This window comes from Cryptomeria japonica, chromosome 5, assembly GCF_030272615.1.
Source record: "Cryptomeria japonica chromosome 5, Sugi_1.0, whole genome shotgun sequence".
Lineage (NCBI taxonomy): Eukaryota > Viridiplantae > Streptophyta > Pinopsida > Cupressales > Cupressaceae > Cryptomeria > Cryptomeria japonica.
Window position 1 is genome coordinate 465,610,408 of NC_081409.1, and position 288,358 is coordinate 465,898,765.

Below are 288,358 nucleotides of genomic sequence, written 5' to 3' on the forward strand. Positions count from 1 at the left end.
TGTGAGTTGATAGTAATCAAGCTTTCTAACATCATGTTTAGTCTTGCAATCAATCCAAATATCCTCAATGCGATGAACATGGACATATGCCTTCTTCAACTTGTTCCTCATCCCTTTGTAGTCAAAGTCTCTTTGTTCCTTGAAGAACTTCTTAGTTACTCTCCTCATATCTTCCTCCATAGCCCTGGCTTTGAAGATTGATTTGATAGAATATCTACCAATAGTTAGAGATAATTTCAAACCTGTCTTGTGGGAATCTGATTGTGTCTCATGAACTACCACCATCTGACACGCCAATTCCATCAAAACAATTTTATACAATGGATATCTAGGGAGCATGAAGGGTTCACCATTGAAGCACCCTACCCTGAGATATGTAAAAGTGGGTAAATGTAAGAACATGCATCTATATTCATTCACAACTTCCCACGTATGATCAAACACTCTTTTGTTGTACAAGTCCTTGTTCAACATACACATGTGATATCCGAAGAATGCATCATTCACTCTCTGGAAATGATTGAAATTGTTCTTCAAAACCAACTAGGAGTGGTAATCATATACAAAAACCTACCTCCTATTTCCTGATGTAAACAATCTTGGAAAATTCCTCATAGAGGCTACTGCATACACTAAATATGTTGTCATGTAGAACTTAAGAGTAGTGGGCACTTTGGAGAGTTGTTCACACATGGCATAACTTATTTTACCCTAGAATATATTCTCCTTTTTCTACCTGATGACATGGGTATATTGATACATCCATTCATAATAGGTGTTAGAAGTGAGTAGTCCTTTCACTCTACACAAGAGAGTTAACAAATCATTGACCTCTTCAATGAGATTACTTCTGGGAAAAGTATTTGGTCTTCTAGCAATTGTAGGCCTCGAGGTCTTCAACCAGTTATCATTCATATTCTTCCTACATTTGTCATATTTCTTGTCATAGTAGGCTTGAGTCAATTGTAGAGTGATATCTAAGTACTTTTCAATACTAGGACACTTGAAGATAGTGTCAAAGAAATCTTCATCCAGTTTGATCAACTTTTTGCCACGTGTGTCCTTGACACTCCTGCTAACAGGATCAAAGTGATTTGCACCTGCCATGACAAATTTTGGATCTTGAGCAAACATGGGGAAATATGAAACTTGATGAATGCCACTATTGATGATGGACTCCATCATGTAGTATGAAGGTGGCTTCTCAACCCTTTTGAGAAATTAAGCTAGGTCAACATGACCTATCTCAGTGTCTCTTACGTGATCAACATTTGATGAAACTGACGAAGGCAGGAAGACCGAATGTGGATCTTTCTTTTTGAATTAAATGGCCTTCTTACTTGGAGATGCCTCTGTCATTTGTATAGTTACAACACTATAACATGGAAAAATCATCAATACTCAAGAAAAGCAAACTTCAATTTTCTTGATCATCTTGAACTGAAAAGGCTCATGAATGAGTTGCATCTGGTATCATTAGGGTTTCAAAACCCTCATTACATTATAGAAATCCAAGAGTAAATCGGGCCTATGAACCCTATTTACATGTGTGTAATTGGCGCAATTCAGGTTCATAGGTCTGAATTACACTTTTGGCAAAGTGTGATTCATAGGTGTAGTTCAAGTTCATAGACCTGAACTACACTTGGTAAAAAGATAGGAATAGGTGTAGTTCATACCTATAGGTCTGAACTACACTTATTAAGTGCAATTCAAAATCAAGTGTAGATCGGACCTATAGGTCTGAACTACACCCAAATGGGAGGATCAAAGTGTAAGGCGGGTTTATAAACTCACCATACACTTGAAAAAGGAAGTTCTACTTAAAAATTGGTGTAAGGCGGGTTTACAAACCTGCCATACACCATGGAAATATTGTTGGTGTAAGGCAGGTTTATAGACTCGTCATACACCAAGGCAATACACAAAGGGTGTGAGGTACAGGTCAGGTCTATAGAGCCGCCATGCAACGAGAAAACACTTATGGTGTATGGAAGACCTATGGCCCTTCCATGCACCGCTCATACTCAAAGCAATGGTAGAGGGGTGGAGTGTGGGTTCATGGACCCGAACTCCACCAAAAGGAAGGGTAATGCAAAACATAGTGCACTAAGGGAAAAACAATGATGCTCAAGTCTCTAAACTCAGACATCCCCTGTGGTTGACAACGCAAACTATTGGAAGAACAATGAGAAAGAGGTGAATGCTCGAGTTGATAAGCTCAAAAACCACCAAAATTGGTGTGGTTCAAGTTTATTGATCCAAATATACCTCCAATAGGAAAAACCTAATCAAAGAGAAAGCCATAGGAAAAGGGTTTTGAAAGCCCTATCAAAACCAAAAAAAGAAATACAAAAATTACCCTGAGAGAGATGAAATCACGTAAAAAGAGGGAGGAACATGCCCATGAAGCTATCTCTGATTGAACAAGCAAACTAGAATGAAAAAAAGCACGAGATGTATATAAAATAATTACAAAAAGAGTCTTATTTGACTTGCAATAAGAGCAATAAATAAAACTCAAGTGACATAAATGAGTGCAAATCGGGTTTGTAAACCTGATTTGCACTTGCCAAGGTGCATTTCGAGTTTACAAACCTAATTTGCACCCTGGAGAAAAAGGAACTTATAGAGGTGCATATTGGGTCTATAAACCCAATTTGCACCTTAGAATTCAAGGTTGGTGTAAATCGGATTTATAGACTTGATTGACACCTTGAACTCAAAGTTGGTAAAAATGGGAGGAAAAACTAAGTGATGGTCACGCACGAGATGACGAAGTCATCTCAAAAAGCGTGCATAGATCTTATAAAACCACAAATAGGCCAAAAAATTGTGGGGTTACTCCAATTTACTAAATGTTAAAATTGGGGATAACATACTTATCATTTGATCATAGAAGTGTAACTTTAGTTAAATTATTTTATGTGTAATTAAGTATTAATGCATTCTCTCTTCTTTTTTAGCACCCTCAAGGCACAATCATCACGATGGTGGCACTTCCAATGGCATCACTCACATTGTTATATTCCCCTCTCCTAGTTGTATTCTGATGTGAAAGCTATGTTGCTTGAGGATATTCTATATGATCATTCTTAATAATCATTTACATGATATTTACCTTACATTTTGATCAAAATGATTCTTTCATGCATCATAGTATTTGGTGTCGCATGTGGTGACAACATGTGTACATGCACTTTGCATAAGTTAAAACAAATTAATGGTACACATTTTACCAAGATTTGCCCATGTTGGATTTTGGGCATTACAATGAGAACTATATATAGGAATGACAACAAAAATATTTGTGTCGGATTATAGAAATGCTAGACAACTTTCTCAATTTAATAAATTCTACAAACTAGGTTAGGTAAAATCTTGCAAAAGTTCTCACCTATCTAAAAATCATTTTTCATACTCATACCCTAGATCATTGTTTTTATTTTATGTAGAAATATCTTATCTACCTACAACAACAATGCCCATACATTTATAATATTTTAAACATTTCTGAAATGGAACCTCTCATTTTATTTCTACAAAATGATCCTTATACCTAGGGACCTCACTTTGAAGTTTAAAACCCTAGATTTCTTCAACAATCTTCAAATCTAGCCTTTACAAGCTTAATCTTTCCTCTTTTATGCCATAAGAATGCTTCTCCTTCCTAGATGTCTCATTCTAAATGTGTTTTTTTCAAATTTTGTGCAATATTGGTGGCCGAAATTTTGATGAAATACTTCTTTAAAAAACCCACATAAAGGGTGAACTTCAGTGATTACTTGTGAAACAATTATTAAATACTTTCGTATTTTTCTTTACTTTAAAAGTAGAATATGGGTGATTTAACATTTTATATTTTTAAATTAAAATGCCTTTATATATCAAAATTGTACTTTTGGGCCTTCTTTACACCCTTAAATTTTTCTAGTTAGGAATAGTGTTTTCACACCTCCATGTTTTTTTAGAATTTTTATCAATTTTAGACCTTCAATGGAAAATCATGTATATTTTACAATTTTAAATTTTTCATATATTCAAATAGAAAAATCAAATTTTCCACTCTTCACAAAAATTTTATGCTTTTTGACAATTGTAGCACTTAAGTACAAATTGTGGTTTTTTACAATAACTATCATTTTTCATTATTAAAATAACATCATGTTTCCCCTTTCATTTTAACTATCATATTCCAGATGAAATTGCATATTTGGGCTCCTTTCGCAATTTTTCCTTTCAAGTTGAAAATAATGTTTTTGAGCCTCTTACATTTTTTATACTTTTAACTAATTCAAATTTTGTTTTTCCACCTCTCTAGCCTATTTGCGATTTCAAACGAGGATCACTTTTTACTCCATTCGTTATTCTTTTTTCCCTTCCAATTTAGAAGTCACACTTTCCACCCTAATTATCATTTTTTTCATTTTTCGTCTTCCAATTACAAAATCCTAACTATCAATTTTGATGACTTGGGTATAATGTTCCACTCCCCATGCCAATTTTCAAGTCTTTCACCTATAATTAGAAATCATGTTTTTCACTCTTAAGTGTCATTTTTAAAATGTCTCACCTACAACTAGATATTGCATTTATAACCCCTCTAGGTCATTTTTTAAAAAAAATTCTCCACAATTAGAAATTGTATTCCCCTCAGGAAATTTCCCCCCTCTAATATGAATCACACTTTTAGACCCTCTTTTGCAATTGTATTTATTTTGTTGTAACTTTTTTGTTTGTACTCCACCTTTCACCCTATTGGAGCATCAAAATGCTTGCCATTGGTTTGGTTTCAAAATATCAAAAACAAATTAAGGGACAATTACATCAAAGTGAAAGATCATATATTGAAAAGGTCAACACCTATATACAAAGATGACTTAGAAAGGAATTTTTCACAAGGATACAACACCTTTCTTGTCTAGGATACAATGGGTCATCCAACCCAAAATCCAACACAAGATGAAGATGTGAAGCATCAACTCTAGTTTCACTTATAATATGAGAATAAATTATCTTAATTCAAATAACATCATAGCAATGTCCTAGAATAATCCAATAATTAAATAAATGTGACTCAGAACATCATGGGCATGAAGCAAAATTTATATAAATTAACATCTTATACATAATACACAATGCACGTATTATTATCTTATTGGATTCAAAATTGGGAGCATGATATATGTAAAAACCGACTATGGAGCAAAAGAAAATTGGAATTGAACAAGCAAAATAAATACAAAATTTATTTTTAATCAACATAGTAAATATAAGTGTGACCTTATTTAGTTTATACTATAATGTACAAGTAGGAATCAAAGTACAATGCTCATACCTTAAGTGTTCCTAGTGAAGAATAAGAGCTTTACTAATCATATGTAGCAATATAGATGCCTAGATTCAAGCCCAACCATGTGGACCAATGGCTCATCCACCCCAACCAAGTGGATCTAGCAAGCTATCCCGAAGAATCATCTTGTACTAATATGGTCAAGGTTAAGGCTTATGTGAGGAGTGAAGTTGGGGTTTTCCACGAGAATGACTAGGAGGTTCCTAGTGAAGAATAAGAGCTTTACTAATCATATGCAACAATATAGATGCCTAGATTCAAGCCCAACCATGTGAACCAATGGCTCATCCACCCCAACCAAGTAGATCTAGCAAGCTATCTCGAAGAATCATCTTGTGCTAATATGGTCAAGATCAAGGCTTATGTGACGAGTGAAGTTGGGGTTTTCCAAGAAAATGACTAGAAGAGGACTTTGATGTATCTCATATTGCACTAAGGGTCCACGCTCATCCTGATAGGGTCAAGCACACCATCAAACAAAGTGGAAGAGGACTATGGTGTATCCCATACTACACTGAGGGTTCATCCTCAATTCCACATATTCATGTAGGTAAAAGAGAGATTCCAATAAGCATTAAACATGCCCAGCTTGGTGTATTCCAACTTTAGATGCCCCTAGGACACTAGCAACAAGTATGTCCACCGAAGAAGGAATAGTACGAAACATATACCACCTCATGGCCTTATTCATATTGTCAACTAATTCCTTCACAATGTGGGTAGCACTTTGCATCATTCACCTTTTTGCCATACGTGACAACAGAACCCACTTGATACAACAATCAACTCTAGGTTTTCGTTTACTTGCATAGAATGTGTCAACCATCTCAACCACTCCAATAACACATCTAGGATAGTCCTTGGCACTATTTCTCCTCCATAATATAGGGGAATACTAGCTAGTCCATAAGATTTTGTAATGGCTTGAGACGTTTGTCATTAAAACAATATAATGATAGTCAACTAACAACTTAGGTATTGTAGAGGTTCATACTTGAGGTCATCATCTACAACTTGAAATTTCCAAGGTGTTAACCATATTAGACTTAAGATGGAGGACACTTCCTAGTGATATTAAGCAAAATTAATATAGATATCCTCAAACTTATGAACTACAACTAGTATAGATATCTTAAATACATATATCTAAAGAAATGTCAAGAGATATCAAGTGGAACTATTGTATTTACCTTAAAGTTATTTTATTTTACTTAAGATTATCTTTACTACAAACAAAAACAATTATAGGAATCACTATCCTCAAACTTATGAACTACAACTAGTATAGATATCTTAAATACATATATCTAAAGAAATGTCAAGAGATATCAAGTGGAACTATTGTATTTACCTTAAAGTTATTTTATTTTACTTAAGATTATCTTTATTACAAACAAAAACAATTATTATTTTTCTTAATAAAAATTTTTAATTTTTAAACTTCTTATCATTATTCAAAAACATCATTAAAAATTAAAATTTATAAAATATGTTTTTTATTGAATAAGTTATTATCTACTAATAATTTTTCAAACAATACTTGCTATATATTGTAATTATGAAATGGTAGAATTTTTTTAAAATATCTTAATTTTTCATTTTTATTTATATATCTATCTCTCACTTATAATTTTGACAAGAGTATATTTTATTTATATGGCGTTTACTTTTAAAATATTATGTTTATATTCAATATTAATATTTTGACATGTGAATGGTTGTCAAATTTAAGATAAAAGGTAAAAGTTAACATTAACACGCTCACGCTATTGCACTCCAACCCTTGTTGTCATTGTAGAATGTCTCTTGACATTAACTAGTATATATCTTAAATACATCTATCTAAAGAAATGCCAATAGATATCAATTAGAACTATCATATTTACCTTAAAATTATTTTATTTTCCTTTAGGTTATTTTTAATACAAACAAAAACATTTTTTTCTTAATACAAATTTTTAATTTTTAAACTTCTTATCATTATTCAAAAAAATCATTAAAAATAAAAATTTAAATTATTTTATTGAAATAGTTATTCTATACTAATAATTAAAAAAAAACTTGCTACATATTGTAATTATGAAATGGTAGATTTTTTTTAAAATATCTTATTTTATTTTTTATTTATATATCTATCTAGAACTTATAATTTTCATAAGAGTATATATTTAATATGGTGTTTATTTTTAAAATATTATGTTACAATCAATAATATTTTGACATGTGAATGGTTGTCAAATTTAAGATAAAAGGAAAAATTTAACATTAACACGATCACGTCATTGCATTGCGCCCCTTGCTACCATTGTAGAATGCCTCTCAACATTAACAACCTCAAGGTCATTAATGTCCAATCTTTTCACTATTTTTTATAAATATATATTTTTCAATAAATTTGAAAAGTTGTGTATTGAAATATAACTCTTTCCACTTGCCGCCACCTTTTTTATTCATTATTTATCCAAATTAGAAAATAATTATATCATCTTGATATAGATTCTTTTCTCTAGTGCATCATATTTTTTTCAAAAAATTTAAATATATTTTAGTATATTTTCTTGTCAAGGTAATCAATCTTATATTTAAATGGTGATGATCTACTTTCAATTTTATATATATATATATATATATATATAAGACTAGGAGTTGTTGAAACATCAAGTTTTTTTTTGTATTTTTTTAATTTGATAAATAGACCCAAAGTGATATAAAATATACATTTAGTACACAGTTCCAATTGGAAAAGTTGTGGTTCATATATAACTTATCTATAATGAATCTATATAAGACCATATGTTTGACTAAAATTAATTTTTAGTTAGAAAAACATTCACTTTTGCTAATAAATTGACCTAAAATGTGATTGTACTTTTACGCAAGTGCAATTTCAATTTATGAAAAGGTTTAAATAATGCAAAAGAATGATACCACTTAATAGCAAAGGCATACGACAAGGTGTAATGAATGCCTTCTCAATCCGCAATCAAGGATCTCCCTTGAATGACTCCTAACAATCATGTCGCGCTCCAAATCACATCCAAGTGGCTACAACCAGCTCTCAAGCGTCTTACTCTAGTTCACCCTCTCACACTTCACTCAACTCCAATTAATCCCCTCTACTCTCATTTTCCCTCAAATGTCTTTTTACCAAGGTCATGGGGGTTTGGATCGACCTTGTACACTAGTTTCTCTCACGACCTGCAAAAAAAATTTTTGAGTGGAGGCTTGCCATGCCTCCATCATGGCATAATCATCCCCTTTTGCATATGTGCTCCATGCCCATTTAATTCAAGTTGTCTCGCTTCCTTGTTGGATCGCTGATGTTAAAAAAAATTAATGGTATGCCCTGGTCGAATTTTCTTTATTTTATTTGTTCTTCTTTCCCTTTTTTTTCTTTTTTCTTTATTTATTTATTTATTTCCAAAATGATTTCAAATTATATACATGGTCGTAATTATGAAGGTTGTATATAGTGACAGGATCAAATAGGTTTATATTATTTTATATCATACTAGCTGGTCGAGATAAGTTGCCAATCTCTAGAATAAGTTTGTCGATACTTGATCAATAAAACTGGTAAATTCATAGTAAAGTGATCTGTCTAGGACAACTCAATCTCTTGGTTACAAAAGCAAGGTTAAAAACTATTCTTGGGATACATTGCTAGGTCCACTTTTGTTAAACCCCTGGACTTGCAAAACCAATTGAATTTCCCATGCACAGGTCAACACAAGATTGTGAATGCTTGGTTAGTCCAAAAATATAGCAGACATGTATAATTTCAACCATATCATAAATTAAAACAAACCAATTACTTTGTAACTCTTAATTACTCAACAATTTACTATTTAGCAATTAAAGTATTAAGTCAATAGCCTTAATATTAAGTTCATACAGCATTCAAAGATATCAATTATGATTAAAGTTTCAACATTAGAGCTCCCGCCTTGATCTAAATTACATTAGGACGTGCAGCAATTAACACAAAAAGAAAGTGCAAGGTTTGTGGAGATGTGACACTATAATTTTGGATAATTATGAGCCATATGCTATAATGCTATAAACTTTACTACGATATTAAAATCATATTTCTCAGTTCTTACTTTGATTCCTTCCAATTTATCAAAACAATGCGAAACATGACCAAACATTTTGAGATATCAAGCCAGAACTGAACTCTTACTTACCCATTTCTCAGAAATGATCTCATAATCACTTGGTACTAGGACAATATGTAAGAATATCACTTGAATTATTATGCTGGAAAAAGAATTCAAATTATAAAAATATCAATTGAATCATCATTCTGGAAAAAAAGATTCAAATTGGAAGAACATAAACAAATGGTGTTCATTAATCTGAAAGTGCATGTCTTCATCTAAACTAATATTCTCTGTTCCATGCTGATTTGACTGCTGGCTCTTGCAGTAATTCTGGCAGAGACACAGCCAATGTCTGTTACATGCTAATTTTATTGTTGGCTATTGTTGCAATGGTGGCAAAAACACAATTAAATAGTTTGAATAATGGAATATCTTTTTACAGATTAAGTGGGCAGAGAATCACAAATAAAATGATTCAAATATAAAGTTGGCAATACCTTTGCTTTAGATGGCATTGCCAAGAAGCAAAATCGAAGTACATACAACTCACAAACTCTCTACACCATGGAGATTGAAACAGTAATTGATTCGATTGCTACACAGGCATGCTAAGGAAACTTGAATTGCTACTAATTACAATAATCATCTCCAACCGGGGGATAAATGACTGCCAGAGATCCCTATTCACTGATGCCAATTGACCATCAGATCAACCAGGACACCCTAAAGAGTTTACATTGCACTTTTTCACAAGGTATCTATCAAGTCTTGCCACAATCATTCATGATCTAGACTGTCCCATTAATAACTGAAGTCTATATAATTCTTGGCATTGAATGCAAATTATGCATAAGCATAATAATATACTTTGACAAATTTGACCCAGTCCATTTTGGATTCAACGTGGCAATTAAGATAACTCCAACAGCAGCAATTCTACCCAGCATGCATCAAATTATGCCTCTGATTCCAATGGATGCTTAACACACACAAGATCATTCAGTTTGTTTCCATCTAGCTTGTATATTGTAACACCTTTCATAGTTCTGTAGTGTGCACGTGCTTCATCACGCAAATCCCTGAAATTTAGTAACTCCCATTTGCTGTAGTTGGAGCTCCTACGTACAAGACTCATGTTTGGTGACCCTGAGATGGGAGCATTTTTAGAAGACGCAGTTGCCCAAACTTTGCATGAACTAAATGGTCCAACACTATCCGGGTGTTCATTTTGGAACCCACTTAACCTCATTGCGGCAATAAGTGCCCTGTTTATCATTGCTCGACTAGGAATCACTGACCAATCTTGTTTCCTCTGTTCTCGCATTGGAGAATGGATTCTGATAACCTGGGGACAGCATCAAAGAAACCAGAGCAACTGAAACGTAAGAAAATTTGAAAGAGAGGTAAGTTGAAAGGAAAAGTGAAAAATTTAGTCATGAACTCAAGTGGTAGAACAGCTGCAGAAACAGCATATATTAAATAACACCTCAAAATTTTAACACCATTGATAAGCTTAATGTTGATCAGACTTGAGAGTGATCAGCAAACAGAATTATAAACATTCCAAACCTACCCCGAGGCATTCAAGAAGCTGGTAATAGGCCCGTCCCTGCAATGGATTATGTCCTTTTCGTGGACTAGAAAAATAGCGTGTCCTGCACCCAAATTTAAAGAATTATGAAAGCCATTACGTACATTATGGATTGTTCTTTGTTCAGCTGCCTTTAAATATGCAGAGATAATCCCCTTCACCATCTTTAGGAAAATATCCTTAAAAAGAAGTATGATTATAAAGGTGAATATCCATAAAGTGAAGTATGGTTATAAAGGTGGCAAAAAATGAAAAGCAAGCATCCACACACAACTAGCCTCTCTCAATCACTTATTAGAGACAAAAGTATCCACTTCCCTTTGAATTAAAAAAGAAGTACTAAAAGACAATATTATTCATATCTCCAAATTACTTACCCATCATCCCCCTGTTTTTGTCTTCATATCCCATAAAACAATTCATGCAAAAACATGTAATGAAAACACATATAGAAATGGGGTGGGGGCCCGGCTCGATTGGCAAGAGCTTCCTGCGGTAAAGCACAAGGTCACGAGGTCCAGTCTCCCCCAGCCCACGTGGTACCAGCAGACATGTCGCGCCAGCATGACCGGTCACGTTAAAAGTTTACCAGACGCACTGAAGTTTATAGGAGGTAGGGGGACTACCAAATTCCTGCAGTCTAAAAACAAAAAAACCAATATAGAAATGTTCCTATGGATGTGGAATGTGCATTAAAGGTTTGAATTTAGTCGTAAGATTTGTCCAATGCCACCTTACATAATCACAGCTGCTCAAGATGCCCCAGTAAAGTGCAAAAATGTTGTAGTTGATGGTGATACCCTTCACCTGGAATTTACTAGCTTAATCATGTATGCACAGAAAATATTCTTGTATTTAGGCGTAGAGTAACCTAAGGAAAAATTATTTAAATTCTAGTACATATTTCAACTACTTAGGATTAAGAACTGAGATAATTAAAAGGCTAAGCTGAGTCCAAAAAACAAAATTTAATCACAAATTGCTTCTACAATCCATTCCTCTGACAGTTTTCTAGATTTTAGTCTCAAAAACTCACAAAATTAAAAAATTTCACAATGCACGTATAAGTGATAACTAAAATTTTAAACAAAGCATCCCAAAAGCTGAAAACAACAAGAAGATTTACTTCCACCATCCTCATCTTCGTCCTTGGTCAAGTTGAGGAAAGGTACACCTGAGTTTCTTACATTTATTTGTCTAGTGTCGGCTAGATTTACTTAACTAAGTCTAGAATAATCGACATTCAGAACAGATCTACAAGATAGCTATGGTAATGGCACGTATGAGTGATGACTAAATTTTTTTAAAAAGTATCAAGATAGCTGAAAATAACACATAACAATAACAAGAACCACCATTCTCAACTTCATCCTTGGTCAAGTTGACCAAAGGTACAACTTAGTTTCAACAAGTATTTATTAAGTGTGAGCTAGATTTACTTAGTGCAACTGTGTAAGAGCACAATAATCAACATTCATAACAGATCTATAAGATAGCCAAGGTAGTATAGTAGAATAAAGCAGACCCACATACAATATGATTGAAATAGAACAGAACAAGTGATTATTAGACTAAGCCACTTTGAGGGGACAACCTCCAAAAATTTTACAATACTCTCCAATATGAGCCAAGGTAGAATAGCAGAATACAGCAAACCCACCTACAATATGAATGAAATAGAACAAGTGATTATTAGAATAGGCCACTTTGAGGGAACAACCTCCATAATTTTTATTGGACTCACCAATATGATAATTTGAATTAACTCTCTATATAGCATCATTTGATCAAAGATTATGTATGTCCAACTTGGAGATCACATATCCCAGTAGTACCAATGGATTAAGGACATAATATGCACCCCCTCTTCAAAAGGCAGAATGCATAGTGCTTAGTCCAAGGTAATTAATGAACCCTTCATCTTCCCAAGTGGCACCTTTGAGTAAGAAGTTCCTCCATTTGACGAGGATATTTGATGACAATGCTATTCCTTTAGACCTTTGCCTCTTGTTTAAATAAGGGCTTCAAGTTCCAAAATGATTAGAAACTCTGACTAAATTGGAAACCTTGTTCAAACATGATACATGAAATGCTGGATGTATGTTTGCAAATACTGGCTGCTCCAATTTGTAAGTGACAATACCAATCACCTAAAGCACTTTGAAATAGCCATAATATTTGGGTGCTAACTTGTCCTTGTGTTGCTTGAGAGACAAATGCTTGTATGGTTGCAGCTTTAGAAACGCCAAATGGCCTATGTCAAACTTACTTCACTTATATGGATCTGTTTGTCATTTTGTTCTGTTTCATGCCATGACCAATTTTACTTTGGGAGTTGAAAGAGCTTCCCGTTGATAATATATATGGTCTTCTACTGCCAGAACTCAAGGTTGTTGAAATGCTAAAGAAAGTATCAATAGTGGTTGGTAATCCATTGAGTGCCACAATTGGTGACATCTTGGTCAATTCATGAAATGAAACATTATCCACCATTCTACTAGTATAGAAAGCCCACTGTAATGACTAATCCAATGCAAAGCAACAGAGATAGCCTTTCAAACATTTATCACCCACCTCTATTTCGCAATCTAATTGAGAGTGGAATATGTTGGGATTCAAACCCATAGTGCCAAATTTTACTTGAGTCCTAGCTCCTTTGTGCTCTTAGGTCTCATGTTGACCCATCACTTATAACCAATCTAAGAAATCTTTTTATGGATCTCCATTTGTTTGAAGTGTTGTCCTTTGTCATCCCCATGTGCCTAGCATGTGTTGGAAGTTGCAAAAGTGTCAAAAATGCTAACTATGGGGTGTTTTATGTTCAAACTTATAAGGGACTATGCCTATGTCCAAGGTCCAAAGTTTCCCTTCCTCGTATGCCTTTCCACCCAAATCTATCATTTCCTTTATTCTTGTCAAGATATCAAACTTCCCCATCCTCACATGCCTTTCATCCATTCCTAGCTGTCATCCCTTTTCCCTGTTAGAGTTTCAAGATTTTCCTTCCCGATATCCATGCCATCAAACCCCCGCTCTTTTCCTTTGCCTTTGTAATTGTTTCAAACTTTATCTTACTGACATGCTTTTTGCTGAATCCCCAACTTCCCAATCCTTCACACTAAGTTATATTATGGAGTCGTAGTTTTAACCATCCCTTTACCTAGGAACCTTTTCCTTAGTGTCCCCAATCCCTCACTTCCAACATTTCCTTCTATACAATTTTTATTTCAGTCAAATATATGGGAATACTTCTAATTTGGTACGAGGCATGAAGTATCCTCAAACCCTGACATTTTTACTGTATTACCTCACCAAGATCATGGGTCAAACATGCCCTTCTTCGGGTGCCTCATAAAGAGGTACTCCTAACTCCCAATCCCCAATGTTTTACACTATAATACCATATTGAAATCACAAGTTCAGACTTACCCCAATTCGCATATCTAAAGGGATTAATTCCTTGGTATCTCTGGTACCCTACTCCCTATAATTTCATTCATACATCCTTTCAAAGTCAAAGATGTGGGCTACCCTGACCTATCTAATTTAAGCATGAAGCATGGTTTACTCTTGATCCCCGACTTCCTGACAATGTATGGGTTATGAGGTATCTCTGAACCCCAATCCCGAAACTTCTGTGTTTTGCATTGTTCAGTCCCACCTACCTCCCTACATGACCCAAAATGCCATTATTGCCCAGATTTGACACAGCCACTACCCCAAAAGGGATTTTCATGCCCAAAAACAATTGTTCATCTCAAAGGCATGGATTCACATGTACTTCAAACAATGGAAAAAGATAAAGACGAACCATGCAGCCATTAATATGGTGGTTAAAGCTTTAAAACTTAATAGTCCTCGAGCCATATCTTGGCCATTGTTCCAATGGATTTCATGAGCTTATCTACAGACTTAAATCGAAATATACCATTATTGCTCAAAGTAATGGTGACCATGATGAGAAGGATTTCCTTGTGCCTCTAGATACTTCCACACATTACGAAGGGGCAATTTCTACACAAGGACATTAATGATAATGACGTAAAGGGCATGGGCAACCCCTATGGTGCAAAGCGATCACATTTCTTCTCCTAGGGTCATACACCTAAGAAAAAATCTATAAACATCAGTTTGTTCATCACTCAAATGATTGGTCACTAAGCCAATTTTTTGGTTTGGGAAGGTCTACAACTGGTTATAAGGCATCAAATGCTACCAATAGGAACTACAAACAAAATAATACATCTTGTTATGAGTAAGAAGGTTTTGTAAAAATGCATCTCCATTAATGACAGGTCTCCATGGCAATTTGTAATGATTTAGGGGAATGTATGGTCACGGACACAGCTATTCTGGCTCGAAAAATGGACTAACGTACCACGGAAAGTCAATAACATGAAAGTTAGTCACGCATTACACACCGTTAATCGTGCAACCTACGGCTGCGATTTTCCAAGCAGTCAATAAAACGATGTATGACTGCACTGTCTTGGAGCCAGTTTAGCTTCTGCTGTATGGTCACAACTATGCATTTCATCTCACTACATATATTGACAAGATTGTAATGAGGGTTAGATGGTGACAGCTTGTACTGTCCCTTCCTGAAATTACTCAAAAACAACAGTCCTATCTAAGTATAAGGAAGAGATTAATTTTATAATTACCAAAAATTATGTAAAGCAGTAACACCAGTTATCATTTAGAAGGTAGACTAGTATAATAACACCTATATTTATAAGAAATAATGTTAGATATCAACTTTCATAATACTATATAAATAAATACCTGTCTTAGGCCTTAAATAGTGTGGAATGACTTTTAGGAATACCTGGAGATTCGGAGTAGAGCCCTGCAACAGGTTAGGTGAAAAGAAATACATATATATATAGTGTTGAATACATGATCATTATAGATTCTAATAGCTGTGCCAAGTAAGACAAAGGTACACTCTAGGGGCTTATTCATGTAATGAACATAGACTAGGATGAACAAGTGTGGTGCCCAAGAGACGGGATCTAGGCTCAAGAGCGGACTTAGCCCCCTTGACCCCATGTGGCCCATGCCATCAATGAGGTGGCCTACCTAGTGGAGTGTCCTATCACCGTTCTCCACTTGTCACACCTATCCTATGTACCATATTTACATATCCATTCAGTATGACAGAGGGAGGAGGGCTGTTACAGTAAGGTGCCCAGGAAGTCTATACTTTATAGGCCCAAGGGCAGCAACCTTGTACCCCCTTGGCCTCATGGGACTCCCCGGTCTTAAACCATGAGGTGGCATGCCTATGAGATAACCCCAACACCATTTTCCTGACTATAACTCCTCTCCCTTTTATCATACCAAGAGCATTCAGAATAATGTATGATTCTGGTTCACTAAATTGATGTGAACATAATGTATTTCCAGGGCATTAATCAGTAAACATAAATATGCAGAATGTTGACATGTTAACCAGAAATATGTATACTTGTATGCAGAAACTGATCATAAATATTGCTACAGAATTTAATGTTATGCAAGGATGCATACCGATTGTTCTTATTTACTGAACTTGGAAATGCTTAGTGTATTGTCTCCTTATTCTGATCTTGAAGTTTTATTCTTTTTGTCTTGATTGCTGGATGGATGATTTCTCCAAAACATCCGATCTATTCAAGGTGCCTGTGTGCCTCTTCACCTCCTGACGTCTTTCTTCTTTCTCAATTCTTTCCGCCAATATATATCTAGGGCCAATATCTGAGGGGAATTGTGAAGCCTTACGTTGTAAGACAATTCCCAAAATGATCAAGGTTGACTGGCATCATGACTGGGACATGACAGTCCCCATGCATACCACCAAGAACAAGGGTGTTACTGCCTGTAACTTAATAACAGTTCTGATCTGATCTGATCGATTGTGATCCCACTAGATGCTTTTGATTCCTTTCCTTTATATCTTTCAATGTGAGTGAGGGGTCACACCTCTTCATGATGTATGCCCTTTGGCAAGAGACACACCCTTTCACTTTTGGCACCCTTTGAAAGAGTGCAACTCTTCATTATTTCTGCCCTTTGAAAGGGGCACAACCTTTCACAATCAGATCTGCCCTTCTTATTTAAATCAGATCTGCCCTTCTTATTTAAATCAGATCTGCACTTCTGATTCCCAAAATTATTCCCCCCTTCGAATGAGTTCTCTTCTCCCTTTTATACCTCATATTTGGGGGAGTCACAACTTATCATTTCATGCCTTTTGACCATTCATTAACTTAATTAAACTTTAATTATATTCTTCTATATTTTAATTTAAAATTTATTTTTATTCTTTTTTATTTTAATTTATCATTATTATTTATTATTAAATTCTATTATCAGAGTGGCGACAATACACAGCTTCTAATGCATTACAAATGTTTTGTAATGGCCTTTCCTTTGTTGCATATGCATTATTGTGGTTTTGTGATTGATTAAGTATGTCCATTACATATGATGTAATCATAGATTGTCATGTAAATGAAATCTACTTCTGTTGATATTTTGTCTGATGGCATCTCTTTCCTCTGTGTTGTTCATGACTCTATTGCCCAATGGTGTAGACATCAGTTCATATTGGTGAAGGACCAAACATCCATCATTTAACACCCTCCATCTCTATTAGAAGTCGGAGTAGATTAGTATTAGATTAGACTTTCCATCCCTATTAGAAGTCGGAGTAGATTAGTATTAGATTAGACTTTCCATCCCTATTAGAAGTCGGAGTAGATTAGTATTAGATTAGACTATACATGATCATGATTCAATATTTCTATTGCCCAATGGTGTAGACATCAGTTCATATTGGTGAAGGACCAAACATCCATCATTTAACACCCTCCATCTCTATTAGAAGTCGGAGTAGATTAGTGTTAGATTAGACTTTCCATCCCTATTAGAAGTCGGAGTAGATTAGTATTAGATTAGACTATACATGATCATGATTCAATATTACAAACCAAGGACTAATCTTAAGCAAGCCCAGATAGATAAATCATCAAAGAATAATAGCATTGCATGTTTGCACCTTGCCACTATGTATATAATGTCTAATGAAATCATCTAAGGGGATTAAAACGTTGTTATCTATAAGTGCATGCGCAAGGTGTGAAATGTCCCTTTTCCTTGATATAGGGTTTTGTTGGTTAGTTCAGACAGTTATAATGAAAACACGGAGAATTTCTAAATATCCCATTTACCATTAGTGATTGGTATGCTGCAAAATCATCCCTAGTGATTGGTAAATATGATTGTTCCATAAACAAATATGTAGGTCTGAAATTAAGATATTGAATGCACTAGAAACAAGATGCAGATCAGAAATATATATCAATCATATTCATATTTTCCATCACATACATACACATAGATTCTATGAAAGCATATAGTCACAGCAGACCTGTGCAATCAGGTGCAGATGTATGCCTTGGATTCTGATTTATTCACTATCAGAAACCCTAACACTGTTGTTACTATTTCTTCCCTTGATTTGCTGTTCAAAATGAATCATATAGGCTGCCGCTGTGATTACACAATTTATTCTTCAGCAAACAGTAGACAGAAATTCAGTAATACATTCCTTCTAAACTGTGCTGAACGACCTGATCAGATCTGAGACATCTTTTGAATAGTGCAATCTGCCCTGGATAACCTGCAATCAGTTCCAAATCACCCTTCACAGATGTTAACCTTCCTTGCATGGTGGCACTTAAATCCATCTGTAATGTAGTATTCAGCCTCTAAGATCAGAAATTACTTGGAATCTTCCAGTGGCTAGGGCCCAAAAAATGATAATTATTGATAAATATTGGCAATAAATTTCTTATTTAGAATGGCGCCTCAGATCTGCCCCAAGTAATTGATGAACCAGCAATGGCTCTTGCACATTCTCCAAACCCTCTCTACCTTTGCACCAGGTTGATTAAGACCCTAGCAATGGTGACCAGCATAAATCAGATTCACAGCTAGGAAAGCAAGAGAAAACCCTGCAATGAGAAATTACAATTATGGAAGGAAAATAGACAAGGTTAGGGGTTTCGTCCCAAACTTTATACTTTCTAGGGTTTGTGTCCTAGGTGTCACACCTTGGAAAATAAATCCAAAATCATTTCAAACTTCCAAATAACCCAAAATGATGCTTGGCTCATCTTTTTAGATTATCCTGCAAGGTAGGTTCACATGGCCTAAAAATAAGCACCAGAACTTAAATTTAAATATCAACTTTATTTTATTTTTATTTTTATTTATAATTATTATTTTATTTTTAAATATTTATTAATTAATATATTTAAAGTGGTGTTGAAAACACCTTTTAATTAATTTAGGTTTTGGACGACCTAGCTAGGAAGGGACATGACATGCAACTAATTTGTCTTGAACTAGTGACAAATACAGGATCAAGTGTAAATTGGATATACATGTTGATTACAAAGTAGCCGGATACACCTTTGCTGATCACTAGGTGCGCATATCCCTATATCCAATACGGATACGAATACGATACAACGGGGATACATGTCGGATATTGTACCCATGTGTGCCCAAAAACTTTGATTTTCCAACCGTGTTGGATAATGTGTGATTTAATATTTTAAAAAAATTGAAGTAAATCTTCTTGAACTTAATTTTAAAAAAAAAAATTTATTCTTTTTGGTATTAAACAAAACCTATGTCAAATGAGGAAGACAAATGAAATGTTTTTTCACTTCAGCGACCCATTTTTTTGAGTTATCTTCCGATGCAACTACTATTTTTTGCATATTGTAAATTGTTAAATCAACTTATAATTATTTATGTAACAATTATGTAATTATATTGCTTTTAAAGTAATGAAAACCACCTCTAATAACTTAGGAAATTGTGCTGAATATAAGTGTGTTTTTTATGAATGTCATATCAAGCCATATCCATATTGGGGTTCTTCAAAAAATGGTCGTATCTGTATCCAATACCATATCCATGCAATTTTGTTTGATTGTTGTGTCATGATACATTTTAATTGGTTTAAAACCCCTATTAAATTTGCCTCAAGGAATACCCTCCCAATTTTAGCTAAACCCTAAGTGCAAGAGAGACTACCCACCATCATCAACTGGCCTTTAATCCTCCTTGGCATGTTTATGAACCCCTCTTTTTGGCTTCTTGATCACAAATCTATAGCCATGAAGATAATAAGAGTTCTAGGATTGTGGAGCAGCAGTTTTGAGACCAAATATAGTGAATTAAGAATAAAAATTAGCATATTTCATGAGTTTGTCCACAACCTTGACACTGATTTCCTTCTGATTTGGGTAATATAGCAATCGATTCCATTGAAGCTTCCTCCCAACATTGTCTAGGTATGGATAATTGCTATAGAAGCCCTAGAGTCTTTACTTTTTCACCCTTGTTTTGGTTTCAAATTGAGCATTCTATTACAAACTTCCAAACATTTCCTTCAAGGCCTTCCCAAAGGAAAATCCTGTTTGACTAGATGATAGGTTTTCAAGAAGTCCAAATGTCTACCCATTAGAGATGCATGAAGTTCCCTCAAAACAATGGCAACTCCTGGTTCTATTGCCAAGTGTCTAGCATCTTTAACCCAAGCTGCTTCGAGTATTTGACGTAGTACACAACAATGCTTTATGTTATCTTCCCTTCTAGATAATGCATCTGCAGCTAGATTTTCCTTTCCTTTCTTATAAATGATCTTAAAATTGTATTCTAGAGTCTTAATGGACACTTTTTGTTGCTTCTTAAATGATAGCCTTTGCACTATAAAGGATTTGGGGCAATCATGACCTATATTGACCTTTAAATGTCAACTCATCTAATAGTGGCACCATTGCTTGATTGTTGCAATATGGCCAACATTTTCTTCTCATAAAGGAGTTCGGTGAGATTCCTATACTTGTGTTGTCAACTTTCAAATGCTATAGGTTGCCCTTGCATTAAAACTGCCCTTAAGCATCACATTCCACAATAAATGTCTTGGTAAAGTTTAGAGTAGCTGTTGTCATTTTATGACACCCTTGGTCCATCAGTGAGAACCGATTAGAGATATGTTCCATGGACCAACGCTGCCCCAGTTGATCAAGGATAAAAATAGTGGAATCATGGTTTGAAGTGTTGCCTTGTCGGAAGTTCCTAGGCCCTCTTTTTCTCTTTCCCCGGAACTCCGGAACCCCGAGGTTCCGAAGTTCTTTGTCTTAGCCGCTTTCTTTCCTGCTTCGGAACCCCGAGGTTCTGAAGTTCCCATCCTTCCCTTAGCTTTTCTCCAATTTCTCCGGAACCCCGAGGTTTCGAAGTTCTTCTCCCTTCCCCTTCTTTTCTTCGGAACTCCGGAACCCCGAGATTCCGTAGTTCCTTCCCTAGCTTAGTCCCTCCTCCTCCGGAACCCCGAGGTTCTGAAGTTCCTTGTCCTTTTTTCTTCCCCCTTCGGAACTCCGGAACCCCAAGCTTCTAAAGTTCCTCTCCTTCCTTCCCTTTTTTCTTCTTCTCCCCGAAACTCCGAAACCCCAAGGTCCCGAAGTTCCTTCTTTTTTTCTCCCCTTTCCCGGAACTCCCCCCGAGGTTCCGAAGCTCCGAGGTTCTGAAGTTCCCTCCTAGCCCTTCTTCCTTCTTTTCTTCGGAACTCCAGAACCCCGAGGTTCCGAAGTTCCTTTTCTTCTCTTCCTCTCTCTATCCCAGAACTCCGGAACCCCGAGGTTCCAAAGTTCCTTGCTCCTTCCCTTGTCTTCCTCACTTAGGGAGTCCGAGCTTTCGAAGTCTCTGGACTTCCTTTCGACTGGCGACACTTCCAGATGGTGTAATCAGCACTCAAGGCTTTTAATGCTCCGACAGTTTTGGTGACTTGTGCACTTTCTTTTGTGGAGCCACAAGGGTGCATTAAATGTTTTTGTCAGGATTTCCATCAAGGGAGGTACGGGGCCATGCTAGGTGACTTATGTCATGTCTGACTTTGGAAGGTTAGTCAATCCACCTTCTCAGGATTGCCTTTTGTGGGTATGGCTAGGTTGCTTGCATGTACAAGTCAAGTGCATGCACTTCCAAATTGACATGCAGGGGTCATGATCACCCTTGTAACCATTTTTTCTATATAAGGGTTGTTAAGCCTCATTGTAAAGGGTTCTCTCCCTGTTGGTTTGAGCTATTCTATGCTCTCTCACTTCTCTTGTATTTATCTTGCATTTATGCAATTGTAAGGTTGGCCATTGGCCATATAATTAATTAAAAATCACCATTCTTGCCTTCTTTCAACCTATGTATGTTGTGTATGTCTTCTTACCTTCATCATAGGTGTATGTCTTGTGGCTTTTCTCTCCATATATGTTGTGTTAACTTGTTTTTTGAGTGTGACTTCTGGGAATCCTTCTCCCCTCTTGACACTTAGCGAATTCTAACCTCCATGCATGCATTGGAGTCACTCATGCAACTGAAGTTTGTGCATCTCTTGGGTGTTTCAGTTAATTCTTTGCGTCATCTCGGTGGGGAGAGGAACAATCTCTTCTTGGTGCATTACCTCCTTCTATTTCAAGCATTCTCTCTTCCCTCTGCAAGTTGTTAGGATAGGCTTAGGAATTAGTTTTAAAGTGTTGAGTTGGTTCAACACCTGCATCTAATTGAAGAAGGAAGTCGGCCTTCTCCGGAGATTCAACCCCTTGCACAAGGTCCCACACTTCGGGGTTGTTTCCATATTTCACAAGGTTGCTGAGTTGATAGCTTAGCAAGGGTTCAAGTTTTTGTGATAACAGTAGCTAAAGTTGGGTGAGGCTCATGTAGCTTATCCATTATAATAGCAACATTGTTGCTCTTTAACATCACTGTAAGTGGGGTATTCATCCATAGTTCTTGAAAAACCCTCTAAAGTACCATGTATGACCCAAAGATCCCCTTAGATTTTGAGCATTTTGAGAATCTCCCTTTCAAGCATGGTCGTGTTCTTATTTGGATCTACTTTGACCCTTCATTTGAAATTATAAGGCCTATGTACTCCACCTCTTGTACATCAAATGCAGATTAAGAAGGTTTGGCAAAAGTTGATCATATTTTAATAACTGCAGCACTATATCCATATGCTGAAGTTGTTCCTCCAAAGTGCTGAAATGTCACTTCGTTCACCACAATTAAGGTAATAAAATTCCTCTCATTTTTGGGACCTTTTTACGTAATCAACACGAGCTGCCAAACACCAACCAAAGGTTTATTATAAAACACAAGAAAAAATAGAAACAATTAACACTTTTACACCAATAAATGTTGTGATCCTGGATATATGATAGTGTGTGGGGTGAAGGGATGCCAACATGTAGCATACATCCCTTTAGGTACTTATATTGGATCATAGGATTGTTGGATATTGCTAAGAAGTTTGCTGGAATGATGTGTTGTCATTGATGTCAACATATTCTTCTGTGTATTCTAGTGTTGCAGTCAGATTGGATGAGTTGGTTTGGTCAGTGTGTTGCAATTGAGCTGTTGCGGTTTAATGGGTTTAGAGATACTTATCTCTAGTTGATTTAGCAAAAGTTTCAGTGGTCCGCATGATGTTTTGATTGAGTTGTGTGATCCGGAATTATGGAAGGTTATTCAATTGTTCGTGTTATTCGGTATTCTGGATTTTGCTCCGGAATTGCAATATCTCGGTTTGCGGATTTGGCAGCGTGTTTGGGACATTCATATGTGTCCTCAATTCAGATGGTTCGTGATTTGGAGGTCCGCAAGTGAGTCTTTCAGTTTATCATTCAGTTTATCAATCAGTTCAGCATATGTTCTTGAGTTTCGGTATAATGATGATGAAGATTCTAGTAAGTGGTGATGTTGCGGTTGTTGCTATGGTGATTGACGTTGCTTGTGGATGTTTCTAGATCGTGTTCTATTCGTGTTGATGGTCCGCATTGATCGTTGTGCGAGTTATTGATCATTTTCTTGATCCGGTGGTGTTCTTCGTGTTATGCGGCATTCATGATGATTGTAGCGTGTTGCAGATATTTGAGGCGTAATTTTTAGAAGTTTTTCTTGCGTGCGGTGTTGATTTAGGTCCAGACTATGTCTTAGTTGACATTATTTTGGTCCGCATGTATTGTTGTAGCGTGTGAGGTTATTGTTTTGTAATTTGTGTTGAGGGTTTAGTCGACCTTGAAATATAGGTTGTTGATTTGTATAAATATATGTAATTGTCATGTTGCGGATGTATTTGCTCGGTAACTGCGCGTGCAAATATTGATTCAATCTTTCAGTAGCAGAGGAGAAGTGTGAAGAAGTGTGTAGAAGTGTGGAAGAGCAAAGTTTGACTATATGTGCTTAACCGGAACTGTAACCAGGCATGAGAAGATGCTATTTCATCAGTTCATGATCCTCCAAATGTAATCCGAATGTTTCTATAAGGCAGTGAGCCTTCCCCAAGGTTGTAGCCCTTCTTGTTTTGTGATTTGAGCAGTGAGCTCTAGGCAGTGTGCCTGAATGCATGTGCATTCCCCATTGTAATATTTGCACTTACTCCTAACAGGGTATTATCTCATTGTGGGTAGGTTCCCACCATGGTTTTTCCCTTAACCGGGTTTTCCACGTCAAAAATCTTGGTGTTATGTGTGTTAATGATGTGGTGTTGATTTATGCTTTTACTGTTTATTATCAGATCTGAATTTAAGTTTGATTTGTGTAGAGTTTGAGGGCAAACTGATTCACCCCCCCTCCCCCCTCCCCCCCACTCTCAGTTTGCTGCATTGTTGCCAACAAGGATTACTCATGTAATTAGTTATATCAAGCAATGAATTGATCTATATTGAATAGTTGTACACTCCAATATATTATTAGGATATTTGTGAAGAGTATTATATGTCTCTAGGATCTCATGTTGCAGACATAGTGTGGAGTGACTTTTCCATAAAAGATAGCATACGGTGTTGCACCACCTTGAAGGTTTATTCAATTTGCAAGTATATTAAATAGTTTGGATCATGTCCCACACACCTCTTTTGTCGTGTGTGATCTCTTTTATTCTACATATTATTGTTATCATCTGGCATAATTCAATCGTATGTGAGGATCCTAAAAAAGTGGTGACAAAGCATTCATCTATGCAAAGTGCAAGAAGACTGTTGCTATTATTTTTCTAGAAAAATGGCCTATCTTGAAGGTATTTCTCCTCACATGGGCACCTATTCAAGGAGATTTTGGAATTGTTGGAAAAACAAATCAAGGCCTTTACCAGAAGAGGTCATCATAAAGATTTGGAGCAATGTCGAGGGAGTTATGGCCATGTAAAGTTCTCACTATAAATCTGATTTGGGGCAATTTCTTTGGTGCAATATTTAGAGTGAAAAAAGGAGTCAGCTTCAAAAGCTCCATTCTCCTCACAAAGTAATCAAATAGAAGCAATCTCGATCTTGTCGGATAGATATTTTCAAGATCTTCTAAAAGCTGGTAATGATAAGGATTATGAGTAATATTAAGGGAGTGGTGGCCCTCCAAGTTGGACCTTCAGAATCTAGATCTAACAGCATTTAAAGTTGTGACCCTAACAAAATTTTAATATCTTGAGATTCAAGTGAGTGTACTGAATACATATATTTTTGTAACTGAATGGAAATTTCCAAATCTACCTTGATATATTCTTTTATTTTCATATCTATGGTAGAAAGTGGCCTATTAAGTGGATTTTTTTTGAAAGCATGGTTTTCATAGAGAAAAATATTTTTTATGAGATTCCTGGAGAATGGTTGTTTAAAATTTCAAATTTTATATCATATTAGTAGGAAGGTAATAACAACACAAGGATCATATATCTTCGATGAAGTGAGGTGTTAGTATAAGACATTGGATAACCATAAATTCTCCTGGGAAAAACTGGAACATGTTTTCTTAGATGGAAGATGAAAGAAGTTGGTGATGAGATCAAGGTTGAAGAAGAAGAAGAAGAAGATATGATTTTAAAGAAGAAAAAGAGATGGAGGCTGACATTGCAAGTAGTTTAGTTCCAAATAAGGAAAATTCAGTATTTCAATTTCATGATACATTCAAAAGAAGGTCATATCTACAAAATTCATAACAATGAACTTAGCCAACCAGTTACAACTTCAAGCAAAGACGATCAAGGAAACTCAAATAGATGAGTAAGAATATTCAAAAATTTAATATTTTGTTAACATTTTAACTTTCCTATTGCTAGACAATAAAAAATAGAACATTACATATGATAGAACCATTCTTCAAATTTTAGGAGGAAGCTCCCTACTAAAGCCTAAAGTTATAAACATGTATGCACACTACACAAGATTTCAAAGGGGATTCTGCATAAATATCAATTAAAAATTGACTATGTTTTTGCTCCGGATGCAAGCGTTGAACTATCAACAGTCAAGACTTGCAATGAGATTTTTAGATATGATGAAGAATACTCTCAAGCACAGCAAGCAACTTCAACCTCCTACCTTCTTAAGTAGAGACTAGTATTCAGTTGTAAGCAAAGTTTTGGAGGAAAAACAAATTTGAGTGCTGATTACAAGCTAAACAAGGGACCAATAAATCTGGATTAGCATGAACAGGTTAAACCTATGAGCATCACACAATTTCATGAAGGAATCAATTAAACTACATTCAAAGCTATAATTTAAATATAGAGATTTTGCCAATACAAAGTTTGACTCAAAACAATCTATTTTTTTATTTACTTCAATAAATTACAAACATACTTTTAACAATTATTGAATAATAGTTGGACAACTTCTGCAGCATAAGCCTGACATCCACTATCCTCCACCAGACAAAGAACACAATGACTTGACTTCAAAGTTCAAATGACAATCTTTGTAGCGTAAGTGTAGCATCAACTCTCATTACAATTTGTGTGCTCAAGGTACTTATTTATAAGCTCTCAAGAGGTAGCTAGGGGTAAAATAATAATTTAATATTCCCATAAAGTGCTACTTTGAGGCAACCTAATCTTATCCACTGCAAAGAGGAAATAAATCACTCAAAAAGCCAAAAACAGATCTCTCTCCCCTTTAATTTTGCTTTCTTGTTAACAAAGGTTGCCTATGACAAGGAACAACTCTGATCTAATGCTTTTTGCTTTAAAACGCTCACAATGGGTATTAAAACTAGATTCATGTGATTTGTCTTTCTGTGAGAGAAAGTTTTGAGTGGCTTTGCAATCAAGAAAGTAAGCCAGAACTATGATATGTCTTGTCCATTGACTTAAGCGCCTTTCACTTAAAGGACTGCAACTCTTAGCACTGATTTTAGGAGGCTGTGCCACTTGAATTTGGTGCTTATTTCATTTGTCATAATTTCATAATAGACTTGCCACTCTTGGCAGAGTTTTGTGTTCGGTACACCAATTCGTAATGTCCACCAAACTTCATGATTTAATCTGACTTTTTCATTGAGCAAGGTTCGCTTATTGCTTTCCTTCATAGTTACCAGGAAACACAAGGGTAAAAATGTGGGGATGGGAATGCCAATCAAATTATAGTATGCAAGTAAATGAATAAGGAGATGGCTATATTATATATATAGATAGTCACCAGAAATTGGGGTACAGGGGCAGGTATGCAGTTTATGTTCTCATAGCGGAGTTCCCTGGCAACTATGCTTTTTTCTTTTGTGGCACTATTTCATACTGAGTTTGCCACCATTAGCAGAACTTTTTGACTATCTAGAGACACTTACAAGTGTAAAATTCTTTAGTTGTTTAGGTAATTCTCTCATGGAACTACTTGAAAGCAATGAACTTGAGATGCAATTCCTTACAAATTTCCTCCAATCATCATTGAATACAAAATTCTTTATGACCATATCTTAATCAGTCCAATTTGCCCTATCATAGGCCTTATTCATGTCCAATTTGACAAGCATAATTGTTTTTCTCTGATGTCTGACAAGGTGAATTGTCTCATGTGCAATAAGGATTCCATTCAAAAATTGCCACCTTAAGACTCTGAAATGATATCATATGAAAATTGTTTGAAACTATTTGTCATTATTATGGCCAAGGATATATATATTGAGTTGTGTAAACTGTAAAGCAATGGGATGATATTCATCAAAGCACATGAGTTCTTTCTTTTAGTATGAGTGCCAAAAATGTGAATCACATTCCTTTAAAATATTTTGCTTTTTCCTACATTCCACAATTGGCTCTTAGGCTTCCTTGGATACTATCTTCCAACATGTCTGAAAGAACCCTGCTTGGAATCCACCAGTGCCAAGGGCTTTGTCGGCCCCTGAACTGAACATCACATTCTTCACTTCCTCTTGAGATATAGGTTTCACTGTCAATTCACTTTGTTCTGCAGTGATCAGATGAAAAATGTTGCTTAACAAATCTTCTCATGCTGCAACTTGGTCTCTGATTTCTTCATTTGTTTTTTTATCCAGCTCATATGGGGTATACAGTTTGTCCATTCTTTTCTTTTATCTTCTTATCTCAATAGAAAGGCAAAAGAACCTGGTACTACAATCTCCTTCAGACATTTGACTCTCAAATTCTGTTTCTCATGAATACTTTCCATCCTTTGGATATTTTAAACTTCTGATGTTAGACATTTTTCCATATCCACAAGATCTTGCTCCGATACGCTCTTTCTAGAGAGACTCTGATTCCCTCTCGAAACATTATGTCCTCTAGAAAAATGTTCCAAAAAAATTTGTATGTTCAATTTTTTGACATCTTCCTTGACAGTTTTTAGTTTCTTTGCAAGTATTGCACATTCTAAACAGTACATAAGGATACTCGGCCATTTTTCCAAGGTTTCTAGAAATAAAGGGTGATGTAACAACGTAAGCTCAAATTTGATGGGGATGCCCTTTGGTGAAAAACAGTGATTTTGACTTGTTAGGTGCTGCCAAAATTATATAGGGGTGCACCGGAAGTCTAGCTGCCATATAATATATACCCATTGATTGGACTTCACCAATGTTAACGGCAGATAAAGTCATGAAATACCAATATCCCCTTAACTTATCATTTCTTACATGTACTCATAACAATTTTCATGTCCTTCAAAAGACTAATAAAAGATAATATTGGTGGCCATATGGATGAGAGGTGATGAAGGCATTATGAGATACAGATCCAATGACCAATCCCAGCATAAATTCAGTAGCAAATATTTCCTAACACATGTTTGAGGTTTTGTTTTTGTTCTAAATGATGATATGTACCCTTAACAAGCTATTTGAGACATTCTTCTTCAATATAATGGTGTGAATGAGGCACATCTGTGCAATCTCCCAATATGGTCAATACAAAGAGATAATTGAAACTGAAAATTGCAAAACAGATAACGGTAGAAAATGAGGAAACTAACCATTCTGTATAGCCTGGATCAACAGTGAACCCATACATATCCACTATATCACACATCGAAAGGGCCAATTCTATGGACTTTATTCCAGTTCCTTTTGCACCTCTTCGAAGTACCACGCCTTGGAAAAGATAAACTGGATTAGGAAGCTCCTGTAGAAAGAGAGAAGAAAGACCTAGCAATTAGATTGCAATCACAATGTCTTCCTAGGATCGTGATATTGATGAGAGGGAATACCCAATGAATATCAGCATAACTCAAAATCTTAGACTATCTTCTCTCCAAGCCACATGCCTATAGTACCATTTTCATATTTTGTCCTAATCTTTTCATAAAATCTCTCAATCAAATCTGATATGAATGCTAAACAACAAATTCTCAAAATCATCAATATACATAAAACAGTGTATTCAAAAACACATTTTTTCTATCAAAATGAGGCTGGATTTCTGCATTATGTGCTTTAGTGTAGTATTACCTTGATCATAGCAATGAAGTCTTTATGGATCAAACTTTTAATAATCAGCACCTCATCATCTACACAATCAGCCAACCCACTTAATTGACTCCATCACAATGCATAAACAAGCCTTCGATCTCAGAAAACATATTCAAGCCTATTCAATATAAATTCAATTCACTATCTCTATGTATAAAGAATACCAGATCCATTAGCAACTTTGATCATGTTTCTTGCTACTCCCCTTGCCATCAAACGGAAGTTTCTTTTCATCCCCACATACTTGGCATACTTCTGCAAAGTGAATAAACACAAAACATGAGGGAAATTCAATAACAAATTTACAGACATCAACTCAATGCACATCCTACATGGAAATGTACCATGCACTCTTCAGTCCATTTTTGTACATCCAGAACCAATATTAAACTTTTGTTCAAATTTTCCAATTATTAGATGGCCCTTAGCCTAAACCATATAATCAAAAATTTTGGGCAGTTCCTATTTAACAAAATCTGCAAAGCTGTTACAATAAGTAATGAACGATTCCACTAAGAAATATTGTTAATGTGCCAAACTAAACATAGAATAAATTATATAAATGTCCAGATGACTAGATCAAGTTAATAAAACTCGAAAGAATTTTCACTTACAATAAAAGTACTAGAATAGATAGGACCATGAGTTCTGAAAGAACCGATCTGACTTCTGGACTTCATGCTTAGCAGGCAAGCATCCCGCAGAAATCGCCAAAAATGCTGTCATTTTATGACACCCTTGGTCCATCAGTAAGAACCGATCAGAGATACGATCCATGGACCAGCGCTGCCCCAGTTGATCAAGGAGAAAAGCAAATGAATCATGAGGTGAGAAGTGTTGTCTTGTTTGGATGAAGTCCCTTCCCTTTGCTTCCCTTTTCTTTCATGTTCCCCAGAACTCCAGAACCCAGAGGTTCCGAAGTTCCTTCTCTTTGCCTTCTCTTCTTTTTTTCTCCGGAAGCCTGAGGTTCCGAAGTTCCCTCCTCGTCTTCTTCCCTTCCCCGGAACTCCAGAACCCCGAGGTTCCGAAGTTCCTTCCCTTTGCTGCCTCTCCTTTCTCTGTCGCAGAACTTTGGAGCCCCGAGGTTCCGAAGTTCCTCCCTTTCCTTCCCCCTCTTCTTCAGTTCTCTGGAACCCCGAGGTTCCGAAGTTCCCTTCCCTTGCATTCTTCAGAACTCCGGACCCCCGAGTTTCCAAAGTTACTTTCCCTTAGCCCCTTTCTTTTCCCGGAACTCCGGAACCCTGAGGTTCCGAAGTTCCTTCCCTCCTTGCCTTTTTTTTGTTCCCCAAAATTCTGGAATCCCGAGGTTTCGAAATTCCTTTCCTTGCTGCCTTTCCCTCTTCTCCGGAACTCCGGAACCCTAAGGTTTCGAAGTTCCTTCCTTCCTTAGCCTTTTTCCAGTTCTCCGGAACCCCAAGGTTCCAAAGTTCCCTACTGCGTCTCTTTCCTCTTCCCCGGAATTCGGAACCCCGAAGTTCCTTCCTTATCTTCCCCACTTTGGGAACCCGAGTTTCCGAAGTCCTCGAACTTCCTTCCGGCTTGCAACACTTCCGGATGGCGTGATCAACACTCAAAGCTTTAAATGCTCCGACGACTTTTGTGACTTGTGCACCTTCTTTTGTGGAGCTACAGGGATGCATTTAATGATTTTGGCAGGATTTCCATCAAGAGAGGTACAGGGCCATGCTTGTTGTGGTAACTTATGTCATGTTTGCATGCTCTGATTTTGGAAGGTCGGTCAATCCACCCTTCTCAAGGTTGCATTTTTAGGGTATGACAAGGTTGCTTGCATGTACAGAAAGTTAGATGCATGCACTTCTCTGCACTCCCAGACTGACATTTCCCTACACACACAAGGGTCATGATCACTCTTGTAACCAGTTTTCTATATAAAGGTTGTTAAACCTCATTGTAAAGGTTTCTCTCCCTACTGGCTTGAGCTATTTTATGCTCTTTCACTTCTCTTGTATTTATCTTGCATTTATGCAACTGTAAGTTTGGCCATTGGCCTTATAATGAATTGAAATCACCCTTCTTGCCCTCCTTCAACTTATGTATACTGTGTATGTTTCCTTACCTTCATCATAGGTGTATGTTTTGTGGCTCTTCTCTCATATATGTTGTGTTAATTTATTTTTGAGTGTGACTTGTGGGAAACCTTCTCCCCTCTTGACATTCAGCGAATTCTAACCTCCATACATGCATTGGGGTCACTCATACAACTGAAGTTTGTGCATCTCCTGGGTATTTCAGTTGATTCTTTGTGTCATTTCAGGTAGGGAAAGAGACAATCTCTTCTTGGTGCATCACCTCTTTTTATTTTAAGCATTTATCTCTTCTCTTTTCCTCTGCAAGTTGTTAGGATAGGCTTAGGAGTAAGTTTTGAAGTGTTGAGTTGGTTCAACACCTGCACCAGGATTGAGAAGGAAGTCGGCCTTCTTCAGAGATTCAACCCCCTTGCGCAAGGTCCCACACTTCGGGGTTGTTTCCATGTTTCACAAGGTTGTTGAGTTCATAGCTCAGCAAGGGTGCAAGCTTTTGTGATAACAGTTTTTGGCACGCCCGATGGGACTTAGTTTCGACATACATGCTAAGGATTCAGTGTTGTTCTTAGTGTCTCAACCTCTAGAGGCAGTTATTTCTCAAGCACTTGGCAACTCTGCTCAACAAGCTCAGTTTTCTTGTTCGTGACTTAGTTTCGACATACATGCTAAGGATTTAGTGTTGTTCTTAGTGTCTCAGCCTCTAGAGGCAGTTATTTCTCAAGCACTTGGCGACTCTGCTCAACAAGCCCAGTTTTCTTATTCATGACTAGTTTCTAACTCTCGCAACTTCGGAACCCTTAGCTTCTGAAGTTCGCAACTCCAGAAGTCCAGAACCCCCAAGTTCCGAAGTGCCTAAGTCTGAAACCCCAGAACCCCGAGGTTCCAAAATCTCTACTCACAAGTCCACTGCTTTTCACGACTTGTTATTGATTTCATGCCCAAAATTCATACAAGGGCGTCTTCTAGAGGTAGTTTCCAATTCGAAGAACTCTCATCTTCAGACTCTAGAAGGCGGAGAGATAGACCTTCATTATCACTAGCTAGGGAGGTTAGGGTTGTAAACACTCCATCTCCTAGGTCTCATTCTACCGCTCCATTTACAAGACCATTACTATCAAGGTCTCCCACCACTCATATCAATAGACCATTGTTTCACATGGCAAGAAATCGTGTTTTTTTTACCTTCAGTGGCACCTTCAATGGGGGGAGTCCCCTTATTTTGACTCAATGGAATGATATACCAGTGGCTGCGTTGAAGAGTATACCATACTTCACTGGTGAAACAGCTACTATGCCCATTGAGCACATCCAAGACATTGCAAACATCTGCTTCGTCTATAATATCACTCAGGATGATGTTGTTGTCAGACTCTTAGCCACATCTTTGAAAGGCAAACCTTTGCAGTGGTAAAGAGGGTTGTCGTCTAGCTCCATTCACGATTGGGATGAATTGGGGGAGAGGTTGTGCAATCATTTCGAAGACAAAAGTGATCACCTATCACTTGTGGAGCAGTTGACTACAATCAAGAGGGCACCTCATGAGTTCATGGGAGATTTCAATTTCAGATTCCATAAGACATGGAATAGAATTCCTGCTCTAGTGAAACCATCTCCAAATCATGCCTTCTTGTATTATCTTAGAGCTCTCAACACCGATATAGTTGTCATGGTACAATCAATGAGTGGAGCCTCTTTACCGGGTGCATATGACATAGCCATAAGTGCATAAAATTGTTTGATTCAGGCAGGGAAGATAGCTCCAAGGCCTCCAATGCCTCTCTTCCCAGAAGCTCCTACTCAACAACCCACCTTGGCTCCTATCCCCATGGCGCCCGCAGGTCAACCATCCACACCCTCTACATCCTCTAATAAGCTCCATGAGGTCAAGGCTCTATTGCAAAATTTTAGCAATGAGTTGGTGGCACTAAAGAGGCAACAAGCCCAGCATAGCAGACCTTATCAAGCACAAAATCAGAACTATCAGCAGAATAAGCCACCCTTTCATGGGCAAAACCAATGGAGCAACGCCAGGCCTTTGAATAGTGTGAACCCCACAGCTGCAAGCAACTCAAAAGCGATAGTTCCAATGCAAAATAACCTCGCCCAAGAGCAGGATTGGTGTCAACCATGCAATCAGCCACACAACCAAGGTGCATGCCAAAATGGAGGGTTTGTCCAAGCCTTAGTGGTGCAGGATGAACTGACCACTTCTAGCCAGCAATATGACCCAAATCAGCCTAGTGTTGGCACTCAGGCTTACTTGCAAGGGGATTCTACCTTTGTCAATTGGCAGGAGGCAAAATTTTGTGGTTTGAATCAAACAAATGGTGAGTCTATGCTACAATATACAAGGTCAAAGAAGAGAGCCATGGAGGCTGCCTCACCTTCAACATCAGCCCAAGCTCCAACGACCAATGTAGCCATCCATGATACAAGCCAAAATACCATACAAGGGAGCAAGAGGTAGGAAGAGGCCGAGGTCATCCAAAGAGCAAAGGTAGACCTCATAACCTCAAAGGGGCCTCTAAAATCAGTTGGTGTTCCTTTCAACATGGTTAATCAGATGAAGAAGGCCAACCTCAATGTCACTATGTGGGAGGCCCTTTCCATCCCATCTCAAAGGGATTTTCTTAAGGAGGCACTGGAGGACGTCGATCAGTCAGGTGATGAGACAGCAGTCAACAGAAAGGCTAAACTTGTCCAATAAAAAATACAAATTAATTTACTCGACAAAACTCAAGAAAACTCACCAAGACTCAACAAAACTCAGGAAAACTCACCAAGACTCAACAAAGCTCACCTAGGTGAGTTAATGGGCAGTTTTCTCATTCTCTGTTTTGACTCACAACTTTAGCGTGTGCAAATTTGTATACTATGGGATGAATGACTGCCTCCAAAGGCTTGTTTGCCTTGGCAAAGTTGCATATAAAATAACCTTAGCCTTGTACCTCGTACATACACTCAATTGAATCTTGCCAAAATATTGCCAAGTAGAAGTTTTGAATTCTAGAGGCACCCACATTCAAGTTTTGGAATAAAAATGCCTCCTAGTTTGATGTCATCTCTACCATCAAACAAATCACCTCAAAAAGCAATGCGCTAATTGGCCTTAGTGCACCAATTGATTCAATTGCAAAACATCACCCTTTGCTTGGAGGCAGAGACTCCATGAGAGTTTCTCCAAGTCTCAGAGAGATACTTCTGTAAAATATATGAATCTCCCATTCACCCACCATTCTAAATCTCCTCCTTTGGTAAGAACTCTAGTAGAATCTCTGCAAATCAAAGCACCTAATGACACCATTGCTCTTGCAGACCATTTGATCTCCTCAATAGTTCTGAAAGATCCCCAACCCAATCTTTACCAAATCTAATAAATACTCTGATATTTTTTATTTTTTTTAAGTCTTGCCCAACGTATGATGAAAAGGGTTTTGACTGATGTTCTTGTTTTTGTTTGGGTTTTGAGTGTTTTTGAATGATTTTTCAATGCTAAATGAAAGAAACGGCTGATACAAAATAGAATAATGAATAAAACACAAAGAAGAACAAATAAGATGACTTTCTTTCACTTAAATGGCCAATGTACATACCATTAGCTGAGCATATAGGTCTGATACAAATTTCCAGCTGATTGAATATGAAGATCAGCTCCAATATTAGCTAAGAACCCCAAATACAACCTAGGGTTTGATGCCCTTATTCCAAGATGGAACGGCTGGCTAAGATAATGCTAGAAAAGAGTTGTAGTGACCTCTAGAAGGTCTGATCTGCAATTAGTTGAAGAGGATCTGCCCTCAAGCTGATAAATCTGCAATTAGAACCCCCAAAAAAGCTGACAACTACACAGAAGTTGAATGATGCTGAAACCTGTCACCAAGAGAGATGGGTCTTCATTTCTCCCAAAAGTTTGCATTCTTGGAAGCTCCAAGTTGTTCAAACCCTCAAGTTTGCTGCTGCTCTCCAAAATGAAGTCATAAGAATGAATCAAAATGATAGACAAAATGCCTTTTTATCCTCTCCAAGAAAGTTTGATCCATTTTGGGGTTACTGTTTGGCATAAAAATCATTAAATAACATTGAGGGTCTAATTCCTCATTGTGAACTTGGCCCCCTTTTAAAAACAACTTAAGTTACTAGGATGGAGGGAACTTTTCACTATTCCACTTATGTTTCTCTATTACTATTCACTTTTTACTATTCCCTTAAGGCCAACTTTAATATTTCAATTTTAATCATGGATTCAATCCCAAAACTCCAATCTGAAAGGCCCATAAAGCTCCCTGTTGAGCTCCACAATCCCCGATTGGGTCCCCAAACCACAATGCTGACCTACGAGACCCTAATAGTAGGCCAACGTCTGCTAAAGTCTGAGATGCCTAAGGAAGGGACATTACAGTCCTCCCTTCCCGAGATTGGTTGCCCCCAAGCAACTACAAAGCTGGATGCTGAAGTATCCTCTCACCTTCCCACGTGGCATCCTCCAACAGCAAGTCCTTCCATCATACCAAATACTCCCTAATAACTCTGCTCCTCAGCCTCTTCTCCCCCATATCAAGAATCTCTGCAGGAATCAATATCAATCGACCTTCTTCATCCAATGGAGGCAAACCTTGTGATGGCGTAACATGTTGCCCCAAAGCCTTCTTCAAACAAGACACATGGAAAACATTATGTATCTTTCTCTTTGAAGGTAACTCAAACTCGTAAGCAACCTCTCCAACCCTTCGGAAAACTCTGTATGGCCCATAAAATCTAGGCCTAAGCTTTTCAACCCCACTCCTCTTGAGTGAACTTTGCCTGTAGGGTTGTAGACCCAAGAAAACCATATCGCCAACCTCAAAGATCCTCTCAATCCTATGTCGATCAACATAAAGCTTTTGTTGATTCTATGCATGTTGAATGTTATCCTTAAGTGCCTTAACGATATCCTGACTATCCTAAAGCCACTCTCGAGCTCTAGGCGCTCTACTCACCTAGTGCCAAATCCACAAATGACAAAGCATCATAATTGTATAAAGCACGAAAGGGAGTCATGCCAATAGACATATAATGCATAGTATTATAACAATACTCGCCCAAGTATAACCAACGCACCCATGCTCTCCGCTGACCCGAAACATAGTTACGCAAATATCCCTCAACCCACTTGTTGACAATCTTTGTCTACCCATCAGTTTGAGGGTGGTAACTGGTACTGGGGGTCAACTCTATACCTGTAAGTCGGAATAGTTCCTGCCAAAATATACTCATGAATCTACTATCCCGATCACTAACAATTGTCCTGGGAAGACCATGAGGACGGAATACCTCACGAAAGAATAACTCTGCCACCTGTGAGGCTGTGAAATCAGCTGCATTAGGAAAGAAGTGTGCATACTTCGTCAATCTACCAACAACCACATATATGCAGTCCTTCCCCTGAACTCTCGAAAGACCCATAATGAAATCCATCGATATACCTTCCCACTTCTGCTTTGGAATAGGCAATGGCTACAAAAGTCCAGCTGGGAAAGTATGCTCTGACTTGTTCCTGCTGACAAGTCACGCACTCACAAACGTAGCATAGGACATCATCCTTGAGACCCTTCCATGAGAATCTCTCGCGAACCTACCTATATGTCTTGAAGTACCCAGGATGTCTTGCTAGTGGTTTATCATGAATGGCACGTAGAATCTTTTCCTTTAGCTTTGATCCGGGAACTAAATAGATTCTATCCTTGTAGTATATCACGTCATCAATCACAGTGTACCTGTCATCCTAAACCTGTCCATCCATAACCTCACATGCGGACTGATTTTTGGAGTTCTCAACTAAAAGTTGAGACTTCCAATCAGCTGAAATCTCACTCATTGAACAAAGGGCAACGATTGAAGGCCTCTTGGAAAGTGCATCAGCAACAACATTTTTCTTCCCCTTGACAAACTCAATGTCAAAATCAAATGCCTGAATCTTGCTGACCCATTTCTGTTGGCGCTCATTAAGTTCTTTCTGTTCCAAGAAGTATTTCAAACTATTGTGGTCAATTCTCACCACAAACTTCCCACCAAGTACTGTCGAAACTTCGTCAAGGCATACATGATGGCGAGCATCTCCTTATCGTTGGTGGAGTACAATCTCTCATTGTCCCTCAATTTCTTGCTCTCATATGCAATGGGATGGCGGTTTTGCATAAGTACCGCTCCTATGCCACCTCCTAATGCATCACAATCTAGAACAAAGGGCTAAGAGAAGTTTGGAAGAGCTATGACAAAACATGTGCTCATAACCCGCTTGAGCCTGTCCAATACACTTTGTGTCTCATTTGTCCAGCTAAAAGCACCCCTTGTAAGATCTATCAAAGGAGTTGCTAGCTGTGAATACCCCTTCACAAACCTCCTGTAATATGCACATAATCCTAGAAAACCACGCAACTCTAAAACATTCCTAGGTGGCGACCAATCTAACATTGCCTGTATCTTCCCCTGGTGAATCTTCACTCCATCTGCACAAATCACATGTCCCAAGTATAATATCTTTGTAAGTCCAAATTCACATTTGGACATCTTGGCAAACAAAGACTGAGCCTCCATAATACCAAGAACCTCATCCGAATGCCTCATGTGCTCCTCCCAGGTTCTATTGTATATCAGAATGTATTGAAGAATACAAGCACATACCTAAGCAGTTGCTTATTGAACACATGATTCATGCATGACTGAAATGTAGTAGGTGCATTAGTGAGACCGAATGGCATCACTAAAAACTCATAGTGTCCGTAGTGGAATATGAATGCAGTCTTATGGATGTCCTCCTCATGAATATAGATCTGATGGTATCCTAATTGAAGATCAATCTTCCAAAAATACACTGGGCCATGGAACTCATCTAGTGACTCATCTATGCGCGGAATCGAATACCTGTTCTTAATTGTTTTCTTATTGAGTGCATGGCAGTCAACGCACATGCACATAGTGCCATCCTTCTTCACCAACACCACAAAAGAAGCGAAGGGGCTAGAACTAGGCTTGATGAATCCCATGTCCAATAACTCTTGAATGGTCTTCTCTATCTCATCCTTAAATGCCTTAGGATGACGATAAGCGACAGTAATCACGGGTTTGGCACCCTCCTCTAGCTCTATCACATGCTCAAATCCATGGTGAGGAGGTCTACCGGAAGGAAGGTCTCCAAACACTATGTTGTGCCTATCCAACACTATCTGGGTATCTACATGCAATGCTGGTCTATCGTCTAAAGAAGGTGACTTGGATGAAATGAAACACTGAGCCACCCAAGCAACATCCCCATGCCTGAAAATAGACTCCATCCTGTGTGTTGAAACTACAATAGGTCCACCATCAGAGAGAGCCTTTAGCGCAACCTTCTTGTCATCCACTATGAACTCCAACTCCATCCACCTAAAGTCCTGAATATATCTGCCAAGCAACTGAAGCCACTAGATGCCAAGCACTGTGTCAATCTCACCAAGACCCACAACATAGAAGTCATCGGTCAAAGTGTAATCACCCATCTGAATACAGAGTTGTGGGACCCTCCTTGTGCAATGCATAGATAACCCATCTGCAATTGTCACACTAAAACCCCAAAAAAGCTCTACCTGTAGCCCATGCTTAACAACCAAACCCTCGTCAACAAAATTATGTGTGGCACCATTGTCCACGAGGCAAGTCACACACTGTCCCTTAATCACTCCCTTCAACCAAAAGGGATGGATCCTAGGGACTCCCGAAAGTGTAGCAATAGTGACCTTGGACGTATCCAAAGTCTCATCCTCTCCAAGCTCTATCCGTGGAACCTCCTTCTCATCATCGCCATGGCTGTCCTCAGATGCTATGTTTTTGTGCGTGCTCATTATCTACCTTTGAATAAACCTCTATGAGATGTGCTTTGCCTTTCCCAAGGTATCTGTGTCTGAGCTCCCAAGGTTCCTTACAGCAAAGCTTCTTCCTCCTCAACTCATTCCGTGTCTCCTGATCCATCCTAGGAGGAGGTGGTGTACCCCTATGTTGTGTAGAAGACCTCTGATTAGGCTAAGAGCCTCTGGAAAACTTCCTATCCGAGTGATAAGAAGTGGGTGGTGGTGTGGTGTCTAGGTCCAGGGTAATCTGTATAGCCTCATGTAGGGTACTAGGCTTAAGAGCCTTGACCAATCCCCGTAGTCTGTCATGTAATCCCTCCACAAATAAAATCACCACACGTCTGGCAGGCATCTCAAGAACCATCACTGAAATGCATTGAAACTCATTGATGTAAGTTTCAACGTGGCCTGTTTGTCTCAATAGTGCTAGATCCATGTAATACATCTCCACGTCCTTGCGGTCAAATCTAGAGATCAACCGCTCGGTAAACTCAATATAGGAGTGTATAAGTCCATGGTTTTGCGTGACCAAACCATGGTGCCACCAATCGTAAGCCACGCCCTCTAGATGCAACACTAGGAACTGTGTGGCCTCGTCCTCGGCCATAGGCTTAAGCGACAAGTATATATCCAACTTGTGCACCCAAGCACGTGCACTCATCGTCCCACTACCATCAAAAGTAGACAGAGAGAGCTTGTTGGTAGCCCTCTGTAGGTCACCGTTCCACTGTTGAAGGTGGAGTCTATCATCCTGCCTCATGCTATCTTTGCGCTATGAACAGTACTGGTGGAGAGGGAATGCCTCTCTCACATGATTAGATAAGCAGACCCACTCATCACTAGCTGCCATCACCACATTCTGAAATGCAACACCCTCCTGTGGGTCAAGTGGGGGTGGCTCATCTTTAGGAGGGAAATGAGGTTGCATTGGTTTGTCTAATGTCCAAGTATGAGCCCTGTCGTGTCTATTGGAACCACGAGCACTGTCAAATGATGATGGAGCTCTACTACTCCCGTAGTTGTCTACAACTGAAATAGACCTATCATGCCTGTCATGCCTACCACGCCTGTCTCTATGCCGATCCAAACCCAATCTGTCTAGCATACCATGTAGCCTATCCAAGGCCTCCACAATCCATAGCTGAGACTCTGCAAGAGATCTAAGTAGCTCATCAGGATCTGGTCGATTATGTCTGTGATTAGGGCTCCTACTACCCTTCTGATGATCACCCATGTCTGCACCTACTGGGACACCGATATTAATGGCTAACAGACGGGGTCCTCTCTTGCATGTGTAGTATCTATATGGTCCAAACTATTTGTGATGCATGTAATAAGCCACAAAACCCTCAGGCTGTCAAGGTCATCGCTCTGATACCACTGAAAAATCCCCAACCCAATCTTTACCAAATCTGATAAATACCCTATTTTTTCTTTTGTGCAATTGTTTGTTTGCTGATAAAGTCTTGGCCAGCATATGATGAAAAGGGTTTTGACTGATTTTCTTGGTTTTGTTTGGGTTTTGAGTGTTTTTGAATGATTTTTTAATGCTAAATGAAAGAAACTGCTAATACAAAATATAATAATGTATAACACACAAAAGAACAAATAAGATGACTTTCGTTCACTTAAATGGCCAATGTACATACCATTAGCTGAGCATTTACGTCTGATACAAATTTCCAGCTGATTGAATATAAAGATCAGCTCCAATATTAGCTAAAAACTCCAAATACAACCTAGGGTTTGATGCCTTTATTTCCAAGATGGAAGAACTGGGTGAGATAATGGTGGAAATGAGTTGTAGTGACCTCTAGAAGGTCTGATCTGCAATTAGTTTAAGAGGATCTGCCCTCAAGCTGATAAATCTACAATTACAACCCCAAATAATGCTGCCAACTACACATAGAAGTTGGATGATGCTGACACCTGTCACCAGGAGAGATGGGTCTTCGTCCAAATCTCCAAATTCTCCCAAAAGTTTGCATTCCTGGAAGCTCCAAGTTGTTCAAACCCTCAAGTTTGTTGTTGCTCTCCAAAATGAAGTCATAAGAATGAATCCAAATGATAGACAAAATTACTTTTTATCCTCTCCAAGAAAGTTTGATCCATTTTGGGGTTACTATTTGGCCTAAAAATCATAAAGTAACATTGAGGGTCTAATTCCTCATTGTGAACTTGGCCCCCTTTTAAAAACAACTTAAATTACTAGGATGGGGGAGGGAACTTTTCACTATTCCTCTTATGTTTCTCTGTTACTATTCGCTTTTCACTATTCCCTTAAGGCCAACTTTAATATTTCAATTTTAATCATGGATTCAACCCCAGAACTCAAATCTAAAAGGCCCGTAAAATTCCCTGTTGAGCTCCACAACCCCCGGTTGGGTCCCCAAACCACAGTGCTGACCTACGGGACTCTAATAGTAGGCCAACCTCCGCTAAAGTCTGAAATGCCTAAAGGAAGGGACATTACAAGTTCCTTCAGCTTTTACAGAATATACTCAGATAGCTTGTTTGCTCAAGAGAAGAACTAATCTAAAGCTCTAGGGGAGGTTTCTGAGGCTCTAAAAGAGTTATTGCCCAACTTATATCTAAGCTCTTGAAGGCTAAGCAAAAGATCTCAAGCACATCAGCAAATAAAGAATAAAAAGAAATATTGAGACATGGGCCTTTCATAAAAGAGGATTAAGGAAGCTCAAGAAGCCAACTACAAGGGAAACTAAATACAAATCAAGGATGTATCTAACAAAGGAGGATGAAACCCCATTGCATCAGCCATGAGGCTCTTATCATGCAATGATAGAATTCCAATAGCCCCTAACAAACATCCCCTTCATTAAGAACAGTTCTGGATACATGCTTTGGCAGTTTGTTATGTTCAAGAATCTAGGACATTGAAAAGACCATCTCTTGGGTGCCCAAAGAACAGGGGTTTGTAGGGTTTTCTCTTTGTGAGACCTAACAGTCAATTGATTGTATCATTGCACTAGAAAGCCTACGAACTTTAAAGTTTTGCTCCTTACCTCTAAATGCAAATGGATTTTGTATGTGTACAAAGCTATCATGAGAGCCTTAAAGCAGTTTAAGACTTTTAGTGAATGTCTATGCTCCCATTTCCTTAATCCTCAAAAGGGTTTGCTAGGAAGAGCTCATGGCTCTTTTAGATTCATCTATGGATAAAATTTGCATTTTTGCTATGGATTCAATGCATTTTGCTGCAATGATGATAAGATGGGAGAGCTCCACAAGGAGACACAATCTCAAATTGACTTTAAATAGCTCGTTCATGATAATGCTTTTAGGATGTGCCCCCAAGTCTTGCAAGTGCAATTTGAATATCAGATGAAGAGGCTCAATCATCTTGCAATCTCAGTTTGATAAAGACTTTCTTCTGGAATCAAAAATAGTGAAAGCTTCATGGTCTGAACATGCTCTCTTGTTGATTGTGAAACATCCTGGTCCTTAAGGCCACCCTTCTAAATTTTAGCTTGTGTTTGAAATGTGTCTCCTATTCAGGAGCTTATTGAAAATCAAAATAAGGAATGCCTGAAAGTAGTTGACTCTAAAATGTTTAAGCTGTCTTAAAAGTTTAAATACACCAAAGTTTCCCTTGGGATTAAAACTCTTGTACCTTCAGCAAAAAAATCTTTTGGAAGAGAAGTTGGTTAATATCAATGCATCCTAGCAAGAGCTCATTTCATAGATTCTCTTCTCAAGGAAAAAAATCACCTAAGAAGTCTTGTTGTGACCTTTTCACACATCGCCCCATTGCAAACAGGGCCCCCCTCTTTCTTGCGTTTCGCTTTTGTTAGTTTAGGGTTTTTGCTATCGAGTGACAATTTTGAACTTTAAATGTCCAAGTCTCGTCTTTCAATATGGTCATGTTTCTAGGTCTTCTTGGTGCAAATAATGTCAAATTTTTCGAGTCTTGATGACAATAGGATCAAAATGTTGAAAAGATGTTAAAATGTTAAAATGATCCTAAATGTTAGTTTTTTTTTTGTGTGTTGAAGTTGAAACTTACCCTTAAAATGCGAGCAAAATAATGATGAAATTGTTGCAAATCGATGTGAGTTTTGTGCTTAAGTGTTAAAAGTCCCTATAGGAGTCGTTTTTCCACTCCTGGGAGGTGAAATGAGTCAAAAATGCACAAAGTCCCAATGGACTTCTATTTTCCACTCAAAATTTGAAGAAAATGTTAGAAGTCTCGATGGAAATAGAATTTCCACTACATAAATTGATGAAATTGGGTAAGTTTGGGCTTTTAAAGTGTGAAAATCAACTTAGTCCTAATGGAAAACGTTTTTCCACCAAGTAGTTAAGGCATAAAACACAAAGTCCCGATGGGAGGCGTTTTACCACTGAGTAATGAAGATGAAAATGGACAAAGTCTCGATGGAGGTCATTTTACCACTCCATTTTGAGCATGAAAGTTTCAAAAAAGTGTTAAGGATTGTGAAAGTCCTGATGGAGGTCGAATTTCCACTCTAGGATTGAATTTGCAAGTGATATTGTGGAAAGTCCCAATCACTCAGGAATTTCCACTCAGGACAAAATGTGTTCCGATGGAGGTCATTTTTCTGCCAAACCTACAAGAGAGAAAATGCATAAGTGTTGATGTGTTTTTTGTGCACCTCAAACACAAAATAAAATACCAAGGTCTCTTATCCTCTCTTGAACAAAATCTTCCCAAATGCTAAACTATGTGATCAATTGGAAGACTCCAAGGTTTTGAATTGTTAAGTCTTGACCTGTGGTTAAGCTCAATGGTTTGATGTGATATTGCTAGAATCACAAGGGGACTTACATTGTACATGAATGCTTGAATGTTTGGACGTTATTGGAACGTGGAAAAAACCTTAATTTGAACAAAAAAGAACAAAAGGATAAAGGATTTAGGAAGACTAATCTACTCCTAGGAATGTAGGATGTAGTGAATGACTTGGTGAAACTCTATTAGACTTTGCTTTGACATCAATGAACAACTCCACAAAGCTAGTGCAATCTTCTAAGGTAAATATATGGTGTTCAAATTACCAACAACAACATAGACATCATCAAGGCAATGCATGTCAATGTCTCCATTTGTTCTTTATTCATGAGATTTTTAAGTGCCTCTTTGAATAGCATTGTAGCAATAATGTCCTTCAACGCCCCCTCGAAGTGTTCTTCACACTTGGGCTCACTAGTGACAATTTGTATTTCTTCGCTCAACATGTCGATATGATTGTCTTCCTTTCCAAGGACACTTGAAATCTCCTACAATTCATACTTTAGGATCTCCTTTTGTAGCATGAACGAAAATTCCTCAAAGAACTCTTCATCTTGCAATGGACATGAATCCTTGATTGTCAAACTATCATCTTTTACCACGATTTCCTTAGCTCGATTGTCCTCTACCTCACTACATTCTTCCTTTGGCACAAGGTACGCAAATTATTTTTCCCACAATGGCAAACTGAATGTCAATCTCAATTGCGCTATCTTCTTGTAATCCTTGTTCTTCCTTGCCAAGTGATGTTGTAATGCCTTGTTCTTTCGATGGTACTCATGTGTACAAGGTACTCCTTCCAAATGCATTCCCTTGGTAATTCAAGTAACCCAAACAGACATCTAACTTGGTTGACGGCCTCTTCACATATTGGACAAGTGAATTCTAAGTGAGGTGCATTGTGAATCCAACACCAACGGGGAAGCAACACGCCCTCGAGTCGTATATTACCAATCTCAATCTGACTCTGAATCCTCAACTTGAATATTGAGAAAGGGTCCATTGACCTCATCATCAAGCCTTATGCACAATTCTGGTTTTGGAATATCACAAAAGAAGATTTTTACTTATAGAACCAATTCTATCCTTGACAAGAATGTCAAGCAATGCATTTCATCGTGTTCATTTGTCTCATGGATTCTACATTTCCCTGGCAATGAGAATACAAACAATCTCTATGGATGAAGTTGTGCATTTAGTCTCCACCAAAGTTGAAGGATATCAACTTCCTACTCATCTTGGCGATGCTGCTGCCCCTCCATTGAGAGATCTTTCTTTTTTGATTTTTTTGGATTTTCTAGTTTTTCACTTGTTTTGGATTTTTGACATAAGAGAGATCTATAGGTTCTGGCATCAACTACTTCATTCATGTATCCATCATCAAGCCCTCCTTCTAGTGCCAATTTTGTTGATGTGTTTTTTATGCAGCTCAAACACAGAATAAAATATCAAGGTAACTTATACTCAAACAAAATCTTCCCAAATGCTAAACTATGTGATCAATTGGAAGACTCCAACGTTCTAAAATGTCAGGTGTTGACGTGTGGATAAGCTCAATGGTTTGATGTGATATTGCTGGAATCACAAGGGGACTTACATTGTACATGAATGCTTGAACGTTTGGACATTACTGGAACGTGGAAATTACCTTAACCTGAAAAAAAAAAAATAGAGAAAAAGGATAAAGGGTTTAGAAAGACTAATCTACTCCTAGGAATTTAGAATGTAGTGAATGACTTGGTGAAACTCTACTAAACTTTGCTTTGACATCAATGAACAACTCCACAAAGCTAGTGCAATCTTCTAAGGTAAATATATGATGTTCAAATTACCAACAACAACATAAACACCATTAAGGCAATGCATATCAATGTGTGAATAGCAAGTGAAGTTAAGCTTGAATAGCATTCCAATTGACTACGCAAAGCAAGTTTACAATCAGCAAACTGCTAGTAGCATGGATATACGAATTTCACCATTAAGCACCCACTAAATCTTCCATTCATCTAATCAACATTAAAGCAAATGAGAAGTAGAGACCATGCAACCTGTTGAAACAAGACATTTCACCATATCTTCAATGAAAAGAGTATATTCATATACATGTCTTAGCAACAATTTCTTCTTCTCCTACTCTACTCTACTCTAACTTCTAATTCCTAATTGCCTTAGCAACTATTCTTCTACTCTTCTAACATTAACCTTCTATTAACCTTTTCAAATGAGAGCACTGAACCTTATATAGAGGTCTTATTACAATGAATGGCTTAGATTGATTCAAGATTGATGGCCAAGATTACAAAATAAAACCCTAATTAGGGTTTGCTACAACCACCATTACATTGGCCAATGAGAGATGAGGATAGGTAAGATAAATAATAGCTGATGTAGTGCCATGTGTCACTTGTTCCATCCTTGAATGAATGTTGACCCAGCACCCTTTGATTGAACGAATGGTGATTGGAATGCCACCTCAGCTTGCCTTATAGATTTGATCAACTCGCCTTGAACATTCTTCATGATGTTTGAAATTCCTTATGATATTTTGCATTTCATCCCTATGTTAGGAAATTCCTTGAACTTTCTTGTAATGTCCCCTTCTCATTGATGCTCTTTCAGTGGTCCATTAGCCTATTCCTGAGACCCGTAGGCTAGGTGGAATGAGGAATCAGGGTCTAGCATCGATGAAACGAGGACTTACTATTTTTAGTAAGTCAGGGAATGACCATTTTGGTGCCACTGTCCTACTAAGCCCTCCTTGCTTTGCCTCTGGACGCGATGATCATACTTTTCTAAGCATTAATTCTTGACTTACTATTTTTAGTAAGTGGCTGTGTGGCACAATTCTATTTTTGGCAGTGGACAGGGTTCTTATTCTACAGCAGTTTTGAGGTCGTCTTGACTTAGTTTCATCCTAGCAGTGTTGATAATCAGTACTGGAGTCATATGCGAAATAATTGAATATTAATTCCTTATCCTAAGGTTTAATATTTAATTAATCTGATTATTGACGACTGATTTATAAAAATTGGGATTAATGCCTATTTTATCCTAATTGTTTGGCAAAACTCATGTGTAATATGGAATGGCGAAATATTTTAGAAAAATATTATCTTTTAGTGCATCTCCATTATTCGCCAAGTAATTAACATGGGTCCCTTCCCTTTTTGCGTGGGGTTTGACTTGGGAAAAGTGGCGCTACACTTGGGTGAAATGAAATTCAAATGCAAGGCGTGGAATTTGGAGGAATGGCATTTGAATTTGATGAGTGAAGTTATAAATAAGAGGCTTGGGCTCCCATTTGGAATATCTTTGAAAATTGCATCGTTATGCTGCCGGTTTGGCTACTGAAAATCTGAGCTTCGAAGTTGGCTTCCTAGATGAGTCTCAGTTTCGTACTTGCAATATAGTACCTAGCTGTGCCCTTGTGTTCCCACTGCAGATTGGTTAATGAGTTGCAGAATTATGGAGTGATTGATGATGGACTTGACTGTTTTTGGTTGCTGGTCGTTGGACTGCTGAAAGTGAAATTTGCTCATACCTCTCAATCAGGTGACTCCATTCATCTGGGTACCGGCTCATTCTTCCTTCTATGCCATGGCGATACATTGTGTGAGTTTCTACCTATTTTGTTTGAGCAATGATTTTATTAGACAAAATTGAAATTCCTAGTCTAGGCGTGGGTTTTTTGTGTTGCATTGGGATGCGTGCAAAATAAAAATGGGCTTGTTTGGGTTGTGGCTTTGATTAGCTGTCATTGCATTGGATGTGCGGTGGGATTGGGATTGGTTTGAATCAATTCGGGTAAAAATTGAGTGAGTTATGAGTGTTTTGATATTTCCATGGGCTGCTGAAACTGTACTTTCAGCCTGTAGATCAGTGTAACAGAAAATTACAATATTGTTGTTGAAATCTGCATTTAATCTTCTCATCTCATCTCTATATTGTAAGGTTGTTTCAGTAGTACTGATCATCCCATTCTATTTGCTTTCATTTGTAATCCCCACTGCATAAGTGGAAGAGGTTGGCTTGCCGCCTTCTAAGTTTTGTAATTCAGTTTTTGTAATCAGTCATCCCGCTGAAATACGCGGTGGAGTGATTGATCTTTAATTTCTTGTAATTTTCCTTGGTCGGTTCACCGCCAAGTGTTTAGTTTCTATCCTGCTGGATAAGCAGAAGGGGCTGGCTTGCCGCCCATGCATTGTAATTTTCAATTTGATTATTGATGTTGATGATCCCCGAAACACCGTATGCTCTCACCCTCCCAGTCTGGGTCTCGGTGAACAAAAGGTGGAAGGGTTCCCTTTCAGTTGTTTTGTTTATTCCTCTAACCTTAACGGGTTATTTGTTGTGGATGAATTGTTATTGGTCTGAAAAAAAAAAAAAAAAAATTAGTGGGATAATACAGTGGTATCAGAGCTGGTTTTCCTAGCAACCTGTGAGAGTCAGTGGGTTCAGAGGTCTCCATGACTGACAGAGACATCAGACACTACAACAGAGAGCAGAAGAGAGAGCAGTTTCAGATTCCTATAGTGCCCGAAGAGGACACATTTTCAGAAGTACTGAGAAACAAAGGGAAGGATCTAGATACCTCAGATTCAGTGGATTCAATGGCAGATAAGACTACAGAAACAAATGAGGCACCCGACAAGAAGGCAGAGAGGCAATTCAATGCCATGATGGACATGATGTCTTTACTACTGGCAAAGCTCAACCAGAACATTGTTGGGGTCCTGTTGTGACCATTTCACACATCGCCCCATCGCAAATGGGGACCCCCTCTTTTTGCTTGTTTTTCGCTCGTTTTCGCTTTCGTTTTTAGGGTTTTGTTAGTTAGTTAGTCGTCTGGATTTAGGGCCAAGCCTTAGGGTTTTAAATTTTGCCTTTTCAAGCCAAAATCCAGTTGTTTTTTGAGAGCTTTTGGGCTTCTTTTCTAGAATGCAAATTTTGAATGCAATGAATTCGCCAAAATGGTCTAATTTTCAATTGGAATGTTCATGCAGAGCTTAAATTTGTCTAAGTGTTGACCGTCAATGTGAATTTTTGTCCGATTGAATATTTTGACCAAATTTTGACTTTTTTGAATTTTGATCCTGGGCATTGGAATTGGTTTGTTTTCGCCTCGTGAAGTGTTAAAATGTGAAAAATCTTGTTATTTTGGCCTGTAGGAGCAAAATCGCTCCTGTCCCTCAGTGAAGGACGGGAGCTCATTTTCAAATATCTCATCATCCTTGCAGAGTCCAGACAAATTTTACGTTTGAAGTGATGGAGAACGGCGAGATCTTTCCATTGAATATAAATTGAAGATTTTCATGAGCACAGAAATGCCTCCAGGAGGAAAATCGCTCCTGTCCCTCAGTGAAGGACCGGAGCTACAATTCAAATTTCGCCTTGTCCTTGCAAGATTTCGAGAGCTTAATGATTTGAGGACGTCCAAGGGAGGATGCTTTGCCAAATGAATATAATTTGATATGCAAAAACGAAGGAAAATGACCTATATTGACTAAATCGCTCCTGTCCCTCTCCAAGGGACCAGGGCGAAATGCCTAGTTCGCTCCTGTCCCTCAGGAAGGGACCAGAGCGATTTCCTTCATTTTGCAAAATCCAGACAAGGGTCAAGGCAAGTTTACGTTCAAAAACAAAGGAGAACATGAGATGAACGCATTGAATATAAATTGAAGATTTTTGGGACGTCCATACCAGTGTTAAATGCCTAGTTCGCTCCTGTCCCTCAGGAAGGGACCAGAGCGATTTTTGATATAATTGCTTTTCTTGCAAAGTTACAAATGATGTCAAGGCATGGACGAATAGAGTGAAGAAGGACGAGTCCGTTGAATATAAACTTGGAACCTGGCAAAGTGAAATGAAGGCCACAAGAGCAAGTGCGCTCCTGTCCCTCTCCAAGGGACCAGGGCGATACAGTGGTTGTATTGCTTCTTGTTCGTGTTTAAACCGATCCAAGTCAAGACGAAGGGTGGCGAAGACATTTTTGGGCATTTCCATCAAGCGCAAGGTTGTAAAAGTCATCACATGGAAGGAATGTGCACTCTAAGACCCATATCGCTCCTGTCCCTCTCCAAGGGACCAGAGCGATATTTCCATTAAGGCATCGATTTCAAAAGACAAGCAAGTGTTAAGCTACCAAGAGGATCGAAAGGACGTCATTACACGCATTGAAGATAATTGTAAGTTGAAATAAACAAGAACAAGCTCATAATGTTGAACTTCGCTCCTGTCCCTCAGGAAGGGACTAGAGCGATATTGATATATTTGATCAATTCATGCAAGATTTACGTAAGGACAAGATTTCGCAAGGTCTTAGAGGGTCCACGGAAAGGTAGAAAGGTGATGCATGAAGATTTCAAACGTTAAATAATCACCAAAATGGACCTAGGGACCATATCGCTCCTGTCCCTCTCCGAGGGACCAGGGCGATTTGCTTTGGATTCCTTGTTTTGCTTCAAGATCAAGCTAAGTCAAGACGCCCTAAGATAACATATGCTCCAGGACATCGTTTGAAGATAATTTGCAAGGGTTTGAACGTCTAAACATCGCCAAATAGTGTAAAAGCCCCATATCGCTCCTGTCCTTTGGACAAGGACCAAGGCGATATCATCAAAAGCCCGCATAGATCAAGGCGAAGCAAGGTTAGGAAGTGCGAAGGACGACGTTTGAAGGACATTGCAAAGGGGATCGAAGTTTAAAGTTGCCAAGGTCAAGGAGAAATCATGGATCGCTCCTGTCCCTCTCCAAGGGACAAGGGCGATGATCCTTATAACATCAAAGGTACCTTGCAAAAGCAAGTAGGACGTGCGTGGAATGGACAAGCAATGACGTTATTCGCCTTACAATGGAAGTTCGAAGGTCAAAGATACAAGATGAACGTGAAGACATGGAGATCGCTCCTGTCCCTCTCCAAGGGACAAGGGCGATGTTAGGCAAAACACATGATATTCTTTGAAAATCACGATTAAGACAAGGACGCACAAGGTCTTAAACGGCATTTAGAAGATGATACAAGGAAAGGATCGTACCAAAATGGAGAATTTCAAGCAAAAACCTTAGGATCGCTCCTGTCCCTCTCCAAGGGACCAGGGCGATAATGGTCATAAGATGCACTTGCTCGCACAAGAAAGAAATTCAAATTCGAAGGACCACCAGATGATCGATTTGGGACGTGGAAGTAAAGGAGTTGAACGTTGAAAACGCAAGAATCATGCCAAAGATGGTGAATCGCTCCTGTCCCTCTCCAAGGGACCAGGGCGATAATGGTCATAAGATGCACTTGCTCGCACAAGAAAGAAATTCAAATTCGAAGGATCACCAGATGATCGATTTGGGACGTGGAAATAAAGGAGTTGAACGTTGAAAACGCAAGAATCATGCCAAAGATGGTGAATCGCTCCTGTCCCTCTCCAAGGGACCAGAGCGATGAGGTACGTCCCTTTATTTTCATATTTTTGGCGCCAAGTTAAACAATTCAAGTTTCCTCAAATGCTAAATCGATTTAAAAATTGAAAATCCATTTTTATTTGGCATTTAATATGGCGTTATCTCTTATTAATTATTTTTTGCCTTTATTTAAAATCGAAATTCTCAATTAAAAAACGCAAGGCATTAATAATTAATTATTTAATTAATAAAAAATCGATTTCAAGCGCTCATTTAAGGAGGTCGGCCTTCTTATTTTATTGCAAATCATTTAAAATTATTTTTAAAAGTGTTTTTTATCTCCAAGTCGGCCTAAGGGATAAATCGATTGCAAGCGCTATATAAGGGGAGTGGAATTATCATTTTCTACATCATTATTTTACCTTCCTTCATGCGAATTGAGAAGAAGTGAGGATAGTGCGAATATTATCCAAGGTGGCGTAGACATTCCAAAGGTGGTGCGAAGCGTGCTTGAAGTGTGGAGTGCGAATTGCATTGAAGACCAAAGGTGGCGCTAATATCATCTTGTGTGGAGTGCGAATTGCGTTGAAGACCAAAGGTGGTGCGAATTTGAAGACCACGCCTAAGGCGAATTTGCTAAAGACTTGGAGATTTATTTGTGCGAACTTGAAGATCCATTTGAGACCACGTCAAAGGCGATAATTGAGGATCACATTCTCTCCAGAGGTGGCGAAGTCAATTTTGAGGAGATCATATTGAAGATTATTTTATACCTCAATTTTGCCTAGGCAAATTTTGTTTTTGCATTCTAGAGTTAGCTCTCTATCGAGGTATGGCGATTTAATTATTATTGTTTTATTCCTTCGTCGTCATACTTCAAATTTTGAAATTTTGATTCTTGAATTTCTCTTAGCTCAATCGTTGTATTTTAGGAAATGATAACTCTAGAGACTTATCATGAGGTTTCCTAAATTTTATCTCTCTTATTTACGTTATTTATTGCAAAATCTATTTCTTATAATGAAATGTTGTGTAGGTATGGCGACCCCAAAGGCGGGAGCATCCACCAGTCGCTCGGCTCTCATGAAAGAAGATCAGAAGACCGAAGAAGTGGAGACCAAGATCGTGTCCAAGTGGAGCAACATTGGAGATACAAACTTGGGGAACTTTAGCACGAAGAAGTTCCGAGAGGTCCCTTACATCGGCAAGCCATCACCTGTCGCCCGGAGAATAATAGAGAGTGGCATCATTAAGGCGGCCGGTTTTCCTCCAGCTATTCAGTGCCACGAGTTGATGATCGAGTGTGCCCGTCATTACAATCCACAGTCCAGGACAATTGTGTCCAATGAGGGAAACACTTTGGCGTACCTTTCAGAGGAAGCCATAAGTGAAGCCTTCCATCTTCCAGAGCACAGGGACATGATATACAAGAGCATTGAAGGAGCCAGATCAGTGTACGATGATGATCCAGATGCTTGCCTAAGCATAATCAACAAGAACTGGCTACTTAAGAGTCGTCCCCGTCTGAGCAAAGTACCGAACACACCACACAAGATTGATTTCCAAGAGGAGTACAGAGATTTGATTACCATGCTCAACAGAGTTACAGGAGCACCTCATGCCTTCTATTTTGAGAAATGGATGTTTTACTTCATCCAGGTGATTGTTCAAGGAAAGGGTACAATACATTGGGCTAGGATAATTAGCCATTGCTTAGACGTACAGTTGAGAAGACTCAGGGCTACTAAGTCCTTCCACATGAGTTCATACGTCATCTATGCCTTAATCAGGAGCGTTGAGTACGCAGGACTACCTCACAGAGGAGTGATTGGAAGAGGACCCGGCGAGGTCAGAGTTTGTGAATCCTATACCTACTTGCATCATCCACCAGGGAAGAACTACAAGTTAATCAATGATACTTTCACGATGAACATCACAAGGACGTTGCAAGGAGGGATTCACAACAGATTATCTCAGGATGCCCAGGAGTTCATCAAGAGGTACGGTGCTTGGTTCATTCAGTTTCCCAAGTTCACTTACATTAGAGTGCATGGATGTCCTTTACCTCCATACATGTTGCCGAGGTACCCGACAGATAGAATTGTGTTACTTGAAGTAACAAGGCAGTTGGCAGCATATGTGAAGGCATTCAGACACAGACATCAGAATGGAGTTCAGGTACCTATTATTTTGGGTAATTCAGTTGAGGTATGTCCCAATGTCTTAGCCATGGATGATGCAGAGAAGGAGTTAGCCTTGTATCCTTTTTCATCTTTTGCTTGGAGGAATAGTTTTGATCCACATGGACATTTAGAGGAGACGGTCGGTAGAAGATTTAGACATGAGTACCAAATTGAAGATTTTATGATGAATCTCCTAGATGATCTTGAAGTGAAACGTAAGATACATTCTAGATTGCCTTTGGATTTCATCAGGAAATGTAAGATTTACAGAGTAGCCGACCAAGCTCAGGACAACGGCAGGCGCATCCAATCTTCATATGATAGAGAAAGCAAGACAATAAGTTTGAATTGGAATGAGCCCGAGGCCGTGGATTTAGATGATTTGATGGCACCAGTCTTGTCTTGTACTCGTAGATGGGTAGACGTTCAGCATCAGAAGTTGAGAGAACAGGGCATAGCCATGTCTTTTACTTTGGAAGAAAAGCCAGCCGAAGGTGGAGCCAGTGTTAGTGAAGGCAATCCTAATCCTAGGAATTCAGGTGAAGGTAACCTTCGATGTGCCAGTGAGGGCAATCTCCATTCGAGAGGTTCGAAGAGAAAGGAAAGATCAGAAAAGAAAGAGTCTTCCAAGAAAAAGCAAGGTGCCAACAAAGATCAAACACCAGGTACTTCTTCCAGACCAGAAGATAGAACAGTTCGAGTGGAAGAGTCCATGGAATCGATGGTACAGAATGATAGACAGGAGGAAGGACAGGCACAGCATGTTTCATCCGATGGATCTCTCCAAGACTATGATTTAGAAGATGATAATGAAGTAACATCTCCTCCCAGACAAGAAGAAATGGTACATAAAGAAATTCAAGTTCAAGAGACAAGATCAAATATCCCAGATTGGTTGAAGGAAAGATTGACTAAGGTGATCGTAATTGAGGACGAGGACAGTGCAATTGATTTAGAGAGCCTTGTGGGACGTTCACATATGACAACAGAGAAGAAGAAGGCTACAAAGATGTCCAAGATGATTCGAGATGAGACTGGATCTAGAAAACTGCAGATAGCTACACCGGCAGCAGACAAATATGAGGGTGAGATCCTAGCAGAGGACTATCATATACAGACTATTGAGTTAGGACCTTCCACAGCAGAGCAGACTTTAGATGATGCCACCGACACATTTGAGGCATTGAAGGACAAGCTTAGAGAAGAAGTGGAAAAGAATAGAAAGCTTGAGAGAGAGAGAGGTGCATGGAGGACATATTTCAGTCACATCAATGAACCTTTGGGACGTCAGGATCCAGTTAGATCACCATTGCAGGCATTGCCCCTTCAATCAATCAATGAAGCAGAAAGATTCAGGAACCTGGTCCAGCGTACATATGGTTGGATGGATAGATCTCACACGGTGGCCATTGAGTTTGTTACAAGGATGTCGAAGATCACCCATCAGGCTATCCAAGTTCTTGAGATTATTCACAGATTGATGGCAACAGTAGCTGCATTTGCCCATACCAAGGACGTTGTCATCCCTGTCTTGAAAGTTATAAGACACACATCCAGAAGAATTTTAGCACAAGAGAGGATCTTAGAAGGTGATTCTCACAGTTTGTTTCAGTGGTCAACCTTACTCCATATAAAGAGTGTTCTCTTCGAGGACATCAGTGTTAGATGTGGTCAAGTTGAGGAGGTGATCAATCCGATCCAGGACAGAGTATTTGAGGTACTTCGTACCATTCTTGGCAGAAGGATCGAGGTCGAGACAGATGTGGATTTACAAGAATTTGAGGATAGAATCAAGATCATCTTTCGCAAGGACGCAGATGTTACAGATGAGCAGTATGATCAGATGTATGCCACCATGCTCCTGATTGATAGAACAAAGGAACTTGAACCTACTTGGGACACAGCTCTTCTAGATGCATTTGATCAGGTTATCCACTTAGAAGAGAGTATCAAGAATCTTCCCGAGATTCCAAGCACAGAAATCGAAGGAATCGTGACAAAATTCATTGCATATGCTAAGAAAGAGAATTGGAAAGGGAATAAGATTCTAGATGAAAGGTTGTTACAGATGACATGACATCTTATTTCTCATTGGTTGATACCTCCTAGATTTTTGTGCCAAATTTAATATTTGGCTATGTATTTAATGTTGTTCAGTAAAAAGGAGGTCATTTGTAACAAACCCTAATTAGGGTTTAGGTGTCATGATCTTGTCCATTGATTTACTTTCAATCTGGACCTTTCATTGTAACTGGGGATGCTATTTATACCCCCATTTTTCATTTCATTTGATAATAGCTAATAGTGAATAAGTGTGAGAGATAATAGTTGATGTAATAGAGAGATTAGAGTTAGAAGCAATTTTTATTTTGTAGCAAGATTGAGTCTTGAAGAGAGAAATTCAAGCAATTGTTGTATATGATGACTTGGAAATCAATAAAATATTGAAGTTATGGTGTTTTGTTGCAAATTTCTTGAGTTATCTTCATGGTTGTTGGATGTACTTGAATCACGCTCAATCAAAGTAGTTTGTTAATTTGAAAGGCTAAGTGTGAGATTTGATATTTGGTAGGATTCGCAATCCAAACCACTAGCTTCTTGCTGATTGTAGGAACGCCTTGCGTGGTCGACTGGAAAACATTTTGAGTCCTTAACCTTCAAGCATTTTCGCATCTAGGATATGTACCTTCGTAGTAGTGTCCTTGGTCTTTGATGCATTGAACACCATTATTACCTTAGAAGATCGCACTAATTTCAATTGAGTTGTTATCTTATGGCAAAATTGAAGTTGGTTGAGTCTTGCCAAATCTCATTCATGCTAAGTCGTTCATAGGGTTAGGCTAGATTAGACTTCCTTAAACCCTGTCCTTTTTCCATTTTTTTGAAAGTTCCTTTTAGTTTAGTAAAATCTTCGAGCTTTTGAATCCGTAAGACGCCTTGAAGGAAACAGCAAATCACATCATACCACTAAAAAGCTTGTCCACACGTGGAGACCCCACTAAAAGAACCTTGGAGTCCATCTAACTGATCCTTTTTGCAGATCTTCAGCAGTTAGAGACTATTTTCTCAAGAGAGGATAAGATGCCTGTCGGTATTTTATTCTGTGTATGATTGTGTATAAAATACACGTCAACAGGTCCCTAATCAACCCAACAATGGACCAAAAGCCAGCACTTCTAACACTCCTGTAGGCAATAGAAATGGGAGTAACAACGGGAGTAACAATGGAGGTTCAGCCCCAAGGCCTTTACAACCTGTCTTTTTGCCCAAAGAAGTACAACAAGCTGAAACAGAGATACCCACAGCTGATGAGATAAGAAATAGCTACATGGAGTATGCTTCCCTTCCTGGTGAGATCCGAGATATCCTAACTCTGGATCAATTCATGAATCAAAAAATGAAAAGAGGAAGGAGGAATGACTACAAGTCTGCTGCCCCAAGAGATTTCCAGCAAGCTCTTGGAAGAGTGACCTTAGCACACTTTGATGGGAGCGCTAAGAGTACTGCCAGAGCATGGGTACGGAAGTTGGACAATTACTTGTCCTTGAGACCGATGCCGGAGGAGGATGCCATCAAGTTTGCTACCTTGCACTTGGATGGAGTGACCCACGAATGGTGGTACCATGGGTTGGTCACCCTTGGTCACAACTTAGTCACCACCTACGCTGATTTCACCAACAATCTAATTGAGAGATTTGACACCAGGGATCCAGAGGTGAAGTTTAGAGAACTTGCTCAACTGAGGCAGCAAGGTTCCTTGGACACTTACGTGACTGAATTCCAAAACTTGTCAGTCATGGTGAGTAGCATCTCAGAGAAGCGACTAGTTGTCCTTTTCACTGAAGGACTTGAAGAACAATTGAGAGGATGGGTCAAAACTTTTGATCCGCCCACACTGGCAGAAGCTATTAAAAAATCTAGAAGTATGGAGTTGGCTGCCCCTAAGAGTAAAATTCAGTCCAAGCCTTTCCCTTTCAGGAAGGATAAGAAGAAATTCACTAATCAGACCAAGGGGTTCCCTCCACGAATGGATGATGGGCTCCATCAAGAGCTCCGGAGAAAGAATCTATGTTATTCTTGCAGAGAACCTTGGGTTCCCGGGCATAGGTGCCATGGAAAGGGGAATTTGCATCAAATGGAATGCTATTCAAAAGATGGATCAGATTCTGAAATTTCAGAACAGCAAACTGAAGTTGAGGACAGTGAGTATGAAGAGGCTCCTGAAGGGCCTGAATTTGGGTCAGAAGATAGAGGAGTGGTTGCTCAACTCTCGAGCATTCACTTCAAAGTCATGGTAGCAGATGGCTCCACTATATCTTGTAATAGAATGATTTCCAACATGTCTCTGAAGTTGGGAAATCATGAAATCAGAGATGATTTCTTTGTGGTAAGCATTGGAGGGACTGATGATGCAGTCCTCGGGATTCAATGGCTAAGATCTCTTGGTGAGATCACACTAAACCTACAAACCATGGAGCTGAAATTCATGTCTGAAGGGAAGAAGGTAGTTTTGAGAGGAATGTCGCATGGGGGACTTAAGGTTGTATCCTTGAAAAGAATGGAAAGGCTGATCCGCCATAATCAAGTGGAGTGGGCAGCGGAGTGTTTGATAATGCCTTCCAATCCATTGGTGGATAAGGGCAACTATTTCTCAGACATTTCAACAATGGTCAAGGATAAGAGCAAGATCATGGTAATACCTTCAGAACCACAACAAGAGCACAGAAAGTATCCTAAAGACATTCAAGCCTTGATAACTAAGAGAAGCAAGGTGTTCGAAAATCCACCTCCTGGCAGACCTCTTGAAAGAGGTGCTGAACACATTATTGAGCTTGAGGAAGGAGCTAAGCCAGTCATGACTACTCCTTACCGATACCCCAAAAAGCAGAAAGATGAAATCGAGAAAGCAATTCAGGAATTGCTTGACATGGGTTACATCCAGCCTAGCAAAAGCCCCTTTGCTTCGGCTATTGTTTTGGTGAGAAAGAAGGATGAAACCATGCGCATGTGTGTGGATTACAGAGCGCTGAATCAGAAAACCATCAAGAATCGGTATCCTATTCCGAGGATTGATGAGCTCATTGACGAGCTACATGGGGCAGTGTTCTTTTCCAAGATTGACCTCAGATCGGGGTACCATCAGATTAGAATGAGAGCTTCAGATGTGGAGAAGACTGCTTTCAAGTGCCACTTTGGGCACTTTGGGTTTTTAGTCATGCCCTTTGGTTTGACTAATGCTCCTGCTACATTCCAGTCATGCATGAACAGAATCTTCCAAGAACAGTTGAGGAAGTTTGTTTTGATATTTTTTGATGACATCCTAATTTTCAGCAGATCTTGGAAAGAGCATCTTCAGTAGTTGGATGAAGTGTTGGGCATACTAGAATCTGAATCCCTGTTTGCCAAGGAATCCAAATGTGAATTTGGGATGGAAGAGTTGCTCTACCTTGGTCACATCATCAGTGTAGGTGGTGTGAAGGTAGACCCTGAAAAGATTAGGGCTATCATTGATTGGCCTACTCCCGAAAACATAACACATCTAAGAGGATTTTTGGGATTGTGTGGATTCTATCGGAGGTTTGTAAAGGGATACTCTCAGTTGGCTGCCCCCCTTACAGATCTTACCAAGAAAGGGGCTTTTGAGTGGTCCGAAAAGGTACGGACAACATTTGAACAATTTAAGAGGATCATGAGCTCCTGCCCAGTTTTAGCATTGCCCGATTTTACCAGGCCATTTGAGCTACAATGTGATGCATCTAGAGAAGGTGTTGGTGCGGTCCTCATGCAGGATAAGCACCTTATAGTTTTTGAGAGCAGAAAGTTGAGAGGTCTTGAGAGACTATACTCCATTTATGACAAGGAAATGCTTGCCATAATGCATGCACTTCCGAAATTCAGACAATATTTGGTGGGAAGTAAGTTCATTGTTAAGACTGACCACAACAGTCTTAAGCACTTCATGCACCAGAAGGATCTGAATGAGAGACAGCAGAAATGGGTGAGTAAGCTACAAGCTTACGACTTCGATATTGAGTATGTTAAAGGGAAAAACAATGTGGTGGCAGATGCCTTATCCAGGAGGCCCCATTTGAGCTCACTCTGCGAGCTTACTGCTGGTTGGAGAGAGTTATTGCTTGCTGATTATGCCAAAAATCAGTTTGCAATCAGTCTTATAGAAGGTACTTTTCATGATGAAAGGTACAAATTGGTTGAGGGATTGATACTGTACAAGGGAAGAATCTTCATAGTACCTGAATCTAAGTTAAAAGAGAAGATTTTGAAGACTTTCCATGACATTCCCCTTGCTGGTCACCAAGGTTATTTCAAGACATACAAGCAGATCCAGGAGAAATTCTCTTGGAAGGGGCTTAAAAATGATGTTTTGAAGTACATTAAAGAGTGTCATACATGTCAGAAGAACAAGGATGAGCACACTCTACCTGCTGGTTTGTTACAACCCTTACCTATTCACGGTCAAAAATGGGAAAGTATTTCCATGGATTTCATCACGAGGTTGCCTCGGGCTCAAGGAAAGGATAGTATTTATGTGGTGGTGGACAGACTTACAAAGTTTGCTCATTTCTTCGCCATTACCAGCTCTTTTACAGCAGCACAAGTTGTTTAAGTGTTCTTCCAGGAGGTGTTCAGATTGCATGGTTTACCAAAGAACATTGTGAGTGATAGGGACAACAAGTTCCTAAGTGCTTTTTGGCAAGAGATTTTCAAATTGTGTGGTACTGTGCTCACTCCAAGCACCAGTTATCACCCTCAAACTGATGGACAGACCGAGATAGTGAATAAGTGGTTGGAAGGTTATCTTAGAAACTATGTCTCGGAGCAGCAGAATACTTGGGTGAGATGGCTTCACCTAGGGGAATATTGTTATAATTCTTCCTATCACATGTCCATCCGGATGTCACCATTCATGGCACTATATGGTTATGAAGCTCCTAACTTCGCAGACTTGGTATTTGGTGATAGCAGAACCCCTCAGGCAAAAGATATGATGCAGCAAAGTCAGGATATTCTGAGAATTTTGAGGGACAATCTCCAGCATGCACAGAATCAGCAGAAGTTGTATGCTGATCAGCAGCGTATTGAGCGCACCTTTGAGGTGGGCGACATGGTTTAATTGAGGCTCCAGCCCTACAAACAGTCTACTCTCAAGAAGAGTGGGGTTGAGAAATTGAAGCCTCGATTCTATGGGCCTTTCAGAGTCAGCAGAAGGGTTGGAGAAGTGGCTTATGAGTTGGAATTACCAGCAAGTAGCAGGATCCATAATGTATTTCATGTGTCTCGCCTTAAGAAGGCTTTGGGACATAATGTTGTTGCTTCAGCTGAGTTACCTCCACTTGATGAGGAGGGAGAGTTGGTTTCGGTTCCAGAAGCTATCCTTGAATTCAGGGAACGAACTTTCAGGAGAAGAGTGATCAGGGAATACTTGATCAAATGGAAGAATCTACCAGCTGAGGATGCTACGTGGGAGAATGAGGAGATTTTATTGCATCCAGCCTTACAGTTGCTTGAGGACAAGCAATTTTGGGGAGGGCAGACTGTAATGTCCCCTTCTCATTGATGCTCTTTCAGTGGTCCATTAGCCTATTCCTAAGACCCGTAGGCTAGGTGGAATGAGGAATCAGGGTCTAGCATCGATGAAACAAGGACTTACTATTTTTAGTAAGTCAGGGAATGACCATTCTAGTGCCACTGTCCTACTAAGCCCTCCTTGATTTGCCTCTGGACGCGATGATCATACTTTTCTGAGCATTAATTCTTGACTTACTATTTTTAGTAAGTGGCTGTGTGGCACAATTCTATTTTTGGCAGTGGACAGGGTTCTTATTCTGCAGCAGTTTTGAGGTCGTCCTGACTCAGTTTCATCCTAGCAGTGTTGATAATCAGTACTGGAGTCATGCGAAATAATTGAATATTAATTCCTTATCCTAAGGTTTAATATTTAATTAATCTGATTATTGACGACTGATTTATAAAAATTGGGATTAATGCCTATTTTGTCCTAATTGTTTGGCAAAACTCGTGTAATATGGAATGGCGAAATATTTTAGAAAAATATTATGTTTCAGTGCATCTCCATTATTCGCCAAGTAATTAACGTGGGTCCCTTCCCTTTTTGGCGTGGGGTTTGACTTGGGAAAAGTGGAGCTACACTTGGGTGAAATGAAATTCAAATGCAAGGTGTGGAATTTGGAGGAATGGCATTTGAATTTGATGAGTGAAGTTATAAATAAGAGGCTTGGGCTCCCATTTGGAATATCTTTGAAAATTGCATCGTTATGCTGCCGGTTTGGCTACTGAAAATCTGAGCTTCGAAGTTGGCTTCCTAGCTGAGTCTCAGTTTCGTACTTGCAATATAGTACCTAACTGTGCCCTTGTGTTCCCATTGCAGATTGGTTAATGAGTTGCAGAATTATGGAGTGACTGATGATGGATTTGACTGTTTTTCGTTGCTGGTCGCGGGATTGCTGAAAGTGAAATTTGCTCATACCTCTCAACCAGGCGACTCCATCCATCTGGGTACCGGCTCATTCTTCCTTCTATGCCATGGCGATACATTGTGTGAGTTTCTACCTATTTTGTTTGAGCAATGATTTTCTTAGAAAAAAAATTGAAATTCCTAGTCTAGGCGTGGGTTTTTTGTGTTGCATTGGGATGCGTGCAAAATAAAAATGGGCTTGTTTGGGTTGTGGCTTTGATTAGTTGTCATTGCATTGGATGTACGGTGGGATTGGGATTGGTTTGAATCAATTCGGGTAAAAATTGAGTGAGTTATGAGTGTTTTGATATTTCCATGGGCTGCTGAAACTGTACTTTCAGCCTGCAGATCAGTGTAACAGAAAATTACAGTATTGTTGTTGAAATCTGCATTTAATCTTCTCATCTCATCTCTATATTGTAAGGTTGTTTCAGTAGTACTGATCATCCCATTCTATTTGCTTTCATTTGTAATCCCCACTGCATAAGTGGAAGAGGCTGGCTTGCCGCCTTCTAAGTTTTGTAATTCAGTTTTTGTAATCAGTCCTCCCTCCGAATAAGTGGTCGAGTGATAAGTTCAATACTATGGTCCTCCCGGTGAAATATGTGGTAGAGTGATTGTTTAATGTAATGTCCTCCCGCTGAAATACGCGGTAGAGTGATTGAACTTTAATTTCTTGTAATTTTCCTTGGTCGGTTCACCGCCAAGAGTTTAGTTTCTATCCTGCTAGATAAGCAGAAGGGGCTGGCTTGCCACCCATGCATTGTAATTTTCAGTTTGATTATTGATGCTGACAATCCTTGGAACACCGTATGCTCTCACCCTCCCAGTCTGGGCTCTCGATGAACAAAAGGTGGAAGGGTTCCCTTTCAGTTGTTTTGTTTATTCCTCTAACCTTAATGGGTTATTTGTTGTGGATGAATTGTTATTGGTCTAAAAAAAATTAGTGGGATATTACATTTCTCCTCCTTAACATTCTTTGACTTTGAGATCCCTTGATGTAGTTCCTACTTCATAATGTGGAATCCCAAACGCTCATGTATTGGATTTGCCTTTCCTTCATTTGTTCACCATCATAGTGAAGCTTTTTCATGTTTGAGCTAGTCCTCATCTTTGCTTTTGTAAATCCTTGTCTTGAAATCCTCTTCACATCCTTGAAATTTTGATCTTTCTCATTCGCATTTGTGATGTTGTCCTTGCAATATGCTTGTAGAGTTATCTTGGATCTGATCCTTCATCATTTGTTGCTTTGAAATGTTGAGCCCTTGGTATCCCTGCAAGCTGCATCCTCTTTCACCTCAAGCCTTGGTCATCATGCTTCCCTTCCTTGTAGCAGACCTGCAAAACAAGCAAATATTGAATCAGACACCTATGGGATAAACCTTTTTTCAACCTTGGTGGGTAATTGATCCTTGTAGGATTTAGTCCTTGAAATTTATCACTGCCTTCATGATCACTTTCTCATGATGGAAAGGTCATAGGGACTCCTTGCTCTTAGCAAATTTCACTTCATTTTGATGCCTTACCTTGAGAGTGGAGATTCGATCTCCATAGGGACTCCTCATTCCTCATGACTTATTCTCTTCCTTTGTAATTCTGCCCTCAAGTGGAAATCCAACCCCCATCAGGACTCATTGTCCTTGAAATTTTGTGTTGATTTGATCACCATTTGATGGAGTGGAAATTCGAACCCCATTAGGACACTTCAATGTTCCTTACTTCGTCTTCATTCCCTATGGGTAAGTTGAACAATTAATTTTCTAGAATTAACTTAGGTTCTGATCTTGAATGATTTTCAGACTTGTAAGCTCACTAAAATCACAAATTCTGGAAAAACGGGAGGATCTTAATCAAAATCTGGAAAATTTCCCCTCTAGAAACCTGATTTTCAGACTTGGGATAGGTCTGATTTGAATTTGCAAGTCTGAAAATGTCCTTCAAGGCTCAGAAAATGGATAATATTTCAACCCAGTTCGCTGTCTCAGGTCTGATTTCTGAGTATAAAGGTCTGAAACACCTCTGAAAATCGTGTTTTATCAGCTGGAAATCATTCCCTTCGTGGCGCAATTCATGTAATTGATACAATTTGTGTTCACTTGGCTTGGAATGGTGTGTTTCAGTCTGAAGTGGCGGCTGGTAATGGTGGTCTCAGCCAACAATGGCGCCTTTGACAATGCTGCAAATACCTCTAATGGTGGTGCTATTAATGCCTTAGGAGAAAATCGCACCTCTTCCTCCTTAGTCAATTCCAATCCTTCCTTCCTTCCAGCTCACTTGGAGTCAAATCAGCGACTTAATGATATTTTAATGCTTGTTGGCTTGTGTTCTTATTCAACATTTAACCTTTAACTTTCAGCACACAACAAATGTGGGATAAAAAATGTGTTAACCCACCAAGGTGGAAAATCGCTATACAATGGGACATTAAAACATAGCTTTGTTTTACCTCTTACTTGTCCACCAAATGCAACGGTGAAAAATCGATCTCCATTGGGACTTATTTGTCCCCAAATTTCTCATAAAATTCAGATTTCCAGCCCCTGGTGGAAAAAAGATGGCCATTGGGACACTTCATTCCTTGTAAAAATTTGCTTGATTTGTCCTTGAGTGGAGATTTGGTTGTCCTAGGGACCAATCAGTACTTGTATTACTTTCACTCATTCACCCACTTGCAGCTTTATTCACTTTTCCTCCACTTCCTAAAACATCATGATGCATGTGGGACAAAATATTGCTTTAAGTGGAAAATCGAAGTCCATATGGACTTTTTGCATTTAAGGTGGAAATTCCCTGATCATTGGGACTCTCCACATTCCACTCACTTTACCTCCTTGTAAGCTAGGTCCCTGGAGTGGAAATCCGACCTCCATCGGGACTCTTTATCCTTATGAGCTCATTGCTCTATCCTAAATGGAAAATCCAAGGTCATCAAGACTTTCCATCCATACATCTTCATTCCTTTATTAACTAAGTCTCAGGAGTGGAAAAACATGGGTCATCGAGACTAATGTATTTTTTGCCTTGTAAACTTTCTTTCCAAGTGGAAAAACGACCCTCATCAAGACTAAACATTCCAATTACATGTCCCAAACTCAAAAGAGGTAATTTGGTGCTCAAAATGGAGGCGAAAAATGACCTCCACCAGGACTCTTTGACTTTATCTTAACTGCTCAGTGGAAAAACATTTTCCATCAAGACTTTGTTGATTTTCATGCTTTTAAAGTCCAAACTCACCCAATTTCATCAATCCATGCAGTGGAGATTCTATTTCCATCGATACTTTATGAATTTTCCCAAGATTTGAAGGGTGGAAAATAGAAGTTCATCGGGACTTTGTGCATTTTTTACTTATTTCACCTCCAAGGAGTGGAAAAACAACTCCTATAGGGACTTTAAACACTTTCACACAAAATTCACATCAATTTGCAACATTTTCATTGTTTCTCACTCACATTTTACGACAAAATTGAAACTCAACACTTAGCAAGAATAAATCAAAACTCAACTTGACACTTAGGATCATTTCCTTACAATTTTAACACCCTTTTGCATTTTGACTGACATCCTCTCATAAGCAAAGGCTAAAACTAGGAAATTATTGCTAAACCAAAGCAATCTAAGCAAAACAAGTGGGGGTCCCCATTTGCAATGGGATGATGTGTGAAAACATCACAACAATAAGGAAAGTGTGTCCCGATGAACCACGTTTTTCCACTTGATGGTAAAATGACTAAATTAAGGTGAAATTTGAGTGTCCTAGTGAGGTTCGATTTTCCACTTGAGGGAAAAATGATCAAATAAGGCAAAAATAACATGAACAATGTGTCCTATTGACTATCGATTTTCCACTTGGGAGCATTTGACTAAGTTTTGTGAGGACTTTTCAAGGACAATCAGTCCCGATGCTAGGCGAATTTCCACTTGGGGAGAATATGTGAAGAAAAGGTGGATTAATGATGAATTTTTAATGTCCAGATGGACATCGATTTTCCCTTGCGTGATCAAATGAATTTTTTAAAAAGCAAAGTGAACATGATTTTGGGGACAAATCAGTCCCAATGAAGATTGATTTTCCACCATTGCATTTGGTGGACAAACAAAGGTGAAAACAAAATTAAAATTTAATTGTCCCAATGAAGTGCAATTTTCCACCTGGCTGATCAATGTGTTTTTTAATCCCACATGCATTGTGTGGTGAGAGTTAAAAGTGAAAAGTTGAATAAGAACCTGTTGATGTGTTTTTTATGCACATGCAAACACAGAATAAAATAGCGAAGGGTACCTTATCCTCTCTTGAGTAAAGTCTCCGAATGCTGAAGATGTCGCGAAAAGGATCAATCGAGATGACTTCAAGGTTCGGAGACTTTACTCAAGAGAGGATAAGGTACCCTTCGGTATTTTATTCTGTGTTTGCATGTGCATAAAAAACACATCAACAGAATTGGCGCCAGAAGGAGGGCTGATCATTGTCAAGCCACGATCAGTGGAACTCATCAAGTCATATTTAGAAAAGATATCCAGAGCTTTTTACCCTCCTCCATGCTCGACAAAATTGAAGCAGAGGAAAGGTGAGCGAATACGAACTCTTGAATCCAAGGAAGATCAGTGGAAAGCCTTTTCTCAAATACTCGACGGAAGTGATACAAAGAAGGAAGGTGATCGCTGGATCGTCAGTTGGACTTGCGAAAAAAAGGAAGCAAGCTGGAACCTGTTGAGCGTTCAAGTAAATCTGAGATATTAAAGATCTCTCTTATTCCAGAAAATCCAAAAAAAAGTGAAAAATAGAAAATAAAAAAAAAAGTGAAAATAGAAAATCCAAAAAAATCAAAAAATCAAAAAAGGAAAAGATTTCTCATGGAGCAACAGCAGTTTCACGAGGAGCAACAAGTTGATTTTCCTCAGCTTCGGTGGAGATTAGATACACAACTTTATCCCCGCAGATTGTCCGAGTTTGCAAGACCAGAGCAGTGTCGAGTTCACGAGACAGAGGAGCATGATGAAATGCATTGCTTGAACTACTTATCAAGGATGGAATCGGCAGCGCAGGGAAAAATCTTCTTTTGGGATGTCCCCAGGCCAGAAACAGAAGAAGGCAGCTTCAGTGTCCCAGAGAGCAAGGATACTCTTCTAAGCTTCATGTGGATGATTGAGAGTCAGCTCATTTTGAATGGTGAAATGCGTTTAGAGAACATATTGCTACCATTGTGGTGTAGAATTCACAACTCGCCTCACTCTGAATTTACTTGCTCAATATGTGAAATGGCTATCAATCAAGTCAGAAACCAGTTTGGAATGCCAACTTTGTCCAAGGAAGAATGTATTATTAAAGGATCTTGGGGTGCACATCTCGCACCCGAATTTAGGAGAACCTATGAACAAGACATTGCTCCAACATTTGATTGTGAGAAGGATCAGTTGTACGTTGACGATACAAATGCACCTGAGGAACAATGTATTACAATAGATTGCCCGCCATGCCTTGCACCTGAAAAGGAAAACCATGGAACAAAAGTTGAAGAATCAGTTGAGAATACTCAAGCAGTGATAAAGGACAATCCAAGAGTTAAACAAGCAATTAAAGGAGAAGATGACTCGTTCCTTGAAGAATTCTCGTTTATGCTACAAAGGAGATCCTTGAGATTCAATTGCAAGAGGTTTCAAATGGCATTCTTAAAGAGGACAATCAAGTTGACATGTTGAACAAAGAGATACAGATCATCATAAGTGAGCCCAGGTATGAAGAACAATTCAAAGGGGCGCTTGAAGATTTCATCACCGTTGTGCTATTTGAGGAAACATTGAAAGATATTGTAGAGAAAACACAAGTGGAATCACTGCCAAAATTTTTCCTAGATAAGCAAGTTACTGTGAGTGATATGATCCATCATCAGCTCCGACCTCCCGAGACTAAGCTTGAAGAAGAAAGGTCACCTGAGATTGTCTTTGATCAACCAGAAGAAATGTTTGAGGCTCAATCCATCAGGGAGTGCTTGGTTTTTGAGGATATGCTAACAATGTTTCATGAGGATGCCTGGTTTATGCAAGATATCTCAGTGAAAATAGAGAATCTTGAGTTATTCAAAGGGGTGCTGAGCTCGTTTCAAGAAGAACTTCCAAATCAAGACCAACATACTGCAAATGCTCGTGGAATGGTTCATCATCAATGGCGACCTCCTGAAGCAGCTGGTGACCTCGCTTCCGACAATACAATTCCGTCTGAGCCTGAAATATGCCAAGTTGTCTCTTTCCTTAATCCTAGCCTTGAAAGTTATTATGATTTTGATTATGGGGATTTTGGGAAAACAACTTGCATCTGGATTGATCATGGCCCTAATGAATTACCCCAGTTGATCATTTTGAGTGAAAATTTGCCTGAGTATGAGAGATGCATGGTGAGAGTTTGCCTTTCTGTGTTTAAGGATGAATTTGTCCGACTGAGAACCATCACGTTTGCCATGCTCCTGTTGCACAACCTAAGAAATCATGTGAAGTCATGTATATATTTTGCTTCTTTGAGTCCTATTGAGTCCAGGAGTCTTGTATATAGGTTTAGAGTAGGTTTTCTTTTCGTGTCTTTAGTTAGAGGTCTTTTTAGCCTTGTTCTTGATTTGCCTTGAGTCATTTGACTCATGATCTAGTGTGGCTCAGGTAGTTTAGTTGTTTGCCTTCTTTAGATAGTTTGCTTTTGGTGTGCACTTTAGTTTAGTTTGCTTTGAGTCGGTCTGTTGGTCGTTTGCTTTAGTTTAGGTGTCTTGAGTGGGAGCCTCCATCTTGTGAGAAAGGCGTTTGTGTCGTTGCTCACACACTGGCAATATCCTGGATCTTATGTTAAACTCATTTCTTAGATATCTATTCATGAAGTGCTCGGAATTCGAGGTTGTTCCTCTCCAGCTTTATCATCTGATCAGGACCTGTATTTGACTTTGAAGGGAATGATGTTCTGTATCTTGATGCCAACATCTGTTGATTACTATATCCACATATTAATAGACTCCGAGTCATTATGATTTTCAGGCAAAGCTGTGATTGGTGAAAAATCTAAAATCTGACTTCAGTGCCACCGCAATCCTCAAACCCTAGTAAGCTTCACTGCTTACGAGCCAAAGGAATTGACGGAGTGAAAAAGCAATATCAGAAGGAAAAAATGAGAAAATGAAAGAGAAAAATGAAAAAAAAAAAAAAAATGAAATGAGATGAAATATCAAAATTGGCTAAGGGGAATATGCGAGTAACTCCATCGGAGCTATAGACGCCTGGCTGGCAATGGAGCAATGTTCGTGAGCTTGCGGCGATAACCTCGTCGGAACTATGGATGTCTGACTGCCAGTGAGGCTCTATCCAGGTTGCTTTTGAGGTTCAGATATACTACGTAGCTAATCACAGGGGAACCTGAAGGTCATAATTGTCTTGTCGAGAGGAATGAATACACTTGCACACACCTGGGTAATCAAAGACTAAGTGTCTAGATCTAGTCAAAGATTTTCCTTCCACTTTGAGTACATTTTCTAATCTCTTGATGAGCTAGGTTGAATTTTCCGGAGGTTCTAGGTGTCGATTGAGTCTTTATCTCTGAAATGTTTCAGGAACATTTATTCAAGGTGGCGCTAGATGTTGTAACCATTTCACACATCGCCCCATTGCAAATGGGGACCCCTTCTTTTTGCTTTTTAGGGTTTGTTTTCTAGGTCTTTTAGGGTTTTGTCAGTTAGCCTTTGCATTTTGAGTGTCGCCAAGGGGATCACCTGGATAGCAGGTTCTGCTTGAGTTAGGTCAAGTTGGTGAGTGATAAAGTCTAGAATGTCCTGAAATTTGGCTAAGTCTGGAAAGTCCTGATCCTGAAATTTGGCTAAGTCTGAAAGTCCTGATCCTGAAATTTGGCTAAGTCTGGAATGTCCTGATCCTAAAATTTGACTAAGTCTGAAAACTGAAAATCCTCCAAAAACTAGATTTTGCAATATAGCTCCTGGAGGTCTGAAACCACTCTCAAACATCCTGAAAGTATATATGGAATATACTTAAATGTTATATTCCATAAAATTATCCTGACGGAGAGTTCAAAAAGTCAAATTTCGCTCCTGACCCTCAGTGAAGGCCCAGGGCGAAAATGTTGTTTAAGTCATATTTGTCACTGACTTTTCTAAATTGCTTTGTGCAGGGTCTCCTTGAAGGATGATTGAACATGACTTGATGCTTTGGATGGTTTGGAGACGTGAAAGATGGTGAATTTTGGAAACTAAGAGAAAAATCGCTCCTGACCCTTAGAGAGGGCCCACAGCGAGAAATCTTATAGGGGTCATTGCTAGCCTTATTTGGTCGACTTAAGATGTCAAAGGCATGGGGGTGGATGAAATGAGCACAATGAAGTATCCAGACTTGATCAAAGATGATGAATTGAAGGAGTTTTGCCCAGGAAAGGTAAAATCGCTCCTGACCCTTAGGGAGGGTCCAGAGCGATTTTCTTTGTGTGCACATTTTTAGACCTTTCTTGGACATGAATTTTTATTCATAGCAAAGAACAAGATGACATCTTCCTTGGCAAAGTGATTTTTAGATGAAAAGTGAAACATTTTGGTCCAGGAGGCAAAAATCGCTCCTGACCCTCAGAGAGGGTCCAGAGCGAGATTTTCAAAAATGCATTATTCTTGCAAGATCAAAGTATGTTTTATGATTGGAAGGGATGAAGGAAGGCATGTTCTATCCATTGAATATAATTTGGATAATCAACAAAAGATGAAATCAACCCAAAATCAAAAAATCACTCTGGACCCTCAGAGAGGGCCCACAGCGAGAAACCTAATATGGGAACTTTTCATCCAAGTTTGAGGAAAGCTAAGGTTAGGCATGGGTTTGAAACGATGTTTGAAAAGCCTTGAAGTGAAAAGAAATCGTTGAGAATCAAAATTTTGAAGGCAATTACAAAAATCACTCCAGACCCTCAGAGAGGGCCCATAGCGATTTTCCAAGATTCTCTCCTTGGTTTGAAGAATTGAGATAAAATCTTGCTTGGACAGGAGGAGAACGTGATGTGTTATGCCTTGGAGGTGATTTGAAGATTAAGAGATAAAGGAATTTGCCTAAAACCAAAAAGTCGCTCCTGACCCTCACTGAAGGTCCAGAGCGAGATTTTCAAAAAATGCATGTTTTCTTCAAAATGGTGCTAAGGCAAGGTTAGGATAAGGAGAAGAGACCTCCAAAAACATGATGAATATTGTTTTGCCTTTGAAACTTGATGATTTTGGTCAGAAAATGAAAAATCGCTCCTGACCCTCAGAGAGGGCCCACAGCGAAAAATCGCTCCTGACCCTCAAAGAGGGCCCAAAGCGAAATTATTGAAAATCCTCATTCTACCTTGCAACAACAAAGCGAGTTTGGATGAGATGGATGAAGGAAGAACATTGCCAAGTGATGAATGAAGTTTCAATGAAAAATGGTGGATAATCAAGCTCAAAATCAAAAAATCGCTCCTGACCCTCAGGGAGGGCCCAGAGCGAAAAAACTCCAAAAACACACCTTTTCCCCAAAATTTGACAAAGCTAAGTTTGCAAGTCAGTGAGGGGGCCTAGTTGAAATGTCTTGAAGAGATTTTGGAGGTTGAAAATGCTAAATTGGAGCAAAAAATGAAAAATCACTCCTGACCCTCAAAGAGGGCCCACAGCGAGATTTTGATTTCCTTCATTTTGCAATGAAAAGAGACCAAGTTTTGATCATAAATGGAAAATGAAGGACTTTCTCCACCCACCTGAAGAAGTTTTGACCAGAAATGATGAAGGACTTTGTTGAAAACAAAAAAATCGCTCCTGACCCTCAGAGAGGGTCCAGAGCGAAATTGCCTTAAAGGACATTATTTCCTTCAAAATTATTGATGAATTAACTTTATAGTGCAAGGAAATGGATTTTAGAAGTGATATTGAAGGGTCAACAATTGAGCCAAGGTGGATTTTAGCTAAAAAATGAAAAATCGCTCCTGACCCTTGCTGAGGGTCCAGGGCGAAATTTACATTTTCACCTATTTTTCATCATAAAAAATGTCAAATTTGAAGTGCAACACGTTAACTGGATATCAATTTACCCTCCAGGAGATTTTCAAGTCAAAATGTGAAATATTCAAGGCTAAAATTCCAAAATCGCTCCTAACCCTCAGAGAGGGTCCAGGGCGAAATCCTCATGAAATCTCATTAAGCCTTGTTTTAAAAATTAATATTCTCCAAATTGCATTAGATCGCCAAAATTGCTAATTTTGAGGTGTTTGGGAAATTAAAAATAAATTGGCATTAAATTAAAAGCATTTTGGCATTTAATAAATTAATTTTAAGCCTTGTGAAAATCGAAATTCTGCTTCAGAGGCATTTAAAATTAATTTTTATTAAATTAAAATTAAAAATAAAGCGCTCAAGGCACTATTTTGCGTTCATTTTGCCAAGTCGGCCCCCTTTTTGGAATTTTATTTATCTTTTACCTCCTTTTATTAGCCAAGTCGGCCTAGAGGAAGCGAAGGGGTGAGCGCTCTATATATTGGAGGAGTTTGTTTCACATTTCAAATCATTCAATCATTTCCTTAAGGAGCGAAATCTGGTTTGCTTGGAGCGAATTTCTTTCAAGTGTTGAAGGCTAGAAGGAAGTGGAGTTTATTCTTTTCCAAGCTAGAGGAGGCGCAATTCGTTCAAGAGAGGGCTTTGATCTACACTTTGCCTAGCGAAATTCATCTATTTTTACATCATTTCTTAGAGTTTAATACTCGAGAGGAGGTATGGCAAAATCATCTTGACACCCTTGTTTAAGGTTTGATTTTTGGACGTTTGTTTTGGAAAAATCTAAGTATTGCATGGTTAATTAAGAAATGATAACTCAAGATTTATCATGAAGTTTCCTAATTAAAATCTTAAATCTTCCTTTTAAGTTTAATTTCTAGACTTCAGGATATATTACTAATTTTGAAATGTTGTGTAGGTATCAAGATGGCGACTCCAAAGTCCGGAGGATCTACAAGTCGGCAGGTTCTCATCAAAGAAGATCAAGCAAGGATAAGGACGACCTTCTTCGGTCAAGCATCATCATGACTAACCTCTTCCAATCCGGTATTCCAAGGCGAGGTACATCATCATCCTACACATCAAAGACAAAAGAAGTTAGAGCAAGGGTTCGTTGAAGAAGCGGATAGTCTCAGAAGAGTTAATTAAAGCTAGCTTCTCAGCAACATCAAATTGGCATCAACCAAGTGTCAGACGAGGTGGCATCCCAGTCATCACTTCTCCAGTCGGTGTGGTCCACCTTAGCATGTCCAGATTCAATGTACCTAACTCATGGGAGATGGCACAAACTTCTATGTACCTACCCCAGCTATCTATTGGTCGAATTTTCCGGAGAAGACATGTGTCCTAAAAATGTAATTTTATCATTGGTCAAGCATTAAATGCTATGTAATGGTTGTAACAAACCCTAATTAGGGTTTTCATTATTGAATCTTGGCCATTGATCTCAAATTGATCTTAGCCATCGAATTGTATTATGGGCACTATATAAGCCCTGGCTCTTCATTTGAAAAGGCTAATAAAAAATAGAATAGTCAATAATAGAGATAGATAGAGAGTAGTTAGAAGGTGAATAGTCAGTTGATAGAGTAGCAATTAGAGTAGAATAGGAGGACAAGGCAAGAAATTGTTGCCATTGATTGTAAACAAACTCCATTTTCATTGAAGTAATGGTGAAGTGTGTCGTTTCTTGCAATATGCATGGTTTCTTGTTGAATCTTCAATTCTAGATGGTAGATGATTAGATCAAATGAAGGAAATTGTTGAATGCACCTGTGTGGAATCCATCTAATCCAAACCACTAGCCTCTTGCTGATGGTAAGTGCACCTTGCGTGGTCAACTGGAACAAATGAGCTTAATCATAAGTCGTTACACGTCTATTGTTTCATGCATTTTCTTGAATGGTGATCATTGTCAGATGGTGTACGATTTAAACATATTAGAAGCATCCCTTAGAAGATCGCACTGAGTTGGTGTTGAATTGTTCAGCCTGATGGTGAGACCCAGCCCAGTTGGACTCCACCTAGTCATTCATCTATCTTCTTGCATTCTAGGTAGTAGAGTAGACTTCCTGAAACTTGTATCTTTTGCCATTTGTTTGTCTTCTAGTTAGTTAGTAGGACTTGTGATTCCAACAAATCAGACGTTCAGGTCATTGAAGTGTAAGTCCCCTTGTGATTCCAGCAAATCACATCATACCACAAAGAGCTTATCCACACGTAGAGATCCTACAACGAAGAACCTTGAAGTCACCCTGATTGATCCTTTTCGCGATATCTTCAGCATTCAAAGACTTTACTCAAGAGAGGATAAGGTACCCTTCAGTATTTTATTTTGTGTTTGCATGTGCATAAAAAACACATCAACAGAACCCCAGGCCAGCGATTATTATAATATCTTTAAGTGGCTGATTCAACACTTGGAGGGCTGGAAGGAGGAAGATTGAAGTTTGCCATTGTTAGAGGAATGCGATATTGTGCCCAAGGCATTGAGTGCGCCACCATTGGAAGGGTTTGCAACAGCATAAAGGGCGCCATTGCTAGTTGAAGACACCATTAACAGAGCTGAAACGTCTTTACCAGCCACCATTCTCAGACCAAAAACGTTATTCTCAGCCATTGATTCAAACAAAAACGAGTTATTTCCAGCCAAGCAAGGACAAAATCACATCAAACATATGAATTGTGCCATGAAGAGGATCGTTTCCAGCCATTGAAACACGATTTCCAGAGGTGTTTCAGACATTTATACTCAGAAATCAGACCTGAGACAGTGAACTTGATTGTCAAATCAATCATTTTCTGAGCTTTTGAAGGGTCTATTCAGACTTAGACATCAAAATCAAACTTATCTTAAGTCTGAAAATCAGGTTTATTGAGGAGAAATTTTCCAAATTTTGATTGAGATCCTCACATTTTCCAGAATTTATGTTGCATAATGTTGAATTTCTCATTTTAGTGAGCTTACAAGTCCGAAAATTATTCGAAATCAGAACTTAGAACAATTCTGGAAATTTAATTAATGAAATTATTTTGCAAAATTATTAACTTCTAGCTTCATACAGGTACCATGTCAAAGGCGGGAATAGCTGCAAGGAAGACTCAACTGAAGAATGTGCTTGAAGGATACTACCCGGAGTCGCGGATATCTTCCAAGTGGAAGAAAGTTTGAGACACTAACATGGAGTACCTGGATAGGAAGAGGATGAAGCGGAGGATGTATGGAACGAAGAACCAGTTACCCTCTCCCTTGGCAGCCAACATCATGAAGAGTGGAATTTACAACGCAGCTGACTTCCCACCATCAATACAATGCAACAAGCTTATCGTTGAGTGTGCAAGGCATTATGATTCGCAATCAAAAACAATCCAAACACCTAAGGGATTGGTGCTTGCATACCTAGCCAAAGAGTCAATAAGGGAAGCATTTGGAATTCCTAGCCACCGAGACATGCAAGTAAGAACTAAGGAGGACGCTTAGGTAGGCTATGTTCGAGAAAGGATCCGAAGCATGTATGACACTCATCAATAATGAGTGGGTCCTTGAGACAAGGTGTCACCACTCTAAGTTACCTAAGCGCCTCATATGTTTAGATTTCAAAGAGCAGTATAGTGACATGATATTTCTACACAACAGGATCTTGGGAGCACCTCAAGGAGCTCTATTCGAAAAGTAGATGTTCCTACTTCATTGAAGAGGTATCAGCTAGGACAGTGATGATCAATTGGGCTAAGATTATAAGTGACAACCTAGACATCCAATTGAGGAGTTTGGAGATAACAAAGACTTTCTACATGACTTCTTACCTAGTCTACATGCTAGCAAAGCAAATTGTATACAAAGGATTGATATGCAAGGGCAAAGTTGGGAATAGGCTTGGACAATACAAAGTGTATGAATGTTATCCACAACTCCACCTACATGAGAAAGAACAATACAAAAAGGTGAACGATGCATTCACCATGTACACCACACAATTGTTACAAGGTGGATTACATACGAGGTTGTTCAAGGAGGCAATGTCATTAGTAGAGAACTACGAATCATGGTATATTCAGCTCCCTACCTTCACATACCTAAGGATTCAGAGATTCACCTCTGAACCATACAAGCTTCCAAGGTATCCGACCAACAAGATGGTGTTGCTCAAGGTAGTGAGGCAGCTATTGGAGTTTGATTGCATTCAAATAGAGAAGCATAGGCAAGGTATTACTTTTCCTATCACGCTTGGGAAAATGATGGAGCTATTCCCCACTGCAGCAGCAGCAGCAGCAGAGACAGTTAATGAAGAGCTAGAATTCTTCCATCTTGGGATATACAAGGCAAGGAACCATCTCGATCCATTTCAGAGAATTTCAACAGCTAGAGGAGAAAAGTTTACACATAAGTAGACATAGAGGACTATTGGGCCAATCTTATAGATGAGCTTAGAGTTAGGAGAAAGATGGGGTCTCAAATGTCAGTGAACTTCATGAGGAAGTGTAACTTCTTCTCGATTCCTGATCAAGTGAAAGATGATGGGAATCATATTCATCCTCAATATGCTAAGGAGAAGGACAAGCTAGTTCCATCACCCAATAGGTCACAGCCTGAGATGGTGGATTTGAATATTTTAATGAGAGAAGTAAATGATTGCTCCTGGGAATGGGTGGACAAACAGATAAACAAGCTAAGGAGGTAGTGTACAACCTTGACTTATGAGAGAACGAAGAGTGAGGAGAACTCTCTCAATGATAATGAAAAAACTATAAGAAATGTAAGAACAAATAATGATGAGGAGACTCAAGCTCCTAAAAGAAGAAAAGGTATACCTGGAGGGACACAAGCGAAAGGTGAGGAGATTGTTAGTCAGGAATCCAAACACAAGAAACATAAGTCTCCTCAGTCTACCATGAGCTCCTCATCCGTTAAGGAGAATAATATACCAGAAGAAGACAATGAATTCGAACAAGGTGCCAACAGGGAGACCCTACTGGAGAATGATCAAGATGAACATGCATCAACGCAATCAGCGCCACATGAAGATGAAAAGCAACTAGGATCTCCTACCATTCAGCTTGAGGTCCATTTGGGTGATGATGTGGTGGACTTAAGTAAGAAGAGAGCAGAGGATGAGGTTATTTCAGCCTTGAGAGGACTTGACGATCATCATCAACTCGAATATGGGATGGAATTTTCTACAATTCCTTATTGGTTGATGAGTAGCATAAGAAAGTTATAGAGGCACATCCCATTGAAGATATAGATGACTTCTTAGCCCAAATTGGTAAGGCTAAAGAAAAGAAGAAGGCAAAGAAGTTCTATAAGATTACTAGAGATGATTCAGGAGCACGCATTGTGCAAGTGGCTGTCCCAATTGTTGATAAGCCTAGAGATGTGATCACTCCCATGGATTATCAAGTTACCACAATTGACCTTGGACCAACTACAAAGCAACAAGAGTTTCAGGAGCTGAATGATTCCACAAGGCAATTGAGGCACGATTGAATAGAGTTGAAGACAAGAAAGAAATGCTAGAGATGGAGAACAAGAGACTCAAGGAGTATATTGAAGGGTTAAATCCCCTAAGGCATGAGGATCCTACATTTGTTTCACCTATTGCTATTGCTCATGGATCACCTAATGACCATGAGGCGATGAGGAATACATACCAGGAGGTTGAAAAATGGATAGAAGACGTTTTGAAGCAAGCAGATGATTTACTTGTCCGGTTCATAGAACAACGCTGCTCATAAGCAGAATACAATACTTGGAAGGAGTATGGGAAGAGTTCCAGCCAGTGCAAGACAAGACTATTCCTCGCCTCAAAGTGTTGAAGCATATTCCTACAGCTACACTGATCCAGGAGGGAGTTATTCGTGAGGGAAATGTATATGATTTCCATGGATGGTATTGTTCCTTGGCCATGAAGAAGTCAGTATTTGATCATGCAAAGGATGAGTGTGTGAAGATGGAAGGTGTAATGTCCCCTATTTAGACACTGTCAATTCCCAAGGGCATCATCTATGTTACTACCTTCTATCATGATTAATTGAGCATAACTAACTGATTCTCTAAAATGTAACTTATGATGCCATTAAAACCATGCCTAAATCCAAACCAATCTGACCCCATTCACATTAGAGGGCTTGTGTAATATCCCCAATTTAGGAACCAAAAAGGTATACGTCTTACATGAAGACGGAAGCCAAGAAAGGATATCCATGTCATCCAGACAGCAGCGATTGGGGACAGCAAACAATGATATCAAGGAGAAATGGATGGAGGGTTTTCAGATCGAGACAGAGGACTCTTTAAAGGAGCCTTACAGGAATCAAGATACCAATGGCATGAGGAAAACAGTCTTATATCAGAAGAAGCCCGTACTTCTGTATATAGAATGTGCAGATTGAAATACTATTACTCTGTATACTTCTAAGGAACAGGTAATGACCCCATCATATAAAGGTCAGCCATGATCGTGGAAGGAGGAATTAGACAAATCGATCAGCAAAGGATATAAAAACATCAGATTTACCTACTCTCATTAATCGTAGAATAAGGAGGATCGGATTAAGGGTTAAGCAATTCATAATCAACCGATTAGTCAAATACCATTAACATCAATGATTAATAACTTGCATTCGTGGAAAAGGTGCAATTTAGAAATAAACCGATTAGGAAGGGATGCAAATCTTTATGGTCACACCTCATCGCATACTAAATGGACTTTCACATCACTCCAAACGGGCTTTGGATTTGGTCTAAATTTATTATTGGTAGCCATTACAGGATCAGCTTATTCAAGCGACAGTCTTTGGCATACACAGGTTGCATAGTTCGAAGATATCACTCAGACGCAGCACTACATACCATTATTGCTACCAACAGGGGAATCATTGCATGATCACACCGATACGTTAGGAAGAACAGTAATCTCTATATACCTGCTATTCGGAATATCATAAACTCTGCATGAATCCTTCAAATCAGAGGCAGCAAATACAAGGGGACATTACATTATCATAGTTATTTGGAAATGCACATAGAATCAGTAAACATCATTAAATTGATCAAGAATCATATTGTAATTACAGCCCGTCCAACCTGGGCGAATTATCTGTAATTAAATGTAGGCTTCAAACAGTATTATTCTAGAAGATCAATATATCTATTGGTACTTATTGTGCATATAAAAGATATATTTCTCTCAGAATTTATATCAGACTTATTATCTGGAGCAGTCTGAAACCAATTCCTTCTATTTACCTATCATTAAACAGTCAAAAAAAGGAAGTCTCTACTGGGTACATTATAGCTTGACTGCCTAGGGCGCTTGACACCACCTCCTTAAAGTAGCCCAAATTACCTGAACTCAGTCCATTCACCTTTGGGGCCTGCAACCCAGATTTCAGGAGGAGTCCTTTCACCCTTGGGGCTTTCTATTGAAGTAGTTTTACTCTGCCCTTCCCTAGCAGCACCCATCTCCCTTGGGGAATACAAAATACATAACTGATTATGGTTTAGGACAGTTGTAAGACATTCTATTTATGTTTCAGGAATTATCAATTATTTATTTATCTTGTATCTATTTATTTATGAAACTCTGATTTGTATGATTGATTAACTCTTATTTGATATATTTAAATTAATTGGTAGTCATGTTCTTTGATGAATTTATTTATTTATATTTGATGCATTTAGTATCACTGTAAATCTGGTTAAGTACTGTCTACTTATAATCTTCAAAATGGATTACTAATTATTCTCTCTGTGTATATATTCATATAATTTATCTCTCTCTCTCTCTCTCTCTCTCTCTATTTCTAATTCATTAATATAAACTGATACCAATCCTATATCATAAGAACTGGACCATATATTGGCTCTTGGCCGTATCAGCTTCCAATTAATAGTAACTTATTGGTCTGTGAATGTAATCCGTAATTCTTCCTTTTTAGATCCCTAATCCCTCCTCTTTCTTGGTTGCTTGGACGAAGATATTTATATCTTCCCATAGATGGTGAGAAGTCACAACCCTTCAACTGTTTGTAAGAGAGGTGATTGTTCATAACTAATGTTTTGCTTAACCTTATTGAATTGTTTCTTAACCTTCACACTAAAGAAATCACTGCCCTTTTATTATTATCATTTGTTATCGCTGACTTTGCACTATAACTTTTAAATCACACCCCTTCATGAATGCTTCTTCATAATCTTAATTGCACCTTTCATTAACTGTCATTAATATAATCGCTGCATATTGGATCTCCTGCATAGTTAAGATCACTCTATTGCTATATTTCATCCTTAATCCAATTGCTTAAGTATAGCATGGTTGCCTCTTGCCGGATACATTAATTTCTGGGTTCTAAAACCTCAGAAAATCATGAAGTCTCATAAATGAGACGATTTTCTGATCAACGAGTTCTCTTTATATATTTGTTTATGTTTTGATTCATGCTAGAGAGCAGATAAGAAGTAGATGATATGCGGGGACATGACAGAAGGATCGATCCAAGAGATACAATCTAAGATCCTCACATCAATTGAAGAATTATTGGGACACGATGTCCACACTTCCAGCAGTTTGAATTTGGAAGGATTGAAGAGAAAGATAAAGTTTGTTTACTTCAAAGAGTTGGAGTCTATCAAGAAGAATCAGCTAAACGATTTGGTTTCCCTCATGATCCACATCAACAACTTGCAAAAGCTTACACCAGATTGGGAAAACATTTTTGATGCTTGCTCAGATGCCTTGGATGTGATCAAATTGCAGCTTGATGGCTTGGCGAGCGTCACAATGGAGGAGCTCAATTCAGTTATGTCCAGATTCATTGAATATGCAGCTGGAGAGAGGGATGGAGGAAGGAATCTTCTAGAAGACAGCTTGCTTGATGACTAGGTGTTATCTCATTGGACCTCATTCCTCGAGTTTTGTGATTCCACCTTTTTTATGTAAACCCTAATTAGGGCAGTGTTGGCATGAACTTGGCCCTTGATTCTAAATGAATCTTGGCCCTTCATTTCATTTTTAGACTCTATATAAACCCCATCTCCTCTCATTTGTAAGAGAGAGATTTTGAGAATTGTCACTTATATGCTGCCAAAATTGAATTCAATCATTGAACTTGGTGATTTTATTGAGATCTTGAAACATTGTGTGGTTCTCTTACCTCCAAATTTACTTTAGAAATTTGTTTTAAGTGTTTTAGTTGAATGAAAGAAATTGTTGAGTGAATTTATATGAAATTTATTTATCCATACCACTAGCTATTTGTTAATTGTAAATTTGCCTTGTGTGGTCAACTGGAATCTAATTTGAACTTAACTTCAATTTTACTTGCACATTGATATTGATCGAATGGATGGTGTTAGTGTTGTGAGTACAAATTTGAACATCAATTGATTACCTTAGAAGATTTGCACTAAGCTTGTGTAGAGTTGTTCATTGTATGACAAAACTAAGCCTAGTTGAATTTCATTAAGTCATTCACTATCTCTTGCATTCTAGGATTAGAATAGGATTAGACTAGAACTCCTAAACCCTTTTCCTTTTGCATTTTATTTTAAAATCTTTGTTAGAAATAGATCAAGTGCTCATCTTGCAAAATCACAAGTCATTTGAAAATTGTGGCAAACCTACTTCCATTCATAAAGTCATTAGAACAATTGTGTAAGTCCCTTTGTGTGAACAACAAATCACATTAGCCATTGAGTTACCCACACGTCAAGAACGGACATCAGGAACCTTGGAGTCGTCATGGTTGATCATATATTTAGCATCCAAGGTGATTTTGATCAAGAGAGGGTAAAATATCTTTGGTATTTTATTCTGTGTTAGAGGTGTCTTAAAAACACATTAACAAGTCCTTCTAGAGGAGTGTTACACAAAGGAGGAATTATTATGGAGCCAAAAGTTAAGGCAAATATGGCTTGTAGAGGGTAACTGTAACCTGAAGTTCTCCCACCAATCTATATTAGATAGAAGGAGTGCATCTAGGGTCTATACGATCTACTCTAAAGAGTATTCCTTCTTAGCAATGTTGAGAATATTAGGAGAGAGATGGTAACTTTCTTTAGTTGTCTCCTTTGAACCACAAGTCTGGTTGACGAAGGCACAAGAGAATTTACTTAAAGACAACAACCAACCCTTAATTACCCAAGATTAGAACGATTACCCCATTGCTCCAATCTCCGCAAAGGAGGATCGATCAGCTCTATTTAAAATGATAAAGGGCACAATTTCCAACCTAGATAATGTTCTAGTAGAATTTTTTCAAGCTTTCTAGGATATTTTAGAAAAAAATTAGGTTTTCTAATTTGTTTCCTCAACAAATGCATTTTTCTTGCTCGAGTGCCAAAAAGGAATTCTCCCCAAACTTTCAATGATTACAAGCCCATCTCTTTCTACAACAAAATCTACAAGCTTCTTACCAAGATCCTTGTTAAGCAGATAAAATCCATTATTTTGTCATTAATATTTACTAAAAAAGGGGAATTGATCAAAGGCAAGAAAATTTTGGATACAGCAAGGTGTACAAACTTTTACAAACTGTAAAATATTGAAAAATGAAAGGCATTTTTGTCAAACTTGACATCACTAAGGTCTACAATAGAGTGCATTGGTTATCACCCCAATAGGTTGTCTTTGGTTAATCTTCTTCTTAAATGTTGCATATAACAAGTGTCCACTCCAACTATAATAATAATAACTCTAATTGAAATCTCAATCCGAAGTTTGGACATTCATCTGGTAAAGTTACTATTTTCATGGCTAGCATTCATTTAGTTATCAACCCAGGGACGTAAAACTTGAAATGGGTCTGCACTATATATGCACTAAGCTCCTTCAATGGCTATTCTGCATTGCTGCAGTAACTATCATTATGCAGAGAGGAAAAACAAGAATGGAAATCGTAGAAGGCTACATGAAAACTTATAAAAACTATGTTGGAATGATCTAATGTAAACAACAGAAATAACTCTGTTCTGGCTTGGCTGCAGGAACAATCCAGGCATAAACTTCTATTGCAACTAAAGGAGAAATAATTTCAATGAACATAAACACAGGATCACTCACCAAGTGGGCCCCCTTGGATGAGTGATATCAAGCTTCCAGCAAAATACTTTTAACAGATCAGAACAACATATTTTTCATTCATTTCTTCCTGAAAATGATTACATGTTCTAAAAGAAAAACTCCAGAATGCTTGCCAAAATTCTCTGCTCTATTCCTTTCTATCTGTCTCCCCTCTAAGAAAAAGGAAGAGCTTATTATAAAGCAAAGGTCAACTACAATGGACAACTCAAATCACACCCAGAAGAAGAAGCGGATGATTGACAGATGAAGAAGATAACTAGAACTTGGTTGCAGGAACCGTGGATCTAAACCGAACCACAGTCTTTGCACGCCGTAGCGATATTTTGCGAACTCAATGCCCACTAGAGTTAAACTCCCATAGTGATATATGGCTGCTCCGGTTATGCCGTATCTTGCGCTCGTTCGGCTCCTCTTCAGTTTGATCTCCAGCTATCTCATACACGATTCTTCATTCCTTAGGCGCGAAAGGAGAAGATCCATCGCGACATCATTTATTATCTGCACTAAACAAGAACAACATACAAGGGCATGCATACATATTCTACTTAATTAATACATTCATTAACTCACATATAACATTATCCCAAATAATCCGCATAACAATAGGAACAAACTACTTGGCTACAGGAATAGATTGGCATGGCTACAGGAATAGACCGGCAAAATTCAAACATGATTCCATAAGTTCAGGTTTACACATGGAATACATATAGTCAATTCACAATACTTTACTACCACAATGCAACCCAAAAGATGTCAAAAACCTAAGAGTTTTGATAGTAAAAACATGACAAAGTATCAACTTATCATGCCCCCCAACTTTAAGGGTTTGCTGATCCTGCAGCAAAAGGAAAATTTTTGATTCTTGCTGTAACCCTTAGATCACCAACAGTGCCCTGACCTGTCCCCCCTGAAGCCAAGTTCCAATAAAATCCTTTCATTTTTTCCAGCCTGGCCCATCTAGTTGTTTCTTCTGTGAATACATCATAATTCTGCTCTGTTGGCTAGCATGCCAAGAGTGGCCGCATAAGGATCGGAGGTTGAAAGATCAATGGTAGCCAGTTGTTGGCTTTCTCCCTGCCTAACTGTATGTATCTGGAGGCTCTTTGCATGGCTGCATGAAAATTTTGTAGTAAGTAAGGTTCTCCCTGTTTTAAATGTTCCGGTAGATTATTCCAGCGCTGAGTTAACTCTTCCATTGCAACTGTCCTGCTAGTTTGAACCAAATGCTCGTATGCTTGATAAACTTCTTCTCTCATTGGAAGCACTATTTTACTACCATCATCTCTTCTTAGTAACTTTTGCCAATCATAATAAAGAACCCTTGGTTCTTGTGATTCTCTTCTTAATGGCAATGGACAGTCAAGCTCTAATTTTTCATACTCCCTGGCTTGTGGCCCTATGATAATCTCATTTTGGATCCATGACATTAAAGCTCTGATATGGATATCCCCAATATATAATAAAGGATTCCACTCCCTGTCTGAAGGTACAGCATAGTTATGTAAATATAATTCACATAGCAAATTTTTCACAGTAGGTGGAGAGGTTTGATAAGCAGAAAGGAATTCTTCAGGTGTTTCTAAGGAAGGATTAAGGTCCCTAACAATGCGGTTTAATTTGTAGTTCAGATACCGCTCTTTCAACTGTACTGCATAAATTCTTGAAGGTGCCCTACACTGCATCAACTCGAGAACTATACCATAAATTATTTCTACCTTAGCTTCTAATTCTTCAATTCTGTTATCTCTCTTTTCAATCTCTTTTTGTTGTTTATCAATAATCCCTTGCAACCTATCCTTCTCTATTTCCCATTGTCTATAAAATGTTAAAGCAATAGATAAAATACTTAGGGATGAAGGAGGTCTTATAGGTACTACCTTAGATCGCGGAATTTCTTCAATAAACTCCTCATTCTGAGCTGGCATACCTCCCATATTTTCCTCAGGCTATTGTAGAACATGTTCAACATTTTCTTGAAATTGTAGTGCCACAGAAGCAAGATTTTCTAGTTTATCCTCAACAACATTTTCCTGAATTTCATCCTCCACAGGGCTTCCTTCTTCCGAAGTTTCTACTACTATAACCTCTGTTGGATTCCCCACAGGTTGAGTCTTATGTGTCCTCCTTCGTGTTCTTCTAACATACACTTTTGGAATGGCTACAGGAGCTTTTATCTTTGTCCTACGCCTCTTGGCTGCAGGAGGAATCTGAGTTACCTACGGACGGGTACTAAATTTTTCCTTTGTTTCACCCCTTTCTAACTCTTTTCCCTTTCTTCGCAAAACTGGTGAATCTCTTTGAAGAGAAGTAGAGGGTTGTTCTTCAATTGGTTCTGATTCAATATTTTCTTCCATAACAACTGCAGCTCCTTCAGCAACAAACAAACCCTCATTTTCAACAGGCGGATTATCTACAACATTTTCTTCTTCAACCGGCGGATTATCTGCAACAGGGGCATCATTAACCCTAAATTGTTGTATATCCTCAAATACACCCCATTCCATTTGTGAAACATCTCTCAGGGATCGTTGTACAAGTAGCTTAACTAGTCCATGATGGCTAACGGAGCGATTTCCATTCTTTCGCGTCTCCTTAGCACTTGTAGAAATGAGATGGTATAAGAAATTAAGTACATTAACTCGCCGGCCATGCCGCAGATGGCTAAGTAACTTAAAATGAGGTGAATGTAGGTTTGAATACCGCCTTTCACATGTAATATACTTCATGATATACAAAGCTAATTGAGGCCAATGTACTGGTAGAGAAACCCTTCTAGTTCCTTGTCTATCCACCATTAAGGGTCCGTCAGTGGGAGTTGTGAACTCTACCCTAGCACTCCTTGCGTCTTTTGATTCCGGAAAGAGTTCTCCTTCCAGCAACAACCCTGTTACTTTTGCTATTCGCTATTCTGTAGCAATTATCCTCAAACCTTTAACTGTAGCTTCCCCTTCATCAAAGGAACGCATGAATTCTGCAGCAATTTCTTCGTTGTAATCCCTGATTTTCAAGAAGTAATCCAACCAGCCGTGGTTTCGGAAATAATGCTCACAAACACCATCCTGCAACAACCCTTCATGGACTGTTGGCTCATGGTGAATTAGATCACCGCCCATCTTTTACTTTGATATTTTTCTCTCTGCAGCTGAACCAGAATATTTGACAGTATTGCTAAAAATGAAATCTCTTTACATATCTTAATTCTGGCGGCAGACTTTATTATTCACTTGCGTGAAATAATAACATAATCGGCAATGATGGGAAGCATATCAATTTGGGGTACCAAAAAGGACTCATAATTAATCATATTGGAAAGCGAACCATAAAGTACACCCCCCCAACTTAACCTAGCACGTGTCCACACAAACTGACAAGATTTCGAGTAGTGGAGTGGATTTAAACAGGATATAATCATAATGAACTAATTGTATACGGTGAAAATGGAAACATCAATATTGAAAGACTAAACGAATTCAACCACAAAACCCTAGCCTAACAACAACAAAGATCCACCATAACATATGAAGATTACCTAAGACAATGCAAATCAAATGAAATCACAAAGATTATACCATCACATGTCCAATAGGGTTTGGATCTCCATTTTTCCTATCTCCATTGATCTTGCTTGATATATTTGCTCTCAGATTTTATATGTGCACAAGAGCTCAACAAAGAACGGAAATGTGGTTGCAAGTAGGATCGCATATGAAAGTGCAAAGGCGTAGTGTAGTCGAGTAATCAAGTGGTTAGTCAGTTAGGGGTTTTTTTGATAATGAAGGAAGCATCTCCTTATATAGAAGACACTATAAGAAATGGAGGGATAAGATTGAGAGGTGTAAAAGATAAATGATCGGCTATGATTAGAGGGTAGGTAAAGAAAATAAGAAAATAATGAGAGGGTAGGTAGTGTAGGAATTAAGAGATGAATGACGTGTCATGGGTAAAAAAGGCTAATGAATTAATTAAATAAATAAAGATTTATTTAATTAATAGAGGAAGTGGGATCAATTAAATAAATAAGATATTTATTTAATTTAGGAAAAAGGATAATTTAAATAAATAAATATTTATTTAAATGAGAAATAAGGCTAGAAGAGGATAAATGAATTAATTAAATAAATAAAGATTTATTTAATTACTAGAAGAATTAGGCTAAAGTAATTAAATAAATAAAGATATTTATTTAATTAGACATGACAATTTTAGGTGTCTACACTAATAAATGCATAATTAAAATAAAATACAATATACACGTACCTGCAATTGCACAAAAATGAAGGCGAAATGAAATGAAATGATAGGTAAGAGCGTGGGATGGAATAACGTGGATGGGATTTTATTCACGGAGAAGAATATTCCCATATAAAATGGAAATATTTTATTATGCCATTTTGCTCTTTGATTTTGAATCAGTTCTGTCTGGTGAACAGCTATCTTTCTCCATTCATCTAGAGCATTTAATTGTTGAATGCGTTCTTTCTGTGCTTCAGACAATGTCATATTTAATTGCAAAGTTGTTCTCAAAGTTTTATGCTCAAATTCAATAGGCATCATTGCTGTTTTGCCATAAACCATCTCAAAAGGTGTGAAACCAATTGGTGTTTTCCAAGTTGTTCTATATGCCCAAATTGCTTCTGAAAGCCAATGAGACCAATCTTTCCTATGAACAGACACTGTTTTTGTAAGAATAGACTCAAGCTCTCTATTTGTAACTTCTACCTGTCCATTAGACTGTGGATGATATGGAGTAGATTTCCTGTGTCTTATATTGTATTCATTGACCAAAGCCTTTATCAATATTGAAGTAAATTGAGGTCCTTGGTCAGAGACAATTTCCCTTGGTACCCCTTATCTTGTAAATATCTCTTCATAGAGAAACTCAGCCACCTTATTATCTCTTGCATGTGTCATGGCTCTAGCTTCTACCCATTTTGTTACATAGTCTGTACATACCAAGACATAAGATTTGCCATTAGAAGGGGGATCAATTGGGCCAACAAAATCTAATCCCCACTTGTCAAATGGTGCAACTGATATTTGAGGATATAGTGGCATCTCATCAGATTTTGTAGGTTTGCCCATTCACTGACATCTGTCACATTTTCTTGTGTACTAAGTTGCATCCTTGTGTAATGTGGGCCAATAATATCCTGTATTAAGTATTTTCAGTGTTGTTCTTTTGGCAACAAAATGACCTCCACATGGTTCATCATGACATGCATGCAGATGTCATATGTTTCATCTTCTCTGACACATCTTCGCATGACTTGGTTAGGTTCAGTATAGAATAGACAATCAGAAATCCATGAAAAGTTAAAACTTTTTTCCACTAGCAACCTTTTTTCCCTAGGAGAGAAATAAATTGGCATCTTAGCTATTGCTAGATAGTTGGCAATATCAACATACCAAGGGGTGTGAGCCTGTATGAGAAACAAATGTTCATCTGGAAAAGTGTCATCTATTATTGTAGAATCTTCCTGCAATTGAAGACGTGAAAGATAATTTGCAACCACATTAGACTTCCCTGGCTTATCAACAATCGTGATATCAAATTCTTGCATCAACAATAACCAGCAAGCTAATCTACCAGTGATTGATGGCTTATTCATGAGATATCTTATTGCAGTATGATCTGTATGCACAAATATGGGATGCCCTGTGATATAGTGTCTAAATTTGTTAAGTGCATATATGACAGCTAGCATTTCCTTTTCAATAACTGTATAATTCAACTCAGGTCCCTACAAATTCTTGCTAATATAATATATTGCATTTTCCAATTTGTCAATTCTTTGGCCTAACACTGCTCCTATTGCATAATCAGATGCATCTGTATGGATTTGGAATGGTACAGACCAATTTGGCCCCTTAAGAACTGGTGCTTGAGTCAAAGCATGCTTAAGCTTTAAGAAAGCTTCATTGCATGCTAGGGTCCATTTAAATTCTGCATCTTTGGTAAGCAGTGAATATAAGGGACTTGCAATTTTACTGAAATCTTTGATAAACCTTTTGTAGTATCCAGCATGACCAAGAAAACTTCTCACATCTTTTTGCTTTACAGGGTCATTAATATGCTGAATGACCTCAATCTTTGTTGGATCCACCTTTATGCCTTGTACAGATATATGATGGCCAAGGACTATTCCTTCTTCCATCATGATAAAACACTTCTCACTGTTCAAAGACAAATTGTAGTCTTCACATCGCTGCAAAACTTTCTTCAAATTACCCAATGCTTAATCAAATTCAGAACCATAAGTTGTGACGTCATCCATGTAAATTTCCATAATATCTTGAGAAATATCAGAAAAAATACTAATCACTGCTCTTTGAAAAGTGGCTGGAGCATTACACAACCCAAAAGGAAGAACAGAATATGCATACGTGCCCCATGGGCAAGTAAATGTTGTCTTCTCTTGATCCTCTGGGCTATCTGTATCTGATTGTAACCACTAAATCCATCAAGGAATGAAAAATATCTCTTACCAGCAAGAGAATCTAATACCTGATCCACAAATGGCAATGGGAAATGATATTTTCTTGTTGCCAAATTCAGAGCTCTATAATCAACACATACTCTCCATTTGCCTCCTTTTTTAGGCACTATCACCAGAGGTGATACCCATTGACTGTCAGAGATAGGATAGATAAACCCAGCTTTCAACAATTTCTGTAATTCTTCTTTAACTATCTCCTTCAAGGCAAGATTGACTCTTGTTTGAGGTTGTCTAAGTGGGCAACAATCATCCTTTATGTAAATACGGTGAGTACAAACTGTTGGATCAATCCCACTCATATCCTTGTAATCCCATGCAAAAGCATTTTTATGGAGTTTCAGCAAGTCTACAAGGCCCTCCTTTTGAGTATCTGATAGATTTCTATTGATATTCAAATATTTATTCAATTCCACCTCTATCTTAATAGTAAGATCAACCTGGTTTATATCAGAAAAATGAGAAAAAGATAATTCCTGCGGCAACAGAATATGCAAAATATCAGTGGCTGCAGGAAAGTCCAGACCTGCAATATTCGGAACCAATTCTTGCAATTTTTGCTCTTCTATAAATTCATTTATCAGTATTTTATAAAGAATTGATTCCTCATCATATAACTGCATGAGTGGTCCTCGATTGATCATCATAAGGTGATTAATAGAGTCAATTTCATCAGATTCCTCTCCCAAGATAGGCTAAACAGCTTGTTGCTTCTCAAGTTGTGGTTGTGCTGGAGAATACAAAGCTAATGTTTTTGTAGAACTCCCATCTGAAATAGTCATGTCTCCTGATCTACACCCTATATATGCATCAGCTGTGGCAAGCCAGGGTCTACCCAAAATGACCGGATATCCTCCCAATGTTGCTTTTGGAGATAGAATCATAAAGTCTGCAGGATATTCCCAGGAATCTAGAATAACTATGACATCTTCTATGATACCGTCAGGTCTCACTGTAGAGCCATCGGCAAGTTGTAGAACTGTGGGTGTAGTCCTTAAACTATTGATCTCTAGATGTTTCATTACTTCCCTTGTCATTACATTAATGGTTGCTCCTAAATCAATCAAAACATTCCTTATTTGACTACCATTAATGACTATACTCACAACAGGACTAACTGGATCAGAATACTTTGGAATTGCAATTTTACCTAACATGATATCAGCCTATTGACCCATAACATGCACTGTTTGTGGATCCTTTTTCTTCCTGCCAGGTTTCTTTAGGCGTGCCTCTCTTAATGCCTTACCATATATAGAGCACATCCTTTATTGCTTGCAACAATGGAATTTTAACACAAATGTGTTTTAGTTGATCAATAATATCAAAGCTTTGCTGTTGTTCAATGGGAACTTCTTTGTCTTGCAATCTATGGGGAAATGGGGGCAATATTTGACTCTGGGGTATTGTATCTATTGAATTAGAAATTTCTTGCTCCTTCTGTACCTCAGCGATAACTAGATGAGCAGGATTAGGTAAGGTTGTTCCAGATTGGAGGTGTATGTCATCTAGTGACAAAGAATAGGCTGGGTACTGATTAACATCAGCTGAATAAGCTTGTTGTTGTTGTTGAGATTTGATATTTGGATTTGGCAACGATTGAGTAGGCAACTGTGTTGGTTTAGGCAGTGCAGCTATAGCTGCAGGAGGAAGCATTAAAGCAGGAGGTTGTGGCTGCTGAACAGGAGGCTGATATCCAGAAGATTGGGCTGGCCATGATTGGTTTCCCCTTCATTGAGAGGTAGGTTGCCAATTCCCTTGAAACTGGTTCCCTTGACCCTGAGATGGATACCAGTTCCCCTGTGGTTGCTGCCACTGTGGAACTTGATTAACAAATTGCTGCCCTTGGCCTTGTGACCCATACCAATGTGGATAGTTACCAAAATTTTGAGAATACTGTGGTTGCCATTGGTTGTTTGGTGCATAAGAATTACCACTATAACCAGAAAGAGAAAGTGGATCAGGTGGCATACCTTGTCTTTGAAAATTTGGTCTTCTTTGAGCAACATAGAAGACTTGCTCGTCCTCACCTTGAACTGGTTTGAAGTCAGGTACTTCCACGTTTGCAACCATCTTACATCTGCAATCTTTTTTCCGCTGTTTACAATGAGGACAGAATTCTGCAAGGAATGCATCGGCTTCCTCATGCTTCTTCTTAGCTACCAATGTATCCAATTGGGTAGCCATATTGTTTATTATGTCCTCCTTGAAGTCTTTCAACAGATGACTAAGTTCCAATCTAGAAACTCTAGTTCCAGATGCTGATAATGGTGCCCCTGGCTTAAATCTCCTGTTCTTCTTAGATGTAGATCTGGAATACATTTTGCAAATTTGCCCTATTTCAGCCCAAGTAGATTGTGTAATGTCACCTCCTCCCATGAGATCTAAGGAATCGATGCATTCATCACTGATACCCCTCAAAAATATCAATTTGAGGGAATCTTCATTCAGAGTACTATGCTTGGACTCCTTGACACTAAACAAAAACCTTTCCAGATAATCCTCAAGACTCTCATCTTCAGTTTGTATCATTCTAAAGATATCATCCCCATGACGATCAGTGCCTCTACAATAATCTTTGCATTTTGCAAGAAACAACCGTTTCATCTCATCCCATGTATTGATTGTGCTACTACCCAAGCTCATAAACCATCTCAAAGATGACTCCTTCAAAGTGGCAGGAAAAATTTTGAGTCTATGGGCATCTGTAGTATAGTCAAAACTCCTACAGAGAACATCAAACTCAAACAGAAATGTATTCAGATCCTCTGTCACCAACCCATAGAATTTAGGGAGTGAAGATGCTGGAATGTTCTTGAGGTTAGCATTATCATGTTGATCAGAGATGGGAAACTCAAACGTTGGACCCGGTGGTGGTGGTGGATTATTCCCACCAGGAGGAGGGTTCCCTTGCATTGGACTTGTGGGGGTTGTTACTATAGGAAATTCTTCTTGTTGTGGACGAAAAAGGAACTGAAGACTACCTTCTGGAAATTCAGATTCAGGGTGATTCAAATTTTGTGGGTCTCGATAAAGTTCAGCAAAAGGATTTATATCTGGGTTATTATCTTCTACATGATTAGAATGAGTGGGCAGAAATCTACCTCTGGGTTCTCTTCTTCTGCTATGCATGCAGATTCATAAAATTTTCAACCAATTAAAAAAACTATAATAACCATAAAAGGTTCTCAGATTGACACCATCCCCAGCAACGGCGCCAAAAATGTCCACTCCAACTATAATAATAATAACTCTAATTGAAATATCAATCCGAAGTTTGGACATTCATCTGGTAAAGTTACTATTTTCATGGCTAGTGTTCATTTAGTTATCAACCCAAGGACGTAAAACTTGAAATGGGTCTGCACTATATATGCACTAAGCTCCTTCAATGGCTATTCTGCATTGCTGCAGTAACTATCATTATGCAGAGAGGAAAAACAAGAATGGAAATCGTAGAATGCTACATGAAAACTTATAAAAACTATGTTGGAATGATCTAATGTAAACAATAGAAATAACTTTGTTCTGGGTTGGCTGCAGGAATAGTCAGTGGATCTATTTCCAGTGGTTGCAGGAACAATCCAGGCTTGAACTTCTATTGCAACTAAAGGAGAAATAATTTCAATGAACATAAACACAGGATCACTCACCAAGTGGGCCCCCTTGGATGAGTGATATCAAGCTTCCAGCAAAATACTTTTAACAGATCAGAACAACATATTTTTCATTCATTTCTTCCTGAAAATGATTACATGTTCTAAAAGAAAAACTCCAGAATGCTTGCCAAAATTCTTTGCTCTATTCCTTTCTATCTGTCTCCCCTCTAAGAAAAAGGAAGAGCTTATTATAAAGCAAAGGTCAACTACAATGGACAACTCAAATCACGCCCAAAAGAAGAGGCGGATGATTGACAGATGAAGAAGATAACTAGAACTTGGCTGCAGGAACCGTGGATCTAAACCGAACCACAGTCTTTGCACGTCGTAGCGATATTTTGCGAACTCAATGCCCACTAGAGTTAAACTCCCATAGTGATATGTGGCTGCTCCGGTTATGCCGTATCTCGCTTGTTCGGCTCCTCTTCAGTTTGATCTCCAGCTATCTCATACGTGATTCTTCATTCCTTAGGCGCGAAAGGAGAAGATCCATCGCGGCATCATTTATTATCTGCACTAAACAAGAACAACATACAAGGGCGTGCATACATATTCTACTTAATTAATACATTCATTAACTCACATATAACATTATCCCAAATAATCCGCATAACAATAGGAACAAACTACTTGGCTGGAGGAATAGATTGGCATGGCTACAGGAATAGACAGGCAAAATTCAAACATGATTTCATAAGTTCAGGTTTACACATGGAATACATATAGTCAATTCACAATACTTTACTACCACAATGCAACCCAAAAGATGTCAAAAACCTAAGAGTTTTGATGGTAAAAACATGACAAAGTATCAACTTATCAACAAGAATCGAAAGTTAGCATATTTGATAGGCTTCAAACTTAGATAGTTACACAGAAAATATATGGATATTCCAATCTTTTCAGGACATGTAATAAACAGTTATGAAAAGAGTTGATGTGCAAATTTCACTCCACATAGCTGTTTGGAAAGGCAGTGATAGACTGAAACTAAGGTATATTATGGGATAGATTTAACACTAAAGAAAAATCAAATTCAGTCCGATCCTTGTGTCAATCTATGGCATAAACTTGCAAAAGAATAGGGGCAATTTGCCCAAGGGCTGTAGGTTGTGCAGTGAGTGGTATGATTGCAATTATTTTAGAAATGAAAAATCATAAGGGCAATATATTCATTGCTAGCTACAAGAATTGACTTATAGTATGTTGCATAAAACAAAACAATATATGCTATAGGAATATAATATAACTGCAGATACAGAAACATTTTATAAAATAATAATATTATTATCTATAAAGCAATATATATATATATATATTCGTGATAAAGCAATTACAATCCACCCATCTAATTATCACTCCAAAGTAAAAAACAGAATATAGACTCACACATAAATCAAATCAAGCCACACAAAAATAATTTGAAAAAATAGCAGAACATCAACATGTGCAGTTCTATGCGAGGGCTTTGCCTCATGATCCTATGTTGAAGATTATCTTTTGACTTGAACTACACTGCTTGTTTCAGAATTGCAATATTCACTTCATTTTGAGGAGAACAATAATAATCAAAGAAATGAGACTCGGACTCAGCGCGGACTCGGCAAGGCTGACCCGACTCGGGACTCGGCAAAAAATCGACAAGACTCGGCAAAAAAACCAATTTCTAGTGATTTTTGCCTAGAGCGAGTCGGGTCAGCCTTGCCGAGTCCGAGTCACCCATGACTCACCGAAGGTCACTCGGCCCGTGACTCGCCGTGTTTCGGCGAGTCATGGTGAGTCACGGAACTCTAATAATAATACAATATTTTATTCCTTTTGCACATACTCCTTTATGACATTGCTTGAGGCATTGTTTAAGAAATGAGCATATAACATATACTAACTTTACATGGTGTAATAACTTTTCATGGTGTTTCCTAGGCTCATGGCCTAAGATTTCTCCACAAAATCAGATTTCAAAGTGAGAGAACCATGGAAATATTCATGTGCATAATATGGTTGAGTTGTTAAGAAAAACGACCTTAACATAAAGATAAGATATTAAGCTCTAAACAAGTCTTTAAAAATAGTTAGATTCATCCATGAAAATAGTTTTATCACCCATTATATCCAATGTCTTCTATTCATCCAATTTTAGATTATTGACTCGAGTAATAGCCAAATGAATATCAACAACTTCCCTTTGTTTGTACACCCACGTTTGCAACTTCATTGCTTGGCAGTAATGCTGTTACAAGAGCTTTTATTAGCAATAGCTATAGCTACAAGATGTCAGCTGTTATTAGTAAAAACAATCAAAGAATTAATTTCCAGATATTTTATCTTAAACTTATTTAATATTCCAAATACTATTCTAACCACATAGGCAGCAGGATTAGATAAATGACAAAGGATAGGATGGAAAAAGGAATTCAAACATGATACAAAAAAGGGAAATATAAGTACATACATCAACTTCATCAAGCAGATTCCTTAGTTTGGCAAGCTTTACTAATGAAGGTAGTCTTTTGAGCTCTTCTAGTCCACCCCTTCTCAGTTCTTAGAGTGTGAAGGGAGGCATTCACAGCTAAATCGGGGCATGATTAACTTTCCTTGGCAATGAGCGTTGGAGAATTGAAAGTATCCTCTCTAAAGCTGACACAATGTCTGTAGACTACTAGCTGCAAGGCGTAGGAATCATAGACTTGATATCTACAAAACAGTACTTGGAAGTCTTTATGAAGGCAATCAGCCTTGGAGAATTATGTTGAGAGCATAGATGCCAGGAGACTGGTACTAGTAATAGTGTGGGAAAAAGAAACTAGTACCGATATGTCATTTTTTCCAAATAGGAGACAAGTACTTGGAGACATATAAAAGTTGCTAAAAAATTTAGATATCATAAATATTAAATAGACGTCAAGTTTAACTCTATAAAACCACCATGAAGACATCATATAGAAATTTGCTAAGAAAATTAAAATTTTACATAGATAGTAAATATCGAATAGATGTCAAGTTTAATTCTAAAACAACCATAACGTATTTGAATTAAAACAGTAAAAATAAAATCGTAAAACTACACTGGCCTAATAACGGGTCTAGATGTGACAGCAACAACTTGAAGTGGATGGAGGGCATGAGTGATGGCAAGAGGGGTATTGGGATGTGGTGTAATAATGTTGAGGTAAGATGTGCAAACATTTGGAATTAAGAGGGGATCATATTTCCTCATTGTTCAAACATTGCCATCTTTCAGAATTCAGATGAAGACATGTTATGCGTAAGAGAGATGAGTGGTTTTTCATTTTGCTCCCACTTGTTGAAGGTTGGGCTCTGTTGAGATCTGTGGTAGTTTGAAGATGCAACAAGGTAAGACGGATTTCTCCTCTGCTACTGGTATGGAGAAGCAAAGAGAGGCAAAGAGAAGGGGTGATTCTAATGCCAAAGGCTAGAGAAGAAACACATGAGCATGGAAGAAATATTGGAAACTTCACTAACTATTTGGAGAGAGAGATTACCAATCCTGAACTCTAACAATGGTTAACACACATTTGGAAGCTATCAAAGGAGGTGGATGGCACTTCTTTAGTTGGCATTAGGGAGGCCGTGTCCAAACTTCTCTTGGACTCAATCCAATCAATTGGGAGGTGCAGTGTCTTCAATGTTGCACAATCCATCAGTAATGCTACAATGCTCTCAACAGCTGCAAGCACATTTTTGCTACATGGGGACATTACTAGTGTGAAGAGTAGATGAAGGGTTCTTACAGACACCAATTGAACCACTTTCATGACCTTAGCGACATTATTTGTTGACTACAAGTAACCATATCGAGTTGGTGAGCAAATTCACGGTAGAGCTTTCTAATGGCACCGATTTCAAAATTATTGTCTATTGTTGTGATGATTAAGATCACTATATTGAAAAAATCCTACCACCTATTAAGGTTAACAAATGTAATAGATGTGGAAATGGTTCTAGGGTCAACAAAATTTGTCCCCCTCCCCATGTTTTACACACTGCAATTTGAGACTTCAAAGGGAGAGCCATGTTAATTTGTTTTCCCTCTAGCTACATATAAAGTATAGTTCGTTTTGGTGGAGTTTTTTAGGGTCTTTGGTTTTTTTTATTGTAATGAACTATTGAAGACAAAGAGTATATAAATAGCAATATTTATACATTTGTTTCTTTTTGCGTGTTTAGTTGGGTGGGGAAGGATATTCTACTTGTCGAGATTCACCCAAATTGAGTTCAAATGGGTGGATCATTGATTATTCAGAAATAATGATCTCTTAAGGATTGGATGCAGTGAATTGATAATCATGGATCTCTTTTGGATTGGATGCAATGAATTGGTAAACTTTGATGGTGCCTCCCTAGGCAACTCGAGGCCCTCAAGGGTAGGATGCATCATAAGAGAGCCGAAAGGGAATTTTTTAGCGTTTCAAGCAAGGAAACTAATGTATGGAACCAACAATAAGGCCGAATTCCAAGTGCCAATAGATAGAAATCTGGTTGCGTAAGCCAATGGGTTTTTAAAAAGTGCATTTGGAAGGGGATTCCGTGATCACGATCAATGCCATTTGTCACAAAGTCACCCCTAATTGGAAATTAAAGAATTTTATCCCACAAATATGGGATCTCCTAGTAGGGCTGCAGGACTTTAAAATTTCTCAGGTGTACTGAGAGGATAATCATGTGGCTTATAAGTTGGTGCAATAGGTTGTCGACATGAGGGTGAGTTATTCTCGAGTAGAGATAGCAAACATTTGGCAAGATTTAGAAATAGATAAATAGGACGAAAGGACAGTTAAAGGGCGTCGCCATTTATGTTATGCAGGTTGGTGCATGTAAGAAGTTGTTGGCGGCCATAAAACACATGTAGCAAATGGCGAGCTATATCTTCCCCCCTCAATTGGCAAGGCATTCATTTCACCATGGAGACCACTAGCTTTCTAAGCTCCAAAAAGCGGTTGATGGCTTTCAAGGGAAGGGTTACAGAAAGAAGATTATAGAAGATTTTCAAAATCATCGAGCCAAAGGCATTGTAACTTGTAAGTGATGAAACTTATCTTGAGGAATGTCTTCCTAATATCAACTTATACATATTGTCTTAATACCAATGTCGACTACATGTTCATGGCGTGGTTGTTGGAGGCCAGGGAGGAGAAAGAAAGTGTGCAGAAACTGATGATGAAGATGGTCAAGGCTCATTGGAGCATCGACTTGCAACAGACCCTAAATATGGCAATGATGGTTATTGGACTCTCACTGAAGGGGGGCTTTTGGCAAAACCACACAATGCCCTACAATGCCCTACAATGGACTATGGATAACTTTCATCATTTGGGTGATAGGCTCACACACAGAGGTGAGGCATCATCAAGTAGCAAGTGGCATTTAGCTTTTGAAAAAGATTTTTGGTGTAGGAATGCATAAGGAGATAGACCAACCACTAGCCATTACTATGGGAGCAGCAAATGACAGGGATGCCGAGAGGGTCATGGTGTAGATTGTCTAGGTAGGGTTGATAGGTAGCAATTGATTTCGACATTAGTGGCTCTTTTGTCATGTGACACCTTTTTTGTATTTTTGTTATCATTTATGAAAGCATATTTTTGTACTTCAGGTGTGGCCCCTTTAGTGTCACATTTACATATCAGAAAATAATAATCACTTTGAGTTGTAAAATTACTTTACAATTACGAAATTAAAGAATCTTTTTTATATATCTAATCATTGTAGTTTTATAGGTTATATTAAAAATTTAAAGTTTATCCCTAAAATTTTTAATTTGAACTTTAGTAAATAATAAAGATAAAACATATAAAGATTAAATAACTAATTTTTAATTTAATTAACATTAAACATTAATTTAAATTATTATTATTTAACCCTAATTTTAAATATCTAATTTTAAAGTTTAAAAGTAAAAAATAAAAAGAATCTTCAAGGTAGGGGTTGGGGTGAAGCTGAGCGGATAGTTACATAGTTGATAAAAGAAGCCAACTAAATGTTGTTCAACTTTGTTTGCAAGTTTTGCCACTAATCCACCGGGAATTTGCAACTTCTACAGCCAAAAACAGATTTGCATGTTTCTTTTGGAACTTCATCCATCATTTGCACTTAGAGATCTCTCGACTCACACTCATGAAATCTTGGTGATGAAGATGGATATGATTTTAAAACAATCAAATGTGGCTTTTGAAAGATTTTTTAGGTTTTTTTGTTCGCAAAGTTTTTATTTCATTTTTAGGGTTTTTTCAAAAAAAATGTAGTTGAAATATCTCCCATCTCAGAAGACATCTCTAGTACAAGAAATCCACCCCAAAATCAAAGACACGTCCTAGGGCATGGAGATGCATCTCCCTGAAACATTGTTTCAGAATTATGTACTTAGATAATAATTCTCTAGACTACATATTCTCTACTAGAAAACTCCCTTCAACGTCTCATATTTAACATGTTTCTTTTTCAGTCACATTGCAATCCTCTAAATGGAAGATGTTTTTGAAGGTGGTAGATTGTGAGTGGCAAGTGAAGGATGCAAATTTCATTGCCAATATCCTCATAGAATCCATTGAAATAGTGGGCCCCAAAAATGTTGTCCAAGTCATAATGGACGCCGTTAAAAAATTGTAGGGTAGTTGGCTCTATATTGGTGGGTACGTATTGTTGAATTTTAATATCTCAGATTAACAGTAAAACAGAAAACAGAATTAAGGTGTTGATTTTGTTAAATCAGATTATTAGATTTGATGACTTAAACCAAGAAATCAATAAAGTAAATGCACAAGAAGACTCAACACGAATTACCCTGGGAAAACCTCCACATCTGGAGGAAAAACCCAGCAAGAATGATCATCCGATCTGATTATGTATTGTATCCAAATTGTAACTGTACAAAACTTAGCTTTTAGAGCTTGATGATGATGTCTAGGTCTGTACACCAACTTGCCTAGATCAGCCAGCAATCTGAAGCATTTGATTCGTCAAGGATGAAGGGTATCGTGCTTGCAGCCCATTTGGATTCATGCCTTTCAACATCAATGAGTCTTTTATAGGTTCTCATTAGTCTGACATGTATTCGCACCAATCATCAATCTGGAAATGCATGTAAGTCTGATTGAATCAGCCTTGCTCAGATCTGCACCAGGTCTGTCCTCCTTTTAATTCGCAAGTAGCAGAGGGCTCAGACTAGTATTGCAGAGGTATTTTCGCCTTGTGGTTGGAGTGTGTATCAAATGACATTAGGTGCGCTGTATTTATAGGAGGTTGGTGCCTTATTGGGTCGGCCCAATAAGGCACCTTTTGGTGCCAATAACAAATTTGATTTTCCATTATAAAGTCAGCTTAGTAAAGAACCTTTTCCGTCATATAACTTAGCCTTGAAAAAGGCTAAGGTAAGGTGCGCTATCAAAGGAGAAAAGTGCCCAGCCCTATATTATTTTAGCTCATTATTTTTTTTCGAGCTAAGTTACAAAATAAACAACACGTATGGGCATAGTTTTTTGACACCATGTGTTGTCCACTTACTCAATGTGATATTGCAAAATATTGGCACATAGATCAAGTGGGTCAAAGAAATCTCCATAGAGGTTGAGGAGATTGAAATGTTTGTGACTAATCATCATATGTCACAAACAAACTTTAGAACCTCCAACTTGGAGTAGTTAAAGGTAATTTAAATTTCGGTGTAGTATTTCTTTTAGTTTTTTTATTGTTAAGATGTGGCATGACATCTAACCTTAAATATTTTAATTTTTTTAACACCATGTTACTAAGTTGGAAAAACTCAATTTGCATCACACATAATCATGTTAAGATGACTTGTGAAGGTGTGAGATGCATCAAGTGCTATGTTCATCAACAATGTTTGGGGTGTATGGAGACAATTAAATATAGAGAGAGACCAAAAAGTCAAGGCATTGATTCTAAAGATGAGCAGTGGACTCGTGGAATAGGTTGAGTTTTACTAGGCGTGTCATCAACATGATTAGGAATGTTGATACAAATCACCCATGTTTGGGCATGGACATCATTGTTGAGAAAATAAGGACCATAATATAAGGCAAGGAGCATAAGCCAACAAAAGCATTTTTCGAAAGAGTGCAAAGGATCATTATTGACCATTGGAACAAGATGACCACACCCCTACACCTCCTCGCATTTTCTTTGTTCCCAAAGTATCATATCAAAGATATACTTTACTTGCCAATTAGTCTGGCACCATATAGGGATGAAGAGGTGGTTGTTGGCAACAAGATTGCATTCAAAAGAATATTCCTATATGTAGAAATACAAAGTGTTGTCTTAAGTGAGTTTGGCCACTTCATATCTTCAAGGAATCATAATGTTTGCACTCTTCAAGACAAATATAAACAAGACTCTCATGAATGGCAGTACATACATGATCAAAGCTCTATTTACTTGAAACCTTTTACGATAAAAGTTCTCTCTCAAGTATGCAACTTTTTATATTTTAACTTTCTCGTTATTATTCGCTACTATATATTGTTTTTTTATAATTTATAATTTTATGTTTTGTAATTGTCAATGTTGTATGCAAATTCAACAAGTTGTGAGTTTTTCTTTAGCTAAGCCAAATTGAAGTACATACTCCATCCACTCAAATAAGCACAATTAATTGTGTGCGAAGCTAAGGATTTGGTCTTTGTGCACTCCAAATTGCAGCTCTTGTCACATAAGACACCTGATTACACTAAAGGGGTGACATAGAATTGGGAGTTGATTCTTGAGTGTGCCAACTTGGATGCTACAATTGCATATCTTACCAAAGTCTATAGACGAAGTAGCTTCTACAAATGGAATGGCTAGTGGGGGTGGTGGTACAACTAATTGTGGTTCAAATGAAATTGAACCGAATGTTGACTTTGATGCTTTTGATGAAGAGCGATATGAAAATAAATATACATTGTAATTTTCACTGTGTATTGACATTTGACAAATCACTAATTATGAATTTGAGTATTTTCGTTTTTTTCAAATAATGAGCAATTTAAATATTTTGTTTAATGGCAATTATGAGTATCACTGGTTTCAAATTTTATAATTTTATACATACATATAATTGAACCCATGCCCATGCCCATATCCATACCTGAGGGGGGGGAATGGCATACCAACCATAACCAGGACCGGCAACCCTAGTTTTATTCATTCAATAAGAAATCAGGGACTAGGCAAGTCAGCAGATCACAAAAGGTACAACAAGTCCCACAGCAGAAAAAAACCAAAATACCAATTTTAAAATTTTTGACATCATTAGAACAAGATTTTGGCAGTCTTGTTTCTCACTGCAGAACGATATTTTCACAGATTTATGATGGATTTTCTGTCACCATAATCAGTCAAGTGCAAAAGAATGCCTATTTTGAAGCAGTATGCATTAAATACATAATTTTTGACGGCAGTGGCTATCATAAAATAGTGCCTAAGATCAACAAGATTTTGCCATCATTTCAGGCAAGTTTTCACTTTTCAGATATATGACAACAGTCCAACTTTGAAACATATGTGAAAGCTGTGTAAGTTGTCTTTGGTTTCAAACTTTCAAGCATACATCTGCAAGATTGGGACATTCACAATAAGCAGATTTTTAGTGGCACTCTTCCAGTCTTGAAGACTTGAAGTTGCCTAGGTTCAAAAATTCTCAGCCATCACACCATTTGGTTCCTAAGATTTTAAATCATAATAAGTTTAAAGTTTTGATGATTATATTCAGACTGGTCAGAGATAATGATAACAGCATGCATAACTACAACACATTAGTGTGTTTGGTGAGCACAATCTTCATGTGTTTTAAGCTTTATTTAAGAATTTGGTGGAAAGGAGTAATTAAAGTGTGTTCAAATTCAGATAATCAAGATGAATTATCAAATTTTCAAAGTCTCTTCAAAGGATTTGCCATATTCAAGAAAGAAAAAGTTCCATTAGAACCATCATCTATAGCCGCCTTCCAAATTCATTATTTTTAGCCAGTGCTATAAATAGTTTGTGCTACTTTTAGCCATCATCGTTTGCAAAGGGAAGAGCATATTCTATGATTTGCTGATTTTCGATAGTGCTTTTTATTGCCCGCTGTATTTTTATTGTGTCTAATTTTAGCAGGATGAGCTTTTTGAGGAGTCTAATTATTGTTAGATCATCTATCTTTAAATATCTTGTCTTGCAAGAGATGTGAACTCTATGATAGTTTGTAATTATTTCAATTGACATCTTAACTAAAGATTGCTGGAGTTCAGATTTAAAATTAGTAGAGAGAAATTTTCAATCAGTTCCTAGAGTAGAAGTCAGTCTGTTTGTTTAATTTATTTTCATGCAATAGCTTTGTAAACCTTATAAGTAACTGTTATTTGCACTTAGATTTCAAAGGGTAATTCCCATGCCTTCTGCAAAAATTATTGTTCAATATTACTGTTGATACAAAATTTGTTATTCATTCACTAACATTTGGTATGCCTATTTGATTCTAAATTTCTATTGAAGTGTTATGTCTTCTGTGATATTGTGTTTTTCTAATTTAAATATCACTTAACAACTACTGAAACCTTTGTATTGATGTAGCTGTTAGTTATTGTAGCTTTGAATACAACTGCCATGATTAGCTTATAACTCATCCTGTATGTGTTTAAAACCTATTCAATCATTATGTGTACTTGCATTGTTCAGTCTCTGATTTTAGCTAAACAATGGAAGCGTGTAGTTTTAGAATTTTTTCTTAGCCAAGAAGTTAAAATTCTTTTGCCCTAGGTGAATCCTAAAAGACAATTTAAGAGCATCTCAACCTTTTACCCTAAGTGAATCCTAAAAGACAATTTAATTTTATTTAGCATGAACATGGTCAACCATAGAAAACATAGTATAGATTGAAAATAGCATGTATTGCTCAAATTATTGTAGCTTTTGTTTGTACAAAGCTTCTCCATATAATTTGGACGTATCATTGTACATGCTATTCCATTTTGTGTCACATCGAAAGACGTAGTTTAAAACACTAACACAGATGAAAGATTGAGTGAGCGCAGAGAGTAGGAAGTGTTAAAAGCAAACAAGCTGGCATGCAAACACAAGCAAGTTTGAAAGACACTCACTAGGGAATTCGACCACGAATTTTCCTCTACTTAAGTTATAGTGCTACTAAATGATGTGTGTTCATGGCAGGACCATGAACTTACAAGTCCACTTGAAGAGATGCATGCACGCTATTAGATTAGAAGGATCAATGATCAACAGAATTTTAACTGACAAGAACCGCAAGTTCCTTCTAAATTGAACCTACTTCCTCCATTCTCTCTTATCCCACCAAAGCACAGGTTGAAATCACTCCTAAGGTTTCTCCCCTCCTATCACTTATGTTCTTGTTTAATAAGTGATGAACACCCATCAGTCTACTTTAAATCTGAAAATTTTCCATGGTGTAGCGTAGATTGTCACCTAGAAACTTGATCCACCATGGTGCTTTCCTACATCATGAACTGAAATTCTAAGTGTATACAGGTATGCGTGGATGTATTTAATTAACTTCTACTAGCTTTAGAAGGGCGACACCAAAAAATTTGGCTTGCCATAATCCCTTGGTGTTATGAGGGAAAATAACATAAATTGCCCATATATATGTGAATTGGCCTAAAAAGTGATTTTTGTATTCTACTTCTAAAGAGTATCTCAAGTGGCATTGCTTATGTGCCATGCACTCATGGAGATAAAAAGGGAGACAAATCATAGAAAGTTACTCATGGAGTGAAAGATAAAGGAGATTTGGAATTCCAGTTAACCACAGTTACCCCCACGGTAATCACCGTTGATATCATTTTCAATATAAAGAAGTTTCTGCATAGGCACAAATCATAATCAGCATTTTGTCAAAGATACTCTTTTTATCTCCAGTGTTTTCTTGTGATTTATATTTCATTTTGTGTCCATTTCTCATCTTTCTCATTTCTTCTCGGATTGTCGCATAACAAACCAACACATATCTGAAGCGTTGTCATCTAGTTCAGTAGCATAGGGTTGTATTCTGCCTGGATAAACATTAGTCACTTATTCTCTGCTAAAATTTGAGACCATGGCAAGTCATTTACCAAAACCTGAAGTTAAAATTCATCACAACAAAGTGGTACTCTAAGTCACATATGTTTTAATTTTTTAAATACTATTTTGTATCATAATTGTTAAGTTTACTTTCATAGATGTAAAGGAGGCTTTCTTATTACCTTGTACAAAAAATTGTCCTAAACTACTGTCTGGAAGAGCTGTCTGATGTGACACACTCTCACATAGTTGCTGAAAAACATCATAGGATTCATCTCACTTAAATCCACAATAGATTCAAAGAGTTCTTCAGTATGTGATCAAGCCATTTCACCATGAGGGGGAGCTTTTTGATGCCTTTCTTAAGAGTTCTTCAGTATACGGTCAAGCCATTGCACCATAGGGGGAAGCTTTTCAATGCCTTTCTTCCTAAGTTAGATGACTCTACTCTTACTCCAAAGTCTACACCAAGTTTTCAGTTTGGCCAACTATTTTGGCATCATCTGGCACTGGAACTCTTCATGTGGTCCTGTGGATACTTCAGCAACTTACTTAAGGCAAAAACCCTCAAAAATAAAATTTGTGCTTTCATTTTTGCTATTAAGACATGTTTAAGTAAAAAGTATGGTGAAAGACTAGCAGGGAACAGCCTTCCAATTCATGAGAGCTCTTAGCTTTTCCATAATTCCTATAATTTTTCAATTGTATGAAAGGACTCTTAGAATAGCAATTTTATTTTCTTCAAAACTTTAGTGGTGTAAAGCCAATGTCAAGAGGGGATAAATTCCATGAACCTCTTTTAGTCTACATTAAATGGTAGAATTCAATACTCGTCCATCAATGTGCACTTCCATCCAAGAGTAATAGGTTTACAAGAAAATGAGTAAAATGTTACCAAAGAATTGGGACTGTCAATTCTGTTTACATTCCATTTAATATTGAAATGGTTTTCAAAATGAAATCTGAATTATTTCATAAATAAAAAAGGGCTAAAATTAGACTTGAACTATAATGTTCTGCAGACAGAGAAGCCATGAATTCTTACCATTTAGGGTTTATAAATTCATAGTAATCATTCAATGAATATAGAAACAGATATAAATTTGAGTGAAGAGCCACACATGGGATGAATAACATGACAATATCATGTAGTGAATCATACACAAGTAAAACCAAAAGAGAAAAATGTGATGTTTATTGGATATTGGTTGATATGTTGTCATTCATGTCAACATATGTGACATATGTGAAGATTGTTGATGAAGAGATTGTTGGAAAGTTTTTTGTGTATTCCAGTGTTGCAGTTTGATTGGATGAGTTGGTTTAGCCTATGTATTGCAAATGAGTTGATGCGGTTTAAAGGGTTTCTGGTATATTGTTTGTAAATGGTTCATTCTCATTTGCAGAGGTCCACATGATGATTTGATCGAGTTATGAGATCCGGTATTGAGGATATTATGCAATTGTTCGTGTTATCCGGTATTCTGGTTTGTGCTCCGGAATTGTTGTATCTTTGGTTGCAGATGTGTGGAATGTGTTTTGGACATTGATGTGTATCTTCAGTTAGCTTGGTTCATGATTTGGATATCCACAAGCAAATCTTTCAGGTTGAGATTCAATTATGTTGATGTTCTTGAGCTCCGGTAGAGAGATGATGCTGATTCTGATGATTTGAGTTGTTGCGGTTGTTGTGATGCAATTCACGTTACTTGTGAATGTCTTTTGATCGTGTTCTATGCATATTGATGGTCCGCATTGATTATTGTACGCGTTATTGAAGATTTTCCTTGTCCGGTGATGTTCTTCGTGTTATACGATATTCTTGGTGGTTATAGCCTGTTGCGGATGATTGAGGCGTGATTGTTGGAGGTGTTGCGTGTTTGCGGATTTAATTTGGGTCCAGACTATGTCTTAGCCGACATTGTTTTGGTCCACATGTATTGTTTTAGCATGTGGGGATATTATTTTGTAAATTGTATTGAGGGTTTAGCCGACCTTGAAATATAGGTTGAAGGGTTTGTATAAATATATCTAATAATCATGTAAGATGTATGTCTACGAGTGTCTGCATTGTATATGCAAGTGGATGATCGAGTTGAACGTGCGAACAAGTGATTTGATCTTTCGGAAGTGTGAAAAAGAGAAGTGTTGCAGAGCAAACTGTGCTTAACCGGAACTGTACTCAAGCATATGATGCTATTTTCACAGTTCATATGATCCGGATTGTAGTCTGAATGCTTTTGTAAGTCAATGAGACTTCCTATAAGGTAGTGAGCCTTCCCTTAAGGTTGTAGCCTTACTGGGTTTCTTATTTTGAGCAGTGAGTTCTAGGCAGTGTGCCTGAATGCATGTGCATTCCCATTGTAATATTTACATTTACTCCTAACAGGGTATTATCTCATTGTGGGTAGGTTCCCACCGTGATTTTTCCCTTGACCAGGTTTTCCACATCAAAAATTTTGGTGTTATGTGTGTTATTGATGTGGTGTTGTTTCATGCTTTAAATGTTAATCATCAGATCTGTTTTGTGGTTTAAGTTGTTGAGGTTTTGGTGCAAATTGATTCAACCCCCTCCCCCCCTCTCAGTTTGTTGCATTGTTGCCAACAATGTGAGCATCAAAGACAATGGCTTTTGTCTGACTGGCATACATTCATAAAAATGGGTTTAAAGTTTTCATGAAATCACAAGGAACTTCATGTCATCCAATGAATCAGCATTCAATAAAGAGATATCAAACACTGACTCATCCAAAGTTGGCTACAAAGCACTTGACAGCATAAGAAAGCAATGAAAGTCACTCTTGTAGACCTCAATTCTTTAACCTGTACAGATAGGCCACGTGAATGACCTGACACAAGCTTCCAAATTTGAATCTTTTATACTCGAAGGTAGCTAGGATCCCTTGGAACATGAAAAACGGATAACTGGAACAAACTCCACAAGCATGACTTTGATGTGCCAAATTCACATTATGTTACTTTGAATGCATCATCAAATCTCCCATGCATTTAATGATAAAATAGTAGTTGTCAGGAACTATACAGAAATTAAAAATTGAATTCAACAAAAGAACTCAAAGCTTATTTCTATTTAGGCTCTCAAAGACAGTCTAAGTTTAGACAAGAACGGAACCATCAAATTATTTACCTCATTCACTGGAGCTTCATTATCTCGAATCACTACATCATGACTGTCTATTTCTGGACCAAACTCATTCTTTAGCAAATCTCCTGAGTTCCCTACAACTGCACACGTCTTAAACTGACGTGGATGAAATGGTGCAGTAGATGGTAAAACCATGCTCAGGTAATCCTCACAAAGAGTTCGATTGTAGCATTTATCCATGCCTCTGTGACAGCAATCATGTAAGCATTGAATTTTCAACTCTTCATCCAAACACTCCAAAGGCATATTCAATGAAAAGTTAATAATGTAATCTATCTTTAGGACATAGGTGACTAATGCACAGTGATGGAAATAATAACTTACAATTGGGCAATCCGCTTTGCTGCATAATCCATCCATCCATCAGGTCGAGCATCCAGATACTCCCTTGTCAATATTGTAGTCATGTTGCGATACTGCCATGAGCCTGGTACAAGTTAATCTCCTCTTTCACTGACAATGTAACCAAATGATTATTATGTATGCTCAGAAACACTTACTTGTTCCCAGAGCAATATGGTCTCACAAATATCAAATGGGTACTCCAATGGTTCATAAAATTTAAACTGTTCATTATACTGCAGCAAAGATTCAAACAAATATTAAGGACATTTCAAGCTCTGTCATTGCAGTAGAAGGTACTAAATTTTTGGTAAGTAGAGGAATGAAAAAGAAAAGAAAAAAAAGAAAAAAGAGGAACTTGCACTTACCCAGGTACTATTTGTCCCTTTAGGGTATGCAAGGACAAGCTTGCAGTGATCTACTATATGCGCCATAAGCCCAAGACCATTTCTTTGCTACACACAACTTTATTATTAATATTCAATTATAAATAACAAACAAGAAATGTCAAAGAAAACTATGCAGCAAAAGAGTCTTCACATGAAATTGTTTCCAACTTTTTTCCTCTTTGCTTAAATTTCTCAGAAGCAAAACAGATCCAAATGGTCTAAATTCCAAAATCACTCAATTATCTGAAATTGGCTTATCCTAGCACAATCCCTCTTTTCCAAATTTTTTACTTTAATTAATTAGAGTATTTCCATGACTTCTAAATTCCTAACATTTTGTGTGAATGAAAAGAAATTATGGATAATGTTGAAAAGAAATACAAACAAAAATAACTTTGTATGTAGGAAAACACTGCAAAGTACAATGACCAGAAATAGATGAAACTGTAAATACACATGAAAGAGAATAAATAAATAACTTGGAAGAACTCTTTATGTGTAGAAAACTCTATTAAAAAAAATATGGAAATGTTTTTGCTACTCCTGTAATGCATTATGACAGGATCACGAAGATATTTGTTCACTTTGATTCAATTACATGCAATTACTCATTTACACTTGAATGCTATAATGGTCTCCTATGTTTCTGACCACCCTCCTCTTGCCTTTTAAAATGGCCTATAAGAATGATTCGATGATGATTATTATTCAGTTTCATGTTCCATAAATGGAAGGGTTAACCATTTTTTGTTTTCATCTACTTTTATTGCTGTGGTGTTGATGGGGCACACTAAACGTACTTTCAGATACTTCCTATTTCTAGGCCCAAGAACAGTCCTTACCTAAACTGATACCAAGTCATGATCTAGTCAGTTTTAGACCTTTGCCCCATTTTCACACTATTTTCAGTGGAATTACCACCTGGATCAACTTTGCTCCCTTAGTCACCATTGGACTCCCCATTTTCCTCTTGTTTTCCTACAATAATCCATGGAGTATTAAAGTAAAAAATTTGAGAAAAGAAACAGCTACTCTGAAATGTTATATTTCAGAGAAAAAAGAAATTATATTACTGTAAATGAATAGGCAAAGTTGATCAATGAGACCAAAAATTAGCTACAGTATCACACGGGGGCCCTAAAACCATCCTCTACTAAAAAAGGAGACAATCAGATAACATAGTTTGAAAATGGGGTTGTTTAAAATAAAGTTGTCAATGAAGACACAAAAAAAAGTGCCCAAACAATTTTTTAAAGGTAGAAAGGACCGGAAAATAATATATTGTTCCAGGGATCCTTAGTGTTAGCAAAATAAAGAATAATATAAACTTTTCGTTTATTACTAAGTATCAGTTTGGGAGTATCTCAATTAAAAAGATATTCATTAAGAATGCAATGCTCCTTTAGTAATAGAAACCAATAGTCACAAAAATGGTTATTGAAAATAGATCAAAAGGATTTAAGTTTCTTTATGTGCTGGAACCTGGAAGGTTTCTGGGTTTTAATATCACAACCTGAATCACTCACAATTTTTTTCATGTGTATATTCTTTAACTGATGAAAAATGTAATGTCCCTAGAATAATTTATTTTCAAAAACTTTCCTTTACTGAAATTTTGCAAACTGAAATAGTATAATTATAGACAGCTACAGCTACTTATGATAACCTTGAACAACAGCAATCAAAATGGAACGAACAATATAGTAAACTCAACTTATTTTATTCGCCCACAGCACTGGAATGTTTACAAATATAAATATACTAATCTCAACTTATTTTATTCGCCCACAGCACTGGAATGTTTACAAATATAAATATACTAATCTGGAAATGCAAAACTCGGAATTACATAGTCTAGATACCAACAAACTGAAAACCATACAGTAGATCTATAATATTAGATTGATGACTTGATAATGAATGCTGGTAAACTGTGAGCAGACTTTATGGTATCTCCAGACCCTTTCACTGTCCCACAGATGATCAATGGATCAGCCTTGAGCTAAACTATATGATGTTGGCCGGACCTATAACCCTAGAATGATACAATCTGCCTCTGATCAGCTCCTATTCATCCATAAAACCCTCCATAAACGGAGGTAGGGTTGCTGTGATCCCTTCTTCTACGAATTGTTACTCATAATGTGGTATGTTAAGGTTGCAATTCTGCCACTAGCTGGTTCAGCCCATCAAAAGATAACTCAGAAAACAGCAACAAGAATAACTCTGGGGTTTTAGTAACAAAGGCTCCCAAATCTGCATTCCAAAGTAATCTCTGAATATGCTGGTCTCTCTGCCAATAATGTTCAGATTTGTACGGCCGCCCTTAGAAATATCCAGTGTTCCACGGCCGTTGGGGACGGGGGGACGCGGGGACGAGGGGGACAAAGGGCCTAAGTTTGGGGACGTAGGGGGGACGGCAGCGGGGGGGTGGCAGGGTGGTGGTGCTGATATAATTATACATATACTTATAGTACTTGAAAAACTATTTGTGAAAAGAAGTATAACAGTATAAGAATTACATTTCAAATGAACTATAGAAATTAGTAAAATTACAAAATAGCAAAATTTGAAATATTAAATCTAAAAACAAAAGTTTCTTGAATGCTAATTGCTAAATAAAATTTGACAAATGAAATTATCAAATTGGAGATTTCTATTATTAAAATATCATATTAATATCTAATATCACAAAGTCTATAATGATGATTACATGATACATTATTACAATGAGTAGCAAATAGCAATAGCATGACAAAAGACAAAATGGCAAAATGCTCAAATCGCTCAAAATTAAAAAAAAAAAAAGGATTTCAATTGCTTTTTGAGTCTGACGTGTTCGAACGGGATTCTCCTGCAAGTCTCCTTGCCCCTCAAGAGACGTTTGGGAGTCTCCCAAGGAGTCTTGGAGACGTAGGATGGAAGATTCCTGCAAGTCTCCTCGCCCCTCAAGAGACGCCTGGGAGTCTCCCAAGGAGACGTCGAGACGTCCCCCAAGGAAACTTGGAGACGCGGAGACGTTTCCCCATCTCAAGCAGAGCTCCGGTGGCGGTGGCAGGACGGCAGGAGACGTCGTGTCCCCGTCTCCCCGTCCCGGAAACATCCCCATCTCCGACACGCAGCCCAAAAGGTGGGGGAAACACGTCCCCGTGGAACATTGGAAATATCCTTAAAATGGTGCAAACTTGCCACAAATGCAGGCACTACTGTAAATCAGCAACATAGAATTGAAATAAAGTCCAACAATGCAGAAATAATGATTCCTTGAAGATGATAAATTATTTGCTTGCAAATCAAATAGCCAAATTGCTGAAGATTTGAATTAATTTTCCCAAATTTGCTTCAATGAAACCCCATGTGAAGATGCTCTAGGTGTATAAGAGGGTTTCCATCCTCAAACCCAAAAAATGAGAACCAAAAGGGTTTTTGTCATCCTAGATCACCGAAAACAGCCAGCAGTTTTCATCCTCAGATGCCAAAACTCAAAAACAAAGCTCACAATGAAATACCAATGAAATCTTTTTGTTAAATGAGGCAGGCTAAGATCTCCTCAATAAAGTTAATTCGAGGAAGGGGATATGACACAGATCTACTTGGCCCCAAGGAAGTCATCAAAAAATAAAAAAATAATAATCTAAGGAATCAGATATAAATTGTTCTTGCTTTGTTTGGTACCCTCCTCAGATCTACTCTTCACCCCCATTGAAACCACTACAGAAGAAATTATGCTTTGATGGACTTGGGCATAAACAATTGTTTACTATTAATCTTGACAAATTTCAAACTATTACCATAAGATGGTGAGTATAGATATACATCTATTGGTTAGAAGGATGGTATGTTTCATCCATCCATCAAAAAGTGGCTGTACAATGCCAGCACAAATGAGAAGTAAATTAAACTTCAATATTTCAGCATAGGGAGATTAAAATCATCCTCATTTCGCTATGATCACATAATTTTTTGGGCAAAGAATTGCATACTTCTCAAACTCAATGTCACTGGTATGGCTTCAAACTGTCATATTTTAGCTGAGCAAGTAGAATGGTACTGGCTAGAGAAAGATCTGGCAATTCAGAAACTTAAAAATTGGGAGAGACCAACCACATCTGATTGAAAACAAAAGCAACTCATTAGCCTCAGTCCTCAAGACTTTCTGGTCAACATCCAATTTCATCAATTCAGCTCAAAGCAGAGTATTTGGGCCCTCTGTAAACTTGTAATGCAATAACAGTCAATCCATTTCACTTATGCAGCATGAGATTACAAAAGAAATTGAATATTTCTGCATTCCTTACTGCGCAATTCAGGTACTGACAGAAAATCTTCTGCAACTCCTCATATGAGAAGTGTTCCCTTTTAATTGCACGCATTATGAAAAAAATGAAGGGATTTGACAATAAAGGCATTCAAAGGCCAACTTTAGTTCCTTTGCAGCAACCACCCATTGGTTGCAAAAAGCATTAATTTTGTTTCAACTTTGTAATTTCTTTGGATGCTTGTTGTGATGTCACTTTTTCCATCTGTATGATTGATTTTTATTGGCAATGCAAGGGTTATAAACTTATATGTATGCATCCTTCACCCATACAAAGGCATTAAATTTAACTGAAAACACAAAACATTGATTTATCAAGTACAAAATTCAACTATGCAAGATGCCAAAACATTCTTTAAACAGACCAGAATAGCTACAAAAGCTTCATCTAACATATTTTTGTCATACTTATGACAAGAGGCTTTAAAATCACTTGTCACCAACTGGAATTTGCATAACAATAACCACCACATTGATTGTGGAGCATGTCACATCCATTGAGTTCAATCCGCAGAGTTCAATGCCCAAATAAATTTCCTAATCACCTATTCACTCCTTTTTAAGTATCTGTTTTTCACTTCTCAGTATGCACTATCAACTATGTTTCTAAAAATCATACTTAAATAACCAACTCAATTTTGCTTAGTGGGAAATTTGCAACCTTATTTATGTTTATTGCAAACATTACCTTCTATTTCACCAACTTAGTGATGTTTATTGGAAAATTATATTCTAGTTTTCTGCCTTAGTTATGATTATTGGGAAAATTACATTATAATTCATCACCTTCATTATGCTTATTGGGCAACTTCAATCCTAATTTGCCACCTCAATTATAAAATTTAGGTTCTGATTAGAAACTATAACTCCATGGGAAATTTAGACACTAAACCCTTACCATAAGTATAGATCAATTAAAAAACTAGTGGCTTCACCATGTTAATTATATTTTGGTGGGAAATTTGGTTTCGGTCACCTAAGTTTACTTTCAAAATCATATATCAAAAAAAATAGCCATCGAATATATGCCTTAAAGTTCACTTCAAAAAAATTCACAAGGTGGATTATGCCTCTATATAGAGGATTCATAAGGATTTCTGTATAAGTTTCCTAAGGCCTCTTGTTAAAGAATACAGTGTTCTTCATTTAGCACCACTTGGAACTTGTGACATCACCTTTTATATTTTTGTGGGAAATTTAGTTTAGATCGCCTGAGTTTACTTTCAAAATCATATATCAAAAAGAAAGGCCATCAACTATATGCCTTGAAGTCCACTTCAAAAAAATTCACAATGAGGATTATGCCTCTATATAGAGGATTTATTAGAATTTCTATATAAGTTTCCTAAGGCCTATTGTTAAAGTATACTGTGTTCTTCATTTAGCACCACTTGGATCTTGTGACATCAACTCTAGCTACGGATTGGCTCCATTTTCACCAAGCTTTGATTGATTGTAAATAAGGTGATATTTTTTAACAACAATGGGAAATCAATTACAATCTAACAAATTGACAGACCTGTCAGTCTAAGAATAATTTCAGCCTTGCAAGCCAGAAAAACCTTACTAAAGGGATGTCAACTCTCCACCATTTGTGTGGCGCAATTTAAGTTGAACCTGGAGTTCAAGATCACTCTCCTCTAGATTTTTTCAAAAGAATTATGAGGACTATTCCCAATTTCGAGAATTTCACTTCTCTAATAACATCATACCTGGATCAAAGGCTACATCCAAGGCTCCTCATTGCATGAATACCATTATATTTGAAGAATTGAAAAATTGCAATTTCAGGAACACAGGGAGAAGGGTCTTGTTCAATCTTCTTCCCAGGATCAATGGGAGGCACAGCCATCTTCTCTAAAATAGATCTCAAGGAAGGGTATGACCAATTGAGGATCAAAGAGAAAGATGTACTAAATAAGGAATTAGTATGGGCATTACAAGTTTATAGTGGTGTCCTTTGGTTTGACCAATCCTGCAACCATAATGAACCTTATGAACATGGCATGCTCAAGGATTTCTTGGACAGATTTGACTTAGTATTTGTAGATGGCATTATGATATGCTCTCAAAATGAACAAAAGCATAATTATAATTAATGATTAGTTCTGCAGTGATTAAGGGAACATTAGCTTTATGAAAAGCTATCTAAATGCTCTTTCTTTCTTCCAAAAAGAGGTTCATAACCTTCGCCCACTGCATTTCTAAGCAATGTTTGTGAATTAATCCTACCAAAAGCAAAGCTGTGGTTAAGTGGCCAGTAACAATAAATGTGGCAGAGGTTAAAGGTTTTATGGCACTAGAAAGGTATCACCGCAGATTTTTGAAGAATTTCCCCAAAATTAATAATCCTATCACTTCCCTACAGCCAAAAAGGCAAGAAGTATGTGTAGACATCCAAGAGTGAAGCAAGATTCTGAAAGCTCAAGTAAGTGTTTGCTTTTGCATCAATTCTCCAAGTTCTCAACCTTAGTGGACAATTTATAGCTTGGATTGATGCATCTTTGGATGGATTGAGTAGTTTTCTAACTTAAAATGGTCATGTTGTGGCCAATAAATCTCAAAAATTGAAGCACTATGAGAAGATTTGTGCAGCCATGATCCAGAATCTGTAGCAGCAATTCATGCATTCCAAATGTGAAGGCGCTTTCTTTTGGTAAAGCCTTTAACCTCAAGACTGATCATAGAGTCTACAGCACCTATATCTTTGAACAACCTAACCAAAATGCTCAGCAGTGCAAATGTTTGCACTTTTTGAGTAATTGCAACAAGGATCTTGAGTAAGTTTAAGGGAAAGAAAATGTCATGGCCAATGCACATAGTAGTCATAAATATATTGCGACCATTTCTTGAATAAGATCTATCCAGTGAGAAATGACTCCAGAACAACAAAAGGGTGTGAACTTCAGTTAAGGTTTGTACAGCCCTTGACCATACAAAGGCCTAAAAAAGAGCCATCTTAAGATAATACCTATCTCAAACAGTAATATTTTTTGCAGGGGATATATCAAATTGTGGCACATTTTGTGGCCAAATGTTTAGAACATTAGCAAGTCAAGGCAGAGCATTGTCATCTTGGATGTCAGTTACAACCTCATGATATCACCGAGCATAAATGGGTGTTGGTTCAACAACTTTTACCTTAGGGTTGCCTAAATAACATAATAGGAATGATGCTATCTCAGTCATAGTATGTTGCTTGACCAAGGCAACTCATTTTATTGTCTAAAAAGCTTGCTAATTATGCTCTCAATCTCCCCAAGAGATTTTTCAAAGAGGTTGTTAGTCTTCATGGAGGACCAAAATCAATCATTTCAGACTAGGACAAATTGTTTACTTCTATGTTTTGAACCCAATTGAACTCCAGTTCATCTTACCATCTCAAGGCTAAAGGTCAAACAAAAAGGGTCAACCAAGTTTTGGAAGATTAGCTAGAGATGTTTATTATTGATCAACAATATACACGAGAAGATTACATCCATCTAATTCAATTTACTTATGACAACTACTAACACTCATCTCCTAAGATGGCTATATTTGAAGCCTTGTATGGTCATAAGTGCAAAACTTCCTTCATCTATGATGGTTTGAGAAACATAGGGTTGGTAGGACTGCAATTGTGTGTTCGAGTATGCTGAGCAAATGAAGAGTATTAATTAAAGTCTTAAGGGAACTTTTTTTCAACCAAAAAGCTATACAAATCATATGAGGCTACTTCAAGAGTTCCCATGTGACGACAACATTGTCAAAGACGGATCAATCATACACTTCATTTAGCACTCTATAAAGAATGCAACCTCTTATATGTCCATGCTTCAAGATTAATATCACAATTGGACTTACCCATTGTATTGCTTACATAGGGTAAATTATCCCTACCCATCTCATCAATCTCTTCCTTTGCCTCAATGCAAAAATTTTGATTCATTTTTCAAGGTTGCTTCTTTATGGGTTTTGCGTAGGTTTCAACTTATCCAACAACAAATGAACTCCTTTCATCTCACGATAGCATCAAGGAAAAAACTTCGGCATATCCTTCAACATTTCTACTATCTTAGCCATTTCATCACCTTAGTAATCTCTTAATGTGTAATATTCCCTCTAATTTTTTCGGTTTTTGAGCCCAGCAAATATTACAATGCACTCGTTAAAGTTAGGAAATATAATCCCAATACTACTGAAAGTAACCCTTCCACTTTCTGATCACCAAGAGCCCAATGTGGGAAGATGAGAGCATACGGTAATAAGGGGTTCGTTAGCTCACTAATCCGCTGGAAATTACAATGCAAGTACAATACCGGGCGGCAAGCCAGCCCCTTCCACTTTTCAGTGAGATGAAGAACAAGAACTTGGCGGTAAACCAGCCAAGGTAACAAGAGCATAACAGAACCAAATCACTCTACCACTTATGCAGTGGGAGGACTTTTACATAACACTATCACTCAACCACATATTTCGGCGGGAGGACAATATCACTCAACCACTTGCTCAGTGGGAGGACAAAGCTGAATTACAAAACATGAAGGCAGCTAAGCCATCCTCTTCCACTTGTTCAGTGGGAAATGCAACTTAGAATGATTGGTTAGTACTACTGAAGCAATCTTACAAAGATAGAGATGCAAGAGAAGATAGAATTAAGTACATATCTCAAGTATTCAATAACACATTCTCACCACAAAACACTACTTGCTGTTCTGAAATCAGAGACAATGAAACGCAGAACTAGCCACCCCAAAAACCACTAAAATGCTCATAACTCTCACAAAACTGAATGAAATCATGCCAAACCAAATGCAAATGAAGAGTATAACATAAGCAACTAGTTCAATACCTTGAAACTACGACTGGAGAGCAGCAAAGGTGATGCATGCAACCCAAGGCAATTCTGGAAAAGGCATTTTGGCTGAATATTTTGATTTGCAACTGTAAATTGGAGAGTTCTCCAAATGCCACACCAATGTAGGAGAATTATTGTCTCTCTGATACGCTTCCAACGAGCCTTCACCCAGAACAATGCACCCAACACGCAGATAACTATGAGCAAAATACACTTCCAGCCAACACACACCAGCAACACCTAAAAAAACGCAGCAGCACACAACTCTACACCAACACACCCAAAAATCACCAAATAGCTCACAACTTCGAACCACAGCTAGGAGTGATGTCTCACACTCAAAACTGGAAAGAAAGATCTAGGAGGTGTTCACCCTTGAATAAGTCTGGAGTCATTCCGACGGCATAACGATATATTTTCTCTGGATATCAAATGAGGAGCCAAACACCTGTTTATATAGCTTTTCAAGTCTGGAATTCAAATGAAATTGCCTCCAAATTCTCCTCATTCAAACTGCATTTAATTTCATGTGGTGGACCCAAAAATGGCACCCACTTCCCAAGTCAAAAATTGCGCCTAGGAGAGAGGACCACGATTTTGGCATAATAAAACTTTGAAGTATAAAAATAAAGTCTTCTTTTAATCATCAAATAATTCGCCCAGGCCTGACTTAGGAAAAATATCATATTTTGCACAATTCCCCATAACAACAATCAGTAATAAAATAATTAAATAATAACCTTAGGATAAGGAATAATATTTAATTAAATCGCTTATAGCTCTAGTACTTATTATCAACAAAATCCAGATGAGGCTGAGCAATGAGGATCACTGAACTGTGTTGGATCAGGACCAAATCCAGGACTGCCAAAAATAGAACACCCAAACTGACACTTGCTAAAAATAGTAAGCCATGAAATAATGCTTTGAAAATCGTGATCTTCGCAACCAGAGAAAGAGCTTGGCAAGCTTAGCAACTCTGCACCATCCCGACGGCCAAACCCTAACTTACTAAAAATAGTAAGTTCACATTCCATCCCTGACAAGCTTGGTCGAAACTCGAAAGAACATGGAAACCCTAATTCACCTTTCCACATAGCCTACGGGTCTCCGGAATAGGCCAATGGACCACTGAATGCATCATCACAAGGAAGGGGACATTACAATCCGCCCTTCCCAAAACTGCTTGTCCTCAACCAATCGCAAGCCAAGATGCTGTAAAACCTCCTCATTCTCCCATGTAGCATCCTCCACCGGTAAGTCCTTCCAATTAACCAAATACTTTTGGATGGTCTTCCTCCTCAACAATTGTTCTCTGACATCAAGGATCGCCTCAAGAACTAGCACCAATTCTCTCTCTTCATCCAAAGGAAGCAAATCAGAAGAGACTATCACATTGTGCCCAAGCGCCTTTTTGAGGCGTGACACGTGGAAGACATTATGTACTCGGCTACTCGATGGTAGCTCCAACTCATAAGCCACAACTCCCACTCTCCTGATGACCTTGAATGGTCCATAAAAACGTGGCTTGAGTTTTTCCGCTCCACTCTTCTTGAGAGTAGACTGTCTGAAGGGTTGAAGTCTTAGGTAGACCATATCATCAACCTCAAATGAGCGCTCAATACACTGCTGATCAACATACAACTTTTGCCGACTTTGTGCAATCTGGAGGTTGTCCTTCAATGCCTTTAGAATATCCTGACACTGCTGAACCATATCCCTAGCTTGAGGTGCTCTGCTCTCTCCAAACACCAAATCAGCAAAACTAGGGGCCTCATAACCATATAGTGCCATGAAAGGTGACATCCTGATGGACATGTGATAAGTGGAATTATAGCAGTATTCACCAAGATGTAGCCATCTTACCCATGCCTTCTGCTGCTCTAAAATGTAGTTCCTCAAGTAACCTTCCAACCACTTATTTACTATCTATGTTTGTCCATCTGTCTAGGGATGGTAACTCGTGCTTGGGGTGAGCACATCACCACATAATCTGAAAATCTCTTGCAAGAAGGAGCTTAGGAACTTGATGTCCCTGTCACTCACAATATTTTTAGGCAGCCCATGTAGCCTAAACACCTCACAGAAGAACAAATCAGCAACCTAAGCTGTTGTAAATGAGCTAGTGATGGCGAAAAAATGAGCAAATTTTGTTAATCTATCCACCACCACATAGATACAATCCTTCCCACTAGCCTTTGGCAACCCAGTGATGAAATCCATAGAGACACTTTCCCATTTTTGACTGGGAATTGGCAATGGTTGCAATAAACCAGCGGGTTTTGTGTGTTCATCCTTGTTCTTCTGACAAGTATGGCATTCCCTAATGTACTTCAAGACATCTCTCTTCAACCCTTTCCAAGAGAATCTCTCTCGGATCTGCTTGTAAGTCTCCTTCAACTTAGATTCAGGTAGAAGAAGGATCCTTCCCTTATACAAGTAACAAAATCAATCCATCAACCAAACTGTACTTTTCACCATGAAAAGTGCCTTCAACAATGTTGGTTGCAAACTGATTTTTGGCATAATCAGCAAGCAATAGGTCCCTCCAATCAAAAGTGAGCTCACATATAGAGCTTAGATGGGGTCTCCTTGAAAGTGCATCTGCCACTATGTTGTTCTTCCCTTTGACATACTCAATGTCGAAGTCATAAGCCTGAAGCTTACTAACCCACTTCTGTTGCCTTTCATTCAAATCTTTCTGGTGCATGAAATGCTTAAGACGGTTATGATCAGTCTTAACAACAAACATACTTCCCACCAGATACTGCCTGAATTTAGCAAGGGCATGCATTATGGCAAGCATCTCCTTGTCATAAATTGAATATAGCCTTTCAGTTCCTCTCAACTTTCTACTTTCGAAGACAATAGGATGCTTGTCTTGCATAAGAACTGCACTAACACCTTCTCCTGACGCATCACATTGCAGTTCCAAAGACTTGGTCAAATCTGGTAAGGCCAAAACTGGGCATGAGCTCATGATCTCCTTAAACTGATCAAACATTGTTTGTGCCTTTGCAAACCACTCAAAGGCTCCTTTCTTAGTGAGATCTGTGAGGGGGCCAACCAACTAAGAATAACCCTTCACAAACCTTTTGTAAAAACCTCATAGACCCAAAAATCCTTTCAAATGCGTTATGTTCTCAGGTAGTGGCCAATCAAGGATAGCTCTAATCTTTTCAGGATCCACCTTCACACCCTTTGCACTGATGATGTGCCCCAAGTAGAGCAACTCCATTCCAAACTCACACTTAGATTCTTTGGCAAACAATGATTCAGACTCCAGAATGCTAAGAATTTCATCTAAGTGTTGTAAGTGCTCCTTCCAAGACTTGTTGAAGATGAGAATATCATCGAAGAATATGAGCACAAACTTCCTCAATTGTTTCTGAAAGATCTTGTTCATGGAAGACTGAAATGTGGCTAGAGCATTAGTCAAACCAAAGGGCATGACTAGAAATTCGAAATGCCCAAAGTGGCATCTAAAAGCAGTCTTCTCAACATCAGAAGCCCTCACTCTAATTTGATGGTAGCCCAATCTAAGATCTATCTTGGAGAAGTACACAGCACCATGCAGTTCATCAATGAGCTCATCAATCCTCGAAATGGGGTACCGATTCTTGATGGTTTTTTGATTTAAGGCTCGGTAGTCCATGCACATACGCATGGTCCCATCCTTCTTCTTCACCAGTACAATAGCCGAAGCAAAGGGGCTCTTGCTTGGCCTAATGTAACCCATGTCTAGAAGCTCCTTAATGGCTTTCTCAATCTCATCCTTCTGCTTCTTTGGGTAACGGTAAGGAGTAGTCATGATAGGCTTAGCACCTTCTTCCAGCTCAATGATGTGTTCAGTACCACGCTCAGGCGGCCTACCCAGGGGTGGAGTCTCAAACACCTTGCTCCTCTTTGAAATCAAAGCCTGAATGTCTTCAGGATAGCTTCTCTTTTCTTCAGGTGAGTGGGATGGCATGACTATACACTCAGGAGATCTTCTAAATGGCGGATTTCCAAAGACCTTGCTCTTGTCTGTGATTAGAGCTTGAATATCAGTAGTGTAGCTACCCTTGTCTTCTAATGGGTTTGATGGCATTATCACACATTCTGCTGCCCACTCTACTTGGTTATGACGGATCAGCCTCTCCATCCTCTTCAGGGATACAATCCGAGGGCCTCCATTAGACATCCCTCCCAAAAACACCTTTCCTTCAATCATGAACTTTAACTCCATGGTTTGCAAGTTAAGAGTGATCTCACCAAGAGATCGCAGCCACTGAATGCCAAGGACCACATCATCGGTCCTTCCAATATTGACAACATAGAAGTCATCCTTGACTTCATAATTACCAAGCTTCATTGACATGTTTGACACCATCCGTTTACAACAAATTGTTGATCCATCAACCACCATGACCTTGAAGTCTTCAACATCATCAATGATAAGACCTCTCTTGGCAACAATCCTAGCATCAATGAAGTTGTGAGTTTCTCCGGTATCAATTAGAGCAACAAGTCGATGCTCTTCCAATGCTCCTCGAACTCTGAATGATTCATTCTTGTGGAAGCTAGAGAGTTGGGCAACTGCCTTATCATCTTGATCACTTTCAGGCCCTTCTGGAGCCTCTTCATGCTCACTTTCCTCCGAATCAAGCTGCTGTTCTGAATTTTCAAAATCTGATCCATCAGCTGAATATGCTTCCATTTGCCGAGCATTACCCTTTACATGGCATCTATGACCTGGAACCCAAGGTTCCTTGCATGAATAACACAAATTCTTCCTCCGAAGTTCTTGACGGAGCTCATCATCCATCCAAGGAGGTAACTTCTTAGGCTGATTAGAAAATTTCTTCTTGTTTTTACGGAATGGGAAAGGCTTTGACTGAATTCTAGACTTAGGGGCAGCCAACTCCATGCTTCTAGCCTTCTTGATTGCATCAGCCAAGGTGGGCGGGTCAAAGGCTTTTACCCAACCTCTCAATGGTTCTTCAAGTCCTTCAATGAATAGGACCACCAGTCTTTTCTCCGAGATACTACTAACCATAACTGAAAGACTTTGAAATTCAGTTATGAAGGTGTCCACAGAACCCTGCTGTTTGAGTTGTGCAAGCTCTCTAAACTTCACCTCCAGATCCTTGGTATCAAATCTTTCTATCAACTTGTTGGTAAATTCAGCATAGGTATGGATCAAGTTATGACCAAGGGTGATCAACCCATGGTACCACCATTCGTGAGCAGCTCCATCAAGATGCAAGGTGGCGAACTTGATGGCCTCTTCTTCAGGCATAGGTCTCAAGGACAAGTAGCTTTCCAACTTCTGCACCCAAGCTCTACCTGTGCTCACACTGCTTCCATCGAAGTGTGCTAGAGTGACCTTCCCAAGAGCCTGTTGATAATCTCTGGGAGTGGGGTAACGATTATCATATCTCCCTTCCCTTCTCTTCTTTCGATTTATGTATTGGTCAAGAGACATAGCATTTCAAATCTCTTGGGGAAATGTTGCATACTCCACAAAACTAGCCCGAATCTCCTCAGCTACAGGAACTTCAACTTCAAGAGGTGATGTTTCCCTTGGAAGGAAAACGGGTTACAATGGCCTAGTCATCGATCCAACAGGCATTCCATTACTATTGCTGCCATTGTTGCTGCCATTTCCATTACTACAGAAGTTGTTGGAAGTGCTGACATTATTACCACTCATATTCTGATTTGGATCTTGATTATGCCCTCCTCCAGCACTCTACCTATAGGTAGCTATCATCTGGGACATCATGTCCATCATAGTGTCAAATTTCTTCTCTATTTTCTCTACAACCATAGCTGTTTCATTATGTCCAAATAGTCTTTCCCCCATTGAATCTGCTGACTCCACTGAATCAACTTCCTTATCTTTGTTTCTCAAGACTTCTGAAAAAGTCTCTTCAAAAGGCACTGCAGGAATCTGATGTTGTTGGTGTCTCTATTCTCTATTGTAGTAATAGACGTCTCCGTCACTCATGGAGAACTCTGTTTACTTTGACTTCACAGGCTGGCGGGAAAACCAGCACTGAAAGTAACCCTTCCACTTTCTGATCACCAAGAGCCCAATGTGGGAAGGTGAGAACATCCAGTGATAAGGGGTTCGTTAGCTCACTAATCCGTTGGAAATTACAATGCAAGTACAATACCGAGCAGCAAGCCAGCCCCTTCCACTTTTCAGCAGGATGAAGAACAAGAACTTGGCAGTAAACCAGCCAAGGTAACAAGAGCATAACAGAACCAAATCACTCTACCACTTATGCAGCGGGAGGACTTTTACATAACACTATCACTCAACCGCATATTTCGGCGGGAGGACAATATCACTCAACCACTTGCTCAGTGGGAGGACAAAGCTGAATTACAAAACATGAAGGCGGCTAAGCCATCCTCTTCCACTTGTTCAGTGGGAAATGCAACTTAGAATGATTGGTCAGTAACACTGAAGCAATCTTACAAAGATAGAGATGCGAGAGAAGATAGAATTAAGTACATATCTCAAGTATTCAGTAACACATTCTCACCACAAAACACTACTTGCTGTTCTGAAATCAAAGGCAATGAAATGCAGAACCAGCCACCCCAAAAACCACTAAAATGCTTGTAACTCTCTCAAAACTGAATGAAATCATACCAAACCAGATGCAAATGAAGAGTATAACATAAGCAACCAATTCAATACCTTGAAACTGCGATTGGAGAGCAGCAAAGGTGATGCACGCAACCCAAGGCAATTCTAGAAATGGCGTTTTGGCTGAATATTTTGATTTGCAACTGTAAATTGGAGAGTTCTCCAAATGCCACACCAATGTAGGAGAATTATTGTCTCTCCAATACGCTTCCAACGAGCCTTCACCCAAAACGATTCACCCAACACGCAGATAGCTACAAGCAAAATACACTTCCAGCCAACACACACCAGCAACACCCAAAAAAATGCAACAGCACACAACTCTTCACCAACACACCCAAAAATCACCAAATAGCTCACAATTTCGAACCACAGCTAGGAGTGATGTCTCACACTCGAAACTGGAAAGAAAGATCTAGGAGGTGTTCACCCTCGAAGAAGTCTGGAGTCATTCCAACAGCATAACGATATATTTTCTCTGAATATCAAACGAGGAGCCAAACACATGTTTATATAGCTTTTCAAGTCTGGAATTCAAATGAAATTGCCTCCAAATTCTCCTCATTCAAACTGCATTTCATTTCATGTGGTGGACCCAAAAATGGCGCCCACTTCCCAAGTCAAAAATCACGCCTAGGAGAGAGGACCACGATTTTGGCATAATAAAACTTTGAAGTATAAAAATAAAGTCTTCTTTTAATCATCAAATAATTCGCCCAGGCCTAACTTGGGAAAAATGTCATATTTTGAACAATTCCCCATAACAACAATCAATAATTAAATAATTAAATAATAACCTTAGGATAAGGAATAATATTTAATTAAATCGCTTATAGCTCCAGTACTGATTATCAATAAAATCCGGATAAGGCTGAGCAATGAGGATCACTGAACTGTGCTGGATCAGGACCAAATCCAGGATTGCCAAAAATAGAATGCCGAAACTGCCTCTTACTAAAAATAGCAAGTCATGAAATAATGCTCCGAAAATCGTGATCTTCGCAACTAGAGAAAGAGCTTGGCGAGCTTACAACTCTGCACCATCCCGATGGCCAAACCCTAACTTACTAAATATAGTAAGTTCGCATTCCATCCCTGACAAGCTTGGTCGGAACTCCAAAGAACATGGAAAACCTAATTCACCTTTCCACATAGCCTACGGGTCTCCGGAATAGGCCAATGGACCACTGAATGCATCATCACAAGGAAGGGGACATTACATATTGTGGCAATACTTGGTTCTTTCTTGATGTCACTATTGGATTGCTTTGTCTTTAATAGTTCTACATAATATTGTCCTTTGCCATTTATCCTATCCTCATCTTCGCACGTTCTTTCAAACATTGCTAGCTACAAGTGGTCAATCTCCTCATTTGGAAAACAGTCCTCATTTTTCTTGGCCATCCATAATTTCTTCTTTCCTCTACTCCTTATGCCTTTTCTTTTCTTTTTGTAATGACTCATCTACCTTCCTTTGCCAAATTTGCTAGCATTTTATGGTATATATCTTTCTTCCCTTCTAGAATTTTAGATTTGGCCTCCAAATATTTTTTCATTTGTCACATTCTCTATTATGTTGGAAGAATGAATGCACATAGTTTGAGAGAATTGGATGGCACACATTTCAATGAGTGTATTCTTGTATCTATTATTTTATGGGGAGGTTATATTATTGGTTGTAACTCACATTGTAAGTTACTTTTGAACCAGCTAATGAGGTGTTATTACATCATTAACATTGACAAATAATTCCTATGTGCACAAAGTGGATTACATCATTAACATTGACAAATAATTCCTATGTGCACAAAGTGGAGTCCAATATTAAATTATATCTAATATCCCCCTTTAACAACTAAACTGGTTACAAGTCCAATTTTGTCTCAAAAGTTGACAAAGAAAAAAGTACCAAGAGGCTTAGTCAATAGATCAGCCGATTGCTCCCAAGAAGTGCAGCATTGGAGAGAAATATCATCAAAGTCAACCAATTGTTGAATGTAGTGATGATTTACCTAAATGTACTTGGTGTGAACATGATAAACTAGGTACTTCACTATAGCTTGAAAATTGCCTAATTATAATAGAAGAATGGAATCAATGTAATTTGAGGAAGTTGCAAATCACTCAAAAATCAACATAATCATATTGCTTCACAACTGAAACTAACAATTGCAATGGAAGATAATACTATAGTGTGCTCAAGCTTATTCTACCACAAAACAACTCCGAAGACAAGAGAGAAGATAAACGATAATTAATTTCAAGTATCAACTAAACCGGCACAATCAAAGCTTGTTCATCCTATCAACCTGCAATCATCTATCCCCTAATAAAGAATGCCAAAATCAGGAGCACCTTTGACATCATAACACTAGTTTTGTTGCATTCCAATGAACTTCAATTGGGCCAAAAACCAAGAGAGATAACTAACAAGAAAACAAAGATCCAATCAAGTTGATATAAGATATATTGAATTGCCTATCAATTGTTTATAAAGTAACTCATCATCTAGTGATGAATGTCATGACTAACAACTTCAGTCCAACCTCCATAGGTAAGGGGAAGGATTACAATCAAACAAGTGAGACCATTACAAATTATTCATGGCATACTTGATCTATGCCATTAAAATGAAATAACCTTGTTGTCAAAACTCTAAAATTAAACAAATATTGTAGGAGGCATGGATCATCGTGTCAAGAGGAAAACATAGATCAAATTCACTCACTACAATGCATTGGCCTCACTACTTGTGACAACAAGATTCAACATAAACAACATGAATCACAATGTCATCACCATCGCTTTTGACATAAAGATTAGGATCATAAATGCTTCTCGTAAATCTAGATCTCAAAAATACTGATCAATCTTAATGTACCAAGCTTGAGTAGCATGCTTTATCTCATGCAAGAGATTGAGAGGCTAACAAAACAGATGATCAATGCTAGGTACTTGAAATCCTTCAATGTGCACCATGTAGATCTCATCATCTAGATCCTAATTCAAAGAGGTGTTCTTTACATCCATCTAATAAACCTTTCATTAAAACCAGGCTGAAACTAAAGTTAACAATCTTGGTAATAGTTGCAAAATTCTTCTCTTAGTCTATCCTCTCCTATTGTGAATATCTTTGTGCTACAAGATAAACATTGTACTTTTCTACCATACTATCAGCTTTACATTTGAGCTTGTATATCCATTTGCATTCAATGGGATTTTTACTTGGAGGCAACTCGACCAACTCCCAAGTATTCAAAGCATCATACCCAACTTGCAAGAAAGCCTCCCGTTTTGATTTAACTTTTTGTTTTGCAGGACCATTGTTGTTCAAGCACCTTGAAAAGGTTAAAGAAAGAGTGAAATAAACATGCTCATCTACACCAACAATCGTTGTCCCTACTCACCCCAATCAAGTAAGAAGGTATCATCAGCGTGGTCGAATACCATTTTGATCTCTACTATTATGTGACCCAAGACACCTCTAATGAAACAAACACATCTTAAGTTGAATTCAACAAATGTCTTCATCGCAAATATGCCAATGGTGTAGAAGAGATACCAACCAAAGGCTACTAGACTTATGACTATGATGGAGTACAAGAAGAACTAGAGCCTTCATTTTTAAAGGAATCACAACACAAGTTCCATATTGATTGTTGACAAATTACTAGTGAGGATTACAATCAAAGGAAGCTTTTCTTTCTTTTATATCAAAATCCTGACTAACTACGACTTTGTTAGTTGAAAATATCAATCAAATATGCTTTCGATTGTTCACTATACACATAAAAGAAATATTTGAAGCTCTTAAAATCTATTTCATTTCATTTTGTTACAAGAACCAAAACTTATGCACTAAACCAAAAACATGAAAATATGTTAGCTTTTGGTTTGAGCCTGGACCAAAAATCATCGAGTGTTGCATCTTACAAGTCTTTGCATTAACTTTTGTTTAAAAGATAAAAATGCAGTGTTCACTACTTTACCTCAAAATCTATATAGCGCGTCTCTAGTATGCGGCATGTACCAAGCCATCTCCATCCCTCTAACAACCCCATTGTATTGAGGGGTCTATGGGCTTATCAACTATCTCCAAATCACTTCCCATAATAGTCCTAAAACTAATTAAAAGTGAACTTGCCCCCATTATCAAACCTTGGTGTTTTCATATGCCTACCTTTGTGATTTTCAGCCAATGTTTTTTATTTGACAAATGTTTAAAATCAGTCAAGGTTCTTCAAAGAGTATACCCACAATTCCTAGAGAAATCATCAACCAACAATACAAAGAGGATTTCCATGGTGGCTCCCACAAATTTGCATTAATGAGATCCAAAGCCCCATTTGCACACCCTAGCCCTTTAGTAATAAAGGGTGTTTGTTTCTGCTTACCAGCCAAACACACCACACATATTGCACTTCACCTAGATGATTGGCTATCCATGAATCATAACAATTCTGCTCACTTTGGCTAAATACTAAAGATTGAGATCATTATATGACTTGCACCAAAAAATGCTACCATTATCATCCACAATTAAATGCAAGCATATCAATTGTGACAAGATCAATTAGTTTGTAAAAACAATCCTACCCAATGCTTTGGGCAACCATTCTATCTTGTTTGAGGTCAATCACAATACACTTCTTTCCACTAAACTTCACAAAAATGTTAGGATTTTTTGTAAGTTGGTCATAAACATTGATTTTTGTTCACATTTGCAGCAAACCTAACATCTTTAATTGTGAATTTCATTACATCACTGAAAACAATCTTAGCATCCCCTATCCTTTCTACTACACAAGTTTTACCATAATCCAAACAAAGAGAATCTATAGAACTAAAACCAATAGTAAACTTAAGATAACAATCTTTGTGGCAAGTGCAATGTTGAGATGCAGCAAATTCAAAGAACTAACAACAGGTTGCATAATCATTATCTTGAAAAGGTGTTATAAAAACATACTATCCCTCCCCTAAATTATCATATTACCTTGAGCTAGTGACTTCTTATGAGACATGGGTCACACTCTTGTTTTCAACATTCTTTTTTGATAATGCCCAAACTTAAAATAATAATAACACTTGACATCATGTTTAAATCATAACTTAAATCACAAAGTACCCACAAAGCAACTCCTCATGGGATAGGTCACATTGTTATTTCCAAAATTCTCTTTTGATATGCCGAAACTTATAACAATAATAACACTTGAAATCATGCTTAGGTCATAGTTTACAAAATCACAAAGTACTCGCAAGTACTTAATAACAATAATAATACTTGACATTGTGTTGATCATAGTTTATAAATGGCAATACCCATGACTAACATGAGTAACTTCTTATGGGATTAGCCACATTGTTGTTTCCAACATTTCTTTTTTGATAGTCCAAATATATAGCAATGATAATACTTGACATTGTATTAAATCATAGTCTACAAAATAATAGAGTTTGTGGAAGCGACACAAGTACTCGCAAGTTAATGTGGGAAGTGATTAACTACTTATGGATTGACATACAACTCAAGCTGAATCTGTGGTGAGCGCTCGCAAAGTTTTCTTGCGAGTACTCATAAGAAATTGACAAGTAGTCACCATGGGCCCAACACACATTGCAACGCATATAGGCCAACCCTAAATAGTGTTATAAAACCATGAAACAATGTTCATAAACACAAAAACATGCACTTTCAACACTAAAAAACATGCATGATTTGTCTATTGACTACAATTGATCTCCATCAAGATGTAGAGTTTTGTGCAAGAGAACATGTTGTTTGTTGAACACATGAAGTATAGGGGTTTGTTGTTTTCCTTAGTAAGTGATTATGAAATATCCCCTGCCATTGTGTGACTGAATATGCAAGGAATATTGTCGAACAATAAACTGATTTCCTGCTGTTCAAGTTTTCTGTCAATATAACCTGCGTGTTATGCAGACTGGACAGCTAGTATGACTTGCGTGTTATGCAGTTTACTTGGCATTTGACTGATGAAAAACTTCAGACTTTTTAACGAGTATTAACCTCGAATGTTTCTTGCTAATTCTGATGTAAATTTCTGAGTTTTAGCCATTGGGTATTTCGTCAAACACTTGGCATGTGGACTTCAGACTTGCTGCTATGAATGATCAGACTGATATCATTTCATGTCAATGTTCTCAAAGCACAAATAATGTTGCAAGGATCTAATCTAAAGCTTCCTTCAACCCTTCCTATGCATATACATAAATCTCAAAGGGTGAAATGTGCAGTTACAGCCAACAGACATAAAGACAAACATTTGGCATGCGAACTATAAACCTTAGGAACATTGATATAAACTATTAGAGAGCTGCAACTTTATTATTAGAATAATATCTTTCTCTTTGTGTTATTAATGGTCATTTAAGTTGTTTCTAATTTCGCCTCTAGTTAATGATTGTTTCTTTTAGAAACATCATCTTTGTAACTCTATTTAAAGGAGCTTTGTCTCCTTGATTAATTGAACAACATCGATTCTTTGAAATCCATATGCTTTTGCATCTGTATTATGGTATCAAAGCAGAAAGAAAATTTTTGTTTTTTCTAAAAATTTTCGAATGAAATTTTTCATCACTGAAAAAACAAATCTAGGGCCTGTGATTTTTTCAAAATTTGAAATTCAAATTTTTTTTCCTAAAGGGTTTTCTTTCAGGCAGTTTTTTCTACTGTTCTGTGTGTTTTCTATGGCTGATTTCTTTTTAACCAAACCTTTGTCCCACAACGCCATTAATCCTCTGCGCGTGACGCGACTTTTTCCACCTACAAATTTTTTTTCTGCCATTTTTGGACGGAAATCTGCATTTTCGATTAGGGTTTTTACCCTTCAGATCAAGTCGAATTTTTTTTTCCGATTGCAAATTCTTGGTGGGTTTTTCGAGAGCTCAACTAAGTTGTTTTCAGAATTTTGTAGGTGCATCGTTTTTCGTGCCTCGAATTTCGTGCCAGCGGATTTCAATTCTGATTTCAGATTCTTTCTGGGTTTTTTGCAAGGATTTCTGGGTTGTCTTCGGATATTTTTGGGTCAGTCGTAAAATTTTCTCAAAATCTGTGCCAGCCGTACTTCATCTATTTTTTGAAGTCTGTACCTATATCTGCCTATATTTTCTGCATTGGAATTTGTGCCTGGACTTGTCTCAGTGCATTGAACCTCGTACCTCAAGTTTTGTGCACTTAGCATCTTCTCAATACCTCGTTTTTCGTGCCTCGAAAAGCATGAAGATGGCTTATGGGCATCGATGTTTGTTTCGGTTTTTAATATTTTTTTACCTGAAAAAAATTCTAATGGGTTTTAATATTTTTTTCCCTTAAAAAAGTCTAGGTTTTTAATTATATTTTGTCCCTGTAAAAAAAAATCATGGGAGAGTTTATGATTTTTTCCTCAAAAATTGTACTTTGCTGCAGTCTGTTTTTAGTCGCACCTGGAGTTGTTGTGCAAACATCTGCACTAGTCTCTTGTTTGCAGTCTATTTTCGGGCATCTTGCTCATCTGCAATAATTTGGAGGGTTTGCCGATTTTTTCCTCAAAATCATGACAACTGTTCTTGGTGTGTCTCTAGTTACAGGGAGGAACAGTTCTCCAACATCAGGTTGGACGGTTGGTGTTGTTTTGGGTATCTCCAGAAGTTCTGCAGTTTCTGAGAGGGTTGGTGGCAAACTCATCTCAAGTGGCAGAGTTAGTGGTAGGCTCTTGTCTTCTGTTGCAGCATGTTCTGAGAAGAAGGGGGCAACCTTCTCTGTTATTTCTCTTGGTAGTTAGAACGATGACCATTAAGGGAGGGTATTAGAATAATATCTTTCTCTTTGTGTTATTAATGGTCATTTAAGTTGTTTCTAATTTCGCCTCTAGTTAATGATTGTTTATTTTAGAAACATCATCTTTGTAACTCTATTTAAGGGAGCTTTGTCTCCTTGATTAATTGAACAACATCGATTCTTTGAAATCCATATGCTTTTGCATCTATATTAATTATTATATGCAAACTTTCCCTTACAAATAAATCAAGAGAATGCTTTGGACCCTTGTCATACAATTAGTGGTATGCTTCAGATTAATGGTATTACATCTACCACTCATATAAATGATCATTGCATGACTAATTCATAAAGAACCTGGTGGTAGCAAGTCGCCTTATGCTGGAGATGAAGTAGCAAGCAATATCCACTAGATGGAGGTCCCTTGGATGCCAAAAAGACTCCCTCTCAAAATCGCCCCTGCTGCTGATTGGTTTCAGACTGAAACAAATAATCTGCAACTCCCACGAGCTCCTTCAACAACCAAAAATCATTGTTGTCCTTTCCTAAAGTGAGCGCTCTAATCAGATTATGAAAATGCTGCTCCTAGATGCACTGATAAGTATTTTTGTGTGTTATGGCAGGTCTGGCCCAACTTGTATCAGACCTGATATATGATTGAATTTCCCCCTAATTTTACCTCCAAATTGCTTGCTAAGAAATCACCTCCTCTCTCCTAATATGCAGATGCTGAAGTCTTCTTCCAAAATCGCCCATCATGAAGCAGCAGCTGTCGAATCTGAAGATGTTTCTTTTGCAGATCGTACAGTTTGCAGCCCATAATTCAAGCTTCACACCCCACGATTCCACCCAATGAGTGTAGCGTTCCAATTAGGAAACAAAGTAGCTGCCAATGTGGATTGCACTAAGCAAGTTGGGGGCTTCCCTTAGCCGTGGTAAGACTGAAAATGACTGAGATTAACTCAGAAGGCTGGAAAGTAGAATCAGCACCAAATAAGCATAATCAATGAAACCCTTCCATAACCAAATGTCTCCACTCACTTCACAAAATCGAACTTAGCTGAGTTGGCCTTTGGCCACAATTCAAGTACAATTGAGATGACTGAAGTATCACCTCCTCAATACAACCCCTCAAGAGATCTTTCACTCCCTCAGTTATGCTATCCATGGGAGTTTTCGTTCCCAAAGACAATATTCTGCAGAAACCCTAGTCTCCACAAACTCCACAAAGCAAATATCAATTCCTGGCTGATTAGAAGCTGAGCTAAACCTCCTTTTATACTTTTTTAATCCATCAACCAAAAGCTTCTAGAAATAATATTAATTTAATATCATTTCACTTAAGTGACTTTATGATATAATATTAAATTAAGTCACTTTATTAAATTAATTAAATATAAAGTCATCTTTTAATTTTTAATTTATTTGATAACTTTATAAATAATTAACTTAATAAATTATTTTAATTAAAATAATTAATTAAGCTATCCATAAGAAATATCAATAATTTGGACAACTTAACTAATTAAATTAATTAAATATTCTTACTCCAAAAATGGGGACATTACAGATTAGGGATTCGAATTCCATGTTTTTGTTGAGCACGAGTTGCAAGGAATTCAAAGACTAAAAAGTTGAGTGCTTGATGCTCTAAATTTTGAAAAAACGAAATGGCGAACTATTCCCAAACATGATTAGGTCATCAAACGCTTTTCAAGTATACACAAATCCAAGATTTATTTTATTTCACCTTGTTCATGCTCTAAATTCCAAAAATATGAAATGTTGAACTATTCCTAAACATGATTAGTCATCAAATCCTTTTTAGGTATGCACAATTCTATGATTCATTTCTTTCACCTTGTTCATACACCTCTATTTAAATTGTCTTTGCAATTTGTCAAACATCATATATAAAATATTTCTTTTACTCCTTCTGAAACATGATTTTATAACAACATATGAAAAAAAAAATCAATTCTAATTAATCTCACAATAAGATCCACTTTTTAATAAGAAGTCACAAATGTTGGGTTAAGTAATTTAATAGTGCAAATTTACCATGCATTTATGCGCTTCTAGTCAATAGGAGTCCTTTCCAAGGTTTCTAGATGTAAAATTAAAAAATTATCTTCTTAAAATATTAGATTAAAATATTTTTTTGATAAAATATTAGTTTAAAGTTCTTTTCAATAATACCTTTCTTTGAATAATGTCCCCTCTCAAATATTCACTTAAGATATAGAAATAAATTACATAGGAATTCACATCAGAAGTTGCATATGTACTTCTAAACTAATAAAAATTGTAGAGGTCAAGACATCAACCTTTAATATTTACTTTCAAAACAATATATTTTTAAACTTGTTTTCTTAAATGTGTTCAAAGCCACAAATCTGGAAAATATATATACTTTCAATGCTAGCATTTACAATTATTAAACTTGTTTTTCAATGCTAGGATTTACACTTTGCATTCAATGGCATTAGGAAGTGTAAGACAAAGTAGTGCAAGGACACTATTTGGAAGTATGGGATACCAAGACAAACCAAAAGATTAGTCATTTGCAACTATTGTGGGTTGTAGCTGAGTGAAAGCACCAATTGCTTAAAATACCACATTGCATGAATCTCTTGCCTCAACATCCAATTGTGCATCGGCATTCAACTGAAGCTTGAAATAAAGACAAACACAACCCTAACTTTAAAGAAGGCAAGAACATAAGAAGCCATTGCATTAGTGACATATTCTAATAGGGTGCAAGGATCACAAGAAGATATAGTGATAGAAATTGTGATCCATAAATTCATAACTTGTCCACTTCATCAAGCTTTAACCATAGACAAAATCTTTTGTTTCTCGAAACATATCTGGATCATAAGCTTCACTTGAATGCATAGCATGGAACAAGGATAAGCACTAGGAAGCATACATAAATTGTGTTAATTTGTTTCTACAACAACAGTCCTTTCAAAATGGTCAAAAGTCCATATTGGGAAAATTTTGACACGACATTTATAAGTGCAAGACAATGGTACAAGGCACCTACTCCATAAGACATAAGTGGTTGATTTCTCTAGAAGGTAGTTGCAAATGCAAAAAGTGCCAGTATGGATGCAACATATGTTTAGATAGATGGACAAATAAAATGAATCGTACACTCATCAACTTTCAAGTTACTTTGAATGATGAAATGTTTTTGAAATCCACAGACTTTTTAAACAATGTAGCAAATTTGAATATAATGTTGGAGCCTTGGAGGAGATTATGTAGAGGTTGGCATTAAAAATGTGGTGCAATTGGTAATCGGTAATGCAGCAGCCCATATATGGTGGCATGGAGGTTTCTTCAAGAAAGACGCCCAACACTTTTTAAACCCTTGCATTGGCCATTGCCTTGACCTACTCTTGGAGGACATAGACAATTTGATTAGATGAGACAAGTGGTGGAAAATGCCATGAAAATCACCATAATACATCAATGATCACCCTTGGGCTCTCAACTTGATGAGATCTCACGCTTGGAGGAAAGAGATTGTACAAGTGGGTGTGGCATGGTTTGCAACAAACTTCCTCACCTTGCAAAGTGTTTGTTGTTTGCTAGCATCCTTGAGGTAGTTGTTTGTGAGCCAAAGCATGGTTGTAATCATCTTATTGAAATAAGGCTGATGGAGTGAAATATCCCCTATAGTGTATTGACTGAAATACAAGGAATATTTGCTGATAGGTGTCTGTCCAATCTGCGTGTTATGCAGTTTTTGAGTTTGTGTGTTATGCTGTCAGGGTGTCTCAGAATTTTCCAGATTGGTGTAGAGGTGAACCATCACATATTTCTCATGAGAGAACAACTACAAATAACTGCAAATAATAGTATGATAGCCAAGAGTACATATAGAAAAGATTTAGTGTTCTTCACCCAACTAGACACATAATCATGCACTTACAGGCAGCTGACATTATAACAAACAGTTGGCAAGCAACCTCAGATAATTTATGTAAGAGAAAAGCAAACTCGTTCTCCCTTTTTATTCAAATGATGTTCAATGGATCCTTACAATGACAGTACAATGACCAAAACTCAACCTACTTATGACTCGGAATTTTCTGAGGACATTGGCAGCCATGGTTATTATACCTATCTGAAAATAGTACATAGAATGATGTCAAATGCACTTGATGTAAATCGCCTTGTTGGAAAGTTGAAGAAGCAAGCAATATCATGTGAATTGAAGCCTTCAAGTTGCCAAATCAACCTTATTCCAAAATCGCCCCTGCTGCAATATAGGTGATCTGATAATAATTGTTGAACAGCTGCTAACCTTCAATTTCTCCTCCTAAAATGTTCGCCTTCACCCTATAAGTATAGCGCCACCTTTTTGTGTTGAGATTCGATACCAAGGAGAGTTTTGAGCAAATTTGATGGGAATGGAGGTCTGATTCAATTTTTGTTTTCAGACCTGTTTGTCACTGATTCCTTCTCGAAATACTCCTCCAAAAGGCTTCTATAGAATCGCCCTTGACTCCCATTACCAGCGCTGTCCTCTTTGCATTGGTAAGATGCTTTATTGGTGAAGTAGAATCAAAATCATGGATTTTGGATGGAGAAGCCCGATCTGAAACTGACCTGCAAATTGATTCAACCCTCACCTAATCTCACTTCCAAATCTCTCCAAAAGCATCTCCTCCCTCCACCAATGCTATCGCTTCCTTCTTGAGGATGATTTGTGGCCTTAATGGTGCGACATGAATCAAGTCGTGGGTATAAGGGCAGAAAATATGATTTTTGTCTCAGATCTAAAATTCTATCAGCATTCACCCAAACAACACTTCCAAAAGATCTTCACAAAATTGGCTTCCTCCTTCAATAGAAATCGATGGATTTAGGACTCCAAGAGGATAAGTCTGAAGACTTCATGAATCCCTACCACCATGACAATGTAGCAACTCAATATGCTCAATATGGAAGACTGATTTGTCTCCCACTCTTAGCTGCAACCCCTCGGAAGGTCTCTCACTCCCTCAGTTATGCTATCTATGGGAGTTTTCGTTCCCAAAGACACTATTCTGCAGGAACCCCCTGATTCTAAAAAATCCAATCAATTCAATTATCAACTCCTGGCTGCCTTGAAGCTCAAGTTGATCTCCTTTAATACTTTTTCACCTCAACATCCAGAAGCTTCTAGAAGTGACTTTATGATATATTATTTAATTAGTAACTTTATTAAATTAATAAAATATAAAGTAATCTTTTAATTTTTTATTTATTTGATAACTTTATAAATAATTAACTTAATATTATTAATTAAAATAATTTATTAAGCTATCCATGAAAAATAATAATATTTTGGACAACTTAACTAATTAAATTAATTAATCAATTCCTCTCCAAAAAATGGGGACATTACATGGAGAAACGCCACAAAGACAATTTATTATGCTGTCTTTGCAAAAAGAGCTACAATGTTCATCAAGGTAACTACTAACTTCAAACATTCAATTTAAAATTTAAATTGTATCCTTTAATATCACTTTTTGTAAAATTTAGTTAAAAGATATTATTTAATTTTTTAAGTTTTTATTTGAATGTAACTTTAATTTGTTTGCAAGTATCAAAGCCTTTAAATCAAGTTTTTGTGCTTAGTAGATTGGAAACAAAACTCAATGAGTTACATTTATGAGACCATGGACAAGGCCAAGGAGGCCATCCAAAACGACTATGGGGGAGATAGAACCAAATTTAAAACAATCTAGAAGATCATTGGTCACAAGTAGAAAAGTCAACTGCAGCATCCCATTCATGCAATGGTGTACTATCTCAAACCTATTTTTTTCCTTCTCAGAAAATTTTATGGATCTAAATGGGGAGGTTGTGAAGGGTGTGAGATCATTAATCAAAGGTAGAACAATCAACTCTAGTAACCCATTCATGCAATGGGGTACTATCTCAAACCCCTTTTTTTTCCCTCTCATAGAACTTCATGGATAAGAATGGGGGGGTTATGAAGGGTATAAGATCATTGATCGGAGGTAGAACAATCAACTCTATCAACCCATTTATGCAATGGGGTACTCCAACAAACCTATTTTAAAACCCTTCTTAGAGAACTTCATGGATATGAATGGGGAGGTTATGAAGGGCAGAGCACTTGAGGTTGAGATGAGAACCTAATTATTAGGGAGTCGTGGAACGACAAGGAAGTTAAATGGAGGCTTTTATCTTCAGCACTAGCTATTTGAGGGAGAAACACCCAAGCACTAGAAATTTAAATAATGGAATCTTCACGTGTAACTTACATTTATTGCTTACAAGTTACAATTATTGCTTGCTTACAAAATTTTAAATGCCTTCTTCACAACTACTTGGTGGGAAGATTGAGGCAGATATACTTCAAACCTTCAACCTTGTAGCTCTTCTACATGAAAACACAGCTAGAGTTTGTTTGAGGCTATTCACATGAAGAAGTGCAAAAAGTTGACACAAAACACCTCAATGACCTTGTCTTTGTGCAATGCAACCTTCACCTTCTCACAAAAGATATGGACACAACTGCTCAAGAGTCATTTGATTTGGATGACCTAGACTATGTATGATGAGAACACCCATGTGTTTACAAAAGGCAAGATGGTTGATTTTGAGAGAAAAGTGGGTGTAACAAAAGTAACAACTATTCGATTGGATTACATCATGGGAGATGATGATGTTGAACCAAAGGATTCATTGTCGTCTAGTTTAAGGATGGAGCTGCAACCTTCTAGTATGACCACAAGGAATAGGCCTCAAACTATTACTAGAATGTATACAAGGAGGACGAAATTGTAAACCGTTGTAACTTGAATGGATTTGTAATTGTTTATGATAATGTTCAATCATCATAATACAAATCATATTTATTGATTGTTGCATTTACATGATGATGAAAGATTGCACTCTTTTTTGTATTCAAATATGATAGAAAATACTTCTCCAATGTTTTACAAATTAATTTGATACATTATATAATTGTATTTAAATAAAACCTAAGTTTTTTCAAGAATAAGTATTTTTGTCGAATTTTTGTCGAACCACCATGTTTGGGTAAAATTTAGGTCTACCAAGTTTTACTTAGTCGGGAGTTTTGAACTATGGTTTAGATTGTGAAACAAAAGTCATGTTTTTTCACTTTTCCCTTATGACATGCAGCAAGTGTACCTTAGGTTGTGCAAACTGAACTTAGCCATTTGCATTTGTCTCCATTCATTTTGCAACAAAAATCAATAGACTTTTTCAAATGTGAAAATTTGACTCTCTAACAATAGATGCAAAGACCTGACAAAAGTTTCAAACAACAATGAGAAATTGTCCTAACCAAAGCAGCCATATTCACTCCATCTAATAGATTGTTGGTAATGGAGGGTTAATCTCTCAAATCTTCTACGATAAGTAGATGCTTTGAAAGTGATCCACAATAACACAACTTTGTGGAAAAACAATTTTTCAAATATAGGACTAACTTTTTTAAAGTTTGACACTTGTTTGGGCACTGAAGCTGAGCTAAGCGACACGAAGCAAAAGCAGAAGAGGTCCACAAAAGCGAATGGCGGAGTGGTCTACTTGGACTTTCTGAGGGTGGCGACTAAGTTTCCGTCGATGACACGATGTTTAAAGACGACCCAATCCAGTGTGATCGCTATAATGGCATTGGTTTTTTTTCGGATTTCTCAACGATGTCGCCAAGCAAATGGAATTGGGAATTCTTTTGGTTGAGTGTGGAGGGATTTTAAGCATTTGGGCATCAAATTCTCAACTTGCAAGTGTCTTCCTTCAAGAGCCGAGTTTGTAGGGGTTTAAGGCACCAGTCGGGAAAGGAAGTCAGAGGCTTTTAAAAGTGACAAAGTCGTGGGCCCTGGGCTGCATACCAATAGGTGTTTTTGTCGCCTTCCCTAGTTTCCTATTTTTATTCTAGTATATTTTATCTCCTTTATGTAAAAGAGGTCAAAACTGGCAAATATACAAATACAGTCAAACCCACAAAAAGCTCCATCATGGGAGACAAACAAAAATGTATAACTGAAAAACCTAGACTCGGTCTATCATGAACCCACTGTTGCTGGGTCTAAGATATCATTAAAAACAGAGGCTCAAGGGTCTGCTATCAAAAACCTCTTTTCAGATGCAAATATGGGTTCAAAAACCCTAGGGCTGGTAAAATGGACGTCAAACAATTTGGAATCAACAAAAGGGGCTGCAAAACCATACTTAGGCTCAGATTGGGGAGACTTTGTTAGACCTTGGGAATCATTTTTACCAGACCTTCATCAGTCTAAAGGGGTCAACATAGGTGACACAACTTATTTTTGTGAATGAAGAAACAATATTTGGGAATACTAAGGCGTAGGCAGATCCGTAAGAGGAGACAGATACAGAAAATGAGGCTCATTATGATTTTACCAAAATCAGCTAAAAACAATTCCACTTTAGCAACTAAGATGTATGAGTCAGTAGCTGATCAAATATATCATGGTTGGGTTGAAGGCAAAAAGAAAGAGGCTTTCTTTAAGAAGGAGATGTATGAAATAGAACAAGCCAAAACTAAAACTTTTGCGCTACACAAAGAGGCAAAGGAAGATGTCTTCAGGGCAATAAAGAATTATACAGCCCCACGTCTCCTTTACTGTGGTCATCAAAACTATATGTAAGTGAGCTCATGGAATTAAAAAGAGGATTGAAATTTTGGAAGCAAAGGGGCAGCAAGAAGACAATAAATTAAGAGAAATTACATAAGTAAGATGGATCCTTGAAAGGGAGAACAAGGCACTAAAAGAACAAATAATGAGTAAAAGAATTAACCAACGTAAAACAAGAATTAGAACAAACAAAAACAGCAAAGAATGATATGTTAGAGTCAACGAAAATTGATACCGTGGCACAGCTAGAGGAGTTTCAATCAATAGTGGATCACAGAAAACCAACAAGTGGACAAAAGGAAATCATAGAAAACCAAATCAAGAGACAAACAAGACAAGGAGGTAAATATCATCATCAAAGGTTTAAAGGACTTTGGAGAGAAAGAAAGAACTGATATTCTAGCAAGGAATTTTCTCAAGGACAAGCTGAAGTGGACAGGTTGTATTCAACAAGCAAATAGGATTGGGGAGAAAATAGGAGAAGGAAAGAATTAACATGTGAGAGTTACTTTAAGAAGTTTGGCGGACAAATCTATGATTCTAAAAAATAGGGGGATGCTTAGAGGTACTTATATTTATTTAGATGAAGATTTGACTTTTGTGCAACAAGAAGAGCGAAGGAGAGAATGGGAGAAGGTGAAATCAGCTAGAGAAACAAGAAAATGGGCATGGCTGAAAAATGGGAAAGCTCATATCAACGAGCGATGGACACACAAGAAATAGGGATTTGGGGCCCCCCGGGAGTATATAAACATGGTAAGTTGGAATTGTAGAGGTTACCCATGGAGAAGAGGACCGGGTTTGAGGCCCATAGCAAAGCGAAAAGACATGATTTTTCTTATGGAAACACATGAACATGAAGGATGGAGAGTTCTAGATATTGAAGGATACATTAAATTCTCCGTGTGGAATGAAGAGATGGAAATAGGTAAAGAATAACAGTCCTAATAAAGGAAATATGGCGGGATATTATAAAATTGGAGAAAGAGGACCCAAATAAACAATTCATAAGGCTGAAAATAACAGATATAGAGGACACTATTTGGGTGGTTGCTTGTTATTTTGCCCCAAAAAGTTCAAAATTTAACAAAAAGAGAAAATTGGATAATCAAGACCCTTATGCTGCAGTAAAAACAGATATTTCAGCTTATAGCAATGTAGGGGAAATTATCTTAATTGGAGACTTCAATGCTAGGACAGCAAACAATCAATCTATTCAGCTGAGCAATGATGTAGGAGAAGACAACAACCCCTTAGGGTTAGAGGAAAATGAGGATCACCTTTGGAAACGAACTTCACAGGACAGGAATGGGAGTGTTTCACACTTTGGGGCAGAGTTGTTAGGCCTTTGCAGCTTATATGGAATGGTTATATGTAATGGCATGAAGAATTGGCCAAGATCCAACACTATTACTTGCAAAACTTACAATGGGCAAAGTGTGGTAGACTATGTAATATGTTCTCAGAGCTCTATTTCCAGGGTGTTGAACTTCAACATTGAGAGATGTCCCATAGAGTTGAACTTTGATCATATACCTCTTTTTATTAAGCTCGACATAAATGCTACAGGATTACAAGAAGAACAGAAACAGTCTCACAGGAAGGATGTTAAACAAGGTAAAATCCTTATAAATCAAGAAAATCATGAGCTCTTCAAGGCTGCTTTGGAAGAGCACCTACAGTTGGCAAAAAACAATGTAGAATACAAGGGTAACAAAAGAGAAACAGAGTATGTTGGCAGTAGCACGCTGATCCCTTTGATACACAAAGCTTTGAAGGTGTGCAAACGAAATAAACCTATGAAGAAAGTTTCAAATACCTTTCCAACTAACCCTTGGTATGACGAAGAGTGCAAAGCTGCTAAAAAATCTCTTAAAGGGAAGGATTCAAACAAGGAAAACAAGATAATAAATAGACAATTGATTAAATCAAAAACAGAAAGATATGTAATTGCAAGGAGGAAAGAATTAATTGATTTAGGGAAGCACAATCCCAAAGGATTTTGGAAGGAGCTACAGCTAAAGAGAAAACAAATTGAAAACAATATCACAGGTGCCCAGTGGTTAGAATATGTGGAGCTCTTATATGAGCGAACAAATGAGAAATGTAATCCACCCACAATTAAAACTTTTGCTAAGCTTTTTTGTCACAACCCTCCTTTATCACTTTTTGATTTAAGTACAATTCTATTATATTTTTGGTTAAGCTATTTAAAATGATTGAATAAATGTTATAAAATAATAATAAACACACACATACACTTGGAGAGTATAATTCAAAGGCATTATTTTTATTTTTATTTATTTTTCCACTCCCAATTATGGCACATGTTGTAGGAGGAATTAGAAGCTTCTAAAAGAATCTCCACCACCTTGCATGTAACTCCCCCACTAAGTTTTTAATCAATTTGCATGAGTCCAATATTGGAAAAGAATCTCCTTTTTTAATTAAATTCTCTAGATAGTGGAATTGAGGGATTTTTCTTATAAAATTGTATGCAAGTTTCAAAGAAGGGAGTTGATTATGTTTTGAAGAAAATTTCCCAATTTTTTAGTAGTAGGATCTTCTTTGGTAGTCTCATTTTCGTTGCAGAATTTTTAAGTTGTTGTTTGAAAGATTTCTCTCAAGTTGCAAGGAAGGATCAAAAGGATAGCTAGAGGATTCAACATCAAGCTTCGATAAGTCAAGTTCTCTTCTTGTTATTTCACATTCACATATGAGAAATGATATTATCCAAAATATGGTTTCTAAATCTTCCCTTATTGTAAATCTTTTCTTCTTATTCAAGAATAAATATTGATAAATTACTTTCACATAATGCATGTAAAAGATAGTTTTTATTTTATTTTCCTTAAGAAATATGCACATGATCTTGCGTTTTGCTTTTCCAAAGATTTTAGATCTATCAAAAAAATCATGTTTCCCTTATTTAAAAATTCTTTTTTTTCTGAGATTAAAAAACTCTTCCCTGTCTGATTTGAATCTTAATCTTTATTTCTTCCCTCAAATTCATTTCTCTGGCTCTTCGAATGGAAATCTGAAAGAAAATCTCTCTATGAATATCAGTTGAAATTGAGGAATATATTTCCCTATGAATAATCCTCTATGTTATTCATCCCTGTAAATAAATCTTTATTCTCATTTGATTACATAATTAACTTTTATATATATATATATCTGGTTATATATTCTCTCTGTGAAAATTAGTTGAAATTGAAGAATATATTTCCCTGTGAATAATCCTCTGTGTTATTCATTCCTGTGAATAAATCCTTATTCTCATTTGGTTACATTAATGTTTTTATATATCTGGTTATATACATCTCTCTGTGAAAAAAGAAGTATAAATCTCTCTCTATGCAAAATGAAATATAAATCTCTCCCTCTGAATGTAGATTTGATCATAAATTTTAAATTCCTTATGAGCAGTCTTACTTCTCTGTGAACAGAAAAATGTCTAATAATGAAATATAAATTGTATTCATTATTCTCTGTGGAAAAAAATCCCTCTCTGTGACAAAAACTATGTACATTTAGGTGTTTATTATAAATAAATTCCTCCAGGGAAAACTCTATTTTCCAACTATATTGTGAAAGATTTCATTCCTTATCTCAATAGCCTTCAAAAAAAAAAAAGAGGGGATCTTTCTCTGTGTATACACGAACAGTTTATACCCCTAAGATTGGAATTATATCATAGATTTCCCTTATTAAATTTATTCACTATTATCTATACCGTTATTCATATTCTCATGGACAAACTTAATAAATTACCATATATTTTTACATATACAAATTAATCACTTTCGTATTTGAAATAACCTCACAGCGTCGACTTTTAATTCACATTTCAAAGCAAATTTATTTTCCTTGGGCAACGAGAGGGGGGGGGGGGGAGGCGGTAATAGGTAACTGCCGGGGGTAGTGGTACCCTCCACTACCCTGCGGTCACTATCACAGCAGTGGCCATAGGGGGAGTGGAGGAGCCCACGGTGTCCCCTCACCTCTGCGGGCCTGCACCTGCAAGTCCGCAAGGGTGACGGGACCCATGGGTCCCCACTCCCCATTACTCCTAAAACAAGATTCGCTTTTTGTCATTTTTTTTTAGTTTTTGAAAATTAAAAAAATTAAAATTGTTTATTTAATTAGTTTTTTTTATATATATATAATAAATTGCAAATTAAAAATTGTTAATAATTACTTTAAGGTAAATTTAAGTTAGTAAATTAAACTTAGGAAAATTTATAATTAATTACGATATTGGGTAATAAATTTGTAATTTTAAATTTTATGTGTATATTGAAATCTCTCAACCCATTGGAGATTATTGGGTTACTTAGTCGAGAATTTTCGGATTCATTTAAAACTTAAGTCATAATATTATGATTAGATTCAAAACTGCCCAAAGTCTAAACTAATTGTTCATCTTGAACTAGTAATGCTGTAATTAAATTATTCTCGTGATAGAAGTAAACATTGCTTTATTTTGTATGCAAATGACACTAATTTTACATCATCGAATTACTTATTTATTAATTTGCATTCATGATCAAGTTACATTTCCATCAATTTTTATGCTAATTACACGTTCTTATACGTGAGTTCATAATTGTCTTTATCGTGCAATCATATATTAAATAGTTTAGTTGTAGAAGAATGGTAATTCTATCAAGTGGTAATTGAATGCCATCGAAGTATTCAATTTATAATTGTTTTCAAGCATGATGTTTTCATAGCTTCTTAGTTAGAAAACTAAATAAAGGAAGTTGGAAACCAAAACCTAGCAACGTTCGGTATATACAGTGCCTCTGGGTCACGCTTACGGGTAATGCCGCCATGTTGAACTACTGCACTTAACGCCTAATAAAACTGCATCAACGACGTCTGTGGCATCGTCCCTATAAATCGTCGGGGAGTAATAAGGGACATTTGGAAGTTAAAATCCAAGGGGCGGGTAATCCCCCTTGGATCGATAATTTAATAAGATAATTCTAAAATGATCTTTCATCCGCTGAGTTAAACCATAGTAAACTCCTATAGGGATGATGAGTGAAATGCTCTTATGAAATTGATTTAATCTTGAAGAGATATTGGTGATTGACAATTTGGTCAAGGGTGACGCTTATGATAGGTGTTAGGATGTAGTTGTTTTAGGCCACAAACGATAGGCCATCTTGAGCCTTTGTTTAAGTGCTACCACCGTGGGTAGCAACCGCAGAGAAACTGTCTGGGACATTGACCCTAGAAAAGGTTGCATACCCACTAATCAGTTTACATCAAACCATAGAGTAGAAAATAGAACTACATATTTTACGCCTTCATCCCGTGCCGAAACGGGTATGTAGGCAGTCTTGGGACGGAGTTGTCCCTAGTACTCAAGCGTTCGTGGGTGGGGTCTAGGCTTGGTATAGAAGGATTAAATAGAATCCTAATTTGAAAGATAAGTAAAATAAACGGGAAAAAGTAATTCAATGCATACTCGGAAGGAATCCCGTATGGATTCGCTTGACTTCTCGAGGCTTTAAGCCAAATTCCGAGGCGGAATTCAAGCTTGTATTATGTTATTTAATTACTCCTAAGGACAACGACCTCAGTGTACTTCTATTAGAAGAGTGTAGTACTTAGTGAGTGGCTCAGGACCCGAATGGTCCCGATGAGTCTAAGTCTCTGGCCAGAGCACCTCCTATCCCGATTGGATAGATGCCTACCTGTTGATGTGTTTTTTATGCACATGCGAACACAAAATAAAATACCTAAAGGTACCTTATCCTCTCTTGAGTAAAGTCTCCGAATGCTGAAGATGTCGCGAAAAGGATCAATCGGGATGACTTCAAGGTATTTTATTCTGTGTTCGCATGTGCATAAAAAGCACATCAACAGAATTGGCGCTAGAAGGAGGGCGGAACGCAATGAATGCGTAAACAGTTGGACTCCGAAATTTTATGAATTTATGTTTACAGGAGTAATCTTAAAGACTTTTTTACCCTCCTCCATGCTCAACAGAATTGAAGCAGAAGAAAGGTGAGCGAATACGAACTCTTGAAATCCAAGGAAGATCAGTGGAAAGCCTTTTCTCAAACACTCGACATAGGTGGTACAGAGAAAGGAGGTGATTGCTGGATCGTCAGTTGGACTTGCGAAAACAAGGAATCAAGCTGGAACCAGTTGAACGTTCAAGTTGAATCTGAGATATTCAAGATCTCTCTTATTCCAGAAAATCCAAAAAAAGAAAAAGTGAAAATAGAAAATCAAAAATCAAAAAATCAAAAAGAAAAGATTTCTCAATGGAGCGGCAACGGTTTCACGAGCAGCAACAAGTTGATTTTCCTAAACTTTGGTGGAGATTAGATACACAACTTTATCCATGCAGATTGTCCGAGTTTGCAAAACCAGGGCAGTGTCGAGTTCATGAGACAGAGGAGCATGATGAAATGCATTGCTTGAAGTACTTATCAAGGATGGAATCGGCAGCGCAGGGAAAAATCTTCTTTTGGGATGTCCCCAGGCCAAAAACAGAAGAAGGCAGCTTCAGTGTCCCAGAGAGCAAGGATCCTCTTCTAAGCTTCTTGTGGATGATCGAGAGTCAGCTCATTTTGAATGGTGAAATGCGTTTAGAGAACATATTGCTACCATTGTGGTGTAGAATTCACAACTCACCTCACTCTGAATTTACTTGCTCAGTATGTGAAATGGCTATCAATCAAGTCAGAAATCAATTTGGAATGCCAACTTTGTCCAAGGAAGAATGTATTATTAACAGATCTTGGGGTGCACATCTCGCAGCCGAATTCAGGAGAACCTATGAACAAGACATTGCTCCAGCATCTGAATGTGAGAAGGATCAATTGCAAGTTGACGATACAAATACTCCTAATGATCAATGTATAGATAGCTCGCCATGCCTTGCACCTGAAAAAGAATACCATGAGACAAAAGTTGAAGAATCAGTTGAGAATACTCAAACACTAATAAAGGAAGATCCAGGAGTTGAACAAGCAATTAAAGGAGAAGATGACTCATTCCTTGAAGAATTCTCGTTTATGCTACAAAAGGAGATCCTTGAGATTGAATTGCAGGAGTTTTCAAATGGCCTCATTGAAGAAGACAATCAAGTTGAGATGTTGAACAAAGAGATACAAATCATCATAAGTGAGCCCAGGTATGAAGAACAATTCAAAGGGGCGCTTGAAGATTTCATCACCATTATGCTATTGAGGAAACATTGAAAGATCTTGTAGAGAAAGCACAAGTGGAATCACTGCCAAATTTTTTTCAAGATAAGCAAGTTACTATGAGTGATATGATCCATCATCAGCTCTGACCTCCTGAGACTATGCTTGAAGACGAGACATCACCTGAGATTATCTTTGATCAACTAGAAGAGATGTTTGAAGCTCGATCCATCAAGGAGACTCTCATTTTTGAGGATATGCTAACAAAATTTCATGAAGATGCCTGGTTTATGCAAGATATCTCAGTGAAAACAGAGAATGTTGAGCTATTCAAAGGGGCGCTGAGCTTATTTCAAGAGGAATTTCCAAATCAAGATCAACATACTAAAAATGCTCGTGGAATGATTCATCATCAATGGCGACCTCCTGAAGCAGCTGGTGACCTCGCTTCCGACAATACAATTCCGTCTGAGCCAGAAATATGCTAGGTTGTCTCTTTCCCTAATCCTAGCCTTGAAAGTTATTATGATTTTGATTATGGGGATTTTGGGAAAACAACTTGCATCTGGATTGATCATGGTCCTAACGAATTACCCCAGTTGATCATTTTGAGTGAAATTTTGCCTGAGTATGAGAGATGCATGGTGAGAGTTTGCCTTTCTGTATTTAAGGATGAATTTGCCCGACTGAGAACCATCACGTTTGCCATGCTCCTGTTGCACAACCTGAGAAATCATGTTAAGTTATGTATATATTTTGCTTCTTTGAGTCGTGTTGAGTCTAGGAGTCTTGTATATAGGTTTAGAGTAGGTTTTCTTTTCGCGTTTTAGATTAGAGGTCTTTTGAGCCTTGTTCTTAATTTGCCTTGAGTCATTTGACTCATGATCTAGTGTGGCTCAGTTAGTTTACTTGTTTGCTTTCTTTCATTGGCTTTTGGTGTGCGCTTTAGTTTAGTTTGCTTTGAGTCGGTCCGTCGGTCGTTTGCTTTAGTTTAGGTGTCTTGAGTGGGAGCCTCCATTTTGTGAGAAAGGCGTTTGTGTTGTTTCTCGTACACTGGCAATATCCTGGATCTTATGTTAGACTCATTTCTTAGATATCTATCCATGAACTGCTCAGAATCCAAGGTTGTTCCTCTCTAGCTTTATCATCTGATCAGGACCTGTATTTGACTTGGAAGGGAAACATTTTTTGTATCTTGATGCCGACATCTATTGATTACTATATCTTCACACATTAATAGACTCCGAGTCATTATGGTTTTCAGGCAAAGCTGCAATTGGTGAAAAATCTAAAATTTGGCTTCAGCGCCACCGCAATCCTCAAACCCTAGTAAGCTTCAATGCTTACGAGCCAAAGGAATTGACAGAATGAAAAAGCAATATCAAAAAGAAAGAAAAATGAAGAAAAAAATGAAATGAAATGAAATATCAAAATTGGCTAATGGGAATATACGGATAACTCCATCGGGGCTATAGACGCCTGGCTGGCAATGGAGCAATGTTCGTGAGCTTGCGGTGATAACCTCGTCGGGACTATAGACGTTTGACTGGCAGCGAGGCTCTATCCAGGATGCTTTTGAAGTTCAGATAAACTACGTAGCCGATCACAGGGGAACCCGGAGATCATAATTGTCTTGTCGAGAGGAATGAATACACTTGCACACACCTGGGTAATCAAAGACTAAGTGTCTAATCTCTTGATGAGCTAGGTTGAATTTTCCGGAGGTTCTAGGTGTCGATTGAGTCTTTATCTCTGAAATGTTCGGGAACATTTATTCAAGGTGGCGCTAGATGTTGTGACCATTTCACACATCGCCCCATTGCAAATGAGGACCCCTGCTTTTTGCTTTCTAGGATTTGTTTTTTGGTCTTTTAGGGTTTTGTCTATTAGCCTTTAGCTTTTGAGTGTCGCCAAGGGGATCACCTGGATAGCAGGTTCTGCTTGAGTTAGGTCAAGTTGGTGAGAAATTTGACTAAGTCTGGAATGTCCTGATCCTGAAATTTGGCTAAGTCTGGAATGGCTAAGTCTGGAAACTGAAAAATCCTCCAAAAACTAGATTTTGCAATATAGCTCCTAGAGGTCTGAAACCACTCTCAAACATCCTAAAAGTATATATGGAATATAACTTAAAGTATAAATACTTCCCGATAATACCCATAAATGAGTTGTCTCTAATATAAAATTAGACATAGGGATACTCCGGTGCATTTCTCCTGTCAAGTCAAAATATATATGTTTCTTTACTTTTTCTTTAAAGGGGGATCTTTTAGCACGAACCTCGGTAATTACTTGTTCCGATTCGACGAGTTGATTATTCTGAATGAATAGCAAACTTTCTAGCGGAATCGTTTACTTAAATGTTATATTCCATAAAATTATCCTGACGGAGAGTTCAAAAAGTCAAATTTCGCTCCTGACCCTTCCTAAGGGTCCAAAGCGAATTTTGCTCCTGACCCTTCCAGAGGGTCCAAGGCGAAAATCAATCTAGGACTCATTTCTTGCCTTATTTGACCAAATTTTGACTTGCAAGGCATTTTGAAGGGAAAGTTGGAAATGTCTGAAAACCTTGAAAAAATGATGGATTTTAGCCTGGAAGAGGAATTTCGCCCCTGACCCTTCCAGAGGGTCCAAAGCGAAATTCATTATAAACTTCATTTGCCACCTTGTTTGAGCTTGAAACCTTGTTCCTGGCCTTGAAAATGATCTTACCTCGCCCTGTGAAGTGGTTTGAAACTAAGAAATTGAATAGTTTAGCCTGAAATGAAGATTTTGCTCCTGACCCTTGCTGAGGGTCCAGGGCGAAAATTTTATATGAGCTTATTTTTCACTAATTTTGGCTAACTTGTTTTGTGCAGGGTCTCCCAAAAGGAAGATTGGACGTCACTTGATGCAATTGAGGGTTTGAAAGCATGAAAAATGGTGAATTTTGGGCAACTAAGGTAAATTCGCTCCTGACCCTTGCTGAAGGCCCAAGGCGAAATTTTGAATTTCCCTTATTTTGTAGTGAAAAAAGTCAAGTCTTGGGCATGAATGAAACAAGGACAACTCCCTTTACCCTCTGGAGAAGTTTTAACTTAAAAGAATAAAGGATTTTGCTTAAAACCAAAATTTCGCTCCTAACCCTTGCTAAGGGTCTAGGGCGAAAATCTTAGTAGAAGACATTTCTTGCCTTGTTTGGTCAAATTGAGGTGATTTTGAGTTTGAAAAAGGAAGAACCAAGCCTAGAAAAGGAAATTCGCTCCTGACCCTTGCTGAAGGTCCAGGGCGAAAATCCTAAAACCTATCTTTTCCTCCAAAATTTGAGCAAGGCCAAGCTTAGACATGGGTGTGAAATGACATTTGAATTGCCTTGAAGTTGGGTTGGATGGCTAAAGATGCAAATTTTGATACCCAAAGGGAAACTCGCTCCTGACCCTTGCTGAGGGTCCAGGGCGAAATATTCAAATCCTCCTATTTTCCTTGCATTTCAAGATTGGATTTTGGTTTTTATGACTTGGATGGGAGAAAGACATGTGTGTTATGCCTTAGAAATAATTTGGAGCTAAAAGAATGAAAGAATTTGCTCAAAAAACTCAAATTCGCTCCTGACCCTTGCTGAGGGCCCAGGGCGAAAATTGCAAAATCAACCTATTTCCTTTGAGTTTTGGCTAAGGCAAGGATGCACTAGGGTAAAAATGGCCTTCAAAAACATGATGAATAAGGATTTGCTTCCAAAACTTGATGATTCTAAGCCAGGGAAGAAAAATCGCTCCTGACCCTTGCTGAGGGTCCAGGGTGAAAATTTGAAAATCCCCTATTTTGCCTTGCAGGAACGAACCAAGCTTGGATGGAGTGGAAGAAGAAGACCTTTGCCTAGCCTTGAAGGGTGGATTCAAGAAAAGTTGATGAAGGAGTAAGCACAAATTTGAAAAATCGCTCCTGACCCTTGCTGAGGGTCCAGGGCGAAAAAATCCTAAATGCACTTTTCTTCCAAAATTCAAGTGAAATCAAGCCCAAACTCCAGTAAAAGATGCCATTTGGAGTGCCTTGGTGATATTTTGGATTTGCAAAAATTGGATATTCAAGGTCTTATTTGGAAAATCGTTCCTGACCCTTGCTGAGGGTCCAGGGCGAAATTATTGTCAATCTTCATTGAGGCCTTAATCAAACATTGATGTTCCTCAAATCCCCCAAAATTGCTAACTTCGAAGCTTTTGGAAAGGATAAATTAAGTTCGCATTTATTAAGGCATTGGCAATTTAATAAATTAATTTGTAGGCCTTGAAATAAATGAAAAATTCCCCTTGGAGGCATTGAAATTAATTTTGAAAATGAAAAAATTAAGTTGGGCGCTCAATATTTGTTATTTGCCTTTATTTGTCAAGTCGGCCTTCTTCTTAGTGGTTTTTATTATATTTTAAGGCTTATTTGCTAGGTCGACCTCATGGTTGATTAGGGTGAGCGCTCTATATAATGGGGGAGTATTGCTTTAAGTTTCAAATCATTCATTCATCCTTCTAAATGCGAAATTGAGGAGCAAATTGGAGAGGCAAATTTCTTGCTAGATTGAAGGATAATTTCCAAATTTTGGAAGGTATTTGAAGGCGAATTTCCTGATTTTGAAGAAGCTAGTGGAAGGTAGAGCTCTTTTGAAGACTAATGGAGGCGTAATTCATCCAAGGGAAGACTACAATCTAAACCTTGTCTAGCAAAATCCGGTCTTCTTTCATCATTTTCGAAGGTCTTAGAGTTAAGTACTCAAGAGAGGGTATGGAAATCATTTTGATATTCTTCGTCAAGGCTTGTTTTAATTTCATAGCAATTTTTGAAAAGAAGTCTAAGACTTGAGAGTTTGATTTTGTTGATTAATTAATTAGGAAATGAAGAATTCTAGATTTATCATGAAATTTCCTAATCAATATCTTGAATTTTCCCTTTGGAGAGTCTTAATTTCTACATTTTAAGATATAATGCTTAAAGACTAATTTTGGAATTTTTGTGTAGGCATCAAATGGCGGCCCGGAGTCGGAAGATCTATTACTTGGCAGACTCTCATCAAAGGAAATCAAGCCAGATCAAGGACGGTCTCCTCCAAGAAGATCGAGCAAGGATAAGGGCGACCTCTTCCAATCCAACATTCCAAGGCGAGGTACATCATCATCCTGCACATCAAAGACAAAAGAAGTCAGAGCAAGGGTTCGTTGAAGAAGCAGATAGTTTCAGAAGAGTTAATTAAAGCTAGCTTCTCAGCAACATCAAGTTGAATATCTACCAAGTACAAGTGTCAGATGAGGTGGCATCCCAGTCATCACTCCTCCAATCGGATTGGTCCACCTCAGCGTGTCCAGATTCAATGTACCTAACTCATGGGAGGTGGCACAAACTTCGGTGTACCTACCCCAGCTATCCATTGGTCGAATATTCCAGAGAAGACATGTGTCCAATTAATACAATTATTTCATTTGTCAGAATTGAGTTTGTTGTAACAAACCCTAATTAGGGTTTTCATTGTAGAATCTTGGCCATTGATCTCAAATTGATCTTAGCCATTGAATTGTATTAAGGGCACTATATAAGCCCCGCCTCTTCATTTTGTAAAGGCTAATAGAAAGTAGGGAGTGAATAGTTAGAATAGTGAATTAGTCAGTTAATAGTACAGCAATTAGAGTAGAGTAGAGAGAGGAGGCAAAGATTGTTGCCAAGATGTTGTTGTAAAAGACTTGTAAAACTTCATTGAAGAAATGGTGAAATTTATGGGTCGATTCAACAATTTGCATGGTCTCTATACTTCTCATATTTAATTTCATGTTATTAGATGAGTGGAAGAAGTGTGTTTGATTGATGGTGAAATTAGTATATCCATACTACTAGCAGTTTGTTGATTGCAGACTTACCTTGTGTAGTCAACTGAAATCATTCAGATTAAGCTTAACTTCAATTGTCGCTTCTTCATTGATATGCATCAGCCTGATGGTGTCTATGCCTGTAGTGATGATCTGAACATCATAAAGCTTTCCTTCGAAGATCGCACTAACCTTGTGGAGATGGTCCTGGGATGTCAAAACAAGACTTAGTTAGAATTTCATCAAAGATCATTCATTGCTCCTACATTCTTAGTATCAGAATTAGATCCTTTCCTCGCCCTCGTCCTTTTTCCCTTTTTTTCAAATCTAAGCCGGTAAAATCTTGTGATTCCAGCAAATTAGACGTTTAGGTCGTCAAGTGTAAGTCCCCTTGTGATTCCAGCAAATCACGTCATACCACAGAGAGCTTATCCACACGTAGAGATCCTACAGCAAAGAACCTTGAAGTCATCCCGATTGATCCTTTTCGCGACATCTTCAGCATTCGGAGACTTTATTCAAGAGAGGATAAGGTACCTTTAGGTATTTTATTCTGTGTTCGCATGTGCATAAAAAACACATCAACACTCCCCTATGGGTAGATGCCTATCCCGTATTGGATAGATGAAATCTTATGTCCTGTATGGACCGATGCCTAACCCGTATGGTTAAATGCTCATCCCGGATGGATGAATGCCTAATCCAAATGGATGGATGCCCAGAGTATGCAATTGAATCAAACACAATGATTAAATTAAACAAAAAAAAAAGAATGGTCAATTTTGTTGGGTTAATTAAGGTGGGTTATTACATGTGGTGTCAGAGCAAAGGGTCAACTCTAGGCCTTGTGCTCACTTCAATTTACACAACTAAGGGAATGTTTTGCAATGGTAGAAATTAAATTTTAAAAAAATCCTAAATCAAGAACTAACTACATAATTTAACTTCTAGGTAAAACCCTAGAATGGCTAGAGGAAGAGGAAGAGGAAGAGGAAGGGGTAATGGAAGACGTACTACCACTAGGAGACAAAGGGAAGCCAACCATGAGGAAAACCATGAAGAAAACCGTGAAGAAAACCGTGAGGAAGACCATGAAGGGGATCAACATAACCCAGGAAATAATGAAGATGGGGTTGAGGCTATAATCAACCTTCTAACCGAACAAAGAGATAAAATCAACTTCTTGGAACAATCAATGCAGGACCTTAGGGCAAGGCAGAATGACATTGAGAATCGAAGTGGTACTGAAAATAGAAACCCTGGTAGCAATCAAGGGAATATGATGGGCAGTGGAAAAGAAAGTAACATATTGGAACTCTCTAAGGACTTAAAGAAATCACCCCTCCTAAGTTCAATGGGATGCAAATTGGTGGAGCTAAGAATTGGCTAAATGAAATGGAAAAGTATTTTGAACTGAGAGATTTTAGCGAAACAACCAAGGCCTTATGGGGTTCCTATCAACTCACAAGGGAGGTGGCTAGTTGGTGGACCAACACTAGGGAGCAAAATGGGTATAGCAGGGATACGATCACATGGGATCAGTTTGTTCACCACTTCCGAAAAAGGTGGCTCCCTCAATTGTTCTTTGATGAGAAGGTGACAGAATTCCACAATCTACGTCAAGGATCCCTATCAGTCCAACAATATTGGGATAAGTTCGCCAAATTACTTAAGTACGTACCAATGTACCAAAAAGATGAAGAAGGCCAAGCGAGGAAGTTCATTTTGGGGCTAAATACCAACATAGGGACAGAGGTCGACATGCATGGACCCAAAAACATGAACGAAGTACTTGAAAAGTCCCTAAGGCAAGAGAGGAAGATTCAAACACTAGCAGGGCAGAACTATAATGGGAACCACTCTTTTAAAAGAAAGCAGGAATTCAGGGGCAACACTAACTTCAACAAAGGTCAAAGGAATAATTCTTCCGAAAGAAGGCCACCCCCTAATCAATATCAGAGGAATGGAAATAATAATAACAATAATAAGAAGGGCAATAATAACAGAGGCAACTATAAAAGGAATGACCAGCAGAACAGGGTAACTTATCCACCCAAGGCCAACGAAACAAGGAATGATCCCCCTAGGAATCAAGGCAGGAGGGGTCCTCCAGGTGGATGCTTCATGTGTGGGGGAAACCACTTTGCTAGAGAGTGTCCCAGGATGCAAGGACAGATTAGGGCCAATCAACCCCAACAAAGGATTCATGCAGCAATTAGGAACCGAAGAAGAAGATACCAAAATGTTCCTGTGGAAACTACAGGTACACTATTTGAACAACCAATTTCAATTCTAATTGACACTGGGTCATCTGAATGTTTCATCTCACCTGAATTAGTAAGCAAATATGCATTAAAAGTTAATCAAATGGAGTCATCATGGACGGTTCAATATGGGGATAAGGCAACTAGGGAAGTAACTAAGTGTTTGCCGAGGGCAAGGGTACAATTTCCTGAGTTTGAAACAAGGGTAGACCTCTGTGTGGCACCCCTAGGATTATATGATGTAATTATTGGAATGAGTTGGTTAACAGACCATCAAGCTAATGTAGATTGCTATAATAAAGTTGTTGAATGTTTGGATGATGGGGGAAAAAGGGTCAAAATCCAAGGAAAGTTTAAACCCATTAATATAGAAACCATATCAGCCATGCAATTGAAGAAGGAAAGAAGAAGAGGAGGCCTAATCTATATGGTCCAAAATTGATGAAGGGAAGGAGGAAAATACCCCGACCTTTGAAAATACCCCTTTCTTAAAAGAATTCAAGGATGTTTTTCCAGAAGAATTACCTGGCTTACACCCTAAAAGGAAGTTTGACTTTTCTATCAAAGTACTACCGGGAGCTGAACCAGTGTCAAGGGCACCTTACCGGATGAACACAACTGAATTACAAGAGCTAAAAATGCAATTAGAGGAACTCTTAGATAAGGGATTAATAAGGCCAAGTGTATCACCATGGGGAGCGCCAGTCTTATTCGTTAAGAAGAAGGATGGAACCTTAAGACTATGCATCGATTATAGGATGTTGAACAAGGTCACAATAAAGAATAGGTATCCCTTACCTCGCATAGAGGATCTTTTTGACCAAATGAAAGGAGCAGCAGTTTTCTCAAAGATAGACCTCCGGTCAGGGTACCATCAACTCAGAAATGAGGAGGACATTCCAATGACAACTTTCAGGACTAGATATGGGCATTATGAGTTCACAGTAGTTCCTTTTGGTGTAACCAATGCCCCAGCCGCATTTATGAACCTAATGAATAGTGTACTCCATGACTACTTGGACAAATTTGTTTTGGTATTTCTGGATGACATATTGATTTACTCTAGGAATGAGGACGAACATTTAGTACACCTACAAATTGTTTTGCAAAGGTTAAGAGAACATAAGTTATATGGGAAATTGTCAAAATGTGCCTTCTTCGAGGAAAAGATTCACTACCTTGGGCATATAATATCAAAGGAAGGAATAGCAGTTGATCCAAATAAGATAAAGGCAATAGTAGAATGGCCGATCCCTAAAAACGTTTCAGAGGTAAGAAGCTTTATGGGGCTAGCAGGTTACTATAGGAGGTTTGTGGAAGGATTCTCTAAGATAGCAAACCCCATCACCTCATTACAGAGGAAGGGTAAAAGGTTTGTGTGGACAGAACAAAGTGATAAGGAGTTCAAATCTTGAAGGGAAAACTAACTTCAGCACCCATTCTAAAAGTGCCAGATCCGAACGGACACTTCACAATCGTAACTGATGCTTCTATTGAAGGTTTAGGAGGAGTACTTGTCCAAGATGAAGGGGTAGTAGCTTACGAATCCAGGAAGCTGAAGACTCATGAGGTTAATTATGCACCCCACGACTTAAAGTTAGCAACGATTGTGCATGCCCTACAGAAATGGAGGCACTTCCTATTAGGGAAGCCCTTTGAGTTAAAGTCAGATACCAAGGACTAAAGTACATCTTTACCCAACCCCACTTAAATGCTAGACAAAGAAGGTGGTTAGAGTTTCTAAGTGAATATGATTTTGAAATTGAATATATTAAGGGGAAGGAAAATAGGGTGGCAGATGCTTTGAGTAGGAGGAGACACTTGATGACTATAGCAACATTCAAAACTTCTTTCAAAAGGCAAGTAATGGATGAGCAGGGTCACGACCCATGGTATGAGCAAGTTAAATTGACTTTAGAATACGATCCAACCAATCCTAAGGTTGAAGGGTATACATTGGATGAGGATGGGTTGCTCAGATACAATAATAGAATCTATATTCCTAATTCAGGAGACTTAAGGGAAGTAGTCTTGTCGGAGGCTCACAATGCCCCTTACTCAGGGCACCCGGGACTTAACAAACTTTATGCAGACCTAAAGAAGTTATACTTTTGGCAAGGGATGAAGAATGACATAGTCAAATATGTGGCTAAATGTTTGGAGTGTCAAAGAGTAAAGGCAGAACATAGACATCCAGCTGGATTATTACAGTTACATGATATACCTCAACACAAGTGGCAAGTTATTAGTATGGATTTTGTGCAAGGATTGCCCACGTCACCTTCTAGGCACGATACAATAATGGTGGTAATTGACAAACTCACCAAGGTGGCACACTTTATACCCGGAAATCTGACGGATGAGGCACCTACCTTGGCTTCCCGAGGCTTTAAGCCAAATTCTGAGGCAGAATTCAAGCTTGTATTATGTTATTTAATTACTCCTAAGGATGACAACCTCGGTGCACTTCTATTAGAAGAGTGTAGTACTTAGTGAGTGGCTCAGGACCCGAATGGTCCCGATGAGTCTAAGTCTCTGGCCAGAGCACCTCCTATCCCGATTGTATAGATGCCTACCCCGTATGGGTAGATGCCTATCCCGTATTGGATAGATGAAATCTTATGTCCCGTATGGACCGATGCCTAACCCGTATGGTTAGATGCTCAATCCCGGATGGATGAATGCCTAATCCAAATGGATAGATGCCCAGAGTATGCAATTGAATCAAACACAATGATTAAATTAAACAAAAAAAAAAAAGAATGGTCAATTTTGTTGGGTTAATTAAGGTGGGTTATTACATTTTCTCGTTGAAAGACATCAAACAAGGTATAAAGAATTTGGCAAGTGGTAAAGCACAAGACATTGATGGGTTACAGGTAGAATTTTTAAAATGGGGAGTTGATCTCCTAGCTCCTCATATCAGGAAGATCTTTAATGGAGTTACTCAAAACAACTTTCCGGTTGAAAACTAGTGTGGTTATTCCTCTTCACAAAAGTGGAGACATCAATAATCCTTCTAATTACCGTACTATTATGGTCAACCCTCTCTTTGGGAAGCTTTTTGGGAGCATGATAGAGCGTAGAATCAGTAAATGGGCAGAAAAAGAGGGAAAAAGAGCAAGAGGTCAGGCTGGTTTTCGGCCTAAACACTCCACTGTTGACCACTGCATCACTCTAAGATACTTCATTGAAAAAGTCTAGGACAGCCAGAGGGAGAGGCCTTTTGCTGCTGTGTTGATTTCAAAAAAGTCTTTGACACTGTCCCTAGGGATAAGCTTTGGCACAGAATGGAAGAGCTAGAGGTTCCAGAGGAGTTTAGAGCGGTTGTCCACAAACTCTATGAGCAAGTTAGAGCCAAAATCAGAACTAAAGAGGGTATGTATGAATGCTTTGGTAGTGACATCAAGGTCAAACAGGGCTGTCATTTGTCTCCCACATTGTTTGGTTTATATATTGACAAACTTGAAGTGTGGTTAAACAATACCAATGGAGAAAGCATCCAATTGGCGAAATACGTGGTAAAGTTACTTCTATATGCGGATGACCTTACTCTTGTTGCAAAATCGGCACAAGGTTTGAGAGAGCATTTGAAGGCTCTTGAGCTCTTTTGCCAGGAGGTTGGGATGCAAGTGAACACTAGCAAAACCAAAGTAATGATTTTTTCGTTGAAAAGGAAGATGTAGCAGATTAATTTCATCTTCGAGGGCAGCCCCTCGGAAGTAGTGGTGGAGTACAAATACCTAGGAATTGATTTTCACAATAGGCTCAGCTGGGAAACATGGAGATCAAAGAGGATCCAAGGAAGATGGAGAGCCTTATACCTTCTTCAGAACACATATAGGAAAGTTGAATTAGAAAACCCTTTTCGGTGTGTTAGTGGTGTCAGTTATCCTCTATGGGTGTGAAGTCTGGGGGAACAGCATGTCAAATCACAAATGGAGACAAATAGAAAGAATTCAAAAACATTTAATCACTAGCAACCTCAAAGTCAAATCAACGATACCTTATGAGATTCTTTTAGCAAAAGCTGGTATGTTCCCAATTGAAGCCTCAGCAATAATTCGGTTGATATACTACTTAAAAAAGATTGAAAGTATGGATAAACACCGCTGGCCCAAAATGATTGCAAAAGAGGAGCTATGTCATAGAAAGAAGGCGTGGAAGAAACAAAACAACAAGTGGATGAACAAGTGGGACATATATATGAACGACTGTCCCAACACTAAAGAGGAGATAAAAAAGTGGGTATTGAAAAAATTCAAGAATGACATGTGGACAAAACAGTTAGGTAGAAATTCTTCGGACATGTAGTGTCACGGTTAAAACACTTCGTTGGTGAAGCGACCACCAAGGTTCAAATCCCTACTAGGCCACTGTGCTCGCAAGGCCTTGTGCCTTCGCTGGGTCGTTGTGCTCGCGGATTTGAACAAGTGAAGTGTGGGGATGAGGTCCCCCATTTGTGGCCTCACTGGTTCATAGCTCCAGGTCAAAAGCGTTCAGGTGGAGCCAGAGGGCGTGTCGTGCCAGCGTCACCGGTCACGTTAAAAAGTTTACCAGGCATAGTTTTAAAAAAAAAAAAAACAGTTAGGTAGAAAGAAAGCATACTATATTAAAGAATTTAACCATAGTTGGGATCATGAAGAAAAAATTTATTTGAGAGCGACGATCAGCAGAAAGGCCAAAATTTTAATTGCTCAATTGAGGACTGGATCTCATCATTTGAGATGCGAAACTAGTAGGTGGAAGCTGCCCAAAGAAGACTAGGAAGAAAGGACGTGCATTTTCTGCAGCAAGAGTGCGGTAGAAACAGAATGGCATTTCATCAAGGAGTGTGCAGCATATGAGGATATTTGCAATCAATTTGAGAATGAATTAAAGGTGGATAGTCTGAATGAACTTTTTGAAGAGACAAAGATTCACACAATAGCGAGTTTCTTACTCAAAATCCATAAGAGAAGAACCAACATGGAAAAGAGCTTGAAAATGGGTTAATTTGGTTTCTTGGTCCCTTAGACTGTTGGGTCTCGTGGAAGTCATTAAAATTCCTTTATTCATTCCTTCATTCATTCATTCATACACTTTTCCAAATACCACTAGTGGAAGAGGCATTTCGAACTTCTGGGATTAGGTCACTCAGAGGGGTAATTTCAACAACAAGGCTTATTGATGTGATGGTTAACAAAATCAACAAGATTTGACACCATTCTAGTTTTTGTTTTGAAGATTATTCTATCACAATACATGAACTCAACAAAGATGAGTAGTTGTAACTCCAAACATTAAAGTTTTGGTCTATCAATTTTTGGGCTTCAGGCAAAACAAGATTATGAATATTGGTTGTGACTATGCAACAAAGGGTCTATAGGAAAATTTCCAAACATCGATTAAAAAATTTAAAAACAAACAAATTCCAAAACTAAAATCTTAAAAGCAAAATATTAGATTGATTTCTTAGAATTGAACACATTTAAAGCAAAGAAAATGTAACTCATCCTACACCATTCTGAACTATTTCCATACAGTATGTTGTACACTTATTTCCGTTGTCCACCCATTGACTGCAAAACAATTGTTTACTCCTTTGAAGAGACCTTTAGCGGGCCTTCTTTTGACAGCAATTTGAAAGTTTTGACAGCGATTCAGCCTTCCAACATACGGCCTTTAAATAGGCCTTGGACAGCAATTTGATATTTCCTACTTTGACAGCAATCGGCAATTTGAGAATCCCTTTGGACAGCACCTTTAAAAGCAATAGCAAATTGATCTCTCTGGACAGCAATTTGAATGCATTAAACATTCAACTACAATTTCTCCTTTCTCCTTTCTCCTTTCTCCTTTCTCCTTTCAATCTTCTTCTCTGTTGAATTGGTTTAGCATGCCCTCTCCTAGGGATTCCTTGCTTTGAATCAGTTGAACTTGACCATTCTCAGTCTTCCTTGCTCCAATACCAAATGCTGGAACTTGGAAGAATGAATGCACAGAGTTTGAAAGAGTTGGATGGCACATACTTCAATGAGTATATGCTTGTATTTATTATTGTATGGGGACGTTACATTGGTTGTAGGAACTTACATGTAGGATCATTTTTAGACAGCTAATGTGGTGTTTTTGCATCATTAAAACATAAGCAAAATATGCCCGTGTATTATATCTAATATCTTTTGCAAGGGCATTATCAAGCACAATGCTACTCAGTGCTTTCAAAGCCTTGTGCACCTGAACACCCTTATCTTCAAACATGAACATCCTACAATTCTTCTTTAATTTTTCCCACTTTGTTGATACATATCATGTCACTTAAGGTATATTCCAGACTCTTGGCCATATGCCTAACATCAAATCTCTAGGATGTAATGTTGGTCGATTTCCCACTCTCTTCATATCTTTGGATGTTATGTCTTGGATCCTTCTATTCCTCATACCTATCTTTTCATCATCTTTACTTTGTCTAAATCTCAACCTAAGTAACTCTTCCTTCCCTCACCAAATTTGTAACTCCCCTTTATGCACTAGATATCATCTTGCAAGCACTGTCTTCCACATATGAGTCATTACTTTGCTCATCCTCTCTCAAAATTAGTACCTTGAACTTGTTAAGAAACTCATCTACTTCTGCAATATGTCATATCTTAGGACTTTATCAATCTTTCCTTTGATAATTAATAAAACTTCATGACATCACCAATTTCTTGACCCAAACCATCTTGTTGTGTCTTTGTCCGTACCAAACTTTTCAGACTGTATTCCTTTTGGACTTTATTCCTTTAGGCCACAGTTGAAAAACTCTGCGAGTACTTGAAGGACTCACGAGTACTCGTGGGTCCTTTGCTCAGCCGAGTCACTCGCAGACATAAAAACCCAACATATTTAATGTAAAATTAATACTATGAGACATCAATTTTCAACACTATGATGTTAGATTAATACTATTATGACTTAAATAGTTTTCTATTAATATATGTTTATTCTAATATAATTAAAAAATAAATTTAATGACATTAAATTTATATAAATGTGTGTTTTTAAAGAATATTTAAAAAAATATACTTTCAAATGTTCGATAAAGTTGCCCAATTATTGCCAAGTTTTTCCCCGAATTTTGGCGAGTCCCGAGTTTTTTTAATTATTTTGTGCTTGCCAAGTCCGAGTTTTTCAACTATGCTTTAGGCTACCATTTGTGGCCTCTATATCCCATGGGTTCTTCATCCTCCCATTGCTAAATTAAATTCAATCAAAAGAAATCTTTTATTTTGTTTACAATGGCATACATCAACATCCTACTTTTCCTGCCCTTTATCAAAGGTTGTATGTCTCTATTTGAATTGTATATCTACACTATTAGGATAAAACTATGACCTACCTAATAAAGAAAGACAATTATCAATCTTGGCAAGAATCACTTCAAAATCCATGAAAAACTTCACTCTCATAGCACTTACTTTAGTGCCTTCTAATAATCCCTTTGTCTTATTTGCCATAATCAAGAGAAGTGAGCAAGGGCAAGACTTCCCATTGCCTCTCACATATGTCTTGTTGACACATTTATTTCAGCTCCACAATCAATTAAAATGTCACAAACCCTTGCATCATTGATCAACATATCTATGGTCAACTCCTTGTCTGCATTTTTGGATCTAGTTCTCCCTGATTCATCACTAGTTTTACACAAGCCACCATCTATTCTACTCCTCAACCATTCTTTTAGTTCTTTCATTAACCAAACTCTATGCATCAACTCCAAAATTTGTTTCAATGTTTGATTCTTCCTCCCTACTTTGACTTTGGCATTGTTTCACTTCTTTTTTATGGGTAGTTAAAATCTTGGTATAGCTCCCACAACATCTTAATGCATCTTGCTTCTGATGATTATCTCTGTCACCAACATCATTTGTCTCCTAGGTCACCAATTGACGTCCTCTATATTGCTTTCTTCATTATATCGCCAACTAAACTTTAGTTGCCAACTCTACACTATTCTTCTTCCCTTGACATATGCTCACTTTTGTTGTATATTGGTCGCTAATTATCTTTATCAAGCCCAACCAAATTTATGTATTATGCACTTTCTTACAATGTCCACAACAAGGGAATTTATCAAACTTTTGTTAACCATGTTCCTCACTTTCACAGCTATATCCTATTCGTCTACCTTTTGTGCCTGAGCTAGTGCCACTACCCAGTTGGCAAGCATCATTTTGATGTCCCTTCTCAGGTCACCAAATTTCAATCTCTTTTTTGGCCTTAAGTTCTTCAAATTTTCAAAAATTCTTCAATCCCTAGTGTCATGTGTGTTACTCTCATAGATGACACACCACTCATTGATTAATAATTAGTACTTTCTTAATCTTCTTTAATAATAGTCAATTCACCTCTTCATGTGTACCATCTAAACAAATGACTAAAGTTCTAACTTTTGTTCCCAAAAATGCATCCAACTCTTTTCAACTTTCCTCTTCCAGTTGCTTCTATGATATCATTTCTTGTGCAGTACTCAACTAATAAAACTACTTCACTATCTTTTGGATTTGTGCTTCTTCTACTTTTCAACTTGCATTATTGTTTTAAAACTAGGTTACTGGGTTCGCCCCTAGGACGCCCTGGTACGGTCCGGGTTCGACCGGGTCCGTGGTACAGGTCCGGTTCGACCTCGGTTCGACCAGGGTTCGAAAAACCCAGGGTGGGTTCGACCCTAGTCGAACGCAGTCAAACCCGGGCGGACCCAATCGAACCCGGGCGGCTGGGCGGCCCATAAAGTCAAAAAACAAAGCAAATTTTATTTTTTTTTCAATTCCGCCTTGTAAAAAGTTAAAGTTATAACCTAAAAAACACTTCTAAAACATTTTATTGACTCGTTTCACCTCATTTGTGTTGCAAACAAAATTTTTATGAGAGCAGGTTGAAGAAAGGGTGAACAAAATTTGGCTTCCAAGATCAAAGAGGAGGAGTTGAAGACTGATTTTAGAAGCTTCAACAAGTGTTGCAGAATCATTTCCATACATTTTCAAGCTTCCATTGGCTGCAAGAGGTAGGTTTTTAAACATTTTTTTCCAACTATTTTTGTTTCACAAATTGTCAAACATGAAACTTGAATTTCTTTTCATTATTTAGTCTTTGTTTTTTAATATGCTTATTTTATTTCTTGCCATAGGAACTAGAATGGCATCTACATCTTCTTCCATTGGCAATGAACAAATAATTGCAAAACAAAGAAATGATCCAAATTCTCCCTTATGGAAATATGTGGACATTATAAAACAACTTCCGAGAGGGGGGGGATTCCGTTGGAAATGCCATGGATGTGATATTGAATGTAATAGTTCATATTATCGGGTGGTAGGCCATTTGTGTGGAATAAAAGGAAGAGGCATAAAAAAATGCCCTAGAAAAAATGGTAAACCTATACCAGATGAGACAGTGATGAAATATATTAGGGAGCATGAGGCGGCAGAAGAGAGGGAAGCCCGTAGATTGAACCAAACCACATCAAAGAAAACAAAGGGAATGCAAAGCCCTTCTAATCCCAGTATTGTAGTAGAAGACCACCCCTTCTTTGCCACAAATGAACCTCAAAGTGAACCACCCTTGACACGTAAAAGAACAAAGGGGCCTTTAGAAACCGCATTCCAAAATGAGAGTAGAGACAATGCTGATCAAGATATAGTAAGGTGCATTTATGCAAATGGGTTGTCATTCAATGTTGTTCGCTCCCCATATTGGAAGCAAATGATAAAAAGTGTTAATGAGGCACCAAGAGGGTATAAGGGCCCCGGTTATGAGAAGGTACGTGGAACATTATTGGAGAAAGAGGTGAAGAGGGTTGAAGATGCATTGAAACCCATAAGGGATTCATGGGTTGAGACAAGTGTAACAATTGTTTTAGATGGGTGGAAAGATGCTAAAAACCGTCACTTGATCAATGTCATAGCGGTGTCCCCTAAAGGGGCAATGTTTTTGAGAGCTGTGGATTGTGAGGGCCAAATAAAAGATGGCCAATTTATTGCAGAAATTTTCATCTCTGCCATTGAGTCTGTGGGACCCCGCAATGTTGTCCAAGTCATAACGGACAATGCAAAAAATTGTAGAGCTGCTGGTTTGTTGGTTGAGCAACGCTATGATCACATCTTTTGGACACCTTGTGCGGTACATTCACTCAATCTTATGCTACAAAGGATTGGGCAAAAAATAAAATGGATCAGAGATGTGTATGCAGAGGCTGAGGACATCCAGATGTTCATCACAAACCACCACATGTCTCAAGGGATTTTTAGAACCTATTCGAATTTGGAGCTATTGAAGGTAAGTGAAATAGTAATTTAATTTTACATTTTCTGATTTTTTTGAATTTTCAATGTTAATAATATCATTGTGTAAGCTATATTGTGTATTCTTCTTTAAAGTTTGGCTTTATTTTTTAATCATTTGGCATTAATTTGTGTTATAGGTTGCTGAGACCCGTTTTGCATCAAACACAATCGTCTTAAGACGACTTGTGAAAGTTAGAGTGGCACTATGCAATATGGTGATCAGCACCAATTGGACTGTATGGAAGCAAAGTAGCACTGAGAGGGCAGAAAAAATTAGGGATAGAATATTGAATGAGAAATGGTGGGATCTTGTTACATATCTCCTAAGTATCACTAAGCCCATCATGAGCATGATTCGCTATACAGACATGGATAGGCCTTGCATAGGTGAGATTTATGATGGCATTGATTCAATGCTTGAAAAAATAAAGGTCACTATAAATGAAAAAGAGAATGATCCTCGGGAGAAATTCTTCAAAGAACTGGAAGTAATTATTGTAGAGAGGTGGAATAAGATGACCACTCCTTTGCACCTTCTTGCCTATGCCTTGACACCTAAATACTATAGCAATCAGTTTCTTGATAAACCAGGAAGGATTCCACCATGGAGAGATCTAGAAGTATCTGATGGGTACAAGGCAGCATTTCTTAGACTATATCCCGATGATGATTTGCGAGATGTTGTTACAAATGAGTTCATAGAATTCGCAAATGGGAATGGTCTAAGTGTTGATGCACTTCGTCATAGATCCAAGAAAGATGCTCATAGCTGGTGGTCCTTCCATGGCACATGCTTCCAACACCTACAACCCCTCGCTATAAAAGTTTTATCACAAGTAAGTTTAATTAATTAAAATTTTAAATTTACAAGTTTTAGTTTATTTATAGTTTACTTTGTCTTCATAGGTTGCTAGTAATTTTATTTTTATTGATGTATAACTTAAATTGTTTACTTTGTCTTCATAGGTTGCTAATTCATCTGCTTCAGAAAGAAATTGGAGCACATACTCTTTCATCCACTCAGTAAAGCGCAATAGGCTGCTATCAAAAAGAGTGGAGAATTTAGTATATGTGCATTCCAACCTACGTCTTCTTTCACACAAACAACATGACTACACACAAGGGGAAACAAAGATGTGGGATATAGAGCCAGAGCATACTGATTTGGATGCTCCTGCTTCTCAGCTTCTTGCATTGACACTTGATGACTCGGAAATTGAGCCAACTTATAGTGCAAGTGCAAGTAGCATTGGCTCATGTAATGTCAATGTCAATGAGGAGGAGGAGGAGGATGAAGAATTAGATGATCCATTTGATGATTAAACTTTAAGTTTATATTGTTGAAAGTTGAAACAATGATACTTGAATATTTTATCATTTTGATATTAAACTTGATGTATATGATGCTATTATCAATTATGGTATGATCATGATGCTATGATTACAAGTTTATGTTTGTTTTGTTGTTTATATGATGCTATGTGACATGCATATTTTAATTCATGCTTATAGGCTTCACAAATATCAAAATATATTTATATATATATATATAAAAAAAATTTACATGTTTTTGTACTAACGAACCCAAATGAACCCAAACCCCTTTTCAATATTTTGCCATACCGGCGTACCGCGAACCCAAACCTAGTTTTAAAACATCGGTTCCAAATCTGCTCTCAATGCTAGCTCTAACATCAATGAACCCTTCTGTTGTAATGTCCACACTTTGAAATAGAATTTAATGGCAAATAGTAATAATAAAATTTCACGAGAAAAATAAATTAAATTAAAATTAAAATATAAAAGAATATAATTAAAATCTAATTAAGTTAATGAATGGTCAAAAGACATGGAATGAAAAGTTGCGACTCCCTCAAACATGAGATATAAAAGGGAGAAGAGTACCTCATTTGAGAGGGGATAATTTGTGAATCAGAAGTGCAGATCTGATTTAAATAAGAAGTGCAGATCTAATTGTGAAAGGTTGTGTCCTTTTCAAAAGGCAAAAATAATGAAGAGTTGCACTCTTTCAAAGGGTGCTAGTGGTGAAAGGATGTGTCTATTGCCAAAGGATGTGTCTATTGCCAGTGGATGTGATAAATTGAACCACATTTTGTGGCCCTACATTCACAACTACCATGTCATACATCTGAAACAATCCAGCTGTGAATTTCATTATATTAGATGCATCCACAGATTTCAAAAAATAGTGCCAATCTCACAAGAGACAAGGAAGTTCATGAGAGTTTGGTTCCTTCTATCTATCCAGCCATCTGACATAATGTTGCAACCAATTTTAACCCATTGTAGCCGATGCACTTTTACAACATCTTCAGCATCACTAACTGCATCTTTGAGCATACAAACCCTCAATGACTCATAAGATGGGGCTTGAAACCCAGGATCTATAGCTGCAATGGCATCTACCATAGGTTGCCAATATGGATTTCTGGAAGCATGGAATGCCAAGCTAGAGGAGTACCAAAAATTACCAATTGCCTTCTTGGTTTGTTCAGTGATAGTTTTCCTCCATCCTATGCTCTCCAAAGTGGTTTGTGATCCTGGTGTAGTACGAGGTTGGAAGAAAGTATTAATGTTTCCTCCACCTATGTTTGGTCCACGTGCTGTAGAAGATGGTGCCAACCCAAATTCCCTCACCCAAATTGTTCCTCCTGGCATCTGTAGAACTAGAACCTATTTCAACCCCAATTCTCGCCTTACTCTCAGCAATTCCTTCAAAAGATTGCTTTGCCTAATACGAGACATCTGCAAGGCATTTTTTGCATGTCTCGGTGTTATTTCCTCGCTATTTGGACAAATGCCATTTGAAACGATAAATTCCACCACTGATGCTTTCTAGACACCAATTGCACTTGACCTTCATGCTACCCGGAACTGTTGTGCAATGTGTCCACACAAAGTCTTTTTGACGTGGCATTGTGATCAATAATCAAATCTACAAAAGCATTTATTTCAGTCTTTCAACAATTTCAATTAATTGTTTTAAAGATGAGTTTTTTTTTACTACAATCCGATGTTATAAGTGGACTAAGAAAAAGAATAAAAGGTCTCATTTGCTAGACTTTGATTGCACAAACTAACTAACTTTGCAGATTGTACAAAGTAGATGGACTTGCTTTGGAAACTTTTTAGCCTTAATCCCTACGGTTTGGGTTGGATTAAGAAAGACAAACAAATGCTAGTTGATAAGCAGTGTAGGTTGGAGTTTGCTATTGGTTCTAAACTTAATGAGATTGTGATAGAAACAACTCTTGTGGATATTAATGTGTTGTCTTGGTCCTTGGGCAGCTCCTACCACTACCAGTATGACTAAAAGGTCTCTTCTCTAGGAGAGGGAATAGATAGTGGGTCATCAACAATGACAAACTTTCATTTATATGTGCTCTTCATGGCAAGAGAAAGTCCTTTTGAGATACTGAAAATAGGCAGTGTAATAAAAATAGGACTTTAATCTGTTATTTTCTTTAATCTAGCATTTTCTTTGATGCACACGATAATATTAGATCAATATCAGTTCTATTTTAACAGATTAAAAAAAATAGAACTAAGTTTCAACTAAATAGATCAATATCAGTTCTATTTCAACTAACAATCTAGAAAATAGAACTAACATTATTTTCTCTAATGATTAAAATAGAAAATAGAAAATAGAACTGATATTGATGTTACTTTAATCTGCCATTTTCTTTGATGCACACGATACCCATATTCAACCAAAGGATGATAATATGGGTCTACTCTATGATTCCTCCTAAGCTTGATGATGTGGTGATGCAGTACAAGGTTGGAGAACCCAGCTAAGCATTATCTAACCAAGCACTAAACAATTGGCACTCAAAGATGCCGAAGCAAACCACAAATTAGATGTTGAAGGTTTCTATTGCACTACAGAAGATGTCACATTATAGATTACGGAGATCACAATAGAGACAAGGCCGAAACTTCCTTTCTCAAAAGATGTAGTATATAATTTTTTGTATTGACCGACTTTAGCTCAGAACTCTCTCTACTAAAAAATTCCCTCCCTACTCTAGCATGTGACCACACTATATATAGAAGGGTTCGTGAAAAACCCATTACACAACCCAATCATAGGGATGACCTCCCAAGAACAAAACATATTAAATTATATGCACTTCCACAATTTCAAGATTGGTTGATCTTTCCCATATGCAATCCCTAAAGTCTGTGTCTTCCTTTTAATAGAGTGGTTGTACTACTTATGTTTATGGACTATACCTATCATCCAAAGTAACAATTCGATTGGTCCAGGGATGCTAGTGTGGAATCTAATACTTGAATTTAACAGTCAATCAATTGATGAACTCGATGCTTAATCAAGAAAACACTAACTACCTTTCAACCTAAGGATACTTATATTCAATCTAAGGATACTATTTGGAAATAGACAAAAAAATTGATACTTATATACAACTGGAAATAAACAAAAATTGGATGCACACGATACTTATATTCAAGATGATAATACAACTGGAAATAAACAAAAAAATTGATATAAAAAAATAAAAACTTGATGAATGTTGCTCCTGCGAAAATTCTCAAAAGACTTGCAGATGTCGTTGATTTCTCAAAAGACCAATGCCACGAAAATAAATATTTTCGACTTGCAGATGCCTTGTGTATAGAATGCTATGTGCTTTGCGCGTGGTTTATAGAAAATGTAGGCCAAAATATTGGTTTTTCGCGCAGTTTAGGGTTATTTTTCCGTCGCGATTTTTTTTTTTTTTTTGTGTTTTTTTGCATTTAAAACAGGTTTTAATCACGAATTTTTGGTGATTTTCAACGAAAAAATCGTTGACTGAAGTTGACCGATTTTTACCGATGTTTACCAATTTTTTGGGGGAAAAAATTGGTCCCCCAAAAAATTGGTCATCTCCCCGACTACTCCCGATTAATCGCGATTTATTCCAGATGTTTGCTTCTATGGTTGAAACCATGTCAAAAGGCCCTAGACTATTCTCAGAGGAAAAGGAAGAGAGAATGGAAAAGAAGTTCGATGGAATGATTGACATGATGGCATGCTTACTTGCAAGAATGGATCAACAAGTGGCCCAAAATCATCATCAATATCACAACACAGCTCAACATAGTGGAGTCAATGGAAACAATGGTAACTATGAAGGAGAAAGAACTGTCCAACACGCTGCAATCACTAGAGGATCAACCTCTAGACCACTTTTTCCTACCTTTACACAAAGAGAAGAACAACCACAATTTGTTGCAGCTGTACCTTTCGGAGATGAAGCAAGGCAGGCTTATTTGGAATATAGTACCTTACCTCCTGATCTGAGAGAACAATGGACATTTGATCAGTTCATGAATCAAAGGAATAGGAGAAATGGTGGAAGAAATGAACATTATGCTCCAGCAAGAACAGATTATCAGCAAGCTCTTGGTAAGCTTACATTGGCCTATTTTGATGGAAGTAATAAGTGTACAGCTAGGGCATGGGTACAAAAGCTTGATAACTACCTATCATTGAGACCAATGCCTGAAGAGGACGCCATCAAATTTGCTACACTACACTTGGAGGGAGTTGCTCATGAACGGTGGTACCACGAGTTCGTTACTCTTGGTCCTAATCTCATTCCTACTTATGATGAATTCACTAATAGATTGATAGAGAGATTTGATGTTAAGGATCCTGAAGTGAGTTTCCAAGAGTTCGCACAATTGAAGCAACATGGAACTCTTGAAACATATGTTGTTGATTTTTAGAGATTATCAGTTATGGTTCCCAATATTAGCGAGAGGCAATTGGTGGTCCTGTTCACTAAAAGTTTGATGGAGCCATTGAAAGGCTGGTTGAAAGCCTTTGATCCACCAACACTGTAGGAGGCAATGAAAAAGGCTCGAAGCATGGAACTTGCAGCACCTTCAAGAAAGTTCTCATCAAAAGGATCTTCTTCATATCGTGACAAGAATTTTCTCAAGAAAGAAGACAAGTCAAACCAAAAAGGGAAATCAGCAGCCCCTTTTGATCGAGAGATGCTTAATTATTTGAGAAAGAAGAAGTTATGTTTCTATTGCAAAGGGCCATAAGATGCAAACCATGACCGTCCCTGAAATGACCACCCCTATTTTCATTTTGAAAGAGACTTGCAAACTACTATGTGATATCAATTAAATTGCTTAATAATCAACATGGCATTTTATCAAACACTTGACAAACATACAACAATATATGCAAAACCCGAAACTTCTTATTTGTTGTTAAATACTGATTTGCAATATCAATGTGCACATTCAACTGCCTTATGGGCTGCGACAATGATTCAGGTTTGTATTCAACAATTACAATGCTTAGTTATGAAAATATGATAGAAAAACCTGGAATTGAATGTTGTAGTGGTCTGCAGATGTAATGGTAGCCTTCCAAACTTCTAATCAGCAGGAAAAACAAGTAAACTTCATACCAACATTGTTCATGCACTATAGCAGCACTATTCATGGTACTGTAGCATTTTCACTATTCACGCGGCACTGTAGCAAAAACACTATTCACGCAGTACTCTAGCAAAATACTATTCACGCGTTACTGTAGCAAAATCACTATCTTCAAATCTGCATTTTCAAACCCCTGTAAAAACTTCATGCGAGAGCACCAGATGAAGCCCAATGTGTTTCCTGAATGAAAACACCATTAATCCTCCTGACTGTGTCTTTCAACAGTGAAGAGAATGCTAGCAAAGAGGGATTCCTTCCTCCAAGCCCAATAATCAGATCTCTACGAAATCCAACAGCATAACATTAATCTCATCCAAGCATACCCCAAAAGAGAGCTCTCAACCTCAATTTATATCTTCTTCCTGGATGCAAACACTTCATTTCCTAAATGTGGGATAATACATTTTAGAATAAAGTATTATTTCCCACAATGTACACATTAAAGGGAACTTTTAATATTTTAAACATTACTATATATTCCCAACCTTATAATATAACGATAAAGTTAAATATTTAATTTAACTTTACACTTTATCGTTAAATATTAAAACATTGTTGATAATCCCTTTAAATCATCGTCGCCTTCAAATATTTTTTTACTGATAATTATGCCAACCAGGGAAACACTAAAAATTTCAAGTCACTGCTTGGAGACAAACTTACTATAAATAGTAAGTGTCTAGAAACCCTGTCAGAGCAGCACCGATTGGCCTGAAATTGAAAACACCTAGGCCAAAACACCTCAGGATCCCACCAATGTCCTTGTTAGCCTTCGGGACCGTGTCAGAATAGGCTAACGACACCCCATATCATGTTGCACTAAAAAGGGGACATTACAGTCCCTTGAGGCCCAAGGGTAAGGCCAATCAAGTTATGTGGGCTTTTTATGAGGATTCAAAATCTGATCGGCAAACAGATAATGAGGATTCCGAGACAGAGAAGTCCGAGCATGAGGTAGAAGTGGAGACTAGAGTGAAGCTTAAGGAGGCACGTCTCACTAGCATCCAGTGCAAAGGTTCTTTTAGGATGCATGGAGTCCTAGCCGAACAAAAGATCATCACCTTGCTTGATACTGGCACCACACATAATTTCATTGATGCTAGGTTGGTTGAGAAGCGTGGTATACGAACAGAGGACTTTGAAGGAATAAGAGTGAAGGTTGTAGATGGCTACATTCTCAAGTGTGATAAGATGATCTCAAAACTTCCGATGCGTTTGAATAACTTTGAGTTCAAGGCCGAATTTTATGTGGTGAACATGGGAGATACTGATATGGTATTAGGGATGACATAGGTGAGTTTACCCTCAACATTCGTGTCATGGAAATGAGATTTCAGATGGATGGAAAGACCCATGTGTTAAAGGCCCTCACAGACACTAGTTGCAGGACTATATCTTTCAGGAGGATGGAACGGCTCATGTGTCATGATATGGTTGAGCGGGCAGCAGGATGTGTTTTGATGCCAACACAGGAGGAGCAGCAAAAACCTATTTATCCTCCTGACATACAAGAGTTGAGAATCAAGCATACCAAGGTATTCAGTGAGATTCCACTTGGTAGACCTCCAGACAGAGGGATAGAGCATATCATCGAGTTGGGAGAGGGTGCTAAGCATGTGATAGTTACTCCCTACAAGCACCCCAAGCGGCTCAAGGATGAGATAGAAAAAACCATTAAGGAGCTGCTAGCCATGGGACAAATCAGACCTAGTAAGTCACCATTTGCTTCATCCGTAGTTTTGGTCAAGAAGAAAGATGGTACCTTGTGGATGTGCATTGACTACAGGTTGTTAAACAAAAAGACTATTAAAAACAGGTATCCTATCCCTAGAATTGATGAGTTGATAGATAAGTTACATGGTGCCCAATATTTTTCCAAAATTGATTTAAGGTCAGGGTATCATCAAAATCATGTCAGAGAGCAAGATATTGAAAAGACAGCATTTCGTTGTCGTGGGCATTTTGAGTTTGTGGTTATGCCATTTGGGCTAACCAATGCACCTGCTACTTTTCAGTCCACGATGAGCAAGGTATTTCATTCACAGTTGAGGCAGTTTGTGCTAGTCTTCTTTGATGACATCTTGGTGTACAGCAAAAAATGGGAAGAGCATATTGCACATCTTGATACAGTTTTGGGTATTCTTGGCAAGGAATCATTGTATGCCAAGGAATCCAAGTGTGATTTGGGCATGACGGAGTTGTTGTACTTGGGCCACATCATCAGCACGGAAGGGGTACATATGGATCTTGACAAGGTCAAGGCAATCATCGAGTGGCCTACACCTGAGAATCTTACACAGCTTAGAGGGTTTGGGGGCTTATGTGGTTTCTACCACAGATTTCTTAATGGATATTCACGACATGTAGCACCACTCACAGATTTGACGAAGAAGGGAGCTTTTGTTTGGACTCAGGAGTCACAAGACTGTTTTGAAATGTTCAAACAACTTATGACTACTTGCCCAGTACTTGCATTGCCGGATTTCACTAAACCCTTTGAGCTACAGTGTGATGCTTCAGGTGAGGGGATTGGAGCAGTCCTTATGCAGGACAAACATCTGATCGCATTTGAGAGCAGGAAGCTGAGAGGTCCTGAGAGGAGCTACAGTATATATGACAAGGAGATGTTGGCCATTATGCATGCATTGCCCAAATTCAGGCAGTACTTAGTAGGCAGTAAATTAGTTGTTAAAACGGACCATAATAGCTTGAGACATTTCCTAGGGCAGCGGGATCTTAATGATCGTCAATAGAAAGGGGTGAGCAAGCTGCAATCTTATGACTTTGACATTGCCTTTGTCAAAGGAACACAGAATGTAGTTGTTGATGCTTTATCTCGTCGTCCACATTTGAGCTCCATGGTGGAGGTTTCAAAGGATTGGAGGCATTTGATTGTAGCAGAGTATGCCAAGGACTCTTGGGCTTCAGGTATTGTTGAGGGGTCGCTACAGGATGACGGATACTCAATTGTGAATAATATTATCATTTATAAAGGAAGGATCTTTTTGACCCCAAGATCAGAGGTGATGAACATGGTGTTGAGGTCCTTTCATGATACACCTATGGCAAGACATCCCGGGTACTTCAAAACTTACAAACAGATACGAGAGAGGTTCACTTGGAAGGGCCTGAAATCAGATGTTCTTCGCTATGTCAAAGAGTGTCTTGTTTGCCAGAAAAATAAACAGGAAAACACCTACCCTGCAGGCTTACTCCAGCCACTTTCGATTCCTAATAGGAAGTGGGAATGCATATCTATGGATTTCATTACAGGATTGCCGAAAGCTCAGGGTAAGGATTGCATTTATGTGGTGGTTGATCATTTGACTAAGTATGCACATTTCTTTCTGATCACTGCTACATAGGTAGCAGAGTTGTTTTTTCGTGAGATATTCAGATTGCATGGGTTACCTCGGAGCATTGTTAGTGACAGAGACAGTCGGTTTATGAGTCATTTCTGGCAGGAGCTTTTCAGACTTTGTGGGACTGAGCTCACTCCGAGTACTATTTAGCACCCATAGACTGATGGACAAACAGAAATAGTTAACAAATGGGTGGAGGGATATCTCAGGAACTACATTGTAGGACAGCAGAAGAGTTGGGTTAAGTGGATATACCTTTGTGAGTGTTGCTACAATACCACTTACCATCTTTCTATTCAAATGACACCATTCATGGCCTTGTATGGTTATGAGGCTCCTAGCTTACTTGACTTGCTGATGAGTGATAGTAGAGTGCCTAGTGCTTGGGATATGTTGCAAGAGAATCAGGATATCATGAGGGCTCTTAGGGAGAATATCCAGAAGGCATAGAATCAGCAGAAGCAGTATGCAAACCAAAAGAGAGTTGAGCGCTCATTTGAGGTAGGGGATATGGTGTACTTGATGTTGTAGCCTTATAGACAGTCTACTCTCAAGAAGAGTGGTGCAAAGAAACTCAAGCCACGATACTATGGACCTTTCAGGATCATTAGGCGTGTAGGTGAGGTGGCTTATGAGCTAGAGTTGTCGGCAGATAGCAGGGTGCACAATGTATTTCATGTATCTCGCCTCAAGAAGGCGTTAGGACATCATGTAACTCCTTCCACAATTTTACCACCCTTAGATGATGAGAGTAAGTTGATATTGGTACCTAAGGCTATCTTGGATGTCAGGGAGAAACAGTTGAGGAGACAAGTTATCAAGGAATATTTGATCAAATGGAGGGACTTGCCGGTTGAGGATGCTACATGGGAGAACGAGGAGATTTTGTAGCATCCAGAGTTGAGATTGCTTGGGGACAAGCAATTTCAGGAGGGGCGGACTGTAATGTCCCCCTCTTAGTAAGCCATCTCAGTGATTTCTTAGCCTTTATGCTCCCAAAGGCTAAGTGGAGAAATAAGGGAGAGTTAAGTTAATTATTTATAAAGTTATCGAATAAATAATAAAAAAAATTTAAAAGCTGACTTTATATTTAATTAATTTAATTAAGAGACTAAATAAAAAATATTATATCATAAAGTCACTAAAGTAACTAATATGTTTCTAGAAGCTTCTTGAAGGATTTATTGTGGAGCCAAGGGTTTCCGCAGTTTGCTACATTGGTCATTGGGAATGAACACTCCCATTGATTCGCATAACTGAGGTGGATCCTCCAAAGAGTTGCAGCTATTGGAGGAGATAACTCAGTCATCTCATTGTGCCAAATTTTGTGGCCTAGGGCCAACTTTGTGGATAAACAATTGAAGGAATAATTCTGATGCAAATTTCAGTCATATTGCAGCAGTGCTGAGGTCCCACGATTTTGCTCATGGAGGCTTGTTTGTGCATCGATTTCATACGGGTAATTGGGAGAGCTCCATTTTGTGAGTCTTGGCAATGATTTTTGGGAGGGTTTGAAGGCTTTCCTAAGATTGAAGGTGACATGAACAGTAGTCGTGAACAGTACCGCTACAGTATATGGTAGATTTTGATCAGATTTAAATCTGCTTATCAATCCCAAGTTCCCTTCATTATATCTTCATGTTATTGCATTGTAATTGTTCTGAGTATAAATTTGAGACACATTTTCAGGGCATTTGTATGGGTATTGCAGTCAGCTTGTTGAAGGCATTGTAATCTGATTTTAGATCAGAATTTTATATCAGCAAACTATCATTTTTAAAAGTCTGAAATATAATTGAAGTTTGCATGACAAGTGTTTGTAAAAATGCCACTTAGCTGTAGGTGTTGATTTGCATTAGATAAGTCATATATATGCTTTTGGAAAATGCCAAAAACAATTGCATCTTCATCCTAGTTCATTTTTAGATGTTTAGAAGTCTTTGCAAAACATTTTCTATTGTACCATTTTGGACAAAGTACAAGTGAAAGCAAACTGAAATTTATAACAGTAAGATATCCCTTTGTGTGCCAAGTATTTGACAAAGTTCTCAAAGTCAAAAATCAGAAAATTGAATTCAGAATTTGCAAGGGATATTACAGTTTATGAAGGGTTGCCATGGTTGAGAAAAGCGATGAAGAAAAGGCAGCGACCTTTCAAAGGGGTCGCTGCCTCTAAAGGACGTGACCATTGATGGTGGTCTTACCACCACGATAGAGGAGGGAATCGAGGGAAAAAAAGGAAGAAGTAAGTAGTAAGACAAAAGCCTAATACCTGCTACAAATATACTCAGCCAAATATCCGAACTGGTATGAATTCCAGGAATTATATATAGCAAACTGTAGATGCATTACGTGGTAATTTTTTTCCATGATAATATCTGTATATTCACAGTATTAATACCTTGCATATTTATGACTGATGCCGATAACATTCTACATATTTGGTTGGCAATATATTCATGTTTATGAATCTGATCTATGATACTGTTGAACACTATCTCTAGAGGGATAACCGTTATTAAGGCACCCTCACAAAGTGACTTGATTAGGGAGAACCGTTACTAAGGCACCCTATCAAGATAATGAGGATTCCTATGGTTATGACCCAGGATTTCTGATATTTACATTACAGTGCTGCTTGCAAAATTATTTAGGTTTCATTGTAATAATTCTTTAAATTATAGTCTTTCTAATTTATGAATCATAGTTTTTTCTTTACTCTATTTTTTACCATTCTTTATTTGTATTACCATGACTGGTTTATAACTGTCAATCACTCATATGTTGCAATTAGAAGATTATCCTCTGACTTGTGTTGCAAGTTATTCCTACCAAAGAGATAAGGAGATTCCTCCCCTAAACCCTCTTGATAGCCAAGAAATTGTAATCTAGGGCAGAATAGGGTAATTTAGGAAGCAGGACATTACATCTGTTCACTTCACTCTTTACTGGCCTGACTAGTTTGTCAATGAACCATTCTCTATGCTAATCATCATTGATCACAAAAGCCAATTTAACCTTAAGTTCTTTGAATCCAGCATCATATTCTTTCAAGATTTATCTTGCTTCTTGCTTCACTTATTTCATTGCAGAGATATTTTGTCAATTCATTTCCAGATTTTATAACTCATTTAGAAACCCTTGCTTTAACATCTCTTAACCACACAACTCTCATTTGGATCAAACTTACAGAACCACTTCTATGCTCTTTCCTGCAAAACAGCTGCAAACAAAGTAGCCTTACTTTCTGCCACTAATGTACCTTCCAGTTGCCAAATTGTTTTGCACTTCAGAATATGCATCTCCACATCCTTGTTTCCATGGTATTCTAGTAACTAGAATACAAGTCTCTCTACTATTCGATTGCTCTGTCACAATTTGCATTCCCAAATAAGCATCAACTTATATTTATCTCCTCCTTACACTACCCAGTAACCCAAGCATAGAAGCCAGTCACCTTATGAACTGTATCTCCCTTGTCCTTTGAAAATCCCACAACACTTTTTGGTCTCTAGCTCAACGTTCTCTACAATTGGCTCAGTTTCAATCTAACCAGCCTCTATGGAATCTCTTCACAGCCTTACTTCCAATCACAAACTCCAATCTGTTGATCTTTGCATTCACCAACACTGATAGGAAATCAAATCTCTTTTAGAAGTTGGGTCCCAATAATGGAACCAAAACATTAGATTTATTATACATCATAGCTAAAGCCACATTTAGATTGATAAACCAACAGAGCAAATATTCAATTAGACTAGCCTATTCAACCACCAGAGGATAGGATTCTTTGGCAGATGTCTCACCAAATGTAGGAGGTATATCCAATCCTCAACAATATAAAGGAATGAAAGAAAGAAATGGGAAACATGCACTTAGACAAGAAGTGAAAGGAGTCATAACTCACTATTTTGATATTTGCGATTACTCTATCTTAGTCCATCACCCCTTCTCTTGGCTTTGCTACCAGTTATATTACCCCTTAGACTTGACTTGTCCAAACCCCTACTATCTCTAGAATCCAACAATCCTATATGTGTCCTCTTGATCCACTAATCTACCAACCAATCTTCCAACCTCCAATGCTCCCATGCAAATGGCAAGATGTAATGTCCCCTACTAGATATAGGCCAATTTAATAATAATTAATTTGTTTCAATACATTTATGATTTAAATTGATTAATAAGGAGACAATTACTATTCTTATTATCTGAATCAAATCGTTATTTCAACACTACAATGTAATTATTTCTTAATCAAGAAATCATGAATGACATAAGTAGGATTAAGGTTTGAGACATACCTTATGTAGATGAGTGTAGTCTTATGAGGATAACCTGCACCCAAAAAGAAAAGCAAACACCTACATACATTTTCAATTATAATTAGACCTAATTCATTTTAATGCAAAAACAGATAGAAATTGGTATATGAGACATGAGAGGGGTTGCGCAGGTCCGTTGTCTACCAAGCCCAAGGAATGGTTGCTTCTAACCTCCTTGATAGACTTGGCGGCCCATGTTGCTTGCCCTTCAAACCCATTACCCATAAAGTCTTACCTTGTGGATTTGGCATAGAGGGTGCAATCTGGCTCCTTGACTCCAAGGGTCCTTATGACCACTTGTGAGCCCCTTGTCGCCACTGGATTACACCTCAAACCTTTTCCCACAAGATGCAGCAAATAGATTGAATGACTTCTTCAAGTGCATACATCTCGTATGGAATATAACGACTTATAAATGTATATGCATATTCCTCTAATTAATGTAGTTTGCTATGCTAACGTTATTGTTATGCTCTCATAGTTCTGTTTTTATTATATATATAATAACTGTTATCAATCCTTATAAAATTCTGCTCCTATTCTGAATTATAAACTGTGATTAATTCTTACATAATTCTGCTTTATTAATACATTACAGCTTAACTTTATTTCTCATTGATTATTAGCTTATAAATCTTCAATAATGAATTGCTTAAATTATTAAGTAAATGCCACATACCTGGCTGTATGCTGTTTGCAACTATAAATCAATTTCACGATTGTCTTATATACTATTCAATTGCAATGAAAGTCATGTTGCAAAAGACATGACTCTTGGCTGTTCATAACCGCCACTTTCCTTGCACCCTTTCACATCTATTTGCCACCAATTATTCTCTTAATTAATTCGCTGTCACATGATAATAAACGGTGCATTCCAGGTATCAGTTAGATTACAAATTAATCTAATTATCATTAACATTATTTACGGTTGGGTGTTTGCCTTAGACAGCAATTCCGATCTCTATATATATTTATTTTATGCTCCCTTGGGTCTGCTAATGCATATTTTCATTTCACAATAAATATATTATCATAGAATTCAGACTGTTGTGCGAATGAGTGTAACCTTGCTTGTATTATTATTCTTCTTGCTGTTCGATATTATTCCAAACATAATGTGTAATGTCCCCATTCTGATCGTTAGATCATTAATATTCCACACGATTCCCTTAGTTTTGAGAAGTCTCTTAAACGGACAAAACTGTAGAAGTATAGAGAGTTGAGAATAGAGGACATTACATACGGCTCTTCTACGGCAACCAAGAGACATTAGCAATGGTCTTCAAAACACAAATTTCACATTCCCAGTTGTGTTGGAAACAATCCAATCGGTTACCTTCAGACATATCGATAACTCCTTTACTAGGACTCTGTAATCAAATAGGAAATCAAATTGACAACAGAGATTCATTGTATTTATGAATTTATTGATAGCAGTGATGAAAATACGAATTATTGAAGATGCATACAAAGTTAATGATATCGAAGAGTAGCAATTATCATCATCAATAGCAGAGATATATATATTAAGGTGACACTCATTAAGAGTCAACAATACCATGAGATGCGATCGTATCATGAAGATAAGTAAATAAATATACAAGGACAACGATCCATATTATAAAGTCCACCACTTTTTCAGGACCGATGATCATTTAAAGATAATTTGCTAACTAATGACCTTGTTGGTAGTAAGGAGGAGGCATGAATTAGTATGTAACTAATTTAGTTTGTTTGCCAGGGTCATGGATGTGGAGATGCACCTTCTCACATCATGCCCCTTAGTTGCATGTTAAGGGAGGATCATGAACTCTTTCAAGGGCAGTACTGGTTTTTATACGACAGATTTGAGGGCTCAAATAGCCTTAGACAACCAAGTGAAGGTGGCAATTGCCCACCCGATGACAAGGCCAAGGATGCATGGATAGAGAGCAGACCAAGCGGGTAAGGCATCAAGGAAGTATCGCAGGAATTTGAAGATTTAATCAGGGAAATTTATCAATTGTTTCTAATCCAATCAGATTGTTCTTCAAAAAAGCCTTTATCGGGATCAAGATATCAATCGCATAAGGAGAACACTCTTACATCAGAAAAAGCACGAATTTCTGTGTATAGAATTCACAGATTAAGATAATATCATTCTTTTGGATAGACTCCATCACACATTGGCATTTGGCAGATCAGAAATGAGGAAACAAATCAGAAAAGCAGTAACACCATTGTAAGCAACAGGGGATACATTTATATATTTATAGAGATAGATCAGGAGCAGCAAGATCCCTCATCGCTTTAAGTGATAGAAGTAGATTAAAGAATATTTTTTAGTGTCACATCGAAGAAAGCTATCAACTACATTAATTGCATAAATCATATTGTATATCAGAAGTATAGAACAAAGACAGAGATCAGAAATCACCTTGCATTAATAGCAGTGATACTTTATCCTATATACCATCATATTATAAGTGATATCATTCTTAAGTAACAGCAATTATCATTATTCTAAGTAGATTTTGGAAAGAGGTATCTTGCAATTGATTTGCCAGATAGTTGTTCCCTAATTTCCGAAGGAAGGATAGAAGGGGGACATTACATAATGCCATATCCTTTTTTCCTTCAATCCTTGTTCGATGCTGAATAGTTCTCCCTTAAATGCTGATTGATTAATATTCCGATCTCTATACCCATGCATACCACCAAGAACAAGGATGTTACTGCCTGTAACTTAATAATAGTTCTGATCTGATCTGATCGATGGTGATGTCACTGGCTGCTTTGATTCCTTTCCTTTATATCTCTCAATGTGGGGGAGAGGTCACACCTCTTCATCATGTATGCCCTTTGGCAAGAGACACACCCTTTCACCATTAGCACCCTTTGAAAGAGTGCAACTCTTCATTATTTCTGCCTTTTGGAATAGACACAATCCCATCTGCACTTCTGATTCCCCAAATTATCCCCCCCTTCAAATGAGTTCTCATCTCCCTTTTATACCTCATATTTGAGGCGGACACAACTTTTCAGTCCATGTCTTTTGACCATTCATTAACTTAATCAAATTTAAATTATATTTAATTAAATTCTTTTATATTTTTATTTTTATTTAATTTTGATTCTTTTGCATTTTAATTTTATTATTATTATATACCATTAAATTCTATTTCAAAGTGGGGACCTTACACAAGAGAAAGGAATTTATAGCCCCTAGGCCTAGGGTTTGACACCAAAATATTCTAGATTCATCCTCTTACCAAAACTTATCCTCCTCGGATGTGCTAATAGATGTGGTTTTGGATTCCCCAGCACACGAACACTCTCTGCCTTTGAGCGAACTCCAATTGTATTCCACGACTTCATCGCTAACTCACAACTTATGTTCCTTTCACATTCTTCTGTCTTGGATCACAAATATGTGATTTTCCCAGTTTCTTTTGACAGTAAGGAAACTCATGATTGTTTAAACTTAACCATTTTGGTGCCACCAATTATTGTAGCACTTGCATTATGTAATAAGTGTCACATCAATATGTATATGGACAAAAAAGTTTGCTTTATTATGATCTCCTCGTCTTGATATGATATCAGTATGTTAATCAATTCTTAGAAACTCTTTAAAGCAAAGATGCAAATATCGGGATTAAATCTGGCAAATCACAATTTATCGTGATCCATTTCCCCAACCAATTTAATTGCCAAATAAATCACAGCCGATTTTTCAGAAAAAATCGTACGTCGTGGGGGGAAAAAATTGCAATTAAATCGCGTGGAAAATGCCAAAAAATCGTGCATAAAAAAAACACCTGTAACCCTAAAAAAGTTGTGTGAAGTTATAAATAAATAAAAAGTTCACCATTTCATGTTTTTTGGGTTTGACGTGAGTCACACAACACGAAATAGCAGAGACATTCTCCCTGACATCTGACGTTTTTGCAGACTTTTGGACGTGGCACAGGCATACATCTTTTGCGTTTGGAATCTTCTGAGTTATAAATTTAGTGTATACATGTGTTTGTTTAGAATATTTTAAGAAATTATATATTTTCAAATGTTAGATAATTTTGCCGATTACCGATTTTTTTTTAAATTTCGGGCAAAAGATTTATTGCCGATTAATATATTTACATCTTTGCTTCAAAGAATGTTTTTGTTTGCTAATGATTGTCATATACAGCTGTAATGTGAAGTATTCTACAAGGTATTCTCAATTATTACACATGTTGCAACCTGTGTTACTCATAATCGCTAAACCAGTTAATGTTGGTCGTCAATGAGATATCAGTTCATTCATTTGTTGTGAAAATGGCTATTATAAATGGAAACGTGTAACGGTGGTAGTACATTTCATAAAAGTTGTATTGACCCCCCTTATTGATAACTACCTCTGACTTAATACTATTATTATTACTAAGACACAAATGTGAAAATGTTTTTGGATGGATGAACTATTACTTAAGGTGTGGATACAGTCTTCTGATTTCATTTAAGCACCACTGGTGGATTGTGTTGAAGATTTATAGCTGCGATAGAGATCTAAGATAATATCTAACTCCTCCTCTCCACTATGGAGTCTCTTCACTTCCCTGTTGGTGACTCTTCCTCTCCACCATGGAGTCTCTTCACTTCTCTGTCGGTGACTCTTCATGTCTATGTGGCTGACGGTGCAGTTGTGGCTGTCGGTGACTCTTCATGTCCATATGGTTGTCGGTGAAGATGTAACTGTTGGTGTCTTTTCTTCTTCCTTTGTGGTCTCTTCACTTGCAATTCCGATTCTTTATATTCATTGCTCTTCTTCTTGGACAGATGGATAGATATATATTGATGGTTTCTCTCGTTTGTCTGTAGCAAGTTGAGAATATTGTGTATGTAGTCTGTCAGATCAGATATATTATATGTTTTATGTGTTCTGAATTTTCAAACTTATGAAAGTTTATAGAATGTATAAGAGATGTATCATTTGACTTCATTGTCAAGATTGATTTGTGGAGAATCAAACTTATCTTATTGAGATTGATAGTAATCTGAAACCATCAACAATTGTATTCATTTCCAGAGATATAATAAGGTTCATTTTTGAGTGGGCTAGGTTTTTCACCCTCAAGTGGAGGGTTTTCCTAGGATAAATTATGTGTATTTTGTTTCAGATTTATGTGTTGCTAAAACATTAACATGGTAGCAAAGCCAGGTTCCTTCTATAGAGCCTAACCGCTTGAAGGTAGATCATGTTCTTCAAAGGGAGTCTGACATATTGTCAGAAGTTACCTTGGACGAAGAGGTAAGACGATTGATTTCAGCTTCAAAGGAAGCTGGCATTTCAGCTTCATAGGGTCAGAGGGAGCTTGGCATTTCAGCTTCAGAGGGAGCTTGGCATTTCAGTTTCAAAGGGAGCCACGCCATCATGAAAATTTGGCTAATGCATTTTTCTCTGTGATGGAGAAATTTGAGGTGAAAACCCTTGCTAATGAGTTCTTCTTTGTGAGGGAGAAGTTCGAGGTGAAATCCCTTGCTAATGAGTTCTTCTCTATGAGGGAGAAGTTTGAGGTGAAATCCCTTGTTAATGAGTTCTTCTATGCGAGAGAAGTTCAAGGTGAAATCCCTTGTTAATGAGTTCTTCTTTGCGAGAGAAGTTCGAGGTGAAATCCCTTGGTTAACGAGTTCTTCTCTGAGAGAGAAGTTCGAGGTGAAATCCCTTGTTCCACCCTCTAGGAGTAGCTATGGTGGATCCACCCTCTGGGAGTAGCCATGGTGGAAGTTGTAATGAACCTTTGCTATACCTGCCTCACCTTCCTGATAATTAGGGCCTGATCTATCCACCGAAGGTTGGATTTAGAGCCACAAAAGGAAATTACGGTTTCCTACAACATTTAGATATTTTATTTTATATGTCAGCAGTAATATTAGATCAGTGGCATAATTATTGCAGCACAAAATACATACACGACCCATTCTAGATTTTGAGGATTTTCCAGGTTGGCTGGGCTACCCATCCAGACCCATCTCGTCTCTTAGGGCTAATAGGGCCACCTGAGGATGGGCCCAGCATACCCCTGGCTTGCACTCATTATCTTGAATGTACTAACAAACAGAGGATATCAGGAAGATAACAAATGCATACAGAAAACATAGATTCATGACTATATTACTTAGTTAACATTTATCCATTATATATAAATTTGTGGGGATTAATTCATTATATTTGTGCCTAGTTGCAGAAACATGACTATCATTAATTAGTATTCCTTTTCTTTACTTATTAGTTGCGTCTGAGAATGAATGAATTATTTTTATTCTTCTATTTGTCACTAAAGTGTATTTTAATGCAGCATAGTAAACCTGATATTGCAGGCTACCTATCTAGCGTGAAGATTAAGTTCATTTTACCCTTTTGTACATTACATATGTGCTTAGTTCATTTGGTAAGACATTTTTAGGCATGGAACCGATTTAGCAATTAATCTGGGTCACCAGTTAAATTATATTAATTACTGTTATATGAGGAATGAAAGCAGATTTAATACAACTTGCACAAAGACATACTTCAACATTTCAACATTTAAGTGGATTGGCCTGGGGACGTACCAGCCTGCTGGTGATGGGAAGGAATGCTTACTAGGCACTGGTTATTCATCGTTGGGAAGAACCAGCGACTAGCCCTTTTACATCGTCTGCTAACTGATGTGTTCCGAGGGCAGTCCTCATGGTTGTCTAGGCATCATAAAAATGAAAACAAATAAATATTATTACCGAGTAACGAAGTTACCTGTTGGACCCTTCTCTCCTTGTCACCTCCTCTCCCGTGTTTCCTTGGGGTGCGGGTTTATACCTCTTTGAAACCATGCAATTCCCCTTGAAACATGGCGTCTATTCCAGAGGTGGCTTGAGAATGGACGCGTCCTTTCATTACTCCCGCTAGTTAAGATAAAATGTATTTTAAGTGGTAAAAATAATTTATGTATTGAAAATATATATATTTATGTACATGTATTGTTTAATGTTTCTAATCATTGCCTGCTATCTACACGGGAATATCACAGAAGTCGTGTGTGTGACTTCGTGACTTTATTTTCTGTTTTTCTGATTCACCCTCTAGGAGTAGCTATGGTGAATATTGTTATGCTGAGATAACATTTTTATTTGAGAAAATTTGTGATGAGATATTTTGTTGACATTCTTTTGGTTGCAGCTATGTGTACTTGCCATGTGATGACATTTTGAAGATCTCTCTCTTGCTAAGAGGGAGTGTTGAAGATTTATAGCTGCGATAGAGATCTAAGATAATATCTAACTCCTCCTCTCCACCATGGAGTCTCTTCACTTCTCTGTCGGTGACTCTTCCTCTCCACCATGGAGTCTCTTCACTTCTCTGTAGGTGACTCTTCATGTCTATGTGGCTGACGGTGTAGTTGTGGCTGTCAGTGACTCTTCATGTCCATATGGCTGTTGGTGAAGATGTAACTGTTGGTGTCTTTTCTTCTTCCTTTGTGGTGTCTCTTCACTTGCAATTCTGATTCTTTATATTCATTGCTCTTCTTCTTGGACAGATGGATAGATATATATTGCTGGCTTCTCTCGTTTGTCTGTAGCAAGTTGAGAATATTGTGTATGTAGTCTGTCAGATCAGATATATTATATGTTTTCTGTGTTCTGTATTTTCAGACTTATGAAGGTTTATAGAATGTATAAGAGATGTATCATTTGACTTCATTGTCAAGATTGATTTGTGGAGAATCAAACTTATCTCATTGAGATTGATAGTAATCTGAAACTATCAACAGTTGTATTCATTTCCAGAGATATAATAAAGTTCATTTTTGAGTGGGCTGGGTTTTTCCCCCTCAAGTGGAGGGTTTTCCCAGGATAAATTCTGTGTATTTTGTTTCAGATTTCTGTGTTGCTAAAACATTAACAGATTGGATCTCAGATATTTGTGACAAACTATAGCATGTCATCCTTACGAAACTTCATAGCTTGTGTTCATTGTTAAACAATGAGGAATAGTGTTTGTTGAGACATAGCCCATATGTTTATTTGGAATTACAGTGTAAAAAGAACTTGGGGCCACCAATGGAGCTGGGTCACGTCCTTCTTGGTTGCAAGCCCACTCTGTACCACCTTAGCAAGAGGAAAAGTTCAAATGTTATGTCTTAACCAAGCATTGGTGGTTTGCCTTTCCTTAGAAAGGGGTCTACTAAATGCATTCTACCTAATGCAACAATTTTATGAATCCTCCGAGACATTAAGAAGGTGAAATCTTCAAACTCCACAAGGTATTACTTAGAGTGGAGTCATGTTAACTCAAAATTTTGAGGCATTGATTTCCCAAGGAATTGATTGAGTGTTAGTACTTGAGCTTCTCAGGGTATTGTTTTTAGTTTACTAACATGTGTCTATTGTGTGCAGGTATGAAGGTGCGAAGAATCGTGATGGAACGAGTTAGTGTATATTTTTCAGTTGTGTGCAGGTATCCAGGTGGGGCAATCTGTAACATTAATGCCTTTGATTGGATCTGTTAGGATCCTCTTTGGGTCTGAAAGTAATTTGAGCTCAGCCGTTGACGTGTAGAGGTTGATTCAAACTTTTGCAATTGGTTCCATTGATTGGTTTTCCCCCATAGTAGTTGGTTTTTGTTTACCATTAATTGTCTAAACACCATCACACAAGCACATATTGAATGATCTTCAACTCTGAATCATCAACAACTGTTCACATGCAAATATTAAAGCACCATAAGTATAACTGTACACGATTATGACAATTTAATAACTACAATAATTGATAATCGATTTCTCATTAATCATTTGTCTTTCTGAATAATGGATGTTAACTGTTATCGAACTTCACGGATCTGTGAAATTTGAAAGTTCATACCATAAATTTCAACCATGAATACTTCCCAAATATCTTTACTTACTGTGGAGTTTACCTCTACTTTAAGCCCTGAGATGAATAAGACTGCCTCTTTTTTTTTCCAATCACATAAACATATAATTTCAAAAGAATGTTACAAAGGCAATCCTAAAAACCCTGATCTGATGTCTTGTTTGTCGGCACAACCAAGCAGCATTACTGGATCTATGAAAGCATTTGTTTCGATTCAAAATCACACCTAAGCGAAAATCAATGGACTGAAGATTAAGACTGCACTTAAATTTAAATCAGATAGATTATAACTCAGATAGATTAAAGACTAAAAATATTCGAAATAAAAATTAAGAAATTGAGATTGAATTACTAACCACGCATTTTTTAACTTGCTTCTGTAAGCTATAGAGAGTCTTGACATTCTTTTTGTTGGCATCGTAATTCTGGATACCTGCAAAACCTTGTCCATGAAGATTGTTGTTTGTTCAAATTATGTGAAGCGATTAAATACAAGTAAGCGTTAGAAGCAAACCAGAGAAAAGGAAGTACTGAGCAGCAAGAATGCCAAACAAGAATACTAATGCCGACGACACCAAGAGCAGTACAAGGGGACGTTGGTGCAATCGCTTTGCACCTTTCATATCTTCCTTTCTCTCTCTCCAATTCAACATTTGTTTACTTTGTTATTCCAGGTTTCTGTTGTTCGTGAGGGGCTTGCTTTGCCCTTATACGTACATAAATTTAATTTTCGAAGAGTCTGGGCGAAGGCCGATCCCTGACACTTCTCTGTTATTCATTTTTAACTCTTTTTCACTTCTTTTAGAGTATGGTTTAGCGTGTAATTCATGTATTTCATACATTTTAAGGATTTTGATTTATTGTTTATTTTATTTAAAAATCTAAATTTGAATGTAGTTCAATATTGTATATGCAACGTTGAAGTTTGGGATAGAGCAAGTCACATAGATTTGATGAGAGAATTTGAAGGAGACTCAAATCAAGACTCAAGAATCCTACAAAGACCTTAGGGTCCTATTTTGGGTACTATATTAGTGAATGATTTTGCTTGCAAAAAAATTGGAAAAATTGGTTTGATAGGTTTGATAAAAAAGTTTTACTATTGGGAGTTGTAAAGGTATGACATAATTTTGGAGTATTGGTCTTGTTAAAAGGGAATAAGTAATTTTACAAGTGTTACTTGATGTTTGAGAGATGAAGTTCATTCAACAATGTTAAGTTGTAGTTGAATGGGAACTTACTTAAATTGTATAATTTACAAGTTGTTTGGATAGTTCTTTTTGTTGTAAAAGATGAAAATCATGAAAAGATTGTCTTAATCCTTTTACAAATGAATATGCAAAATTTAAGAATATGTTTGTGCGTCGACTATTTTGAATGTTTAAATTTTGTAGATGATTGAATTTATAATTTATGTATATAAATATAATAATATTAACAATGTTGAAATGACTAATTGTAACTTGCAATGGTACAGTTATAGTGATTAAAATGCCTCAAAATAAGGAATAATCTAACCATCCTATACATTAACAACAATTTATACTACTAACTATGTTACTTACTAACATAAGTCTATACTCGTGAATATGAAACCAACTATTAGAAAAACTAGAATAACCAAAAATCTTCGCATGTAGCTAAGTGACACTAATCAAGAGCAACCTAGATAAATTGAAGCTAATCAAATTTAATGAAAATGGACAAAAGATCCCCAATGATTGTTGTCCTTGGAAGGATGCCAAAATGTGTATCCATCATGCACTAACTAGTAGTGTTGGCATCCAAGACATGAGAATGCCTGTTGGGGAGTGTTTTGGAAGGGTTGGAAGGATTATGATGTGTTTAGATGAATATTGTAGGTGACTTAGAACATTTTGCATGGTATTTGTTGCATACTTAACTTGGAAAATATAGAAACAACTAATAGGGGATGTTTACCAATTAGAAATTAAATTAAAGTAGAGATGGGAAGAGTTGATTAGCATTGCCAAAATGGAAATGCAAAGAGTTGAGTTGCTTGTATGTGGGAGGTAAAATATATAATAGGGTCAGATTGTCAAACAAATAAACAAAATAAAAATTTAAAACTAAAAAAGAAAGGTTTACACTATAGAGGAATGTCAAAAGCCCTTCTAGAAAGATGACATGAAAAGAAAAGAAAATTTTAGACAACCTTTTATATTCTTTTTCAATCAATTGGTTAAAATTGTTGCTTCCCATAAGCAACAACTATGAAATTATAGTGTTAATTTTGAAACCACCCAAATGAAACTAAATTTTATCTAACAATTATGAAATTGTCATGATAGTTTCAAGACTGCCCTCTAAAGATGACCACTAGTTTCACAAAGTAGGAAAAACACAAGAATTGAAGGATTGAAGAGAGGTGAAAAAGACATCAAGCAATAAGGGACTAAAGGACACGTGCAAAAGAGGTGCTTATAATCAAAATTATTCATCGTATTTTGTGCCAAGTAGCATTTTAAGTGACATCAATCATCGCGTTTTGTGCCAAATGGCATTTTAAGTGACATCATTCATCATTAGACTTCTAATTAAAAATGTAGATTTATGTACTTACATATTATCCCCTTTGTAATATATGTGTTATAGTGAACTACAAGCATATTTTTTAAGTTAAGTGGGGATTAGGGCTATATCGCTTGTTTCATCTTCATCACCATTATTCTCAAAAAGAACTTGTGAGACAACGAAATGTAGAAAACAAGTGCAACGTCATAAATAGTTTGACAAAATTCTCTTGAAAAACACAAGACAAGATATTTTATCTTTTGAAGAGATATGACCTAGATGGAAATTGAACATGCATCCAAAACCTATAAAGGAGGTTAGCATTTACAAAAGAGCTCCAATACAAAATTTAGCCAAATATTATTTCATTTTCACCTACAACTTTAGGATATTTTTTAGCTCTAAGTCTACATCAATTATTTGTGACAAATTTATAGTCATCGAAGAGCTTGTAAGATTGTCATCATATATATATAACAGTTATTATCAACAAATGCACTATAGATATAAACCAAAAATTCCCCATTTTTCATTTGAAACATAAAATTGATTGAAAACTAGTTTACGTCTTGTGAAATCTAACAGAATAATAATTGAAATTTTATTGTCCTACTTAGAATAGAAAATGCAAAAGAACATTTTTTATGTTTTGCAAGCTTAGGTAAAAATTTTGTTTGGGTGTGACTAATTGAAACCATCAATTTTGTGACAAACCACTATTTGGCTACACAAATCAGTGACAAAAATTTTGATATTTTTTACACCATCAATTTGTAATTGTACTTGATTATGGTAATTTTGAAAAATCCTCAACAATTTTGGCATTTGAAATGGTAGTTTAAATCAATCTCCTATAGAAATGGGTAGACTTAATATATTAAATTGTTTAATTTAAAATGTATAAGATTTTTGACCGATCAAGACTTGATTTGACTAGATGCAAAGTAAATAAATTATGTATGGAGTCATGGTAGGGGAAGGAGTGACTCCTAAGGATCTTGGAATTTCTTACACCAATTGATTGAGCTACCTCAAGAGAGAAGGGTTATGGAGGATGCAAAGGGTACCATTGATTCCCCCCATATTAATATATCACATAGTATCCTAATATATATTAGTAGGATGCAAAGGGTACTCTTGAATTAATTCAGGGAGAGTAGACCATTACTCTTCTAGATGTATATAGGTTGATCAAGGTTCCCATAATATAATGAAACTTGGTCTGAAGGGAGCCTTTGAATCACGCAAAGGCTAATAATTGGGTGTTCTTTAGAGATTATTCAAGATAGAATGACTCTGTAGTTCATAAATTATGACCCTAGCAATTTTTGACTGCATTAGGGTCCTCACGCACGCGAGATCAAATCCTCTTGCCTGATTGGAGACCGAAGACTGCTAAACCCTCTGATTTGCTTCTTTCTTGGCCTCCGCACCACCCTGTCTACACTCTACCTTGGAGAAAGGGGTAGGACAAGGGCGTGGTGCCCCTATCCCCCCTAGTAAAGGGGCATGGTGCACCTATCCATGCCCTATTTTGGGTCGAGACCTTTCCTAAGCATGCATTGTAGGTTGTGCAGTGAGCGGGAAACTTCCCCAATGTTGGTCTGTGACGAAAATCACTCATTAACCCTAATTGACATGTATTTAAGTTGCATTTGCCCTCTCATTTTGGTAAGTTGGATAAGTTGAATGAGTGGTAAGTTTACATGAGATCAAGCATTCAAGAATTCCTTTCCAGCATTGAGCATTCTCAAGTCTCCCTTCAAGGCTAGGTGTTGCATTCAAGTCAAGGATTCAACCATTGAAGAGGAGATTGATTCCAACATTCAATTCCACACAAGGATTTCTATCAACATTTCTATCACAACCTCCCTTGAGGTAATTTACATTTCAATCTTTCATTTACATTCACTTGCAAGTACTTTCTTTCATTACTTGGTTAATTCCAAAACTGGGGTTTGACCTAAAGGCAAACCCCCAATCCCAACCCATTTTCCTCTCTTTTATGTGTGTAGGTTGTAGGTGCGCAGCTATACTTTCAGATTCGGGCTCCATTTGCAGAGGCGAAAAAACCCTTTTTGTTTCGCGGATTTTTCAGAGGACCATGTAAATTCCCGCCATGGTCTGGGCAACTTTTCCTCAAATTTGCAAGACAACTTCGTCTCGACATATTACTACCAAATCTAGGTGTACAACTTCATCCCATACTCTGATCTCAAGTTATAATCAATTCTTTGTCACTTTTGCACTACATAATTGAATCAATTCCTTTCCATTTTAAAGAGGAAGAGGGGGATTAGCTTATCATTCCCATTTCACTCAGAATTCTATCTTCTTCTTTGAAGGTTGAATCTAGTGAATTCTCCTCTCCTCTTCCAATATAATTGGGTGAAAAGTGTTTGAAGGGAAATTCGTAGTGAAACTCTCATCTCTCCTTGGAGGGAAAGGGTACCTCTTGATCTCTCATTCACACATGTTTCACCCACCAATACACATTGGCCACATTACAAACTCTAGTAGGAAATAGGGTACCCACCTTTTAGATATCAAGAGAGCAAGAATTATGACCACTCAAAAGGCCAATATGAGGATACCATCCATTGACCTCATGGGTTACAAAGGAGCTAAGAATATCCTGTATAGTTGAACATTCATCACGAGGAATATTAAAACATAGTAATGTAGACAACACTAGAGCACAAACATATCATTGCATGCCTATTTGGGCCTCTATAGGATATTGTGTCTTATCTAGTAAATTCATTTAGCCTCTAATTTTTTATTATAAATTGGTTTCTAGATAGTATAGCTCCATAATAAAGAGACTAACAAATACAATATAAGTAACTAGAGGGAAAGGTTCCCCACTTTTTAGAATAGTTTAGGAGAGGGACACAACTTGCCACGATATAAATGATCATTAAATCCCATGTATTCATGGAATGGTTGTAGGATGGGGATGACATGTCTCTAATAGCATATAGTGACTCTTAGAATGATGTGACATCAACCTTGCATTCTTAAGTCATTTTCATGTGTCTCCATGGAAGGTGCACTTGAACACATAGGGACATGTGAGATAAAATATTTTATATTTATTTACCTATGAAAAATTTAATTAGATTCATATAGGTGGATCTAATCATTGTTGGCGATTACAAAGCATATTGGAAAATAATTAAATTTAGGCATCCACTTTAAGAGAAAAGTACAATTGGACTTGCACATTTGTGCATATTGACATATGTTTGAATATTTTCCTAAGTGCAACCAGGTTTGTATAATGTGCATGTTAGTCATAGGAAAGTATTTTGGAGCACTCGATATTGAACAAATTGGATTAGTTGTGGGTTAGGCACCCATGTGATCATTTATGATTTTTTCTAAGTTTATAGTGTTGGCATTGTATTGTCATTGATGTCAACCGGTATGCAAGATGTTGTTACCGGCATTGGAGATTGTTGGCATGTTGATGTCAACCGGTAAGTCTGTCAACTGGTAAGCAAGCAAACCCAATAAGTGCAGTCCGATATAAAATGACCTAACTGACATAACAGAGAAGTGCATGGTATGAAGGTTAATTGGTTATTGTATACCGGTAGCATGTTTAGTCGGTGACCAAAGTTGAACTGACACAATCAAGTGAGCTAGATGAACCGACACAATCAAGTGAGTTGGATGTTGACAGAGATGTCACGTGGACTCTAGGTGGCGAACATGTAGTGGTAGGTGAATGGTGCGTGGGCAAGGTAGTTGCCGACTAAGTCTGTATTAAATGTCGACTACAAAAATCACAGATCAGTTGCAGAGGATTGCGGCTCAAAGAAGATCGAAGGGAATAGATTTTATTCTTTGACATTATCATCGAAGCAGGATATTTGATCGTCTTGTTGATCTGGAGAAGGAAACTGCTAGATCATTTATTGTGATCGACAAAATCAAGACTGATGAACAAAGTCCAGTTTGTTAAATATAGTAAACATTCATATGAAGAATAAAAGAGGACAGAGCTTTTTGTTGTACTATTGCAGGTTGTTGATTCAAGAAATATGAGATCCAATTTGATATGGATCGAGGTTAGTGAAGAAAACCCTAAGCGCATGAAGTTTGAGTTTTTGTTTTGGCGGGAAAGCATATATATAAATATGCAGATCAAAAACTTAAGCAGGTTGATAGAGGATGCTTGATGAAAGATTTATGATACAGTGAATCTCTACGAGGCAAATTTTGATAAGTCTGAGTGTGATAAAAAAATATTGAAGCAATTGAGTGTTGGAGAAGAACCGGTAAGGAAGTTTAACTGACAAGGGTTAAGGTAACCGGTAAATTGTTACAGAGGTGAATAGTCTGTTGAACCGACGGTGTCTAAACCGGTAAGAGAGCAGTAGAGAGTGAAGGAGAGAAAAGTGAGTTTCAGAGAAGATCCGACAAGGATGAAACTAAGTTGTGGAGGATTCAGAAAGTAAGAACAAAGGACCGGTAGAAAAGAGAAGCAGTGTAACAGAAAAGAGTTCAACCGGTAGAGTGAATAGTTTTCAGGTGTTACAAAACTCATTTGTAACCAGGTTTTATCATTGGACTGATTTTATATCTCATTGTAATTCATTGAGTGGGTGTTTAGTGCAGGGGTTGGTGCTCCTTTGGGTAGGTACCCATAAATTGCTCCTTGGGTTGGTACCCTAAACATTGTAAAACTGTTATTTCATTGTGAGGTTGGATTGGAGTAGTAGATCTCCAACAACTTTTCTTACCGAGTTTTTTCCCACATTGGGTTTTCCTCGTATATCTAGTGTTATGTGATGTCCTCTTGTGTGTGATTGCTTGTTAGTGCTTTCATTATCCTACCGATTGCACACATTGTTTGAAATTGTTTATAATCACTGATTCACCCCCCCCCCCCCTCTCAGTGATATCTTGTGTTCTACATATAGTTTATTCATGATTGGGGTGTATGGTTTTTGAAAATAGATTTGACCCTTTATTTTGATATACTATAGTGGTATTCTCATCCTAGATCCTATATAAATTAGGTAATTATATTAGTAAAATATAAGTTATTTTGTAGGTTGATGAAGAGGATAGGTATTATTTATCAAATCAAAAGTCTTATTAATAACTTGTACCTCAAAACATGGCTACATTCATTAAAAATGAAAGGATGGTGATTTTGTTGTTGATCATTTAAATGTTTTTAATTTATCTTTAAGTCAACTTGCATATGTTGACGATAAGTTATGTTGTCTTAATTTTTGAATTTTCAAAAATTGACAACCCCTACAATTTTTTATTTAAAATTCATAGTTCTTATCTCTAAGGCACTTTTACGAGGTTTAAAACCCATATTTATTTGTGTCTAGTCATTGGTAAGTGTGTTTGTCGTCTTTGTCCATGTTTTGGTTGGTTTTTGTTTTCTTTTTCCTTCCTTTTTGTGCAATTTCAGGTTTCAAATCAGTCACTGCAAGTAGGAACATTTTGATGTTATTGCAAGTAAATGAACCTTTACTTGTAATCAAGTTTCTAGAACATGATTACAATTCAACCCATTATTATAAATTTTCCATTTGTAATTGGGTTCTAGAAACCCAATTACAAGTGTGGTTTTCCCAAGTAAAATAAAATACATTTTTGCTCACTTATAGTTGGGATTTTGAAACCTAATTACTAGTTCATTTTATTAAAATGAAATGTATTTACCTTTACTTGTATCGACACTCCTAAAACCTGACTCACTTTCTCTTTTGCAAACTCGTGCTATAAGGAGAAATCTCATTAATGGCTCGGTCTTTGCATTTTAGGAGTGTCTTTCCTGCAAACGTCTATATGAGTCTTTGGATGGGATGTTGAAGCTTCATGTATCTCTTAGAAGTTGCGTTTGAGATTTAGACAAATTATTTCAGTATTCTTAACTCTTTTTCAGGTATGTTTCATTTTTGATAAAAATAAAATTCTTTCCTTGGTCATTTTATTTTTAATCTACATTTGTTATGATCTCGCCTTTGCTGCATTTTCTCATTTTTATCATAGTCATGTTTTCTTCTCTGCGTATTTTAGATGCTTTGTATGTTGGGGTTTTCCACAACTTGACTATTTTTGCTTTTCCCCTCATCAAAGCGTTTGTTTTTTGCATGCACTTGGGCTTATTTTCCTCTATTGCCAAGTGGGTTTGATTGTGCATTTTCCTTGCAAGTTTCATATTATACTTGCAATCAGGATTTTTAAACCCGATTGCAAGTCTTTGTTTCATCTTTGCTCTCCACTTGCAATCGAGTCTCAAAATATTGATTGCAAGTTTTGATTTTCCTCATCGCAAGTATGCTTACCCAATTTTTTGCTTTCATTTTTTTATTGCACTTGCAATTGGGTCTCAAGTTCTGATTGCAAGTCACCAGTGTATGAGAATTTCATCATTTGCACACTTGCAATCGGGTCTCTAAACCTTGATTGCATTTTTTTATCACCATCCTTACATCTTTGCTCACTTGCAATCGAGTATGAGAATTTCATCATTTGCACACTTGCAATCGGGTCTCTAAACCTTGATTGCATTTTTTTATCACCATCCTTACATTTTTGCTCACTTGCAATCGAGTCTTGAAGCCCCAATTGCAAGCTAAGCCCAATCATTCAAGCTTTCTTACTTGCATTCAAGTTCTCAAGACCCGATTGCAAGTGCAAGTGTCAAATTTTTTCCCTAACTTGCACATTCCAAGTTTGTTGTGATCGACTTGCATTCCACCTCCCAAGATACAAAATTTTGCCTTTTTCATCATCAGTGTCATGTTCATAATATATTATTCAATCTTGTCCACTCATTTTCCCTTTCCCATGATAAATATCATGATAGGTCAAGAGTTGGGAATTGTTTTGTAGGCTCTTTCATTTGAAGAAGGTGTCATGGCTTCTCCAATAGTCTGTGATGATGTCTTAACTCTTTGGGTTTTCATCGCAGCTTTACAAATTCTTACTCAATGACAAAAGAACTAGCATCCTCTTCAACCAAGAGGATGAAGTACAAATATGAAAAGTACCAGAATGAGATTTATCCTTCTCAAGTGAGCTCTTATGTCGATAAAATTAAAGATATAGAGATTGGGAATGTTGATATGTCTGAGTTCCTTGAGATATAAAAAGAGTCAACAAATCATAGCATGCAACTTCTTTTGAATAGTCATATCCACTAGGTTTCTACTTTCCTAGTGGCTGCCCTGGAACCAGAACTTGTCCTTGCTTGTGCTACTCATTTTGACAAGGGATCTAGGATGATCAAGGATGATGAGGACAATATTGTCATCAAATTGGATGCGGAAACCATTGACAAAATCTTTAAGGTTCTTCTTGCTCCAATGTATGCAAACATTACCATGAAGAGTGTTCTTGATCACTACAACCAGAAAAAGGGAGATTGCATAAGGTACATCAACTCCAAATGGCTTAAGACTCCCAGGACTTGTTTGGCTTAATGGCCCAAATTATACCATTTTGATTTCATTGAAGAAATCGATGATATAATCACACTCTTGAGTAGGATAATGGGGTTAAAGCAATCTAATGTGTTTGAGGCCTGGATGTATAAATATCGTCACGAAGGATTGCACCTATGATGCAAAACTGAAAGCTCAACAATCTCGTGAAACATGGAAACACCTTTGAGCCTGTGGGTTGTTCAAAGTGAAGGTGAATCTCTGGATTATAGGTCGGCTTCATGTATGATGAATCTCCTGCAACTTAACTTTTGATGGAAAAGGGATAGAAAAGCTTGCATGTAATGAAAACTTATCCTAAATGAGGTGATTGCACCAAAATTGTGTAGTTCTACTTGTTGTCCTAAAACTATAACCAACTGTAATAAAGATCAATATTTATCTCACAAATCAAATAAGATCATTAAATTCATCAAAATTTCATGTGAAGGCTCAAAGTTACCCAATGTTTTAGGAAGGAAAGGTGATTTTTTGCAACATGCAATTGATTGGAAACCAGATGAACGCAACCCACAACCTGAATTACTATGAAATCTTCTTATTTTTGCAAAGCATAAATGAGACGGAGCAAAGGATTCAAAATTAAATCACAATAACTCTATCAAATCATTTATTTGATAATGGAGAAACAAAAATAATTGACAAGGAAAACTGAACTCTCTATTGCAAACTAAAAAAAACTCTATTACGATGCTGAAAATTGATCAAAGTTGAGCTATAATGCTTTTTGTTGTATGTGTAAGCAAAAAGAAAGAACCAGGAATAATAATGAAGAGAAGAGAAGAATATATAGAAGATAAGCTCCTAAGAATAGAGAGCTAAAGATAGTTGAGTGTCATAAACTGAAAATCTGCATGAAGAGAATTCTTGGGAAATTTGCCTCAAAAAGTGTACAAAGAGCACGCAAAAATCTGCCAAAATAAGTCTCTGTTGACAAAATAACCCCCCTGACTCATGGTATATGCAAGTGTAACTCTGACTGATGCATGAGCAGTCAAAAATATCCTCAAAAAATACTCCCATCTCTGAAATCTGCATGAAGTTCTGAGCTGCCAAATATAGCTCTTGAAAAAGCACCTCCCTTTGTTTTTTAACTACATGTTGCACATTGCCAAATATATATAGCTCCAAAAAAAAATACTTCTCCTTCTGAAATCCGCATGGTGGACTATATTTCTTTTTCTTTTAAATGATCTTATTTTATTTTAATACTTATTTAAAACAATTTGTTTTAATAAGTATAAAAATAAAATATTTCTTTTTTTTTGCTATTTCATTTATAATTTAATATATTTCTATTAAGATTTTTTAATAAAATAAATCTTAATAATGATATATTAACTTATAATACATAAATATAGCACAATAAATAAAGAGCCCTTCCTTTCTTTTTTATATATATTAATATATCTATTGTAAGGTTTTTAATAAAATAAACCTTAAAATAGTTATATTAATTATATAAAAAAGAAACCAAATAAAAAGCTTATAAAAAGCTTTTAGTCCCTTGTGCACACTGAGGACTCTTTACAATTTTCCTAGGTCAATGACTTAAAGTCATGACCATGAGGCACATTTTACATGCATCATTTGTTTAAATAAAAACAAAGAAACACAATTCCCTTCATGCAATTAGGGCATGGAGATTAAAAAACTCGAACCCTAAAAATAATCCCATTTTCATCTTTTTGTCTTCTTGAAGAAGACTCTTTTGGCGGCCATGCAGGGATGAGCTTGAGTTTGAGCAGGAGCTTGAGGGTTTTTTTTCTTGGACTTTTTGCATGAACAGTCTACGTGGTATGTATTATTTTCTTCCTCCATGCAGACTTATGCTTGTGCAAAAAGAAATAAAGCAGGAGTATTGGCTTCTTCTTTTTTTGATCGGTAATATGTTATTTTTTAATTATATTATGAAATAAAAGCACTACATTAACAGAGAGTCATTTAACAACCATCCACCTAAAACCACCCATTTCAACCCCCAAACCACCCAAAATAGAACCAAGTATCAAAACATCACCATCCAACCACCCGCCAAACCAACTTCCCACACCCAAGTAGCAGTTATCCGAGCACAAAATACGTTCAATACATCATTGCCATAATAAAAAATTCACTGGCAATACGATTTAGCAAACAACTACTAAGAGTATGAAAGTTTCTGAACTAAAAACTAAACTATGCACATGTCGAGCTAAAAACAAGGGTACCCTAGAACACTTCTTGATCATTGATGAGCTTCCTCCTCCTACACCACCACGGCATTTGAATCTCCACTTGTGCTTTTCGTCGCATCTCCACCTTCATTTGAAAAATGTTGTCAGAGGTTCATTTCTCGCTGCCATAGTCTCGAACATACGTCTAGTTCGCGACCTCAACCTTCGCCCATTTATCTCAACCTCCCCTGCTTCCACTGGTGCATGTCGGATAATATTCTCCAGCTCCAAGATTTGAACATACAACTTCAAAGCCTCCCATTTGCATCTCATCGTCTCCCAGAACCGAGCCTTCACTTCTTATCTCCTCTTGAGAAAGGGGATGTTCATACATCTATTTTTGAGTTCTACCTACTTATCCAGAATTCCTTTAGACACATTGAAACCCTGCCCCGACACCGCCCACTCAAGTATCAAATCCATGTTTCGTGGATAATCCTCCAGCACAATTGCCCGCATAAATTTCCTAACCTCCTCACACAAGGTGCCTAATTCTAACCCACACGCCATAATGAGCAAATAAACATCCACTCTTGATCGATACTTATGGCTAATAATTGCCACCTCCTCTCCCAGCACCAGTTGCATGACTTTCAAAAATAATGGCTCACTTGACTTAACATGGTCTTCAATCTTCTCTTCGGGATCGGCCCCCAAAATGCCGACATCAATTTGTTGGTTTTAAGCATGATTTTAGCCTTTATCTCATCCACCACCTGCAAAACCGCCTTCCTCTATCACAAAACCATTCTCTCAACCTACAACAACCACGAATCACCCGCACTAACTGGGCATTCATTCTCAAAATTTCCACAAATGCATCCTCTATCTCCCCTAAAGAATTCATCAGCATTAATTGCCAATGTTAATGAAATTCGCCAAGGCTTGCGTGCAGGGGATGGGAAATAAATCTCACACACTTCATCTGGGCGACAGTACTATATGAAACAAGGCATTCAAATCATGCCAATGGAATATGTCATCATCCTTGTCCCACCACTTTGTCATTCCTTTATCCAGCTTGCATGCCACATTGGATAAAGCATCTGCTAACTCATTGCCACCTCTTCTGATATGAGTTATACACAAATCTTGAAAGTTGCATAATTTTGAAACATTTAAGGCTATGAGCTTATTTAATCTCCAAATTAGGGTTACCCCTTTCATAATTGCATTCACTATGATTTTAGAATCTCCTTCAAGGTGCACCTTCAGAATCTTCATATTAACTTCTAACTCCACTACTAATAAAGTGGTTTGTGCCTCTGCATCATTATTGGTTCCATCTTATAGTCTCTTTGCACCCTCAAAGAGGATCATCCCACTCTCATCACGAGAAACACATCCCACCCCTGAGATGCTTGGATTACCCCTGGATGCCCCATCAAAATTTATTTTAATCCACCCCTACTCTGGCTTACTCCACGATTCCTCCCCCTTTCTCTGATCTTCACTCGAAGGATGAACCCTTGGAAACCCATGAACGGGTCTATTGGCTTTTTAAACATGCATCTGCCTAAGGTTTTGATAAAAATATTTCTTTCCCTGCACGTGCACTATGACAAGGTTTCTTTACCTTATGACTGTAATTATTTTCTTTTTCATATCACTGTATTTGCTTTAAAACCCTGACTATGTGTCATCATCTTGAGGGTAAAAAGGGTTTTTTAATATTTTAATTAATTTCTCTATAACTACCCCAGGTAGTTGATTTAATCATTGTGCATGGTTCCTCTATTACTATATTTGGATGCTATGACAATGAAAACTCCTTTAAAAAAACCCTACAACTGTCATTGATATAATGGTGAACCTGAATCTTTGCAAATGATTGATTTCTCTGGCTTGGACTGCTCTTTAACATTGTTGTAGCTTTCACACTATCAAATGTAACCCTTGTATCTCTAAACATTTATACCTTTGTTCCATATTCTCAGCTAGCATTGACCTCATGGATTGTGCTTGGTGATTTGTTGTTACCCTCACCGTGTATATTGGTTGTCCTTCGATCTCTCATGGATGGAATTTTTGAATGCTCTTGCTCTAAAAAAATTTCTTACTATCTAAAGGCACTGCTCAAACTACCATTTGCTATGCCAGTGACTAATTTCTCACTGTATACTCTGGTTTATGATCTTTTGGTGATTACTCCATGTGAAAATTCATTGTCTCACTGTATTCTTTATGCAACCTTATACCTATCACTGTTTTGAGCTGCATTTTTTCATTATTTTTTCTATTATTACTATCAAAGCTCATTGTCATTATCTTTTCTGCTCCTATCTTGATAACTTTTATTACAAAGCTTTTTATCTTTAATAGTATCTTCCTCTAACAAAAACAATGTTGGAACGCATCTCCATTGTTTTTTTCCTCTCAATCATACTAAGGTTGGCCTTATGCAAATGATAATGTGTAGTGACCTCTATAACTTTATCTCTTATACATTTGATTCATCTCCTGCATCTACGCTTTACCGAGTTCATAATTTTTTGACTTGAACCTATGGTCAATCTTCATGAGGCTTGTATGGCTTTGCTATAACTGTCTTAATGCTTTGGATTACATTTTGGTTACCTTCACATACTCATCTTTGTATCTCTACGTTCAAGATTTTGACTAATTTTGACTGTATTACTTGTGTTGCTATGTGACCTCCCTTGTATTTCAAGACTGCATTCTTTGCCATGTTTTGTTCTTGTTGAGTTTTAAGGTCTGAGGCTCTATGCCTTTGCGTATCTCATGTGATGAAGTCTTTCGTGACTGTATGCTACTAATAATGAACATGCTCTTTAAATAGATAAACTATACCTTGGATTATTCTCATAATCTTTGACATGTTGCTTATTGATATCCTTGACAGGGATGTTATTCCTTGTGCTACTATAATGACAGTGGTTTTCCTCAATAGAAATCTCAATATGCAACAATAACTTAAAACTTTAAACCTAATATTTTTTATTGTTGCTCTTTGTGGTTTATGATTGTATGAGGATATAAGCTTTTAGCTATGTCTTTGTATTGTTTGTGATTTTGCTTCAGATCTTCCTACAATTTTATTACATAGTCTTCCATGATGGCATTGTTTTGCTATTGCTTAGTTATGCTCATGGGTGTGATCATGCTTTGTTTAGTCAATGAGCTACATGTGTTGTTTTGCTATGACTCTCTTGATACATAACAAAACTATCTATCTCTGCTTTGATTTTACTATCTTTATACTTCACATCATGGACCAGCTACATGAGATTATTGTGTGCATAAAAACTCTCTAACCTAAATGTTGCATCTCTCAGTCTATTAGGTTGCTCATTTCATGGATATCATGACCTAGATACTATCATAGAGGAAGGAATGCACACTATCTCCATCTTTGCACTAGTTGTGACTGCCCATGAAGTCTTGTCACTGATTTCTATTGTGAAGTATGTGGTCTGTGTAGCTCACGCTGCCCCAAGGTAACGTTGCTACCAAAAGGGGGGGCCCACGTGGGGGTCCACGTGGGTACCTTTCCCCCATAAATATTTTTTTTTTTAAAAGGTGTTTTTTTAATATATATTTTTTAATCAAAAAATAAATATAATAATTAATATTATTTAAATGATAATGTTTAATAAAGTATTAATGATAAATTTTATTTATTAAATTGTTAATTAATATAAATATTTAATTAATGAGTAATTAAAATATATTTTAATTAATGTTTAATTTGCATTTTCTTTTTTTAGATGCTTGCAAGAAGTATCTTATTCGGAAAAAGGATAAAATAATAGTTTTATTTCGAAAAATTTGAAAATAAAATATATTCATTAGTTGATAAATTTTAAATGATAATTTATTCAGGAATTTATTATTTGAGTAATAGAGAATAAAATGAAATATTTTATCATTGGAAATTTTGAAAAATTTAAACGATATACTATTGGAAATATTGGAAATTTAATAATGTATCGTTTGGAATATTGGTGAGTTAATGATATTTTCAATTTGTAAAATAAATGGTTTAGTTTATATTCTTCCTCTGTTTTGAGACATAGGCGAATGGACTATTGAAATTGTGGTATTGTACTCACCTGGTAACGGTGATTTTTCTGTCAATGTATTTTGAAAACTTAGATCATTTAGAAAACTTGATCGACTTTTATTGATTAAATCAATAGGAAAGAAGATTGTCTTTTCTGGTTGTTGCCTATGCAAGTTTAATTTTTGTATTCACTTTTTCTTAAGTAATGGCAAGTCGTGCTTTGTTTGATTGGACCCTGTCGTATGGATTGATTTGAGGTACCTGTTTCAGTCTTCAGGCTTGAGTTTGTGTGTTGTTTTGTGGTAGTGTTGTAATTGGTCATATCCTTTATGCGGGTGTCGAATGATGTAGTGGTTGACCATAGCTGGTCAGGTCTCTAGTTAGAGTACCGTCTATTAGGGCACCTCATATGAGTTGTGTTTGACCAAATGGTTGTTCCCTCCATTTTGAACTCTGTTTGCTTGACCATGTGTTTTCCTTGGTTTTTGAGTTCGTTTGAGTATAGTCTAGTGTCGTAAGGGAAAGTGGCTTTCGATTTGGGGGCCGCACCCAAAATGGTTGTTGGGTAACCCATCGAAAGTGAGTCTAATAAGTGATAACCTAATAGTATATTAGAGTATGGATAATGATTCTCTAAGTAAGATAATTGTGCCTCACACATGGGATGAATGCTAACACAGACTCGACATGCTGTGAGAAGGCCTGAAATGGTAAACCATCATTCTTGTCTTCATGAAAGGATGTGTGGGTCCACATGAGGCTTGGATGGGCCGGAGGTTCAGATTAGGTTGCCAGGGTAACCCAATGTATGGGCCAGGACCTATGAAGACCTGCCATGGTAACTATACCAAGTTGTGTGATGACACTTGTCCCTACATTCGCTAGTGTGTGGTTGTTTTGTCTTGATAGGAGCACTTTTGTGGAGTCGTCATGTTGCTTATGCCCTTGTGAGAACCTGATTTCATGCTAGACCTTGGGTTGCGATGTCTTAGTTTTGTGGATGCTCCAGTGGACCTTTGTATTTGCTTCATTTATGTTTCAGATGGATCCTTTCCTATATAGGGATCAATTAGGTATTTATTGACCGATGTGGTCGTTTGTATATTGGTTATGTTTCGCCTTGATGGAAAGATTGTAAATAATGAGAACGTCATGTATTCTTAACTTTATTAATTATCAGAGGGGTCTTGCAGTTGAGCAGACCCGGAGATGTAGCCCTTTAGGGGTGAACTCCGAGATCAATTTGGTGTTATGGGATGCTTATGCTCTTATGTTTCCTTTTTAGTTTTAGCATGTATGGATGACATCATGTTAGAATGTATAAGTGGTTTAGATGAGATTATTCTTAAATGCATGTATGCAGTCATCTCTTAAATGTTGTAATTTGGATCATGAAAGAATGTAGTTTTGAGCAATAGAATGCATTCAGTTATTGTTAATGAAATTAAGTATGCATGGAAATATCTCATTAGTTTATGATAAAATTCAAGTGTGTTGTTAAATTAGATGCATGACTTAAATTCTAAATGAAAGTTTGAATGAAGGGTATAGATAAATCTTTATGGATGAACCTTATGTTGTGAACTATATTTTCATCTATCTGAAAGAAATTATCCTTGTTTAAGAATTATCTTGTTATAAGATAATCAGCTTATTGGATTTATTAGTGTGAGTTAAGTTAAATGTGTAATGAAGTAATCACGTTGGGAAACTCTTTAGGTGTTAGTTGATGTCTTCCGCTATGTAATCTGAATCTTTGATATCTTGTTGTATCTTAATGTTGTGTTTAACTTTTAAAAAATAAAAAAATATTGCACTCTATTCTTGTGTTTTAGCTTTATCCCTTTGGGGTTTCCTGGCGGGGCATTACAGTCTGCAATAAATATTGTCTCAAGCTTGAGTGCTACTCTAACAGTGCTCTATGGTATCCTTGAAGGCTTTACTATCATTTTGATATTTTATGAGAATAATCCATGCCATGGACTATTTTGACCTTATGAATGTCATTTTGCATTGACTGATTTGTGGCAGTGAGCTTGGAGATTTCTAGCTCTTCTATCTTTGCTTTGAATACTTGACTGTTATCTTTTTGCTATGGATGGCTTCTTGTTTGTGCTTTGAATGAGCCTTCTTGTGTGACTATTCTCATCATAATATCAATGAAATAATTCATACTAATATGAGATCTCTATTATGACATCTTCTCACAACTTACCTTGAAATCTATATATGACTGCAAAATATATTTGGATGAGTCTCACCTATGTCACATGTCTTTTGAATGTACAGGTTCAGTATTTATACAATGTGACTATGAGATCTTATCTATGAGTATCCTTTGTTGTAGATTTGTACTTGCATGACTGAACTCTAATTCTTATTGTATCTATAAATATCCTGGATTGTCCTTTATTATCAGTTATGACTACATTATACTTTACTAGGTTGGCATTTGATCTTCATTTGAGTTGATAATGTTCCTTGAGCTATGACTATCTCCGTCATTTATACAAGACATATATTAATTTGAGATGTTCTGTCATATTTGTGTCTAGTCTATGAAAATTCATGATCCTTGGAGTCATGATAGTGTTGAAGGTTCTATTTAGTCTTGAGTATCTTCATGATTGATTGTGCTATTGCTTTGTATATTCTTGCATTTGTTCAGAGATTGCTCAAAGACTTTAACAAGCTTTGTCATTCATTATATTCACTGTATATATTCATGATTTGTTCTTTGATTGTTACTTCTCTGCTACTATTGATGACAACAATCATTGTTTTAAATATCTTCTAAACTGTCTTCTTCTATGAATAAAGTTGCTATTGAGCATATAACTATATTTTCCATCATTTTGAGGTTGTATTTAAAGTGTTTTGATGGTATTGTCAGTGCTTTGAGGTGACTGATGCTCTTATCTTTGTGTTGGTCTGGCACTTGATTGCAAATGAAGACCTTATTGAATTTATTGCCTCAAAACCCCTCAGGACTATTATGACCATTACCTCTATTGTAACTATCAATTATGTTGAATGACTGTCATTTAGGAATGCTACACTATCACTGTTCTATGTTTGTATTCAATGACTATGATTAAGAAATGACTATGTTTTGCTCCTTAGGGCATTGAACTTTTAACAAATGCATCCATTACCCATCTCACATCTTTGGCACAATACTGTCTATACCTCTATGACAGTGCTATCTTCTATTCATTATTGGTTTGTGACTTTGGTGAAGATTATAGGGTCGAGACTATTACTTTGTTGCTCGGGATTTCCTCCCACTTTGAAGACTAACTTTATCATTTTGCCTACTGTCATGACTGCTTTGATAGCCTAATGAACAATCATTTTCTTCACTGTCAAAATGTTTTGATTTCTTAACCCACTGTCCTTTTAGACTTGCATAATATACTTGTGACATGGATGATAACCCTGTCTCACTATCACAAGTTTTGTATGACAAACCCTTGTCTCTATCATTCATTGCAACATATTTAACTATTATCCTTTGTTATGAACATATCTTTTGTTATTTCCTTTAAAATCAATGATATATCTAAGACTGTCTTTTGACTTTTTCTTATAATTAGTGGTCACTATTTTACTTTATGAACTATAAAAAATTTGCTCTATTAATAGTGAATAGGGTCACTGCATTATTACATTCCACTGTCTCTCTTTTGTTGTTTTTGATATTATTTGCCACAACACTCATGCTCACTGTTTTACATGATTTCATTCGTGTACTCTCTATAATGGCAGTCATATTGGCTAATTGCTTTATGTCTTCATGACTGTATTTTTTAATATTTTGAGGGTGGTGGACTGTATGACATCATTCTATATATGTCCTTGGTTCTTCAGTGAAGAATAGTTATCCTTTCAACCTTGATTGTCCTCATGTGTCAGCTTGGCAATGATTTATGATATATCTTATTAGGTTCCTTGGACTTGATGCTGCAATAATTACTGTGAGACCCCAAAGGTGTTTGATATGCCAATATGGCTCCATTGGTCACAAGCACGTCATCCATAACAGTGATCCTGAAAGTTTCACTATTGTGAATGATGGGTCCCTGCTCAGTGAAGCAATATTGACATATTAGCATGTTGGGATCAACCCTTGTGGGAGCCTCATTTTACACCACATGCTTTAATGATAAATCAGTAATGCACTATGTACCTATATCTGCACAGTGGACAAACATGTTAGCTAAAAATATGATATTCGTAGTTATATCATGGCATTCTTGATTCTTTGCTTCTAAATCTAACATACTAAGAGCTATAGGCATATATTTTGGTATCTTATATGCAGATGGACTATATTCCTATTGAGCTTGAACATGAAAGTATGATGATCCTCATTTCTCTAACTCAAAATGTAAATTGTTTTGCAGTTACTTTTGGGATGGGAGTGGAAGAAGTTGGAGTGAATGGGAAGCTGAAAGTTTCAACAACTCCTTCAAATTTGGGCTCGTCATTCCAAGGAATGGCGGGTCACCCTATTTTCATGTTCATTCATTTCTTCTATTGTATAGTTTGTTTTCATATTCATATGAAAATATATGTTTATAGCTTAGTCAACTATTTCCACGACTTGTGTGGGACACCTTACATATTTTTTGTAATGGAAAGTTATTTCAATGCAATCTTTTGTTGTTATTTCCTTGAAATGCATGCATATATGAAATAAACTTTGAATTTTAAACCATGATGTGCAAAATGAAGAACTTGTGAGATTGATACCTTTGTCGTAAGCTTCAATAAGTTCAAGTATGAAGTTAACCATGACATGTCATTTGAGCAAACACTTATTGTTGTTAAAATTGAGGCCTCTCCTAGAATGACAATTGTAGTACAAACTGAGTCTATTTCTACTCAAACTATAGTTGTTGTTACTGAGGCAAGTTCATTAGATTTGCCACCATGGTTGAGCTCAATCACTCCTAAGAGGAAAAAACAAGAGATTTCTCTTGATGCGTTTAACTTTCAGCAACTTATAAAATCCAAGCCAAAGGCTATCAAGAAAGCCAAAACAATTTCATGGGTGATTGTGGATAGCAACAAGATGAAGTATGCAGAGGTGGCAGGACCTCTTATTAATAAGCTAAAAGGAGAAATGCAACTATCTGAGTATAGGTTCACAAGAGTAGAGCTAGGAAAACAAACACATCCTGGAATGATGCATGATGATTAGCACTCTGTAGCTTCATTAGTTCAGAGTTATGATGAGCTTTTAGTAAAGAAGATTAAGCTCAAGGAGGAAAATGCACAACTCATTTCAGTGATTCAAAAGATCACTAAATCTTTAGAAAAGAATGACCCCTTGACTTCTTCTACTTTTGAAGAATCCATCAAACAAGTTGAAAGAGTTGTGCAAAAAGCCAAAGCTATTTATTCTTGGGTAGATCAACTGGTAGATAGAAGTAATCAAGCGGTGAAGAAATCTTTACAAGTGTTGGTAAATATGAGGGAAGCAAAAAAAAGCTAAACCAAACTTCTAAAGCTTTTAAGCAAAGTTTGGAATCCATTGAAAAAGATTTGAAAGTTTGGCATGAAATGGATCAAGTAAAGTTGGAAATCATATGCAACAACACCATGATACCAAATAGAGAAAGGTAAATTGAATTTGAAAAAAATATGATCAATAAATCATTAGTTGTCAAGGACCTAATTAAAGATATAGAAGCTTCTCCAAAAATGAGTACTGGAGTGGAGCAAGATATTATTTCCAATTTTGAGAAAATATCTTGCAAGATGGTAAGTCAAGATGAGGAGTTGTTTCCTGAAAATGTGTCACTTTTTGATTTGGTGTCAAGGCTTCATTAGGACCTTGAATCTAAATAGTTCGCAGTGGCTTCAATCAATAGATTTATGAATTGTCAAGTCTTTCTTGATAAGATGCAAACCGCTCTTGAAGAATTAGAGTAGCAATAGTAAGATATTTCGATGTCATCATCAAAACTATTGTTGTTGAAAGGAATATAGTAGGTCCAGATCCTGGTGAATTGCAAGAATCAATTAGCAAATTCCAACCTTTCATGACTAAGAATAGAGAAGGACAAGAAGTGTCTCCTAACACTTTAATTGTGTCTTTGTTTTCTTATAGAATTTTTCTCCCTTTTTGAGAATTTGCATATAATATCAAAACTTGTAATTACAAGTAGTCACATTGCTTGTATTCTTGTAATTTATAATTACATGTAAACAAATTACAAGTTGAAAGACAATAAGACTGTAATTTGGAATAAGTCATAGTTAGTTATAGTTAGTTGTGGAATAAGTCTTAGTTGGACTTCTCTCACTTTTTTCTCTTAGCCCCTCTCCTATATATTGGAGAGTGCTCTATGTAATCTTTATCTTTTTGGCAAGCAAGAAAACTCTACAGAAATTTATGACGATAAAGACTTTGTGTTTTATACTTGTGAATTGGACTCTCAAGCAATATAAAGAGGACATTTAGTTTTAGACTTTGTGTTGAGGCTTTGTTCATATATTCATTGTGTTCTTATGTCACAACGATATATTTTTCTACATATAATTGAGATTCTAGTGAAGTTGTTGGAAAGAGATTTAATCTAATTTCCTATAGGCTTTGTGCTGCAAATATTGAGGATTAAATTAGCATAGTTAAGTGTTCATAATAGAGAAAAGTTAAAAGACTTTGTGCTTATAATTGTTCCTATTCATAATAGTTTAGGAGTGCATTATATTAATAAACTTTGAGCTATTGTATGTTGTACATTGTTATTATACTATTCATTTTGGAAGATAGATAGGATAGTAGAAGAGTGAAGACTTTGAGCTTTGTTTCTACATTCCCATCCTGGGGAAACAATGGAAGACTTTGCACTTTCATGGAAACTTTGCTTCCTTTTGTATAAGCATCTTTGTAATTGTTGGAATTTATTAAGTTTTTGTATTTGTTACTATAAGTCAAAGTTTCTTTTCTGAAAAAAGAGAAAAGAATATCACCTTTTTGAAAAGGAGAAAATAATATCATCTCTTTAAAAAGGAGAAAAGGATGTTTTCTCACCCAAGTTAAATTAGTGTTTTAGTTAATTTGTAATAGTTAGAAGAATTAGAAAAAGGGGAGCATTCCCTTAGAATTAGGAGAGTTTTTAACTCACACTATGGTTGAAACCATAATTTTGTACACCTTCCCAGTTGTACAAAATTTTCAACCAACAAGTTAGAAGAGAAAGATAATTAAATATTTTTACTTTATTATTTACCCATACCTTGGGAAAATCTAATTGTTGCTATCAATGGTAGTGGTGTAGAGCCAAAAATGGGTAACATATTTTTTACACTTATCTTAGAAGAAATGAGGATAAATTACATGAATGTTGGCTCCCAAGTGCCTTACATGTGTGATGAAGTCTAAAGAAAAATAAGGGCCTAAAAGGGACAAAAAGAAGGATAAATTAAAAGGACATTCCAAAACCCTCAAGAAGAGTAGAATGAAGTTTTACAACTCTAGTAAAAGAGGGAATGCAAAGAAGGAATATAAAAATAAGAAAAATAGTGTAGATTCCTCCATGGGAAAGTCCTCAAATGATGGTGATAATGATGCTTTGTGTATTTCAGCTAACACTATTAGTAATGGTGTTTGGATTATTGACTCAAGTTTCTCCTATCATATGAATCTTTAGAGGGAGTGGATTTCTAATATACAACTTATGATGGAGGAGGATTTTTCCTTGGTGGTAATAACATTAAACAAATTATAGGTGAGGGAAACATAAATTTGTGTTTTAGTGATGAAAGTCTTAAACCCTAGATGACGTTTCACATATTCTAGGACTTAGAAGAAATTTACTTGTGTGCCCAATTTGAATATTTTGGAATGCATGTGATATTTGAGAAATCTACTTGTAGGTTGGCAAGAGGGAATTTGGTGGTTAGTAAAGGATTTTGGATTGGAACTTTTTTTAAGCTTAATGCATCCACTTTTTGTAACTCTGCTAATGTGACTAGCACTAAAAATGCATGTAGTTTGTGGAATCATAGATTGAGTCACATAAGTGACAAAGGTCTTAGGAAAATTATTAATCAAAATTTGGTTGATGGTATCTATAATTTTTTGCTGGTAAAAATAATTTTTGTGAGCATTGTGTTTGGAAAATAAAATAGACTATTTTTCTAAATGGACTAATAAAGTTAAGAGATTATTAGAGAATTTATTTGGATTTGTTTGGACTAGTGGATGTTGAATCTTTTGAAAAATCTAGATATTATGTTACATTTAATGATGAAGTCCTGATATATATTTGGATATACTTTATGCATGTTAAATAAAATATTTTCACTGGGTTCAAATAATTTAAAGCCTTAGTTGAGAAATAAATAGATTATAAGATAAGGATGTTGAAATCTCACAATGGTCGTGAATAATGTTCTATAGAATTTGATGAGTTTTGTAATCATGCAAGTTTTTTTTGGTAGAATACTACTCCTTATACTCCCCAAAAAAATGTGGTAGAAAAAGGATTGGATTGAACCTTAATAGAAAGAGCTAAGAGTATACTAAGTGGTGTGAATCTTGATAGATGCTTTTGGGCAAAATCTTTAAGTACTACTTTTTATCAGATTAATAGTTCTCTTTATTCAAAGCATTTTGATAAATATTTTTATGAAGTGTAAATGGGTAGAAAGCCTTCTATTTCACATTTGATAGTCTTTGGTTGTGAGGATTATGTTGATGTGCCCCAAGAAAAGTGTTCTAAACTAGATCCAAAAGCTAAAAAATGTATTTTTCATAGGTTTCTATTGTTGGAGTAATTGGGACACATTATCTAATTATTTAATTAATTAGGTCTTTTAATTACTCTATTCATTTAAGATAAACTTAGGTTTTTTTGCTTTTATTTAAAATTAGGCTGATAAAAGCTTAATTTGTCTCAATAATTATGATTGTGACACTTGGCGCTAGCTAATTTAATATTGTTTTGATTGATTTGTCATCTTTTGATTTAGACATGTGGATAGTTGAGCAATCTTCCATGTCACACATCTTGAGACTATTCCCTCCATCTCCTTTCATGGAATTGCTTCTACCTTGGCCATTAGATTTGTTTCTTCCCAAGGGGATGAATGTGGTTTGTCACTCTTGGATCTTCACTCGATCCTTCATCTTCGACATTGGAGATTCTCTCTTATAGGGGGATACATAGTCTCTTCTTTTCTCTCCCATGTGCGAGATCTTGATGGTACTTTTGTGATCGATTCAGTACTTGGGGGAACATTTGGAGTCCTTCATGCTTAGTCACATATACTCTCTTTCATTTATTTTTCTCTCTCTTGGAGATGAGTTTTCCCCTCATTGTGATTTTCTATTTTTCTTCATTTGTGAGAGTTACATTATTTATGTACATGGATACCCAATCAGGCTTATGTTGTTGGGACCCATTCATACTTGCATATTTGTATTTATCTTAGCTTTTCAGCTAATTCATAAGTTAATTTTAAGAAGGGGTGTTGGTGTAATTGGGACAAATTATCTAATCATTTAATTAATTAGGTCCCTTAATTAATTTATTCACTTAAGCTAAAATTAGGTGCTTTTTCTTTTATTTAATTAGACAAATAATAGCTCAAGTTGTCTCATTCATTATTATTGTGACACTTGGTGTTGTCTAATTTAACCTTGCTTTAGGGTTTTGCATCCAGGGTTTCATTCATCATTTCATAAGGATTCATTCATTTATTGTAATCATATCTTTTTGTGTAATCACTACATAATTCTCAGGTTGTGTTAGAGAAAATTATCTTTGATTGATCTTTCTTTGTGATAGGTGGTGTGTGTGCAAATGATTCTTGGCTCGTGAGGTTGATATCATAAACTTCTACAACTATGAGAATGTAAAGGTTACAATTTTTAAATCCTCTAGACCAAAAATTGATTTATTCTAGAAATATGTTTTTTGGGGGATTTTAGAGATTATTCAAGTGAAGAACAACCAAAGAAGAAATAAAAGACTAAAACAGTACACTTTGATATAGAAATTAAAAACTAGAAAAATGCACATGTAGAATAATAATTAGATGGATCAAAGGATAAAGAAGAAGAGGGTTCAAATAGCTCAAATGATGTGCAGGATGAATATACAAAAGAACATGTATATCCTATTACTCCTACCTTGAAAAGGTCCACAAGAAAAAAAATCCACTTGATAAGTATAGCCCACTAGATTTTCATTGCTATTTGTTGTGCTAAGTACTAACAATGAACATAGATCTTACAATGAGTCTTCCTCATTAGAGGAAAGTGAGTATTGGATATAGGATAGATGTAGGATGATATGATGGCTTTAATAATTATGATACTTAAGATTTTTTTTATTTTGTCGAAAGGAAGAAATTTCATTGGTTGCAAGTGAGTATTTAAAAGGAAATTTGATTAGAGAAGTGTAAGACTAGGCTAGTGGCCAAGGGCTTCTCCCAAAGTGAAGGATTGATTTTGGAAAAAAATATATCTCTTGTTGCTAAGTTGTCTTCTATTAATTTCCTTTTATCTATTATAGTCACTTGTGACTTTAAAATTGAACAAATGTATATTAAAATTATTTTCTTGCATAGGGATCTTAAGGAGGAGATTTATATATGACAACTTGATAATTTTGTTGTGAAAGAAAAATAACACTTGGTTTGTAGGTTAAATTTACGGTCTAAAATGTTACCCAAGATGTGGTACCCAAATGTTGATGTCTTTTCATTGAATTAGTGTTTTTTTTCAGATTAAGGAGGATCGTTGTGTTTATATTAAGATTATTGATGATTAGATACTGATTATTGTCTTGTATGTTGATGAAATGTTATTTGTTGGTGATGATTATTTAGATCAATACTCATCTTTTTGGCATATATGATATGAAATTGGTAGTTACTGGCTATATTCTTGGGATGGACATCAATAGGGATCAAGTATACAACAAGCTTTAGTTAAGTTAGAGTAAGTATGTTGATGCTAAGATTATTTTAAACACATGTCCTATATTTGATGGTTATTTTGAGAATATTTCTATCATTGGTAGTTTGATGTATGCAATAGTTTACACTAGACCAGATATTGCTCAAGTAGTGGGAGTTTTAAGTAGGTTTATGTTTACCCTAGTAGAGAATATTATATTTTTTTAAATGGTGTTTAGATATCTACAAGGAACATCTTACTACAATATGATTTATCATGGTATTGATGATGTGGTTAAGTCATTGGACATACATGATTTTATTGATGCAAATTGGGTAGGTGACTTGGATAGTCAAAAGTCCACTGCATGACTATTTTTTTCTTTGTTTGGAGGTGAAGTGAATTGAATGATTAAAAGGTAGCCTATGGTTGCTATATATGCCACAACATAGAGTATATGGCTACTACACATGCTTATAAGGAAGTCGTTTAGTTTTAAAGACTTGGTATAGGTTTTGGCTTTGATTGTAGTATTTTTAAGATCAAATGTGATAGTTAGAGTACCATATGCTTGGCCAAAAACCTTATGTCTCATTCTCATACTAAGTATGTATGGGGAAATTTCATTAGTGTTAATCAGATTTAATGAGAAACCACAAAAGTCCAAATCCAATTAATTAAATCCTTCACATCAATGAAAGTATGCTTATAATTTCAACAAGAAAACAAATCAAAAGAACATTAAAAAAATCCCTATTGAATTCAAGAAAATCGCTTCCATTATCCTTTTGATTCTTGCGGTAGGATGGCTCTAAGAGTCGCGCTGTGAAAGACCTTAAGAGAAAATAGTGGTTGCAAAAAGAGGAAATTGATGTTGAATTTATAGATTCTGGAGAGTCTAATTAGACAGTTGAGATTTGTCTGAGAAATGAATCGATCAACGATTGAGATTTCGTGTGACAAGTTGGTGGGAGAAAATTGCTCATGCAAACTGAATCTAATTTATAGATCAACTGATTTGATAAAAGATCAACTGATTTGAATGGGAATTGAATAGAATTGATTGACCAGTAGGAGATTTGATTGGATAGTTAACTAGACTGAATGACTAGATGACTGAGTTGATTGAATTATTAATTGAATTGATTGGTCAGTCAGAAAAGGTGATTAAGAGTTAGACTCCAAGTTAATTGCAGCTATAAATTTGGCATGTGTTGTAGGAAATTAGCATGAAATCCAATTTAATTTTAATTTTAATTTTTGAAAATCTCAAATGAAATGCAAATTACTAAGAAATGAAATTAGCAGAAATTTAAATTTGGGGAGATTGGAATTATTAGAAATGGAGGGAAATTAAATTAAATAAATTTATGAAATTCATTTAATTTGTAGGACATTATTAGATAATTAAATAATTATTTAATCATGGAAGGAGTAGAAATTGAATTTAATTAAATAATAAAAATCATTTAATTAAAGTAAATAATTGAGATTAATTAAATAATAACATTATCTTATTAATTTTAAGAGGGAATGGGTTAATTGATTAAGTGATTTAGATAGAAATTGAATAATTAGTTTGTGATGAAAAATAAGATTATTAATTCAGAAGAATAAAATTAGACTAATTAAATAATTAAAATTATTTAATTAATATAGAGGAATAATTAGCGATATTAGTGGCAAAACAATTTTGAGTGTCTACATTTTGCCCCTCTTTGAGACAATGTTTGAAGTAATGTTGCTTCAAAGAAAAAGTGAAAATTTCTGCCCCAGTATGCCCCGATGGTGGTAGGGTATAATTGTGCCCCCTCGGGAAATTGGTCGAATTCTTTTGAATTGAAGACCAATTTAATGATAATGTGATTAGGATTGTATGTTTTCAGTCTAGTAAAGTTTCAAGATCATTTGACTGACCTACAAGGCATTCAAAGTTGATTTTGACTATGACCATAAGGGTGGAAAACCCTAATTTTGGCTCCAAATTGGTTATAAATAGGAATTTTGGGGTTCATTTTGCTCGTTTGCATTCTAGGAGCTTAGAGCATTAAAAGTGATTTTTTGAGTGATTTATGAGCATTCTAGGAGTGATGGTTGGTATTAGACCATGACAACACTTGTCCAAGTGGGTGCGATCATTTTGTCGACCAGAGGGCACGAGTGGTATGGTAGGCACTCTAACCTAACTTGTCAATTTTTTCCTAGATTTGTCTGTCAAAAATTATTTGCCTGATTTCAAAAAATTAAGAATTTTGCATTTGTTTATAAAATATTTCATATTTGTTAATTTTGTATATCATGCATTAATAATTTTGGATGCGACTACTATTTTTCGCATGTGTGTCATTGATTTTCACATTCGATTTAAACATTTCACATATGTAGAAATTGTTTCGTAAATTCATCAAGTGTTTTGTAAAAACCATAACAGTTTTGCATGTATTGTAACTCTTTCACATTTGACTGATAACCAAATTTTAAATTTCACACTTGTGATTTTTGCAAAAAAAATCAATTTAGAAGTCAAATTTTTTTTGGCTAGGTAAAAGGTCATAGCCAAAGTATTTTATTAAATATAAAAATATAATTTCATGTCCATTCAGTGTAGGCACCAATAGGAAAGAATGAAGGCAAGAAAACCTTTGGTCTAGCTTGGGACCCAAAAGGTCTAGAATCTGAGAAATATACAAAAATGGCCACTTAGCCAATCAATACTACTAATTCACCCTAATATACAAATTGGACTAATACAATTATGCCTTATAAAACAATAAAACCCCAATCCTATATTGAAGTAAACCCAACTATAAGATCCAATATCGCTTTCCAATGGTAGCAATTCTCGACTTTCTCATCATCAATCAACCATCATTGCATCTGCAATTTCCTATCTGCAAAAATACAACTTTCTCGGTAATTCTATTAGTATAACTCACCACATAGTTTATACAAAATTTATCTATCTTAAATAAAAACCTCAATTTTGAAAAAAGAAACCTCATAGTAATCATTCTAAGAGCTGCCCCAAGTCCATAAAATCTTCCTGCCAAAATTAATTACTATAGAACTAACCATCGATCACCTGTTATTGAAAAGCAGTAATTTCACATCTTACCTATCCTAAATCATACCAAAAAAGGCTAATAAGTGAGAACCAGTTCTATAATTGAATCATTATAAATAGACCAAAAATCCCGCAAAGTCTAGTGGACGCTAAAACATAATAATACTCAAAATTCCGAAAAAACATGCCTCAAAATGTTCCTTCTATTTGGATATTTATATCCGTGACTAGTATTGTCCCCGACTAGATACCAAAATTGATTCTTTTGCCTGTATTTAGACAGGAACCATCTAATCCTAGCCATAAATAGTTAAATATCCCAAGGAATGGTTCACAAACAAAGCATGCAGGTATCCTTGATATCTTGATAGAAATTCTGAAACTGCCTAAAGTACGAAAGCCAAAAGGAACATTTATTCTAATGCTTTTATGAATAAGCCTATCCATAGTTAACAATCTGCTTGACCATTATAACCATCTCAAGCCATAGATACAAAATCTCCTGTTAATATGCAAACCCATTAGCCATATAAAACATAACATTAAGAAGCAGAGGCCATAATCAACTTAACTCATAAATTAGTGGCTAATTGAATCTAAACACGAGACATGCTAAACTCAAATACCAAATGCTGCCAAGCTGAGATAGAACCCACATATACTTACTAGAGTAGCTTCAGAAAATTTCTTCAGTTCACACATATATACGAAAGCAAGTTTATCTTAAGAGGAAACACAAAAATAAGAACTAACTAAGTCGGTATTGTCTGCTACTGTCATAATATTACATACATCAAGACTATGTGATTTATTTATTAATTACCATCTCTAATCTTGGCAAGCCAGTGTCCATCCACACCTAAATTAGGTAGACAATCTGTATCAATATTGCCTTCTCTATAGATATGATTAATTGTATAATGTTTAAATTTCCCTAATATAGTAAGAGTTCTATCCAAAAGGGGTTTGAGGTGCCAACTAGCAATAATTCTTGTTCTTATTACATTAATTACTATCTATGAATCCCCTTCAATAGCCAGTTTCTTGATTCCCAATGCTTTACTAAATAGCAGCCCTTCTATAAGAGCCTCAAATTCTGCAATATTGTTGGAAGTCTTTCCAATTGGTTTAGCTACTCTAGCATAGGTATCTCCACTCCAATGTTGAATAATACACCCAATTCCAGCTGTACCCAGGTTTCCTCGAACATCCCCATCAAAATTCAATTTGAACCATCTATATTTAGGCTTTTCCCACCCTCATTGAGCCCTAAGTTGCTTGGTAGTATCACCCCCAACTCCAAATTGAGTTGGGATAATCAGACCAAACCAATTCTTCCTCATATAGCTATCCCATGCAAATAATTATCTCCCCTTAAGATTATTCTTACAAAGCCTATTATTCATGACTTCAACTATACTTGCCTCTATCTTGTTGCTTAACTGTTGTGGATCCATCTTCTTCTTATTAAAAATTCTTCTATTACGTTCCTTCCATAATTCCCAAGCCAAGATAAGAGAAAAGGTTGTCAGGTATGATGGTAGTCCATTGTAACTTTCCAATTAAGCTTTCCCAACACTCAGCTGCATAAGGACAATTAAGTAGTAGGTGATCTACCGATTCTTCATTTGCTTCACATAAAGAGCATCTAGAAGGGCCCTTAAACCCATTATTTTGAAACCAATCTACTGTCATAATTTTTTCCTGTAAAGCTACCCATAGAAACATCCCCACCTTGGGCAAGCACACTTTGTACCAACAAAGATGAGTAGGAATATTTGTCTTTTGCTAATTGAGAGACTCTATAATACTTGCATAATCGTCCTTAGCCTTATATGATCCTGTGCTAGAACTTGCCGAAAGTAGCCTGTCTTCCTCTTCTCTAATTGTGATTTTCCTATTGGCTATAGCTAGAGAGAGTTTATTTTGCTCATCTGCAGTTAATGGGGCACCAACCATGCTTTTCCATTCCCATCCCCAAGTAGGTCCCTCACTAGAGACCTTGATATAATCCTTAATTTTGGTTCCCCAAAGATTTGTCAATACTTCCTTAATTATGGGGCTTAAATTCATCTTATCTAATGCTACATAACCTCCCCAAGAATCACTCCAAAACCTCACCCTACTTCCATTAGCAACATCCCAAGTTAACATGTCTAAGATAAGTTGTTTGCAATTTACTATGAAGTTCCAAATCCTAAAGCCCCAAGGCGGGCAAGGAGTCCTGAAGATACAACATGGATCCCCATTCAAGAGATACTTATGTTGCAAAATCCTAGCCCATTTCTTCTCAGGGTTATGATACAAGCTCCATACAAGCTTTGATCCTAGAGCCTTCCCCTACCAATCCAGATTGTTTATTCCAACTCCACCCATTTCTCTAGGTTTGCATATTTTATCCTAGCTGATTGTTGCCAACTTCTTCTAATCATTTGGACCCTGCTATTAGAATTTTCTCAAGAGCTTCTCTATTTTGTCTTTTTCTCTTTGAGCCAATGGTAAACATGATAGTTGATAAATTGGAAAACTAATTAATACCGAATTAATCATGGTTGCTCTACTTGCACTTGAAATCCATCTGCCTTTCCACAAGCTCACTCTTTGTTCAATTTTCTCCTTGAACAATACCCATAGCTTATTTACTTTGACCCCTCTATCCATCGGTAGGCCTAAATATTTGCAGGGAAACATCCCTTTTTAAAATCTTAATAGTCTACATATTCTATCTTTTAAATCCTATCTTGTATTGATGTAATATAACTTTGATTTATGCTCATTGACTTCTTGCCCATATGCTCTAGTGTAGCTGAGCATAATCTCCTTAAATTGTATAGCTTCTATCAAGAAACTTTTCCCAAATAACATGGTGTCATCGACAAACTGTTGATGAGTCACATTATCAATTACTTCAGTAACTTTAATACCTTTAATGAGCCCTTCATTATGTGCAACCTTAATTGATTTGCCAAATTCTTCTGCCATTATTATAAATAGGAAGGGAGATAGAGGATCCCTTTGCCTTAGGCCTCTAGAAATACCAAAGTACCCTTTAGGGGAGCCATTAACTAAAATAGACATCCTAGGGCTGGAAATGTAGCTAAAAATAAGATTAATGATGGGCTTGGCAAAGCCAAATAATTCCAAGCATTTACATAGAAACCTCCAATCCACCTTATCATATGCCCTTCTAATATCTAATTTAACTAGCATACTAGGTTCTTTATTCTTTTGAGCCGAGTGTACTACCTCCTGTGCTATGATAACTCCGTCCAGTATAGATCTCGCTGAAACAAAACCTGTTTGTTCCTCTGAGAAGATATTAGACATGATTGTTTTAATTTTGTTAGCTAAGGCTTTGGACAAAATTTTATACAGGGTACTGCACAGAGAGATTGGTCTAAACTCCTCAAGTTCTTCTGAATTCTCTTTTTTTAGGAATTAGAGCTATAAATGCATTATTAATCTCATTCAGTATTTTACTCAAATTTCTCATACTCTCTACCACTTTCCATATTTCCTTTCCCATGAAGGGCCAACATAATTGAAAGAAGCCTGCTGAAAATCCATCAGGATCCGGAGCCTTTTATGGATGTAGCTGAAAAGTTGCTTTTTTTATTTCTTCTATAGTGAACTTAATTTTAAGTATCTTATTATCTTCTTCTTTAATACGTTTAGGAATATGTCTTAAGATTCGAAGATGGGCTCCTAAATCCGAGTGACCCCAATTATTTAGGATGTTCCAGAAATATTCTATAATTCCCTCTTTAATACCTACTAGATCCTCAACAAGGTTCCCATTAGTTGATTTTATTGTATGGATTCTGTTAATATTCCTTCTAATCTTAGTGTTGTTATGGAAAAAATTGGTATTATTATCTCCTTCATTCAACCATTGTTCCCTAGACTTTTGCTTCCCAAAAATCTCCCATTTTGTTAAGATATCTGCATATTTATTTCTCAACTCCTTCTGCTTGAAGTATGTCACATTTTCCATTTCTTGGTTGATAATTATCTCTTGAACTTTCTCTAATTCTTCTTCTAATAATATTTTTTCTTGAAAAATGTTCTTTGTTCCATGTTGATATCCTCTGTTTGATTTTTTTTAGTTTCATTACTAAGGAATAAGCTTTGGACCCACAAACTTGTTCCTCCTTCCACAATCTTCTAACAAACCCAAAAAAATTGGATCCTGCAGCCACATTCGTTCAAACTTGAATGGACATATTTTGGGTTTCTCCTCTTCTTTGATATGTAATGTGATGGGATAGTGATCTGAACCAGATGTGTAAATTATTGTTGAGTAAAATGTAAAGTTAAATCTTTCCATATCTCCTCTATAGAGGAACCTATCCAATCTTTCTGCTATGTTGTTACTTCCCACCCTCATATTACTCCAAGTGTATCTCCAATTCATCATATTAAGCTCTGTCAATTTGCAGTTGAAAATCCATGAATTAAATTCTCTTTGATCTAAGTACTCACCTTGGACCCCTCTCCTTTTATTTGAGGCTAACCGAATCACATTGAAGTCACCTCCTAGAAATAATGTATCATCATCATTCCCTGCTATAAATTCCTCAACTTCCTTCCAAGTTTCTCTTTTACCTATAGTGCTGATCGGACCATAGATATTAATCAAAATAAAGCTAATGGAGCTATGGATCCCAATGACTCTCCCTTCCTGCCACCCATCCTTATGTAAGATTTCAATAAACCTAACCTTCCTAGGATCCCATAAGATTTCTAAGCCACCGCTACTCTAGGAACATATACTGGAGCAACCTTCCAAACTCCCAATCTTCTTATAAGACTATCTCAATCCTCTTTCTTCAATTTAGTTTACTATAGCATAATTATTTCAGATTCCAGATTAACTAGGTTGCGCTTAAGAAACCTTTCCTTGTCAGGGGCATTAAGACCCCTGACATTCCAAGATGAGTTTTTCATTTCCCTAAGGAAAGGCACTTCCCCTTCCCACCATATAGCATATCAATGATCTTTGTTTGATTTACTGTGTCCCCATCTTGAGCTCTCAACTCTTTCAGGGACTTCTTTCCTCTACCTCTACCTACTTTCCCACACTCTGGGGATTCTTTGTTGGGGCAATCAAATTCCAAACCCACCATGTTTAAGGAGAGAGTCTCTACATTCTCCATCTTCTCCCGTACCTCATGATTATCCAATTGCATAATGATAGCTAGTGTTATACCCTAAAACTAGTCACCTAAACCATGGGCCCCTAATCTCGACAACATCACCAAGGTCCTAACCAGAGGCAATTAAATCAACCTTAAGCACCTAATTAATTATTTCTTCAATCATTAATGTTAGATGGCAATTAATCACTCTAAATTAATTAAATATTTTTTTAATTAATTAATCTTTCCAAGTAAATCATTTTGATCAATTATCCTATTTATTTAATTAAATATCCTAGCATATTTGATTAATAAATAAAATTGTCATTTAAATCATAAAAAAAAGGAATTAATTTAAAGAAAAAGAGGAATTAATTTACAAAAAGAGATTAATCACAAAAAGAGGAATTAATCTACAAAAGAAAGAGTTAAATTAAACACAAAAGAAAATAATTAAATTGAGAGAAGAAATCAAACTTAAGATATTTCTTTTTCTAGAATTGAGATAACTTGAGAAATCAGAAAAGCAATTAAATTGAATTAATCATTTTCTCTAAAATTAAAACTCAAAGCTTTTCTTGAGAAAATAGGTTCATTTGCATTGAAAAGGCTTTTTCTAAATAAAAATCTTGAGCAAATTAAATGAAAGTGCATGGAATCACCTATTTTTATCTCAAGTGCATGGAATCAACTAATTTTATCTCCAATGTAAACTCGAACTTATAATCTGAATGCATTCAATCAAGCTATAATTGGAATCTATCTCAAGGTTAACTTAATTCGATCTCTCAATTATTTCAACTGTTCTTTTTCTTGAGAAATCTCAACCGCTCATTGTTAATCAATCTTGACTGTTGGTCTCTCTTTTGAGTCTCTATAAATTCAACCTTCATCTCTCATTCAAAACACCCTGAAGATTTATTGTTATTGTGCAGTTTTCGCTCTAGAGTCATTGAAAATATTGTGCTTTGAGATTATTGCATGTTAGTTTAGCTTTTCACATATTTAGTTTAATCATGATTGCTTGAATTCATTTAGCTTAATATTAATTCATTTAGCTTAATATTCATTCATCTAGCTTAATCTTGCATCTATTTAGCTGAAATCTTGTGCTCATATAGATTAAATCCTTCATCTTGGTGTAGTCTAGTCACTGGTATTGCTTAGACAAATCTGAGAGCAAGTCTATACTCGCATCTTTTAGAAGGCAATAGGTCGATTTGTATGGTTTTTTATATTCGTGACTATATCTGTCTAACCATGTAGGAAATGACTTAATTGAAGTGTTGTGTCTTACAACTTACAGATACTTTATCCACTTTTCACACACACATTTTTGGGGCCCACAGTGGGGCAAAAGAGTACATCTTTTGGCCTCGCAGATCAACTTACTTTTATTTTTCATATTTATTTTTCAGATTTTTTCCATACAGTTATTGCAAAAACTCGTACGAGTTTTCACAGAGGACAAAATGACAATCTGCAGGTCTCATACGGTCCGTCGTGAATTATCGTACGATTCGGTGAGAATTATCGTACGATTTTCTGGTTTTTGGTATTAAAGCAGACTGCAATTTTAGTGTTTTTTTGATTAAATTTTGACATTAATAATGTTAACCCTGACTTATTTTCTATCGGCTTGAGAAATTTTGGCAGCCTAACCATTTTTTGCAGAACGTTTGTCGAAGAACATGCCTGTCACACAAAAACAATATGACTATTGATTCGTTGTTTTTGTAGGTTGCTTGCAGAGATTCAAGTGAACTTCATGTATTCTTTAAATTCATTTTTTAGGCACTTAAATTGATATCTGGTTAATGAAAAAATCTATCTTTTGTGTTTTAAGAAAAATCTAAGAGGTAGGAGAGTATGCTATTGTCTGCACAGACAATCAGAAATTCAAACCCTTGAAGCTTTTTCTAAGTTTGAGATTTGTGTACCTTTGGCGGGCCTATCATACTGGGAAAAAGTAAACACCCTGTGAGAACGACCCAAGTGAGTACAGTTGGATCTAAGCATTCCAACTCACTATAATAAATAGGCCTTTGGTGATTAAAGTCTTAGAGGTCAGGATTATTTGAGTTTTCTCTTTGAGATCTCTCATATCGAGCATTTTGTAGGGCCTCGCGGTCTCAATCACATTTATGTGACTACAACTTGTTTTGGTATCTTGTCGGGCTATAGGCCTCAATCATGTTTGTGTGACTTCAAGGGGTAATTTTGAATGAAATTCATTAATAAGAACTATAAGATAGAGGCTACCCAATTCACCTTCGAAAGGGGGATAATCTTTATGCAAGAGAGATAGTAACTCTCCCAAGATACTTGCCATTTCATGCCCCCATTATCATTTGGAGTCAGCTAATACGACGTTGAGAATCCATTGCGTGAGACTCAACGTTATATTCTAATTAGCTATTGGGTGTGTACCTGAGTCTGCAAGCAAATGTTTTCTTCTCTAAGACAACTTCCATAGGGTTAGTGTGCTATGCTTGAAGTCATTATACATCTTGTGTGTTTATTGTGTTTTCATCCTTGAAACTAAAACTGAAATACTGAAATTGGAGAAAATAATCAACAACGTCAAAAACTCAGTGATCAAAACTTTGTTTGTGTCAGAAACTAGTCTTTGTCCAGTCCTCTATCGTACGAGTCTACTGAATTATCATCTAGCTATACATATACTATCGTATGAGTCTGCCTTTTTGTCGTCTGGTTATAGACCTGTTGTCGTACGAGTCTGAATTCATCTTGCCAGTTTATCATTCGGTTCTCTCAGAATTATCGTCCCGGTCCTTAGAATTGTCGTCTAACCTGTGAAACATTGTTCTACGAGTAATCATTATTCTCATCAAATTATCATATGAAAAACTTTAAATTGTCGTGCGAGTATAGGCAACAACTCGTACGACAAACTGCCTGTTTCGTTTGGGACCTGCTAAATTATCATTTGGGTCTAAATACTCTATCGTACAAATTTATGATTTTGTCAGTCCAGAAACTTGTCTGTTTGCAAACTTTTCCAGAACTGTTATACTTGCTTAATCAGTCTACATCAAGCGTACATTTGGCCATCATAATTATGAGCATAAATAATCTTGATAGTGTACCCCTGTCATTGTGTTGCACGATTTTGTCAATCATCTTTCAGCTAGTTCAATCAACTACTTAATCAACTTAAGTTACTTATATCACGTCTTATACAAGATAGATCATTCCTGAAACCAAACTGAGTCTTAGTCATTTCTCTCAAATCAAACTAAGTTACTTAGATCACGTCTTATATAGGATAGATCGTTCTTGAAACTAGACTGAGTCTAAGTCACTTCTCTCACATCACCACGTCAAACGAACAACTAGCTTCAATTTGATCTTAACATTTGCATCACATCTAGCTCTCAGTCACATCAGTTATAAATGCCTAATCAAACTAGAAGGTCTCACAAGAAAGCTACCAAAGGTAAAGGATCATCCTTTTCATTACAGAATAATCCATTCTTTATAGAAGACCCCATCTCTGACAAACCTTCGTCGTCAAGTATACCAATTTTTTATCAACCCTTATCTCCCACCATGTCTGGAGAAAAGAAAGAAAGAGAAGCTGCTAAACACAATACTCATGACAATATCAATAGCCATGCTATGACAGTGATTCCTCATCTAGCGAGTTTGAAGCTTCTAAACCTATAGAAGTTGTTATAAATAGCTGTCAAAATGATAGTGATTTCTGAAAAATGATAAAAATCATCATGGCTAGAGAAAAAGAAGAGCATTTTCTAGAGCTAGCAAAATAAGGCGCTAAACTTCCAATTGATTATAACATTGAAACTCTTATCACTAAAGAGGAAGAGACACCACTAGCATTGGTAAACAAATAATTGCAAGCGTTACAAACTGAAATCAAAGAAATGAAAAACAAGGATAAATCATCCAAGCAATATTATTTGGACACAATATGCCCGTTCCCATTTGACAAAAACCTTTACATGCCTCCATTTCCTTCAATAGTGGAAATTGCTAAGTTTGACAAGTATGATGGTAATGCGGATCCTCAAGACCATGTCAAAGAATTTTGTGCTTTATGTATGCAGTTCATGCACGAATGGACGTATCTCATGCGCCTTTTCCTAATGAGTCTAGGAGGACAAGCTATGGAATGATTTTTGAGCCTACCTATGGGAATTAAGTCTTTTGAGGAATCAGTCAAATTGTTTCTCCAACAATACTATATCATTCATCATCCAATCACCATGATCGAGCTTTGCAATACCAAACAGAAAATAGGAGAACTTTTTCTCACTTTCCTTCAACGTTGGAGAAAGATGTTCTATAGATAGTCATGGCCTATCCTAGATTTTGAGAAGATGGACATCTTTGTCAATAACCTAATCCCTGAATTGAAATACAATATCCAAGTGCAAGTGTACCCTTCATTCAACAAAATGGTAGATAGTGCCCCCAGAGTGGAAGATGTGCTTATAAAGAAAGGAGATATATCACTTTATAAAGAAACACAACAAGGCTCCAATTCCAAAGAAAATAACATACTGGAAATATAGCAAAGATAACAACAGAAATGTTGTTAATGATGGAGTGGTGGATACTATGAAACCAAAATATAAACCCACAATATTTAATCTGGCTAGTGGCACACAAGCCCTCAAAGCAGCTGAAACTACGGTGAAAAACCCTCATAAGAAATCAAAAGAGTGGTTTAAAGAGAAGCCTTGGCTTTCAAATCCTAAATGTTATTTCACTCCTTTGGAAGAATTGTATGAGTCAACTCTTAAGACTCTATTGGCAAACGAACTGATCACATTGTCTGACAACTCTAAACCATATGATCCATAAATTAAATCCAAATGGTGGAGGGAAAACAAATACTGTGAATATCATCAAAATGAGGGTCATACAAAAAACAACTGCATGAAACTCAAACATGAGATACAAGACCTTATCGATGCTAGCAAAATTATTGTTGGCAGTCATGCAACCAATGCTGATCATAAAGATTTTAAAGATCCTTTGCCTGCTTATGAGCAAGGAGAATCCTCTAAATCTAAAGGAGGTGCCAAAGTCAATTACACCTATGCCAATAATGACAATGTGATCAACATGATTGAATCTTCCCACTCTGACTATTGTAACGTGATCATAGTCAAAGATAAACAAAATAAAACACAAACTGCAAATGCTGTGACCCGCGCTCAAAAGAAGGTTACTCTCAAAGGAGATAGTTCCTCAACTCTTGATCAAATAACATCAAACCTACCGACTTCTTGAAACAAACAACTAGATATGACCATGGCTAAATCTAAACAGTTGGCTTCATCATCCTCTCATGGTTACAACATTGTCAAACAATTGAAACGTACTACCACTCAAATCTCCATTTTTGAACTGCTTAAGATCTCTTCTGCTCATAAAGAGATCCTGGACAAAGCTTTGCTCACTACTAATGTCCCTAAAAAATTAGATGTAGATCGGTTTCAATCTATGGTGGGTCACCTGACTTCACCTCATTACCTCACCTTTAAGAAGATGACAATTCACTGAATCACCCACATAACCAACCATTACATATCGAAGCTATGATCCATAAACATCGGGTCAAACGTGTTTTGATAGATGGAGGCGCTAGGTTGAATATTTGTACCTCCAATTTACTAATACAGTTGGGATTTTCAGAAAATGTGATTGATCCAACTAAGAAAATAACAATTAAAGCTTATGATGAAGAAGAGAGAACCTCTAAGGGTTTGGTGCTATTACCGATCAGGGTAGGACCTGTAGAAAGAGATGATATTTTTAAGGTGCTTGACCTTCCTCTTTCCTACAAGATCTTGTTGGGCAGGCCATGGATTCACAAAATGAAAGCAATACCATCTACATATCATCAATGCTTGAAATTCCCTTATAATGGGGTTGAAGTTAGTATTCCTGCTGATACAAGCTACACCTGTAATGCATTGAAGCAGCGTACTTGTACCTTTGTTCCTCATAACATAGCAACCTCTGTAGTTGAAAGTTCAGAAACTTTGATGAAAGACTTAGAAAAGAAATTGAAAATCACAGGTACTAGCATGGATGGATACAAGATAGAACCTATACTTTCATTAATGTCTCTTCCCCCATCGCCAAGATAGTCTGGAAAACCATCTGAAGCTATGAAGCCACAAACTTCAACTCCAAATGTCATTTATGATGGTATTTTTGTACAGTCCTCTACTTCCCTTGCAGATGAAGTAGAAGAGGAGGATTTTCTCAAATGGCTCTTTAAAGAAGGAAGTGAAAACAAATAAGTACAACACTATGAGATTTCCCCTGAACAATATGGTCCAGGCTATAAGATGATTCAACATATGGGATATTCAGGTACCGGTCCTTTGGGCAATTGTCAATAAGGAATTTTTGAACCTATTAAGATACAAACTAAATCTACAAATGATAAAGATGGACTTGGATACCATCTAGAGGAGTCATCAAATCAAAAATATACTTCTCATCATAAGTCTAAGTGGAAGAAAAATATACTACCTTCAACATCACATGAAGTAAACACTCAGCAAACTCAGGATGAGTATGAAAAAGAACAAGAAGAATTGGCAATCAAGAGAGAAGAAGAGGCTTGTAATCAAGTTCCAACTATATTAGCAGTAACACTACAAGGAGTAGAAATCCTAGAAGATATGAGAGAAGAGATGGAAGGAATCAAATAATTGTTTGCACCACGAAATATTCCAGTCACATAAACAGGAAGAATGTAAGTAGAGGATTCCAAAACTGACTCGAATGAGTATGAATGGGATCTAGAGCCTCTCTCAGATGCATCTACTAAGGAAACTCCTGAAGAACCTAGTGATATCATATATGAAGCACAAGAGATAATACGCTTGAAGTTGCAAAAGGAAATAGAGGAAATCAGATTCAAAAGACAAGAAGACTATGAACAACGGTTGAAAGAAGGAAGAGCACAAGAAAATTATTCACCTACTATATCTCCCTCTAATGAGATAGAGCACATCAGGTATGGGATTAAAAATGGAGAATGAGGCTACAGAAGCAGAGCTGATCATTAGTCCAGAGGAAGCTGAATGGAAAAATCGACAGAGACTAATAGAGTCATCAAGGATATGTAAACATGTATGTCAACTACAAGGGATCATTGAACCAAATCACGAAGGAACTTGCATCATCAAAGATGTAGATATTGATTGGTGCAAGAGCACCTAAGGGTTGAAATTCCCTTAACCAGTTTTGGATTGTAAGACCTTCTAGTCGTCATGTAAATACATAAGGAATGGCTCTAGTCCATTTGTTTGGTTGTTTAATTGCAGTTTTTGAAATTTTGTCTTATCGGCAAGTCCTACCCCGATCGGCAAGCCCTACCCTAATGAGGTCACTAGAGTATGGAGTGGTTTTATAGGGTATCAACAGGAGTGGTTCACACTTACTTTGTTGACCCGATAAGCCATCAGTGCTCAAAGTATTGTTATCAGGTATTGGGGAGAGTAGTTTCAAGTTACCCCACTGACCCGATAAGAAAGCTTTGTCTTGGCCATTCATTGGTGAAGCCATCGGGTATCAGGAGGAGCTATTTCATGTTACCCTGATGACCTGATGAGTAAACATTAGCTTGGAGTGCGCTTAATGAGTGTTGCTACCAGAGACCGGGAAGAGTAGTTTCACACTACATCGATGACCCGATGGGACCGCCTCGCTTACCAAGTTGTCATCGGTCATCAGAAGTTGGGTTTTGGAGTCTTCCCGATGATCGAATAGGAAGTGCGGAGCATAGAAATTTGTCATCGGCCATTAGAAGTCAAGTTTTGAAGTCTTCCTGATGACCCGATAGGAAGTGCAGAGCGCGGAAAGTCGTCATCGGCCATCAGAAGCTAGGATTTGTTGTCACACCAATGACCCGATGGAACATGTGAGATGGTTGCGTATGAAAACCATTGGTAATGACATCTATCTCATCCAATAGGAGGAGTTCGCAATAGAGGATGGAGTGTATAAAAAGACCCAACGGGCATCTGTAAGGGGTTGATCGTTGATTGTCGATTACCTCGGAGACCACATTTGTTTTTCTAAAATGCGATAGAGAAGTCCATTTTATGGTTTCCAACCAGAGTCTAATTTCTATTGGTGAACTGCAATAATGTGTTAAAAACTCTAAGTTCACGTATGTTGTTACTGTAAATGCTTCTTTTCTCTATTTTGTGAGTTTCTGGTTTGAACCCGTGAATAAGCTCGAGATTTGTAAATAAAGCTTTCCATTTCTATTTTTGTTCCCTGATTCGCATTAACCATATGGCTCTAACTTGAAACTCCACATGATCATTGGAGATTATCAAGCAGAGCCAAATATGTACAGTAAGTTTTTATTTGTAAGAGTCCAGGTGGTGCGTGAGCACCTAGGACTTAGGCTAGTAATGATTTCTCAATTTTGGCTTGTACTAACCCTAGCCAAGTTAGTTAGTGAATAAGGACTCCAAGAGGGTCCAAGAGTTAGTGTTTAGAGTCAATGTAGGCCTAGGTTGAGATCATTCTTCTTAGGTTTGCATTTTGTGCTAAATAGTGGTTTGAGTAGGTAGTTGACCTTCTTGTTGGTCAAAAGTGTCAAAACTTGGTAAAGGAATTAGGGAGGGTTAAATTAGTCTTAGACATGTTTTAAAATTCATGTGTGATGACTTAGAATAGGCCTCATAGGTTGAGAAGACCAAAAAGTGAAAAAGTGCTTGTCATGACAACTTTTGTCCTAAATTGGTTAGTGATGGAGTTAGGGATTGTCCAACGCCCTAGAAAGACTCCACACATGGGAAATTTTATAAGAAGCCTCTTTTGCATGGTTACCAAGGTTGGAGACTTGGTTTTTGTAAGTTCAACAATCTGAAAGTACTCATTTTCAGACTAGTTGGCAGCATTTTGGCTTGTTTTGTTCATTTTTGTAAATGCAAATGGATTGAATCCATTAATCCATAAATGGATTGAGTTTCTTTGGTATGTTACAGAGTTTTTAGTTCCATTCCAAGCTTTGTAGATAATTTACTTTAGTGTTTTCTTATTTTGGTTTGCACGCAGCCAGTTTTGGCTTGTATATAGCAGTTTTATGTAAAATGGTTGCCCCATGAATTCCACACGTGCTACCATCACGTCCTATTGCAAAATGAAGGGAAACCACTTGTACAATGTACATATGTAGGGAAAAGTGCTGGAGATGATTTTCAATATGACTGTCACCTTGTTTTAGGCGAGTCCAAGAGCAACCCGGCTAGAGCAAACAAGGTGAAATTGATGTGCAAAGTGCAGGGGTGAATGCCAAAACACCATCTAAGATTTTGGAGGGGTCCATGAATTTGGGACTGAGTTTCCAATGCAAGGAGAAGCCTTTAAAAAATCATTTGATTCCCAAACACTAACTTGACTAGTCACTGCCGGCTAAAAGGCCTAGAAACCCTTCAAAACCCTTATTTTGGGGTTAGAAAATTGTACGGGGATTAAGGAGCCAAAACCACAAAAATCACTTGAGCTTAGGTGTATATTTTAAGAAAATCCAAACTTTCTAGGGGGTCTTTTGGACCATTTTCCTCCAAGCCTTAGAAAAATGGGTTTTGGAGGCCTAATAGGGTTAATTCCTTGTACCCCTTTTCTAGGCAAAAATGGTGAAAAAGGTAAGGAAGGAAAAGATTGAAAACATCAAATGGACCCAAAAGCTATTAAAAACATGTTATAAGACACCTCCACACCTCTACATCCACTCACAACAGAAGGAGGTCAATTTGACAAATTGAAGGCAAGAAAGCCATAAAGAGCACATGGGAAGTATTGTGAATTGGTAGAGTTCCTAGCCAAAACACTTGAGTCAAACACCTTGGAGTGGTTAAGAATCAAGCCCTAGAAGAGATTGAGAAGGACTTGGAGGTCTAGAGAGAAACTAGGCCTGGTGAGTTGGTGGAATTGAGCAACACCAACTAGGTGAAGTGTTAGCAAAGTAGGTGAACCCCCATCAAATTGGTATCAGAGCCTATAAGATTTGGGCTAGGTGAGTAGATGTCCTCAGTGGAATCTGTAGGAGATAACATTATGGTGACCAATGTAGAGTTGGAAAAGAAAGTGGATGATCAAGAGGAAGAGAATAGGCTCTTGAAGGAGAAGTTGCTAGAATTGGAGAGTAAGCTTGGTGAGGTAGAAACCAAGGCAAATGAGGTGTTGGTAAAGGTAGAAGGAGTAAAAGGGAAGGGTGAAGAAGTGTCAAAGATTGACAAAGTACCTGAACCTGACCCTATCCTAGAACAAGAACCTTTCCTGAAGGCATTGAAGGCCTTAAGTGGTAAATCATTAGAAGGATTGCCATTGTTCACTAGTAAGATGGAGGCAGAAGATAAAAAAGACTTTCTTGAAGTCTTTTAAAGATTTTTTTTTTTTTAAATTTGGCTGGACCACCTACTATGCATCATTTCAAGATTGATTTAGTTAGAGATTACCCCCGTATACTTATGTCATGAAAATGATTTAAAAGAATTTACCCTTGGCTCTTCCTCCCTTGGGGAGTAACAAAATTTTTACTTTACTTATTCATTTTGTCTTTCCACGGATCCATCATTTTATGGTCATTTGAACCACTTTCAAGACAATTAAAAAAAACTCTATTTTTAAATCATCAAATTGATTATAATTCACTTTTCCATGGATCTCTTCATTAGATCATTAGAAATGATTTTTAACTAGCCCCTATCTGGCATCATAGATATTTAGATCAATTAAATGATTTAAATATTGTCACTTGCTCTTGATTTCCAAATTAACCTTAGTATAATATTATTTAGATCAATTTGATCTCAAATAATATATACTTAATTGAGCAAGCCTTAATTGGTCATACAGGGTCTCACCTTTGGTTGGGCCCCAAAGTGGGCCCGACTAGAAAACAAATTGTTTATGTGCAACTGGACTTAGGGAATGCTTCAAAATGATGACTAGATGTGTCCCGAACGTGAAAAATATATTGAGCAATCATTAAATTTGATATTTTTCAACTTTGAACTATGACTAAAAACACTTGAGTAGCTCTCAGAATCAGCTTCAAAAATTGATCAAAACACCTGATTAGGGCTTGCAGACTTGCACACTGATAGATTGTAATACTGATAATACAGGGTATCAAACAGATCATCATTACAACATCCAGGGCCAAAGATATTAAATTCCAAAGTTACTTACTAAGAAAATCTGGAAAGTGTTGCTTCTGAACCCTGCAAAAGTCCATTTGGAATGGGCTTTGAAAACTAATCAAATGATGAGTTGGGATGCTACCAACCGAGAATGTCATAGAAATTTTTATAGGGAATCATGGGGTACAATCACTTTGAAGTGTAGGTCAATTGAGTGTGAAACAAAAATTCACAAAGAGGGCTATCAACTGCTGTTTGACTCAGTCCAGTTTGCAAAACTGAACTTTTTGCAAATGGAATCAACTTGGGAAACTTGTCAAACAGATTCATGGGGCTAAGACACTTGGCATAGGGTTTCAAAAAATAGCAGAGAATCATGGAAAACTCTTTATTTGGATTGACAATCAAATGGAACAAACATACAATGCCTCAAAGAGGGCTACTCAAAAAAGGTAAACTGTTGCAAACCAGCAAGCCAACTTCTGGACCTCCAAAGGAGACTTCACAAACTCATCAAATCTGGTCCAAGGAAGTCACAAATGGAATCATAGCATCTCTACAAGGTTCTTAACACTTCCCCAAAGGGATTTTGCATGAAACTTCATATGTGTAAAACTGCAAGTTCTCAAACAGAGCAACTCAAGCTCATTCTACAAGGGCAAATCTGAGTGCATTTGAACAAAAATTTATGGGCCCTCAAAATTATGCAAATTTTTTGAGGTCCCAACAGAACAAAGCAATGATTCTACACAAACAAAGAAGAATCATCCATTTACACAAGAATGATGTGTGAACATGCCATATTATCTTGCATCAACTAAATAGGTGTTCCTGAACATTCCTAAAATAGAGATTCAATCCATGCTCAAAACCTTTGGAAAACTCAACCAAACACATCTAATGACTAGCATATATGCTCAAAAGGGAAGAAGAGTCCCAAATCTGATCAAGGTACCTAGTCTTTGATTACCTACACGTGTGCTAGTGGGTTTATTTTGGCTCATGTGACCACTATGATCCTTAGAATCTAATGTGATTAGCTACGTGAGCTACCTTGACTTCAAAAGCAACCTGGATAGAGCTTCACTGCCAACAAAAATCTATAGTCCCGATGAGGTTATCACTATTATCTCATGAATATTTCTCCATTGCCAGCCAAACATCCATAGCCTCAATGGAGTTTCTCGCATGTTCCCAAAGCCAAGTCTTTTAACGTTCTTTTTCAGTCCATTTTTATAGTTTCTTCTCAATTTTATTTTCTTGCTTGTTCTTTTCTTTTGATCTTTTTGTATATTGCATTTTATTGCCATTTATTTTTCACACATTAGCTTGTAATAAATGAAGCTCAAATGGGTTGGAGAATTACAGTGGCGTTGAAGAAGGATTTTAGATTTTTCACTAGCCATGTCTTCAACTAAAATACCATAATGAGTTAGAGACAAATATTAAGTTTTTTAAGCTATATTAATCAAAAGATGTTAGTATGAAGATACAACAAGAGATCCTCATCCAATTCAATTACATATCCTAATCATAAGATAATGTTAAAGATGAGCAACCTCGGATTCCAAAGTGTTTCATGAATAGGTATCTAGGAAATGGACTCAACATAAAATCAAGTATGTGTGCAAGCATATGAATGAGCAACACAATTTCCTTTTGTACAAATGAATAATTCTTCTTAGGATATCTATTATTGTGCAAAATGACTACTGCTAAAAACTTAAAGCAAACTAAAACTAATTCAACTAAACTAAACTACATAGCTTCTAAATGTAGTACTTCTTTAAGTGCATATTATCGACTAGGTCGTGTAATGGATCACCTTTAGTTGTTGCTAAATGATATGCACCATTGCCAAGAATTCTTATGACCACATAAGGCCATAACCAGTTCGGTTCAAACTTTCCTAGTCTTTCTCTTTCTACAAGGTTTCTTTGATTTTCCCTTAGAAATAGATCTTTGATTTTGAATAATCTCTCACCCTCTTGTTGTAACTTCTCCTAGGAAAGTTTTGATATGCTTACAAATGTTTTAGGGTACTTTATGTATTTACATCAATCATCTCTAATTCTTGTAATCTGGCCACTCTGTAGTCTTCTTCTGAAATAACATGTTGTTGGGAGACTCGAAGGGATGGTAACTCGACCTCAATAGGGGGGATAACTTCTGATCCAAACACTAAGGAGTATGGAGTGCCACATGTAGGGGTAAAGACATAGGTTCAATAAGCCCAAAGAGCAGGGGCAACTCTAGATGTCAATCACGACCAACTTCATTGATGATTTTCTTGAGGATTTTTAGGATTGTTTTATTATTTGCCTTTGCTTGACCATTCCTTTGTGGGTAATAAGGAGTGATAAAATGATGTTGGATGTGAAATTGATCACTAACCTCATACACTTCCAAATTCTTAAAAGGGCGACCATTATATGTGATTATGATTATTGGGATTTCATATCGGCATATGATATAATTAAGAAGGAACTTTTTTATTTGCTTGTCAGTTATGTAAGTGGTATCGCCTCCACCAACTTAGTGAAGTATTCTATAGAAGTCCAGAGGAATTTATGTCTATTGGAAGAAGTAGGGTTGATATTCCCTACGAGATCAAGTCCACATTGGGTAAAGGGCCATGGTGATGTTGTGGGTTGAAGATCTTGTGCGAGAGTGTGAATGAGGTCGCCATGAATTTGACGCTACAAACATTTTTGAACATACTTGTATGCATACTTTTCCATGGTTGGCTAGTAGTATCCAGTACGCGTAATTTTCTTAGCCAAAATAGGACCACTAGAGTTAGCACCATAGATTCCCTTGTGTTCTTCCCTGAAATCCAATTGCAATCTTTAGCATCGAGAAATCAGAGAAGAGTACCATCTAGACTTTTACGGTATAAGGTATATGCAATAATGACATATCTAGAGGCTTGCTAGATCAAAGTCTTTAGTTGATTGTGAGAAAGGTTGAGAGATAGGTACGGATAATGTAAATATGCATATATGTCCTTGTACCACAAAGATTCAGGGCCAACTATCACACAGATACACATTCAAACTAGGGAATTTCATAAGTCGGGACTATCAACTGTTCTACTAAGAACTCAAAGTGTGTTATGTTGCTCAACATGTCTAAGAGAGATCCCACTATCACCATTGCATCAGTTGGTTTGTTTTGGACACAAGGGACTTGTTCAAAGATGATTCCATCAAAATATTGTTTAAAGTCATCCAAAATGCACTTGTATGGAATCAACTTATCATCTTTAGTTCTATAATCATTATTAACCTAATTGATTATAAGTTGTGAATCCCCATACACATGAAGATCCTTGATTTTTCATTGCATAGTTGTTCAAAGTCTTGTGATGAGAGCTTCATTCTCTACCATATTATTTATACAAGGAAAATTGATTCTATATGATTTAGGGATTGAATCCCCTTCAGGTGTCACAAATAGGACTCCTGCTTCTACTCTATGATTGGTGCAAGATTCATCAAAGTATAATTTTCATTTTTTTGAAGCCGCTAAGGTGAAAACTGATTTGTCAGGAAAGTCAGTTAACAAGGGGTGATCATCTTGAAGTTGAGCTTCTACTAGCTGTTCTACTATAATATATCCTTTGATTTATTTCCTACCCACGTATTTGATGTCAAACTCGCTTAAGATCATGACTCGTTTTGCCAAACTTCTTGTCAATGCAACTTTATTTAGGAGGTATTTGAGTGGATCTATACTTTCTATTAGTTTCACCTTATGACTTAGCATAAAGTGTCATAGATTTTGGGATGCAAAAATCATGACCAGACATGCTCGCTCTATTAGAGTGTAGTTTAGTTCACCAATGTTCTACTGATATAGTACATAGCCCATTCTCTCCCTTGGTCATCATGTTGTGCCAAAAGCGCTCCAAGGGATGAGTTGGTTGCATAAATATATAGTAATATTGAATTCCCTTGTGTTAGTGGTACTAAGGTTGGTAGTGATAGCAAATAATTCTTTAATGCTTGGAAGGATTCCTGGCATTGTTTTGTCCATTTGAATGTCACCCCTTTTTTCATAAGGTGTTGGAAAGGTTGACACTTGTCTGCTAGCTATGTTATGAACCTCCTAATAAATTTCAGTTTGCCTTGTAAACTTCTCAATTTCTTCAGATTAGCAGGCAGAGGCATCTCAAGAATAGCCTTAACCTTAGTCAGGTCTACTTCAATACCCCTTTTTGATATTATTGTAATACCCTAAAATTGGTCATCCAAACCATGGGCCCCTAATCTTGACAATATCACCAAGGTCCTAACCAAAGGCAATTGAATCAATCTTGAGCACATTAATTAATTCTTTAATCATCAAATGTCACATGGAAAACCAAATACTCAATATTAATTAAATATTTATTTAATTAATTGAATCATTTCAAGAAAATCATTTTGATAATTAATCCTGTTTAATTTATTAAATATCCTAGCATATTTAATTCATTAATAAATTTGCCATTTAATCATGCAAAAAAAGAATTAATTAATCACAAAGCAAGAGTCAAATTGAAAATAAAATAAAAGGATTAAATTGAGAGAGAAATCAAACTTGAGATATTATTTTCTTTCTTCTAAATTAAGAACTTGAAATCAGAAAAAAAAATTCAATTGAATTATTCTCTAAAATTAGAACTCACAACTTTTGAGAAAAAGAAGTTCATTTGCATTGAAAAGACTCTTTTCTTGAATAAATCAAAGAATTATCTATTTTTATCACAAATGCATGGAATTAATTAATTCTTATTTCTAATACAACTTGAACTTCTTATTTGAATGCATTTCAATTAAACTATAATTGGAATCTATCTCAAAGTTGACTGAACCTGATTTCTCAATTATTTCAATTAATTCTAAATTGTGCTTTTTCTTGAACTCTCTTGTAATTCTCTATAAAATCAGCCTTAAACTCTCATTCAAATCACCCCTGAGATTTTTGAGAACATGCTTAGAGATTATTATCATGCTAATTTTTCTTTGGAGTCATTGAAGATATTGTGCTTTTTTGATTATTGCATCTTAGTTTAGCTTATTGCATATTTAGTTTATCCATTATTGCTTGAATCCATCATTGCTTGAATTATTCATCCATCTTGCATCCGTTTTGCTTGTTTATCATTATCATATAGATTAAATACTTCATCTTGGTGTAGTCTAGTCACTGATATTCCGTATAAAAAATTTGAGAGCAATCTTATACTCGCATCTTTTAGAAGGCAATTAGTCACTTTGTTATGGTTTATTATTTATTGATTATTGATTTACTAACCATACATGTAATGACTTAATTGAAGTGTTGTGCTTGCAACTATCAGACTTATTTCACTTTTTCATACAGACATTTCTTGCGCCTAGCGTGGGGTCGAAGACTACATTTTTTCAGCCTCCAAGACTGACTTTTTATTTTTGTTATTTTTTAGATTTTTGACTTTTCGGATTTTCATCCGTACAGTCTCTATGTAATATCGTACGATATTTATCACAGGCCAAAATGACAAACTGCAGGTGTTGTACGAACTGGAATCTTGTATCGTTCGATTTGGTAACTACTGTCGTACAATTTTGTATTTTTCCTGGTTAAAAAGAGAAAAAAAGCAAATTTTATGACTCTGGTTTTCTGTTCAAATTGATTATATTGACGACTGACCCTAGTTGTTTATTTGTCTATCTTAGAATTTTTCACAGCCTAATCAGGTTTTGTAGAATGCTTGTCGAAGAATATGCTTGTCGCACAAAGACAATATGATTACTGATTCGTTGTCTTTGCAGGTTGCCTGAGAAGAATTGACCAAACATCATGTATTCTTTAAATTCATTTTTAGGCACCTAAATTGCTATCTGGTTAAAGAACAAATCTGTATTTTGTGTTTTAAGTAAATTCTGAGAGGTAGGAGAGTATGCTCTTGTCTTTTTAGACAATAAAAAATCCAGACCCTTGAGGCGTTTTCTTTGTTTGAGATTTGTACATCTTTAGCAGGCCTGCCCTCTTAAGGAGCTTAAAAACTCTTAAAGCCGTTACAGCCGGTGTGAGGGGAACGACCTAAGTAGGAATGACTAAATGCCAAGTACTCCAACCCACTATAAAATAAACGTGATTTGATGAAAATCAAGTCAACGTCAATGCTCGAGAATAGCTCTCCTCAGTACCTTCAGGTATATTGAACCTTGGTTTTCAAGGCTGGGAGACCTCTTAATTGAGTTTATACCTCGACACGCCGAATGGACCCCTTACTAGATCTAATTAAAATTAGAAGCTACCCAGTTCACCTTCGAAAGGGGGATAATCTTTGTGCAAGAGAGATAGTAACTCTTCCAAGATACTTGTCATTTCGTGCTCCCATTAGCGTTTGGAGTTGGATAATACGACATTGAGAATCCATTGCATGAGACTCAGCGGCCATATTCTGATTAGCTATTGGGTGTGTACCTGAGTCTACAAGCAAAGGTTTTCTTCTCTCACTAAATTTCATAGGGTTTGCATGTTGTGATTGGAGTTACTATTCATATTACGTGTTTTCTGTGTTTTCATCCCTAAAACTAAAACTGAAATACCAAAACCTGGAGAAAACAAGAAACAACTTAGTGATCAAAAACTCTATCCATGTCAGAACTAGTCTATCCCAAGTCAAAATTCTATCCAAAACTAGTCTATCCTAGTAAAAAATCAGTCCATCTCGAAATTGGTCATACTCAGATGTCATACTCAGCTATTGAAAACTCAGAATTTAGTCTCTGTCCTATGAATAGTCATACGAATCTGATCATTTATCATCCTGCTTCATATCCTGTGTCGTACGAGTCTGATTATTTATCGTCTAAGCCTCAATACTATATCATACGAATCCTAAAAGTCTGTAGTCTGATGCTAAATCCTGTGTCATACGATAAAAAATTGCACTGAATAGTCTGTCGTCCTAGACATACCCATATGTCGTACGGTACTAGGTAGCAACTCGTACGAAACACTGTTGTTGTCATCCTGAAGCTATTGAATTATCGTCCGACTCATTAAAACCTATCATACGAATTTCTGATTTTGTTAGAACAGAATAGTCAAACTTGCCTAAAACAAATCTACAACGAGCATAATACTGGTTATCATTATCCTAATCATAAACAGATCAAGACAGTTTACCTCTGCCATTTGTGTTGCACAATTTGGACGATCATCTTTCAGCTAGTTCAAACAACTACTTATCAAAATTAAGTCACTTAGATAACGTCTTATATAGGATATATCGTTCCTTAAACTAGACTGAATCTTAGTCACTATTCTCAAATCAACTTAGATAAACGTCTTATATAGGATAGATCTTTCCTGAAACTAGACTAAATCTTAGTTGCTTCTCTCAAACAAATACGTTAACTGAACAACTAGCTCTGAATTTGACCTTGACCTCTGCATCACAAATAGCTTTAGGTCACACTAATCCATAAAAATACCTACTCAAACTAGGAGTTCTCATAAGAAAGATGCCAGAGGAAAAGGGAAACCCTTTTCATATAAAGATAATCCATTTTACAAAGAGGATCCCCTGACTGATAAACTTTCATCATCAGAGAGACCAGTTTACGATCAACCATTATCTCCCACTATACATAAGACATAACACAATGACAAAGACAACCTTAGTATTCATGGAACTGATAATGATTCCTCATCGAGTGAAGCTGAAGATTCTAAACCTCCTGAAAAAGATATTCATAAATGTCAAAAGGATAAGGATTTTCGAAAATGATGAAGGCTATCATGGCTAGAGAAAAAGAAGACTATTTTCTAGAGCTAAAAAACCAAGGCACCAAACTTCCTACTAGACATGACGTTCAGACACTTGTTACTAAAAAGGAGGAATCACCTATAATAATGGTCTACAGACAATTACTAGCCTTACGGACTAAGCTCGCAGAACTAAAAAACAAGGGTAAATACCCAAAACAATATTCTCTGGAGACAACATGCCCATTTCCATTTGACAAAAACCTATACATGCCTCCATTCCCTTCACGAGTTGAGATCCCAAAATTTGAAAAATATAATGGTACCTTAGATCCTCAAGATCATGTTAGGGAATTTTGTGCTACCTGTATGGAGTTCATGCACGATCAAACGTATCTCATGCACCTTTTTCCAAGGAGTTTGGTAGGATAAGCTATGGAATGGTTCTCAAGTCTACCTAAAGGAATAAAAATGTTTGAAGAACTAATCCAACTATTTTTACAACAATACTCATACAACATTCGACATCCTCTGACTATGATTGAGCTTTGCAATACTAAATAGAAAACAAGGGAGCCTTTTCTTACTTTCCTCCAACATTGGAGAAATATGTTCTCTAGGTATTCACGACCTATCCCAGATTCTGAGAAAATGGATATATTTGTCAACAACTTGGTGCCAGAATTGAAATATAGTATCCAAATGCAAGTACACCCATCATTTAACAAAATGGTAGATAATGCTATTCGAATGGAAGATGTGCTTATAAAGAAGGGGGATATCTCACCTTTGAAAGAAATACAACCATGATCTAGCTCTAAAGAGAAGAACAATTATTGGAAGTATGGCAAAGACAACAACAAGAATGTTGTTAATGACAGAGTAGTAGACACTATTAAAACTAACTCAAAGCCCACAATATTCAATTTGGCTAGTGGTACACAAGAACTCAAAGCAGCTGAAGCTGCAACAGAAAATCCTCCAAAGAAAATAAAAGAGTGGCTCAAAGAGAAACCTTGGCTTTCCAAACCTAAGCGTAATTTCACTCCTCTTGAAGAATCATATGAATCCACTTTCAAAACTCTATTGGCAAGCAACTTGATAACGTTACCAGATAATTCCAAGCCATATGATCCAAAAATCAAACCAAAATGGTGGAGAGAAAATGAGTACTGCGACTTCCATCGGAATAAAGGTCATAACACAAACAACTGCATGAAGCTCAAACATGAGATTCAAGATCTCATAGACGCTGGTAAAATTGTTGTCGGGAATCAATCGATGAATGCTGATCACAAAGCATTTAAGGACCCTTTACCTGTTTACGAACAAGGTAAATCCTCAAAGACCAAAGGAGGTGCCAAAGTAAATTATACTTATACCAGCAATGACAACATCATCAACATGATTGAGCCTTCCCAATCTAAATACTGCAATGTGATCATAATCCAAGATAGACAAAATGAATCACGATATGCAAAAGGCTATGACCCCTCAAAAGAAAGTAACTCTCCAAGGAGCTATTTCTTCAACTTATGCTCCAACAACGTCAAACTTACCAGCCTCTTCAAAAAAACAAAAAAAATCAACATTTGATAAATTTAAAAGGCTAACTTCATCATCATCCTCTGGATAGAGCATTGTTGAACAGTTGAAAAAGACAAATGCTCAAATTTCCATATTTGAATTACTAAAAATATCTCCCGCTCACAAAGAAATCTTGGACAATGCCTTGCTCACCACTAATGTTGTTCCAGAAGATTTAGACATTGACCGGTTTCAATCCATGATGGGTCATCTGACTTCAGCACACTATCTGACCTTCTCTGAAGAAGATGACAACTCACTAAATCATCCACATATCCAGCCATTGCACAGTGAAGACATGATCCATAAAGACAGAGTCAAATATGTTTTGATAGATGGAGGCGCGGGGTTGAATATTGTACTAACAGTCTGCTTACACAACTAGGATTTTTTGAAAATGTCATTGATCCGATCAAGAAAATAATAATTCAAGCATATGATGAAGAGGAAAGGACCTCTAAAGGTCTGGTATCATTACCAATTAGGGTCAGACCTATAGAAAGAGATGTCCTTTTCTAGGTACTTGATCTTCCTCAATCATACAATAACTTACTGGGCAGGTCGTGGATTCATGAAATGAAGGCAGTTCCATCAACATACCATCAATGCTTAAAATTTCCTTATAATGGAGTTGAGGTCAGTATTCCTGCTGATACAAATGTCCCCTGTAACATATTAACAAAAGGTGCTGATACCTTTGTGCCTCATAATAGAGCAACCTCTACAAATGGAAGTTCCAAAGCCCTGATGAAAGACTTGGAAAAGAAATTAAAAATTACCAATACTAGCATGGATGGATACAAGATAGAACCGGTACTTTCATTAGTCTCTCTTCCTCCATCGTCAAAATAGTTGGGCAAACCATCAGAGGCTATGAAAACATAGACTTCAACTCAGAATATCATATATGATGGTTTTTTTGTACAATCTTCTACTTCCCTGGCAGATTAAATAGAAGAGGATGTTGTTCTAAAATGGCTTTTTAAGGAAGATAGTGAAAACAAAGAAGTACGACATTGTGAGATTTCCTCAACACAATATGGTCCAGGCTACAAAATGATTCAATGCATGAGATATTCAGGTACGGGTCCCCTGGGCAAACATCAAGAGGGTATTATTGAACCAATTCAACTGCAAACAAAATCAGCAAATGATAAGGCTCGATTGGGGTACAATCCAAAAAGGACATCAGATCAAAAACATGCTTCTAAGTCTAAGTGGCAGAAAAGGATACGCCTTCAACATTACAGGAAACAAACACTCAACAAACTCAATCAGATTGTGTAAAAGAAAAATAGGAATCAACAATCAAGAAAGAAGAAACAGTTAGCACTCAAGTTCTGATGGTGTTAGCTACAACAATACAAGAAGTTGAAGTCCCAGAGGATGTAAGAGACGAAGTAGAAAGAATCAAAGAATTTTTTGCACCACCGAAAGTTTCCACTCACATACACTGGTAGGTAGCAAGCAAATGATTCAGAGACTGACTCAAATGAGTATGAATGGGGTCCAGACCACCTCTTAGATACATCCAGTACATAAACTCCAAAAGAGTCTATCGGTATCATAGATTATACTCAAGAGCTGATGCACTTAAAGCTAGAAAAGGAGATACAAGAAATCAGACTAAGAAGACAAGCATACCATGAACAAGGGTTGGAGGAAGGAAGAATACCAGAAATTTTTTCATCTATTATATACCCCTCTAATAAAATAGAACAAATTAGGTATGGGTTTACACAAGAAGAATTGGAAGCTATAGAAGCAAAACTGGTCATTAGTGTAGAGGAAGCTGAATGGAGTAGACGACAGGAAGTCACAGAACCATCAAGACCATGTCAACAGGTGTGTTAGATACAAATGATAAATGAGCTAGATCTTGAAGGAACTTGCATCATTAAAGATGTTGGTGTTGATACCATACTTATACTCACTAAATGACTTGAAGAAGACTCAAAAACTTCATCCAATGACTTTGAGGACTCTGACAATAGTCTTGTTTATGATAATATCTACTCTGAATCCTCAGATATAAATGGAAAGAATCTATCTATTGATCTTGTTCTTGTCAAACCTCGATATGAAGTTCAACCTAGCGTAGAGAACGATGCTACAAGTAGTTCTATTGGATTAGGTTGACTAAATATTAACGTGCACTTTAATAATCATGTTCTGACTTTTCTTGGTCTGGAGACATTTACACAAGGTATCCTTCTGAAACTCGACTTTTCGATCCGTAGTTGTGATGACAATACCATGAACTCCCTCGAACCTGTCCACACTCTATCCTTAGTATATCCAGAACTAATTGACTGTACTTTATAAGATCAACCCATGCATATACCTAATTTTGCCAATGACTATACACTAGCCTATTACCTAAACGTGGTTGAACCCATGTACTCTTCCGCCAGCGAACAAAGTGAAAACATGACTGAAATAGATATCAAGTATCTTAGTCGCAAAAATAAGAAAAATAAAAATAAAAGATCTGATGGCGAAAACCACATTGTGGTTGTATCAGAATCTAAAAAAGAGAAAATAAAGGACGTACCTAAAGGTGAAAACCTCTCTAAGGCACCTGAAGATGAGATACTTGATATACTACCAAATCACTTCTAGGAGAGATCTTCTATATTGATTGAGCCAACTCAGCCAGTGAATATTGGGAGTCAAGAGACACCACTCATCATTCATGTAGCTCAATCACTATCAAACGAAGAATTGAAAGATTTCACTATCTCTTTTCAAAAAAGAAGATCAATTTTGCATGGACATACTCTGATATGCCAAGCCTCAATCTTGATCTTATCATGCACCATATTTCTATCACACTGGGAGTTAAAGCATTCAAGCAAAAAATTCGCAAGATGCACCCTCGCGTTGCACTACTAGTAAAAGCTGAGCTAGAAAAACTGCTAAAAGCTGGATTTATTAGAGCTATAGACTATGCAGAATGGACCTCAAGCATAGTACCTGTGTCAAAGGTTGACAAATCTATTAGGGTTTGCACAAACTTCAGAGATATCAACAAAGCTTGTCCGAAGGATGACTTTCCATTACCAAAAATTGATATGATAGTCAACATGACTACTGGATATGTGATGTCCTCACTAATGGATGGATTCTTCGGCTATAATCAGATCAAAATAGCCCTTGGAGATCAAGAAAATAACCCGATATGATGCTGCTCTCTACTCTAGTGGAACTGCAGTCTCATATAGTGTCCTCCAATGGCGTATCTCATCTCCAGTCTCTACCAGCATCTGTGCCATCTCCCGTGCACTGGCATCCCTAATCGACCCAATATACTCAATGACTCTCTGTTCTTCTCGCTGTGCCTGAGCTATTGCTGTATCTCGACCCGTTGTAAGTCTGGCTATCTCCGCTTTGAACTGCTCATGCTCTATCCTCAAGATGACATTCTGTCTCTCTAAAGTCACAATGTGATCATGTTGACTCGCTATGGTAGCCTTGCACATCTCCATCTCCTCTATGCTAGCTGTCTCCGACTCTATGGGTATATCCTGCAATGCCTCCTGCTCGCCTGAATCTGGCTCATCCTCATCATCCCCATCCTCATCTCCATCCTTGTCATCCTCGTCATCCTCATCACCACCCTCATCCTCCTCATCCTCATCATCTCCCTCCTCCTCTCCTGTGAGTGGGAAGTCCTCCTATCTCCTCGGTATTGGAATGTTCAGATCTGTCAATGGCACTGGTCGTCGTTGTGCAAACCATCTCTCATACTCCTTTATCATCCCGATGTCCTCCACATCTGATCTCCAATCCCACTATCTCTGCTGTAGCTGTGTGAAGTTAGTATATGCTATGTGTGGCTGAATCATACTCCCCCACTGACTCGTCTCTCTGTGAGATCGGGCAAAGTGTGAAGTCCTCCTAGGTACATCCTGCCTCTCTCCAAACTATCGTCTGACTCTCTCTGGCAGGTACATCTCAATCACTCTCTGGCGATTCACTGGTCGCACAATCAGGTACCTCTCCTATCTGCAATATGGTAGCTCATCACTATCATCTGACCATCCAGGGCAAGCACAATATGGCCTCCATGTGAACTCTCTCAATCTGTCTAGCTCGTGTCGCCAATACAATACGTATCCAAAAGGACCCTGTCTCAATGCTCCCCCATAACAGTACACATATGGTCAGTGTGGTAATACCTGTCTCTCTGCAATCGGTCGACATATGGCTATGTTCTCAAATGCCCATACCTATAACAGTGTGTCCCCACAGCTCAAAGTCTGAACTCCCTGATATGCTATCTGATGCAGCTGAAAATATAGCATAGCTAGTACACATGGTCCCCATGCGTACACCATCCCCTCTGTTGCCATCTGCTCTAGCACTCTTCCCCATCCAATAGGGAATCCATGTCCTCATTTGTCTCTTGCTAGTAGGCATGCTATAACCACGACGATCACCACATATCGTCAATCGTACTCTGATGCCATGGTCTCCCAACCAATCTCCCTCTCTACGATATCTAGATCATCTATGTCGCACTCAAATAATCTGCACAATGCATCTCTCCCTATCAATGGGTCATACTCTACCATCTCTCCATGAATCAGAATGCGGAGGATACGCCATACATCCTCCAGTGTCACCGTCGCCTCTCCAGTCGCCAGATGGAATGAGGAGGTTTTTGAATGCCATCGCTCTGCCAATGCGGTGAGTAGTCCTGTGTTTGCCCTAATCTCGGGCATGAATGTGATATAGTATATTCCAAGTCCTGCTAATGTATCTCTATCCGTGCTTCTAAGTCTATGTTGTATCATGAAGCAGTCTGGTCGGTTCTCCCACGTGATCAACGGATACTGTCGACTCTGCATCACAATTGGGGCACATTTTGTCAGTTTTAGGGTTTGCTCCTACGGGTTGCATTTCCTCATTTTCATGTCCACATCAGGGTGTTTTTCATCTATTCTAACCTATCCTACCCTTATCCCCCCTTTCTGGATCATTTGCATGCTGTTTTTGACCTAAATTGAGTTCCCAGGGCACAACTGCACCTGTGTTGTGTATCCAGCGCTTGTGTCACATATCTTGCACCTGTGTCCCCCTACACAAGTGCAGAAGACCCTACACAAGCGCAGGATTCGCCCTACACAAGCGCAGAAGTCAGTCTCTGCCTTTTCTGTTGGCCCCACAATATCCCGCAAGCAAATCAAATTCATCAAATTGAAAACATGGGTTTTTGAGATACATACCGCTGCTCCCGCGTCGTCCGGTCATCTGTATGTGCATACATGTTCTCTGAGGTGATCTGCCCTTGGAATGTTCGCCATCTCTCTGCAAGTGTCCTTTTCCAGAGCAACAAATCCTCCTCTTTGGCTAGTGCAAATGAGCCCTTTTCACTCTCTTTGTCTCATTTATAGATCTTTGTCAGTGCATAGATGGATGTGCACCCTCTCCATCTTATGCTGGTCACGGTCTTTTGTACCTTCAATTGCTTGTCCTTCGTGCATCCGGTCTCCGATTGTCATTCTGTTTGCTCCTATCATATTCTATCATTATTATCGATCAATTGGCCTCTTTTCTGCATGTTTCCAGCCAATTCCTCGAGGGGGCATGCATATGTCATTGTCATTGTCTGGGGCATTTTCATTATTGTTCTTTGAAACAATGCTTAAAATCACATTGTCTCAAAGAGGGGCAAAATGTAGACACCTAAAAATGGTCAACGCTTGCGGAATTGTACTTTAACATTTACGCATTGCCTTATTTTAGGGTTTTTGTGTCGCATTAACATTTCTCCTATGATTTGCACTTGGTCTTTATCATTTGTGAGCATCGAGTTTTTCTTCTGCATTTCTTCATTTATATCACTTTCGAATTTGGTCTTGTCGACAATAATCTTCAGTCATGATTTTGGTCAATCTTATCCTGTTGCATTAATGTGCGTGCTAATTTGTCATCATTTTGGACATCGTCAATCCTAATTAGGGTTTTGTCCTCTTGTCAATCTTGTTGTTTTGCGATCGATTTGTCATTGATCATTGTCCTCTTATCAATCTTTCTTGTCATTTTGCGATCGATTTGTCATCGATCGTTATCATTTTCAATGTTGTCGTTTTGCGTTATCATTTTCAATCTTGTCATTTTGTGATCAATTTGTCATCGATCGTCGTCCTTCTCAATTGTGTTAATTTGGATCAATTTGTCATTATTCCTTGTAAATTGGTGCATTTATCAATCAAAATTGTTTGTCAGCATTGGTCCTTTGTCAATTCAAAATCATGATCGAATCAACATCAAATCAATTTTATATCGAGACCTAATTGTCGTCCCTGCATTTCTAATTTATCTTCTAGGGTTTTATGATTTATTCATTTAACCTTGTTTGTCATTTTCTCTCCATTTTCTCCATCTAGGTTAAATAATTTATTTATTTATCCTAGGTCTTCGTGTCACAATTAAATGTTTAATTTAATTGGCTAACTAATTATTCCTCTTTTTGTGAATTAATTAATAAATGACAAATTATTAATTGATTTACCTAATTTCTCCTAACTCCTAATTTCCTAATTTTTCATCAATTTCTAAATTCCCTCTTTGTGAATTAATTAATAAATGAGAAATTATTAATTAAATCACTATATTCCTAATTTCTTCATTTCTAATTTTCTAATTTCCTAATTTCCTAAATTTCCTAATTCCTAATTTCCACCTATTTTCTAGTTTGTCAAATTCAATTTCCACCTAATTAATGTTTCTCTAGTTCTCCCTATTTTTGTGCTTTGGTGGAAGCATGAATTTCTCATGCGTCATACTTTTGGCATAGCAAGATGTCATAAGCCTCTAGTCTTCTAACCTTTGCATTGGCAATATGTCATAATTCATGACATAGAAGGTGTCATAACCTTCTTCTTTCCACTCAATTGTGCCATTTTGAAATCAATTGCCTCTAATATCAATTTCATGCTAATCTTTTCTTTTCTCCAATTTATCTATAAATTGGATCAATTTCTTCAATCAAGACTAATCACTTTGTCGAATCAATCACGCTTCGAGTATTCTTGCGCTACTATCTTGTTTTCTTGCTTTCATCTCATGTGTATGCACTTGTAGGTGAGATCCACAAACAAAGCTATTTGAAGAAGGAAGAAGGACAATGGAGCCACATGAAGGAGATATTCAAGTCTACATTTGGTTTGCTAGTTTCCAATCTTGAATTGATGTCTTGTTTTCATGTCTTTATTGGATGTAATTAGGATTGATCATTGCATTTTGAGCTTTTGTGATTGAGCTATGATTAATACCACTTGCTTTGATGATTTTCAATTTCCTAGCTACATTAATTGGTGAACCCGATGTGAACTAACCCCCTAACCATGCTTTTGAGTTGATTTGCAGGTAAAAAACTCAAGAAACAGGGCAAACCAGAGCTTTCTGGACACTTCTACGCCTGTGTAGGAGGGATTTGCACCTGTGTGAGTACGTCTGCGCCTGTGTAGGCAATCTTGCGCCTGTGTAATGCATGCTGCGGTTGTGTGAGTACTTCTGCGCTTGTGTAGGCAATCTTGCGCCTGTGTAATGCGTCCTGCGCCTGTGTGAGTACTTCTACGCCTGTGTAGGCAATCCTGCGCCTGTGTAATGCATCATGTGCCTGTGTAGGAAATCTTGCACCTGTGTAATGCATTATGTGCTTGTGTATTGCATTCTGCACTTGTGTCATGCATTATGCGCCTATGTAAGGCCAGAAACAGAGGTAAAAAAAGCAGTGTTTTTACTTGCAAATTACTTTGTTTTTCCATTCTGTTTCTGCATTTTGGTTTTCTTTGGTACTGATTCTCTGTGCAGAACCTTGGCATACGCATGACAAAGACAATAAATGAAACTACCAACACATTTTATGCAGGTTCGATAGTCAAATACTAAACATATGAAACTTCTGACTTGGGTTTTTTCAGGTTGCCTTCGACTACAACTAAACTTTGTGTTTGCAATTAATATTTAGGCACCTAGTGATTTCTAAATTTGCTTTGATTGTTGAGTTTGACATTGGAGTAGGAGAGTATGCTCTCATCCTTCTTAGGGTGATCAGAAATCCAGATCTTCGATACCATGCTCATGTTTTTGATTGTGTGTCACCTTTAGAGGCCTGCCTTCCCGACCATTTGCTTTTGCAAGCAAGTGACAATCGTGAGAAGGGAATGACCCAAAGTGAGTACGGCTAGAATACCTTGGCATTCTAACTCACTATAAATAAATACCTGATGAGCGAAAGCTTTGAAGGAAGGGTTACGTGGGAATTGTAGTTACTTGGGAAGTGATGACCCTTGAACTCTTTCTCATATCAACATCTAAGTAGGACCTCACGGTCTAAATCATGCTTGCGCGAGTACATTTTTTTGGTATCTTGGTGGGCTTAATGTCTCAATCACGCTTGTGTGACACCAAGGAGTAACGCTTAACAGAAATCCTTACTAAACACCTTGTATTTAGAGGCCAAAAACCCTTCTAGTTGCTTGAGAAGGACAAGTTCACATACTTGGAAGAGATACTAAGTTCACCATGGGGAGATTTCCATGGGGACTGATGCTTGGCTGCCCTGAGAAGTGAGTGCCGTGGAGGGGAGCCCGTGGGGTCAAGCATCTATGTATTCTCCTTGAATCCCATAACAAGTCTACCTCTCAAGTACCTAATGTCCTTGCCATCCATAAGAAATGTGTGAATGAGCATGATTGTCTTGAGTCTAAGTTGAAATATCTTGTCTTCTTTGTTTGTCAAAAGTTGAATTGCATCTCATTTCAAAAACAAGACAAATTGATTCAAAACAAGGTTAAACACAAGAGACATTCATCTAACAAAATTCAAAAACATCTTCAAACATGGTTGTCAAACATTGTTCAAAATCTTGTCTCAACATCCATGTCACTTAGATTTAGGTTCATCCTAGGTTGCATTTTGCAAAGTTCATTGTCAACTACCGAGGTTAGGTTTCACCTAGGTCATACTCCTTTGCATATCAATAAGGGTCATCCATTTTGCATGTGTCCTCTTGCATTAGAGTAATACCATTGTCATACATTTGCATTTGCATACCCTAGGTCTCTTTATCAAGCTTAGGTCATTATCATATCATATTAGGATCATTTGCATAGTAATTGTTCCTTTGCATATAGTGCCAAAACTAGGTTTTGTCATACTTGAGTAATCCAAATCTTTGATAAACCCTAAGTCATTGTTAGGAGGTCTAGACCTTATCAAACCTTTTCTCTTTTTGTCATTATTGCCATTTGGTCAAACCTAGCTTAGTATCCAAGCATATAGGGGAGACATTGTCATTTTGTCCTTTTGTCACTTGGTCCTTTTGTCCTTTGAGGTCTAGACATCATTTCAATTTCCTAAGGGTCTCATTTTTAGAATTGCATTCATAAGTTTGTCAAAATCTTGAAAAAAGAACAAAAACATAGGTTGCATTCTTGCCATAGATTGCATTTCCGTCTGTTTAGTTTGCATTTAGTTGCATATCATACATCATCCTTGAAAAAAAAAAAAAATTCCAAAAATATTGCATTTGCATAGTGACATGTTTGTTGAAATGAGGTCTCAACCTTCTTATGAAGCCATGTCATCACAATTGAGCAATCAGTCATGTCAATCCAATCTCTACATGTCTCAGAACTTGGATCAAACTTATCATAATGATGTAAATGTCCAAATACAAAACCTAGAGGAGAAACTAGCTCAAGAAAAGGAGATTTTGGAACAAAAAGTGAAAAACATTGAGAAGAATAGATCACAAATGTCCAAAATGTTTCGAAAATTTCCAGGTCAAAATCCAAAAATTGAGCCAATTGATGTAAGATCTCTTGTTGAACGATTAGACATACCAGCTCTCCTCTCACAAATAGAGATGATGAAACAATTTCAAGAAAAGAGACAACAACATTATGTGCTTTCACAACAAGAACAAGAAGGTGTTTACTATCAATCAGATTTTCAACCATCACAACCAATTGTTCAATAGCTCCAACATTTCCAACAGACACAACCAATGGTCCAACATATTCAACCAACACAACCAATGGTCCAATTTCAACAATATGTCCAACCAACTATACAATGTCCATGAATGGTTTAACCAGTGGTGGAATATCAACAAGTTCAATCAACATATCAATGTCAACAACCACAACCAAACATTCAAAAACAAAGGTTGCAGCACACACCAAGCCAAGTTTTAAACATGTCAGAACAATTGAACCAAGTCCAATATCAAAAGATGACATCAAACCAAAAACAAGTTCAAATTCTAGATACAACTATGTCAAAACCCCGAATGAAAGGTGGCTTTATTGTAAGAATCTTAAGGAAATTACCAAGTGAGTTCTTTGAGGAAGATCAAAATAATACACTTATGTCTAGCAATGCCTCATCCCCCCACAAGCAAATTGACTCTCCAGTGGCATCTATCCCTACACCTCTAGAAGTTTCACAAGAACCTTCCATATTGTGCTCATCAAACAATACACCCAAGGATGAAATTATCCAAGGGCTATCCATAATTGATTGCCAAGAGAATCCAATTCATGATGCACATCCTTATCATGTTTTAGAAATACAAGACCCAATGCCACCATGCACTTTATTGCCATTACCTGTTTTAGAGGACCCCATTCGAAGTCCCTCTTCCTCATGTTCAAGCATTGATTCCTTGCCAGAATCCATCACAAATATTCAAAGTGCATTTCCTTCAGGCCAAAGCATTATTCCCTTATCAGAATCCCCCATGCATATCCAAAGTCCAACCTCATGTCAAGAGGATAATTTAGAGCACGAAGAAATGAGTCCTAAAGAAAATCAAGATCAAGATCCTGAAACCTTATCATCCCATCCAATTGTTGACCAGGATCCCATTTCCCCAGACACTCGCAATGATTCACTTATTCCTGTCAATTCTATCCAAGAACACAATGTCCTTTCAAATCCCATTGACACTCCATTCCCTGGGCAAGATCAAGATATCCCAGTTCATCCAATCCCAAACGATCCCCTTCCATTTCATGAACACAATGTCCTTTCAAATCCCATTGACATTCCACTTCCTAAGAAAGATCAAGATATCCTTTCCATCCTTTATGATGATCCCATTGAAAGTCAAGAGCAAAGCACCTTTAAAGAGGATTCCAATGATCTTCCTCCTTGTCAAGATCAAATTATTCCTTCAGATCCTCCACAAGATCCACTTGTTCCTCCATCTCCACGTCTTAATGCTCCATATACACTCCAAGATCGCATTTCTTTTTATGATCCCATTATTTCTCCCATTCCATCTCTTGAAGAGCCTGTCATTGAACCATGTCCACTACACAATCCTAGCCCCCCTCATGATCCTAATCCCCTTCATGATTCTAACATGTCAGTGCGAGATGTTCATGAACCCTCGACATGCACAATGGGTTCTTCCACTTTGGTGAAATCCGATCCACTTCAAGATCTCATTATTTCTCTCATATCATATCCACCTCATAATGGACTCGCGTCTTCTTCCCAAAGAAAAGAGTATCCTACAAGTCAAGATATTCATAAAGGCAAAGGAGTAGATCTTCATAAGCAAGAATCCCTTCATGTTAAAGAAAATATTAAGGGTCATGGCCTCAGTGAAATTCCTCAAGACGTGGGTACCCCTGCTAAATCCAACATCCCTTCAAAATCCAAGCATACACCTTCCCCATCATACTTTCCATCCATCTTAGGTCCTTATATTCCTTCATTCTCTATGCAAGGTCAGCAAAGGCATACATCCTTGAGTAAATTTCATCCATACAAAATAAGTCCATTTCATTCATATCCATCCATGCATTCCTTTCCCCCTCCAAGCAATTTGGATGCCAAGTATAAAAGTCATAAGTCTAGCAATCCACATGTATTCAAGGATCAACATGTCCAATATAATCAAAATGTCAAAACAAAGAACAATATGATCTATAAAGAAAAAGAAATATCCAAAAGGCCACAAAGGCCCACTGAGCAAAATAAAGCAAAGTCAAAATATATATGGGTTCCTAAATCCCTTGTGCAAGCAATGCACTCCAAGGAACCACAAAAGCATGAAAAATCAAAAACCATGTGGATCCCTAAGCAACTCCTTGAAGCACAAAAGCCTAAAGAAACATCCAACTTGGCATCCAAAATTGCTATTCCTCCATCCAAACCTCTCAAATTTGTTCCTCCACCGCCTTCTTCATCCATTTTGGGCCCTTATGTCCCAAAATCCCAAGCTATTCCTCCATCCAAATCTCACAATCTGAGATACATCTTTCCTCCATTAGTCCATCACCCCTCAAGGTGTGTGCCAATGTCGATCTTGCCTTCATTTCCATCCACTGAAGCCCAATTCTTCCAATACCCTATCCATTATCCAATGCATATTTTGCATCCTTTGATCCCTTTGATCCAATCCTTTGCATAAATCCTTGCCTTAGTTTCATCTTATTTTCTATGTCCTTATCCTACCAATGTCTCTGAGCATACTTTTAAAGGTCATGGTCCATTTTTTTTTTCAAGGTTACTATCCAAACAAAAAGACGCTTGAGTCCTTCTTCCATCCCCTATCATGTGTCCATCTTCTATTGAAAAAGTCAAAATGCAAAAAAATAAAAAGTGAAAAAAAAAAGACAAAAGAAAGAAAAAAAAAGTAAAGCAAAAATAATTTGTCCACTGGTGAAAACCTGGCAAACAGGCGCCTTGGGAATGTACCGTGATGAAAACCTGGCAAACAGGCATCATGCGTAATCTATGAACTTTTTGCACACCGTACTTGGGGATAGGTTTTATCCTATCATATCCTTTTGTCCTTCATTGTTCCATTATCCTATCGAACCCCTGTCATTACCCTCCATTATCCTATTGTCCCTCATGTCCATTTCCTCTTTCCACCTTTGATCTTGACAAGGCTGGGGATCTTCATGAGCATCATGCATCTTGTTTGTAGCTTTCAGTCTATCATAGCTTTTGGTCATTTATCCATTTGCTTATTATAAATTTTCATCCATATTCCCTGTCTTATTGCAACTTTCTACCACTATCCCGTATCCTATCCCGACCTTCAGTCCATGTCCCTTATCCATTCTTGGTCTTGCTTATCCTATCCATATCTTATCACTATCCATACACTCTTTCTATCCCTTGATCTTGATTTGACATAAGGACGCAAAATTTAAACATGGTTTCAAAAACCTCTTGACATGTCCCTCATGCCATGTTCCTGCTTTACATTGTCATATCCAGTCTCTTGTCCCATCACGCAATAGACCTTGAAAATTGCATCCGTGTTGTCTCCATAATAAAAGGCCTTTGTCTTCCCTCTATCCACCAACATTTCAGAAAGCCTACTTATTCACCTGTCATATTCCTTTCCTTGCTAGACACTGGGGGCAAAATCATAAAATTTGAATAATGTCCTGAAATAATTCAAAAAATTTGAATAATGTCTTGAAATAAATTCAAAAAATTTGAATAATGTCCTGAAATAAATTCAAAAAAAATTTGAAAAATGTCTTGAAATAAATTCAAAAAAATTGAAAAATGTCTTGAAAAAATCCCTAAAAAATCAAATACAGTCCTAAAAAAATGAACACAATTTTTTTTTCAAATCCAAAAACAAGCATTTTGCAATAAATAACCCCTTTGTGCATAGACAACTCACTGAGTATACATCCAACAACAATTAATCACAACGCTGTGCTTAATGCAATCATGCGTTAACAGATGAACTTTTCAATCAACCCAGACATTCAAATTGATCACAATTGTCCTATCGATCAACATCAATATCATTCGTCCTTGGCACACTATCATGGGTCTTATACAGGGTGTGGTATACTCAAAACCAGATTGTGTCCTATCTTAGACGGGGTACTGCATGTCCTGAAACTAGACAACACGATCGTCCTATCAACACTTTCAACTTTTGACAATGAAGATCAAGATGTTAGTTTGATTTGTTGGAATTTGTGCATCTTATCTTTTTACTGATTTATCTTTGGCTTCGATCATGTTCTTATGTTGCTCGATGATGTCACTGAGTGATTTAGAGTGACCGGGATGGATCATGGTCCTTTTCTTTTTGGTTGTGATTGTTGTTTGTCTATGATGTGTCTGTCTTTTGCAAAAAGGGTTGCATTTCAGCTTTGGCCTTCCATGCCATGATGCTACGCATCCGTTTTGCTACATTAAAATAAAGGTTCTCACGTACAAAGTGCAATACTGAAAGCAAGTTTTTCTTTGTCTCTAACTATCCTCTGTCTCATTTTCTTCTTACTAACATTTCTTCCGTCCGTTTGTTCGGTCTAGTGCTCCAATTTCTCCAAAAACATATGCTGCATCCTACATCCATTTGGTTAGTACATTTGCATTACATCAAACATCATATCAAGTATTTTATCCATTTCATATTATAAATGCATCAACAAATCAAAATGCATCCATACATGTTCCACAATAAACAGTGCATAAGTCATCCCTACATGGAAAATCACATAAGTCATAACACATTGCATCCCATCATATCGATGCATATCATATCATATATCCACATAATATTGGAGTACAAAATTGGACTGTCTGTCCTAAGTATGGCCCGTAGGCTGACTACATAATGTCAAACTACATCTATCCGCAATACGGAGCATGTGCCTCTGTCACTGGGTGCTCCCTCTGTCCTCCTCATCCCTGCCATGTCTCACAAATGATGTCCCTCCTGGTCCTGGCTGTGGTGGTCTCATAGATCCACTCACCCCCATGCTGCTCAATGACCTCCGAGAGCGTGCCCTGCTCTCTGTCCTCGATCCTACCCGATATGATGTTGCTCTCTACTTTGGTGGAACTGCACTCTCATATAGTGTCCTCCAATGGCGTATCTCCTCTCTGGTCTCTACCAACATCTATGCCATCTCCCGTGCACTGACATCCCTAATCGACCCAATATACTCAGTGACTCTCTGTTCTTCTCGCTGTGCCTGAGCTGCTGTTGTATCTCGAGCCGCTATAAGTCTGGCTATCTCTGCTCTGAACTCCTCATGCTCTATCCTTAAGATGGCATTTTGTCTCTCTAAAGTTGCAATGTGATCATGCTGACTCGCTATGGGAGCCCTACACATCTCCATCTCCTCTATGCTAGCTGTCTCCGGCTCTATGGGTATATCCTGCAATGCCTCCTGCTCGCTTGAATCTGGCTCATCCTCATCATCCCCATCCTCATCTCTGTCCTCATCATCCTTCTCATCCTCATCACCACCCTCATCCTCCTTGTCCTCATCATCTCCCTCCTCCTCTCCTGTGAGTTGGAAGTCCTCCTGTCTCCTCGGTACTGGAATGTTCGGATCTGTCAATGGCACTGGTCGTCATCGTGCAAACCATCTCTCATACTCCTCTGTCATCCCGACATCCTCCACATCTGATCTCCAATCCCACTGTCTCTATTGTAGCTATGTGAAGTCAACATATGCTATGTGTGGCTGAATCATACTCCCCCATTGACTCGTCTCTCTGTGAGATCGGGCAAAGTGTGAAGTCCTCCTAGGTACATCCTGCCTCTCTCCAAACTGTCATCTGACTCTCTCTGGCAGGTACATCTCAATCACTCTTTGGTGATTCACTGGTCGCCCAATTAGGTACCTCTCCTATTTGCAATATGGTAGCTCATCACTATCATCTGACCATCCAGGGCAATCACGATATGGCCTCCATGTGAACTCTCTCAATCTGTCTAGCTTGTGTCACCAATACAATATGTATCCAAAAGGACCCTATCTCAGTGCTCTCCCATAACAGTACACATATGGTCAGTGTGGTAATACCTGTCTCTCTGCAATCGGTCGACATATGGCTATGTTCTCAAATGCCCATACCTATAACAGTGTGACCCCACAGCTCAAAGTCTGAACTCCCTGATATGCTATCTGATGCAGCTGAAAATACAGCATAGCTAGTACACATGGTCCCCATGCATACACCGTCCCCTCTGTCGCCATCTGCTCTAGCACTCTTCCCCATCCAATAGGGAATCCATGTCCTCATTTGTCTCTTGCTAGTAGGCATGCTATAACCACGACTATCACCACATATCGTCGATCGTACTCTGATGCCATGGTCTCCCAGCCAATCTCCCTCTCTACGATATCCAGATCATCTATGTCACACTCAAATAATCTGCACAATGCATCTCTCCCTATCAATGGGTCATACTCTACCATCTCTCCATGAATCAGAATGCGGAGGATACGCCATACATCCTCCAGTGTCACCGTCGCCTCTCCAGTCGCCAGATGGAATGAGGAGGTTTTTGAATGCCATCGCTCTGCCAATGCGGTGAGTAGTCCTGTGTTTGCCCTAATCTCGGGCATGAATGTGATATAGTATATTCCAAGTCCTGCTAATGTATCTCTATCCGTGCTTCTAAGTCTATGTTGTATCATGAAGCAGTCTGGTCGGTTCTCCCACGTGATCAACGGATACTGTCGACTCTGCATCACAATTGGGGCACATTTTGTCAGTTTTAGGGTTTGCTCCTACGGGTTGCATTTCCTCATTTTCATGTCCACATCAGGGTGTTTTTCATCTATTCTAACCTATCCTACCCTTATACCCCCTTTTTGGATCATTTGCATGCTATTTTTGACCTAAATTGAGTTCCCAGGGCACAACTGCACCTGTGTTGTGTATCCTGCGCCTGTGTCACATATCCTGCACCTTTTTCCCCCTACACAAGCGTAGAAGACCCTACACAAGCGCAGGATTCACCCTACACAAGTGCAGAAGTCAGTCTCTACCTTTTCTGTGGGCCCAACAATATCCTGCAAGCAAATCAAATTCATCAAATTGAAAACATGGGTTTTTGAGATACATACCGCTGCTCCCGCGTCGTCCGGTCATCTGTATGTGCATACGTGTTCTCTGAGGTGATCTGCCCTTGGAATGTTCGCCATCTCTCTGCAAGTGTCCTTTTCCAGAGCAACAAATCCTCCTCTTTGGCTAGTGCAAATGAGCCCTTTTCACTCTCTTTGTCTCATTTATAGATCTTTGTCAGTGCATAGATGGATGTGCACCCTCTCCATCTTATGCTGGACGCGGCCTTTTGTACCTTCAATTGCTTGTCCTTTGTGCATCCAGTCTTTGATTGTCAGTCTGTTTGCTCCTATCATATTCTATCATTATTATCGATCAATTGGCCTCTTTTCTGCATGTTTCTGGCCAATTCCTCGAGGGGGCATGCATATGTCATTGTCATTGTCTGGGGTATTTTCATTATTGTTCTTTGAAACAACGCTTAAAATCACATTGTCTCAAAGAGGGGCAAAATGTAGACACCTAAAAATGGTCAACGCTTGCGGAATCATACTTTAACATTTACGCATTGCCTTATTTTAGGGTTTTTGCGTCGCATTAACATTTCTCCTATGATTCGCACTTGGTCTTTATCATTTGCGAGCATCGAGTTTTTCTTCTGCATTTCTTCATTTATCTCGCTTTTGTAGGATTTGAAAAATACAAATCCACAGAACCCAAAAGAAACCTGCATGCAAGAAACCTGTCACAGAGAAAGAGAGAGAACGAATACAAGGGTTTTGGCTCTGACAAAGAGAAAAGATGTATTATCAGAGAAAAATGAATCAAGAATATGAATAATACAAGAGATCAATCCTTATAAAGGAGATCAACACCAAAAGGAAAACCTAACCCTAAGGTGTGAGCATTTAATAATTAAATATTAATTATTAAATGACTAATGTATGCATAAAGAGAAATCTTAAGAGGAGAGCAAAGTTAATTAATTACTTTACTCTAACACCCCCCCTTAAGATGAGCTACAATGCAGCTACAAACAATGCAGAAGAAAGCAAAGGAACTACAATGCAAAAGAGGGTCCCGGCAACAAGGCCTGATGAGGTACCCAAATACAAGAAAATCTCTATAAAGTGGAGTAAAGGAGAAAACCCAGTGGGAAAAAACTCCTCTCCAAAAAGAGATAAAGAATCATGCTGAAAAGAAAACATGAATGAAGGAAGGAAGGCCTCACTGAGACCCCCCAAGGGCAACTTCCTTCACCCCAAGCATTGAGCGCAACTGAAGATAGCGCGGAGATGCCAAAGGTTTAGTGAAGATGTCTGCAACCTGCTCCTCTGTAGGAATATACTCCAAGATGAGAGAACCATCCTGAATCAACTGTCTGATGAAGTGCATGTGGATTTCAATATGCTTTGTCCGCTGATGCTCCACTGGGTTGCGAGAAATGTGAATGGCACTCTGGTTGTCACACCAAAGAATAGTGGGACAATCTGGAGGAAACCCAAACTCTGTCATCGATTGCCGAAGCCATAAAACCTCCTGACTGGCTAACACTGCTGCACGGTACTCAGCCTTTGTAGATGATAATGCAATAGCAGATTGCTTCTTGCAAGACCATGTGATAGGACCAGAACCAAGGCAAAAAATGAAGCCAGAAGTAGACTTCCGATCATTGACATCACCAGCCCAATCGGAGTCAGTGAAGCCAATGATGTGAGGGGATCCTGAAGAGTAGTGAATGCCATAATGTGTGGTGCCCCAAATATATCTCAAAATACGTTTGGCTGCTTGCCAATGGCTCTCATGAGGATCATGGGAGAACCGAGAGACAAGGCCAACCGCAAAGGAAAGATCAGGACGAGAATGTGTCAGGTACAACAGACTGCCAACCAACTGCCTGTATAAAGTGGGGTCTACTGAAGGAGTAGAGCAAGTGGAAGACAAAACAACACCTGACTGAAATGGAGTGGGGGCAGACTTGCAATCAAGCATGCCAAATCGCTGAAGCATATCAAGAGCATACTTCTCCTGAAAAATGGAAATCCCATCCGAAGACTGAATAACCTGTAGACCCAGAAAGAAGTGCAAGAGACCAAGATCGGTCATCTCAAACGGCTCCATCAAAGCTCTCTGAACACTCTGAATCATGGAGGATGAGCTACCTGTAATGATGAGATCATCTACATATAGCACTAGAATCAAAAGATCACCCTCCTGACGCTGAATATAGACTGTGTGATCGGAATGACAGCGTGTGAAGTGTGAGGAAAGCAAGAAGGAGTCCATCTTCTCATACCAAGCCCTAGGGGCTTGTTTGAGACCATACAATGAACGTTGAAGTCTGCAAACCAAAGAAGTGTCCTGCACAAAACCCTGAGGCTGCTCCATATAGATCTCCTCATGTAGGTCTCCATGCAAGAAGGCACTCTTCACATCCATCTGAAACACTATCCATCCCTGTGAAGCTGCAAGTGAAAGTACCAGGCGTATAGAATTCATCTTGGTGAGAGGAGCAAAGGTCTCAGAGTAGTCAATACCCTCTACCTGAGAAAACCCCTTCGCAACAAGACGGGCCTTATACTTATCAATAGAACCATCTGCAACATACTTGGTACGATACACCCACTTGCATCGAACCAACTTTCTTCCCTTAGGAAGAGGACAAAGATCCCAAGTATGATTCTTCATCAAAGAAGAATACTCCTCATCCATGGCCCTATCCCACTCTAGGTGTCCTGTCGCCTCTGAAAACTTTTGAGGATCATCTGAAAGGGTATGACTCAAAAGACTAGAACCAGATGTCTGAGCACGAGTGCGACGAGTATCTGAAGGATCACCTGCCAAAGAACCAGCTGCATCAACAGTATCACGGGCCCACTTGGGCAAAGATGGAGCAACTGGTGGTGGTGGAGATGGTGGATCATGATCTACATCATCCTCAAGAGATAAGTAATCCTCAAGAGATGAAGAGGAAGGAGTAGGCAATGAGGGAGAAGCTGGTGATGGAGAATCCATCTGAGGATAGCACTCATCAAACTGGACATCCCGCCGAAACAAGACCTCTCTAGAATCAGGATCAAACAACCTGTATGCCTTAACATCCTCACAGTAGCCAACAAATATGAGTGGTCGGCTCTTCCTCTCCATGGCTATCCGCTGAGCATCAGGAATAAATGCCCAAGCCTCACTACCAAAAACTCGGAATGTAGAAACATCAGGCTTGACATGGGTCCAAGCCTCCTCAGGAGTTATATGTCGTAATGCCTTATGGGGCATCCGGTTCTGATATAATTGGCACAATTGACTGCCTCAGCCCAAAATGAAGAACTCATAGCTCGAGACTGTATCATACAATTTGCCATCTCCCGTAAGGTTCTGTTCTTTCTCTCAGCAACACCATTTTGTTGAGGGGTATAAGGAACTGTAAACTGATGCTGTAAACCATGCTCAGTGCAAAAATCTCTGAAAGCCTGATTTACATACTCCCCCCCATTATCTGTGCGTATCCTCCTGATAGAAAGTCCAGATTGCTTCTCCACAAATGTCTTAAACTTCCTGAAAGAGTCAAAGACATCAGACTTGTACTTAAGAAAGTACACCCATGTACGTCTGGAGAAGTCATCAATAAAAGTGAGTACATAACGGGCCCCTGAAAAAGAAGGAGTCAGAAAGGACATAAGATCACTGTGTACCAACTCTAGGGCTGCCCTAGCACGAGAGGCTCGACCCTTAGGAAAAGGATCTCGATGATGTTTACCAAGGACACAACCATGACATACACCATCTGTACAAGAAATCTGTGGAAGCCCAATCACAAGTGCCTATGTACTCATCTGCTGTAGATATCTGTAATTGACATGACCAAAACGCTCATGCCAAAGCCTGCTCACTGAATCTGCATGTGCTATAAGAGAGGAACCAACAGTGTCTGAACTCTCAAAGCCATCAAAACTATATAAGTGAGATGCAGAATCCACACTCCCAGTAGCCACAACCAAGTCAGGATCATGAAGATCTCGAATAACCACATCATGTGGAGAGAACTCAACTGTCTTACCAGAGCCAGAGTGGCAAATCTGATAAACAGATAGAAGGTTTGTCGAAATGTCAGGAACCAAAAGCACATCCTGAAGACAACCACCATCCAATGAAACAGTACCAGAACCCTGAACGGAAAGTTGTGCTGAGTCACCAACTGCAATATGTCGAGTGCCTGTAGGAGCAAGAGCAGTGACCAAATCCTGTGTGTGTGTCATATGGTGAGAGGCACCAGAATCTAGAATCCAAGTGGACGCTGAGGACAATGCTCGTGCAGAAAGAGCATGACCTTTCCCTGTGGGCTGTGAAGGAGGTTGTGGTGCACTGATATTATGCTGCTGCATGGCTTCCTCCAAAGCCTCTAAACGTTTCCAACACCTGGAAACGGGATGTCCTTCCTTGCCACAAAAACTGCAAGGATCACCTGATTTCTTCTTAGTCTTGGAGGAAGACTCACCAGACTTTGAAGATTTTCCCTGTTTAGAATTGAATTGTGGTTTTGAATCAGACTTAGGTGGTGGCTTGGAGGGATTCTCACTAGCCTCTGAATCTTTCTTAGGCTTCGGTTTCTGCTTCTGTTTTCCTTTGGAGGACTGGGCTACCAATGCTTGGTTCTGTGAACCTGAAAGTGAATCCAACTGCTTAAGCTTAGCTTGCTCACGAGTCAGATGATCACAAAAGACCTCAAAAGAAGGCATGACATGTCGAGCACCCAAGGCATCCATGGTGGAATAGAAGGTCGAAGAGAAGATCTGAAATGGACCCCGAAGCTTAGAGAGAATCAGGAAAATGCACTCTGTATCAGTCTTAGTCTTACCACAACCTTGCAAGATAGATCTTTGCTGTTTGAACTTCATCAGAAAGTCCTCAATAGAAGGAAATGAATCAGGTACCAAGGAAGTTAACTCTGCCTCAAGCTGCAAAGCTCTGAACTCGTTGACAGTACCAAAAAGTCCCTCAAACTTGGTCCAAATGGCTCAAGGAGTGAGACAACCCTCAAGATGAAACTGAAGACTGTCAGAAATGTGTAAAGCCATCAATCCCATAGCCTGATCCATATTGTTCCTGTGCTGCATAATCTCAAAAGGACGTGTCAACTGAGGCTGAACCTCATCCAAATAGGACCATAACCCTTTTGACTGGAGAAGAGTCATCATGCAACCCTTCCAAGTGTGGTAATTATGCGGTGTGAGAGATTCAATAGGTCTGTCTGCCATCCTGTAAACTGTGCCTCAACTGCTCTGAATTTTTAATTATTATTAAGTGGTCTTTCAGAACTAGACAGAAGATGCAGAAGGGGGTTTGATTTTTTTTTTGTATTGGTGTTTGTAAATTCTAATTTTCTGATGTAAATAACAGAAAGCAAGAGAAAACACCCCCCCACAATGCAAAAAACTAATCCCCAGTACAAACTGAAAGCCAGAAAATGATAGAAAGCAATAACGGGTTGAGACAAAATTTGGAGCACCTAAAGATTTTTCTGATGAAATAGACTGTAGATCTGAAAAGAGCACAGAACCACCTTTCCGACGCCTATTCGCTTTCGAAAAACGGAGTCCGTATGCAAAAGATATGGCTCCTGGAGTGCAAAAAACTTGTTCTGACTTCGACTGGCAAAAAACACTACAAAACGAAAAAATCAGAAAAAAAGATCTACATCTTTTAGATTGGGCTTGGAACCAGCTTTCCAACGCCTATTTTCATTCGAAAATCCGAGCTAAAGTGCCCGAGTTATACCCGATTTAGTAAAACTGCTCCAAAAAAGCCCAAATAGGCCCTTTAAGCCCTCAAGGGCTTAAAAAAAGAAAGCCCCTGGTCCTCTGGGCGACTAGGGGCGGGCGCAGGGGGCGGCGACGCAGGGACGGCGCTGTGGTGGCGGGCGGCGCACTGGCTGGGCGCAGGCGGCGCGCAGGCTGCGGGCGGGCGGCTGGTGGCGCGCAGGCGGCAGGGTAGCGCAGGGTGGCGCGTGGGCGGGTTACCGCCGGCGGCGGTGGCCGCCGGGTGGCCGCTGGGCTGCTTAGCGGCGGCGCAGGCAATTTCACTAGCTGCGCCCTGCGTTTAATAAAAAAATGCTTTTTTTTAAATATTTTTTTATTTTTTGAATATTTCCGCCTCAGTTTTCGTGCCCTAGGGCCGTACGGCCTTGGGGCCAAAAAAAAAATTGCCACCTGGTGCAATTGTGTCCAAATCGGACGAAGTTTATATGGAAATAGGGGTTTTTGGGCGCTACGAGCTCAACGGTGAGGTTCGTTTGGGCTCAAAGTGCACCGAAAAAAAAATACCCCCTATTCCAAAATAAAAAACAGAATACAAACACAGATCTGATGCAACCAAAACCTGGATCTCAAAATCTTTCAAAAGTCTGAACAAGCTGCAGCAGATCTGGCTCTGATACCATGTAGGATTTGAAAAATACAAATCCACAGAACCCAAAAGAAACCTGCATGCAAGAAACCTGTCACAGAGAAAGAGAGAGAACGAATACAAGGGTTTTGGCTCTGACAAAGAGAAAAGATGTATTATCAGAGAAAAATGAATCAAGAATATGAATAATACAAGAGATCAATCCTTATAAAGGAGATCAACACCAAAAGGAAAACCTAACCCTAAGGTGTGAGCATTTAATAATTAAATATTAATTATTAAATGACTAATGTATGCATAAAGAGAAATCTTAAGAGGAGAGCAAAGTTAATTAATTACTTTACTCTAACAGCTTTCGAATTTGGTCTTGTCGACAATAATCTTCAGTCATGATTTTGGTCAATCTTATCCTATCGCATTAATGTGCGTGCTAATTTGTCATCATTTTGGACATCGTCAATCCTAATTAGGGTTTTGTCCTCTTGTCAATCTTGTTGTTTTGCGATCGATTTGTCATTGATCATTGTCCTCTTATCAATCTTTCTTGTCATTTTGCGATCGATTTGTCATCGATCGTTATCATTTTCAATGTTGTCGTTTTGCGTTATCATTTTCAATCTTGTCATTTTGTGATCAATTTGTCATCGATCGTCGTCCTTCTCAATTGTGTTAATTTGGATCAATTTGTCATTATTCCTCGTAAATTGGTGCATTTATCAATCAAAATTGTTTGTCAGCATTGGTCCTTTGTCAATTCAAAATCATGATCGAATCAACATCAAATCAATTTTATATCAAGACCTAATTGTCATCCGTGCATTTCTAATTTATCTTCTAGGGTTTTATGATTTATTCATTTAACCTTGTTTGTCATTTTCTCTCCATTTTCTCCATCTAGGTTAAATAATTTATTTATTTATCCTAGGTCTTCGTGTCACAATTAAATGTTTAATTTAATTGGCTAACTAATTATTCCTCTTTTTGTGAATTAATTAATAAGTGACAAATTATTAATTGATTTACCTAATTTCTCCTAACTCCTAATTTCCTAATTTTTCATCAATTTCTAAATTCCCTCTTTGTGAATTAATTAATAAATGAGAAATTATTAATTAATTCACTAAATTCCTAATTTCTTCATTTCTAATTTTCTAATTTCCTAATTTCCTAAATTTCCTAATTCCTAATTTCCACCTATTTTCTAATTTGTCAAATTCAATTTCCACCTAATCAATGTTTCTCTAGTTCTCCCTATTTTTGTGCTTCGGTGGAAGCATGAATTTCTCATGCGTCATACTTTTGGCATAGCAAGATGTCATAAGCCTCTAGTCTTCTAACCTTTGCATTGGCAATATGTCATAATTCATGACATAGAAGGTGTCATAATCTTCTTCTTTCCACTCAATTGTGCCATTTTTGAAATCAATTTCCTCTAATATCAATTTCATGCTAATCTTGTCTTTTCTCCAATTTATCTATAAATTGGATCAATTTCTTCAATCAAGACTAATCACTTTGTCGAATCAATCACGCTTCGAGTATTCTTGCGCTACTATCTTGTCTTCTTTCTTTCATCTCATGTGTATGCACTTGTAGGTGAGATCCACAAACAAAGCTATTTGAAGAAGGAAGAAGGACAATGGAGCCACATGAAGGAGATATTCAAGTCTGCATTTGGTTTGCTAGTTTCCAATCTTGAATTGATGTCTTGTTTTCATGTCTTTATTGGATGTAATTAGGATTGATCATTGCATTTTGAGCTTTTGTGATTAAGCTATGATTAATACCACTTGCTTTGATGATTTCCAATTTCCTAGCTATAGGCACATTCCATCAAGCTAGTAGCTAAGATTGATCCACTCAAGTATCTTCTCAACAAAGTAACACTCACTGGAAGATTGGCAAAATGGGTCATGGTACTTACAGAGTTTGATATTGAATATGTGAAACACAAAGCCATCAAAGGAGAGGTAATTGCAGATCAACTCGCTGAAGCTCCACTTGAAAACACTCAACTGTTGCATATAGTTTCCAGATGAATCAATAATGCACCTTACTCAACAATCCTGGAAGATGTTCTTTGATGGATCTTTTACCCAAAATGGTTCCAGTGCTGGAATACTATTTATCACTCAGAAATATTCAATCCTGAAGGCTTACAAGATTCTATTCCCTTGCACAAACAATATTGCAGAGTATGAAGCTTTGGTAAATGGGATCAAGCTAGCTATTGAATGGAAGGTTCTAGAGCTACATATCTATGGAGATTCTCAACTAATTATCAATCAAATCAATGATATATATCTGACTCGAGATGAGAAACTGATGCCTTATAAGAGAATGGTTGATGATCTCAAGAAGTATTTTACTTTTGTATCAATCCAGTAGATTCCCAGATCAACAAACAGAGCAGCAGATACTATGGCCACCTTGGCATCTATACCTGAGTTACAGGAATCTAATTTTCGCTTTGAATTCTTGGTGGAAGAGTTACATTACCTTACCTATGATTCTCTAGAGTCCTAGATAGTTTGTTCTATTATTGGACATGACTCATCTTGATATAACCACATTTACTCTTATCTGCGTGACCAAATTATTCCAAAAATTCTTACCCATAATGAGAAAAGGAACTTAACCAGAAATGCTTCACAGTATGTCATCATTGCTAATGATTTGTTTAGGCAAATTTTGGATGGTACATTGCTTAGGTGTCTAGAAACTAAATAGTCTAAACGTGCATTATTGGAATTCCATGAAGGTATTTATGGATCTCATTTGAATGGTCTTACTTTAGCTCGGAAACTACTAAGGGCTGGCTACTACTGGCTAGACATGGAGAAGGATGCTATAAAGTTGTCTAAAACTTGTGAAAAATGTCAGCTACATGGAAATCTCATACATGCTCTAGCAAGGGATCTCATACCCTTCATCACACATTGGCCTTTTCAGCAATGGGCCTTTGATCTCATTGGTCAGATCTATCCTGCATCATCTAACTGCCACTAAGTATTTCACTAAGTGGGCAGAAGCGGTTCCGCTCATCAAAGAAACCGGTAAACAAATAGCTCTGTTCATTCTAAACCATATCATTTGAAGGTATGAGATACCTTCATCCATCATGACTGACAATGGAGGACAATTTAAGAATAAAGATCTGGACGAGCTCTGTGAGATTCAAAATTAAACAACATTGGCCATTTATATATTACCCTCAAGGTAATGGACAAGCTGAGGCATCTAACAAAAACCTGTCGACTATCTTACACAAAATAGTAAACAAATCTGGGAAGGATTGGCATCTGCAACTCAATCCTGCATTATTGGCTTGTAGAACAAGTATCAAAACACCTAATGGGGCTACACCTTTCTCTTTGGTGTATGGGTCCAAAGCAGTATTACCTATTGAAGTAGAAATACCATCTCTAAGAGTTTCTTTGCAAGGTCTTGTTATTGATGAAGACTATGGGATATCTAGATTGCAAGAACTCGAATTGCTGGATGAATGTCAGTAAGTGGTGTTTGATCATCTCAGAGTGTATCAAAAGATAATGTCCAGAGGATATAACAAGAAGGTTTGACAAAGAGAATTTCAGGTTGGTGACCTAGTTCTGAGAGAAAATCCTAAAAACCAACAGTTTCGAGACAACAAAGGGAAGTTTGAACCCAATTGGCTGGGTCCCTACATTGTTACTATAGTATTTGGCTATGGTGCCTATTAGCTCTCAACATCGGAAGGAGAACAACTCCGTGAATCAATTAACACCATCCATTTGAAGAAATTCTTCACTTAGCATTCTCTTCTCCAACAACCTGTACAACTGAAAAAAGTCCTAAAAAAAAATTAAAAAAATAAATCATAAAAAATCCTTAAAAAAAAAGAGAAAAAGAAAAAAATGCCCTGGTGAAAACCTGGTAAACAAGCACCTTAGTAAACAAAAAAACAAAAAAATGATGAATCTCTGCGAAGTAGGTGAAAACCTAGCAAACAGGCACCTCTTGTACTCAACTCTCCATCTATCAACGCAACATTGGCATTTCCCACTTTCATGTATCTTTATTATCACTTGTACATATATTTCAGTCACTTTTGTGACATCCTGGTTCGTTGGAACCCCCATGGCTTGAAAATGATTAATGTCCTAGTCTTAGGTTAATCAAAAGAGCAATTTACATGTCCTAAGTAATATCAACCAAGTCATCTTTTTGTCAGTGAAACCTGGTCATCCACTCTGAGTCAGTCACCTATCTCCTAACTACCGAAGAGTTTTATCACTGAGTACACAAGCAAAAAAAACATTACGGAAAACAATCACTAAACAGTTTGAGCTATGAATGAAAATTTACTTTGTATGCTGTCTTTTATATTGATTTTCAATTATTATCTGTCTGAGTAACTCGAGGAAATCTATCTTGACTAAGAGGAGTAAGGATTGGGGGCATAATATTTTCTTTGTTTTCTACTTGTAGGAATGATTCCGATGATTTGGAAACATCTAATAAGCTGGGTGTCTGTGATAAGAGCCTTCACATCAAGGTGAAATCGCCACACATACCTTGACTCCACTTATTTGTATGCTATAGGGAGGTTCCCATCATTTTTTTGTCTGTTTTGAGGGAATCTCTTTATCATACAATCAGAGTTCCTGCATAATCTGTCCAAGGATATGAATGAAAAAAAAGGGTCATTGCAGACAAGATAATTAATATTGCACATGAGAAGAAAGGACCTCTAATTTGCCTGTTATGTTTGTTATGCTCAGTGATGAAACTTAAGCATTTTAAATCTAGTGACTAGGTTTAGGTTGCATTTCATTTTGCATCTCATTTTGGATTTCATTCTGTATTTTGTGAATTTAGAGTGATTTCGGTATGGTAATAATCTCTTTATATTCTGAATGAGAGTTGGATGCATCATCATTTCTTAGCTAAGTGGTCTCTTTTTCATCATTTCTCCAATCGAGTACTTGTGTATTGAGATGTTAGTTGCATACATAAGCATCTTATATAGATTCATACATTTCATTATTACTCATTTTCATCATTTATTTGCATATGGAAAGAAACAAAAACAAACATTCATATTCATCCGCATTACATACATCCATGCTAAATAAGAAATGCATACATATAGAATAAAGCATATAGAAAGCATCTCAAAAATGAATCAAAACAAGTACAATGAAGTCAAATAAGATCTCGTATATATATCATATAAAGTCTCAGAGTACAAAATGATGTCAACTAACATCTACAAACTCCCATCGGAGCAAGAATCGTATAGGCTACAAAAAATAGGCGTGTCTACAAAAAATATTAGAGCTACAAAAAGAATATCTAGCTCTCAGCCTCTCCCTCATTGCCTAGTGGAGGAGGTGGAGTCTGCTGACCAGGATCTTGATGAGGTGCTCATGCTCCCTCTGACTGTGCCATGTCCAGCGAGTAGGGTACAACCTGCTGCGCTATAGGAATAACTACGCTATAAGCTGCAACGTAATAAGTTGCTCGACTTGTTTGATGGAGAACCTCCTACTGAAGAGTGTCTTGCTCTGCCCTCATCGCCCTGACCTAACTATCGTGCTCTACTCTGAGCTCCACAAGATGATGATCTCGCACAACCCTAAGCTCTACTAGCTGTCGGTCTTGCTCCGCCAGCTGAGTCTGTGCCACTATCAACTGTGAGTGCAAACCCGCTAGGCGTGCTCTCATCGACCACACTACGTCAGCCCCTTGCTCTCTCGCAGGTTCTCCACCCCCATCTCCTCCCCCATCTCCTCCTCCAGCTCCACCCTTCTCTTCCCGTCTCTGCCTAACCTGTCTCTGAGCTACTCGGTCCTCCTCACCTCCACCCAACCTAACACCAACACTACCTAGGGATCCACCCTCACCCCTCTGCTATCTACCTCCAGCTGGAAACCTGCTACTGCTAGCACCAGGATCGCCACCTATCCACCTCGGAGCCTCGACTCTCTATCCCTGTCTCTATCCTTGTCCCTGTACCTGTGTGGGGGCATCATCCTCAATCTCCTCAATACGAGGTGCCTGCTCTGCTGGATCAGTGAATCTAGGGAAAGGGTGCTGCTGGAACCAATCCCTGTATTGAGGCAATACCCCCGCATCTGCAATGTCATCCATGTAATCCCACCAGAGTTGCTGTAATCCAGTCAACTCCTGCATACCCAAGGCATAAGATAACCTCGGTGCCCATCCCCACCTCTCCTCATCAGCATATCGCGCGTATGCAGTGAACTCCTGTGAGATCCGCTGATGTCTACCATACTGCCTCATCACTCGAGAAACCACGAATCACTCAACCATAGTCTACAATTTGCCAATGAGTGGGCAAGTGACAAACAAATCTCTCTGAACAATCCTCCAATCATCCCACGGCTCTAAACCCATGTAAGGTCTCCATATAACGGCTATCAAGTCATCTAGCTACCGTCTCCAAAAATATATCTTGCCCAGATGGGGTTGAGTTATATAGCCCAAATATCTATATACAATAGGCCGACCAGGATCTCAGTCGTCATCTACAATCGACCTGCATACTGGGAGGTGCTATCAAGCCCATACTTGTAAGATCAAAAATCCGGAAACCATGCTCTTCCCCTCCCTATAAACAATCTCATGCATCTCATGACACATGTGTGCTAATAAACAAGAAACCTAGCCTAATCTCTGAGGGGTCTCAACAATCCTCTCTAGCATCTTGCCCCATCCACACAAATATCCCTATTGTCCCCTATTTGGCATGAGAAAACAACCGATAAACCCTGCCAAGACGCAAGCAAGTGGAAAATCATCACTATACCTGCGCATCATCATGTCCCAACTGATAGAATGTGTCAAAATATCTGGATCTCTGAAGACATGTCTAACATCCTGTAATTTAGGAAGCTGCACTCATAATCCACCTCACCCCCTGAAAAAGGGATACGGAGAATCCTGTAAACATCCTCGGGAGTAATGGTCATCTCCCCAACTAGCAAATGAAATGTGTTATGCTTTGAGTGAAATCTCTCAACTAACGTCACGAGCATATCGTGATTCACACGGATATCAGGTAAATCAAGAAGGTGGGTCAATTTGCACAAATCAATATGTGCCCGATCAACCTCTGACAACTGACGCACTAATGTCATTGTCGGTGGATATACACATCTGAAAAGAACATGAGGCAATCAAACTTGCAAAATCAAACAATGAAGCATCAGAAAATATTTCAAATGAGCTTATAAGAGAAGTAAAACATCAGGCAAATCCAACTACGCCAATTGCAAAATCAAAATTTCAAGTTTGCACCTTAAAAAATGCTCACTATTTTCCAAATGATAAAACATAGAAGGGCATAAACATGTACGAGTCAGGAATGGGATTCGTATGACAAAAGACTCCCATACGATACAGGACTACACCTAGGATGACAAAATGGGCTCTTTTGAATGTTTTTGTACGATACAAGGGTAGGCATCGAATGACAAAACTAGTAGGCTTAAACAACAAAACAAACTTCATCAGTTTGTCGTATGAGACAAGATCTTGTGTCGCACAACAAAACGAGAATGGTTGACTTTAAACGTGCTAAAAATTGAAAAATTCAACAAAAAAATTCAAAAATGAAATGAATAAAAGGCTTAAGATCGATCACTTACCGCTGGCTCATAGTCCCGAGGTCGATTATGTCATCTCTATCGCTCGAATTGATGCTCACGAGTGGGAAACACCATTTTTCTTCACATAAGGCTTTTCAAATTTTCAAACTTGGAGGGTTAAAATGAATTAAAAATGACACTTTTATCCCATATATAGCCAAAACCCTAATTTTTCAGCTTGCTTCGATGGACATGAAAATTGTACCGTTAGCTAATTTGCCCATTCTGATTCCATTTTTGGGATCAAAATCAAAATATGAGATCATTTTCCTAGTCAATTTCACAATATGGACCACTTAGCACTTTTTCATCAGATGCTCATTCTCGCTTCAATTTCTCATGAATCAACGTTGAATCTCAATTTCAATTCTACATCACTTTGCGCTCAATTTCTCATGAATCAACGTCGAATCTACAAAAAGTCCTTTGAATCATTTATGCTCAAATCACTTATCATTGCCAAAAATTGCCTATAATCATTACCCTCGCTATCTTTCGATTTCGCTCCTGAGGGGGCATACTCATGACCTCATGACCTCGCATCTTCAAAGTCGAGAAAATTTTCAAATCTTCATCAAATTCAAGCAAAAATATTTTCAACTAAAGAAAATCAAATTCTTATTGCTAAAGGGCATCTCAGCTTCATCGCTTCACATCAAGTTGAGATCTCTCGATCATCTGAATCAAATCAATCGCTAGGGGCATATCGGTTTCATCGCTTCAAATCAAGCTGATATTTGTCTTCATCTGAATCAGTCTCTTAACGTTAGTCATTTTCATCGCTTTACATCAAGCTGATTATTCATTTAAACTCAATCAAGGGTTTAAAGAGTATCTTTGATCACACACTCAATCTAAGTAGGTGTTCAGTTTCATCGCATCAAATCAAGCTAGACAGTTTATCTTCACTCATCGTGTCTTGATCTATCAAGTTCAAGATCGATTTTATCTTCGCTCGCTGTGTCTAGTTCAATCAAGTTCTAGATCAATAAGATCCGCTTCTTGATCAATCAAGTTTAAGTTCGGTATCTTTGCTCTCTATCGTTCCTAGTTCAATCAAGTTTGGGATCGATATTGCTTTAATCAAACTTTGTTCAGCTTCTTTGCTTCAAATCAAGCTAAACAACTCGCTTTTCATCTGGTTTGTGATCAATCAAGTTCAGAACTGACATCTCCTAGACATCAACTATTCTTTGAACCAACGCGCTACTCCCACATTAATTCAAAGAGGGGCAAATGTAATACCCTAAAATTGGTCTTCCAAACCATGGCCCCCTAATCTCGATAATATCACCAAGGTCCTAACCAAAGGCAATTAAATCAATCTTGAGCACATTAATTAATTCTTTAATCATCAAATGTCACATGGAAAATCAAATACTCAATATTAATTAAATATTTATTTAATTAATTGAATCATTTGACGAAAATAATTTTGATCAATAATTCTGTTTAATTTGTTAAATATCCTAGCATATTTAATTAATTAATAAATTTGCCATTTAATCATGCAAAAAAAGATTTAATTAATCACAAAGCAAGAGTTAAATTGAAAATAAAATAAAAGGATTAAATTGAGAGAGAAATCAAACTTGAGATATTATTTCTTTCTTCTAAATAAAGAACTTGAAATCAGAAAAGCAATTAAATTGAATTATTCTCTAAAATTAGAACTCACAGCTTTTGAGAAAAAGAAGTTTAGTTGCATTGAAAAGACTCTTTTCTTGAATAAATCAAAGAATTATCTATTTTTATCACAAATGCATGGAATTAATTAATTCTTATTTCTAATGCAACATAAACTTCTTATCTAAATGCATTTCAGTTAAACTATAATTGGAATCTATCTCAAAGTTGACTGAACCTGATTTCTCAATTATTTTAATTAATTCTAAATTGTGCTTTTTCTTGATCTCTCTTGTAATTCTCTATAAATTCAGCCTTTGGCTCTCATTCAAATCATCCCTGAGATTTTTGAGAACACGCTTGGAGATTATTATCATGCTAATTTTTCTCTGGAGTCATTGAAGATATTGTGCTTTTTTTATTATTGCATCTTAGTTTAGCTTATTGCATATTTAGTTTATCCATTATTGCTTGAATCCATCATTGCATGAATTATTCATCCATCTTGCATCCATTTTGCTTGTTTATCATTATCATATAGAATAAATCCTTCGTCTTGGTGTAGTCTAGTCATTGGTATTGCTTATAAAAATCTAATACTCGCATCTTTTAGAAGGCAATTAGTCGCTTTGTTATGGTTTATTATTTATTGATTATTGATTTACTAACCATACATGTAATGACTTAATTGAAGTGTTGTGCTTGCAGCTATTAGACTAATTTCACTTTTTCACACACACATTTCTGGCACCTACCATGGGGCCAAAGACTACATTTTTTCAGCCTCCAAGACTAACTTTTTATTTTTGTTATTTTTTAGATTTTTGACTTTTTGGATTTTCGTTCGTACAGTCTCTGCGTAATATCATACGACATTTCTCACAGGCCAAAATGACAAACTGTAGGTGTTGTATGAACTAGAATCCTGTATCGTTCGATCTAGTAAATACTGTCGTACGATTCTGTATTTTTCCTGGTTAAAAAGAGAAAAAAAAAGCAAATTTTATGACTCTGGTTTTCTGTTCAAATTGATTATACTGACGACTGACCCTGGTTGTTTATCTGTCTATCTTAGAATTTTTCACAGCCTAATCAATTTTTGTAGAACGCTTGTTGAAGAATATGCTTGTTGCACAAAGACAATATGACTACTGACTCGTTGTCATTGCAGGTTGCCTGAGAAGAATCGACCAAACATCGTGTATTGTTTAAATTCATTTTTAGGCACCTAAATTGCTATCTGGTTAAAGAACAAATCTGTATTTTGTGTTTTAAGTAAATTTTGATAGGTAGGAGAGTATGCTCTTGTCTTTTTAGACAATCAGAAATCTAGACCCTTTAGGCATTTTCTTTGTTTGAGATTTGTACATCTTTAGAAGGCCTACCCCCCCGAGGAGCTTAAAAACTCATAAAACCGTTACGGACAGTGTGAGGGGAATGACCTAAGTGGGAATGACTAAATGCCAAGTACTCCAACCAACTATAAAATAAACGTGATTTGAAGAAAATCAAGTCAACGATAGTGCTCGGGAATATCTCTCCTCAATACCTTCAGGTATATTGAACCTTGGTTTTCAAGGCTAGGACACCTCTTAATTGAGTTTATACCTCGACGCGTTGAACGGACCCCTTACTAGATCCAATTAAAATTAGAAGCTACCCAGTTCACCTCTGAAAGGGGGATAATCTTTATGCAAGAGAGATAGTAATTCTCCCAAAATACTTGTCATTTTGTGCCCCCATTAGCATTTGGAGTCAGATAATACAGGGTTGAGAATCCATTGCTTGAGACTCAACATTTGTATTCTAATTAGCTATTGCATGTGTACCTAAGTTTACAAGAAAAGGTTTTCTTCTCTCACCAAATTCTCTAGGGTTTGCATGTTGTGATTGGAGTTACTATTCATATTACGTGTTTTTTGTGTTTTCATCCCTTAAACGAAAATTGAAATACCAAAAACTGGAGAAAACAAGAAACAACTTAGTGATAAAAAATTGTCCGTGTCAGAACTAGTCTATCCTAAGTCAAAATTCTATCCAAAACTAGTCAATCCTAGTAAAAAATCAGTCCATCTCAAAATTGGTCATACTCGGTTGTCATACTCAGCTATTGAAAACTCAAAATTTAGTCTTTGTCCTGTGAATAGTCATACAAATCTAATCATTTATCATTCTGCTTTATATCGTGTGTCATACGAGTTTGATTATTTATCGTCTAAGTCTCAATAATGTGTCGTACGAATCCTAAAAGTTTGTCATCTGGTGTGAAATACTGTGTTGTACGATAAAAAATTGCACTGAATAGTCTATCGTCCTAGACATACCCATATGTCATATGGTACTAGGCAGCAACTCGTATGAAACACTGTTGTTGTTGTTGTTGTTGTCCTGAAGCTATTGAATTATCATCTAGCTAATGAAAACCTATCATACAAATCTCTAATTTTGTCAGAACAGAACAGTCAAACTAGCCTAAAACAAATCTACAACAAGCATAAAACTAGTTATCATCATCCTAAGCATAAACAGATCAAGACAGTGTACCTCTGCCATTTGTGTTGCACGATTTGGTCGATCATCTTTTAGCTAGTTCAAACAACTACTTATCAAACTTAAGTCACTTAGATAACATCTTATATAGGATAGATCAATCCTGAAACAAGACTGAATCTTAGTCACTATTCTCAATTCAACTTAGATAAACATCTTATACATGATAGATCTTTCCTAAAACTAGAATAAATCTTAGTTGCTTCTCTCAAACAAATACGTTAACCGAACAACTAGCTCTGAATTTGACCTTGACCTCTGCATCACAAACAACTTTAGGTCACACTAATCTATAAAAATGCCTACTCAAACTAGGAGTTCTCGTAAGAAAGATGCCAGAGGCAAAGGGAAACCCTTTTCATATAAAGATAATCCAGTTTACAAAGAGGATCCCCTGACTGATAAACCTTCATCATTAGAGAGACCAGTTTACGATCAACCATTATCTCCCACTATACATGAGACAAAACACAATGACAAAGACAACCTTAGTATTCACAAAACTGATAATGATTCCTCATCAAGTGAAGCTAAAGATTCTAAACCTCCTGAAAAAGATATTCATACATGTCAAAAGGAGAAGGATTTCCGAAAAATGATGAAGGCCTATACATGCCTCCATTCCCTTCACGGGTTGAGATCCCAAAATTTGACAAATATGATGGTACCTCAGATCCTCAAGATCATGTTAGGGAATTTTGTGCTGCCTGTATGGAGTTCATGCATGATCAAATGTATCTCATGCACCTTTTTCCAAGGAGTTTGGGAGGACAAGCTATGGAATGGTTCTCAAGTCTACCTAAAGGAATAAAAATGTTTGAAGAACTAATCCAACTATTTTTACAACAATACTCATACAACATTTGAAATCTTGTGACTATGATCGAGCTTTGCAATACTAAACAGAAAACAGGGGAGCCTTTTCTTACTTTCCTCCAACGTTGAAGAAAGATGTTCTCTAGGTATTCACAACCTATCCCAGATTCTGAGAAAATGGATATATTTGTCAACAACTTGGTCCCAGAATTGAAATATAGTATCCAAATGCAAGTACACCCATCATTTAACAAAATTTTAGATAATGCTATTCGAATGGAAGATGTGCTTATAAAGAAGGGGGATATCTCACCTTTGAAAGAAACACAACCAGGATCTAGCTCTAAAGAGAAGAACAATTATTGGAAGTATGGCAAAGACAACAACAAGAATGTTGTTAATGACAGAGTAGTAGACACTATTAAAACTAACTCAAAGCCCACAATATTCAATTTGGCTAGTGGTACACAAGCACTCAAAGCAGCTGAAGCTGCAATAGAAAATCCTCCAAAGAAAATAAAAGAGTGGCTCAAAGAGAAACCTTGGCTTACCAAACCTAAGCGTAATTTCACTCCTCTTGAAGAATCATATGAATCCACTTTCAAAACTCTATTGGCAAACAACTTGATAACGTTACCAGATAATTCCAAGCCATATGATCCAAAAATCAAACCAAAATGGTGGAGAGAAAATGAGTACTGCGACTTCCATCAGAATAAAGGTCATAACACAAACAACTGAATGAAGCTGAAATATGAGATTCAAGATCTCATAGATGTTTTGTAAAATTGTTGGCGGGAATCACCCAATGAATGCTGATCACAAAGCATTTAAGGACCCTTTACCTATTTACGAACAAGGTGAATCCTCAAAGACCAAAGGAGGTGCCAAAGTAAATTATACTTATACCAGCAATGACAACATCATCAACATGATTGAGCCTTCCCAATTTGAATATTGCAATGTGATCATAATCCAAGATAGACAAAATGAACCACGATATGCAAAGGCTATGACCTATTCTCAAAAGAAAGTAACTCTCCAAGGAGCTAGTTCTTCAACTTATGCTCCAACAACGTCAAACCTACCACCCTCTTCAAACAAACAAAAAGAATCAACATTTGATAAATTTAAAAGGCTAACTTCATCATCATTCTCTGGATATAGCATTGTTGAACAATTGAAAAATACCAATGCTCAAATTTCCATATTTGAATTACTAAAAATCTCTCCTGCTCACAAAGAAATCTTGGATAATGCCTTGCTCACCACTAATGTTGTTCCAGAAGATTTAGACATTGATTGGTTTCAATCCATGGTGGGTCATCTGACTTCACCACACTATCTGACCTTCTCTGAAGAAGATGACAACTCGCTAAATCATCCACATAACCAACCATTGCACATTGAAGCCATGATCCATAAAGACAAAGTCAAACATGTTTTGATAGATGGAGGCGCGGGGTTAAATATATGTACTTACAGTCTGCTTACACAACTAGGATTATCTGAAAATGTCATTGATTCGGTCAAGAAAATAACAATTAAAGCCTATGATGAAGAGGAAAGGACGTCTAAAGGTCTGGTATCATTACCAATGAGGGTCAGACCTATAGAAAGAGATGTCCTTTTCTAGGTACTTGATCTTCCTCTGTCATACAATATCTTACTGGGCAGGCTGTGGATTCATGAAATGAAGGCAGTTCCATCAACATACCATCAATGCTTAAAATTTCCTTATAATAGAGTTGAGGTCAGTATTCCTGATAATACAAATGTCCCCTGTAATGCATTGACAGAAGGTGCTGATACATTTGTGCCTCATAATAGAGCAACCTCTACAAATGAAAGTTCAGAAGCCCTGATGAAAGACTTGGAAAAGAAATTAAAAATTACCAATACTAGCATGGATGGATACAAGATAGAACCGGTACTTTCATTAGTCTCTCTTCCTCCATCGTCGAAACAATTGGGCAAACCATCAGAGGCTATGAAAACACAGACTTCAATTCCGAATATCATATATGATGGTCTTTTTGTACAATCTTCTACTTCCCTGGCATATGAAATAGAAGAGGATGTTGTTCTAAAATGGTTTTTTAAGGAAGATAGTGAAAACAAAGAAGTACGGTATTGTGAGATTTCCTCAATACAATATGGTCCAGGATACAAAATGATTCAACGTATGGGATATTCAGGTACGGGTCCCTTGGGAAAACATCAAGAGGGTATTATTGAACCAATTCAACTACAAACAAAATCAACAAATGATAAGGCTGGACTAGGGTACAATCCAAAAAGGACATCAGACCAAAAACATGCTTCTAAGTCTAAGTGGTAGAAAAGGATATCGCCTTCAACATTACTTGAAACAAACACTCAACAAATTCAAGCAGAGTGTGTAAAAGAAAAAGATGAATCAACAATCAAGAAAGGAGAAACAGTTAGCACTCAAGTTCTGATGGTGTCAGCTACAACAATTTAAGAAGCTGAGGTCCCATAGGATATAAGAGACGAAGTAGAAAGAATCAGAGAATTGTTTGCACCACTGGAAGTTTCCAGTCAGATATACTAGTAGGAAGCAAGCAGACGATTCAGAGACTAACTCAAATGGGTATGAATGGGGTCCAGACCACCTCTTAGATACATCCAGTACAAAAACTCTAGAAGAGTCTAGCGGTATCATAGATGATACTCAAGAGCTGATGCACTTAAAGCTAGAAAATGAGATATAAGAAATCAGACTAAGAAGACAAGCATACTATGAACAAGGGCTGGAGGAAGGAAGAATACCAGAAAGTTTTTCATCTATTATATACCCCTCTAATAAAATAGAAAAAATCAAGTATGGGTTTACACAAGAAGAATTGGATGCTACAGAAGAAAAACTATTCATCAGTGCAGAGGAAGCTGAATGGAGTAGACGACAAGAAGTCACATAACCATCAAGACCATGTCAACAGGTGTGTCAGATACAAATGAAAAATGAGCTAGATATTGAAGGAACTCGCGACATTAAAGATGTTGGTGTCGATACCATACATATACTCACTAAATCATTTGAAGAAGACTTAGAAACTTCATCCAACGACTCTGAGAACTTTGACAATAGTCCTATTTATGACAATATCTACTCAGCATCAAACTCTGAATCCTTTGATATAAATGGCAAGAATCTGTCTACTGATCTTGTTACTATCGAACCTGGATATGAAGTTGAGCCTAGCGTAGAGAACGATGCTACAAGTAGGTCTATTGGATTAGGTCAACTATATATTAACATGCTCTTTAATAATCATGTTATGACTTTTCCTGGTCTTGAGACATTTACGCAAGGTATTCTTCTAGAACTCGAGTTTTTGATCCGTAGTTGTGATGATAATACCGTGAACTCCCTTGGACTTGTCCACACTCTATCCTTAGTACATCTAGAACTAATTGACTGTACTTTACAAGACCAGCCCATGAATATACCTACTTTTGCCAATGACTACACACTAGCCTATTACCTAAACGCAGTTGAACCCATGTAATCTTCCACCAACGAACAAAGTGAAAACATTACTGAAATAGATATCAAGTATCTTAGTCACAAAAATTGGAAAAATAAAAATAAAATATCTGATGGCGAAAACCACATTGTGGTGGTATCAGAATCTAAAAAAGAGAAAATAAGGGACGTACCTAAAGGTGAAAACCTCTTTGAGGTGCCTAAAGGTGAGATACTTGATATACTGCCAAGTCACTTCTAGGAGAGATCTTCTATATTGATTGAGCCAACTCAGCCAGTGAACATTGAGAGTCAAGAGACACCACACATCATTCATGTAGCTCAATCACTATCAGCAAAAGAATTGAAAGATTTCACTCATCTCTTTTCAAAAAAGAAGATTAATTTTGCATGGACATACTCTGATATGCCAGGCCTCGATCCTGATCTTATCATGCACCATCTTTCTATCACACCGAGAGTTAAACTAGTCAAGCAAAAACTTCTCAAGATGCACCCTCACGTGGCACTACTAGTCAAAGCTAAGCTAGAAAAACTACTAAAAGATGGATTTATTAGAGCTATAGACTATGCAGAATGGATCTCAAACATAGTACCTGTGTCAAAGGCAGACAAATCTATTAGGGTTTGCACAAACTTCAGAGATCTCAACAAAGCTTGTCCGAGGGATGACTTTCCATTACCAAACATTGATATGATAGTCGACATGACTGCTGGATATGAGATGTACTCATTAATGGACAGATTCTCTAGCTATAATCAGATCAAAATAGCCCCTGGAGATCAAGAAAAAGACAACTTTCACCTGTGTATGGGGAACCTTTTGCTAGAATGTCATGCCATTTGTGCTGAAGAACACAGGAGCAACTTATCAAAGAGTAGTAACTACTATCATTCATAATCATGAGAGTCGGTCTCAATATCAATATAGGTCTCTACATCATATCCTTCTTCAAGGAATTCACTGACTTCTTCAATAGGAGGCAAGGGGGTCTCAACAGTGTTCACTATCAACGGTATACTACTTCAACTCAAGTACCCTTGTCTTATTCGAGAGGTTGTTCCAATTTTTTCAATAATGGGTACTGCAGTACTAATGGTAACATTCATGTTCCTAGAACTGACTTCTTTTACAAGGGCTACACTCATTTCTTTTGATAACAACAAGTGGGAAGGGGTCCTGTATACCACCAATGATAAATTACTTTATCCCATTGATTCTTGCTCAGGAGTTACACTGACTTGTTTTGAAGGACGCAAGGTAGTTGGAGGCATGTTCAATATCACTGGTATATTATCTCAGTTTGTGGGTCCATGTTCTATCCTTCCATATCTTAGGCCTTGATTTCTTAGATTCTTCATCGATAGTATTGGTTCTATGCCCTCAATCCTATAGTGCCATCATAGCCATGTCTTTGCATCATTGCAAATCCTTTTCCATACTGATCTAAGGGGATCTGGACTAAGGGATTCCTTTCTTCATCATTGTATAACCATTTGCATATATGCTCCAATGATTCTTCATTCAATTCTCTCCATTTGTTAAAGGATGAAGAGGGTGAGTACTAGACTAGTACTTTACCTTTATGTTGGTTAATATGATTCAACAACGGTCTCCCAAAAGATTTCAGGGACAAGGGTAAATGCCCTCCAAATAAGGCCACCAAATAAGAATATTCCCCACATCCTTTGTGATTGATTCAAAGTTTCATATCACGTTTAGATGTGGAGGGTGCTAATGTTTCTGATATTGACAAAGACTCAAGCCATGAGGTTTGTGAAGCTACCTAATTTATTAGAACTTGGTTATCTGTACTTTCCCTTAGGTTATTGCAATGTTGAAATAGATTTGGATCTCCTCGTATAGTGATTTCAAATCAATTGCACAAAAAATTAACACATTGATGAAAGGTAGATGGCATTGCTTGCATTGCATGTATCCAAGGATGACCTAAGCACATGTTATAGCCCAATTCCCGATCTAGACCTTGAAATGTTGTGTCTATCATCACTGGTCCAACTTTTACTAGTAATGTTACACCCCTTTAGATGAGCATTCATCATCATCATAAGCCTTGATTTTAATCCTCTTATAGGGATCAATACTGAGTTCATATTATCCCAAGGCTTTAACCAGGTTAAATTTATAGATGTTGAGACCAACTCCACCATCTATTAATACACTTTTGATCTTATGTTTGTGAACAAACACTTCTAGGTGCAAAGGATCATTATGCGATGGCTTATGCCCAGAAATATCTTATTGCTTGAAGGTGACACGAGGGGCAGCAAATAAGTTACCCACCATGGATTTAAAGGTATTAACATCAATATCACAAGTACAACAGACTCACGTAGGGCCTTGTCTAGGATTGATTTATGAGCTGGGGATATGTGCAATAGTTCAAAGATGGATATTTGTCTAGG

The 288,358-nt window shown here is 37.3% G+C and overlaps 1 protein-coding gene across 2 annotated transcripts; it reads right to left on the reverse strand.

The window, feature by feature from the left end:
* Nucleotides 1–9,657: 9,657 nt before the first annotated feature.
* Nucleotides 9,658–191,472, reverse strand: LOC131036814 (sialyltransferase-like protein 1). Of its 2 annotated transcripts, XM_057968799.1 has the most exons (11): nt 191,179–191,471; nt 191,021–191,097; nt 109,779–109,865; nt 109,569–109,646; nt 109,393–109,484; nt 109,051–109,252; nt 30,013–30,103; nt 29,828–29,886; nt 29,353–29,501; nt 11,030–11,111; nt 9,658–10,801 (listed from the first exon to the last, which is right to left on the reverse strand). In XM_057968799.1, exons 1-11 carry the CDS (start codon nt 191,315–191,317, stop codon nt 10,412–10,414), a joined length of 1,446 nt encoding a protein of 481 aa, XP_057824782.1. In that variant the 5' UTR covers nt 191,318–191,471; the 3' UTR covers nt 9,658–10,411. The 2 variants fall into 2 exon arrangements, with proteins under 2 accessions (XP_057824782.1, XP_057824783.1); XM_057968800.2 differs by lacking the exons at nt 29,828–29,886; nt 30,013–30,103 and having other exon boundaries at nt 191,179–191,472.
* Between the last annotated feature and the right edge of the window lie 96,886 nt (nt 191,473–288,358).

Excerpts from the sequence above, each read along its gene's own strand:
- LOC131036814 (XM_057968799.1), bottom strand. The coding sequence starts at position 191,317 with ATGTTGAATTGGAGAGAGAGAAAGGAAGATATGAAAGGTGCAAAGCGA. Across the intron at positions 109,866-191,020 it reads AGCAAGTTAAAAAATGCGTG|CAAAGAAATGGTCTTGGGCT; the intron begins GTTAGTAATTCA and ends AGTTGTGTGTAG. Across the intron at positions 11,112-29,352 it reads GATCCAGGCTATACAGAATG|GACACGCTATTTTTCTAGTC; the intron begins GTTAGTTTCCTC and ends ATTTGGGTGCAG.